The sequence below is a fragment of the Chaetodon auriga genome, chromosome 4 (genome assembly GCF_051107435.1).
Source record: "Chaetodon auriga isolate fChaAug3 chromosome 4, fChaAug3.hap1, whole genome shotgun sequence".
NCBI lineage: Eukaryota > Metazoa > Chordata > Actinopteri > Chaetodontiformes > Chaetodontidae > Chaetodon > Chaetodon auriga.
This window is the reverse complement of record NC_135077.1, coordinates 18,834,144-19,064,487: the sequence shown is the minus strand read 5'-3', so window position 1 is coordinate 19,064,487 and position 230,344 is coordinate 18,834,144. Positions and strand designations below refer to the sequence as shown.

The following is a 230,344-nucleotide window of genomic DNA, read 5'->3' as shown; positions in this document are numbered from 1 at the left end:
CAAACATGTTACCAGTCTATAATCCACTATCTGTTCATGAGATCTTTAATCAGGCCTGTGATTTGTTGACCTTTCAGTGTGTGAAAGAAACAGGAAGCCACCTTAACCACGCCCACCCCCATTTTAACCGCTCATTCACCACGTCTGCTCTTGGGTGGCATATTTGTGAATTGAAAATATGTGTTTTTATCTTAATTCTACCAAAGTTAAACTCACCCTCCCTCTTTTTCCGCTGAATATCACAGTACTTTCATGTGTACACACACAGAACAGCCACTAAACCACTTGAAGCACCTTCCATTTTCTCCCACAGAACATTATGGAGGTCTGTCAAAAGTTAGTGTGTGCAGGCACAAACACAGACACAACCGAGGCTTTACATCTTTATGTGCCAGTTCAGATGCATTCAGAGGCTGTTCAGGCATTGGAGTGGCTCTTTCAGAGCTTTATAAAAATCAGTTAATCTCTCAGTCACTTTTTTAAATTAATCCAAAGACCATTCAGAGCCCAAAGCGACTTATTTGCTTTAGAGAAAACAGTGTCACCACAAAATCCATTTAGTAGCTGTTCTGAAGCTTGGAGATTGCCCGGTAGTTGAAGCTTAAAACTTTAACTCCCTATTATCGCCTGGATCTGAGCTCACCTCGGCTTTATGGAGCTTCACAGTGAGTTTCAGCTCATTGTTTAGCTGTCTGGCCCTCATCTTTACTGTTCTGCTTCACTCTCGCTGCTCATTTTCAGCCACAACAGGCAGCGACAAAGCTCGAAAAACCCACTGACCACTTAGCAACGAGCTGGTGAACACAGATATTTCCCTCAGGAGGTGGTGGGGACCAAAAACAGAGATAAAGTGAGTGAAGGCCAGAGACACAACAACAAAGATAATGCTGCTCCATCGCTGCTAGATGTTCAAATAAACAACTGTTTGCTAAAAAGATCATCATATGAACATAAAATTTGCCTTGAGAGGCAGCTGGATTTGCAAGATATGCACCCTTTTCCAAATGGTTTCCAAGATGATCCTTCGAAACAAACCATCTTAAAATGTGATGACAGGTCAGTGTTGTGTTATCATGTTGTTATTGTGGTTTAAGGACTTCTCACTGATGACAGCTTTAAGGCTGAGAGTTCACAGAATCATTTCAGCACAGATGTCAGTACTCAGACTACACCTAAAAACTGCAAAACTCCACCTTGAGCCCACCCTGAATCTGATTTATAGCACTGCAGTTCCACCACTGTCTAAACATGATCCTGCCGGTGGATCACCTTTTGATCAAAGCCCGGAGGAGCCGGAAGATAAAAGAAGTAAACCCACACGATGACTAGCAGAGGTGGAGCTAATCCTTAAAGACTTTTGGATGGTATCCTCATTTCCTCCTTCACCCTTGACCTCTAACCTCTAACTACTTCCTCCTTCCTGGAATGGGCCCTTGAGCTCTGGAGAGGGAGTCGGTAAAACAATATGTCTACAAAAATCCCCTTTGTGCCATCAAAGAGAGCGGACTTCCGTTAAAAGGTGGAAATGGCTCTCTTAAGTGTCTGACCGAGGGGACAAAGAGCAGCAGGTCAGAGGTGAGGAAGGTCAAGAGCAGACAGGAAAGAATAAAATCCACATGTGGGGGTTGCACTTGTTCAAGGAATACACATTATACACACACACATGCACACACAGCTGGATCATAGCTGTCTCTATACTACCAATCTTATTATAAAAGGCTTGTAATGCAGCTGTCTGCTGTCAGGTAATTAGAGACCGCTGCAGGAAGCTGGAGGAACAAGCCTGATGTTTGAATGCCATGTGCAATCACTCCACTTGTGTGTGTGAAAAGGAGTCTTTCATCAAGAGTGTGTGGTGCTTTGAGGGCACGTCAGCAGTGGACGGGAGGAGTAAGCAGCGTGATTCACACACAGTTTAATCTGCCAAAAAATGTGGATCCTAACATAAAGTCTGAAATGATGGCAGCTGAGATTTTTAGCTGTGGATAATCTGCATGTTGTTCAATGTGAAAGCCTCCAATTTATCAAAGAAATTAAGCCATTTATTAACTCTTGAAGCCTTTTTTTCTTCAAAGGAAGTCAGAAAATCTGCTATCTGTTTATGAAAATATTAGAATACATATATGTGTAAGTGTCAGAAACACTGTTGAACAACAGAAACACTGTTGAACAAACCTGCTCAAACCTTTTTATTACATTAGATGAAGGACAGGCTGTACCTGACAGAGTGTTTGAAGTTTGGTGCTTTTTCTAATGTGATTGTTTGTATCTTGAAAGCACAAAGAAAAGTCGATCTCTGCACTGAAATGAAGAACAATGACACTTGACTGTAGGAGATCTTTAAAACGAGCTGATTTCTATTGGTTGGAAACAGTTCAGACTCTTAGGACTCCATGAGAGCAAGAAAACTGATAAAACTGGTATTTTTTCCAGTGTGTTTTTTCACATTTACAATCGACCTGTCTCACAGACCAACACACAGAAGTCACACAAAGTCCTCATCCTGTAGGACATCCCTCTGCTTCTCACCATTGACAATGACATGTCTCATATTCTTCAAAGCAACAGGACACATTGCATAAATAGAAAATATTTATTTGTGGTGCATAAATACAGTACAGTGGTGTTTACATGGCTGATGGACCAGAGGTAGAAGAAAGAACCACCCTGCTATAAAAATCAATCATCAGTTCTGTGTGACGAAGAGTGGTGCAAGAAGTATTCAGGTTGTTTGCTTGAATAAAATAATACCACACTGAAGAAATACTCTATTACAAGTAAAAAATAATCAGTACAAGTACAGATGATTTTTCAGCCAATTGTACTTATTGGATTATTACTAACAGACTGATGTGTGAGCAGCATTTCAATGGTGTATCTGATGAAGGTGAAGCTAATTTTGTATCTAATGTGTAACAATTAATCATATAATCTCATCTCATGTTTCGGATGGACATTTAAATCTGAAAAGTATCATCAAGACAAATGCAGTGAAGTACAAAGAAGTATAAAGTACAAGCGCCTCAGAATTTGAGACAGCACGTGAGAAAAGGTACTTAGTCACTTTCCACCACTGGTGATAAATTACTGCATTTAATGAAAATGAAACAGTGACCTCAGTTCAGACTGACTGACCACATTCACCTGATCAATCCACACCTGCATCAGTAATGTGGAACGTCTTTTAATGAAAATCACTGTTAAACTCTGTGAATATGCAAACTGTGGAGCGAATATGAATGAAATGTATGAAATCTGCAGACAGACGCTTCCATGTCACCTGAATGTCCTGAACTGAATCCCTGCCTTCAGTCTGATCGCGTCCTCGGCCGCTCCTGACGCTAACAGTCGTCATTTTGCAGGATGGAGAAAAAGAAGGAGCACAGACTGACCCACGAGCCGCTGCAGTGCTCCTCCGCCTTTTTCTGGTGGTCCGCGCGTCGCGTGCAGGCGGTCGGTCGCGCCGTATCAACGGTGGTGGAGTTGGCGCGAGGCTGCAGAGGCCGCGCGCTCTCCGGTTCTCCGGACTGAGCGGAGGCGACGGAGCTGAAGATGTCCAGCTTGAAGTGCGCGTCCCGAGGCGCGCGCTTGCACATGGTGGCCTTCACGAGCGCGAGGTCGTCGCGGCACGCTTTGCTTCGCAGCCTTTTGAACGCGCGGCCCACCTGCTTCCAGAAGCCCTTGGGGTCGGACTGGTAGCCCGGGCAGCGCTGAGGTTTGCCGTTGTACTCACACTGCAGGTCGGTCACGCCGCCTTTGATGCGCGCCTGTCGGTTCTCGCACTTGACCGTCAGCATGACCGCGTCCGCGACGTCTTGTGCCCCCCACGTGCACTGCATCTCCTCGTCGATGGAGAACTTTCCCCGGCCGTTCGCTGCAGTCTTGTCCCCGCTCCTCTGCGCTCTGCCCGGGGCCGGGGTCACGGCCTTGTCCGCTCCGCGGTTCTTATGACGTGCCCCGGAGGAGAGAGAGACCTGCCGCCCGATGAAGGCCAACAGCAACCAGGGAGCGAAAGTCCTCAACAGCAGCATGTCTTCTTTTAGCAGATCTGAAAGGATGATTAAAAACAAGGTAGAATCAGGTATAAAACATTTTTTTTTCCAGCAGGTTTTTATGCCGGCATGTGAACTCTGGCGCACACAAAAAGGGGCAACAACTGTGAACTGCAGCATCATTGAGTGCAGCACTGAGTTCAAGTTGTTTCCCATTACAACAGACCTACTGTTATTATACTACAGTTACATCTTGTGCAATATGACACAATTTTGGCTGTATTGTATATTTTTTTCTACTGTGCAATAGTACAAACACTGTGTTTATCATCCATATCTGACTCATGTGCAATTCAATATTTTCATGGCAGCAGTATTCTTATAATTATGTACATAATGTAAATATATGTAGTTGATTTTTTTTTTTTTTTTTTTTTTAAATTCTGTGTCCTTTTGCTGGCTGTCACAATTTAATTTCCCCTGTGTGGAATTAATAAACTTTTATCTTAAATTCAAAAACTGCAGTTGAAGTAATGAAGCCATGCTACAGTAGACTTTACAGACTTTACATAGAAGAAAGTCTAACTTACCGACAATGCCAAGTGTTCCTGTGCGTCAACGTGCGTCTTGTTTGTGAGCCTGTGTGGTGTCGCGCCTGGTTTTCATACCCATGCGGAGATCCTGCGGCACGCCCACTTTTCCCGGAACAACACATTTGCGTAAATTACGCACCTCCGCGCAAATCCATTCATTTTTTTTTTTTTTTCCTGTTGGGAGGGGAATGTGTTTTTGTTCTGGCCTGACCCGACGTGCCCAAAGTGAGCTCCCGCCTTCAGCAGAGATCAAAGAGGCGGTAAACCGAAACTGACGACGGATCGGCATGTGTGCGCAGAGCGGCTTTAACGCAAAGAGCTTAAACAAGCCAGATAACCGCGTTACAGCCCACCTCAGACACGCACACACGCAGCCGAGGAGGCTCGACTCCGACTTTCCACCAATCCGCTGCTGCATTGCAACCATGAGGGGATCCCCTCTCTTAACTCTCAGCCAACATGTGACTGGAGTTGTGTTGCCAAAGCAGAGGATAAAAAGAGCTGCGATAAGAAAACAATCTAAGTATAATAATAGTCATTAAGCATGATTATGACTGCAGAGGCACATTATAAAGTACAATAGCCTGCACCTTGTTATATGTCATACATCCTTATGTATGCATGTGTCATAATTAAACCAACTGTTGGGAGAATTGTTTAGCTTTTTGTCTTATATAGTCTTTAACATAGTTGAATACAGTGTTGCAGGTACATCTTAAGTTGGTGGGGGTTTTATTCACGGCAGACATTTTGATTTGTTATAGCAGGAAAAGGTGAGTGCCAGTCAGCCAAGATGGTGTGACAGTGGCCAGAGCTGCTAAATAGAACCATTATTGACTTAATTATTCATACATTTGCTTTTCCCATTGTGACTTGTCATAACGTTGTCCTGAAAAATTCTCACTGAGACTTCCTGGTTCCTGGTTGTTCTCATTCCCTGATGGGACGACAGTTGCTTTGTCGTTTGTTTTCGATGGTGACATTTACCACATCTTCAGTTCTAAGTGCTTTTGTTCCATCTCCAGCGCTGTTATCTGCCCAACATGTCAGCTCTCTCTCCCCATAAAGACTCATTCATAAAATCCTCCTTCCTCCATTTAGGTCCTGACATTATCTCAGTGAGGGTCTTTATGTACTCAACTCAAGTTTCATACTGTTTATTACAACAATCATTGTCATTTTTGAATAGAACTTAACCTGCGACAACTAATTTCATTTTAGTTTCTGTGCATTCATTGTTATCTTTGTTTAGCCCCTGTTAAGATGTTCTTCCTCCACATGCATGGTGTCTGTTTCTTCAGCATGAACTCAGTCCTAAGTCTGATTTATCATTTTGTCAACTTAACCAAGTATGAAGTGGAGAGTGATAAATTTCAGTATATTGCTTCAGAACAGTTCAAGTTTACCAGAACATTGCTTTACTTTTTATACACACAGAAAATGTAAGAAATAATAATATAATACAGTCTGTTTACACATTAGTATTTGTGCCTTTTTCACTGAAAGTCTGTGTAATTGCAAATGACTGAAAATATGAATAAATCAAAGGTTTTAAAAATGTCTTCCAAAGATTTTTTATGGGCATAAATGAAAATATTCCATCAGCACGTTCAGCTGGTTTTCTCAGCTCTTCTAACATGATGTATAAATAAAGTCATGTGACTGGCCAGCCACTGTTCAAGAGACCTTTCTAACAGGGAAACAGGGTCAAACACAGCTGTAATTAATGATCAACGGTGACTCTAGAACATTTGGTTTTGTGGTGAAACATCACTGAAAAGCTCCTGTTTGGATTATTGTTGGACATTAGGAATCAAAATAGAGCCACGGAAATGTAAGTTGATGCAAATAGAATAGTATTTGTTGTAAGAAAATGACAGCAAGTAAGAAGGGGCTTTAGGATTTCTCCATTCAGCACCACAAGTCCACAACACAAGCCAGTATGTAGACACAAGTCTGCACCCAGTGAATAGAAACTGAAAAAAAAAAAAAAAACACCTTCATAACTTGAAATGAAATCGTATTTAACTTTGTAAATTTGGTGTTTCTGATGCTGTGAAGTTGACCTTCACATCACAGACCGCACAGCACTGATTCTACTCCAGGGTGAGCTAATAAATCCAACCCCTCCCAAAAGAGGGAAACGTGCGGCCTCACATGTCTGCCACCAGCTCTTTCACTCAGCGCCCCCTTGTGGTTGCGAGAGCACTGACTACATAGACCTGTTCATGTACTTGATTTTTTGTTTTATGTTGAAATTTTAAGCATTTCAAGCTTTAAACTTAAACTTAAACTTTATTTATTTATATGGCACTTTTCATACTTAAAAAGCAGCACAAAGTGCCTCACAGAGGCTAAAAACATCAAAGAAGAAAACCCAGCCCCCCCCCATAACTACATACAGAAACACACGCACAGACACGTACGCACGCACACACACACCCGCACACACACCCATACAGACAGATACAGATTTTATGATTTTGTAAATGGATTTTAATTTTGTAAAAAAAAAAAAAATCTATGACTACCTACTAAAAGCTGATGATTTGGATGAATGAATTTAGTGTAATCAGCTTAATGAACATATATTGTACATCTTCTTATGGACTATTTATGGAGAGATTAGAGTTCAGCTCTATAAGGTTATGTGAAACCCCTGCTTTAAGGTTGTTAAAATCATCTTTTTCCATACTGACAGCATCACGTACTGTTTATTCTGCATCAGCTCATTCTTCCTCCTCATTAAAGCATAAGATGTTTAAACTGACTGAAATATTCTAAACCAACGCTGAATGTTTTTTCTGCCATCAGATGGAAATACTCTCAGTGTCTTGCCCCCAAATTCAGCCTGACATATTTGGTATCTTTGCAAACTTTAGGATCTCAAGTATAATTTAAAATGAATTTTGAAATAATCAGTTTGTGTGAGGTGATTTGCAGCATCTTCCTCCCCTATGTGTGTGTTTCAGTGTTATATAGGAAACAACACCGGCGGTGCAGCCATGTTGGTTTCCTCCCTCACAGACCCCCTCTGTTCCTGCACACGGTAGCTCTTAGGACTCAATTCATCAGCTCATACAAAGACGTGTTTAGCTCCGCTCAGACGCCTTCTGTGACTGAGCTATATTATCTTTACCGCAGTCTGGATTCAGTCTGGCTGCGTCGGTCCCTTAACAACTTCCTCAGCCAGGCGGCAGACATGTTGTTACAGCCGGCAATGCAGAGAAACAAGGAGGCCTTTGAGTGAATGAGTGTGAAAACTGGCTGCTTCAGCTCAGCAGGAGAAACAGAGCGACACAGGAGAAGAAGAGAGGTCCCCACTCCGACTTTATTCTCTTCACATTTTCTTAAAAGTTGCTGAAACATTTATTTGAGAAAATTTTCCATCATATACAAACAGAATCGCATGCCTGCCATATGTTCCCTTTGTCTTGCTGTGTGTTTTTACAGGTTTAAAAGTGACAAGTATGTGACATGACAGCACGAGCAGTCATCCGCTAACTGTGCACACGTGTAGGTTGAGTGTTTCTGGCTCAGCCCGTCAAAGATGCTGCATAGTGGGGAGTTGGACCTCACGAGGTGGCGAAATGACTTCAGACGCTGATCCAACTGGGTCCATCACTGTGGTTTCCAACCTGACACATTGAAAAATGTATGAAAATTAAAGTTTGCATCTGTTGCACATGGGCAGCCTGCACAAAGACAATGTGCTCTATGAACTTAGAGACATGCTTTGGAGTTGAACCTACTGCTAAATATTATACTGCTAATTGTTATGCAAGCAATCACATTATTGATGATCATTAGTGGTTCTCAGTTTAATTCTTTCAAACCAAAACAGTTCTGACTTTTTTTAACCTCTTCCTTTCTTTTCCTTCTTGCTCATTTTGCTGTCGCTCACCTGTGTCTGCAGCATTGTCTCAGTTTTGGAACCAGCTGATGAAGTAGGCACAGACGCCTTGGAAGCTCTTCCAGCAGTACTCTGAGGCGAGGCGGGAGGCTTTGGAGTCGGGCTGCTCTGTGGGACGAGTAGTGGTCTTCCCAGGTTTGGGGGTAGTCTTCTTGGTCTGGGGGCCCTTGCCTGGCTGGGGCTTGACGGGCTGTGGCTTGACAGGTTTAGGAGTAGTGACAGGCTTGGTCTGGGCGGGCACCACTGGTTTACGCTGCTCCTGGACGGGCTTGGAGGGTTTGGTGGTGGCGGTCTTGGGCCAGGAGGCCAGGAAGGTCATCTGGGCCTCGTCGGGGTATTTCTTGCACATCTGTGGGCGGTAGATTTTGGGTCCCTGGCAGGCGTGGCTCAGCTTCCTCATGTCCCACATCATCTGGGTGAAGTAGTGGCGAGGGTTGAGGTTGTAGGGACGGCACAGGTTGGGTTTGCCCTGGAAGTCGCAATAGTAGGAGCGTCCTGGGGTCTGGCCCTGACTCGGACCTTTGCAGGAGACACGCAGGCGAGTATAGTCCCCAGCTCCAGACACCACCATGGTACAGGAGTCCTTGCTCTTGGTGCTGAATCGGATGGGCTCATCCCAGATGCTGCGTTGCTGCTGCTTGTTGTCGTTGCTGCTGTTGCTGATCTGAGCGTTCGACGTACAAACAGTTGCTGCCAAGAACAACAGCAACACTCTCATCCTGGCTCTCATGGCGGCGTGAGGTGTATTAGCGATGCACGGATGAGGGTGTGCGATGATGTGTCCGCACAGACGGTTGAAGTGTGCAAGGGTAGAACACTTCTGAGTGTGACTTTATAAAGATCAAGCTTCACAAAGGAGGTATTATTCAGGTGAGGTGAAAACTCCTCCTCAAGCGCTGACAACCCCCCTCCCAAACACACCACACCACACACATCCACTAAACACACACACACACACACACACACACACGCACAGTGACCACATGAGGCTTGTATGGCATGTTCGAAACTAAAAAAGTGATGGGTGAAATGGATGGAGGGAGGGGGAGGAAGAAGAGGGAAAGTGGTCAATGGGTCTGTGGGAGCCGAGGGGGGATGGAGAGCAGGAGGGCTGAAGGACGGTGAAGTCAAATATTGTAAAAAAGAGACGCAAGACATTATATAATCCTGCATAGGAGGTTCTTTGAGTATTGATGAGGAGGCGAGGAAGAGGATCTTTTGTACTCTTACCATAAACATGAACATAAGCAAGCAACTTTGAATTTCAGAGTGAAAAATTCACTCACTTGGTCTGGTACGACATGATGCTCATGATGGCTACTGTTCACTAACGAAGAGCTTAGATAATGTGAACTTTTATAGAGAGAGAGCCAATGTAATGACAGGTAATATCTAGCTAGCTAGCTAGCCTCTGCTCTATTAGTTTCTAACACAAACCAACCAAACTGCAGCATTTGCCATAAACAATGGAGTTGTCAAGTATCTTTGCTGTCTAAAAACCTCTACAGCGTTTGTTTGTCTCAGTCCAACTGTTAGCTGGAGCTAGCTGCAACCCTGCAAATCATGATTTTTGTTTGTTAAAGGCAGCTCAAACTTCTGAATATTGTATAAAAACATCAAATCATTTTTGAAAACACAACAGACCTTATATAACAAAAAATGAAACGAAACGAACGAAAAATGCTTTTAATTGCCAGAAGTTCAATGAAAAGATTAATACCACACACATATTGTATTCATTAAATTAAGCTAGCAGAAGGTTAGCTCGCTTTAGCTTAGCATAAAGACTGGCTAGCAGGTAGCCTGGCTCTGTTTGAAGGTAACAAAATCAACCTACCTGCACCTCTGAAGCTCACTAACTATCAGCTTACATCTTGTTTATATAATTTGAACAAAAAAATGTTTTTATGGGAAGTGTGGTGCCCAGTGTGGAAAAAAAACTTTCATTCCACTGGTCAAACTGGTGTGCAGGATTTGAGTTCAAAACCAGGCTTGACTGCACTTAATCTTATCAAAGTAAACAGATGCTGCCTTTAAAGAGACTTAAATATTCCATATGAACAGCATATAAGAGCCTGCTGCTGTGTACAAAGTCACACATGCCCCTGTTACATTCAGGAAGTTTAGGTTTTATAGCCATCAGTCTGGAGGGAAGAGTAGAAGTTGCCCCATTAAGGACACTGGGAATGCAAAGGAACAGATGTTTTCCTAAATTAAGTTAGTGTAGTCCTCTTCTGATAGGATGCAATAGCGTCACGCCACCTCAACCACCGCCAAGCCCCCAACCCGCTTCCTGCAAACCCACCTATCCCCCCAAACAGACCTGAACCTCAGCTGCTGTGTGCATGCATTCAGCTCTGCATGTGTTACATGAGCATCCTCTACACTCCCGTGTTTTGGCACGACATGCCAAGCTGCTTCAGGCGATGGATGTCTGAACATTTGCTTCACTTACATCATCAAATGTGTCCTTTTTCGTTCCTACCTGTGGCTCAGAGCTTATATGAAGAGCCTAAGAGCACACTTAAAGGATCATTTAGATGATTTATGGCCTTCAAAAGTTTCCTCAATGGGTGTGTATTTTTTGCTATAAGTGTACATGTCAGAGAACAATGGTTATATCTATCCAATTCAGTGCTTATGGAAGAAAAACAACACAGATACTTATTGGGCTGACATTTTTATTCACAGATTTGCACCTTCAGCACAAACTCCACTGTATTTTTTTAATTTATTTTTTGTGTACCTTCCTCAACCAGGCCTCTGACACCATAGAGGCTTTTGGGAGTTTTATTTCTCAAACCACGGGATGGCAAAGAAAAAAAAAACCTCTGACACCACAAGCAACTAGGCCCTCACTAATGGTCTGGCGAGAAATGCCTAAAGACACAATATTTGTTTGTTAGCTGTCTTAAAACCTTGTTAGGGTATGTGTGTGCAGCTTATGTGGGTGTTGAATAGCAAGCAACACTTCGCCTCTTGTGGCAGTGATGGACCAGGATAAACTCTGGACTAATCTCATCCTGCCTCAATGATTTTAATAATTTAGAAAAGCTTTCCCCTTTAGTGTTTCACATTGTGGGGAATATCACTTTTCGCTTTCTTGCTGAGAGTTAGCTGAGAAGCTCAAAAGCACTCTCATGTCTGTATGCTAACCATGAAAGTACAGCCCAGAGACGGTTAGCTTAGCTTAGCACAAAGTCTGACAAATGAGAACACATTTAACCTGGCTCTGACCAAAGGGAACACAATACACATGCCAGCACCTCAATAGCTCAACTAAATAGTATATCTTGTTTACTGTCTGTGTTTACTTGACTGTCACAATTAATACGGATGGTGTTTTTTTTGTTTTTTTTGTTTTTTAGTGACAACTATTTGACGGATTGCTATACAATTTGCTGCAGATACCCATGGTCCCAAGAATATGATCTGTAATAACTTTGGTGATCACCTGACTTTTCATCCAGTGCCAACATCAGGTCAAAATTTTTAATCTGTCCAATACTTTGGTTATGACAATATACTCTGATTGGTGCTAATTAGCAATGCTAGCATGCTAACATTCTAAACTAAGCTGCGAACATAGTAAACATTATACCCGCTAAAAATCATCAGCCTGTTAGCATTGTTATTCTGAGCTTATTAGCATGTTAATGTTAGCATTTAGCTCCAAGCACCACTGCTAGCATGGAGGAAGACTCTTAGTCTTGCTACATTTCATCTTTGTCTTTATGCTAAACTTTGCTTACCGGCTGCTGGTATTCAACAAAAAGACATGAGAGCGGTGTTGTCTCTTCGAACTTTCAGAAAAAAAGCAAATAAGTGTATTTGGCAAAATGTTGAAGTATTCCCAAATTTCCTGGTCGATGCAACATGTTGAGCCAAAGCGATGCAAGCTATATTACAAATATTAACAAAGAAAAGAAAGAAAATAGCTACCACTACAAAAAAAAACTACTTACATGTTATAAAACAAACATTAACAAAAATATATAAAACTTTCAAAAGTTTTGAAAGCGTAGAAAATTTACACTTGTGTCACCATATGTTAAAACTGATAATGTAAATACAACCAAATGCATTCTCTACAGGTCAAACTAGCTATGCAGGGACGTTGCTCTGATGGTTGATAATGTACAGTGTGACACACTAGAAGGACGGCTGTCGTACTGCTGTGACTACTTGCTGGTGTGTGTGAGAGAACACTTGATAAATTACAGTTGGCTGGCATCAGAGGTCCTTGTCAAATGGCTTGAAGGGGTACTGGAGGATGAGATGCCCTCACCACACAGTTCCTGAATGCTGCTGTTCTTCCCTTTGGTTCTTGGAAGTGTTAAAAGATTTGAATAATAAAGCTGAGAAGTCCAGTGATCCTATAAAAGAGAGAGGCCATGTCAGAAATCACCTGCCACTGTCATACAGTGTGTTTTTATTAACCCTGAGTGAGGATGAAGAGCAGACAGATGAGCGCTTACCATCAGGGAAATATCAGTTCCAGTTCTCTTGTCCACTGTGGAAAAACAAAAAATGAAATCAGTAAATCAGTGACTTTACTTTTGCGCACGCTCAAGACCTACAAGAGTGCTTATTTTCAGAGAAGTCAGAGTGTTAGTGTGAGTCAAAGGCAAATAAAAACGCAGCAGTAGGACTTAAAATTCTTAAAAGGTCTGTATTTATGATAGTTTGTGTGCATGTTTAATGTTTATTTATAAGCTGAAGGAACTTGGATGTGTTGTTTCAGCACACACAACAGCATGTTGAGTTAATGTTTTGGTACCACAAAATGCTTGTTCTGCCTAAAGGACGTCTCCTACATGCTGAACAAATCCAGGGACAAACACAAACATCGGCTTAAACCATCATGAGTAACTTTTCCTGGTTGAGTCCTGGTGTTTGACTCGGCGGTCAAAAGAGACGATGATGTGATGGATGAAGGATGAAGAAGAAAAACAGAAGAAGCAAGATTTTTTCTTGAGAAAGAGGAAAAAATCTTGTGAGAGTCAGACTGATGATGAGGAAATGGCTGGTGGTTCTCAGATGCTTTTAGATGTTTGTTGGATGAGGGTTAGTGGAAAGGTCTGAGAGACAATCAGTACCTCATTGAGTTCCTTCGGGTAACCAGTCGCAGTAGCTCGGGGGAGCAGAGGCCCGAGGGAACCGGGTCAGAGTGTCGTTATAGGGAGAGCTACATGTACACGCACAGACACACACACACGTACATACACACACGGGGGAGTCTTTGTAAACTTAACATCTGTGGAGAAATGTAGTAAACGTATCATGGACTCTGAATCCTACACAAAAATAACCCTCCACCAATTAAGACCGCGGCATTCAAGCAAGCAGAGACGCAGCTCGTACCTGACACTGGTTCACCGTGATTACCTGTATTACCCATACTGCAACACAAGAGTGAGGGTGGGCAGGTGAGAAAGAGAACGTGAAGACTCAAAGCGACGAGGGTGGAGTGATCCTCAGACAGCGACGGAAAAGTAGAAAGAGAGGAGAGAGATGCGGGAGGAGACGATGAGATGAAGATCCATGCAAAGAGAGGAAGACTGTGCTTGTGATTTGGGATGAAAGAAGAAAGATGTGACGAGATCCAAAGCCGTAAAGTGTCCCATACCAAAGAGGCAGTGGGCACGAGGAAGAGGACGAAAAGAGACGCTAACAGAAGACAAAAATCAGAGTGCAACAAGCCACGGGTAAGAGGAGCTGGAGAGAGCAGAAACAACAGGAGGAGAAAATATGAGGAGAATCGAGGACCATGAAAAGGAGTAATGACAGAGAGAAAGGAGAGAAGAGGATTAATTACTTTTGTCCTGATCCACAGAAAAGATTCAGAAACAAACTAGAAGCCAAACTAACAAGATTTCTGTCTACGGCTCTACAGTATGTCTGACAGTGATTGGACTCACTCTTCAAAGACGTCCTCTGTGTCCATCCTTCTGTAATACTTGGCCAGTTTGATGGAGAAGATGATGCTGGGGATCAGAAGGATGCAGCAGCCTCCCAGACCGAACCAGAATGTGTTCTGAAAAACACATTTACCAAGAACATTTTCACACTTTTCTCCAATAGTAAAAGTACTTGTTGGACATTTTAAATACTTAAAAGACTGAAAAAATAATGAGCAGATTAACTGATAATGAAAATAATCATTAGCTGCGGCCCTACAGCCTTTTCCTGCTATACTTCACACAAAGGCACACACACCTGTATGCACAAGAAATGTACACATGACCAGCATAAATAGGCCAGAACATATAAATAAAACCACATGAGCACACATGCATGCACTTCTTTCAGTGGCTGCAGGCTCGCTGGAGCACTGATATATAAAATCTATGTTTGCACTGAGCACAGAATGTGGCTTGTCTGAGCTCTTATTTAACTCTAATGTGCATGACATATAGTGGATATGTCAATATGAAACTTTACAACTCCTCAAGGCCGGAGAGAAAACAGTTATGAATCTATGTGTATACAACTTCCCGTCCTGCCTCAAAACAGCCTCTATCTCATCCCAGTGTGCGTCAGCGAGTGTGTCGCACACTTGAGAACACACTGTTCTCATCTGTGTGGCCAAGTGACTCCACAGTCTTTATCACTCCCAAAAACCAACAGCTCCCTAAAGCTGTCAAAGAGCCGTTTATACTTCTAGTGCAAGTGAAATCCAAATACATACGGAACATGATGTACTGTACATATAGCTGTGAAAAGAATCAGAGCGCCTCAGCAGCCTCCTATACACACACACACACACACACACACACACACACAGATAACTGCAGTGTTCTGGTGCCTTACCACTGAATCCATTATGAAGCTGCATGCTACTATCTCCATGCTGTCCACAATGTTACTGATGGGTTTACACTGGGCCACCTCTGCAGTCAGCTGTAGGGGAAAACACAGTGTCTTTACTGTAAGTCATAATCTTTGACAGGAGACATGGACACTATGCATCATAGGGAGTATACTCACAGAGTTTTTAACCCAGTCTGTGTACTGTTTGAAGTATCCCACCAAGCTCTGCATGTAGCCTTTTGTTTCCTGGACACCAACAGAGGAGAAAGCATGTTAGCAAATGTGCAGTTGCAAGATACTTATATTCTTTCCCAAGTGTCCAACAAGAATATCTTAAATATTTTGCCACTGTAGCGCTGTGTCTGCTCTGGTTAACCAAGCTTGGATCATTGCTTAGTGAGATTATTTAAAATATCTGCTTTAAGGGAGAGAAACAGGAGTCTGGACTGAGCTGAAAGACTGATAAAAATGTGTTTCTGATGAATGTGCCATCTAATATCACAGCAGCAGCAACAAATGTGGCAAGAAATAAAGCATAATAACAGTACAATTGTGTCTGCATTTGTTTTACCTGTTTCACCACATGGGAGGCGTTATGAGTGATGAGGTACTCTGCTGCATCGATGGCACTCAGGATATTCGTGACCTTGACCTACAAGACAAAGATTCAAGTTTACTTATGAGACGATTCAGTAGGTTAAGAAGACATTTTCTGCCTGTTAGAAACTGCTCTAACAGTACATCAGGACTGCTGTTCCAGAGTGTTTTCATCAGCCTGTTTCCTCACCGGCAGGTCGTTGGACATCCTCTGCAGCTGCTTGATGCTCTGGCTCAGGGTGCTCTGCGTGAGAAGACAAAGCATCACCAAGTGAAGCATAACCGCACGTCTAAATGCTCGTCAACAACGACCCCATCACAGCAACGCTGTCACAAAACGAACAACACCGCCAAGACAAACACACACACTGTGAAATCACTGTGGATCAACAGCGGCTTACCCGTGCTTTGACATATTTCTGTCACCATTTAACAAAAGGAAAAGAGAAGAGAAGGAAAGTTGAATTGAGCAGCTAAGAACATGTTTACTAATGTCTTTTGCCTTTAACACTGACTTAAAATGTATGCCTTGATGTTTGTTTCATGTTTGATGTGAAGATGGGGAGGTTGCAAAATGCTGCATAAAGCTGCTGTTGCTGGTAGTTGAGAGTCTTTAAGTAATATACTGCACATTCATTTACTTTGTCATAAGAAAAAACATGTTTTGGGGCATGGGGGGGGGGTCTGTGTGTATTGTTGTGTCTCATATATGAAGTGCAGGCGTTTAATCTGTGTGGTTTTAGTGCTGCGAGGGAAGTAATTACCATTGCTTGCTCCATGGGAACCACCTGGTCTCTGTGAATCTGTCTGATACTGCTGGCATGTCCTTTCAGCGCATTCTCCAGAGCACCACGTGGCTGTAAACAAACAAACAAACAAACAAACAAACAAACAAACAAACACAAAGTGCATCAGTGAGCTGCTCAATAACTTACTCTAGATGATAGCGTAATCATGCAAAAGATTATTAGCTCAATGATTTATTATTCTTCCTTAGAAATACATACACACACTAATCTTTCTGTGGCATGTCCAATGCGCCTTTAAATGACACACTTCCTGTGCTATGTGCTATACATGTGCCATAAATGTGTGTGTGTGTATTCAGGGTGAATGGGCAGCTTGTTCAGACCAACAAGTCCGATCGCTGAGGTTAAAGCAAAATAATTTTCCAGAGGGGCTGCACAAATGTATATTTGGACATGTTGGTTTAAGAATATTTTATATTGTCTACAGCATGCAAATCAATCAAATGAGCAAAACAAACTAAGCTGACAAGCCCAAATTACTTCCAGTCATATGAAAAATGTAAAAGGGTATCAGGATGTGATTGTTCACACCAGAGCAGTACTTTAGCAGCATAAGTTCAAACAGTGATAACAGCAATCACATAGCTGCTGTAATTTGCAGATATGATAAAGATGCGACTCACCAGTTGGTCGGCCTGAGCCTCCAGGTCAGCAGAGAAGGACAGCAGATCCACCAGAGTGACTCCCTTATTTACCTAAAGCGATAAAACAAAGACTGTCACTCATGAAGCAGGGAAAATGTAGTTTCAGATTCCCTCAATCTGCAGTTTTCAGTTTTTAATTTAATTTCTACTAAGTTTTATTTTGGTTCCAGGCTGGATTTGGTTGTTTAAGCTAAGCGATGCATAATCTGAACTAGAATCAGCAAAAACAGGCCAGCTCTCACACACACAGATTACCTCAACCAGGTAGGCTTCATAGTCGATCTGTCCAACTCCAGAGTTGGCGAAGTTGATGAGGTTGTCTCTGCCGGCCTGCTCCAGCAGCGTGACATCCTGCAGGTCCACCTGGACGCTGTCAAACACTTTGGCCAGATCCCTGTTGTACTGTTGTGACACACACATCGAAAACTCACAAGTTACCAGGTTGTTATTGATCTCATGCACATTAATATAGCTTTTTATCAGCAATTCCTGCACATGAAACTGACACTTACCACAGTTCTGTTGAGGAAGGAGTTGATGTTGAACATGGTCTCCAGCTGCAGAGCATGGTACAGGCCATTGTTCTCATAGCACTCCCTGCGGCACATATACAGTATGGTCACACACTGAAACTCATTTAGCATCTTTCAGATGTGCAAATGCATAAAGTCCTAGTGCAAACTCAGTTAGGTTAAAACACAATGAGCTTTATGCACAGTATGCACAGCATTAGCTGCTGGCACGTTACCTGTACATGCTTCCCAAAGTCAAGTCAATGTTCGGATTCTGAAACAGCATCCCAGGAAGGAAGTTCTTCTTTTCAGGATGAACCAGGAATGGTGTGTCTATGATCTGCAGACACACACGCACCCACACACACATGCATATTAATTAGCACAGAGCTACAGAGTAATGTAGCATTATCCTGCTCAGATAAAACCCTCCAAGATAAACACAGAGCGAGGCAGAGGGTGGAAATAAGACGGTTCAGGAAGGAAGAGAGTTTGTTTTCAGCACCTTGAACAACTGCCGGTTAGCCAGCGGCTCACAGATCAGCTTCTCAACGTTGCCACCAACAACAAACAGGGTGGTCACGATGCCCATCAGCACCCAGGCAAAGATGAAACTGAAACCCACCCCGCTGAAAGAGCAAGAGACAGAGCGTGGGAAACACAATCACAGAGAAATGTAATGGGAATTCTTGTTATTCATCTTCTCTGTACTTAATCATAAGTATTCACTGTCTTTAAGCCAAATGAACAACCATATGGTTGTTCATTTGGCTTAAAGACAGTGAATACTTACCATATGGTTGTTCATTTGGCTTAAAGACAGTGAATACTTATGATTAAGTACAGAGAAGATGAATAACAAGAATTCCCATTACAGAAACATCAGTTATCTTACAGCCTCCTCAGGTTCCAATTTGAATTTACTGCATCAATCTCAACTGCATCTTAGGTGATATTCTTTAATGTATAGCTACGATGTATAGCTGATTCAAGTACAGATGTAGCAGTGAGACCGTATGCACAATAGCAGGGCTCTGGAAATGGTACAATAGATTGCAGCCAATACCATCATTAGACATTTTTAATAATTAATTGCGATGAGAAAGGTCTAGGCGTCCGAAATCCCTCCCTGTTCACTACATAGCGTTAGACTGCTGTCTTGAGTAACGTACGCCATTAGCAGGTTGCCGCCAGTGTTGGACAGGCAGCCTCGGGTCGTTGGCGTAGCTTGCTTGTCGTAGCCACAGGTGCCACACAGCAGTCCGAGGATGTTGAAGGCCAAGACCAGGACGACCATGCAGAGCACTGCCACACAGCCGATCCACCTGCAGCACAGACGCATGTTAGCAAACGGTTTCTTATTTTAAACATCCAGCAGTTATGGAGCAACATTAGCTTTTGTTTGGAGTCTGCCAAGTCAAGTTTGTCCTGATAAGGTGATGGATTTTTGCTCACACAACCTAATGAATACATGTAGAGAGACAATCATGCACACACCTGTAGAAATCCATTTGGTCAATCTGTGGGTAGAAGGACTCAATATTCTTCTGTTCTTGGCTGAGGTAAATGGTGAAATTGGCCAGAGAAGCTTCCACTGGGAACATCTTGGCGAAGTTGTTGATCTCTGTGCCGATCTTATCCAGCATGCCTTTCACTCCTACAAACAACAAGACAAACAGAAAATCAGAAAGCTTAGTGAATTAGTGCTTTCAACTAGACAGCGTGGTAAGTAAGAAAGTGAGAAGGGACACAGCGGGACTTACGAGGAAGAGCTGTAGTTTCATCATTCACAAGCATGCAGGTGAAGGTGAGAGAAGAAAAAATATGAAGGTGGAAATACTACAGTCAGACTTTGTAATGAGGATAACTGCTTAATCTGTCAGGCAAACTAAACGTACAAACACACACTTGTGTACCTGAGACAATGTTTTTGGTTTGCTCTTTGACCAGTCTTGGTGTGTCGTTAAAGGACGAGTAACCCTGGAGGTGGACAGTCAGAGAGAAACAAACATTTTTTGGACCAGGATGTGCTTTGTGAGAGTATGATGGATGAAGAAGAAAGCGACCGGATGAGCAGGAGGATGATGATGGTCTGGAGACAGAGACTGACCTTTTGTACTATGTTGCTGAGGTCTGTTCTCAGGACAGTGTTGACATTGGCCAAGGCATGACTGACATCCGGGAGCTGACAGACAAAAAGAGAAAAGGAGGGAGCGTGGGTAAATACAGACATGACGATGCTTGTTTGCATTCATTCCCATTTCATGTGTCAGGCAGTTCCTGGTACCCTGGAGAAGTCGGCGTTGACTCCCAGCTGGGACAGCGTGGAGCGGATGCTGTTACAGGTGTGAGACACAGCTCCATTCGTGCAGGCGGGGTCTGACAGGGTGTTGGACAAGGAGGCGCGCTCCTCCGACAGACTGCCCTGAAGTTTCCCCGTCCCCTCCTGAAGAACCTCCAGGGAGGTGCTGACGTTCTCCAGGGCCTCTTTAGTCTCCCGCATGGCTACAGGAGAGAGAGGAAGGATGAAATTGAATGAACAAATAATACTTTTCCAAAAGTGATCTACAATAGTGTGTTGTTCTGTACGGTCAAGCTGGTGAGCCTCATAGGATTTATATTAATATACATTCACAATTCACGCAACCACAACAGACCAACCTAACACTGATCACACTGACCACAGACCAGCAAGACTTTTTACAGTGTACAACAGTGGATCCACGGACACCAAGTCACGAGCACTGAAACACTGAGCTCAGATCAGCTGTAATTACCTTTGATGGCACTCTCAACTTTTGCTTTAGATAAAAGGAAACATGAGAGAATCATAGAGCAAGAAAGGAAAGTTAAAAAATGTTGAGGATGTGCCGATAAAAGACACATCAGGACTCTGTAGTTATAAAACCACAGGAGAGGAAACTGCACGTAAAAAGAAACCATGGAGCCAATAAGTGTGGCAACAATTCACAAAGATAACAACTAAAAATCCTGTAATTTATGTTTATTGTAGCATTTAACATAATAAAAGTTAATTATTTTGTATTTGAAATGAAGCATCTTATGTGACTTAAAACATAGAGTGCATTTAACACTGTCACACAAAATGGCTGATGGCTGAAGACGTTTATTCTTAAAATAATCCAATCAGATGTGGAAACAGAAACAGGAGATGCTGCTCCAGCTCAGCCATCAGCACAGAAATGTCGTACTATGTCTCAGGTGTCTGAACTGAGCAGTGATGTGTGATAATGTGTCTTACCTCCTGCCATTCTCAGAGCACTGTCCAATGAGGGAACCACCTCTTTCTCCAGCTGACTGTGGATCCTCCCACCCAGCAAAGGTCCAATATCTGTCAGGACATTGATCAGAGACCATACTGCAGTTACACAGGTAAACTCAGGTGGAAACAGGCCCACAAAGAGAGAGACACGAGACAGATGCTGTATGTAAACAGTGTGAGTTCAGCTTACTGTCGAGCTCTGACAGGACTTTGTTCTTTGCTGTGGTGTACTGTGCTGTCAGGTATTCAATTTGCTGAAACAGAAAACAGACAATGCACGTTATAAAAAAAGAAGGAAAACATTAATTTTGATTTATGTGTCTTTTATATGGGAATGTGTGTGTGTGTGTGTGTGTGTGTGTGTGTGTGTGTGTGTGTGTGTGTGCGTGTGTGTGTGTGTGTGTGAAGGCTTACCGAAGGTGTGTTGTTAGCAAATGTTTTCAGGTCTCTCATATTGGTGTTGATGAACCGCCGAGTGCTCTTAATCTGGGCGCTGACGTTATGGTTCGCAGCATAGGCAATAAGTACTCCAAGACTGAAACACACACACACACACACACACACACACACGGGATTGGCATCAGGATTATTGGTTAGGAAATACAGTGACCAGTATTCACCAGCAGAGGGCAGCATGGCTACATTAATGTGTTTCTGCTGCCTGGGCTTCAAAAGTGACTCATTCAGGATGCGAGGGCCTGAAAAGTCACATTTCTCTGCTACATTTGGGGGAGTCCGTTTTTATTTTTCATTATATCTCTATCTTAAAATGTGGATTAAATGTCTAAAAATGTGACACACAAACAGTTTTCTGTGCCTGTCTCTAAGTGCTTTACAAAGGCAGCTGGACTCTAATATAATGATAACAAATGATGACTTTAACCTTTTTTTACATTCAGTTTCTCCAATAACTTCTGTGCATTTAGTATTGTTACATACTGCAGACTTACTTTAGTAAAGAAGGAAAGCAGGATGGATAATGCTGTGATAATTCTTTGTCTTACAAACAACGAACAGTGATGAAGTCTGCAAAGTGCTGAGCTGATGAAATGCAAACTTTCACGAGTGTTTTTGTAAATTACTGCACTGACATTGTGGCTGAGTGCTATTCCTGAACCGAACACCAAGAATCACATTATTATAGACCTTTTTAGGATATGTGCCTGCCAGATAACTGATCTCCTTTACTCTGCTGAGCCTCAAGCAAAGATTTGAGTGAATGTCAATAGAAGGAGAGAAAGAAAGAGCCCTCTGTGTGAGAGATTATAAAGGAATCATAATAACAAAACCTGATCACATAATATGGCCACAGAGTGCTCTATGCATGCATGTGCGTATGTGTGTGTTTGTGTGTACGTGAGCATGCATGTTTTTGATGTGAAAGCACTCATTCAGACAGAGAGGCCTCTCACGGTCAGCCAAGTGATATCAGTAACTCCTAACTGTCCCCACACTTTGGATCGTATTTCTCTGACCGAGCACCTGTTTCCTCCACTGCAGGTGAACGGCACACATGTTCCAGTCAGTGTGAGCACATGTGGTTAAAGGGGAACATTTCACACTGAGTCTGTTCACAGGTGTTGAAGAGCATTTCTGCAAGTCTGCAAAAGGTTGTATGAAGCCATTTGTGGCTCCAGAGGGAGCTGTGCAAAAGGCTACATCAGCCTCTTTTAGCGTAACACACTGAATGTCCTACTGAGGCTACTGTCAGGTAGCATTGTGGGTAATGTAGGAACCATGTTTTGACAAGGAAGAAGAAGAAGGTTTGCACACCCCTTGAGTTTTGCACTATTTGTTGTGCTCCCAAATTATTTTACAATGAAATTATGTTTACTTTTGATCTGATAGCATTGTGTAAAATGGAAATTTAACATTTAACAGTGTAGTGACTAACTGTGTTTAACATAGACAGTAGGCTACAGAGATGGGAGGAAGTGTGGGAGAGAAAGATGCAACAAAGGTGTCAATGTCCGAAAACCCAACTTGCTCGACACACACATGTGCAAGTCAGGTCCTGACACGTGACCAGTCTCTTCTTATGCATATATATGGTATATAATATCTAGGGCTGCATTTTTGCACATGCATAGAACAAATCGGGTGTCAGGTACAGATCAGGCAGAGGCAACAGGTTTCACAGCATGTCAGTTTTGAACAAGACACGCTTCCCTTCCTGTTGTACATCTGAAAATACAGCCATGTCCAGGTAACTTTTGCAGAAGTACGAGACCACTCCAGCTACAGAGGATGCACACAGCGAGAACAGTCACACTAATAACACCTTAATTCATCACGAGAGGAAAAAAAATCCTCATGATGACAAAGGCCGAAAAGAAGATGATGACGACTCACATGATGAAGATGGAGGTGGCGATGAGCGAGGCAGTGAAGAAACCTCTCTGACAGTCGATGTTCTTTCTCTGCCTCTGGTGCATCTCCCCTCCGCAGTTCTCACAGCATCGACACACACAGAAACACATGCCTATGATGGGGGTGAGGACCACGAACAGGACGCCGATGGTCGCGCACACGAGGAATCCCACCTCGTAGTAGATCCACTGCAGGCGGACAGGATTCATACAAACATCATTCCCTCTCACACTGACTTCTTTGGAGACATTGTAGTGCGTATTGTGTGAGATTTTGGGACACTGTTATGAGGAATTTACCTGTAGTAACAGCACCACATTTTCTGGCTGTAACCCCATAGCACGTGCACAGTGACGCATGCAGAAAAACAAGCGCACATGCACACACACACACACACACAGACATTCGCACACAAAGCCATAGCGAGAGGAAAACAAAGAGAAATAAAACAAGGTCAGTGTGACAGCCAAAGAGATTAGGAGGCAGCAGAATTCCAATTTCTAAAGAGGGAAGTGAAGGCAACATCAAGAGTCGGCCCCTGACACTGAGACCCCCACCCACATCCACCCAGTCAGAAATGAAAGCACATCAGTATCAGTTTCTACACTTACAAGGTGCTTTTTTTAAAGCATCATAACACTGTAATGTCAAGATTAAGTTCATCTCAGTTATGCTTTAATTCAAACGTACCTTTCTCCATTCTTCTATTTTGATTCCTCCCATGTTTTGTTGAATAACTTGAACAATCAGATCTGAAATAATGAACAAAACCGAGACGTGAGCAGTGAAGGACACACATCTTTTAGTCTGCAGAGAATTGTCCAGTAGAGTAAGAATCACTTGTACAGTAAAACAGTGTTTTACAGGCAGTAAAAAATCCATTTATCGGTTCATGAGCAGACACCACAGATTATGCAGACTCATTGTTTTTAATTTGCGAGGGCGGTAACTGTGAATGTGTTTCCTCAGATACTTAACAGCTGTGTGTTCTGTGGAAGCGCTTCAAGGACTGAAGTTCAGTCCAGCTGTCTGTGTGTTTATATAGGTCAGCCAACACTAAGCCTACCTGGAGGCGACTCATCCACACTGTTACTCAGCAGGTAAACACTCATTCACACACACACACACACACACACACAAACAAAAGCACTGGTATGCACGCTGACAAACACAAGCATGCCAAATATATGTAACGTGCAGTGAAAAAACATATTACATACAAATGGGTGCGTGTGAATCTACATCTGAAGAAACAAAGGTGGGCACTCTATCCAAATTAATTTAACTACATACATTTACTTGAGTACTGTACTTAACAGCAATTTTTGAGGTAATTGTACTTTACTCAAGAATTTCCATTTTATTCTTCTTTATACTTCTGCTCCACAACACGTCTAAAGGAAATAATAAACTTTTCACACCGCAACATCTCTAGTTACTGGTTTCTTTTTACAGATTTGAATTTAATACAAAATATAGCTGAGATCGACAACAACCAACTAATAAAATATGATGCAATAATTATACGTCTGGGTGTTAAGATACCCAGAAGAAAACTTTGCTCCACCTTCATCAGCTACAACATTATAAATGTTTACATATTACTGCATCAATAATTATAATCTGATAATATAACGTTCATTATTCTGAAATGGGCCATTTTGCATGAAAAGTACTTGTATTTTTGTGCAGGACTTACTTGTAACAGGGTATTTTTACACTGTGTTGGTACTTTTACTACACTGAAACATCTGCAGAGCTCTTCCACCACTGACACAATCATAAGCAGCAGATGAACACTGAGCACTACTTGCTTGAAGACAGTAAAAGTAATATTTTTCAGGGTTACAAGTTTCTCAGATCTCTCACATCAATGCAGAAGGAACATTCAGGTGATGACGAGGGAAGGTGTGATGGAACAAAAAACTGTCTGCTCCTCTTTTCTCTTTGAAGAGAGTAACGATGTCACAGAGCACGGCTTCTCAGATTGGCACAGAGGGTGTCATCGGCACACACGACAGGCAGATGGAGGCCAGTTTACAGAAGCATGTGGATGCTGACACAGCTGACGCACACACGCACACACACACACACACACACACACACACACACTGAACCGTTCTGTGTCTGTTCTGCCTTCTGCTTGCACACCTGCTGACCCTCAGGTGAGGTGAGAAAACACGTGTACCTGAGTGTACTGAGAATAGATCTGTTTATAACCTTCATACATTTGAAGTACTGAAGTACTATTACTGTCTTAGTACACAAAACATCTCTCCACCATTTCACATAGGGCTGCAACTAACAAGTATTTTCATTACAGATCAATCTGCCAGTTATTTTCTTGATTTATCAATGGAGTGTTTTGTCAATAAAATGTCAGAAAATAGTGAAAATGTCAGCATTTAAAACAAATCGATGAAATCAAATTAGTTGCTGACTATTTTTCGACACATTTTTTGATCAATTAATCCAACTACTATCAAAAAACAGAAAAAATACTCAAGCAGTGTATTGAGTGTACACCGTATATCATTCTAATGAGGGTTATTTTGTTAAATGAATGGCTGCAAACCAACTGCCTCTAAACCACGTGAGGTTTTCAGTTCGCGCTTTAAATTTCTGGTAATTTGCGAAAGTAAAAATGTTTCTGAATAATCCTCTCTGTTGAGTAAAAGGATCTGAGATTCTGGATACTTTGTGACCATATGGATAATCCTCTCAACACCATCTTCCTCTCCTGCTGGGAGGTGGCCGCCTTACTTTTCTCAGATCTTTGCTAACTGTTTCCAGAAGCGGTTCACCTGAGGGAGGCCTCAGACTGTCATGTGGGGTGAAGACACCTACCTCTGTTAACTCTGCAGATGCATCATATAAGCACATATGAGCGGCGTCGATGCCACCTGCTGTTGCTCAGCTACTTAGTTAGCATTAGCCACCGAGGGCAGTTAAGCTTAGACAGCTTAGTTCAGTGACCCAGTATAAGAGGTAGCTACTGCAAATGAAAGGAAGAGGGGGGATAAACAACCATCAGAATTAGACTTGAAAGGATGAAGAGACCACTGCCCAACTTCAACTGAAGTGTCTGCTGCAATGGTCACAGAGAGGAACATCTTTTTAACGGCACATATACTTTTTGCACGGAAAGTGGGACATTTTCATGTTTTTCAGTGTCTGCTGTGAAAAGCTAGTTTTAAAAAACCTACTTTTTTTAGTGTCCATCACACACTGCTTCAGTTAGCTGTGCTCATATATAAGTCAGAACCTACAACCCTCTTACAGTAATGTGTAAATATAGGCTCGTACAATCCTCTACACTGACCTGCTCTGAGAGATTACTGGAAGGTGTGGACAAAGCCTTACGCAACCCCACGACCATCTCTACTTTTTACACTGTACGCCTTATTTAGGGTCACCACGCTCAGGCCCCGCTGCATCCACTGCCTGACGTGGTCAATCGAGGGTGAGCCAACATGTTTAGAGTAAAACTACAGAAAAGACAGCTATAACTTGAATTTCACTGCCAAAAATGCTTATTTTTCCCAAGTTGGATATTTAATAGAACCTCAATGTTGCACAAGCTTTTTTCCCCTAAAATTAAAAAACAAATATCCAGTGATGACAAGAGTTCATTCTGCCATTGCAGCCTAAAGAGTCTCTTCAGCTCCTCCCCCTCTTCAGATATTTTTTAGCTATTATGCTTCCAAACCACATCATTAGCTTTCAAGCAGTGGTGCTCTTTGGCTCGTCACCCCTTAAAATGAAGCTTGTTATTAGCAGCTGTAATTGAGGAATGTTTGAGATGTAAAGAGGTGGATCTATCCATCATGTCACAAGAGGAGAGCAAACTGTAGAAAACCCTGAAGACAATAACATCAATAGAAACGTGTTCTTTCCAGCGCAGGTAACCATTTTTGTGATTTGTGTGATCTTGCGACTCCTTGGGAGGAGTCCTGATCACTGATCACTGCTTTTAAGCTACCATGAGACAGCATGTGGACATAGTCTTGATTGAAACTGTTTAACACTGGGGTGACAAAGTGAGATTGTGGCTCTAAAATACTCTAAAACTAGCTTTTACTCCATTTTTCACTTCAAAAGATGTTACTGTTATCATGTAAGTCATGTCTGGTGAACCAAAGCACAGTTATGTAGCATTTAAATTACTTTATAGTTTGTTTTTCGCAGTAGTACACAAGATTACAGTAGTAGTACAGTATGTATTTTCATGGCGCGGGGAGCTAAAGAAAGTTACACAGCCCACTATGAGGTGAAGCAAAACAACTAAGAGGATTATGTGGAATGTCCTTTTCCCCCAGTTGAACTGGACGTTTGATTAGACCCTACCCACAAGACGTCAGGTTTTAAGATAAGATAAAGAGGGCCAGCAGCAATTATTTTCATTATCGATTCATCTGCCATTCATTTCCAGTGATAGTTTGGTCCATAAAATATCAGAAAACAGTGAAAACACAAAGATCATTAGTGTACAATGGTGACTTTTCAGGCAGGAAGCAGTGAACTTTTGTCCTTTTCGCTTAAAAAAATACTTAAACAATTAACTTTTCTTCAAATTGTTGGCCATTAATTTTCTGTTAGCTGGCTCATGAATTAACCAACGTGTGTATCAGCTCTACACGAAACACCCACATTAGATTTCTTTATTAATACATGTGAGCAAAAGTGCATGAAGGATGAATGGTAGCTGCAATATAAGATGCAGATTTGCAAAGCGTTTTATGACATTTGCTTCCTGATAAACAACCTGCCTGCTACCAATCGCAGTAATTAAGGCAAACAGACAAACACCAGGACTATGACCCACTTTCAGTACGAGCGCGTGTGTGTCTGCCCCGTATGTGCTTGCAAATTTGTGTGTGCGTGTGCAACAATGCCATCTGTAGCCGTAGTAGCCGCACAGTGTTAGCATTAGCCCTGTGGATGCTAATCCTCTAATCTACCCTGTGTGTATCGGAGGGATAAGACACTGCCTCATCACACACTGAACCAGTCCAAAATGTTTCTTCACCGTAAACGAGCAAATTCAGAGACGGACAAGCCCGAGCCGGTCGAGATCCGACAATGACTCTAGCCGTTATTATCAATTCTGTCGTTTTCTGCTGACGCTCAGAGGGTTATTTTTTGTGAGACTGATTAAAATTAGACGATCCACCAATCAATGAGAGCAATCAACCTTCCCTCTGCCTCCCTAACATCAATTTGAGTTCCTCAACTCAGCCTTAGCCCTGACGTCAACCAGTCACCTCTGCAAAAGCTAATGCTAACCTAAGTCCTAAGCTCGACCATGGAGAGCAGCATTATGGGAAACATTATTTGACGGGGCAACAAAATTTCATGCAAGACTACTATCAACATAACATACTATACCACCAAGCAAACATCTGTATTTTCTAAAAATATAATGAATGAGATGGATCACAAATGAGCCTTTATTTGGCAAAGATCTGACAGATTTTTTCCAAGTTTCAGCGTAGAGACAAATTTGCAGAGACACAACCCTTATCAGAAAAACGTTTAGTTTCATGTTGTATGTTTCCTTGTCAGAGATGCTAACTAGGATGATTCAGCAAGATTTATCTTACTGAGAAAACTTCTGATGTTGTCGGCGTGTTGGATCTACAACACCTTAAGAGAAAACTGCATTTGTGCATCAAAAACCAATAATAAGCACTAAGTCTTGAATGTTTGAGGGCTGTGATAAATGATGTGGGACTGTGCGACATGCTGCCCAGGTGGTCTCTACCTGTGCATGTCTGTGAGTGAACCATACTGGAAAGTCCCTGGCAGTAGCAGCATATGGTCCAGTGGATTAAGGTATTATGCAGTGATGCAGGTGACTGAGAAAGCCTCCTCTAATCGCTGATTTGCTAATTGATTACCCAGCCAGCAGCCCTAACCTTGGTCACCAAAATGGCAGCAACTTAAAACCTTCAATCCTATTGCTCTGTGTCATCCTCCAACGTGACCACTCATAGTTGTACATATAGCACACAAACAAACCACTCTGAGTTGGTTGTAGCTCTTTATAGCATTACTAGGTTAATGCACTACATCTGGGGGGCCAAGAAAACAACACTCACTATCTATGTATTGATTATGTCCCAGACCTGATCACCCCGTAATCTCCTCGATAATGTTAAAGCATGGGGTCTGAGAGGATCAGATATGAGAGATGGCAGCTATTGATCCTGTTAATCTGCTCATAACATTGGTTTATGCGCTCAACAAGTGCACGTCATCAACGCATGCAGTCCCTCGGTGCACATGTGTGCTCTTTTGACTTGGCAGCAGTTTAATTAGGGGCACGCAGCATGAAGTCACCTATGATCTGGTGCAGATTTCAGATTTCTAAAGACCAAGTCCAGCTGCCCTTGATTTGGCCATCTTTGGATAACCAGGACCTGGATGACCGAGAATCTTCATAGATATCACAGAGATTTACACTTAAAGAGAAGACAGCAGCGGTGTGCAAATAACTCCTGCCACTCTCTGAGGTCTCCAACATTATTTTGGACTTTGTTGTTTGGTTTATGACGTAAAAATGGTCAGTTGGAGCTTGTGAAGTGAGACAACCACAGCCAGTGGTTTCCAACCTTGCAACCCTTTAAAACAAAACAAAGTGAGCCCCTCAGCACAGGGTTTGGCCTCATGGTGGACGTGAGCTCTGAGCAGAAACAGAGTTAGCTTCCCTTTTATGAGTAAAAAGTCACAACAAGTAGCGATTGTCGGTAACAGTCATCTACACTTGTCTGTCTTATCACTGAAATAATCTTGTTACCCCCTCAGTTCCATCTTAGGACCTCTTGGGTGGGTCTCAACCCACAGGTTGGGAACCACTTAGCGATAGCTTTGGGTAGAAGTGTAACCAAGTACAGGCAGGTGAGGAATTAGTGCTTTACAGCCCAATTTATACACGACTGTCCACAGTAATGACATTGATACTAGAAACTGGCAAGGATTATTATCATGCAGTATTACCATACACCACAAATGTTGTTCGTGTTCCTACTTTCTTTAATGCATCCCCTACTTGCAGTGTGATGAATGAATGCAGATCACACCATTCTGTTGTCCGTAAAGCAATGTGGTCATATACTGTAACACAGACATAATGGTAACTGTCATGCTTTGCACCATCATTTGTACTTTTTTTTAATCACTTTTCCTACATGTGGATTTATTTTCTCTTACTTTATTTTACTTCTCTATGTGAACTGAGCATCTGTGGCACACAACAAATTATTTAGGATGGTTACAGTTCTGTCTTATCTTATAATTGTCTTAATTATGGCCCCATCTAAATCCTAAAAGTTCTGAATTTCTGGTGTTCAGCCATCTACAATCAGTATGTGGCCATTAGAAAACATGTGCAGCTATAATAAAGCTAGAATTCCTAATCAGGTCACTGAATCTGACAGGCCACAGAATTTAGTCTAACACCTGTTACAGCCGCGCGCGCACGCACAGCCTACATTAGCCTAACGGTTATTTAACGTTTTTTTTTTTTTTTTTTAGCTAACCTCTGTGTCTATCAAGACAGACTCGAATCCTGGACAAAAACGAACATTATTCCTATGTCCTCATGTGAGAGACACACTGTGAGGACAAAGAAAGGGAGGAGGGGGTGACGATAATCTCACCTTTGGGAAAGGGGTTCGGCTGGACAACGTAGAGAAACGCGTGGACCATGTGGAAGAGGATCCCTATGGCCCCTGGCTCGTAGTAAGCGTGGGTATCATAAACCGCTGCCGGTACAAACCCAAAATCCAACGGCTCCACCGGTGGAGGAGACCGCTGCCTGCGGGGGTCCGCCCGGAGTTCAGCCGGGGCCGCGTCCCTCTCGTTCGCCTGCTGCTCGCCGCTTGTGGCCCCCCAGCAGAGCAGCAGGACGAGCCACTTTGTCCACAACATGGCTCAGAAAAGTCCAGCTTCGTACCAAAAAAGAAGAGAAAAGAACGGGAAACTCCGAGCCCCGGTTGTGCTACAGTCTAGCGGGGGATGGAGAGGGGAGAAGGGCTGCTGACGTGAGAGACACCTGTCCCTCTCGGTGCTTTAATCCCCGCAGCTCACGAACAACCGTCCCGAGGAAAACTTTTAAACTTAACATCCAGCGCTCGAGCTTCTAGCAGCCGTTAGCCCCGGGTGTCTCGGTCCCGACTCATCACAGACATCTTCCCGAAGATCTTCGGCGACTCAGGGGACCAACGTCCGAGGATGCGCTTGTTATCTCGGTGTCCTCACTCTCACCGGCAGCCTGCTTAATCTCGCGTGCACGTAAAGACCGTGAACGCTCGTGACAGCTGAAATCCCGTCCGGGCGCTTCTGTGGCGCGCGACACCGAGCGGTCCAATCACCTGTCCAGGTCTCTCTGTCTCCCTCTCTCTGTGTACATTTACTCAATTACTGTACTTAAGCACAAATTTGAGGTACTTATGCGGAGTATTTTTACTTCTACATCTACTCCACTACAATTCAGAGAGACGTAATGTGCTCTTTACCTGATTATTATTATTATTTGTAGTCGAGTTCTACTTCTTAAAACAAGAGTCATAAAAAGAACAAAAAAGACTACAGAATACAGAATAAAATCAATTACATATATGTACAATTGACCAAAGAGTACACTGCAATAGTGCTGCTCAAATGTGAGGATTTGCTGATTTCTTTTTAATTCTTTCAATCATTGAAATTATTTATGATTAACTGGACAAAACACACAGATATAAAGTCCAAGTCCTCCTCAACCAACCATAGCAGTAAAATACCTTATTAGTAAGTGGTAGTGGTACTTTTACTTAAGGCTCAGACTACTTCCTGCATCAATACCCAGTGTCACTTGTGTTACATTCTGATGCTTTGGGCGTGGATGAATAAGTGAATGGATCTTCCTGGCACAGCCCAACATTCAACCTTACTTACTTTTACTCCTACTCACCTGCAGTGGAGGTCAGATACTGTTATGGTGTCTGATTACAAGAGAGCTGAACTACACAATCTCAGCGGGTCTCTGCATGAACACGAGGGAGGTCATTGACCTCAGACCTTCAGCTCTGAGGCTGATCAGATAGGTGGTCAAGGCCAGTGAGATTTTGGCAAGCACACAAGAATTGGGTTCAAAAATGGGAAAACCCAAAGTTCAGTTCCAGATAAGTTGTGCAAGTCTCAGAAAACAGCTTTGAAGTCTTCGACATTGTCGGCGCTCCCTTTCATCCTCTCTCCCATCGCTCGCAGTCACTTTACACCAAGCGTGACACCGCGGGGGTTAAATGTAAACGTGAAGTATGTCGACGCCATTAGGAGAACACAAGTCACGTATCCAGAAGCAGATAATTTATCAGAGTTGGACCCTGAAAAAAAGCCCCCCTGTGTGTGAATGCGTGTGATGACAGACCCCCCCTCCAAACGGCCATTCAAGGGGAACAGTGCACCGCAGTGTTTGCCCTGTGAACAGAGCCTGCAGTGACTCCTTTCAGTGAAACACTCGCCACTGTTCCCGTGCTCACACACACACACACACACACACACACACACACACACACACACACACACACACACACAAGCTATGTAAGACACCAGAACGAGTTATAAAACAAAAATCTTGATTTATTCTCCTTCTACCATGTAGGAGACGTCTTACATAGAAGGGTTGTACATGAAAATTTAAAACAATGAAATATCTGATTCATACATATAGTTTGTCTTTTGGTAGTGAGACCCATCCATGCACTGCAAATTATCTCTCTCTCTCACACACACACACACACACACACACACACACACACACACACACACACACACACACACAGTCATGATGCATTCACACTCTTAATCCTCCTTTCACAAGACTGCAGTTATTTATCTGACTGTCCTCCTATGGTACGGCTGGACTTAACCCCTGTTTGTGCCTCTCATGTATTACCTTTACACCTGAATCACAGCTAAGATAAACATCTTTTCAGAACAATAAATACATGCCAACCTTTGAAAAACCCTGACGGTCTGTTAATTGAAAAGAGAGGTTCAAAACATTGCTAATTAAGTGAGCACAAGTGATGGTCGCCGTGCAGGATTCCCACTAACGAGTTCTCCATCCTGGACACCTGTCACCTGTCACTTGCAACTCTAAATCCTTCCCAGGCAGCCAGAAAAGATCTCCTTGTTTTGCATGACACAGGAAAAATATGAGCATGTTATCTTATATAAAAACTTAAACATCAAAACAGGCAAATACTGTATAATAGAATCTATATAATGTCTAATAAAACTAAACTTTTTTGTTCTCAAAGTACAAACTGCACAAGGAGATATGCTTTTTTTTGGCTTGCAGCTTGGCTTGGATTAAGAAAATAGAGCTGCAACTGGGGACACCAGTTAAAAAATCTTTGATTTTTGTGCAGCAAACAGAACTTTTTCCACTCAAATCTTGTTTGATCACCAGGAATTAATCTTTCAAAGACATAAATGTTGAACACTCTGGGTCGAACGTGATGAAGCAGGGTAACAGCATGAGAGGCGAAACGTGGGGCGAGGCTGGTCCCAGCTTTAGGCCACTTCAGACCAGTTATATGATCCACTATGTTTGTCAAACAGCTTCACAGCATTTAAAGACACACGCATTTGGAAGGAGCTTCTTGGAATAATCAAAGCCAGCAGACAGTCACACCAAACTATGGCAGGAACCTTATGGGTTAAACCTCTGTGGGGAATGAAAATAGCCTGATTCACTGCTTTCATGTGATCACAGTGCTGATAAGATCCTTACTGATTCTAGTTATTTCGAGGTTCACCCTCACAGCTGTGTCTCAGCCTTCAGGTTTCCTTAAACATTATACCTGCATTCACGTTCTCTTATCACTGTCAAAGTAATGGTAAAGACTTAGAAAACAGGCTAAGTTGATGCCAGTGTCACACACCATGAATCTTAAATGAGACTTAGAACAGAGTAGTGTTACACCAAGACATGATTATCTGGAGGCTACATGCTTGAATGATGAAGGTACACATGAAGCATACTGAAGAAAGAAAAATCACCGAAAAATGAAATATCTTCCAAAGCTCTCTGGCTTGGAGTCCACGTCAAAATAAATACTTATGCCTTTACAAACAGGCAGCATCTTATCTCAGTGCTTCAAATGAACAATAGCAACACAAACTGCACGATACTAAAACCTTAAAACTTTCATCTCCGTCTAAAAGGTAAAGTTAGCGCTGTGGCCGAGCCGCGAGGACGTCGACTGTACTGAGTGTCACTGCCGCCATGTCTGACAGCTGTGAACATCTGGGCTCATCAGAGCAACTAAATTTGAAGATTTCTGAATGTGTGTGTGTCTGTAGAGCGACTTGACCCCATTTACACCTGCTATTAAAACGCGATCTGTATCTGGACACGTTGTACCAATAAGCTGTACATGCCTTGTGACTGGACCTGCCTGACCACATCTGGAGGTCGTCTGGCTCAGCATCCGTACACAACATCACACTGATGCCGATATTTGTTTTTAGCTCACATAAAATGCAGATTGTTCAACTTCAGAGAGGCTGAAAGAGACACTTTTCAAATTACTGATTATCCGGGTGGGAAATGAATGATAAACAGTGAGAAGTAACTGTGTGTGTGAAGGTGTGTGTTACTCATCTGTAATTCATCTACTCTGACACAATACTGACAGTATTCTTTTACAAAGAAAGGAATAATAGTGTGTTACATTTGCCGAATTTAAAAGAGGAGACACATAATTCTGAATTTGTTGTTGACGGTGTTTCACACGGTTTATTAAGTTTCCCCTGACTCAACAAACCAAACTTTTTTGCCACCACCTCAAATGACTCACATGCAGGTTTTGCAGAGGACAATGAGAACGCATTAAAAATACCAGATGTAAACGCAAAGGCCAGATCAGATCTATTTTAATACCAGACGTGAATGGGGTCCTTGAGATTTCAACAATGCGTTAATGTGATTGTGAGTTTCAGTCCTGCAGTTGAACACGGCCGATTTTAGTAAAAAGATCCGAGCTTCTTTGTAAAAACTTCATCTCAAATATTAGATTTTTTCAGCTTTTGAAATAAAAAAAAATGTACAAAAAATCAACAAGTTCTGGTCTTTCTAAAAACAACTCTGCACTGTACGTTTGATTGTGCTTTTGAACACACACTCGCACAGTCCGCCTGTGACGCACCTGCGCTTGCTCGGCAGCCCGCGTTGTACAATTTCACATACGTAGATTTCTCTTCGTACTCTGCTCCAGCTGTGCATTACAGCTTTTTCCCCCATCGTAGTGATCGGCCATCACATCTGCAGGTTGGAATGACAACCAAGACCCACCCTCAAGAGTCTACCTGGTTCGCGGGGCACCGACTGGGCCAGATGGGAGCATCAGAGGAACCCTCTGATGCTTGTAGTAACAGCTTTATGCCTTGGCTGGTTTTGTCAGTAATAAATAAATAAATACTCCAGGGGTCAGGCGCACAGAATATGTCTGGTCTGAGCGTGCTCCATGACCCGAGTCTGATCCCTGAACCTCGCTGTTCTGCCGGGACGCCGACTGGTGGTTTAATATGGCATTCAGTCTATTCGGTTGCCACAGATGGTGAAGCGGTCTATTTCCAGCAAATCTTTCTTGGGCGCTCTGTGTTCAAGTCCGTCCCCTTCCAGTCCCGTGTTGACGTTGATGATTTTGTCCTCGTCCTCCTCGTCCGGCGTGGTCAGGAATGTGTCCGAGTCGCTCTTCGGGAGCGTCGGGGCGACGCGCTCTGCCATGTTTGTGGCCTGAGGATTGTCTGATGCCAGTGATATTCCTCCTTTGTCTGTTGTGGGTTCTATTAGAGAGAGAATAGCAGAGTTTATTATGAGAGCAGAATAATATGCATACATAGTACAACTACACTGAACCCCTGCACAAAAGAGCAAATATCCAATCATGGCTTAGCAACTGTAGCTTTGACAAGCTTTGTCAAAGGTTTCATTACAGGCCCAAAGCCTTTAAATAGTTGGGAGGGTAGTAACAGAGCATTATTTCCGGGCCAAGGGGCGCATCTTAATTCAATTAGTTTGTGGGGTTAAGGAAAGACCCACTCAGGAGTAGTTTACAGGATTATATTAGAACAAAATACCTGTTTTTTATCAGGACTAACTAGCTCTACACTAAAATACTAAAATACAATGCTGTTTCATTATTTACATATCTTCTACCTGGATCATCAACTTTTACACCTGCAGCTTTACCCTCAATCGTTCAGCACAAAATCACGTATGTAGCCATCGAGGGCATGTTTAAGACCACCTTACAGGTTTCTCTGCGTAAACTGAGTCAGCTGGAAACATCAAAAAGTCATTCGGAGGCAGTCTTTTTCACAAAGACTTGGGGCTAAAGTTAGCTTAATCCGCTAGCCGACTACCTATATGTACCTCTATATGCCATATGTACCTGAAAGTTTCAAAGGCATAAAACTAACTCAGGAGGGCAGAGCTTATAAATGCTCTGTTTAGTAATTTGAGAGTTAGAATAGTTTCCAGGAGCACAGGTATGAACTGTTAAGGGGGGCTAGACTAGAGTAGATGAGTTTTAGTGTTTGGCGTGTTGACATTTAATGTCTCTGTGAACCTCTGGAGTCTCGTTTAGCCACCTGTTAGCCTTTTTTTGCTGACATATTCTATGTCATAGAACAAATATCACTTCAGCCACAGGCCTTATTTCAGACAACAAACCAAAACCTGTTCAAGAAACCCATCGACTTTGAGACGAGGGAACCAGAATGCAACAACACCGACTGATTTCAGGATGTTAGGACCGCCTCCTGCAGCACTCTACAAAGAAACAGACAAACTGACAGCTACCTTGCTGTGGTGTGGTGTGAATGTGTTTGGTGCGGTGAGCTCTGGAGTTCACGCGGCTGGAGACGGCGGAGGGCGGCGGGTCGAACAGCTTTTCCTCCATGTTGGCCTCTTTGACGAACATACAAGACGTCCCCAGCAGAACTATGCTGTTGAGCACCTTCAGAGTGATCATCCTGCTCACAAATACACACAAAACATGAACACACGCATTAAAAAACTACACGCAACCGTTCAGAAACACGGAGCTGAAGACGCTTTAAGTGTGTGTCGACATTTACCCGAGGTAAAACAGCAGCACACACATGAAGGAGAGCGAACCCTGGATCTTCACTGAGCTGGTCACGACTCTGATCAACTGAAGAGAACATAAGAACATTATCACATGTGCAGCGTTCACACAGCCAACATTAGAACATACACAATATCAACGAATATCCTCATAAAAGGCGACTGACCAGCAGAGCTAATGGAAGAGGGATGAAGCCCATTCGTCTGGACACTGAGTCACTGTAGTCTGTGTAAGCCTGGAGGCATGTTTAAAACAATTCGTCACGATGCATCAACAACAGACATTACTCTTCTTCCCCAGCCCATGCATTCAGCACCGCATTATAATATTCAACCACAGAAAGATTAGAGGACATTTCCTCAGTGCACGTCAATGTAAACGACATATTGACGACGTACATTTAGAAGACACTGTGACTTATCTTACTCACATTCTTCTGTCGACTGCTGACGAGGTCAAACGCGAGGCTGGCTCTGTATTCCCCGTACACCTGGAAGGTAACACAACATCAGTCAGCTAACATATAAACACCAAAATATCAAACAAATACGCAGCAGATATCTTTGTTTCACTGATGGCAAGCGATAAATGTTTGCTTTATAAAACTAAAGGTGCCTGTTGGAGCCTCATAATTAGCTCTTGTGTTGCTTATTTGCTGTTCTGTGTTCATGTTAAGTGAGAGACGAGCACCACATTGAAGTGCGTGTTCTGGACGAGGAGAGCCTGAACTGTGTGTGAGTGAGGTTTGTGTGATTGGGTTTGACAGTTTGGAGATAAAGGGGTTAATCCCCTCCTGTGGAGCTGGCTTCTGTTACATAACCAAAGTTAGGGAAATCAAAGAGGAGAACGCTGACAAAGGGACTGACAGTCTCCTCTGATATGACAGGAAAAAAAACCCTCGTGGAAGTCAGTGGAGGACAGAATCTGTTGTGCTCGAAGATTCATTCACCTTTGAAAAAGATGATAATCTTAACTCAAGGTCCACTTTTTTCCTGAGTTTTCGACTGTATCTCACAGTCTGTTGTCAGTGGATGGAGTTTATTCAGTGTCAAGCAAATGCTTCCAAAACTGATCATTCTTTAGATGTCCATTGCAACTAAACATGCAGAAAAGATTAAATATCATAGAAAATAAGATGCTCCTCAGAGCTCCAGAACTGGCCCGATTTAAGGTTTTCTTCAGTATCAAAGTAATCCAGTGACGGCTGTCTGTACATCCATGATTACGCTGCAAAGAGGAACCACTCACAGCTAATTCAGCAGACTTTCAGTGGTGCCAATTTGCCAAAGTGTAAACAAATATTATAGGCTAAAAAAGTTGTAGCTCACAGCAAACTCACTGAATCTAAGACGACACTGCTCGTCCAAGTATCGTGTTACGTAAAACTGTAGTTCTAAAGCTGAGAACACGATTGTAAAAGCAGAATTAAGACAAAGAAAGAGAACAGGAGAGACAAAATCCATCCATATAAACATTTTTTCTGACAGTGCTAAGGTTTACCAACATGGTTTTTATGAACCTGGAGCACTGAAACGTTCCTCTATCGATTCATTACAGACACAACCACAAACACATAACAAAGACGAAAAAGTCCATCATTTTAAAAACTGCTTAGAACCTTTTTTTCATAGAAACTGTCCTCAAACACATAAAATGCAACTCGTAGGCAAACTGATTTTCTGAATATCCCAACTTATGTTCAAAACGACAACACATGACACGTCACTGTGAACGCTCTGTGTGCAGGAGGGACTCACATCGGCACTGATGTCATTGAATTTGGTGATGAAGGCGTGCTTGACAATGTCCACGGCAACCTCTGAGGCAATCACCATGACAACATCAGGAAACAGCACCCACAAGTGGTCTGAAAGCACAAAGCAAAACCTGATCAGAGTCAACGTTCAGCACGAGCTGGAAAAGTCTGCGACAGCTCACTGCGTTAGCTACCGGGGTTCCACGAGAACTGCTCCATGTTTCTGAGACACACGATGAGCAGGAGGATGTAGTTGGTGAACCTCTCTTTTATATCTGTGGGACACAGACACACACACAGACACACACACACACAGACACACACAGACACACACACACAAAAAAAAATCAATCCTGGATTAACCTACTTTGCACTCACTGCTGCTGAGCTCGATTCCATAAATTTACCTTCTACTAAAGCACCAAGTTCAAAGGCCGAGTTAGAAAATGTCCCCGGACTGCTGATGCTGCGGCTCATGTTTGGCTGTTTTCGCTATCATTCACCACTTACCACTGTTGGACATCTGGAAGAGGTTGTTCTTTTCAAACTTCTTGAACACGCTGCCTTTGATCTCCACAAACTGCAAGAACAAAAAAAAACACCACGGCTGAACTTCTGCCGCATGCAGCTTTGACTGAGCGACGTGCGTCCGTGTGCGATACACTCACGTTGTTTGACATCATGATGGTGAGCAGGGACTTGTTGTGGGAGTTGAAGGCTACGTTCAGAGTGGTGGCCTGAACCATGATGAGGATGGCGTGGAGAACTAGATACAAACAAGCTGAGGAAAAAAATACACTGGCGGCTACAGAACAACATGCTGTGGGTTAACGCTCATGTAAACTGACTAATAAGCACATTCTGCCAGTCTGAACAGAAGCTGTGTCAGGCTGCAAACAATGATGATTTCAGGATTAATCTGCAGACTATTTTCCATTCATTGACTTCTCGTTTTTATCTATAAAATGTCTAACATTAGTGGAAAATGCCTCTTGAAATTTCCCAAAGTTACATCTTCATCTATGTCTGATTTTGTCATCTTATGAACAGAAGTGTGCAGAAACAGCAACATTAACAGACAACATCCACCGTGTGAGGATGTCAGTGAGGATACAGACGTAAAGCACGGCCATGAGGAAGTGAGGAATCACGCCGATGTGCGCTCTCTTCTTCTCCTTTGGTTCAGTGGCTGTCCAGTACAGAGCGTCCAGGATGTCCTGGCCAAATGATGAGAAGAGGCGGTCCGCCACCTGTTAGCACAGCAGGAGGAGGAGGAGGAGGAGAGCGAAGGAGCAGGTGACTCACTGTACATGAGGGTCAGAGTCAGAAACAGTGGCTGGAATCATCAGGATGTACCTCTAACATGTTGTATATGATGTACAGTTTGATGACAGACTGTCCCCTGATCAGGTGGTACATCATGGAGTAATCCACGTAGCTCATCATAGAGTAACACAGCACCATAATGAAGCCTTTCAGCACATCACACACCTGGGCTGGCTGGAGCAGGCGGGAGCCACTTTGAAGAGGAATTAAAACACACAAGACATGTTCACATAAGAGAGTCACAAGAAGAGAAAGGACAGGTTAATACCATCTGTTCAGTCTGTCCGAGTCGGGCAGGGCTCTACTGCCCTCTAGAGGCGAAGGACAGTGTTGAATTGATTGTTTCTGTTTACAAATGAGGACGTTGTCACATGAAGGCATTTACCAAATCTGTATATATTAGACAGTTTTCTCCCTGGCAGAAACTAATGATTATTTTCTCATATACATATTTTTTAACTGATAAACTGTTGGTGAGAGAATATGAGAATGTGGGCTCAGGGGGTAGAGCAGAAAGTCGGGGGTTCGATCCCCAGCCTCACCAGTCTATATGTCGAACTATCCTTGGGCAAGATACTGAACCCCAAATTGCCCCCGATGCTGTGAGTGTGTGTGAATGGTTTAAAGCCTGTAATGAGCAGGTGGCCGAGTCATCTTATGAACGTGTGTGAAAGGGTGAACGCAGACTGGTGTTGTAGAAGTGCTCTGAGTGGTCGTCAGACTGGAAAAGTGTCATATACATACAGCACAATGCTCCATCTTCCAATTGCTTGTTTTATTCAACCTTAGTCTCGTAATCATTTCTGTAACTTTTAAAGCAAAACTTCCAAACATGTTGGTTGTGTGTGAGGATCTGCTGCTCTTCCTTGTCGTACGTTGTAGTAAACTACATATCTTCGTGCTGTTGTTCAGACAAAACAAGCAATTAAGCTTGACAACCTTGCGATGGGCGTTTTTTTTACCTGAGGCCACAGCAAGGCAACGTGAGGAGCCGTAAAAGGGCCAGAATCACCCTGAGGGGCAGCAGGGTGAACACATACAGAAAGGCATCCAGACAGAGGAAGAAGCCGAATGTCATCAGCTGAAGAGAGAGAATGAGAGAAAGAGTATTTATTCATTCATTTTTGACTTCTTCAACACTTCCCGCTGTGTTTGTTTGTATGTTTACCTTCTCCAGCTCCTTGGGGATGCGGAGGCAGGTGTAGACCCTCTCTCTGCGCTCTGTGTATTTGGCCTCATTGTGCTCCAGGAAGTAGCCTCTGGTGAGCTCAGTAGTGATGAATCTAACCAGAGACAGATCTAGAGGCAGAAAATGACAGAGGCAGAGCATTAAACACAGAGCTTACAGCCTTTTCCTAAACCAGCCGTCCCTCATCTCACATGAAGCAGGTCAGTCTGCTTCACTTTGAGCTCGTCGTCTTCACTTTCCACTCACAGGTTAACAGTACGTACCTGTACATTTGCACGCCGTCCTGAGTTAATAATAAACCATGCATTACGATAAGAAATGCCTTCACTGAAAGGCCGAACGTGTGGACATCCAAGCATTACACCCATATGTGACTGAACATCTCATTCCAAAACCATTCATCTGCTGCTATCACAGCCTTCACTGTTCTGAAGACGTTTTCCAAAAGATTCGGGGACCTGGTTGTGGGGATTTGCTCCCATTCAGTCCCAGCGTTCACGAGGTCATGAACGTGTTCGGTGATAAGGCCCGGCTCACAGTTGGGGTTGGCGTTCATCCCAAAGGTGTTGGATGGAGTAGAGGTCAGGGCTTTGTGCAGGCCAGTCAAGGTCTTCCAATCTTACTCAAACTGTTGCCACAAAGTTGGAAGCTCATGATCATCTAACACACTATTGTATTCTGCAGCAGTTATATTTCCCATGAAGATTTACCGCACCAATACTATTCATCAAAATCAATTTATTAGTCTAGAGAGAACTACTCAGCCTGTGACAGCTGTATAAAGATTTGTGTGGCTCTGAGTTCTCCCTGGTTGGTTATCGCAGGTAACTCATTGGACCTTGGACATCTTTAAGCGTGTATTATGTAATGGGTCCATGGCATTTCACAGATGTGGGTGTTCACCTGGCAAGAAGGGTCCAATGAAAGCCTTGATCTAGCTGCAGAGGGTAAAATCCAGCATTTTCTGGAACTTGACTCAAAAGTCAGGACACATCAGACCCTGCATCATCAACAGGCACGGCAAGAAAAACACAGGCGTACATATTAAAATTAATAATGGCTGAATGCCATTTAGCTGCTTCGGCTGCAGGGTCCTGGTATTGTGCAGAACACCTTCGTTAATCAGTCTGCCACGAGTCCCAAAAACTTTATGGAAGTGAAATACTAAATAACTGGAGTGTCCTGTGCTTGTAAGTGATAAGCTTATGATCAAAACCAAGACAAAACAGACCAAAAGTACACAAAAGTGCGTGGACATGATGTACCGCAGCACCTCTGAACGCGCCTGTGCGAAGAAGCGGCGCGTCTCGCTTTGACTGAGAAGCAAACTGGCCTGTTCAGACTCCTGCATGATCACATGCGACTGTGCTGTCCTGATGACAGCCGGGACTCCAAACACCAGATATAATGAAGATGCACATATCATAGACTATGCACCTAACGTTAATCAATCCAGCTCGGTGTTAAACAAACAGTGGCTGTGGTGACACTGGCTAATTAACTAGCTACATCCTGAGAAGTGCAAACTGGAGCAGCGCCCAAAGCTTTAACTGCCTGTAATTCCAACTGCGTGCTCAAGCAGCGTTCCTACCACGGATACCTACACACACAATGCAGTAACGCAGCCATCTAACCAAAAACTGGTCTGCCCGTAAATTAAGCCACACACTTCAGCAGCTAGCTAGCGCTGTCAAACCAGCGTCTGTGGCTGTGACACCGAGGCTAGCTCTCACCTGACAGGTTGCGTTTCTTGCTCTTACTGCCGCCATTTTTATTGTTAATCCTCAGCGTCTCCGTTAGTATGTCTTTCTCCTTGTTCTTCTCCGTTGTGGCAGCCTTCCTATCCCTCTCGCTGTCCTCCTTCTCTTTCTCTTTCTCCTCTCCCAGACCTGACGACAGCGAGTCCGCCATCTTCGCCGAACGGTCTCATCTGCTGCCTGGGAGACTGACACCTGCGTCATATGATCTGACGTCATTACGCACGGTAGTTTCACAGAGTGACCAGCAGATGTCGCCAAAGAGTACGTACAGTCACACCTTGTTTAGTTAATCCATTAAATTCTTAATGACTGATCGCTTTTCCCCCTCAGACGTCTTTGCTGACAAAAAGTAATATAATAATTACTCAAGCAAAGTAATAAAAAAGTAAAAAAATAACATTAGCAATAAATAGTGAAAAACAATAGTATAGTGAAGTAGATAAATAAAATAAATAAATAAAATAAAATAAAGCAAAGTGCTACAAACACTTTCTGTATAACTTTCAGGATTTTTTAGATTATACAAACAAATTTTAGATTTTGCATGTGGAATTTTTCCCATAATGTCATGAATTTAATCATATGTTGTGGGAAGACTACAATCAACGACAGTGTTTTTATACCATAGTTGTACAGTGTAGATTGAATGTTTCTTTCAATCTTTCCAAAACTTTGGTTTAAATTCAAAATTAGTCTTGCTCAATACGTTTTTTTTTAAATAACTCTTGTTATTCCTTTTACTGTGTGGCAATCAGATTGTAGTAATATGTACCACTGAGGCTCAATATGAATGCAAAGATTTGACACGGTTACTCAATTTTTCTTTATTCTTAACATCCTGTCTTGAAGATGGCCATCGCGTCAAAGTAAATAACATTAGTTTTTTGATAAAAGTGTGCTAGATTGTGTGAATTTTTAAATACATTTGTTTAATCAAATGACAACAAACCAACTGACCCAGAAAAACTGGAAGGGTGGAGTTCCACCAGCAGGAGCTGTAGTTAAGTTCCAAGGATTTTTGGCAAAGTTTAATAAAGGTGTCATATCATCTGCAATGTGCTATGTGTACACTGAGGTACAGTACACACTGTACATGAAGTGCAGACGGTGGAAGGAACAGGTTTGATTAGTGGCCCTCGGCTCATTTTTGGAGTGACTCAGGCTGCCTGAGGGGGAGGTGCAAAAAACTAAAAAAAAAAAAAAATGAAAAGGGCACCAGCTGCATGCTGTGGAGCACCGGTCATGATGCTTTCCAGAATTTAGGGCACCCTACAGGAAGAGCACCCAGAGGACATTTTACCACGTCTTCTCCACTGGAAGAACACCAATCAGGGCACTGTATCACATTTTCTCCACTGGAAGAGGATGCTAGAGGCCCATTTTCTCCACTGGCAGAGCACCCTTTAGGGCACTGCATGACATTGTATCTTTCACAGGGGCGTCCAATGAGGCACTTTTGTGCCGTTTTTCAAAAATCGGGTGAAAAACTTAAATGTTAAAGTTTCAATTTCGCCTCTTTTGGTCATATGTAGGTTAACAAAGGGTCAACTGTACAATAAAAAGTGATGCATGCAAGATACCAGATGAGAGATGTAGGACTATGAAGCCGTGGTGGTCCAAACCCATTGGTCCCCCTGCAGTTAATTGCCCCCTTGACCTTCAGGGTCTGTGTTACAATGGATCATAGTTGTCATCCTGACACCATTAACTATATGCTTACATGATTTCATAGCTTCGGTCGCCTCTAAGGTCACCTATCGTGATAAATCTCCAGCTGAAAAGGCCACTTCGCAAAGGTTAATTCATCCCCTGAATAAAGAGGAGAGGGAGTGAGAGGGAGGACGCAGGAGCCAGGCGCACGGCGCAGGGATAGAGTTTCTCCCGGTAAGAGATCCCTCTGACCGCCATGGATTCGGTTTCTCCTCCTGTGACTCGCTTATCAACACATGCAACATTTCACCAAGAGGGAAAACTATTTCTTCTCTGATTATGATTCACTTTTCTTTCCCAGACTCTAGAATAAACTCATGGTGATCGCCGAGCGCGCATCGCGGTCGCTGCCCGGCGTCGTGTTACCTCCCTCGGGGCACCATGGGCTCGTAAGATGCCTTCGCTGTGGAAACGGATAACGTTCTCGGTGGCCTCGGTGCTCTGTGTCGGCTCGGTGGTCCTGCTGGTGGTGGCCCTGTCCACGGAGCGGTGGGTCACCGGACGGATCCTGTGCAAAACCGGGGCGGAGATAGTGAACGCGTCGCACCCGGAGCTGCATCAGTTCATCGGGGACATTTACTACGGTTTGTTCCAGGGAGGAAAGACCAAGAAGTGCGGGCTCGGCAAGAGGCGCTCCAAAATATACAGTAAGAAAAATACAGCTCTAATAATACAAACTCTAAGTTAAGGATTTATCGAGCTCACATGCACATCTGTTGTTTGGAGAATGTCATTAGATCTTTTGTCTTTATAATAATCATTGTATTTTCTATTGCCTGTGTTTTAAGGTATTAAAAATAGAGTATAAGGATTACTGCAGCACATATATAGACACATTACTACTACTACTACTACTACTACTACTACTACTACTACTACATGTACTGCAAACAGTTAGCATTAGTTAAACTTTAGTTAAACAGCATATTCTACACAGGATGTAATCATGTTACAGCTTAAATAAAATAACCAAAATTATTATCTTATATTGTGCAACATGACTACATTCCTTGAGTCTGAAGACATTATCATTTTTCATCATGTGCTACACAAGTGCAGGTGTTGTTGCAGCTGTTGCTCAGGTGCTGTCTGACTCCAGCTTCCTACTTTGAAATGCAGAAAAAGAGAAGCTGCATCCACGCACCATGCTCACCTGTGCACTCACACATCCACAGCCTTCACATCTGCCACACTCACAGAGTAGGCCCCTCTTTATCTCGACTCATACGAATCATTTGATAATATTTCTTTGTCTTTTTCTTTGTCCAGTTTTCCCAAAGCTTGTGCGGACGTTAAATGGCGGCCTTCACATGATGGTGATTCTCTTCCTGTTGGTGGCCGTTGGCTTCGCCTTCGTCAGCCTGTCCTTCTGCATTTACAACGCACGCAAGGTCCCCTACCAGAGCATCAAAGGGCACAAAGGGCTCTACCTGTGGAACTTCATTGCTGGTGTGTGATGCATTTCTACCTTTGTTTCTTCCATTTGCACTTTAGCTTATGCAGCTGTTACACCTTTATGTCTCTTCATCAGTTTCTCCTCATTTCAGTGTCACAGCCCAGTATTTTCTCTTACTCATCTTCAGTATAATTCAGTGTTTTTTCCTTCACTTCCCTTCATCTTGCCTCAGTACCTCCCCAGTTTCCTCCCCTGACTCTTGTGCCCTTCTGTCTCCAGCTCTTTTTGGCGCCCTGGCTGTGCTGTGTTTCCTGGCAGCCGTGAGGCACCACAGTCTGACCGAGCGGGTGGCCAATTATCGCGAGAACCTCTTTGTGCTCGTTGTCCTGGATGACAGCCTGGACTGGTCTTTCTGGCTGGGTGTTGGCAGCGTTGCAACTCACTTTGCTGTGTGTGGAGTGGTTGCCATGAGCCGGATCAAACTGCCCAAACCGGAGATCAAGAAACCTGAAGAGCCCACCATCTCTTCTCTGGACCTGCTCTACTGAAGGACAAGCCAAGACTGGTAGCATCGAAACCACAATGACTGACAGCAGAGTGGAACCAACAGTGTGCCAGAGCCCCTTTCCTTTATGTGACTTTAGGCTCATTACTGCCTCAATTTATGGCTCATTTCCAAATCATTTTGCAGTGTTAATAAATGTTTGTCTGTGACAGTAATTTAAAGGATTCAAGTGTCGGCTGGAAAGTGGTTTGCTTGCTCAAAAAGCAAACCCAGTTCCTGTCACCCTCTGTTTAAAGTGCACAGTTTAGCTGCAATATGTGAATACATTTTGTTCATTATTTGTGTAGAACGTCATTAATGGATCTGTTTTTCAGTCACTTTATGGTTCGCAGTGTAAAGTCCTCAGTCTTTGATTTAGAGCGTAGTTGAAGTTCCTTTATGAAAGTCAGTTTTTCATAGTCATGCAGTTATACGTGAATAGTGATTTATTATGTGATCTTCCTTAAATAGAAGGAGACGACGTAATTATCCATTGATTCCCATTCACTTTAACTGGGTCAATTAGCTGTCATGAAGGTCAAAACAAGGATTATCAAGTTAAATCACTTTGGCCATCATTGAAAGACTATTATGTCACGTATTATATTGGTTATAATCTCCTCTGTTTGAGTTGGCTATATGACTTGAGAAGAAGCTTTTCTCTCTTTTCTCGTCATTGTTTCTAAAAATAAATATTTCCAGAAGACATCGATTAAACCAACTTTGTGTGTGTGTTGGTGTGTTTTCTTGAACTTCAGACCTGAAGGTCTGTCTTTACTACAGTAATATAATATTCTCAGTCCTAAACCTGTAAATATTAGGTCTCAACCCAGTGAAGATTTCCTTTTATGTCAGTGAAAAAGTTACACTGACTGATTCGCTATTTCACTGTTATTAGATTGTTATTTTGGGAATGTAACCTCACTAATAAAGTGGTGGAAGAAGTACTCAGATCTTTTACTTAAGTAAAAGTGGCAGTGCCACTGAAGAAATTCCTGTTCCTGTAAGTAAAAGTTCTGCGTTCAAGAGTATAAATATACTTAAAGTACCAAAACTAAAAGTACTCATTATGCATAATGGGTCATTTCAGAATAATGTATATTATGTTATTGTATCCTAATCATTGATGCATGAATGTGTACATCACTTGAATATTGTAGCCCATGAAAGTGGAGCTGATTTTAATTACTTTACATCCTGCTGGGTAGCTTGTGATTAATACAATCTTAACCCATAATAATACAAATCATGATTTCTTTGTTATGGTCTGGTTTGTATTATTAATCCGAATCTGCAAAGTAACTAAAATTTTTGTAGTGAAGTAAAAGTACAATATTTGAAATTATGTGAAGTATAAAGAATATGGAAATACTGGTAGAGTACCTCCAAAATTGTACTTCAGTTCATGTGTTTAGTTCTGTTGATTCACAGCCTCCTGCAGTGTCACACTGCCGCCGCCAGCCGGCGACAAAGAGCCGTCTTTGTCGCTCGTTGGTGACGTATGAAAAACGCGACGCCGTTGTGTCGATCTGCTTTTTCACATGTATGCGACCTCTAGTTTGTTTGGGGTTCATATATGCAGGACAGATGACAATGCTTCTTCTGAGGAGAGCTGCGCACACGGCGCTGCGGACAAACCACCGCAGGTCATTTTCTGCGTCACAGACTCACCTGAACGAGAGAAAAGTAAGTAGCTAACGTTAGCCTGTCAGCGTTAGCTGGCAGGTAGTTACATCAGGGAGCCAGACAGGACACAGACCCGCATTTCACTCTGCATTGTAACCAGTCCACCTCTGTATGTGTCTGTTAAGACTGTACATTCGTTCATAGCAGCATCTGTGTGTGTGTGTGTGTGTGTGTGTGTGTGTGTGTGTGTGTGTGTGAGAGAGAGTGACTTTCCTCTTGCTAATCCTCACTGTGTTGATGTGTGTCTGCAGGGTCTGGTGCTGGGAGTGTTTGAGAAGGAGGGAGAGGAGGGCAGCCTTCATCTGACTGAAGCAACTGCAGGTTTTGACCAAACTCTGTCTGGAAAACTCTCTGAAGTGCTGAAAATGTGAGTCTGTGGGCAATTCTAGAAAAAACTGATGCAGCCTAACACAACAGTGCTGCGGTGAGCCCTGCCGTGATTTGCCATGAATGAACATCTTCAGTTTTAGTAAAGAAGTTTCACCCTCACTGATGAATTAAAGCACTTGGTTTTGGCCAGTACAGCTGAGACATGTGACTGATTCATCCCTAATATTGCTGTCAGCTGTGAGAAAACACACATTACTGTGCATTCCTAATGGATGTCACACTAATCCCAGTGTGTGTGTCTAACTTGTTTGTTAATAAACTGGTTTATTACACTGGTTTTGTGTTGTACCTTCCAGCTCTGGACCAGCTCTGAAAAAAGGCAAAAGCAGAATATTTTATGGAATCCACAAGGTAAGAAGGCACGACATTAGATGAATAAAAGCACGTTTCTTGACAGCATCGGTCTTTAAATCGTCTCTGTGTCTTCCTCAGGACTTTCCATGTGTCGCAGTCGTCGGACTGGGCAAGAACAACGCAGGTGTGTGTGGGGCAGAGAACTGGGACGCCAGCAAGGAGAGCATCAGGCAGGCGGTGTCAGGTAAGACGCGTCACTCTGCTCGTCTGATGCTGGAGACGTGGGGTTTTCTGGAGTTAGCACCTGACTGATGTCTGTGTGTTCAGCTGGCTGCCGGTTACTTCAGGACCTGGAGGTGAGCCATGTGGAGGTGGACGCCTGCGGTGATGCCCAGTCAGCAGCAGAAGGCGCCGCTCTGGGTTTGTTTCAGTATGACCAACTCAAATCCAAGAAGAAGACCAAAGTGACCACGCAGCTTTATGGAAGGTCGACTGAATTTTACATATGTTTAATCTTCAGTTAATTCAGATGCTTCGTGCTGATGTATTAATGTGTGTATTCCCTCTCAGTGCTGACGCGGCCAGTTGGGAGAAAGGAGTCACGTACGCTGAAGGACAAAACCTGGCACGCCTTCTCATGGAGGCTCCGGCCAATCACGTCACTCCGACTGTTTTTGCCAACACCATCGAAGAGAAACTGGCACCACACGCTGAACGAGTCACAATAAATAAAAGGTTTGTGCTTCATTCATCATCACTGAGCGAATGACTGTGACCTTTTTTCATATTTTGATGGCGTCTTATAGAGTTGCCAGATCTCGAGCATGTTTGACCTCGTGGTGTGGAAAAATATTTTGCCTGTAGGGAGGATAAATATTCAGCCGGTGCAGTTTTGAGGATTAGCTGCTTTTTGTTGCAGAACCAGGCTGAATGTACTTTACAGCCTTAAGAAAAATGACTTTTTCTGAAAGATATCCACAAAGATGAGTCATGATGGCCGCAGCATGAAAGATGTGAGGTTGAATTCAGATGGAATAATTGTTCTATCGCTTGAAACAAAGTCTGCTCTGATTATTGATCCTTTCTGTTCTCTGCAGATGGAGGAAAAGAGTTTTTGTCTTATAACTTGTGTGTTGGTGCAGATCTCAGGCTTGGATAGAGGAGCAGCAGATGGGGGCGTTTCTCAGCGTCTCCAAAGGCTCAGAGGAGCCCCCCGTCTTCCTGGAGATACATTACAACGGTTCTGCAGACAGTAGACAGGCCCCGCTGCTCTTAGTGGGTAAGGGCATCACCTTCGACAGGTAAGCTGTGATAACACGAACTCCAGCTCACGACCGTCGCAGTCGTCACGTATCCTGCTCACATTCAGGCCATTTGTTGTCCCCTCTCTGCCGGCAGCGGTGGCATTTCTCTGAAGCCGTCTCCGTCAATGGACGCGATGAGAGCTGACATGGGTGGCGCCGCCACCGTGTGCGCGTCTATCGTCACAGCAGCAGCGCTGAAGCTGCCCATCAACATCGTCGGTGAGCTAACAATGTGGATCCTTCAGCATCATTTTTATTGTGTCTGTCCGTCCGTCCCATCGTCATGAACCCAGAATGTCAGGAACACCTTGAAGGATCGTCTTCAGGTTTGGCTCAAACGTTCATTTGGACTCGAGGATGAATTTATTAGAGGTCAAAGGTATAAAAAAGTCTGGACAGACTGCATCTTGACTGCTTTGTGGAGGTGTTCAACCGCAAGCTGCTACTCGTAGTTCTATCAAGAGATTATAAATGAAACTCTTTGAGTCACTGTGTGCACACTTAGTGTTTTTCTTTACATCAGGTCTGGCTCCTCTGTGCGAGAACATGCCCAGTGGAAAAGCTACGAAACCAGGTGATGTCGTCACAGCCAAAAATGGAAAAACAATCCAGGTAAGTGGACCTGTGATGAGATGTGGAGGTGTGTGATGTTTGTGCGCTTACAGTGTGTGTGTGTGTGTGTGTGTGTGTGTGTGTGTGTGTGTGTGTGTGTGTGCGTGTGTGTGTGTGCGTGTACTGATGAACAGGTTTTGTTGTTGTGTGCAGGTTGATAATACGGATGCAGAAGGACGACTGATTCTCGCTGACGCGCTGTGTTACGGACACACCTTCAACCCCAGAGCCATCGTCAATGTTGCTACGCTAACAGGTGCGAGTTTCCACAGTGGCTTTATGTTTCCATCGCTTTCACATCATCTAATGAGGCTGGTTTTGACTTTTCCTTGACTGAGACTGCCTGTAAAGCTCGGTCTCCAGGAAGAATCTGTGAAAAAACTGCTCTACATAAGTGATTTATATCATTATGCAGTTAACTAACCGTGGAAATCCGTGTCAGGACATGTCAGGACGTGAGTGCACGAGTTTTCTCTGACTCATCAGAAAGCAAAGAGGAGTTTAAACAGAGGCGTGTCGATGGTTTTGTAGTTAAGACGCGTACGACATAACCACAACATCCCCAGTTCAAGTCTCACAGCATGTAATGCTGCTCTCAGCTGCTTTCTCTCTCCCCTTATTTCATGCCAATATCTTTACTATAAAGCTGAGATGAAACAGTCCTAAACGGAGGTGTGCTGTGTATCTCTGTCATTTGAAATAGAATAAATTGTCCAGCAGAGGCAGAAAAATTGTCTTTGTTCTTGAAAAATAGAAACGTGTGCACAGGATAAGAACATTGCATTCATTTGGCAGAGAAGCACAGCTCCCCACAGTATCTATAAACCCTTTGAATGTCAGTGTAAGATGCCTCTTTTTTGTCCTGTCCCAACCTGTCCTATTATTTGTCTCAAGCCTTCGTGCTCATGATCAGGTTTTTCTTCATGAGCTCTTTGTGACACCAGAGGAGATAAATGAACACACACTGTGCAGGAAAAGAGCTGCTTGACTTGCCGTCACTCAGTAGGATTTGATTTCCCCACGTGGGTCCATGTAGAGCTAATGAACAGGATGACTGTCCAATCAGAGAGCTTCCTCCACATGAGCTCACACGCACAGCTCTTAGTTTGATGGTAATAAGTCAGCGTGAACATGAAACAGACCAGAACGAAAAGAGGAGAGATTCTGTGGAGCGACTGAGCCGAAGACCAGCTGTGACAGCCAGGCTGATGATGTTTCATCACTGAATGAATGACACGCAGATGTGATTGGTAAATATTAAAATGCGGCTTCTTCTGTCTCCAAGGTGCGATGGATGTTGCTCTTGGCTCAGCAGCAACTGGAGTGTTTACCAACTCTGACTGGCTCTGGGAGCAGCTGCACAAGGTACCGAGTCCACACCACAAACACTCTCAGCCTCTCGGCCCCGCTGGTGACTAATGGTGTGTGTGTGTGTGTGTGTGTGTGTGTGTGTGTATGTAGGCAAGTGTTGTGACAGGTGACCGAGTGTGGCGGATGCCTCTGTTCCAGCACTACACCAGACAGGTGACTGACAGCCAGCTGGCTGACCTCAACAACATCGGCAAGTACAGCCGGTACGTATCCCGCCACGCTCGGCGAGCGCCTGCAGAGTCACACACCGCCAAGCTGCTTTATGAATCTGAGCTGCCGTCAGAGCAACAAGCCCTAAAACCCAAACCTGCACATTTACACCTCGTTGACGATTGGCTGGATCAGGACCAAGACAGATGTGGCTGACTGGCTTTCTGACATTGATAAATATTGATATAACAATGATTTTAAATGAGGTTATTGTAAAATCACTATGATCTGTTCACAGTCAGATGAATAATTTTATTTTTAATTTCAAATGTTGTTATATGTGATTATATGGATCCAGTGTAACAGAGATGAAGGTGTGTAAACAGAGTGCAGCACGATGAGGAACAACATGACACCAGTAACAACTCAGGAACATTTCTCAATTTTTGTGTACACAAAATGAGATTCATGTCCATTAATCTGTTGCCCCAGTGCATGCTGGGAGGGCTCCCATCATACCTACCTTATTTACCTGCAATCACACGATCAACCCTCATGAATGCTGATCATGGGTTCAACTCAATTTGCCTTTATTTCACAATAAGAGTGCAAGATAATTTCATCCAGGATTAACCAATCGATCCCCATGGCCCAAATTGAACAGAATAAACAGGAGTCATTTAGGGGGCCCAGGAACAGGGTCCAGGTGTCTTATCACTCATGTCTTTGTTTACCTGAGTCTGACTGTTGCGTCTGTTGATTATCGTTGTAGCTCTGGCGGAGCGTGCACAGCAGCTGCATTCCTGAGAGAGTTTGTCACAGCTCCTCATTGGGCTCACCTGGACATCGCTGGTGTGATGAGCAACAAAGATGAGGTCCCCTACCTGAGAAAAGGCATGTCCGGACGACCAACGCGCACGCTGGTGGAGTTTGCTGCTGGACTGGCCCACAGCGGCTGAGAGACTGACGCAGGTCCACATCGGGCTCAGGGCTCTGTGACTGGGAGCTTCTTCTGTGGTGGCATTCAGCAGCGATCTCTCAACACAAAGTGAAAGACAACCAGTGTGACGGCTGTGATATTTACACACAGCTAATGCATCAGTATTAGAGGTTTCTGATCATTTTGTCCAGATTAGTGTAACACAGGTTCAGTGTTTCCCCACACTGTTGTTTCAGCTTAAACCTGACGCAACTACAAACTTCATGTAATTTATATATTGTATAAATAAACTGTTTTAATTACATTTGACGCATTTATTGTCTATGGCTTTGTTATTGGCACAACATGGGCGTACACTACTTGTCCAAAAGTATGTGGACAACCAAACGTTACTCTTATTTGATCCTTCCAAAACCGTCAATGTACTGATATAACATCATCCACTCCTCTGAGGAGGTTTACCACCAGATCTTGGAGCCTGGCTGCAGGGATTTACTTGAATTCACCTGCAAGAGCATCAGCGAGGTTGGCCGATAAGTCCTGTCTCATGCCAGCCAGTCCACTTCTTTCATGCCAAAACTCTGAGAACAACTTCTTTGTGGACCTTTCATTGGTCTGCCTGTCTTTTCCAGGTTGAGAACCGTTTGTTTAAAATATTGGGTGCTGTAGAATCAACATTACTGTTCACTGAAATGAGCCAAACCACGAAAAACAACTAGAAATCAACAGAAAGTGTGTGAGCAGGGTTGTCCACATACACTTCCCTCTTTGTGCGCATGTGCGGGCCGCTGGACGGCTAACACTCAGATCAAGATGGCGTCGTCCATGAGTGGGATGTTTTCCGGCCAGCAGCCGTCTGGTGCGCATCCCGTCGGGGGTCCTGGTGGACCGGGCCAGCCGGGCTTTCCCGGTACCGCCACAAGAGCTCAGGGAGGCAACACGCTGGTGGATGAACTGGAGGCTTCATTCGAGGTAGAAAGCTAATGTGCTAGCTTCTGTTAGCCGTGTGTGCTAACTGTTGTTAGCAAATTTAGCTAGCTAGCTAGGTGAGGCTTATAGCTATCATTTCCCCCGCAGGTGTTATTAAAATGCTCCAGTCTCACACCAAAAGTCTATGGAAAGCTTACCACATTCTTTATTGAGCCACTCATCTACAGATAACTCTGCTCTGTGAACATTTAAATAAATGAGCTAATGCTAAGCTACTTTCAGACCAGCTCATTAGCTTCGCGCTACAGGCTGCAGCTCTGCTCCAGTCTCCTTATCCAATACTGAAATCCTCGCAGTTTTCCTTAAAGGAGCTTTCTAAAACAAGACAAACGGGTTTTATCCGATCATCAATAACCTAATCCAAACCTATAGCACCTACAGAAGATCACAGCTGTAACTTTGGGATACAGCCATCATTCATTTTATTTTTTATGGACGTGCTGGATGCATAAATGTCCAGATTTCAGCCCACAGCTGATAGCCTGTAGCATAGTTTGCTCCCCTGTAGGTCAGTCCTCCTGATTTTCAAATAGTGACACCATGACACTGAAAGCTGCTCTTGAATGCAGCATTTTTATCTGCTGGGATTTCCAGAAGTTTTTGATCCCGCCTCTGTAGGCTTTTACTTTGCTCCTGTGAGCCTCGGCCCTGTCACCCGATGACAGTGGCCTAATGCGTGTGCTCTTGGTGGCTGAGCTCTGTAGCTAGTTTCCAGTTTACTGATGTTGTTCTCTGTATTTATTCTTCAGGCATGTTTTGCATCCTTGGTAAGCCAAGATTATGTCAATGGAACTGACCAGGAAGAGATCCGAACTGGTGAGCGAAGCCTCTCTTTTACTCTTTGGTCGGCGGTAGTTTTAGTTTATCTCAGCCTGGAATCTGATGTACATTTGTTTGTTTGTTGATTGCAGGTGTTGACCAGTGCATACAGAAGTTCCTGGACGTGGCTCGACAGACAGAGTGCTTCTTCCTGCAGAAAAGGCTTCAGCTGTCTGTACAGAAGCCAGAGCAGGTGGTGAAAGAGGTAAATTATTACACTGACGGACAGTCTGTCTTACTGTTATCTGTGTCGCATCCAGGGTTCACTGGCATTACCTTATTTGTTAGACCTGAGTTTGTGACACGCTGTGAGTGTTTACATTTTATTTATTTCTCTCTGGTTGTTTATGTGCCTTCTCTCTTCTCACCCATGTTTTTTTTCTCACCTCAGGATGTGTCGGAGTTACGTAATGAGCTACAGAGGAAAGAACTGCTGGTTCAGAAACACTTGTCCAAACTGCATCACTGGCAACAAGTGCTCGAGGATGTGAGCGTTCAGCACCGCAAACCCTCAGACCTTCCTCCTCCTGGACCGCTGGCCTTTCTGGAGCAGGCCTCGGCGAGTCTGCCCCCCGCCCCTTTAAAACCAAACTAACACAGCAAAGGTACGCTCACATTAGTCTTCTGTTAAATGAAATAACCCCGCTCTCAGAACGTGATGCTGAACTCTGCAAGTTAGCTGCACCGAAACTTGAAATGCATGCGTGCATTTATCAGTCGCACAGACGTGATTTGAAGCGGATGGGAGGGGGAGCCAACATTTGGACAGAGGTGTAACGTGACCGTACCGGAACTAGTACGTCGTGTGATGGCGACCATCAAGTGTCACACTGCAAGGAAACTGACCAACAGTCTGCTGTGGGGAAATCGTGACATAGATGGTTTTATTTCACCTTTTTTCAGTGTTGTGATTGATGTAAATATTTCTGTTCCTGACTTTTTTTTACTGTAAAAATAAATTTTTGTGTGTATTTTGAATCTTGACTGAAGCCTTGATTATGCTTTCTTGTCATTCAGTGCTTACATGGTTCAAACTGAAAACAGTGCCTTAAAACATTAAATGCTGGTAATGTGATTGTGCTTATCTCAGTGAAGGACAGGCACTTTACCGAGTGAAAGGGATCCAACAAAGATGCTCTCAAGCTGCGTTCTTGAAGAATTACCCACACTTTGGACTGTAACTCAAGATGTGGGCCTCTTCTGCTTCAAGTCTCACCAGTCTTTGTTTTAATCTGTCTCTCACAAGTTCCCAAACTTTGTGAAAATTGCAATATTAAATCTTTGGAGTACCCAAAGCATGTCCAACATGGGAGTGAGCGGCTGAGATTGCTTCACTCAGAAAAAGCTCTAACTAGGATAATCATTTAAAATATCCACAAATTTACATGAAATATTTGTTTTTATGGGTCGGAAAACAAACCAGCTGACAGCTTTAACTCCTCGTCACTTCTCTATGGAATCATGACAGAGGAATGACTTCAGATAAGCCATGACTGAGCCTCCTGACAGCCTGCTGTCTCTGATGTATTCAGCGTCTTCACACCATAACAGACTTGTTCTCCCCAGTTTCACAGCTATCGCCTGTCCGCTGACGGCACAGCCAGACACAGATCTTCACAGATGGGCTCCGGGGACAAAGCTCTTTGCAAACCAGGGGTCTGTGGTCTTGGCATGAGGAAATGGGGAGGACTTATTATTGCATTTGCAGAATTCCAAATGTTCTTCCCGTCTCGTCTTCTGACACATTCTGTGATTGAGATGTCTGTGGACTGAAAAGACAAATTGAAATGTTAAGCATTCAAAAACAGAAGTACTCATTGTGACTTGTGCTGTCTTTAATCATGATTTCATAATACAACATAATACAAGTTCGTCAAAATGATGATACATTCAATCAAAAGCACAAAATATCAACATGTTCAGTTACTAAGAAATAATTCTTTGATTTGATGTGTAAAGCCAAAAGCATACAAACAAATATTAATGGATATGAGATCAAAACAAAAATCAGGTAGTACTTCAACATTGTGAGATACTAAACCCAACGCGAGAGATTTAAGATAAGATAATATCCCCTATAGGGGAAATGAAGGTGTTACAGGCAGTTATATTCCTAGTATCAGGAATATAAAAGGAGACATAGAAAGGAACAAAAATACAAAATAGAAAGTAAAAAATTGACTATATATATTCTACACAAAAAATGGGGGAGGGGGATAATAATAAAAAAAATATTGCTAATGGAAAAAAAATGTAAAATTGCTGTCTTAATGCTAGATTAATCAGACATAACAGGCCTCTTCATGTGAGCCTAAATGTGTATTTTAACAGTAAATTAAATATACAGTAGTATATTCAATGCATATTAAAGATTTTTTAGGATATTTATTTTGTAATTTTAGTCTTTATTGGTTTCTGTTCTTACCTTTGCTTTGTGTCTTTGTGAACTGGCTGCAGCAGCTGGAGCAGTAAACGGCTTTTCCATCATCTCACAGAGTATTTGGCGTTTCTCCGTGTCTGCGCTCCGCCGTCAGTCTTCCACAGCTAGAGGGAGACAGTGGCTTCTTGCGGGACGCCTTGGCCGCTCAGAGGACCGTCTTTGCCGACATGTCCTCGTTTGTGCGTTTTAATCAGCGATTGGAAAATAACAGGTAGCCTCATCCGTCCGCCTCTCGCACCCGGAGACACCCAGCAGGAGAGAGGAGAGGAAAGAGAGCCACATCAGCCCGCTTTGACGCTGCGGTTCGACTCTTCCCTCCGCGGTTTTTCCCCTTTTCCTGGCCGACAGGAGAAGCCGTCCGCAGGGCACAGCAGCCGGGCTGAGTCGCAACGTGTTTTGGACGGAGTGTCACCGCAGTCGGGCTGTGTGTTTATGTGAAAGAGCCCGATTTAATGGGGCTGCCGTCAGCCCGTCTCCCCGCCTCTGGACAGACGATCGCCGCGATTCACGCCCCAGTTTAGACCCATTAAAGACGGCTTTGTGGATATGGAATGGTGCATGCCGCTGGGCCAAGTTTTCAGCCTCTGATCAACACCGGAATCATGGACAGTCATCCGCTGTAAGTGTGTGTGTGTGTGTGTGTGTGTGGCTGCTTGACTGATGGTGCCGCATTGACAGAGACAGCGGCCAGCCGGTGTGGCTGCTCGCGGACCGGGGGGACCGGTCACCGATCGCCGGGGACTGATACCGAGCCTGCCCGCAGCAGGCTGGATGCGTTTTGGTGCTCTTGGTCTTCATAGCAGAGGCGATGTATATATATATTTCTGTGTGTGTGTTAACCGCTATATTAGCCATGTGTGTGTGGGTGTGTTTGTGACAGAAAACAGGGCCACGTGATGGTGCCGCGAGCTGTGTGTTTCTGCCTGTTTTGTTATGGAGAGAGGCCACTTTGTGTGTGCAGAGAAGTACATCAGAGCTGCAGCCATTCATTGATTAATCGATGAGCTGTCGACTATTAAATGCAGGGCAACTGTTTTGGTAATCGATTAACCGGTTTGAGTAATTTTTTCTAAAGAAAGAAGATCAAAATTCTCTGATTCTGGCCTCTGAAATGTGAATATTTTCTAATTCTTCACTCCTCTGTCAGAGTAAACTGATTATCTTTGTGCTGTGGACAAAAGAAAACACTTGAGGACATCATCGTGGGCTTTTTAGAGACACTGATTGATGTCTTTCACCTTTATCTGACATTTTATAGATCACACAACTGATCAAGAAAAGAATCAGCAGATTAATCAGTAATGGGAGTAATCATTAGCTGCAGCTCTGGAGAACATTTACAGTTTTTAAAATCACTTTCTGCTGTTTGCTACTTTCATTTTTAGCAGGAAATACTGTACTTTAACTTCACTGCATTTATTTGATGGCTGTAGTTTCTGGTTTCAGGTTGAGATTTTACATATAAAACGTGTGATAAGCTTTGAAGATGAAACGTCACCTGTAGCTTCCAACTTTTTTGGCTCTTGAGCCCTAAAATTCTACACTTTTTCACAAAAATGCTTCTTCCAGCAGCACTGCTAAATATTAGTTAATGATGTTTGTGTGTTTACAGTTTGAAGTGTGACTTCAAATTCAGATTTGCACTCTTTGACTGCTTTATGAGGTCAAGGCTGGTTTATCATGCGGGGGCCAAGTCCACCGTGTGTCACTTTGTTTAGGTAGTTTTGTTAATTTATTTGCGAGTTCAAGCAGAAATGGCAGTTGTTGTTGTCTTGTAGAGGATCTCCGTCAAAAGCTTTTCTGGTGACCTGAATTAGTTGTGTATCGGGCTCACAGGGTGAATTTTCCTAAACAAAGGTGTGACTTTAATCATCTCACCTCAAACCAGTTGACACACATCAAAGCTGAGGGTGGGAGGTGAGTGGTGGGCTGTCGGTTTGTTCAGTACTTCTAACTAAAACCCAATACAGCGGTCCTACAATGAGTCCGACATTCACGACGGGTGTAATTGTTTCAGAGGCGTCGATTCAACTTTATGGTCATTTTGTGATGCCGTTGGATTGTACTACACACTACAGTTTGTAGTATTTGTTGTATTCAAATATTAAACCCTGATCTGCTCCTCAGTCCAAAGGAGGTGAATGGATTTTAACATTTGACGTTTCAGACATACAGAACCGTGTTCATGGGGACGGTGTCTGTTGTAGAACGTTTATTTCTATATAAATGTATATATGTATGTTTGTAACGTGGGTGAATCGACCCTTTGACTAAATCCCAGTTGCAGACTGCTTCAGTGCTGACTCATAATAGGTTTCATGCCAGAGCAACATTTGTCATGTGCTCATCAGTCGTATCCACGTCAACCTGTGGCCTCTGTTTCTTCGTGTAGCGTCTTCATGCGTGGTGTTTATTGCACTGATTCCTCCTTTAACTAAAAAAAACAACCCGTTGCGTACCGGCGCACCTGCAGACTGACGTCTTCAAACCAGACGGACGCTGCTGACTGACACTCACCCTGCTGTGATCCTGCAGCTGAAGCCGTGTTTGTGGCTGATTTAATAAAGCTATCGTGCAGGAAGTGTTTGCATTATTCTATGTCACGGCTATGGAAAGTGCTCGTTTCTGATTGGCTGGCAGGTGTCCAGGCAATGCATTAAAGGGTGGGTTCACCCAAAGTGATAAAACAGTGGGCGTGGAGGCAGAAATATCTTAAAACTGGGACAAATAAAGCCACATCTACCTGCACGGCTGATGCTTCTAAATCCATGTGCAACATATATTAAACTAAAGGCAACAGCACATGAAGTGCAACAGTTCCTCCTTGCAGTTAAGTTGTTTCAAAGTGATTACAAACTAACTTTACACACCTTCTCACTCACTCCCAGATGTCCTGTTATAGAAAATATAACAGTAGGACACCATCAGGACACCTTGTTGTGTGTTATCACTGACTCGCCTGCCTGCAGAAAGCATCAGACCTCAGTCTGTCCTCAGTTATGGACAGCACAGTAACGTGTGTGCATGTCTGTGTGTCTGTGCCGTCCCTCTCAGGTGCACTAGACTTTGTCCACACGCTCTGGACAAAGAAGATGGAGTGGAGAGGCAAGGCCCCGTCACTCTCAACCCTCGGCACATGAGGAAGGCCTTCAAAGTCATGAACGAGCTGCGCAGGTGAAGCAGGTTTTTGCTGTCTCATTATGCACAGATCCTTCAGGCACTGCTCTTTAAACTGTAACCTCTCGCCTCTCTCGATCTCTTCCACGCCCATGCAGCCAGAGCCTGCTGTGTGACGTGACCATAGTGGCGGAGGATGTGGAGATCGCTGCTCACAGGGTGGTTCTGGCTGCTGGGAGCCCCTACTTCCACGCTATGTTCACAGGTGAGGACTGTCCTCCATCCACGCTGCTTTTTTGAGTTCCTTGAATGCAGCACAAGCGTTATGTCCTGTATGCCAAATGGATGTCTGACACATGTGTGCCAACAGGGGAGATGGCGGAGAGCAGGGCGAAGCGAGTGAGGATAAAGGAGATGGACGGGTGGACTCTGGGCCTGCTGGTAGACTACATCTACACAGCAGAGATCCAGGTGACTGAGGATAACGTGCAGGTAAACCCACACGTATTTCTTCTCACATAAACGCCCTAACCCTAACCCCCTAACCCTAACCCCCCTACCCTAAATGTTGCACATTTCTAAACGCTAAATGACTGTCTTATGACCGTCAGTTCGGTGTTTTGGCTGCTGTTAATCTGCCTACATCAGTGCTATTTCAGAGCGTTGTTTACACGTGCGCACACACACACACACAAAACACATTCCTTAGAGTTAGACGGTTGAGGAACGACAGCGGCTAACACATGAATCTGTGTTGTCTGGTCAGCTAGAGCTAGCTGAGGGCCCCACATTAGCCCCGCTCTCTCTTCTCTCCACTGGCTTCCTGTAAAATTCAGAATAAACTACAGGATCCTGTAGTTTGCTTACAGGACTCTGCGTGACCTTGCCCTTCAGTTGCATTTCTGATCTCCTCGTCCCGTATTCCACCTCTCCACCACTGCGATCCTCTAATCTCGGCCTTTATCCCCCCCGGTTCTGCTGCAAAACAAAAGGCGATCGTGCCTTTGCTGTTTCAGCCCCTCTGAAATCATCTGCCCCATCTGTCACATTTGAATCTTTGGACTTTTTTAAGCAGCTTCTAAAAACTTTGACAGGCTTTTTATAAATCTCCAGCCTGGGCTTTGTTTTTTGGTTGTTTTTGTCGTGTGGCCAGTCCCTCACTGTGCTGTTTAATGTGTTTTTACCTGTTTGTTTATTCATTTTTACCTTTTCGTGTGTGAAGCGCTTTGAGTTCTTGAACTTCCTGGAAATCGGTGAATCTTTAGAGGGAAATTAAAGTCCCAATAAAACGGCATTTCGAGAGTATTGAGCTTGTGTTTGCGAAGTGAAGGCGGGCGTGATGTTGGGAGGAATTAAATTTGAAAAGTGGCCATGTCATGACAAACATGGAGAGTTACAGTGAGTCACTGTTGGATGCTGGCCTCCATTCAGGACTTTTTCATCAGAAATGCTGCTGGATTATATTTACTAGATTAACCTGAAAATGGGAGTCAGTTGTCATGATCACATTGACCTTGCTGGCATCAGATCGCTCCCCAGTTTAGCGAATAATCAGATCACTGCAGTGCAAATGAGCACAGTAGAGTACAAGTTCATATTTAACTAACTATTTAACTAGCATGCATTTAACTGGATGCAGAGTAAGACCTGAATGAATGCTTTGTAATGACTAATAAGGAGCCAGTACACTGCTAATATTCATGCTAATAAGCAACAAGTTAATGGTGAATATGTGTTCATCAATATAAAGTGTTACCTGGAGTTCTTACTACTGTTATTTACAGTTTAGTTTGGAAAAACCTTGTACTTTAATCCACACGTGTGCATTTTATCAGAGAAGTCTCACATGGACCAGACTGCCGCAGTAACAAGCAGCTGTGATCAGCTGACATAAAGACGGCGTCTCTACAAACCAGGCCGCCCTGTCACCTCAGTAATTTAATGCATCTGCATTACATAGTCCCCAAACTGCCGCTTTATGCAGGATATTCTGTGTGTGTGTGTGTGTGTGTGTGTGTGTGTGTGTGTGTGACAGGCGTTGCTGCCTGCAGCAGGTCTGCTCCAGCTCAACGAGGTGAAGAAGGCTTGTTGTGAGTTCCTGAGCTCTCAGCTTCATCCATCCAACTGTCTGGGAATACGAGCCTTTGCTGACCTCCACGCCTGCTCTCAGCTCCTCACGCAGGCCAACAGCTACGCAGGTTTGTGTGTGCAAATATATATGTGTGTGTGTGTGAACACCTTCTGTTGCTCTGCTAAAATAGGTTTGTGTGTGTCCTGGAGGATGTGGGCCAGTGGATGAGACAGAATGAGAGCAGGTTTAATTGATGAAAACGTTGAGAAACAGTGAAAATTTGCCTGTTTTTTCGTTGCAGAGCAACATTTCACCGAGGTGGTTGGGAGTGAAGAGTTCCTCAACTTGGGCATGGAGCAAGTGTCCAGCCTGATCGCCAGCGACAAGCTCACCATCCCTACGGAGGAGAAGGTAAACGCACACTCGGCCTGCTCTGTACGCTCAGGTTAGGTAACACCTGACGTGCTTAAAGTGTGTCCGTGCACTTCATTGTGCAGGTTTTCGAGGCGGTGATAGCTTGGGTCAACCACGATAAAGACGTCCGACAGGAGCACTTGGCCCACCTGATGGAGCACGTCCGCCTGCCGCTTCTCTCCAGAGAATACCTGGTGCAGGTATGAGCGTCTGCACCTGTGTGTTTTTGAATGGGGCTGCTGCTGCTCTGTCACTTCAGGTCTCACTGGCTTAGCTGCAGCTTAGAACAGGTCCAGCTAAACCGGGACTCGCAGGGGTTTAAAACATAGAACATTTGCCCCTGTATTTCCTTTAAATCTGCTGCCGTACCAGTAATCTGTCAGATATACAGTATGAACTTACATTTAAACTTCACTGGGTCTGAAAATACATGTCTGATTAGTTGTGTCTTTGACTTATGCGCCACAGTCACAGACACACCGTCGTCCTCGCAGCCACTGGACTTGTGGCGCTGCGTTAATCAACAGCTGGTTGTTGCGTTAAGATAATCAGTAAAACTGTTTCTGGCATCAAAAATGTAATTAAGGACGAGCGCTGCCTTTGTTGCATGTCATGCTGCTCTCTCCACTGTTTCCTGCACCTGTTCAATAAGAGCAAACCGCTGCAGTTAGTGGTTTAGTTGAGGTTTCACACTTGATTATAGTGTTGCCTTTAAAACAATATACATGGTTAAAGATTAATAAATCCTATCCTACCATGTGCAATTAAAAGAGAAGCCGAGCCATCCTTCTAAAGGCCACTTTGTTTTTATCCACTTTTTGTGTGTATAATGTACAAATATATGCATGTATAGTTGATTCTTTTATTGTCCATTTGTTCTTTTTCCACATCTTCTTTATTTTTGCTGTCTGTAACAACATGATTTCCCTTATCTCATCTTATCTTAAACTGGTCCGAGCTGTGTGAATCTGTCCTCACACTGAACCTTATGACCTTAAACCTCAGTCAGACCAGCTCTGCAGCTGAAACCAGGTTCAGACTGAACCCCTGGTGCAGTTTAAACTGGAGTTTTAATGATTCTGTGACTTTGACTCTGACGACGTGGGTTTGAACTCATCTGAAAGCTCAAACCGCAGCTCAGCTAATGACAGAGCGACAGCCTGTTATTCTGTTATTGAAGGCAGATGAGTTTTAGGTTTGAAGCTGCAGTAACCTTCGTTGCCGGTGGCTCGTGTTGCATGTTTCGACCGCAGTACAAGCATCACTGCTGCTTCAGAGCAGCTCCGAGCTGAAGTGTCAGACTTGGCAGGATAAACACTCTCTGTCTGTGTTTGCAAGCACACCGCCAGGCAACATGCAGCTACCTCCAGTTTACAGGAGACGCCGTCCAATTTCTGCTCTCGCTGAAGCATGCGTGAGGTGGCGAGAAAACTCAGATTGTGTCTTTTCCACAGCAAAGTCAAATGATTTAAGCTCCAAGGACAGTCTGACAATAAGACTTCCTTATTACAGTAACCTTGTCTGTCTCAGGAGAGTAGACCTTGACAACAAAAGAGAGTATTTGCTGGTATAGATGATAAAACTGAGGGAAGATTCACGTTCAAAGGTTTATTCGCCTCGCACTTAATGACACATTCTAACTAACTGCTTCCTCTCTCGCTTCGGTCACATCAGCGGGTGGAGGAGGAGTCTCTGATTAAGAACAGCAGCGCGTGTAAAGACTACCTGATCGAGGCCATGAAGTACCACCTGCTGCCAGCGGACCAGCGAGCTCTGATGAAGACTGCACGCACTCGCATGAGGACGCCGGCCTGCTGTCCGAAGGTCTTATGACGACCCAGTCTCATTAAAAACAAAAGCTGCTCCACGGTCCTTCGTGTAACGTCACTGCTGTTTCTCCTCTGTGTAGGTGATGGTCGTGGTTGGGGGCCAGGCTCCCAAGGCCATCCGCAGTGTTGAGTGTTACGACTTTGAGGAGCAGCGGTGGTACCAGGTGGCTGAGCTCCCGACCAGGAGGTGCAGAGCAGGTGGGAAACCTTCACAGTTCAGGGGCCTGATCCTCTGAGCACCGTGGACTTGTAAATGTGTAGTTAAGGTTGGGTTTCAGGATGTATTAGCAGTATCAAAGAGTGCAAAAGGTTCATATTTGATATCCTGTATACATGGAGTGAAATATTTTCCAGTGACTAAAGCCCACAGGAACACAAACACCTCAGACGGCGGCGTGTGAGGTGATATTTCCAGATTTAATGAGATAATGTTGTATAACATTCAGTCGAGTGGAGGACCCTGAGGGTTGCAGCGTATCTGCTGGTTACATCCTCCAGATTCAGGCTTTATTAAGCACAGACACAGCTGCAGACTGTGGCGAACATCTGTCTGTCAGTCAGTGTGCACAGGTCAGATCTCAGCTGTCTTGGCTCATTCTGAAACGTCCCTGTTTGGTTTTCAGGATCGTGCATGGAGGGAAACAAATATTAGCGTCAAAATATACTCAAAGTGCCAAAAATAAATGTCCTTAGTGCTACATTTGCCTCATAAATGTAGCAGAGTGGGAATATAAATGTACGTGTGTCGTTGCCTTTAGGTGTGGTGTACGTGAGCGGGTGTGTGTATGCGGTCGGCGGGTTCAACGGCTCTCTGCGCGTGCGGACGGTGGACTGTTACGACCCCATGATGGACCGCTGGACGAGCGTGAGCAGCATGCAGGACCGCCGGTCCACGCTCGGGGCCGCCGTGCTCAACGGGCTCCTGTACGCTGTGGGGGGCTTCGATGGCAGCACGGGTACGACTGATCTGTGGCTGATGTGTGCAGGCTTTTAATGTGTGTATCAACAGGAAGTGATGAGATGTGTGTGTGTGTGTGTTCGCAGGCCTCTCCACGGTCGAGGCGTACAACGCTAAGACAGACGAGTGGTTCCACGTGTTACCCATGAGTACCCGACGAAGCAGCGTAGGAGTGGGTGTTGTCAATGGTGAATACAGCTCCCAGTTCAGTTTTACACTCTGCATTTAGAAGCAGATCAGAGGGTGGACAAAATAACAGAAACACCTATACAGCAGTCCTGCAATGAACACATTTTTCCTTATTTTTAAGGGTGGTGCAGCCTGAAGCTCTTAATACAATAATACGTTATTGTATCTTTTAGTGCTGTAATGACTATAAAACAGAGGAAAACCGTTTTAAAAACATTAATGCAAGTGGACCCTAATCAACACAGAGTAAAGGATGTTCATGTTTTGATTTCGATGAGATTTCAATGAACCGTCCGGCCTGAACTCCACCTGTTTTTCAGGCATCCTGTATGCAGTCGGAGGTTACGATGGCGCGACCAGGCAATGTCTGAGCACCGTGGAGGCTTACAACCCTAAAAGCAACACGTGGGGCTACATCGCAGAGATGGGCACGAGGCGCAGCGGAGCAGGTGAGCGTGTGCGGGGTTGTGTTTGGATATTTGAACTTTTTCCATTTTTAATAGAGACGGACAGCCAGAACCACTCTGACAGACGAATCCATCAAAAACAAACACCTGGAAGAGAGAATTATGCTGTTTATTGATTCAATGCTGAGAAATTGATCTTGTAAAACCCTTTTTTTTTGGTCTTCCTCAGGTGTGGGCGTGTTGAAAGGTTTGCTGTATGCTGTCGGGGGTCACGACGGTCCGTTGGTGAGGAAGAGCTGTGAGGTTTATGATCCGGCCTCTAACAGCTGGCGGCAGGTAGCCGACATGAACATGTGTCGGCGTAACGCAGGTAACGCAGACCGCCAACAGGCCTCCTCGGGCAAGATGCTGCTCCGTTAGATGCCTGTTAAGCTCTGGTTTGTGTGTGTTTTCAGGTGTGTGTGCTGTGAACAACTTACTGTACGTGGTGGGAGGAGACGACGGCAGCTGCAATTTGGCCTCTGTGGAGTTCTACAATCCAAACTCAGACAAGTGGACGCTACTGCCGACCTGCATGAGCACGGGACGCAGTTATGCAGGTGTGGACTGCAAGCAAATGGAAGTTTTTATTCACGTGTGAACAGTTTGGTCTGATGTAATGCAAAAAACAGTGGAACACATTCAATACATTCATTAGATTTTAGGACACAAGGCTGCAACTAATGTAATGTAAGTATTATATTCTGATTAATTGATTAGTCGTTTGAGCTATAAAATGTCTGAAAAGCCCAAGTTGACGTCCTCTAGTGTCATGTTTTGTCCACAACCCAAAAATATTCAGTCTACTGTCACAGAGGAGTGAAGAAACCAGAAAATCTTCACATTTAAGAAGATGGAGTCAGACAATTCTGACTTTTGTTCTTTAATGATGATGGAAAAATACTCACTTGACGACTGAGAAACATTTTTATGATACTGCTTTCAAACCCTGGAGTCATGTAGTGCAGTAACTGTACACACCAATGTTTACCAGATGATACCAAAGGGACAGAGGACGCAGTACGCAGCCAGCTGGAGCTGCATAAAGGGTGAATCTAAGCGCCAGAAGCCGACAGATAGCAGCTGATATCTGAGAGTTAAAAACATCCCTTTGTGTTTAAATGATTGGTGAGGGTGAGGGCTATACTGTTTGCACATCATTAGTGCATATTTAGCACAGTTACAACACAATAAAATGCTATAATATGTAGCATTTAACTTCAATTTGTACATTTTTTAAGGTTTGTCCTCTATTTACTGTTTGCATTTTGTTTCTTTATGTAGATTTAATTCTTCTTTTTTTCGATTTATGGGTAGTTTTCATTCATTTCAACACTTTTTTTTGTGGCCTGTTTTTTGTTGCTCTGCTGTAACATATGACTTCCGCTCTGGGGTCAATAAAGTGTCATCTCATCATACAAATAGACAACATCATATCATGAACATGAGGTGCAGCACAGCTTGAGTGGACATAAACGCTGTTTGCTTTCACCACTTTATATCGTTATTTTTACATTTAGACCTCTCCATCGTGTGCTGTGTGTGATAAATAATAACATCTTTTTTTTTTTTTTGGCCCACAGGTGTGACTGTGATCGACAAGCCCTTATGACTGCTCGTGACACCTGCCGCTGATTCGGAGCAGAATGTATTCTCCGGCTGAATACTGATCTTGGATCTGTCTACGATGCCAATGCTTCAATGTTGGGCAGCATTCGCACAGGCACTGACGAAGATGAAGAAAATGACACGGTTGTTGTTGTTGAGGATTGCGATGAAGATTTTTGCACTTACCTGAACGGGGGAGCTGTTACAAACGGGGGGGTGGGGGGGGCGAACCGGCGTTTTGAGCCCCTCCTGGCAGGACTGCCGCAGCGACTGGACAAACCAGATTGAAGCGCCACTGCTCCACCGCAGTGTCACTGAAACACTACTGATATGAAGCTACTAGAACTGCAAAGTGACTTTAACATGAGTGATGTTAACACGACCCAGCTCTGAGGGACACCACTGATCCGATGTGTGGGGGGGGGGGCAGAGAAGGACCATTTGGGACTGAAATCTTTGATTCTCCTTCATTTTTACCCTCCTGGAAAATGTGTGTGTGTGTGTGTGTGTGTATGAGTGTGTGTGCGCTTGCATTTCAAGGTGCTCCTTTGCTTGCACATTGTGAGCATGTGTGTTTGTGCACCTGAGTCTCCGTGTGGTGACGCCCGGTCCGACGCCGCATGAACGCGCTCTGTCTGACCTCTGACCTTCTACAGTGTTGCAGTGTGGCCGCTGAAGAGTGCCTGAATGTCAAACTTCGCCCCGGCTTCCCTCTTCTTTCCCTTCGTTACGTCTCGAGTACTGTTTCTGGACAGAGCTCAGCTGGACTCTGCTGACTTTAGATCGGCGAGGGCGCAGCGGTCGCGTTAGCCAGCGTGAACTCAGAGCAGCCGGGGGTGAAGCAGTTGCAGAAATGTACATTTCTTCTTCTAAAAAAAAAAAAGCATAAACCAGACTTTCACTGGAATGCAGCTGTTCTGGTGAAGGAAAAGCCTCATTCACGTTGCCAAAAACAGTGACAGGCAGAGGAGGATGGATGTATCAGTGCTTTACTGTCACCCGGCAGCCATCTTTGCTGTGGTTGTAGCCACTAATGACAACAACAGCCTGAACTCACTGCATGGTCCCAGACTCTAACCTCCTCTCCTTCATCAGTACCCTTCTCTCCCTCGGTGTAGCAACCTTATTAACTACTGCACACCCTGACGTACTATGAATGTGCCAGTTTGAACATGTCTCTTTATTTCTGTCTCTCTTTGCTACTTTACTAATCTGTTCTCTCTTTCTGGAAAGTGACCAAACCTCCTCTTCGTTTCCTTTTTCTTCCCTCTCCTCCTATATTGAAATTGCTATAATAGTAACTGGTATCGCTGTTTCTTGTCAGTGTATTGAGGAATGTCATGTAGGCTAATGACTTTGACAATGTTTCATTACTTGTTTTATATTATCATTAATAAATATGCTTCTTGTATTTAAAGCTGTGAAATGACATAACCTGTTTTTAAAACTTTGCCAAATCAGTAAAACATTGAACTGGAACATGCTGCGTGTGATATTTTAACGACGTGATTTATTTATTACAAATTATCTTAAAATACAAGTATTGAAGTAGCAAAAGCTGCATCATTTAGAAACATGTAATATTTGAGAATTGGGCTTATTTTGAGAAAACCTTTTGCTGTGATGGAGCGTGACTGAGTACATTTACTCAAGTACAAGTCTTATTTTCTTGGGAACTTCTAAGAATACTAAATACTCTATATTTCAGTATATTTATGTATTGGCTATAGCTGGTAGAGCAGATTTAAGATTTTATACAGTTAAACTTACTGTATGAGCATCTTATGAAATATGATGCATTCTCACTGATTGCATTCAACAATAATTATAATATTAAGTAATAACCAAATGTCCTTCTAAGACATTGAATGAAGGACTTTTACTTTAGTGCAGTACACTGTGGTACTGCCACAGTACTGTACTGCACTTTTGAATTAATGATATGAATACTTCCACCAAAGTGTCAGAGGAAATATTGTTTTGTTATTGCCACAGAAACTTAAGCTTAGTTTTTAAATTGTATTCAGCTCTATAGTCACAATTAACTATATGACAAGAACTGAAACACAACATTTTTATTTTACATTTCTGAAAAAATATGACCAAAGAATTTACTTTTACTGTTTATTAACCAAAAACATCAGTTCATTGTTGCTTAATTGTATTTAAAAACACTTTAAGTGATGAATAAGTGAATTTTAGAGGACTGTTTGTGTGTCTCACAGCCTCTGTAACATTGGAAATGTTGAACCTGTTATAATGTAAATTTAAGATGGAAGACACGCGCCTGATCCACGAACCTCCGACCACCCCATCTCCTCCCTCATACGGCCTGTTCAGCGCTGCCACGGTTATGAAAGCCGAGCTCGCCTCTGATTGGCCGTTGCTGTAGAAACGTCCAGTCTCACTATCATCGCTCCATCCCGCAGACCAATCAGCGACGCCGCTCGGCCCCCCGACGTCAGTCTCCTCTCCGCTCGGCCAATCAGATTGTTCTATATGACTGTACTTCACCCGGCCAGCCGTCTCTTGCTCAGGTAGACGGGACACACGTAAGGTGAGAGTTTACCGACGTCTGTGGCTACGAATGACTTATTTAGCTGAATTTTGATGAAGTGAATCTGTTGTCTGTGTATTTGAGCGAAGAACAGTGTCGTTTTTTAGCTGTAAAACCCAAAGAAAAAATATTTAGGCGCGTTTTGTAGGTTTAGATGAAACGTTCAGGTTCTTAATGAATCATGATATAGAGTCAGCGTCCAGGTATCAGTGATGTGTTTTACCTGTGCAGGTATCTTCTGTGGGAATGTAATGAAACATTTAACAGCTGCATGAGTCTGATACTGAGTTGAAGTAGTTGTTGGAGCTGACGGCATGTTAGCAGTGTGATACTGCATGTTTCTGTATTTAATTTATTATTTAAGCAGTATTTAGATGCGGCCTTATGTACATGGTATTAGTGTTATGTCAGTGTATTTTGCTTCAAAGCCAAAAACACTTGTAAAAGAAGTAAATATCAATATTGGCATGTGGTAGTTATATGTGCAGCCCTATCTTTTGATGTTTAGTACACACTGTAAGCAGTGCTCAGAGTTTAGTTGTTGTGTTTCAGTAGTAAAGTGTTTTAAATTCTGCAGTTGTGGAGCATTGCATTTACTCAAGTACTGTACTCAAGTATGACTCCGTGGTACTTGTACTTTCCCTGACTGTTTCCACGGTTTTATTTTTACTTGCTACTTCATTCCAGAGGGGCATGTTGTACTTTATACTGCACTACGTTTATCTGGAAACTACAGTTTCTAGCTTGTAGAATCAGATTTTCCATCCAGAACCTTTGATGCATTTATATAAGATGATGCACAACTACAAACTATCCACGTCTCTAGAAGTAGGTAACAGCTCCACCTCAAGATCCCACCTGTTTATATGTTAATAATCCCATAAAACACTGCATTAGCATTAGAAGTACTTTAGTTTTGACACTTGAAGCTTACTAGGCTGATAACACTTCACTTTACTTTTGAATGCTGGACTTGACTTTGATTCAGACGTCTTTAAACTGTGACTAAAAGACAAGCTTGTCATGGACTCACAGGACAGAGACTCTCAGTCTGTCCACCTGGAGCTGTAATGACTTCACGTCTTCTCTGATTGGTGCATGTGTAACGCGGTCTTCCTGTTTCCCAGTCTTCCCTCCACACCTGCAGTCACCTGGTTGTCCATCATGGCGGTGAACGGCACGGCAGACATCTTGAGCTCTGCCTACCTGGCGGTGGAGTACATGGATGCGGTGTTGCCAGAAAACCCCTTCCAGCCCTCCCTGAAGCACGCCTGGGGCTACATGCTGGACAACTACACCAAGTTCCAGATCGCCACCTGGGGGTCCCTCATCGTCCACGAGTTCATCTACTTCCTGTTCTGCCTCCCTGGATTCCTCTTCCAGTTCATGCCCTTCATGCAGAAATACAAGATCCAGCAGGTTTGTGAGGTTTTTGGTTGTTACGATTTCATTTTTAGAAAGATTATTATGTTATTCTTGATGGACGATCTCTGTGTGTGTGTGTGTGTGTGTGTGTGTGTGTGTGTGTGTGTGTGCGCGCACGCGTGCGTGTGTGTGTGCGCATGCACGTGCAGGACAAACCAGAGACGTGGGAGAAACAGTGGAGATGTTTCAAGATGCTGCTGTTCAACCATTTCTGCATCCAGCTGCCTTTGATCTGTGGGACTTACTACTTCACTGAGTACTTCAACATCCCGTATGACTGGGACTCCATGCCGCGCTGGTCAGTGAAGACACCTGAACACATCACATACCCCGGATGTAGACTCACATCCTTGTGTTTTTGCGTTTTTAACAACTTAAATGTAAAATCCAAACTGTGGTGACGGCAGAAATGAGGCTGTTTTGGATAGAAACTTTATTTTATGTCTTTTTTCGAAAATGTTTTGCTCTGCAGAGCCTTAAAATGGACTCAGGCCTCTCCTGCACCTTCATTTCTGCTTTACATGTAATCAAACCAGAGAAAATGTGTCAATTATCTTAACGTCATTAGATAAATTCTGATAGATACAGTCAAACCATTTTGTTTAGATAAATCCACGGAGCCAGAAAATACAACTGAAATAAATAGTGTGATATTAAGATTATTTTTTCATTATTAATGCATATTGAAATGTAGGAAATTGAGACAAAATCACATAGAAAATGATCAAATGCGGGTTTAAAGCGACTGTTATCCGACATGTCGGAGAAAACTTTTTGTTTTTGTTTGTTTTTAATTACAGTTCACTTGAAAACAGTAATGTGAACAACAGCATTACAGGAAAAATATAACATATAATAATAACATGAGTGCATTTATTTATGTCATGTAGTTTTTACTGTTCTGTCCATTCAGGATGTGAGTGATATGTATGTTTTTGTCTCTTATAGCAAACAATTGAATTATCTGGTCACAAGTCGTCCACTATGAGATGAAAACAATATCTCCAGTTGACTTGATTAAGAACTTTGTGTAGACTCTCTGTCCGTCAGTGAAATCTGTCGGTTGGGATTTTCTAACGATGACCCTCGTCTCCCCGCCTCCTCCTCCAGGCCGTACGTCCTCGCTCAGTGCTTCGGCTGTGCTGTCGTTGAAGACACCTGGCACTACTTCCTGCACCGCCTGCTGCATCACCGCAGGATCTACAAATACATCCACAAAGTCCACCACGAGTTCACTGTGAGTAAGAGCTGCATGTGATAAGATGAACAAACACAAACACAAGTGTATCTGTTTACAGTGCGGTTACACATTAAAAACACTCCCGCAGGTGTAGGAAAAGTGAGCACACACACATTCAAACACACACCGCTGTGTTTCCGTCACCTTTGGGGATATGACATAGACTTACATTCATTTCCTGGGGACTCACCCTAACCATAGACACTGCTTGTAAATGGATTTATGTCCCCCAGCTTTAGTAAGACACGTCCACGCGCGTGCACACGTCTTCATCACAGTGTCTCCGCTGTCCCTCAGGCTCCGTTCGGCATGCAGGCAGAATACGCTCATCCTGCCGAGACGCTCATCCTGGGGGCTGGCTTCTTCATCGGCATCATGATCTTCTGTAACCACGTGTTCTTCCTGTGGGCCTGGGTGTCCTTCCGCCTGCTGGAGACCATCGATGTCCACAGGTAGGATGCAGCAACAGCTTCGGTCATTCTGTTTTTTTTTTTGCTGCCCTGTCTCTCCCTGTCTCTGTGATGTTGGACAGTTTATTGTTAGGACTCTGAGGAGAGCAGGATATAACACTTTCAGCAGCGGTTACATGAGCGATCACAGTGAAGAGTGACACAGCAGTTACATGACAAACTGCACGTTTGTCATCGTGTTCACTGCAGAGGTCGACCACTAGAGGGCCACAGAGAACACCAGATGTTACTGTCATATTAGGTGACACAGAGCTCTCTGCTCTTTAAATACTGCAGCCTTATTATTATGTTAACATGTTTATATTTTGCTGTTATTTTTGGATTACATACATACAGTTTCAGTGAGCGATGTAGACTGTGAAGGTGTAAACACGACCGCAGACTCTAGACTCATAGGCTGTTTTGTAGGTCGTGTCTGTGCTGAACTTAAATGAATTTAAGTTAGAAAATCTAATTTTAAATAGAAAATAACTGAATTTAAATTGAATTTTATCTAAGTTTCATACATTTTCCTGGTTTTGTGTCTTTTTGTAAATCACTTTGCAACTCGCTTCTAAAAATTCTCTAAAAATAATGTTTTATTCATTATTATTTAATGTAAAATGACCCACTGACTCTAAATTACATAAACTTTGTTGATAATTAGTCTTATAAATGATAAATAAATAATCCTTAAAGTGTGGACACAATATAGAACATATACAACTCAAAGAAGTCACACAGTGTAGAACAAGGCAGAAAAAAGGAGAAAGAGGTGAAATAAATACATTTAGAAGAAATTAATTGTTAAATTAACATGAATAATTCCGCAATTTTTCCAGATTTTGCCTCAATTTACACATTTTTTCCTGTCATCCTTTATTTAATCAATATTTTTTGCAGGTAGGGCCTCTAATATAAAAAATTCTTGTGAGAAAAGTCAGACTTTCTTTCGTCCTCTCCTCAGTATCACCTTTACAAAATCATCATTTTTGATCGTCTCTGTCTCTGAAAACAGTCTCTGAATGAAAGCTGACAGACTCTCTCTTGCTCCCTCTCAGCGGTTACGACATCCCCCTGAACCCCCTCCACCTGATCCCGTTCTACGCCGGCAGCCGTTTCCACGACTTCCACCACATGAACTTCGTCGGGAACTACTCCTCCACCTTCACCTGGTGGGACAAGCTGCTGAAGACGGACAGCCAGTACAACAAGCACATGCTGAAAGAGGGAGACAAGAAGGAGCAGTAAACCACTGGTGCTTCTGTTGGTACACAGGCCTGATCGGTCAGGACGAGGGGGGAGGAGGCAGCGAGTTGTAGAGACACGCGGCGAGAACACAAACAGCGCTGCCTCTGAATCTGAATCACACACCACAGGTGTACTTTAAACGAATCAGGGCGACTGGTTTGATTCTGGACGGGACTGCGGCTTGACTTCAGTCCGTCTTCTGTGCCTTTCTGCTGAAGAAATGTTGTTGTCTGCTTCTGTCAACAGCTTCTGGTTGAATAAAAACCGTCAACATCCTCATTTTGATTTGCTGCTTTGCTCATTGAATGAAAAAAAAACAAGTCGTACCGTACGGCTCTCTTGTGAAATGCTTCCGTATACCTCCTGTATGTCTGAGCACTTTAGCGCTTCCTCTCTAGTCAAACTGAGTCACTGAGTGACTTTGTGTTATAGCTGCAGTTCAGTGCGACCTGTTGAAACCCAGCGTGGACACGTTTGACATGAACCATGTCAGTTTGTGACGGTTTGGAAGGAATCGGCTCATATGGCACTTTGTTCAAGCCTACTTTGTTTAAGTCTGTAAGAATAAATTAATCTTGATTTTACAAAAAGAAACCTTGAAAATGTCTTGTTATTTTCTGTTTTTGTCACATTAGAATAAAACTACAACTGAGTTTGAACAGGAGTTTGGTTGTGTTGAGCATTTTTTGACAGAATTTTGTCATTAAAGAAACTTGTTCCTCAGGTCATCATATATGTGCCATCGTGTTCATAAGATATCGTCCATTAATGGCACATTTCTACTGGGATCACCTGCAGTTGAGGCTTGAATATTTCTGTTAAAGCTGAACATCACAGGATCTTCTCGGTGACTATTTTTCGTATTTCTCTGCAGACACAGTCAGTTAATGGGGAAGTGGGTGATTTCGTGTGTAAAAGCTGAAGGTTCCCTCCATCTCCTCTCTGCTGCACTGTGGACACACCCCACCGCCCCATTCAGCGCATACATCTGCGTCAAGTCAGCCAGCAGCAGCAGGTACCAAACAGGAAGTGAAGCAGTCCTACACTAAGGGCTGAAGCTGCGGTGTCACCTCTGGATTGGTTCTCCATGGGCAGATTCATTTTTCATGAACTGCACTTAGTTTGGTGCTCTATGATAGAAAATGCTGTCGGCGTTTACAGCAGGGCTCTATTATTGACGATTATTGTTTAATCTGTTTAATATTTTTCCAATTGGTGACCGTTGAAAATACCATAACAATGTCCCAGAGCCCAGATGATATCCTCACATTTGTCCGAACCCTAAATAAATTAAATTTAAAGTGGCTCACTTGTTATGAAGTGTTGTTTCTTATGCTTCTTTTCACAGTTACAAAGTTTATTGAGAGTCAATTTATTTAATTCCCACAGTTTTTATCTCCAAGTCTGTTGTTTGCCGAGTGATAATTTTATTTTATGATGCCAATTTTTACCGCGGTCTGGCTGGAATTAAATAAAACTCACAAGGCTTGCAATAAACTCTTTTATTGAGAAAGAAGCAGGAAGAAATAACAATAAATAATAAATTATACCTAAGTTGACTTTGAACAATTTATTGGATTATTTCACATTGTGTGCTTATATATTTGTCTAATATATCAGTTTATTATATGGAATACTTTGGGTCTCCAATTTTACGACATATGGGCTTTTATTTTAAACATGTAAGATAAACAGCTTCATCCGTTGAGCGCCGCATGAGAAGTCTTTATTCTGAAAATTGTGACCGGATGCGATGATCCTCTGCTGGCTTTACACTGGAGGCAGCCTGCGCTCAGGTACGGCGGCGCATCGCACTCCAGCAAAAGGAGGGAGAGAGAGAGAGAGAGAGAGAGAGAGAGAGAGAGAGAGAGAGAGAGAGAGAGAGAGAGAGAGAGAGAGAGAGAGGCACGGGGAGAGATATTTATAGCTTAAAGCGAAGCTGCAGCACAGAGATAAGGCTTGGGACCAAGCCGCAGGCAGACAGTCAGACAGGGCTTAGGGAAAAAAGAGGACAAGTCAAAATGAAGCAGTTCGTTTCGGTGGTTTTACTCGCGGCCGCAGCGGTCGCCCTGGTCAGCGCAGCCGGTACCGATGGCGAGATCTCCTTCGAGTACCACCGTTATGAGGAGCTGCGAAAGGCGCTGGTGTCGGTGTGGCTGCAGTGCCCGACCATCACTCGCATCTACACCATCGGGGAGAGCTTCGAGGGCCGCGAGCTGCTGGTGCTGGAGATGTCCGACAACCCCGGGACGCACGAGCCTGGTCAGTTTTACGCATACGTTAAAGTCTTGCTTCATACTGCGGTGAGTGCGCGCCCCATCCCGCTCCCTTTGTCCCCGCTTTCCTCCGCGGCAGGAACCCATCCCCGCACGCTGCGATAACACAAACACATCACGCACTATTGCGCACACAGAAGCAGCCCGTGGTTTCTCTGTGAGGGTGGTTCAGAAACGACCTGCGTGTCCGATGCTGGAGAACCGGAGCGGAGGAGCGCAGGTGCGTCGTGCTGCGCGTGAAACGGTGAGCGCGGGGCCTGCCGCATCACTTCAGAGGAATGTAAATGACAGATCGTAGGATCAGCCACGCAAAGCCGCCATTTTGCTGGTTGATAAGGATCCCTCATCCCAAGTCGTGATTCTGACTAATGCATCCCGTGGATCATGCCACGGCTCATTGGGCTGCATTAACATCCGCTCGAATCAAAAGCAGATGTATGAGCCGCGTTGGCTGCAGCATATGAGAGAAAAGAGTTCATAACGTCAAAGAGCTGAATATTAATCGAATCCGTAAAGCCTGACGGGGTTAGTGCAGCTATAACGTTAGTAAGTGGACCTGGGTTATGTCATGACTTCCCAGCGTCCGCATCACTCTTCCTCAGCCCGTCAGGACTGGACTGCAGGATGGAGGAAACCATAGAGTAGAAGAAGTGATGTGAGGCGACAGCTGCTGCTGTTTGCAGATGAAACCCACCTTCTTCTTTCTCTAAAGTTACGCCCGAATAGAGGAAAAAAATACATCATGTGTATTTCTCAAAGGTTAATTTAGGGGAGCATCTTTTCACAAAATTGGCCTCAAAGCAACAGGAGAAGAAAACATATCTGAAAATGTCAAACTGGTTTTCACACTGTGAAAATGCACCTGTGTGCAGCTGGCCTTCAGGGGCTTGCTGGAAATGTAGGACGGGCTTGAATTACCTTCAACTGAATGTGTGATGGAAGTGATGAACAAGAAGAGCCAAATTGTCTGAAATGTTCCTTTACTTCTTCTGTGTATTGTTTCATTTCAGTCTGGAATTAAATCACACCAGACGTGATTCAATATTCCAGCTTTTTATATCTGTTATCTGCTTCTGAATGTCAGAAATTGAATGCCTGCCTCCATCCTGACAAATGTTGTTGGACTGTGAAAACACCAGAGACAGTACTGGAAATAAATTGAATTCCAGCGTTTTTGTAATAAACCAAATTCACTCTAGTTACCATTTTTTAACCTCTCAATCCAAAACGAACGTAACATTGAATGCATCAGCTAGAAAGATGTGTCCTGTAAATGTTAGAAATGGGTGCACTTTCTCCTGATATGAGAGGACACTGTGTTTGCACCTATGGATAATAATGTAACGTCAACTGATTGGCTTGTGGTGCATGTAACCTTTAACGAACGTCTGGGAATGGGTCAGTGGTTCCTGTCCAGCGCTCTGAACAGGAGGCTTAACAGTGACACGCAGCAGGAAGTGATTAATTTCAACCTGAAACAAGAAAAAAAAAAAAAAAAAAGCTGCCTGTAAGTGCTGTGTGTGTAGTTCACGGTCCAGTCTGTGGTGGTTCAATGGTTCAGTTTTTGTTGTAAAGGTGTGTTTTCCTCTCTGGGTGTGTTTACGTGGTCTTGACGCTGCGCCGCAGGTTTTGTGTGTTTTTGCAGCTCACGTGGTCACAGAGTCTAATGACCGTATGGACGTACTAAATAAGCCTGTAATGGTCTGGTGGGCGTGCGCAGGCATGAGTCACAGTAGCGCTGTGGAGTCCTTATTACTACCAGATGAGTTTCCAAGCCGCTGCTTCACCAACAGAGGCAGCACCCCCACCCCACCACTCCTCCCTCCACCTCTGCTGAGCAAAACATCCACAGCAAGAAGGAGGGCGATGAATTTTTTGAGCTTCCCTTTAAGACGCCCAACCAATGTTTGGTCTGACCCCCCCCCCCCCCCCCCCCCCGCAATGTGTTGAAACTCCAAGGTGGAGCCGAAATAGCAGTTGCTGGGGCAACAGATCGGCTTAGTTCACTGAGCTGACTGTCTGCTCGTGGTTGGCTGCCTCCGAAGGACGGCGGTCCTGAGCTCGTGCATCTGTCAGTAAGCAGCCATCTGTCATGCACTGCGGCACCGGAGCTGCCTACAGCCGACAGTGTAAACATGCCGGTTACATATTAAATGCATGAAATGCAGGCGCATGGGCAGCAGCGGAGAGGACAGCAACTGAGTATATATACTCAAGTAAGCGGCCGTAATCACTATTTTTAAATTAGCAATGAGTCAGTAGGCTATTTGCCATCTCGCTTGCAGCAAAATGACCACAATGCATCCACCTTGTTAACCTGCCACCCCCCCTCTCCATCTACTAGGAGTGCAGGAGCAAAGGGGTTGTTTAGTTGAATGTGATAGTCTGGACTTGTTGATCCCTTATTGGAGGATGCCCCTTTCATACCCAATCATGATAACATTTTATATAGTTTACATACAGTCTTTAGCTGTGTCTCAGTTCAGAGGCCTCCTTCCTTAACGGAGACACAGTTCCAGACAGTTAGCAGACAAAGTTAGCTGACGGCTGGTGGAGAAAGTGGAACATGTAGCATCTAAAGAGCCAGATTTCCCCCTGAGGAGTTGATGGAGACTAAAGAGAGCTAAAGGAGAGTGAATATTGGACTTACTTTTCCCAGGTAGACACAGACTGATGCTAATGCTGCCTGCTGGATGTGTAAATGGGAAACTATTTTCTACCAAGATGACCATCTCAACTTGCAGCCAGCAGCCTTAGTTTAGAGCAAAGACTGGAATCAGCTTGCCCGGCTCCGTCCAGCATTGACAGAAATGTCTGACAGCACCTCTAATTCTCACCATTCACAGAAGTGAGCTGTAAAAACCACACTTTGCGGTTTTACAGGGGTTATGTGGCAACCGTTTCTTGGCCAGGTACAGTAACTTCCTGGAGTCTCAGTTTCTTGCTAGGCACATAACTCCCCCGTAAAACAGCCAATTGTCATTTTAGAAGATATAATGTGTTAATTATCGATCTTAAGAGGTGCTGCTCGGCCTTCTGTCGCTGTGCTAAGCTAAGCCAACCGGCTGCCAGCTTCATATTTAACATATAGACATTAGAGCAGTAGAGTAGAGTCTTCTCATTTAACTGTCTGCAACTAAGAGTAAGTGTCTTATGATAAAAAAAATGATAAGGTGACAGTATTTAAAGTAGTTAAACATACACATTAGCACATCCTATAATAAAATTCAGCAATATAATACATATAATGATAATCTCTAACCGTCCATTCTGTTGCATAATGAGCATGAATGATCCTTTCAGTGCACGTTGATGATAGCGTTTATGTACTTTTACTGAAGTAAGACTGTGAATGCAGGACTTTCACCTGTAATAGAGCAGTTTTATAGTATGGTGTTATTTTACGTAAGTAAAGGATCTGAATAACACTTGTTTACATCTTGAAGCTGCGTCATATTTGAGTGTAGAGGAGCAGAAACGAAGGGTTTCTCTTCAATGAAATGGGCTCTGGCTAAACTCTTTCACCTCTCATGTCTGGAACTGTTTACAAGGCTTCGAGTGAGAGGAGAAACCCTATCTTGTAATGGCTTTTCCTTTGTCTGAAGGTGAAAAAAAGACTCATGTCAGTATGCTGTAGACCATCTCGTGGTGGAGACGCTGGACCGTTTTATCAGACGACAGAGGAAATATGTAATCCCTGGTGAGCGCGCACACAGATGCTCAGTTAAAGCGTACAGCAGCCAGACACACAGCTGGATACGGTCGTGTCAAATGACATATGACATATTGAATATACAGTAAAACACAGGTAGGCATGAATTTAATCGCACACATTACAGTGGAGGAGAGTGGAGTGTGAACCCAGTGCATCGTTTGGACATTTAGCTGCGAGGAGCCTCCTCAAGCAGAGATAGGGAAAACAGCTGAGAGGAAGGAGGAGCCGATGGCCACCGGAGACAAAAAAGAAAGGAATGATGATGGAGAAAACGGGAAATGTAACAGGAGTGCAAGGGTGACGAGGGAGAAGAGGAGGGGTGGTCCAATGAATGCAGGGGGAGTAATAACGGAAGGAGGATGAGAGGAAGGCCAAGGCATCAGCCAGAGGTCATTTATTATACATCAGACACCACAGGCACCCTCCTCCACCCTCCTCCACCCTGCCTCCGCCGTGCTCTGACTGCTTCTGCTTCTTTTGCTTCTTCCTCTACCAAAACCTCCGTTCTGTTTCTCGCGTTCCTCTGCTCACGTTTTCAGTTTTATTCCTCTTCCCTCTGTTCCTTTCATTCCCTCCACGTTCATCACTCCTCGCTGTGTTGCAGCTAACGTTTCTGTGGCTTGCATGCTTCATATGCAGCATCTCAGCGCGCTGCGTGATCACTTCACGTCATGCTGTGTATTGGCCATACGAGCAGTCGACAGCCAGTTCCTTTCTTATCCGCTGTTCTACTCACTTCTGCAGGTTTATGTCTGCAAAAGCTCAAACATATTTATGGAGCTTTTGTTTTCTAAGGGCTAAATGTGGATCTCTTAGCTCACTGAATGCTAGGATGTAGAGCTGCTACAGAGCTAGCAAAGACTAAGAATCATGGATATATAGAATCATGGGATATACAGCTGTTAAATGCTAACATTGTTGTTTTATCTTGCAACTTACTTTGATAATCTATTAATTATACAGTCAAGTGAACATCTTTTTGTTGGACCAAACAATTTTTCAACACCTACATTAAAACTAATTTAAACACCAGACAGAAAATAATCTGCAGATTACTTGATATTAAAAATAGTCATTAGTTAGATGTTAAAAGAGTGAAGCTGGTGGAACAGAGGCTAGTGAGGAAAAGGTTTGGAACATGGCTCTCTGTGCACGTATCAGCTGTAATGTGATCCGACCTTTCACCATATATGAGTTTATTATTTGACCTGTGTGTATCTCTGTGATATCAGATGACAGAGTGATTCAGAGCCAACAAACTGTGTGTGTGTGTGTGTGTACATGTGTTGAGTGTGGGACAGGCAGACAGACGCAGAGTGAGAGCCTGTTTACTCAACCTCCGAGTCGATTTGTCTCCCTAAGTGCCCGCCTGTGTCAGGGTTGCCAACGTGGTGCTTCCCTAATGACGTGGCAGCGGTGGTCGTAATTACGCTGCTGCCTAGGAAACCTCATTGATCACCTGCCAGACACCTTTGATAACAAAGTGCAGGTTGATGCGGTGGGCTTTGTTCGCCTCAGATGGATTTCATCGACCTGAGGGGAAATCAGTGGAGTTAAAGGGAGATGCTGCGCCATGTCAGCCTTTCACACACATTTAGAAGATCTCCACTGCTTAGGGGTGTTTAAGTATGCTCACATGTGCTTGAAAACCAAGGACAAACAGAGGTCGTCCACACAATGAATTTAGCAAGACAGCAGATGATAATCCAACCCTCCACCTTCAATGTCTTCTTCATGCAAACATGCACATGAGCAAAAAGCCACCGGTCTTGATGGTTTATTAAGCATTCAATTCATTTTTCAAACAAAAAAAAAGCAAAGGTGTGACATTTTCTGGACTTAGCAATAAATCAGTTCATTCTAAAAAAAAAAAAGGTAGCTCCACCTACAGTTTGGATCGATACGTGACATAAAACAACATCCGCCATGTTTGCTCCTGTTTGCCTGAAGTGTGCTGACTGCCTCTCATTGTCCTGAGTGTTCTGCTGTTGTCCTGAACCCAGTTTGGATTTTGCTTAATGTGTCACCATGACAGCTTATAAAATATTGTTTTACATATAATGAATTCAGCCGTGAACCTGATGGGAACATGGTAACGAAACACCACCCGTATGTACCCATATGTGAAGTGATCACATGTCAAATGATGTTTCACATGTGAAAAGTTCACATGTGCTTTTTCTTTTACTTGAGTGAGCGGTTATGGTTGTGCACAAGAGAGTAAGAGCTCGGAGAGGTGCAGACAGCCTGACAGAGAGGAGTCATAACCTGAGAAAAAAAAGGACAGGACACAGTTGCCTTCAGAGGGGAAAGGACATTTAGATTTTTTCCACCTACGCAGTGATGTGTCACACTCGCTTTTGTGCAAATATGCGTCCTCTGTGTGTGTGTGTGTGTATGTGTGCACAAAGAGCAAGCAGAGCTGTTACATCAGCGTGAGTTAGCAAAAATGATAACTAATGATATTAATATAAAAGAGTGATGCAGCGAATCATCGTCAGCACATGGCGCATCACCCAGAACTCACCTAAATACATCTTTAAATTCATGTGTGAGAGAGAGGAAGGGTCTCCAGATACTGAGCATCTGTGTAACAGCTTGAATCACAGTAACTCATTTAGACAGAGTTCAGCGTTAAAGTGTGTGTGTGTGTGTGTGTGTGTGTGTGTGTGTGTGTGTGTGTGTGAACATGTGAGTGCATGTGTTTGACAGCTCTGTCAGGCCTCTGAAGCCTGTAAAAAACATTCTCCGACATCAGAACAGAAAGAGTTAATTGCAGTCTTGAAATCATTAGTAGCAACTCAGAGAGAAACCAGATTTGAGCGTTTAAAAATAACCTGAGTACCAGATGTGTGCTGGGCGGTGTGTGCGTGTGTGTGTGTGTGCGTGTGTGTGCGTGGTACTTACTCATGCAGCCACTGGGATTATTTTACAAATACATCAAACTGTCAAAGAAATCCACTAAAATGGATTAAAGAAAAGCATCGGCACACGTGCACACTTCATCTCGAAAGTGTTATTTTTATACAGAATATCAGTTTGAATGACGTGACAAATGCAGACAGCAGGAAAAGAAGCCCTGAAAATAGAGGTGCAAAACATTATTAAGACACACACACACAAAGCCCCCCTATAAAAGCAGGATCCCCGCTGTGACTTGGCTTCAAACATACACACACACACAAACAGACACCAACACACACTCCTCACCATCTGCTGATCCTGAGCTAAATAACTCTTAACTGATCTGAACAAAGGACGTTTTTCCTCAGAGCTCAAAACAGCCACAGAAAGTCACTAAAGGGCTTCATATACATCCCTCGCTCGCTTGTGTGTGTGTGTGTGTGTGTGTGTGTGTGTGTGTGTGTGTGTGTGTATTTGAATACACAAGAGGCAAAAAGAAGAGAAGGAACCGCTAATTAGTGCATTAAACAGATGGTCAGAGGCTTTATCATTAAAACAGCTTTTATGGTATAAATAACAGTCAGATATAAAAGCAGTGAGTCCTGTGATAAAGGACAGCAAAGCGAGCCGAGGTAACGCCGTCCTCTCATGTTTTTGTGCCTGTAAACTGACATGAAAGCAGCTTTAGAATCAAAAGCATCAGCCGTGTGGTACGTTTTTAATATACGTTGATTCATCAGTAAAAGAAAGACAATTAAACTACAGCAATTTCGATGATCACTGAATTGGCTGAGTTATTTATTGAGGGGGAAAAGACCAACTATTCTCTGGTTCCAGCCTCTGACATGTGAATATTAGCTGCTTTTCTGTGGTTTATATCGCAGCTGCCCTCATTATGCATGTATGTGCTCAGCTATGTGCCGAGCTGAATGCACTTCCAGTAAAAGCTGAGGATTTGAGCCTTTGAAGTTCTCCCTGGAAGCAACTGTGAAACTGTGAAAACAGTATCGAACAAATTCAGTGAGAGTGATTATCATTTTCACATGAGAAAAACGTGCAAAATATAAGTTTCACTCGACGTTTATCACTGCAGCTTCTCAAATTCAGGCACGTTTCACATGCAAAATGTCTGAAATCATTGTGCCTGAATGTGAATTTTAAATGCTGTTTCTCAGTGCGGAAATATTATATTTCACGTGTAAAAACATGAATTTCACATGTGCTTTTCTGTAAGAGCAGTGACAGCGTGGAAGAAACCCTGAGGAGCCCTAATTTTGTCAGACTCTCTGTGATTACTCCAATCGGATCCCAGACCTGTCAGGATTTAGGCAGAACACTCTTTGACAGTGTCTCTCACTAATCTCGGTCATTATTGTCCAAATGGAGTTCTGGGCTGAAGCGTTCAATTCTGTTTAACCTTTGAGCTGATGAACCAGTGTGTGTGTGTCACTGCTGGAGTGTGTACATCCAGTGTTACAGTGGAAAGGTGTGTGTGTGTCCAGGGGAACCTCTCTAACACCTGGGAATGCTTTAACAGTGGCCTTCCACCACCTCTGGGTCCAAAAGAGAGAAAGGAAATGTGTGTTTCCATAACTAAAATGGCTTCCTCTAACAAAGATTGAGACATTATAGTGAGATTTCTGTGGTTTTGTGGGCGGTTGTGTTTCTGTTCGGCCCCTGAGCCGTGAACACTCTGCACAGATGAAGGTTGACTGCATAATGTAGACTCACAGCTCTGCTTTGCTCCCCGCAGGTGAGCCTGAGTTTAAGTACATCGCCAACATGCACGGCAACGAGGCCGTGGGCAGGGAGCTGCTCATCAACCTGGCTCAGTACCTGTGCAACCAGTACCAGCAAGGCAACGAGACCATCATCGACCTCATCCACAACACCCGCATCCACCTCATGCCCTCCATGAACCCAGACGGCTTCGAGAAGGCTGCTTCTCAGGTACAACACGGCAAAACACACAAACCCGATCTAAGGATTAAACTCAGAGGACGGCAAACATTGGCCTCACAGCACACACACACACACACACACACACACACACACACACACACAGCGAGATTAGCAGGTCTAATTATTAAAGCTCCGTCTCGCTTCTCTTCACATGAGTGTCTGAACACCTTTTCCTGTTTCCTGCTTAGCCCGGGGAGATCAAGGACTGGTTCGTGGGCCGCAGCAACGCACAGGGGGTGGACCTGAACCGGAACTTCCCCGATCTGGACCGCATCATCTACATCAACGAGCGGGAGGGTGGAGCCAACAACCACCTGCTGCAGAACATGAAGAAGGCTGTGGATGAAAACACCAAGGTAGGCCAAGAGGCACGCACGTTCAGACAGTGTGTTTGATTAAAGGATAAGACTGCTGTTACTTCTTACTGTCAACAAATCACATGAAAACACCAAAATAACAATTAGTCTTATCCGGCACTCTGCCCCAACCTGTTCATCCCTGTTGAACTTGGAAATCTTCATAAATGGGTCACAAATACAAATACAAAAAATGATAATAAAAAATAACAGCAAAAATGTCTGACCATCGTTTCACCGTTGTTCCTCAAATAGGAGGGAATATTGCATTTTCTAGGGACGATTTTTAGGTGCGGATTAAAAGATGGATTAACTTAAGGCAGCTATAATCATTTTTAAAATAACAATAAGAAAAGACATAACTTTATTGATCCCACACTGGAGAAATTAAGATGTTAAAGACAGAAAGCAATAATAGTAAGAATGAAAAGGAGACATAAAAAAACCCAAAATAGACTAAAAAAAGGGATAAAAAAATAAAATCACCATATACCTGTTTACTATATACAAAATAAGCAAAAAATAATATTGCCATTGGAAAATATTGAATTGCCAATGGTTTTGTCCTTTTGCACAGTAGAGAATATATGACAGATATGGGTCCACTATGAAAAAACATGTATTTTTGCACATTACAATGGATGTAATAGCAAAATGTTGATTATATAATGTTCATAGTGACGAACCTGCAGAGAATTTTCCCCCGAACCTGCAGCTCCTCTCAGCTATATGTTGGTTTTAGTCCTTTCATTGGATTTATTAACAATAACAAAAATAGAATATCTCCAGATTTATCCTTTAATGCTTCATAAGACGTCTGGTGTGTGAACACGGTTATGTTTCAGATACAGAAATACCTCTTGGGCGTGTTTGCAGGTGCAGTGTGTATTTTTAAGTGTTGGTAATTTATGTTTTTTCCTCTGCAGCTGGCTCCAGAGACCAAGGCTGTGATCCACTGGATCATGGACATCCCCTTTGTCCTCTCAGCCAACCTGCACGGAGGAGACGTGGTGGCCAACTACCCCTACGATGAGACCCGCACTGGTACATGAACACATGCAGACACCCAGTCTCAAACAGACCCTGTTTTCCTGTGTTATTTGTTAAAGTGTTCATAAAGCGTTCCCTTGCTCCATACAAAGAATGTTTCCACTGATTTAATGAGACTAATATTTGACCTGCGAACACCAAACGTTTTATTCGCTTTTCCTCAGAATCTTGTAACTCTAATTTAAATCAGATGGAAACTGTTTCCCTCTCCGGCTTCCTGCGCGTTATTACTCCCACTCAACAAAATGTGTTTGCGCAGGCACACATTCAGGGTGCCGCAGATGCAGGTGTTCAATCGATGCTTTATCAGAGCCGCTGTCTAAACACTGTGCGCTCGCTTGTTCCCCTCCCCGTAAGGCTCCACCCACGAGTACAGCGCCAGTCCAGATGATGTGATGTTCAAGTCTCTGGCAAAGGCCTACTCCATTTACAACCCCGTCATGTCCGACCCTCACCGACCCCCCTGCCGTAAGAACGACGACGACTCCAGCTTCAAAGACGGCATCACTAACGGAGGGGCCTGGTACAGCGTGCCAGGAGGTAAGACAGCGAGCTCCCAGTATGTGTGGATGAGGTGAGCTGCAGGTAAAGACACGCCTCAGCTTATATGTTGACACTGGGCTGGATTTGGTTGAGGCTGATGCTAATATTGATATATGAGATGAGATTGAACTGGTGGTCAAGACCCTGACCATGCAATCACAATGAACTTATTCTCTTTCCTTCATTTCCTGTTAACTCTCTACTTCACTCCATCTAATAAAGGCAGAAAAAAGAAGAAATTGTACTTAAGATGACATTTTTTAAAACATTTTTGATATGAATTATTAAAAGCTGTGACTCTTTCTCTCATTAATGTCGCCATCGCTCTCTTCTGACCCATGACAGGGATGCAGGATTTCAACTACCTCAGCAGCAACTGCTTTGAGATCACGCTGGAGCTCAGCTGTGACAAGTTCCCCAACGAGGACACGCTCAAGACCTACTGGGAGCAGAACCGCAACTCACTGGTCAACTACATCGAGCAGGTGGGCAGCACCAACAGGACTGTGACTGCGTGCTATGACCTGTTTCAGCATTTGAGAAAGCGATGACTCATAAACCAAATCAGTATGCTCTATCTGAAGGGAATGAAATGATGCTCCTCGCACCTCGATGTTAAAACAAGATGTCTGTTAGTGCCAAAATAAACTGTGACTGTTCCAAAAAATGACTCAAGATGCATTTCCTGAATTGGCACCTTCATGGTCAAAGGATGGTTAAGTTAATGTTGGGGAAAAATCACCTTCAAATAAATTAAACTATATATATGTACATTATATACAAAAGAGTATAAAAATGAGTTGCCTTGTGGCTCAGTTTCACAGTGGAGTAACAGAATACACTGACTTTGTACTATGTCACAGTAGAAAATGTCTAAGGACAGTATTTGATGCACATACCCCCCCCCCCCCCAAACAGACATTTGTCCCCTCTCTCCTTCATTGTGCCTCTTTGTGTGTTTGTAGGTTCACCGTGGCGTCAAAGGGTTTGTGCGCGACCTGCAGGGCAACCCCATTTCCAATGCCACCATCTCTGTGGAGGGCATTGACCATGACCTAACCACAGGTACCAGCATCCAGTTAAACTTCACACAAGCCTGACAATCACACCTGCTCTCTGTTACAACACACCCCGCTGACTGACATGAGAAGTGTAATAGAAAGGTGTTGTGATGCCACCTGGTGGACATACTTGGTAATGCGGCGCTTTTTCAGCAGCTGATTTTTATTTGTATCACAGTGACAGTGAAGATACTCTAAACGCTCTGTACACTCTGAGGATCCATTTGGTGGCCCGTTTGCTGCTTACTCACATGTATTAATGAGAAAAATCTGCGTTTTGTAGCCAAAGATGGAGACTACTGGCGCCTCCTGGCTCCAGGAAACTACAAAGTGGCAGCCTCCGCCCCAGGATACCTGACCGTCATCAAGAAGGTGGCTGTTCCCTACAGCCCCGCAACCAGGGTAAGATTCACAGAGACATGAACCAAAGCAAAGCTGCCTCACATTCACTTCATAGTTAGAGAGGGAACCTGACAGTGCTGAGTGATGCCTTTTTAGAGACTTTCAGCGCTATCCTTAGATCAAATCAACCATTTTATCTGCGGTGTCGGCCAAAAATCTATTTTGTCCGACCGGAAAATTTATTGTAAATATTTGGAAAAGACTTTGATCTAATAGGAAACTGTAACCGGATCCGCCTGCCTTTAAAAACATAAAAACAAGTGACTGCTAAGATCTGATGTCTTATTTACACCTGGTTTATTATAAACAGTTTATGTCTGGCCAGGGTTTATCCACATAGATGGCCACATGTAAAGAAGAGCAGAGTAAAGTTTGATCTCTTAAATCGATGGCTCTCAAGCTTTTTGACTTCTGACTGTTTAAAACAAAGCTGGGCCTGTTTAATGCTCTATTTTATAACCTTAAAGACTGAACTAACAATGAATGCATGCTACTAACACGTCTGCCCGTGTAGCCAAAGAGTTCTGTAGCTTATTCCTTAAACCTCATTGCTCTCCAAAAACCAAACAAGTTTTTTGTATCCTGATGCCAGAAACAAAGCAGATGTGTGTTCCTCTCATCTGTCTCCATGTGTGTCTGTGTGTCTCAGGTGGACTTTGAGCTGGAGTCTCTGATGGAGAGGAAGGAGGAGGAGCGGGAGGAGCTGATGGACTGGTGGAAGATGATGTCAGAGACACTGAACTTCTGAAGCGATTGTCTGGCCGATGATCGGACCGCCCGCACATCGATGTAATATACTCGACATTCTGTGTGCCCGTCCACTCTAAAAAAAAAGAATATATTGTCTCATCTTTGTTTCATTCTCTCAATCAATCATTATTTTAATTGATTCTATTGTTTATTATGTAACGGTTTGCCTCATACTCCTGTAGATTGAATACCCTGCAGACACACAATCACATACTGACAAACACAGGAGGAATTTGCAGGTAGTTTTCGTGGCAGCGAGGTCGATGTTGATTTCTGTGGTATTGTGTTCTTTATCGTACACGTGATTGGTAACCATGGCACCCATCTATATAACCAATGAGAGACTGATGATGTGTGTAAAAGAGCTGTTTACATCATGACCACATGGCTCTGTCCAGAATAATTTGTCTTTTCTCCCTGTTTTAAATGTCTCTGTTTCTCCAGGCTTTAGTACAAACACACAAATAGAAACACACAACTGCACACACACACGCGCACACACACACCCTACTTCTCTCTCTGTTTCTATCCTGTAATATAAAAAAAATTCAACACTACAGTTCTGAGATGATCAGGGACATTAAAAACACTGTAAAATCACTGTAAACATTATATTGTACACAATCTTTACAGGCGAGCTCATTTCCCTGTATGTTATTGATGTTTCTTTTTTTTAACTGAGTGCAGCACAGCTTTGATTTTAGCACAAGATGAATGGTAATAATATATACTGTATTTATGAACTAGGTATAGCAAGAAATATGTGTTTTTTGTAACTAAAAAAAAATCAAAGAACACAAGGCCATGACACCTATAAATCTGTCCACCTCAGTCTACCCAAAGCCATTCCTTTGTACGTGCACTACACAGGGAATACTATGGTACGTGAGGGATTGGAGTACATGTAGAAGCTGTTTTTCAATGATAAATTAACACTAATCTTCTGAGCGGGACTGTATGGAGGTAGTTGAGACTACAGAAAGAATTTATTGAATGTATAGCTATAGAAACGGTTACACGTGTAAAGAATGAACTGATCAATAAAATCCCCCTCTTTATGTTGTCACACTGTGGTCTTGTTGCCTTTGTTTTAGCTTGTTCAGGTGAAATTAGCCACCCCAGAGAGAAACTGGTCGTGTCCTTCAGTGCACATGTTAACTGGTGTATTGCAGTTGCAGGCTAGTGATGATGAGGCTTTTTTCTCTTTTAGTCATACATGATATTAAACATAAATAAATCTGAATTTGGGGGAAAAAAATGTTGCTTGCAATGAAATGTGTGTAATTGAAATGGGTTGAGTTGGTGCCCCCTAGAGTTAATACTGTATATTGCATGATGAAATATTTAGGATCCTTTTGATTGATTTGCTGCCTGTCTTGGGTGTGAGTGGAATAAAGTTGTCAATCTTTTAATTGATGATGCTGGATTAAATGTGCATTGCTGGTTGTAATGAATTAAAATCTTATAAATTAAAATGAGAAGAACAGAAGTGCTGCACTTAAACTAATGCTGCAACTGAACAATACTTAATGCAATACTGTTTATTTTAAAGTAATGTAGAGATTCATAGTGATTAATAGCTGCAGAGTCAGCAAAGTGTGTGTAAGGGTAACATGACACCATATAGTATAACAGCATACACCAGAACAATATATATGATTAAATATTGGTAGTTATTGTTTGACCGTATTAATGGAGAAATATGATAAAGTCCATAATGGGATTAACATGATGTTTGTGCGTTTGTTATGGGAGCACGTGACCACGTTCTTGGTCGCTAATAGACAAACGTTTAATGTGAGTATGTTCGATTTCTGGACGCTAGGGGGCAACCGACGTCCAGACAAGTTAACGGCTAAACGGCTAATGTAGTGTCATGGCTAACGTGTCGGCAAACAGTTGCGGACTGCCACGTTCAACCGACGAAGAGCGACATTATCGCCCCCCGGAAGAAGAAGTGTTTTTTGTCAACGTGATGAATGTACGTCCGGTTTTCGCCCTCCCTTTTGGCTTCGGTTTGGTCCTCACCAACTAGCTTGAGCGATGCTAACTGTTGATCTCTAACCGTCATCCTTAACTAGCTAGTTGCTAACTTTGATGATGTTTGGTACTTAGCATGACAAAACAGTAAGATTTATCAATTTATTTTCCTGGACATGGCATTAATTCATGTATTTGACTCAGTAAGGATATCAAAAAATGCTGACAATTGAAAATTCAACTGGTCATATTGTACACTTTGCTTCACATTTATAGAGATTGTTTAAGGTCACAGACTAAAGTTTGTGTTTTGAATTGCAGCTAAACGTTCTGTGAACTTGTGACGGTAGAAAGTAGAATTCAAACGGAGAAGTCAAATTAAATTGTCCTGGTCTTAATGCCATAAAAGTATTACTAGAATAAACTTGGAACGTTATTATGAAGCTGAATCTAGGTTCAAGTATAGTTCAGATAAGGTTAACTGCAGTGCACTCTGCATGCTGTACTTCCTGGCCAGTGTGTATTTGTATCCTTCAGCCTAAAGCAAATGCATTGTTACACAAGTGTATTTCTAAGTATTCACCTACCAACACACACACACACACACACACACACACACACACACACATGCAGTCACACACCAACATACTTCGGTCAGTTTGGGGGAAATTACATTGTCTTCATTCATTTACTTACCCTAACAATAACCACTGACCCAAAAATCAGCTCTCTTTCAATAGGGGACAAGGCTTTAGTCCCTAGTTGTACCAGCCGTCCCCAATTAACGGTCTTAAGTCTGAAATGTGTCCCCAAAAGTTGCCTAAGACTCACACATGCACAGAGCAAGGGTGGCACTTTTAGTCCAACTATGCAGTTGAATCAGCTGTTTTAGCAATAGATGCACACTCTGCAGATCAATGGCCCCCTCGGTCTATTAGTCATACTGGCCCTATTAGCATCTGCTATTAGCATCTCCTCATCAATACCATTGATCAAGCTGCCCTGGTTTCAGGACACAGCTGAGACCGGTGAGAGAGAGAGAGTAGGATATTAATCTGAGGAGACAGTAAGAAGTGATGTTAGACAACAATAGATGGTGTTTTTCAGACTGACACAAAATCAGTCTGCAGGACATAACAAGAACAAAGAAGGTTTATTGATATTTTGCAGTTAAAGATAATGAAAACGTGTCTATCAAAGCTGAAAGATCTAATTAGTCGATCAGTAGAAAATTCAATAATCAGTTCATCATTTGAGTAATTTTTCTAAATAAAAATGCCAAAAAACATTTGCTTGTTCCAGATTCTCAAATGTGAGAACTTGCTGGTTGTCTCTCAATATGTTTGACTGTTGGATGGACGAGACATCTGAATAGTGCACTTTGGGAAATTGTGATGGGCATTTTTCACCATTTTGCATTTTACAGACAAAAGGAAAAGTCGAATATTGGAGAAAACCTGCAGAATCATTTTGGTTGCTACCCTAGTTGACATCATTACTTTTAGCATGAACAAAACGCTGTCAGCAGTGAACTGTATTTAGGTTAAAAGCTTCTGAAACCCTTGTTTATTTTACTTCCTGAAATATACAACTTCATTGCATTTGATGAGAAGAGATGATGATTCAATGAGGCGTTATTTTCCAAAACTGTTCAGCATCATTGGAAGCAACACTGGAAGCAGCACAACACAGGCGATCTCAGGCGAGAAGGACTTTTTGAAAGCACAAGCATCTGTAAACTTGGTTTTAAATATATCAAAGAAGAGTTTGTGTTTCTTGGTCATGGCTGTCATTTATACTTTCACTCTGACACAGGTGTGACAGCAGTCCATCTGTCTTTGTCATGACTCCTTTAATCCTGCAGATGACAGCAGTGTGCTGACGACCTGACAATCACTGAGACGAGTTTGTCCCTGAAGTCTATTCAGAGCCAAATCAGTCTCTGCTGCCCCTCTGTAAGGATCCACCGCCTGTTCACACATCATTATTTGTGTGTGGATTTGAGCCCTTGCATCACAGGAAGCGGCTGTTGTTAGATGTGGATTTTATGAACTGTGTGAATGTTCCTCATTAGAGAGCGGTTTCCCCTTCAGAGCCCACCAACTTCCAGAAGTTCAAAGTGGCTGCAGGCCCATCTTTTCAACCACCTCAGTTCACTGGAAAATGTCTCTTATTTGTGCAAAAACATGTGTCTAATCTTTCTCATTTGATGTGTAAGAAAAAGTGTACATGGTGGAATTAGTGGCCTTGAGAACATTGAGAGCTGTTGAGAACACAAAACATAACATCCTCTCCGCTCATCTGTGCTATGTTTGTGCTTTTTTAATTTCAGTTAAGAGTTAAGTAAGGCTGGGGATCAGTAGAGCAAGCTGCCAACAAACAGTGAGACAAAGTCATCACAGCTAAAGGTCAAAGGTTTAAAGTGAAAGACATTTTCAGTAGCTGTGATGTACTCGTATTTACGTGGTAGATCCTACATAGTTTTGGTTTTACCTTCCTGCACTTGAATAGTGTCACCGCTGTATTTTTTAAAGAGAATCTTATGCACAAGTGTATTTAATAAGATACTGTTTATAAATCATTACTGAGGTGAATGTGACAGTTAATCATGTTGCTCATTTCAGTATCTGTATCTGTTAATGTGAGCACGCTGCAAGAGTCTGAACTGTTGCTGATGATGCCTTATTTTCCTGTAGGTGGTGCAGGTTGACAGGTGTGGAACAACGCTCCCCACCTGTGAAGAATCTGCTGAGCTCGACTGAGTGAGTCTGTGAGTGCTTTACAAGAGCTGCTTCACATGAAATGCTTTCACAAGTTTTCACAAGACATCGTTTTGAGTGGATGAAAGTTGCTTGTTGGGCCTGAAAAGTCTTTCTAAAGAAGTTCAGCTGTGCCTCACACACACACACACACACACACACACACACGCACACACGCACACACGCACACACGCACACACTGTCTCAGGTCTTCATTGCTTATTTCTACAGTCTCTGAAAGGAAGCATATCTGCAGGGAGCAGAGGCCAGAGCACACACACACACACACACAATCCCAAGTTCCTGAAGAAGTGCTATGTCAGCAAGGGGCTACTGTTTACATTTACACACACACACACACACACACACACACACACACACACACACACGCATACATACAGCATCTTTGGCTTTCAGAGCGGCGAGATGGTGTGAACAGGAGGTTTGAGTCTGTTGTGGAGTTATTGCTCACTCAGTACTCTTCGTCTTTCTCTGTCTCTGTTCACTTCATCAAAATCTAACTCAGCATCATCTGGTCTTTTATCCGTCTGTCACCCCCCTTTTGCAGCATTGAAATCATTTCCAGATAAATTTAGTCTTCAGATGTTTTCTGTATTGAAATAAAAAACCTGCAACTGGGTTGAGATTAGTTCAGCTGTAACCGAGTGAAATGTCACCACATAATACTTCTATACTTCCTCAATCCTCAAAGAAACGCCAATAGATGTACCTACAGCATGCTCACTTTTTCTCTTCGTTTCAAGTAAATATAAGCCCAGTAGTTCAACCCGCGTTATAGCTGGTGATAGGCGGACTGTCCACATAACTGCCTGTAAAATGACAAACTGTTGTTTCTACATTTCAGTTTGTGTATGGATTTCACAAGATAAATCATATTAATGAGTAAGCTGCAGAGGTATTCGAAGTAGTATTTTTTAACTTTGGGCAGAGCCAGACTAGCTTTTTCCCTTTGTCTTTATGCTAAGATAATCGCTAATCACCTCCCAGCACCAGCTCAGTACTTAAAACACAGACACGATAGCAGCATCAATCTTCTCAGCAAACCTTTAGAGAAACAGAAAATGTTTCCCTAAAATGTTGGACTGTTCCTTTAAATGTGCTTTGTCTAACTTAAAAGGCAATTTAAGGGGAATACATAAAAAATGTCTCGGACAGCTCGTCACATTATTTCACAATCAGGTGCTTATGGAGGATCTTTTACTAACTGAAACCAGGAAAATGTTAATTCCGTTGTCTCTTTTTCAGAAATCATCTCTCGGTTTTCCATCTTCTCCTCCGTACAGCTGCAGCTTTTTTGTTTTTACTCTAACATGCATCCTGCTTTCATTCCTCTTCTCCCCTGTCGGTTCATTGTGGTGGCACGGAGACAAAAAGCCGTCCGTGTCGCCTTTCCAAACGCACGACCGGGATCATGAATGTGAGCCACGAGCTGGCACGTGCACACCCACGCAGTCACGCCCACATGCACGAGCACATGAGAGGCGGCAGCGGAGGAGAGATGAAGGTGGAGAATGTGATCCCTGAGAGGTGCAGAGAGGAGGAAATAAGAGCAGCAGAGGGAGAATGGCACGCACAGCTTGGCATTTAAACAGAGGATTTCCTCTCTGTACCTCGTCTTCCCTCCGCTCTCTCTGTTTACATAAGGAGACACTATTTCACATAACTCGTAGGAGAGTCCACAAGTGTGTGTATGTGTGTGCACTCTCTCCAGCCATCATTCCTATTAGAATAAGTTTCACACTCGATCCTCACATGTTTAGTTAAAGCGTGTTACTCATTAAAAGCTTAAACTTTCCCCCTCGACGGCTTCAAAGTAAATCCCTCCTGATAGTTTTTTGCTCATTTGGTACCAATCAAATTTAAGAAGTAAAGTGATAAAGAAACTGCGTTGACATCTTTGGAGCTACTATGCAGCACCTACGCGTTTTTATCCTCTGTTGAACTCTGCTGTTGTGTCAGCAGACTGTCTTCCTGTGGCATTTTAGCCAAGGTGATGGATGCCTCTGGCCACCCCTTTGCTCCCTAAGGGGGAATTTCATAAAACACTTAAGACGCTATCAGAGTCAGCAGGCCTAGGAGACAACCAAATATTTTCCTTTTTCTTGCCTCAGGTATTCTTATCATTTCTGCCCTTCCTCTGTCTTCACCTTTTATCAGCAGATGAATGTTTGAGACGGCGCACCTTGTAGAAAAGCTGCTGGTTTTGCGGGCTGTGGCGAATTGTCTTTGGCTTCTTCATGCAGCATTGAAAAAAACAAGACAAGTAATGAGGACGGACAGCAAGAACACACAGTTGCACCAGCAAAGAACACAGATGTAAAAGTCTTGGGTGTAGTTATTTAAGCAAAGATGTGCTGGATGCGAGATTGTGGAAGTGGCACAAAGAAGCTATGCATGCAGTGCTGTGGTTGCATTTGGCTGAAATAATTTGCCTCACGCAGTTTTTGGGGCTTTTTCTTGAGATCTCCTTCAAAAAGTGAGGTTATAAGTACAGCAGGTGCAAGTGGAGATGAGTATGTTTGCTGCGTTCAGTCAAAATCTACCACAGCTCCTCATCTTATCCCTACTCGTCCATGTTCGGTCCCGTCTCTTTGTGTCTCAGTTTCCTTCAGTTTCAGTTTCATTGAGTGATTACATGAGCAGTCACGGTGGAAATGAACAAATCATCTAACATTCCTCTTCCAACTTCTCACTCATTACTTTCAGTATCTCACCAATCCAATGCTAGTGGGCAGCTTCTAACACTGTCTGCACATTTGTGCCAAGCACAAGTTCATTGTTGCTTGTATCATTAATTCTTGAAGACATGAGACATACGAAAGAGGGATCCCAGAAGCTATGATCTCCAATTTCATGCTGACTTGCATAAAATTAAACTTTTGACCTCCTGTTTTTGTGTCAGCTGCTATCCCACAATGCTTTGAGGGCTGATTCACTCATGTCTCATAACAAATTAGCAGCTTTGGTTTGCGCAGCGTTCAGTGCATCTGAAGTGGGTTTTCAGAGCTCAGGAAACAAACAATGAGTTGAAAGAAGCTGAATCATGTTGTGTGTTTGTCTCTGTTTGTCTTACCTCTTTTGTTGATATAAAAACACTGATTAGTGCAACTTTGTGAGAATGTCAGTTCAGTCACCTGCCTCAAGTCAACATCTCCGGTATTTAGCCGTATTTCAGCTAAACTGTGACTATTTTGAACATTGATGTATCTAAAGATCTAAAGCTCTGCTCACCTCCCTATTGTGTTTAGAGATATATTGATAAATTGATGATTGTTTAGAGCATTTGGATGGACAGCATAGAGGAGGATTATGCTGCGGGTGCAGTTCGAGAAGTTTCTCTAGATGTTTTGACGGTTTGTTTGCAGTGAAAATTGAGCACCAAAACTCTAAACATCTTACATCTGCCTTTTAATTAGAACATTTGATATTCAAACAATGGGTTTTGGGCTCAGTATGTACCTTTAAAGTTAAACAAGTACACTGCAAACCTTGCGGAGTTGAGCCACATATACAGTAGAATTGATGGGAAAGTGTTGTTTGAGGAAAACAAAGCTAATAATAGTGCTCCAATACCTGCAGACCACAGCACTTGGGGGGAGTCTCGAGGGACTGCTGCTCAGATTGAGGGTTCCTCCTGTGTGTGTGTGTGTGTGTGTGTGTGTGTGTGTGTGTGTGTGTGTGTGTGTGTGTGCGGTTTCAGGGAGGGGTGGTGGTCCGTGTGCTGGGTCAGAATGCTGGCGAGGTACTTTCGCAGAGTTTCAGAGACGCACTGATCGATAAATGCTTTAAATAGGGACACAAATACCTGCACACAGCATTAATCTCAATAGCTGGATCCTATTTGAGAAGGAAGCGTTTTGCTGAATAGATTGGCTGGATGGCAACCACACAGAGGCACAGTAAGTGGTTGGAGAGGCCCAAACGCCACTCAGTGCCCTCCCCAGTGTTAATTAGCAACTGCTCAGAAGGGAAATCCAGACCACAAACACACACAGACACACATAGAAGGACACACACATTGTGTTGTTTAGAGGTTTTTCCACACAGTGCCCCAAGTTTATTAAGATTTAGATAATTAATCTCTGCAGGGTAGAGTAGTTTGGTGACAAATAAGGGAAAGAGACATGTCAGATATGCTACCACAGCAGTATCAAGCATTTATTCAAAGAGGATACTAGTATAGTTCAGGCTTAAAAAGATAAAAGATAACTGTAAGTGATCCACCCAAAAACTGGACCAATGAAATATGCAATAAATATGAAATTAACCTTCAAAAACGCAGCCCATATCTCACACATCACACATCATTCAAAAGTTTCAAAGCTGTGGCCACCAGAGACCTTCTGGGTCTTTCTGTGAAGCATCTTGTCATCTGCAAACAGTCACTCGAAAGACTTTATAGACAACTAATATGACAAAAGAAATGAATGGCCTTGGAACTGGTTTGAACTCTCCGTCAAAACCTTTTCTAATAAATCAGGGGTCGAATCAATCACTAAACCAGCCTTCTAAATAAACTAGCTAATCCTGTTCCTGTTATTTGCTGTAACGCTATTACCCCAATTTACAGGGAGAGCAGCATAAAACAAGGTACTGGCCACAAAACACTTAGGTACTAAATGTCATGACGACCTTTATAAAATGCTTATTTTTAACCTAAATCATAATCTTTCGCCACCCCTAACCAGGCCGTTTTCGTCAACAGGTCAAAATTTTGTCAAATTTTTATTTTGCCCAGTGATTTTACTTACAAAACTAACGCCAGTCCCGCAGCCTCATCTGTACTTTGTCTTAATTAGCAAATGTTAGCATGCAAAATTGGGATGGTGTACACATTATGTCTACTACCATCATCATATTAGCAATGTCATTGTGAGCATGTTAGCCTCTGATGTTAGCATTTAGCTCAAAGAACAGCCTCACAGAGGTGTTAGTGAGGTTATAGACAGTGTTGTCCACTTTCTGACCATTTTCACATCAGTTTAAACTCCCAGATAACTGCCAGAGGAAACATTTTCAACCTTCTGGCTTTTTGCTCCCTCCTTCCTTACAATGACCAGCTGCTTCTTCTTATGCTTTGAAGGTTCAAGTGGTCACTCAATTCTGGGACAAAAATCAGGAGTGTATTGACCTGCACTAAATAGACTGTGTGTGTGTGTGTGTGTGTGTGTGTGTGTGTGTGTGTGTGTGTGTGTGTGTGTGCGTGCGTGCATGCGTGCGCGCGCTGCCTCCAGGGGATTTGTGTCCATGTCCCGGCCGTGTGTAGTGGACAGCTTGCGGCTGGATTGATAGAGTGACGTCAGCGCGCCGCTACCTCTCCCCTAGGGCAGGATTAGTCGCGAGCAGCAGAGACAGCGCTCCGGTAATCTCCCGGTAATAAATGGGGGGAGACGGGCACGTTCGGAACCGCCGGTACCGAGTGATCCCGGAGGCCCCCTGAGACTCCCGAGAAGATCCCTGCATTTGAAGCACGATGGGTCGCTTCGTGACGCCGCAGCAAACCCAGCGGGCAGGTAAACGCGGCAGGTAAGCTGCAGAGACGCAGGGTGAACTCGTCTCAGGAGGATTTACCTTTGGCAAGGTGTTCACAGGCTGCAGCGCTTGTCTGTCAACAACTGCTGCTGTTTTATTTTTACTGCTTGTGTCTGCCTTGTGTGTGTGCGCACAGGTTACACTCGGGAGATTATGGGCGGCTGTTGACAACTTTACAGTGTGTGCAAATTTCGGGAAAAGACGCCAAGTTTGACTGGCCGTAAATGTTCTTTTTCTCTGTTTTAAAAGCGTCTTTGGTTTCACAGACACGCAGCAGAGTAGAGGTTCCTTCAGTGTACTTGTGGGTACCAGGGATGCAGTGGAGGATCATGAACCCACATGAACTCAGTTCACTCATCTGCTGCTGACCGACACTGCTGGCAAGGTTAGTGTTTATGACAGATTAGAGAAGACATCATAGCTGAGTGATGAGCTGATGTAGCTCTAGATGGAAGCATATCTGTGTCTGCCTGTATCTGCTTGCTTGATTGCATACTCCATTATCTGACAAAGTTGGAGAGAAGAGTGGTTCAGTTGACCAACGTTGCTGAATTTATAGAAACAAACAAACATTAAATGAAATAAAGATTAGAAATGGATCGTTAATAAGTGCTGGCGCCTTTTTTGCTTCATAATGATCACCCTCTGAACACCATGGCACATTTTAGGCTCTATTTCTTTACCATCATGCTTCTGTGCAGGAAAGCCAGTACACCAGCCTGTATCTCGACCTGTACCTCCAGATAGATGGCGTTCAACGTGCTGAGGCCTGACGTTCGCGTCTTTTTACGCTCCAGACCTACTTCATCTTAAATGTTTTTAATTGCAATCAAACTGCCTTTAGATGATTATCCCTCAGTTTTTGACTTCCTAGGGCAGAAAATGAGGAAACGAGAGGAAGTATAAGGAAAGACTTGGCATGCTCGTAAAGACGACCAACTCTATATAGATACAACCTCTGGGCGTTTATGGTTCGGCTGTCACCTACTTGGCACCTGCGTCTAAATAACCAGATAACACCCATTATGCACCGGGTCTGAGGGGTGATGTCAAAGACTAAAACCCACAGGCCATTTTGTAGCCGCCGTGTTACTTTTACCGCTACCGGTTTTTACTGTAACATCGCTGTTTTACGGATCCGTGTGAGTAAAGATCCAATAACATGCAAAGATCAGTGCGCGCTTCCTCCGCTGTCACCGCGCTGAGAAAGGAGACCCAGAAGTTTACGTATTTATTTATTTATTACAGCCAAGCGTATGAGCTGTGTCAGTCTTTCTCTGCCTAGTGTGTGTGTTTGTGTGTGTGTGAGAGAGTCTTTGCACATGAAAAGCGGCAGCAAATGCTCAGTAAACAGACAAAAGAAGACGGAGGAAAGTTTTGATTCTGCACCGCTTGGGTCAAACAGTGCAGGTATTCGGTGGTGTGTGTGTGTGTGTGTGTGTGTGTGTGTGTGTGTGTGTGTGTAGGCGGTGCGCTGCTTCGGGTTGAGAGAGACAGCACCACTACCGGACACGGGAGAGAGAGAGAGAGAGAGAGAGAGAGAGAGAGAGAGAGAGAGAGAGAGATTGCACTACGCGAGTGAGTGTGAGACAGTACTGGTTGGAAATACGCGAGGCGGACGTTTGTTGTGTGAGCAGCAGACACACCGCCGCGCGTCTTTGCGCTCAGAGATCATCCAGTCCTGATCCCCTCACCGCTTCCCTGTCTTGTTTATCCCACAGCAGCCTCACCTGCGAAGCCACAGCGGGGGACAGCGGACACTTTGCTGACTGACAGAGACCGGGACGGACAGACAGATACCTCAGTGTACTTTTACCATGGAGGAGAGCCGGTCAGAGTAACTTACGGCAGCCTCCAGTATCCCCAGCCAGGCTGTCAGAGAGGAGAGCGATCTTCACGATGACCCGTTAAATTCCTGCCGCCGATGCTTTCTTTGGAGAGTGGATTGACCATCTCCTAACGGCAGAGGAGACGAGCAGAGAGGCCTTTATTCCTTTATTTCAGTCTTCAGATGGACCAAGTGCCCTCGGCACTGGCCGCTAAGATGCGCTGGATCACGCTGGTGCTTGCCGGCTTGACTTTCTGGGGCAAAGTGACTATCTGTAACTGTTTCGACTACGAGGAGCCAGATTATGATTATTATGAAGAGGAGAGAGCGGAGACCATTGACTACAAAGACCCGTGCAAAGCCGGTGAGTCTGTGTTTATTTTGTTTTAGTTTTTAATCATTCTGAAAATAAGTCTTTTTTTTCGCGTCTGGTCACGGTGCGCCTGCCCTCCAGCGCGCTGCCTCTCAGGTGTTAAGTGTATGTGTGTGAGAGATGACAGCGGGTATATGTGTGTGTGCGCGCGTGCATGTGTAGCGCGCACTGATCCAGATGCCCCTCTTTCCCCACCCTTCATAACCGATAAGTCAGTGTCGGTGGTGATCCCGCGAGGGGATGCCACGTGCAGCCGCTGACGGTCCTGCTAAGCCTGTGTCCTCCTGAGGTGCACGCGCGCACATTCCGTGCGTGTAACACCTGTAGGCAGAATTTTGGCCGAAATGTTGGCGCATATATGGGCAGGCTGTGCACGCGCATGGGAGTTTGTGTGTGTGTTTGCATGTGCGTCCAGATGTTAAATCAACCATTAACGAAGATGAGAAACAGCTGGACTCAACAGTATCAAAACACGCGCTGATGCACGCTCTTTCTCTCTCTGTCTCTCTCTCTCTCTCTCTCTCTCTCTCTCTCTCTCTCTCTCTCTCACACACATACACATACACACACACACACACACTGATAAAAATTGGACATTTAACGACTGTCTGGGAGCTGCTGTGGAACAATGCTGAAGCCATGTTTGGTCTCATTAGACAGAAGATGTATGTGTGTGTTTCGTAATATGTTTATATCATGGAAGAAGGAACATCTGTACAAATCGATCATAAATGATTGATTGCATCAGCAAATTGTTGTCACTGATATAAAGTTGGGGTTTATATCTTAAAAATGTACATTTGTTTTCCTCAGTATGTTAAAGGTCTTTTATAGGTGTATGTGTGTCATGGGTGGTGTCTCGGTGTGCTCCACCCAAATGAACTCATGTTTTCAGCAGAAAGCCTGGAGATTCACTTAAGACTTTATGCAGTTCCTGTACTAAATTAAGCTGTCTGTCTGTCTTTCCGTCTTTCTTTTGCTACGTGCAGTATGTCCTGTGCGTACAGTATTTCCTGATGTCCTGTCCATCTACTTAAAATTTGGACAGTTTCATATCTATGACCAGTACGGTATCTGATTTTCAGTAAAGATTCCGGCACCATACTTTTTTTTCCAATATCTTAAATCGGTGTCTTAGTTGAACTTAGAACTTTGACTAAAGCAGACAAGAACACTCTTTTCTGATGACGACTCTATCCAGACCATGTAGCAGAGCTGACCTCTCAGGATTATAGTTGCATGTTAACCCTCCTGCTGTACAGCATCATTCCTACAGAGCAGGTGGAGGAATCCGAACCTCCTCCCTTCTGTTTACCTTTGGCTTGTGCACAGTTGCAGCAGAGCGGTTGTAAGACCAGCAAGCATCTTTTTCATCTAGATTCTTGTTTTGGTTACACCCGTCTGACTGCGTGTTTATGTGCACGCGTCTGTGCGCACACGTAACGGTCATATGTGTTTTAATGGCACTTTGCTTCCTTAATGTTGTCTGTGATGACACGTTGAACTGATAAGAACTCCACCCAGAACACTGAGCGTCCACTCGCTGACCGACACACATTCCTTACATACCAAATACACAAACCTGACAATCCTGGACACTGGCCTGTGTGTGTGTGCATGTGTGTGTGTGCGCGTGTGTGCTTTCATGTACACTGATCTCTGTGTGGGTGATTTTATGTTGATACTGCAATCCCATGACTCTGTGGTTTTTAGTTATGCTAAGACCCTTATCGTGTGTGTGTGTGTGTTGTGTGTGTGTGTGTGTGTGTGTGTGTGTGTGTGTGCGTGCGTGTTTGGATGGAGGCCCGGCAGGTTACAGGGAGACAGTCAGTCTACATATGTTTGAGCAACTGAGCGACTCTTGTAGGTTAAAATAACTAAGTGAGAAAGCACAGGCAATGTTTTTATTTGCTGGAAATATCAGTCTACATAAAGAATGTATTCATCCTGGTAGATTTCTCACAGCAGCTGCACACATGACTGTCCCAGAGCTCTCTATAATTGATACCTGTTTCTGTTTCTTCCTATTTTGTAAAATCACATGTGCACATTTTACCAGATCTTTTAGTTATTTATGTTATCTTTAAGGCATTGTTTACATTTTTTTGGACAGTTGACAAGAGAGAGCGACCAATAACGCAGGGAAAAGAGAGGGGAGGGGGACAATATGCGGCAGTGCTCCTTGTCTGGACTTGAAGTGGGAAGATCACATTTACATAGTATGCATGTTGTGTTGAGATTAAATGCAAATCAAATGTCGGCGTCGCATTATTCATGCCAGTTTGACCGCTGGAGTGCAGTCTTTGTTTCCACAAACAACCGAGGGACAGTGTGGGCATTTGCTGTAGCTGTAACAGCGTGCACATGTATGTGTGACAGATTCCACGTCTTTCATTCTAACACTCTCCATTTTGCTGCTGCCTCTGTGCATGAATGGAGTCATACACTTCAGGATAGCCTTTAAGTTGAAACATTTTGCCTTCAATTAACAGTGTTTGCATCGTTACATTATGAATTTATGACATCTCTGATTTTCCTTGTTCACTTTCGTCTTCCTCCTACACCCTTATGTCATGACGGGCATCTCAATGAGGAAATTTCATTGCTTGCAATTTGTATTTGCGTAGTGTGAGGACTAGTGCTGAAATGGTTAGGAGATTACTCAATTAGTCGACTGGCAGGAAATTAATTGGTTGACAAAATAATCTCACCTCAAGGTCCATGTAGTAGCTGTTCTGCCTTATTTCTCTCATTGTAACACAGTAAATACCAACCAAATCCGTTTGTTACACCATCTTAGGCTCATCTTCTATTTACACGACAGAATCTCCAAAAATGTCCCTCAGTCAACCCTAACATCTAAATACATGCACAGAAATGCACGTACAAATGCACCAGTCGGATTCTGTGCATGTACATGCGTGCACATAGAGGCACAACTGTCCATGAATTGAAAAAATAATCAACAGATTAATCGATAATGAAGACATTTTATTTATCAGTTGCCCCCCCCCCCAGTGTGTAAAGACTTGGTGGCTGTCTCTTTCTGTGTGTGTGTGTGTGCGCGTGTGTGCGCATGTGTGCACCTTGTAAGAAGTGGAAGCGCGGCTCATTCCAGGCCTGACCCTGTGGCATCGGTCTGAGTGGCTGGTATTCCGCCTCCTGTTTTTGCTGGGAAAACACAAGGGGAATATTTGGCTGTCTGCTTATCTCCTCCGAGTCCCACGCTGGTAGACAGGAGAACACACACTTCCAGGCCTTTGTGAAGTGATTTCCCTGTGCGAACACACATGCGCACGAACGCACACACTCGACACACACACACGCAGAGCTCCCTCCATTCACCCGCGCTTATCTCTTCCTGGTTGTCTGCATCCTGCTACTCAGCTGGAGATGACACACACGCGTGCACGCACGCAAACACACTAGTACGAGAGTGCGCAAGCTCCCTACGCTCACTCAAGAGTCATTCATGCTTCCTTCCAAATCAGTGTTCTCATAAAATGCTCACACAAACGGAGTGAAAGCTAAACAAACCACGAGGTCCGAGTGACTTCAGGAGTGACCCAAGAGACCGGCTGCCCGTTCTCCTCTTCAAATACAGATAGAAGGGTATCATAGGAGTGTGCAAGTGCATAATGTGCATTTACTCATGGGTGTACATCTCTGAATTCAGATGTTACGGTGCAGGATGTTCCGTTTTGTTCTGGTCATCATGCACAATCCAAAGCAGTCTATTTGGAAACAACCACCATGATGAGGCTCGACAAATCCTGGAGTGATGAATTATTCTTTTGTGTCTGGACACAGAGTCAGCTAGATAGTAAATTTGTAGTTTTTCGTGTCGACTCCATGAGCACTTAAGTAGCAGCAGTAGTTACATCACAGTTTCCATGTGGAGCTTGAAGCAGGAGCTTCCACTTGAGGGACGATCTCCACCCTGCTGCCTACATGAAGTGGTTTCATGTTGGCTGAAACTCAATTTGATGTTCAGATAAAGACCGGCTGCTAAGTATTAGTGCGGTGGGTGCTGATGTTATATGTGACATCACTGTTGTCTTTTTTTTTTTCTTGCATGTATAGCGAAGAAAAGCACATGTTGCCAATTTAGTTGTTTCCAGTAACTCAGGAAGTTTGACATAATTTGCATCCAAACAGTTTCAATCTCGTCACTGTGCTTCCATTGGAGTTTCTCCAACATTTTGTAGGGTCTGGTGACGCTCCACTTGAAGCACATGCTGCCTTAAAAAGAGCATTTTCAGTACGTTTCAAAGGCATGACAAGTACAATGATGCCTTTTGTTGTTTGTGTCAGAAACCTTTGTACTGCAACATCTTTGGTTTGTGCAAACAGGGTAAATGTCTGTATGTTGTGAAAGACTAAAAACAGCCAGTATAACGACTGTATGGAGATTTGCTGTGGCTGTTACCTTGTTAGCAACATGTGCTACGACCTTGCATCACTCTCATGAATCAAACAGCCAAATACCTGTATATTACATGTGTTTGTGTTCTGCAGCACTCACTAGAGACTCTTTCTGTTAGTATCTCATGCCCCCCCGTACATTGATGAAGTATATTTCCCCTCCAGCAGTCAGCAGTCAACATGGATGAAGGGACCAATTACTGCACATCATAATACCCGACAGCGGAGGTCAGCACCTCCGCTGCTGCAGACAGATTGAGAAAGGAGAATGAAGATAAATCCACTTTTTAATCCCAAAAGTTGACAAAATGAACTCTGAGCTGTCGAACAGCTCTGAATCAGAGTAGGATCTGGTGTGACTTCGGCTGTTTATTTCCCCAGAAGCTTCATCTCCGGCGCTCTGTGGCACCCAGCAGTTGTCTAACTGCGAGCGACTTTTCCGTCCCCCCACTCTGCACCATCGTCCCTGCACAACACTCTGCAAAGTCCAGTAATTTGTACAAATTTTTTGTTCCAATTTGATATCTTCAACTCAGTCAATTCAGAAACAACATATAAGCAGTCCTTCTGGATTCAGGTGGCGTTTTGGTGACTGTCAGGGTTCGTGCAGCTGCTTTGAAAGAAGTTTGACCAACACTTTTTTTATTCTATCAGTGCGCTAGGCGTGTCTTGAACAGCTGAATGTGCGTGTGTGCCGGTGCCCATGTGTCTTGCATGTGCGCTTTTGAGTTTTTCATTCAGAGAGTGAAGCCCACCATGTCGTGACAGTAAGCTGCAGCTACTGTTCACCCCTTCCCCCATTCCTCAGTAGGAAGGAAACTAGAGCAATGTGTGTATGCGTGTGTGTTTAACACTGTGGCTGTGTTGTGTGTGTGTGTGTGTGTGTGTGTGTGTGTGTGAGCTAGAGGCCGAGCGGTCTCACTCATATTATATTAAACAGGATTTTCCCGAGCAGAGTGCTCCTGCCACTGAGCTTCCGAAGTCTTCCTCAGGATTCCCGCCTCAGCACAAACTCGGCGGCCGCACTGAGAGCCGACTGTTTGTTTTGGAGCATCATTGTTCCGGAGCTGCAGAAGCCATGAGTCAGCACCGCCGTCACTCCGCCCACCTACCACGCATTGCTCAATTATTAAATGTCTGGCTGCTTTTATGTCACCTAGCTTTTCCTGATGGTATTTATAGCAGCAAAATCATTCGCATACAGCCATTATTGGCTGAGGAAAAGCCACCGTCTGCTTACAGTCAAACTCGGATTTTTTTCAGCTGTCCACAGTATTGTAGGAACCCAGCTGTGGCCACAGATGCAGCCTCCTCGCACCGTATGATGCACACACATGCTTACACACTCTTAGCTGCCCTTAACCTAGCACCTGTAGACAAACCATGACCTGAATGACTGAGAATCCTCACCCCCATCCTCATTGTAATAGTAACCTGCCCAGTTTTTCCTTTTGACATTGAGTTCCATAATTTCACAAAAAGCAACTCAGCTTCTGCTAGAATCAGCTAATTCCTCGGATTTCCAGCAGTACTATCCATTGGTCCTTGAAAGTCATATGTAAGACCTGTGTGTAGCCAGCCTGCCACAAAAAATGTGCAAGTGTGCAGAGTTTGCACAAGGTGGAGCATAATGTCAAATATTATCTGCCATACAAAGTAGCTAACTAAAATGCTAGAGAATCCTAATCACTGTATGGCTTTTCTAATCAGGTACGTATTCTCAGCCTTTCTGATGTTTTCAGTGCTTCACCAGGCCAGCTGGTCGAACACAAGCGCCAAAATGAGGACAAAGAAAGCAGTTTTCGCAATGTTTAGGTTACCTGATATTACACATGTGCGGCGTTCGTGTTTTGATGAGGAGAGCTCTTAAACAAACACTAACACGCAAACATGAATCCACTTAACAAGGTGTCTTTAAACCTGGCCGCTTGGTAACAGCTGAAACAAGTTATGAACACAACACAGACATATCAGATTGAAGATGATTTGCTTATTTACTCATTCAGCAGTAATGAAGTAACGTTATGGAAAGACATCAGTCCTCTAATGAGCCAAGCTATTCAGTCACACCTGATGTACAGACTGGAAGACATCCAGAGCAGGACTGTCCTCCACCCTCACAAAAATAGCATTGTTCTCTGTTATAAATCTTTTATTTGATCTTTGCTCATTGCCAGCGCCCTGGGTGAACCCCCAGGACACCCTGACGGTTAAATCGAGCCACGATCGTGTCCCGTCACAATGTCTGGCCAAATCCGTGACCTGCTAGAGAAGAATCCCAGCGTCCCAGTAATGTGATTAAAAGGTTACACCAGCTCTCTGCGTGTGTGTGTCATATGATATTGTGTTATTTTTGTCTCGTACTGAGCATTTCTTTGTCTGTTATCCCCTTCAGTTTATGTGGTGAAGTGCTCTTTAAGCGGGTGCTCTTTTGAAGTTGCGGATGTTCTTTTTACTTTGCTTTGAATATTGTAATTATCTGCATTTTGGATTCACTGTAACAAACAGGGACGGATGTTGCAAAGTAAATCATAAGTCTTTTTATTTTAGATCAGCTTCTTTTTACCTTCACTTTGTAATTTCACTGTGGCTTCACAATGATATTTTGGTGCGCGCTGCACCGCTGGCGCTCGTGTTTGGTCTGATGTGCTTTTGTCAGGTCAGTGAGATTGCACAACAAGCACACACAGTTGGAAACGGGGAGATTTATGTTTCAAAAATAAAAAGATAAATAGTTCTCCTTAGGAACTGATTGCGGCATAACAGTATTCCCCCCTTATTGGATTTGTTTATGATCAGATTGGCCTTTATTTCCAGGTGGTTTCAGATGTCCAGTTGTTTGCCTCACTGCTCTGCAATCTGTTTTTATCTGAGTTCATGCAAAAAACTTTGCTTATCCTATTCTGTGGACAAACACACACACACACACACACACACACACACACGCACACACACACACACACACACACACACACACACACACTGTGTGGAAAATACAGTGATGTGTCAGTGTAGAGGTGTGTAATTGGGTTTTTGTCTGGGACTTTTTAAGCCACCAAAAATGTATGATTAGTCATTGTGTTTTTGTTATTCAGGGTGTTTTTTGATGTTGCAGATGCATTATGCTTAAGTCTGCAGATGCACGTTAAGCATCTGTTGGTTCCAAAAGTCCCACTTTAGTTTGTCTGTGTTACTGGTAAATTGACAAGTTTTTAATTACAGTTTCAGTTAGATTTTCTTCTTCATTTCTACATGATCACACAAACACGAAGCTCTTTTGTTCGTGACTGTTTCGTCTCATGTCACAGGAGTTGAGATTATCCCGTCTTCTCTCTCCGTCTGTCTCTTTCTGTCTGACACACATACTTGCAGGAGGGTGGGGGTGTGAACTTTTTGAACTTGGACTGAGCTTCTACATTTTTCTTTTTTTTTCTTCTCTAAAACCACATTTCTGACCGATGACATTACCGACTCCAACATCTCTTCACATTGCAACACCTTAGATTGCCAAGTGGCACGTATTTATTCCATCTTAAATACTTGCAAAGAAAACTGTGAGCTATAATCTCAACTTAAAGTGATGCTTTGCAGTCTCTCCACAATGGACAATGGAGACTGTGGTTAGCTTGGTTTAATGGATTCCAATACAGAGAAGTATCAAAACACCCAGAGAAATGTACACATCTGCAGCATTGAGTGATGCCAAGATGCAGAGGCAGAAAGTAAAGGTGTGAAGGGTTTGGGTGGTGCAACTGACTTACATGCAGGAGACCAGAGGTTGTGCACCCTCACAGACCTGGAATCAGTGTTCATTGTCTCATTAGCCGATGCTGCACTTTCTATAATTCTAACAAAGGACGAGTCAAGGTTTAATTCATATTTACATACACAGAGTGAAAGTATGCAAAAGGGAACAAAGGTCGAGTCTCACATTTTGTTTAGAGAAGTAGTCAGACCAATGAGTGAGTTGGAGGCAGGTTGTTCAGACTAGCCAATGAGAGGCAGGTGTCAATTAATTAATTGTGTTGTCTCCAAAATGTCCAGGAATACTAATAAATGTCCATTGCAGTCTTTCAGAGTCAATAGAGGAATATTTATATGTCTTGTTTTGTCCAACCAACAGTTCAAAAATCAAAGATACCAAGAAATCCAGTGAATATTCACAATTTAGAAGGTGGAACCGGTAAATTTTGGGCATTTTTAACAACTGTATGTGGCCATATTCTGACAAAAATGATGTGCAGCTGCAGCACCTGTTGTTAGCTCACAGAGGGTTAATAAGGATCAAGCAGCTTCCACAGTGATTGCTTTTTGAGAAAATCCTCAAACGGGGCCGAGGTAATCTCTTTTTGATATTGCAGTACGTTCACAGTCACAGTTACATACAGTATAATAATATCACACAGGTGGAAGGACTCATGCACATGCACATGTTCACACACACACTCACACACACACACACATCTTAGCCCACCTACAGTGTGACCTTATATTTGCTTAATGAGGAGCTTAGCGAGGTGTGTGTGTGTGTGTGTGTGTGTGTGTGTGTGTGTGTGTGTGTGTGTGTGTGTGTCTCACATACACCCCAGTGAGTACAGCATGAGTGCATAACTCAGCAGTGTTCAGTTCTCTGCTGTATTGTACTGTAGTCCTTAAAATGTCAAAGGAACAGAGAAATCCTTTATTGTAGCAAATAGAAGGGATACTCTGTGGTATTTTCTATATCAATATATATATTTTAAACATCACTGAAAGTAGATACATATAGTACAGATATCTACATACAAACTCACATGTGTCTGTTCACTCGTGTCTCCAGCTGTTACCAGTTCAGTCACTGCAGGGCTTGTTAAAGATATGCTATGCAGGAGTTTCCAAAAAAACAATGTACAGCCTCATACAAAAGAAATCCCTCTCTGTCATCACTTATGAAGAGTGTGGTGGTGTATTCATCTGCAGAGGTTCTGCCCTCTGCCTATATTTTCTTACTTTTGTGTTATTTTGCTGTGTTTGGGACGTTTCTGACCTGCAACCTTTGGGCATTTGGTGTTTAGTCTCCAGCCAATAACAGCACGACTTTATGAAAAGGTAGTGACCAGACAGACTGTAAGCAGCAGGTATCCCAGAGCAAGCTATGGAAAAGCCGGATACAGTTCTGAAAAAACGCAAATATAGCGAGATGATACGACGAGCGGACAAAGCTTTTTCCAAAAGAGTGGATTTGGAGTTGGCTTTCAGCTGCTGGCGAGCGCTGATGGATTGTTACTGTGTCTCACTTCATACTTCATAGGCCCCGGCAAGTAACAGCTAAGTACACGCTTGTGCAGTATTGTTCAGGTGTGAATTATGTTTCAGTACACGTTGTTGCATGAGGATGAGATGAAAATGTTTCAGCTCTCTCACGCACACACACATCATCACACAGAGCGGCTGTTGTGTGTCTGTTTGACGTCTGTTACACAGCTGCAGGGTAAACTTCTCTCTGAGAAGTTGATCACTACAACACAAACTCTTCAAGCAGTAAATGCCACGGTTGGAGGTGCTGGATGTGTGTGAGGGAAGTCTTCCTCTCACTTTGTGTTTGGTGCATTACTCTTGTCTATGTGTGTGTGTGTGTGTGTGTGTGTGTGTGTGTGTTTGCTGCAGTGCCCCTGCTGAAGGGCGAACAGTAAGGCCCTGGTCAGCATGATGTAGGTCTCCTGGGACGTCCTGGGTTTTTGGATCAATACTTCTCCTCCTGCATCTCCCTGCCTCACTGTCCTCACCCACTGGCTTGACTTTGGGCTATTTATGGCATCTCTATGGATTAACAAGACCCCAACAATCAATGGGCCAAAGTTACTATCACTGTACTCTCCCTCCTCTTCTCGCTTTGTGGCTCTGCTTGTGTCAGCTCCTTTTCTCTGGAAAACTTTTAGTCCTTGTAGTTTTTCTTGTTGTCCTGAAATATCTGAAACTACAAGCTGCATAATGTCACAAACACACTGTCCCACAAATAGAAAACACAAGCCAGGGGAATATCAGGGGCAAGGTGATTCGGTCTATTTCTGGATGAGAATTCACACAGATAATGACCTTTTGCGGGCGAAGTGTGAGTTTCTTATAGGTGTAAGTTGATTTTTTTTGCACCCATTTGGTGTTTTTTGTGGCTCGCTATGACACCGCTTAGGCAGAGATTGCAGTAGATGGGACTGTCAGTAGAAATTGTGTCGCCCACAGTGCAATTTGGGGCAAACCCCCCCCCCAAACACTTGTACCAGCGACTGTTCAGACCACATCTTAGTACAACTGCTGGTGTAATTGTTATTTTTACGGCTTTATATGGCACAGACACTCCAACACCAACCTCTTCAGAGTCAAATAAACCTCTTTAATATCTGTCTGCTGTACTTCTCAACCAGTGACTCACTGAATGCTACCGTTTTTATATCTCTTAAATGAAAAACCACACAAGGGGAACACATTTTATTGTTCTACACAGTGTGCTACTTCATAACTATGTGAAATACAGCTGCAGATATGTGTCACAAAAGCTTTGTTTGCATTACAAATTGAACAATACATGAATAGAACTGATGTCATTGGTGGCTACCAGGACATCACTGAATGAAAACTGGTTTGTCGTCTTCAAACCTCTTTTACTACTGCACCTGTACCCACTGGGTGATGGTGCACTAATGTCCAAACACCTGTTGGTCATGTTGAAGCACGTCAGCAGCATGAATCTGTACTTGCACCTGTGTGTCCTTGCGGTTTGATTCAGACAAAGAGGGCACTGAAGGGGCAGCATAGTTAATTAAGAATTACAAAATGCTCCAAAATGCAAATGTTGAATAAAACAAGCAGTCTGAAGGTGTTTTATCTTTGTTAAAGCCATATGTAATAAGATTTTTTCCATATAATTTCCTCAAGGTTTTAGAGTAAACCGTTCAGCGTTACATCATCTTGTCCACATCATAGATTCATATAATACGAAATAGAAATAATACCAGTGAGAATTAATACATTACAGCAGCTCTACCCTTTGGATCCTAACATTATCCTCACATCTATATAACCAAGCGATCATATACCACCATTCAGCAGCACACGCTTCCACTCTGCATCTGGTATCATGATTTGTAAACCATCTGTAGTCATTCACTGCAACAATAGCTCTGAGTTGAGCACAATGGCACCCTGACCCCCCATTTCCTTTAGTGGCAATCCTGATTAGCTAAGTGACAAGCTTCTCCCATGCCATTGTTAATGTATTAGTGTCTTGAATCCCCGTGGAGGGCAGTAACTCTGCTCAGCTAATCATTTAGCGATGCAATCATGCAGTTGTTCATTGTTAGAGGCTGGATGTACATATGGACATAGAGGGAGGGGGAAAATACAGAAAGTAGGTGAACGAGCGATCCACAATGTGCTTTGTCTGATGATGAGGGGTGTGGGATAGAAACACAACCACATACATATGGCAGGTTTTAGTATTGTGATGTGTGATGGTGAAAAAGGCTGAGGATGAGCATGAGCAGTGGGGAAGGAAAGGTTTGAAGCAAGGTGATGAAGAGATGAGATGAGGCATGCTGTGGGAACAGGAGGGAGTTTCAGGTTGAGAGAAACTATTTGTAATGTCCAGTATATACAGTCTTGTCCACACCACCACTGTCAGTATCAGTGCAGCAGTCATTTAATGCTTGAATACACATTTTTTGTGTATAATAGATCATTCCCTGCTTTATCTACTTCTCAGCGGGCGGGAATTCAGAGGTCCGTTGTAAGAAATAAAGTGCCGTAACAGAGGTTTGTTGTTTCATCTCTGAGAACGCTGTACTGTCAGGATGTATGTTACCTACATTTCAAAATAAACACGCTGTACTTTGCTTATTTAAACAACATTGAACGTTTTAACCGGTTCAGTTTCACATAAGCTTCACCCTCTAAGGCTATCGCGAGTGGGCTTATCCCTGGTTCTGCAGGCATGCGAGGGATAAGCCCACTAGCGATAAGGGCTGCGCCTGTACTCAAAATCTGGAGTTATGACACCTAATGAACATTTCTGCTTGCTGCTGATTTATCCACAGTGCAAACTACGTTATGAGTCGTGTGCACAGTGCATAATGAAGGGTAGGTTCACGTTAGTGCAGTGCACTGAAAGAATGACTGATCGCTGGTATCCTTCAAGTTAACATGGGCGTCCAGCAGTCTGAGTTTGTCAAATCAAGTGGGGATCTTCCCAAGTTACAAATTCTTTCTATGTGTTTCCACAGACAACATTATCTTGCTGAGCAGCAGTAATAACCAAATACCCACTTGATTTGACATGGCTAATGCCTCATATTGGCTTTGGCTGAACTTAAAAATGCATTTTTGCACAGAGTGAGGTCTGAGGACTGTGTCCCCTTCCACTTCCACTGGAATCACATGAGAACGAGACCGTGAAGAGGAGGAATGATTACAGTGACTGGTACTGTACCGGTGTACCGGTGTACTGTACGTCTGGACAGGGACGCATGTTGTTTTAAGACAGACTCGATGAAATGAGAACATGTCCTTTCATGGCTGTGGACAGTGAGCGGGAGTCTCACTGAATCTTTGAGCCAGATCGTATGGAAAAGGGGAGGACAGGAAGATTTGAGGATGAGGAGGAGGGGACAGTGGTACCACTTCCCAAAAGGCTTACACATGGCCTGATATCAGACCACTGTAAGACCACCGGGGTCGTGTGTGTGTGTGTGTGTGTGTGTGTGTGTGTGTGTGTGTGTGTATGTGTCACAGAAAGACCCAGAGGGTAGGATTGGGAGGGAGGGAAACAAAGCTGCACTAAGCTCTCTGGGCTGATCTCAAACACAAGTTTCTAGGTATTTGAGTGAAGTATTGGGTGTGTAATTGGAGTGACTGAAGCTGCGATGCCTGTGGTACAGCAGTGTAGCTATAACTCATTGATGACTTCACCTCTATTGATAATGAAAACACCTGAGCTGCTTCCTGGTGTGTGACCTGCAGCCTACAGCCTGAGCTCTGCACTGGAAGTCTTAGTGGATCAAACAGTTTGTACTTGAGCTGAACTTAAATTCCAAGCGTGAACAGCCTTGAAAAACAGCAACAGCGGGACATCAAAACACTGAGTTAATCGCAAACAACTTTGTTCAGATTCAGTCGTTTTCATAGCACACTTGTTGAAGAAAAGTGGTCATTGTGCACTACTTGGTTGCAAAGCCGCAGCAGTCCAACCACAGTCTGTCCACTGCATCATCTTGGGGTTTAAAGGCACCACAGCCGAGCTAACTTCACCCCCTCACATTTGTCTTGAGTCACTTCCTCTTTGTCAGCCTCTGATTCCAGGTTCACTTTATTATATGAGGATTTTATGAATGACAAACACATAATCATCAAACTGCACCCAAAGAGCAAAATAAGACACTTTCTAGTGGCACATCTCTCTCGTGTTGCAGCACAAAACATGCAAACAATATGCATAAAAGACGATATAAGGTGTTAACTTATGCCTGGAAAAATATGACACACCGGCTTGGACTTTTAACTCACTAACCAAAACAACACCAGCCAACATGGCCGCCTCCCACCCAGAGTGCACCGCTCCAGAATTAACAGGAATGATATCAGGCTTTTCTTGGTTCCTGTTGGATCTGTCACAGTTTTACTTTTGAGATAAGGCAGATCTGAGAATAGAAAACAAAAAAAAAGCGAGATCTATTGGGTCAAGTGTGTGAAGTTGGTGCGTGATGTTTGTGACAGTTTTGTTTTGGTTTCCACTCTGATTTTTAAATTGTTCTTTTTGTTGTTGTTGTTGTGAGTGGACCCCAGGAAGACTCGCAACCACTTCATGAAAGCTAATAGGAATCCAAATAAAGAAAAAAACTTGAGTTTGAATCATAAAGCGTGTAAATCAATGACAAACACACACACTGATCTCATTCCAGTGACCCTTCTTATCCAGACTAATGTCAAAATGGACTTTTGATAATAACAAACGTGTCGTTTCCAGAGATGACGTTGCTGATTTTAGCCATTCTGCTGTCGATTGTGATCATAACAGAGGATTTTCTCTTAACTTCCAGCTGTTTTCTGGGGCGACATCGCTTTAGACGAAGAGGACCTGCGCATGTTTCAGATTGACAGGACGATAGACCTGACGCAGCACACACACATGCACACACACTCCCGGCAGGGGCACACATCTGGTAAGTGGACTCAGCATCTCACTCTCACTCAGTAATCATCGTGTAATGCTCTCTCTCACGTTTCCTCTGAAACTCTCTCACTATCCGTCGGCTGCAGAGTGAAGCGGCTTGAATAGGAAGGAAGTAGACGGGGGCCACCTGAGGATATCAGCATTTATTGTGCATTGTTCGTGTTTTGATTCTTGGCTCTTGTGTGTGTCAGGTGGCCAGGAGGAACATGACATTTCTAAGAAGAGAGGATCTTTATATCTGCTGCTGGAGAGGATACGCAGGTTTGGCTTCGGTAAGGAACCTAAACTGATTTCTGTTAAAATGACCGGGCTGGTGTTTCTTCAGCCAATAAACTACAACTCCTCTATGATTTACGTTACTGCACATATACCACTTTTTTCCATTTACTTCCATTCATAATGAAAACCAACAGATTTGATGATTAGCAGCTTCGAATGCTCTGCCAAAGAGATTTTTTTGACTGCCCACTTTTCTCTATGACCATTCAAACTTCAAAGTTCACTGATTGGTGATACGTTTCAAGTCATGCAAGCTGATTTTAATGCATAGTGAAATGAATGGAAGTGAATGGTTGCTGATGTGTAAAGTGAAACTGAAAAATGTTTGCGGGATGAAATATCAGTCGTCAAGCCATTGAACCAATTTATCTACCAGGTGCTTTTCAAGGATTGTTTGAGCTTCTTTAGCGATCTGACTCTAATATTTGCATTGTAGCCTGTGGGCCTTTGCAAGAAGTTATTTTGGCTCATTATACAACTTGCAAATGGTTAGAGACAAACAGTGAGTATTTGCAAATCAACATTTTGAGGAGTAAATAAACCCTCCCAGACTCAAAGTGGCATGCAGAGCACGAGAGCCTTGTTTTTCTGCTAGGATGTGAATACCGCTTTGATCACGCCAACCACTGGTGCTTTTAGACTGTATTTAATAAAGAATGTCCATTTTACTGTTTTGTCTATGTCAGACAGCTCTCCTGATGAAGGCTACAGGCTGAAATGAGTCAGTTCTATAATGAAGTTGTTTTCAATATGCTTAAGTGTTGATAGAGCGGACAGTTCAAGACTGCTTTCCTTCTTAATGCTTGTGGGCCCAGTTTCACCTCAGCCACAGCTCTACTGACACACAACTACAGAATGTTTGAGTCACTTTTTTTTCTTAGCACAACTCAGTTAATTCAGCATACATTAGAAACTTTATATTAAATGTTGAATAAATACTGCAGAGCTATATCTGTCTGAGTTTATTACCCTCTGATCTGAGAACAAACTCCAAAAGGTCACATATAATAAGAAACAGTGTGATCCAATAATCTCAGAGCACATTAATGAACTCATATTCATAATAATAGACCAGTAATGAAGTAAATGTAGGCTTGACTGTTGTTTCTCTCTCCTCGCTCTGTTAGACTATCTCCCAAAGAACTCCAGCAAGGGAGCTGCAAGTCCCAAGAGCCAAACTGGGAAAGGTGGTAAGACTGGGAATGCCATGAAGAGCCGTATTCCCCGAGCGGCCACGTCCCGGGCTGAGAGGATATGGCCTGGAGGAGTCATTCCCTACGTCATCGGAGGAAACTTCACTGGTAAGCAGCTCCACTGGACTGCTGCCCGCACCGCTCAACAGTAAAACACACAGCAACGTGTGATTGTGTAAACGTAGGATGTGAAATGTGTGTGTTTCAGGTAGTCAGAGGGCCATGTTCAAGCAGGCCATGCGTCACTGGGAGAAACAGACGTGCGTAACGTTCATTGAGAAGACAGACGAGGAAAGCTACATCGTGTTCACCTACAGACCCTGCGGGTGAGTTCGGTGAATCTCTCTGCGTGTGTGCAAGTGTGTGTGTGTGTGTGTGTGTGTGTGTGTGTGTGTGTGTGTGTGTGTGTACCTAGAGTTCAGTGGTGACCTTGTCACAGCGAGAGACGATACGGTCACTCAACAATGGCTCCACTTTCCTTCCTGTCCTGCTCCTGTTTCCCCATCCCACCAATCACGCCGCGCAGTCGACGTTTTTGTATGTTCGTGCAGTTTTTTTGTTCGTGCTCTGCAGAAGTGCATTGTTCTGTTGAGTGGCAGCACGGCGGGGTCATAGTGTGTTTGTACAGTGGTGGCACTTCACCGAATGGTTGTAAGTTGTAAGGCTTTGGAGTGGATGAAATCAGGATGCTTGGATTTGTCTCTCCAAGCTGCTGTTGTGCAGATGGTTGAAAGAGGATGTGTAGGATATTTGATATGAGTGCTGGAAGGACAAATTGGATAAATTGGTTAGTTGATCAACAGAAAATGAAACGACAGCGTTTGTGATAGTCGATTATTTAAAGTCATTGGTCAAGCAAAAACAAACATTCACTGGTTGGAATATCAGTCATGAGGATTTGCTGCCTTTTTTCTGTGTTTCATTTAGAGGTTTTGACTGTTAGTAGCACAAAAGAAGCAACTTGAAGACATCACCATCGGCTCTGGAATCTTGTGATGGACATTTTTAAGTTTTCTGATAAACTTTTGACCACAGTTTATCACAGCGTAGAACTTACTTTTCCTGCTATTCAGCCTGACATATTTCATATCTTTGGAAGCCTGTGAGCTCTTGACCACAAGTTAACAGGGCTGGCTATCAAACCTCACTGCTGATTGATGAAATGTGTCCACAGCGCCAAGTATTGAAAACCGTCAAGTGCTAAACAGGTCGATTGTCAGGTCACATTTGTAGTCTTGTTTATTTAGTTAAATTAAATCATAATTTAGCCCATTTAGACTTTTTTTTCACGTTATTCAAGTGCTTGCTTGGCTGCTTGTGCTTAATACTAACTTAATATTTGAAAAATGTGTAATATAATTGATTGAAAGGTCTACGTGTTAACTGATGATGCCGGCCGTATCGTGTCCTGTGATAGGCTGGCTCCATCAGAGATTAGACACTTTAATCTGATGTATAAATACCCTGCAGCTCGGATGTGCAGCTTGTGTGATGGAAAGAAACAGAGAGATGCAGAAAAATAAGTGATAGTTTATGAAAGAGACAGTACATTTGAGGCACCTGTTGTGGCTGAAGCAGTTGTGCTCTTAAATATAGAGCTGCAAACGCTGGAAGCAAAGCGTCTATCTACTCCAGTGACTCCTGAGCCTTACCCTGCAATCAGCTCGCTGGATAACTTTAATCAGATTTGCAGGCCTGGCACGGACGTCTCGGCTAACCAGAAAAAAGAAAGAGTGTGTGTTTGTGTTCTGTGAGCAGCGATATGTGAATTCTCACAGCTTTTTCACATCGGGTTATGAAACCGTGGCGTTATCGGAGCGTTGTATGTAAATAAATCCTGCTGCTTTTCCTCCGGTGGACGTAGTACGGGGCAGGAAATCCTGAAAAGTCCCTGTGTGTGTGTGTGTGTGTGTGTGTGTGTGTGTGTGTGTGTGTGTGTGTGTGTGTGTGTGAGAGAGAGTGTGTGTCAATACAGCACTGCTCATGCTTTTTCCACTGCCACATGTGTAGTAAAAATCACCCGCCTGTCTCCCTGCTACCTACTAATCATTATTAGGTGTTGTTCCTATGTGGGCCGTCGTGGCAACGGGCCCCAGGCTATCTCCATAGGCAAGAACTGTGACAAGTTCGGCATCGTGGTGCACGAGCTGGGTCACGTCATCGGCTTCTGGCATGAGCACACAAGGCCTGACCGTGACGATCATGTGACCATCATCCGGGATAACATCCAACCAGGTGAGACTCAGTACCCAGGATGCAGCGGGGTGTACTACAACGAATTACATTTACTCAAGTACTGCACTTAAGTACAATTTTGACTTACCTGGACTTTACTTTTTTCTTTTCATGTTACTTTATACTTCTACTCCTTCTGTTGTGCTTTTACTTCATCATCATTGTCATTTAGTTACTGGCTACAAAGAAAGTTTTACAAAGTTGCAACTTTTGTGGAATCTTACTTTATGTACATTTTCCTTATTGTACTTAAATACTACAAGTAACATTTTCAGGAGTACTTGTAACAGGGTTTTCTTTGCGGTTTGATAGTCATAGTTTTACTTTAGCAGAGGATCTGAATACTTCCTCCTCCACCGGTTAGAGTCGTTCAGGGTTGTTTTCAGCTAGAGACAAGTGAGGATGTTTGTGGACGTTTGTGCAGGTTTTTCAAATTCTCACTTGTGTCCGACTCTGCGTGTGTGTGAATGAGGCTTTTAATGACTGTGAAGTCACCTCAAGTCTCTTTTCCTCCCACACACTCGTCTGCACCACAGCGCAATCTGACAGGTGTTAAATCACATGACAGAGCGGTGTGTGAGACCTGACCGCAGTTTTAATTTAGAAACATGTTGCAGAGCTACATACGCTGCTGTGCTGGACCTCAGTAAATGTCCTTAAAATATCATGTCTACCCAGACTTCATCACTTTGATTCTGTTTTTTTGTGTAAAGAATATATTTCCTGTTTGTGTTAATGGTAGCACACTATATGGTTACACTAATGCTGCTGTCCTTGCATGTATACAAATGTGTGTGCACTTGTATGTGAATATGTGTGGTTCCCAGGCCAGGAGTATAACTTCCTCAAGATGGAGCCAGGGGAGGTGAACTCTCTCGGGGAGCCATATGATTTTGATAGCATCATGCACTACGCCAGGAACACCTTCTCACGGTAACCCGCGGCACAATCACTCAACTCGTGTTAAATTTATAAAACAGATCCGACACTCAGTCTGCCAAAACAGATGTTTCTCAACTTTAATGTCAGCTGTGTAATTTTGAGAACCGGTGACTGTTTTGGATGTATCTCCGTGCTGACGTAGTTCAGTGTTGTGGGGTGGAGCTGACAGTTAGAGCTGCGCCTGACCAGCTTTCATCACCCAGGGCAAGTTAAGGCTCAATGTGTTAACAATTAAGACAGAAAGAGCCGCAACTGTTCTTCTCCCTCCGGACCAAGTGCATTAACCCCCAGACGTCTTTTATATTAACTGTGTTTATCATTATTATTGCCGTGCTGTGCTTGAACAACACTTCACTTTTATTAAGTGACCAACAAACTACAATGTGTAACAAACAAAACGGATGTCCTGCCAACATGTGTTTGGGTGACTTTCTAAACATGTCAACAGAATACTACAGGATACAAATTCTAAGCCAGCCAGAATGTGTAATTACGTATAAACTGCATAATATATTTAGTATTTGTACTCTAACTATAATACAGGTTAATGCTACAGATGCGAAAGACATGTGCCAGTAAGGGAACTAGCAGAGTTTCTCAATCTTTTTAGCTCATGACCTGCCAAAGCAATATCTTCTTGTGACCTTGTGTCACTAGTAGTTGTCTTCTGTTTCTGAAAAGTTCAAATAAAAAGTATATTTTTCCCATTTTTCCATATTTAAAGCAACTATAGTCAAATGCATGCATGCAGCAGGCAGTATTTCGTATCTCGTATTTCAAATGCCAAAATATAAGAGAAAAGTCTAAATGAACACATTTCGTGTAGCAAAACACTTTTTTTCCACTTTCTTATCGTTCTCATAATCTCATGACCACATAGACTCATCCTCAGCCCCTTGTGGGGGTTCTCGATTCTCAGGTTAGAAACCACTCAGTGTCTGAGTTGTCGACATTTACAGATATATCACACTTGCTTTGGGAGAAATTGTAAATAATTGCTCACCAGCGCAGTAAAACTAATGGAAACTTTTCAGCAGCATGAAATCTGTTCCCATGTTTGAGACATCTCCACCATCTAAAGTCAGCCAGTTGTTTGGCAGCGAGAGCCGTTACGGGTTCGCTTTCCATGCTTTCCATGTGAGGATACATTTTAATCTGTGCCATACCTGCTCTCATAACCACTCCTGTTCCCCCCTCAGCTCCAGCTCACACATTAGACTCAAACACAAACACAACATCAGTGGGGCGATCAGTATTTGCGTTGAGGTCATGTCGCTCTCAGAACATGAATTATATTATTCTGTTTTGAGTCAAAATGTACGTGCGTGTTGAAATCTTTGATTTGATTTCCTCGAAATCTGAGCATGGAGTGTGTTAAATCTTTCTTTTCCTCCCTGAAGGGGGATGTTCCTCGACACCATCCTTCCATCCAGAGATGAAAACGGGGTCCGGCCTGCTATTGGTCAGCGGACCAGGCTCAGTAAAGGAGACATTGCACAGGCAAGGAAGCTGTATAGATGTCCAGGTACTGATACATTTACTATGAGACCACCGTGTGTGTATGTCTGTGCGTGTGTGTGTGTTGTTGAAAAAGAAGATGACCTCTGTTTATCTTTGGTGTAAAATTTTCCCGCCCCGGCATCCTCCGAGGCACAGAGGTGAAGTTGAGTAATTTGTTTTTCCATGTGTTTCTCTGTTTTTGGGTCTCACACACACATCACACACACAATCTTCCCATGAGTTCTTGCGCACACCCGTGCTCCTCTGGCGTCCCCTCCGTCCCTGTTGTACGGTTCTGACGTGATCTGGATCTGCTCTCAAGCCGATCATGTCGCAAAGGTTTACGATCGCGAACGCTGCCATCCCATCTTGGCCCACACACACACACACACGTCCCCAAGACGAGTTCACGCTGTCGGTCATCGTGTACGCATGACGCACTGCATCTGAGACAAACATTAAATAATATCTGTCGTCACTCTCGTCTGCTTAAATTCACCAACGTCGCTGTTTTTGTGTGTGAGTTCATTCATTTTGACTGATTTTGTTCTATTATAATGCCATTATCTGAGAATATGCAAGCATGTCATTTAATCCATCTGTTAATGTTAATAACTTTGTATTTATTACAGTGTATATGTTAATCCGTTATGATTCCAGAGAGAGAGCGAGACTGTTTGTGCGTCCCAGCTGGAAATAGATACAACTTCAACCTTATAAGGTCATATTTGAGTGATACCATATTCACTGACAGATGAACAGAGCCCCAGGGCATTGTGGGGGAAAACAGCATGCATGATGGGATAGGAGGGGCACATTTGGCTAACCTCCTTTCGAGAGGGAGCGACAGCGTTAAACTCAGAATGTGGAATAAAGAGAGCAATATCATCTGATAATTTTCCACGCATTCCTGTCCAGCTGCACTTGTTTTCTTTGTCATCTTCATTGCGATCAATTTAAAGTCGCTCACGCTTGTTCGCGTACAGAAAAGCTTACGACCGGGGAATGTTTAATGTTTCTGCTCAGTGGTGATGAGGCTTAATGACTGTGGTCGGACCTCACATGTGTACTGATACACACAGGAATACAAACATGCACACTGCAGCCTCCAACATGCAAACCTCAAACAAGCCAAAGACAACATGAAACACGAGTTTGTTTGGGAGGGTGATTTTAATTCCTGCACTGCTTTCCGAATCAGAAATACTGTACATGTCTAACAGTTTCCATATGCGCAGATCAGATATTATAGAGTGTATTCTGACAAAAATACACTGAAGTATATTAATCTGTTAAATTGGCAGTAAAAGATTGAGAATGATAAGCCATGTGTTCTTAAGTAATGTACCAATTCTAAGTATCTGTACACAGCTGAAAGGATTATGCACAACAGCAGGACTCACCACAAAAATGTAACCCCATCTCTGTGTGTGCGTGTGTGTGTGTGTGTGTGTGTGTGTGTGTGTGTGTGCGCGCGCGCCCGTGTGTGTGTTGTAGCATGCGGAGAGACGCTCCAAGAGTCAACGGGCAACTTCTCGTCTCCTGGTTACCCCAACGGATACCCGTCATACACACACTGTGTCTGGAGAATATCTGTTACACCTGGAGAAAAGGTACACGCACGCGCACACACACACGCCCACACAGAGTTGTGTTTCTATCACTTCAGAGGACATTACACTGACTTACCTTCATTTCCTGGAAACTTACCTCAGCCATAACATTACTTGCCGAACGCTAACCTTAACTAAAGTCTCCTAAGTCTCCTAAAATTTGATGATTTGCATTACAGAGACTTTCATTTCGTCCCCTAAAGGAAGGCAAATGCCCACAGTGTGACTATGTAAACAGATTTATGTCCCCACAGCATGAATAATCCAGGTTCACATGCTCAGACAGACACACAGTAGCACCCTGCAGTGCTGTGAATGTAACAATAAGACACTGCTGACACTCTGACTGTATATTGATTATATCTTAACACCACAGGTACCGCCCTCTTCCTCTTTTCTGCCTCTCCTCCTCTGATCTGCAATCATCTGTATTACATACATTAAATATTGACTTTTGCTCCTCCAGATCGTCCTTAACTTCACCACCATGGATCTGTATAAAAGCAGTCTGTGCTGGTATGACTACATTGAGGTTCGGGATGGATACTGGAGGAAAGCTCCACTGCTCGGTAAGATCGAGAAAGCACAGGCCAAAATACAGAAATGTGTTCTGAGTGGCACAGATGACAACATCAGCTGTTTCCAGGGGACACTAAAAAGTGACGAACGTGACTGGGACAGGCTTGATTCCCTTGTTTGGGACTCATGAAGTTATTGCTAAACTGTTGTTTTTGTGGGACAATTAGTGTAACCCAGCCGTGTTCGGGCGTGTTCATCATTTTTTAGCGTCCCCTGGAAACAAGTTTCTGTTGTCGTCTTTACTGCTTGCAGATTTTCTGTTTTTTGTCATGTTTTGTTGCAGCATTTTTCTAAATGTCGCACACATGTTGTCAAATTGGTGACAATGTTTTCTTAATTTGCTTGTATTTTTTCTGCTTGCATGTATTTTGTCCAGTTGCATTGTGTTGAGCTCTCATGGCCACCGTAGCAAGGCCATGGTCGGGCTGACAATAGCACAATATCAATCATCGTATGAAATGTATTTAATGGCCAGTTCATTGTTTTGCCAGCTGACACTGCTTAGCGTCGCAGCAAAATTTGTTCCAGGGTCAAACTTTTTAGCTGGATGATTCTGTGTATTTTTGCCAGAGTTGTGCGAACATGCACTGAAATGCTTGAGGAGGTGTGTTTTATGTGCAGCGAGAAGTGCGACGAGGTTTAGAAGTGTGTTTCTCAGATACTTCACCTCATACTTCTTAGGCTGTATTTCATCAGCATCAACACAGCTCTGAATCTTACAGGGATTGTTCCTGCGTGTGTGTTTTACAGGCAGGTTTTGTGGAGACAAAGTTCCTGATGTCTTGATCTCCACTGACAGCAGGATGTGGATTGAGTTCCGCAGCAGCAGCAACTGGGTGGGAAAAGGCTTCGCTGCTATTTATGAAGGTAGAAACATACAAATAATAAATGAATACGTCGGAATTGGCACAATTCATACATACTTGTGTTTCAGGTGTTGCTGGTCAGTGCAGTTAATGCTAATGCTAATCCTGTCTCTCTGTCCGTCTGTCCATCCGTCTCTCTCTCCTGTGCAGCGATCTGTGGAGGGGAAATCACAAAGGACTCAGGACAGATTCAGTCTCCCAACTATCCTGATGACTACAGACCCTCCAAAGAGTGTGTGTGGAGGATCACTGTGTCAGAGGGATACAATGTCGGGCTCAGCTTCCAGGCCTTCGAGGTGACTCACTCCTTATGTTTGTGTGTGTGTGTGTGTGTGTGTGTGTGTGTGTGTGTGTGTGTGTGTGCACGCACGCTCTCTCATAGTTGTGTGTGTGTGTGCTCAGGAATGTCTGGGTCAAATTTCACGCTCGTACGGCTGCTAGAAAGTTAATAACAGTGATGGTGCGTGTGTGTGTGTGCGCGCGCGCGTGCGTGCGTGCGAGTGTGTGTGTGTACAGAGACACACAGCGGGCAATTGAGGATTAATTCTGTAGTTTGAACACTGTAAAAATGTCAGCGTGCTAAATGACTCAATCTGTCTCCAACCTGATTTCACACACGTCGGGTCAAAGGACAAAGTTCACGTTTACACAGGAGCCGAGATCAACCAGCCTCACACACCGTCTTTGTTCTCCACTGTTCCTTTTTTGTTCTATTCTATTCTATTTTTATTATTGTTATTATCATTGTTCTGTTCTATCATATTTCCTGTTCTGTTCTTTTCTATACTGTGCTCCTGTTCCACTCTTTTCTACTTGATTCTATTCTGAGCTTTTTGTTCCTGTTCTGTTCTGTAATATTCTGTTCTATTGCACTCCATTCTGTTCTATTCTCAGTTCTACTGTTTTCTAGTTTATTCTAACCTGATCTTTTTGATACGGTTCTGTTATATTCTGTTACTTCTATTGTATTCTATTTTCTGTTCTGTTCAGTTCTTATCTTTTCAATGCAGTTCTCTTTTGTTCCGTTGTATTCTATTCTGTTCTTTTCTTTTGTGTTCTACTCTATTCTGTTGTTGTTTTATTCTACTGTATGCCTGACATGGTATAAGAATGATATTCTTTAAAAGAAGTTTCAGCTGCTGCAGCTCCACTGCTGATGTTAAAGGATAGGGGGATGTTGTTGTCATTATTGTAGCTTTTCGGTCATCATAATATTTTGCTCCCAGACTTCATTGATGAAATCTGAGGGGTAGTAACGTTGGTAGGTAGGAGGCAGCATCAGGAGCAAACCTGACAAAGGAAGCATTGTTGTGCTGCACAAAACACCAGATGTGTTACGTCACAGAGATATTTGATGGTGACGTTGATGTGACAGGATGGATGTTATGTTTGCGCAGCAGTTGTGTGTATGTCACTGTAAACCTGAATGTTTTTGTAGATCGAGAGGCACGACAGCTGCGCTTACGACTACCTGGAGGTCCGAGACGGCCCTCTGGAGACGAGCCCTCTGATCGGTCGATTCTGTGGCTACGACAAACCGGAGGACGTGCGCTCCACCTCACACACGCTGTGGATGAAGTTCGTCTCGGACGGGACGGTCAACAAGGCCGGCTTTGCTGCTAACTTTTTCAAAGGTGCGTGTGTGTGTGTGTGTGTGTGTGTGTGTGTGTGTGTGTGTGTGTGTGTGAGTTGATTGTGTTTTCTCAGATGGCTTTTAACCAAAGCATTCTTTATGTGTGTGCAAATATGCTCTGACGTGTGTTTTTCAGAGGAGGATGAGTGTGCCAAGCCAGACAATGGCGGATGTGAACAGAGGTGTGTAAACACTCTCGGCAGCTTCAAGTGTGCCTGCGACCCGGGCTATGAGCTAGCTCCTGACAAGAAGAGCTGCGAAGGTAACTGTGCCTGCATGTGTGTGTGTGTGTGTGTGTGTGTGTGTGTGTGTGTGTGTGTGTGTGGAATGCTGATTTCATGTTTGTATGTGCATTCCTTTGTATGCCTGTGTGTGTTTCTGTAGGATATGAGTCTAAGTCATCCGAAAAAAACATCCGAGCAGCCTCCATCAACAGGAAAAAACATCTCTCTGACACAAAGCCACATGCCTCAATGTTCCAATGCCACAAATGCTGTGAAGGTCCTTTAATCCCACGAAATAAATTAACTACCCGTAATGACCCACATACTGAAACAAGCCACTTATGACGCAGAGAGAGAAAATGCTTTGCTAGTGGAATATCCAAAATGTGGTTTTGCTGTGTATCTTTGAAGAGCAGTCGTTTTTTTGGCATCTCCAGTGAAGAAATGTGTGGGAAAATGATGCTGAAAGTGGATTTTCAGCTGCTAAGTCTGCACACACAATTACAGTGACATTTTTGTAAGGCATTTCACCATACCTACCTCAAAAATGAGAAATGTTTGGTCATATGAAGGAGAAGCAGAACAAGGTCAAATACAACAGTAATGACTGTGGTCAAGAGGAATAACACGGCATAGCAAGAAACTGGGTTGATGCTTGAGGGAAAACCTGTGGTTAACTCTACAGGTGTTTTTGACTAACTTACATCAGGTCACGCTACCTACTTCCCCTTGAAGTGAACAAACATCAGCAGTACATGTTTGACTGAATCTGTTTCCTCTATGACAAATATTCCCTGTGGCATCATCAGCCGACGACGGGCCTGTTTGTCCTCCACATTCCGCGTTGAACTACGTCACATCCGAAGTGGAACCCTCCTGACTAACATCAGTATAGTATGCGACTGCTCAAATATGTTGGGAACATTGTGGATTTGACAGGTTCCAGGCTGCACCAACATTTCTGACTTTCAAGCAGTGCATTTCAAATCTAAATTGTCTTGGCTTGGCTAAGCATTGACCAGATTCACCACCGCCCGCTCACGTCCAGTGCGGTTTGGCAGGCTCCTCCTACTGTGATGTTCAATAAAACAGATCAAAATTCCTACTTTTTCAGCAGTTCCGTCCTGGTGTCCTGCGTGCTTCTGTGTCTGAATCGTTTGTTGTGTTTCCAGCGGCGTGTGGCGGTCTCCTCTCTAAGCTGAACGGGACCATCAGCACGCCTGGTTGGCCTAAAGAGTATCCACCCAACAAGAACTGTGTGTGGCAGGTGGTCGCTCCCACTCAGTACCGCATCTCCATGCAGTTTGAAGCCTTTGAGCTGGAGGGAAATGAGGTGAGCATGTCCGTGTGTTAATAAAAGGAAAAGGGAGATGCTAATTTAGTCGGCACCTTGTTGATGTGTGTTACACTTGTTACTTGTTTGTGTGTTCAGGTGTGTAAATATGACTACGTGGAGGTGCGGAGCGGCCTGTCGTCCGACTCCAAGCTGCACGGTAAATACTGCGGCACTGAGGTCCCTGAGGTCATCACGTCTCAATACAACAACATGAGGATAGAGTTCAAGTCTGACAATACCGTGTCCAAGAAAGGCTTCAAGGCTCACTTCTTCTCAGGTAAGACACCTGTGTTACATCTGTGTGTGTGTTTATGTGTGTGTGTTTGTCAGGGGTGGGCAGCATTTTGTTTGGAGCACTGAGCGTACTTTCATTTCCCCCATGGCCCAGATGAAGTCCAGAAGCCGGTCCGGACAATTATGTTGTTCTTTATACTGAAAGTGTTGCTTGAATTTTGAGCTTCTCAGAGTTTTTCCCCTCTCCATGCACCGTGGAATTTGGGGAAGTTGTGCCAGAAATCTCTACTTTGCTTCTACGATACTTTAATTTCTGCATGAATTTGGCTTACGACTGGAATTCACTGTAACTGACGTAAATCAGAGCTGCTGCCCTCATTGCTGTAAACATTGAGATTTTTGTAATAGTTCGCCTGGAGTTTCGTTGGTTTTTAGAATTTGCCCAGCGAATCTTTTCACTGTGCTGCACCAAATAGTCAGTTTGCAGGGCTGAACTTTCCATTGCTAAAATACACTGATGTTAGATGAACCTGCAACAGCCTGTAAAATTGTTAGTTGGCAACATTTTGTTAATTAATTACATTTACAATAATCCTCCTTAGTGACTACTTTGTGGTTAAAACAGTTAAGTTTAGACATCTAAGAAAGGTTAAGGAAGGATCATGATGAAATCTCACAAAGCCAGCTGCTGGTGTTGTGTTTTGTGTCTTCTGCCCACCTCCACTGTGTGTGAATCTGTGTGTGTGTCTGCTTGCGTGGTTGTTGAGTATGTGTGTGCATACCCCTGTGTTTTTCTGCCTGTGTCCGTCTGTCACGCTGCGTCTCCTGAGCCTCCACCGGCTCTCGGGCCTCCTGCACCCACCCTGCGCTCTGCCCTCTCTCCCTCAGACAGGCTGGCTCTGTGTCCAGAGCGTATGATTGTGTTTGAGTCATGCCAGGACATAAAGCGCGGCCGCTCTCCCGCTCGTGGCCACGTCAACAACAAGCTGGCAACCTCGTCAAAGGTCAGAGGTAACAGGACCTGACAGTCGGTCTCTGATTGGCCACGGTCTACCGTGTGATGAGGGAATGGATGGATCCTGTTTTAATGGTGTGGATCATTGTTGAATCCATTCTCCTCCAGAGGGAAACATGTGCTTTGTCCCATTTTCATGTTACATACAAATAGTACCGAGTTTCAACTGGGAATGGAGATAATACAATGTTTTAATGTTTACAATACATTTATTACCTCTAGATTAGAGATTTACACATATGAAGAGTTTGATCTCCTTTACTGGTCTCATACAAACAGCAGAACACAGTTCGCTGGCCTGAATATATGTTTGATTATTTCATATGATTTATATCATTTTACATACATTAGCCATAATTTGACACATTTTCATATTTTTATATGATTTCCCTGTTATTGTTTCCAGTAGGCACACAAGAAATGAATGTACTGTGAAGCAAAGAATTAATGGCAGTCAATCAAACTGCAGCTTTGGGAAGCTACAGCCTTTTTTTTTTTCTGTGTCTGTTTGTGTTCCAGAAATGTCACAACTACCCACAATTTATTTAAACTTTAAATTAAATGAACTGAATTCAATTAAAGTAGATTTAATAAGTATGCAGTGTGAAATTGGGACACAGCTATGATTCCCCAGTTAAAGCACAACAAATGTCCCCTCCTCGCCGTTGCAGGGATGAATTTGTTGGATGTTAACATTATAATAACAACTTTTAGGAAGTTGTCCTGATGAAAAGATCCAAGTTTCTCTTTACTTACTCTTAAATTTCCAAAGTTAAGTGATGAAACTGATCCGAAAGGCAACTTCAGTTTAACACATTGGCCTTTTCCTCCTTCAGAGGAAGTAAAGCTGCCACCTGGATGAGCTCCTCAGAAATCAACTACCTGCAGAACACCTGGGAAATGTAGTTAAACCACTCAGTGGAGCGTGATTTCACAGAGAAATTACTCACTCAGATTATAGATTGTGTGTGTGTGTGTGTGTGTATGTGTGTGTGTATGTGTTTGTTAAAAGTTGCTGTGTGAGTGGCTCTGCTATTGTCAGAAGCTTCCAGGGATAGCTTTTGGTTGGCAAAGATCCAGCAGCTTTAGGGAGGTCCCTTCGGCCTCCCACACACTACTAATCCATGTGAGTGTGCGTGCATGTGTGTGTGTTGTGTGTGTGTGTGCGCGTGCGGACATTGTGTGCTTGACCTGAAGAAAGCTACAATGAGCACTGTGTAGCATCAACTGCAAAGCTTCTTAGCTTGTGATAGGGTGAGACGGAGCCCACAATAGCACCGTAATACCACATCAGACACAGACAAACACACACACACACACACGCACACACACACACACACACACACACACACACACACACACACACACACAGCGAGAGAGAGAGAGAGAGAAGAGGATTTAGTGGTTTCATTAAAAGCAGATCTAGTTTGATTCACAAGCTCTTGACTTGAGGTGAGACTCGGCGTCTGTGTCTAATCTCACATCTCTTTATAGGAATCTGTCTCTAGTCACAAACACACTCTTCTCTGTCTCCCACACTCGCCCCGTACACACTCTGTCTGCCTGTGCGGTCATCTGTAAATCCCCACCTTTCCACTTCTGTCTCCGACACCATCGTTGTTGTCAACGTGGCAGCCCCCCCTCACAGAGCGAGTCTTCCCTGCTCGTTCCACCTCCGCCCTGCGAGCCTGGCCTCTGTTCCCTCAGTGTCCGGCCTCACTAAAGGGCCTTTGTCATCACCCAGCCATACTGAGGGAAGCCGTGCGGTTGGAAGAAGCCACAAATTAAAGGATGAGGGCGAGAAAATGGGCGAGAAGCGAGAAAACAGCTCCTTTTGGTTTTCGTTTTAAGCCTACGGATATTTGAACGTTTTAACCTTTTAACGAGCAGCGGCCTGCCAGGGGGTCACTCATTACAGACTCATGCTGCAGCTTTACAGAGACCTTTATTTCAAGCTGTTGTGGGGATCCCTGATTTTCCAAGAACACCAAATATGGCAGGGTTAATTTTATGGAAATGTGCGTAAAACATTTGACAAGACATCTGGAAGTCTTGGTTTTGAATATTTCTCTCATAGTAAACATCAGTGAAGGTGTGACGTTAGCTCAGAAGATGACTAAATCTGCATACGCGCACGTCAAAGCTCACTAATTAATACTTCACGTTTCGTTTTTTAAGCTGCACAACAAGGAGGACAAGTTGGTTTTTATGTGTTGGACTGTTTCTTGGTCAGGAACAGTGACTTCCTGTTGTCATAAGCGTAAGCAGCGTGTCAGATGATGCGGTGATGGGATTTTGTTACCTCAGAAAGCTAAAGCTAAAGCTTATGCTAAGCTAAGGTAACATAACCAGCTGCTGGCTAAAACTTTATGCATAAAAAACCAAAAATAATCCTCTAGCTTCTTTTAGATCTCTTCTTAAAGCTTTTCTTTATACAGAAGCTTTAGGAAATGTTTGATACATGTTTTATTTCTACTGTTTTTATTCCGATTGATTTAATCTTAGTTTATTTCATTCTATTGTCTTCCTCTGTGCTCATGTCCTTGGCTTTTTTTCTATTTTATCTGCCTTATCTGGTTTTATTTCTTTCTTCAGTACAGCACTTGGTCACATTGATAAGAAAAGTGCTACATAAATAACATTTATTATTATTATTATAGTACAGGTTTCTTAATTGTATCTGTAAATTGATTTTCAGCACCAGCTATGCTGAGAAAATCATCCTTATAACACATAACTTACATTTTTGGCCAATTTAATCCTGAAGCACTTCAGTTTATCACCAGGTATCTTAATAAGGTGATTATTATCATTAATTAACCAAAAAAATCATGAGCAGCCGTTTTCTATGCAGCAGCGAGGCGTCACTGTGCTGTCATGAAATCAGTTCTCCTTGTTTGTGTGCAAATTTATGGAGCAAAAATCAAATAATTCATGGGGGGAGTTTGTGGTCTACATTCAGGCGTCACCATGACAACCTAATGGCCCACATATCCTACCATGGTACCGGGTGGACATAAAGAGTCACAGAGAAGTAGGTCTCCAGTATCTTTCCAAAGGCTCAGAAGATCCCAACGTGGTGACAGAAGCTCACGGTTTCCCCTCAGTTGGCTGGGCGAACACATCAGCTGCGGCGGTCTGGCCCGCAGAGAGCACAGCTGATCTGGAAACAGCTGTTACGGTCAGAGACGATTCAGAGCCAAGGCCAGAGGTTGACCGCAAAGAAACCATCACCATGAACCCAAAGAGCAGCACAAAGACAGTTTTACAGGCCAGCAGAACCACACACAGACGTACACACACTGACTAACTTAACCCTTTGGAGTTGTTTGTTGCTGCCTCAATGCTAACTTCAGTTATTGGTTTCTTTTATTTTGCTTTCCCCTAACCTTTCTTTTGGAAAGCTCTACATGTTAGTATTTCAAAACAGTTGGGCTGCAGACAATGTTTAAAGCTGTGATGGCCATACCTAATTGATCGCCCCCCATAGGTACTGATGCTACACCTGTCAAGCTGTCCATGGTAGCATAGCACACATGCACTTCACAGTGGCAACAGTAGCAGATTTACCACTTTGAATACTTAGTATTTCATGAAACAGTGGGTCCCTGATTTCACACAGAGGTGAACAGAAGCAGGCCAGCGACTGTCCATTTCGCCAGCTGAAATCAGAGCTAAATCGTAAGTTCATTAACTTCAGAATCAACTAATCGTGAGTTGTTTGAAAACGTCTCGCTGACTCATTTTAAAATGAGAATCCCGTGAAGGGTCTTAAAATCGAGTTTGATGACTGCATGCATGACGTAATGCTTAAAGACTGGGTCTAAAGCGACACGTCGCAGGCAAAAAGTCAGCATCCTCACAAACGATGCAGAAGACGTGGGAATAGAAGTGCAGTAATGATCTCATGCACTGGGGTTTACTCACACTTTATAGTTCCTCTTAAAAGTATACGTCACTTTAAGATGAGAAAAGGTATGTAGTTTATGTTAGAACAGACTGAAATGGTTCAACCCTTTCGTTACACATTTTGCCTTATGTTTTTAAAGAAATGCTAAAATCCAAAGCTTGACAGGTCTGTGGTGCCTAGAAACAGCTGCTAAGCTGTGATTGGACAGTTGCTGGCTGGGGGAGGGGTTTAGCACACTGTTAATTGACCATCTAGCTTTAACTCTCAGCCCGTTAATTAAATCTTGACAGGTAAATGATGAACAGTATCTTGCAGTCTTACACTTGTTGTGACCGTGTTTACATAGCATGACTGCCAGATATTTCTGTTCCTGTTTGCTCTTCGTTGCCATTTGTCACCTTCTCTTATTTGTACCATACATTTTTTTGTTGACCTTAACTTCCTACTCTGATTTGATTTCCGTCTGGTCCTCGCTGTTTGTCTCTCCTGTTGTCTCACTGCTCTTCTTATCACCCCTTTTTAAAAAATCTCCTCCCTTTCCTTAAGGTCTCGTCTTTCCACTCCCCCCTCCTCGCTTGACCTCTCCCCCCCTCCACCATCTTTTTTGCTGTCTCCACATGAGTGATGTGTCGCATGTGTATCTCTCACAGACAAAGATGAGTGCAGCAAGGACAACGGCGGCTGCCAGCACGAGTGCATCAACACAGTGGGCTCTTACGTTTGTCAGTGTCGCCATGGCTTTGTACTGCATGAGAACAAACATGACTGTAAGGAAGGTGGGTTTCACGTACATTCACATCAGCACACACACTGGCATAAAACCATCGGACCGCACATGCACGCGCTGCCACATTCACACAAGCATGTGCTCATTCACAAGAACAGCCATCGTCCGTCGTACAGCCCTTACTCTGTGTATCCACACCAGAGTCCGCCTGACAGCAGACTGGCTCTTTCCATCTGAGGAGCGTTTTCTGTACAGTGATGGATTTCCACACTCGGAGGCTGCAAGCAGAGCTGTGGACTTGAGGCTCATGACGTGTCACATTAACTTCCTATGGTGAAGAGTAGAAACTTGACTTTGACTTGAGGGCTTGACTGACTTAAAACCTGAAAGCATTCAAGCCTCAAGCTTTGACCTGCTAAAATGCTTTGTAGCATGTGTGAAATAGTTAATTATTGTATATTCCGTAATTTTTTTATCGATTCCATTAAGGTCACTTGCTGTCAGATATTGTTCTTGTTCCAAAGGACTTCAGACTTTCTCTAAAAGACCAGTTTGTCATAAGGAACAAGTAGTGCCATGGGTCACATTAGCAGGTAAAGAAAGGCAAGCTAGTCATCTAACGTGTGCACCAAGATAGTATTTTGCTAGCAATAACACAAGTGAGCAAGCAAGCTATGGTTAGCCAGCTAGCTGTAGCTTAGCTGCGTTGTCAGGATCTGCCGTTGGTTGCTTTCTGACGTTAGCTGATAAAGGAGTTTACAAACTATAAAGCGGCCAATTTACCAGCCAGATCCGCCCCTGGACTCCGGATGCATTCGCTGACGTCCACTCAGGACAGTATTTTGCTGCGTTAGCTAACTGGCTTTTCATCTGCCTTATCAAGAAAGCTGTTAGCTAACATTAGCCAGCTAAAGCTCTACTCTCTGACACATGACATACACTCATGTATGTTATAGAGTTATGACACAGCGTGTTTTGCATGCATGCCACCAGTCCGGGGTCCAGGGGTTTTGGACTATCTGGAGATTTACTGCGAAGGACTTGAGACTTAACTTGAGCTTGTCTCAACTGACTTAGAAACAGCTCTGCGTGTAAGTCACTAAGGGTGTGTTGAATTGACATATTACACTCAGCTCTTTGAAGTTGAACTTTTGAACGTGTGCACGCAAACCACATCAGTACACACGTACACACCTCACTACAGGCTCCCTGTGCTGCTCATAAAAACACTCATGTTTCAAACATCTGGGTGCTGGAAAGCTTCACACGTCTTCCTGTGTGTGTATGCGTGTGCATGTGTGTGTTTATGTGTGCATTAGACCAGCTTTACCCAGTAACCTTGCACAGTCATGTAAATCCATATTCCCATCACACAGCTTGTGTCCGTGTCTCATAATGTACACACACACTGTATGTGCGTGTGAATGTTTCAACATGTGGATATGGACATTCGGATAGCGTGACATGTGCTGTTAGCATGTTGGACTGATATAAAAGTCACCTTTCAGTGAGAGTAGTCACCTGCCAGAAGTGTGTAACACTATGCAACACCCGCAGTGGGAAAAAAAAAGACAAAAGACTTAAAATTTGTGTTCTTTATGCTCTCAGGGATCCCGTTTAATTTTTTTCATGAAGGGAAGACATCTGTTAAACTTGAAACTGTTTGGTTATTTACTGAATTGCTGGTAATCTTAGGATGCTGTGGCACTGTAGACTATGTCCTGTTACAGACGATAACCTGATAATGTGAAAAGATGCTTTCGCTGCTGTGTCAGACAACACAGTCATGGCACACATTGTTGTCAGAGCTTAAATCTGTATCATGTAAGTAGCTAGACTTTTTAACCGCACAGGGAGTGAGGGTTGTGTGTTACAGTAGTGTGTGTGGAATATGACATCTGTATTTAATACTTTGCCTCTCCTTTACATTTATACACTGTTCTTGTGAATTCATCCATCTCACTGTGTACACGGGTTCACTTTGTCTGACTCTAAATAAAAGCTGTCACTCTGGAATACATCTTGTTGTCTTGTGCATGCCTCCTGCCTCCCTTCACCTCCATGAAGCCGTGGCATTCATGTAACTCACAGCATACACACACGGACACATGCCATGAGTGACTGTGAGGGCTGCCGTGCATCGCTTCTGCTTTCTAACTGATACAAACTCTCCAAGAGGAAAGAAGTCAGCAACTGCAGCCAGAAAGAGTTGCTACACAGTCGTTAGCATGCTACAGTTTTAGCCCACAGATGGTGTGTTGTCCTGAAATACTGTAGAGGAGGTAAAGTTAGTCAGAGACAACCCAAACCAAGCTGATAGGGCTCCGCAGTGCAGAGTCTGCGAGTAACTCACAAAGCAGCAACAGAGCAGTTGGCAACAGATGAAAAATCGCCTGTTGGCTAACCTTTGGTGCATTTAGAGAAGTATTTACAATGTGCACTGTTGTGTTTACTTGCTATAGTACAGCAGTGCAGGTCCCAGAGGTATGTTTATATATTTATGACAAAAGAACTTTTGTTGCTTTGGAGGAGACTCCAGCCGGAGGCAAAAATCAGCCTTTAGCTTTGTTGAGATCTGGTGACTCTGACTCAATAGCATAAGATCCACATCATCTTCACACTGGTCAGATCGCTCAGTGAACCCTAACACGAAGCATGTGAATTCATTATGCTTCTCCATTCATTTATTCAGGGTTTTCCTTTCATTTGTCACTCTGTTGTTGTTGCTGAACTCGTCCAGAGTGGATCCTGAATCCTAAATGTGAATTCATTCAAATTGCTGGATGTGTTAACGATGCACAGTCTCTAACTGTGGCCTCCTTGGAACACGATTTTAAGCTCAATACTTGGATGTTTAGGATCCATTTCCATTTCAGAAAGAAATGTGTGCAGTGAGCACTGTGTTCCATAGCAATGGTTAAAAACACTAAGTAACTCTACATGAGGAATTTCTGCTTTTGTGTCCATGAGTACAGATCATTCAGTGTTCAGCTGACATCCTCTTTAATTTAACCTTTAAATATTGTAGGAAATGGATGGCTTGTGCTACAACTACTGCTAACGGCTACATCTTTGTGTTCTGGTTCTCTGTGTGTTACTCTCCATCCCTGCAAAGAGCAGAAGGCTTGCTGCCGCAGTGTTGGACGTACGCATGCCTGCATTCATGTGAAATTCACACTGATCTTGTCATCAGGATGTTTCTTTGAAATCCTTTCTCTCTCTTTCGATTCTCTGGTTTCTCTCCTTCCTGTTCCCTTTCCATTTCCTTTGACCTTTTCCTGTGCAGCCATGATTTTAACTTCCTCTCTATCTGTGTGCTTACGTATGTGTGTGTTTGTGTGTGTGTGTGTGTGTGTCCAGCTGAGTGTGAGCATAAGATCCACAGCCCCAGTGGGACCCTGAGCAGCCCCAACTGGCCAGACAAGTATCCCAGCCGTAAGGAGTGCACCTGGGACATCACAGCCACGCCGGGACACCGAGTCAAGATCGTAAGTGTGCTGAAATCGAGCAGATTTCGTGGCTTCTGAAGGATTTCTCTTTCACGCTTCAAAGCCTTCAGCATTATTGGCCCTCTTCCCTTCCTCCTAACAATACATTATTCTGTCTGTGGGGTCATATTGTATGTAAAGGCCTCGGGGCTGCGCTCCCCCCTTCTTGCTCGATGGTCTCTCTTTCCCATGTTCCACTTATGAAACCTAAATGTGAGCGGGGGAGAAAGTGCACGTTTGTATATTCGGGCTAACTGCAAGCGTGTGCTCATGCGTTAGAAACAGGCCTTGGGCAGTGGCCATCTGTGTCCTTTCTGTGTGTGTGTGTGTGTGTGTGTGTGTGTATGAGTGCGTTCAGCCTGCATGTGCACACACATGCATGCACGTAAACATTTACGTGTCAACACAGATAGTCGGTTCCAGATTTTTCGAGTTGCTGCAGATGTACATATTTAGGAAAAAAAAACATACAAACGTCATATTTTGCTCCGTTGTGTGCTTTATGGAGGCTGAAAAGTTCTTTTCTTCAGTTGTTTTTTTTTTTTTTTGTCTGAAGAGAGACGGAGACAGAAAGCAGAGGAGATAATCTGAACTTCTGTGGCAGCGTTAGCTCAGACAGATGGTGTTTGGCTAACTGTGTTAGCTTTGACACAAGTGGAGCTCCTCCAGACTCAGGTGCATTCACAGAAGATGCTCAACTTGCAGACACACACACACATTTGTATTCCTAAACTTGTGAGGACCCTCTTTGGCTTCAGACTTTCGCTGGCCCTGACCTTAATCTAATCTCAACCACATGCCTAACCTCATCACTAGGAGCTAAAGTCTATCCTGGAGGCTGAAGCTAAGCGTTAATCATTCAACAGCCTTTTGAAGAAGTGAGGACCAGACAAAATGTCCTCACTCTCTGGCTCCACATCTTGTGATATGCTTGCTTTTGACCAACATGGACAGACGGACAAGCAGATGTGAGGCAAGCTGCATTATTCACATACTCTCCTGCATTTTTTGTACCTTGTAGATTATAGTACAACCCTGACTCCAACTGTGTAAAAGATAAATAAAACAGAATGTGATAACTTGTTAATCTATTTTGACATAAACTCAACTGAAAACAGCACAAAGACAATATCTTTAAAGCTTGACCTCATCAGCAGCAGTGGCAATAAGCTCGTTTACCTTCTCTTTCAAACTTTCTGTTGTTGTCGTCATTTGTTTCGACTCAGCTGCTCACCTCCTGATGCTGCTCCCTCTCTTCATGTGCTGAACTGCATTTTGCTGATGGGTTACATTCATTTTTAACCGTGCATCCAAGCAACACTATGCAGGAACTCAAAATATGTGTAGTTAAAAGCATTAGCATGGCAAACAACGGTTATTGTTAGTAATAATTAATCCCCCTGATTCATCGATTAGCCGTTCGCTCAGTGGAATATCAGAAGATTGCTAATTACAAGCCCGAGGTGACGCCTTCAAGCTGCTCGCTTTGTCTAACCAGCAGTCTGAAATCTGTAGATGTTCATTTGTTTATCATCACGTAACACAAAGAAAAGCTTCACTTTGAAACCAGTCAGTTGATCACTTAATCTAACGTGTGTGTGAATCTCCTTCCTGACACTCAAACTGGACCTCACGAAGATACAAGTACAGACGCTCACATGCTCTCATTCACACAGCTTGCTGCAGATAATCCTCCTCCACTCGTGCTCCCAAATAGTGTCACACACACACACGCGCACACATACACACACTCTTATTCTAACCTTACCCTTCAAACCAAGTCTTAACCCTCAAACATCCCTTTGCAAGTCTGTCCAAAGTGATGTTCTCACTTCCTGAAAACGTTCTCTTTCTCAAGGTGATTGGCTCTTACAGAGACACACACACACACACACACACACACACACACACACACACACACACACACACAGCCCTCACCTCACGTCCACTCTGCAGCCGCACGCTGAGTTCGCAGCATGTTATCAAAGTGGTCATCAGCTGTCATTAGTTTTGATAATCTCTTATCACCGCTTACATAACTGAAAATGCAAATTACATCATCAGCCGTCGTGACACATTTAGCGGGTTTTGCACTTGTTTTGAATGTGTGGTTACATGTGATTTACACACAAATTTGGGAAGTTGTGTGTGTATTGGTCGTGTGTGTGTGTGTGTGTGTGTGTGTGTGTGTTGAGATTAGCAGGGATGCTCTCTGTATCCACAGTAATGACATCACAGCGGGATAAATTTAATACCAGAAATCTGAGCGTAGACATGAAGGTCATTCTGTTATTGCTTCCTCACTCTCTGCCTGTCTCTCACACACACACTTTCACACACTAAATTCTCCCGGGAGTTGTAAACAGATCACAAACCAGCGTCTCAGCCGAGCTACAGTCAGAAACATCTGGAAGCCATCGCGAGCTCGGGATCAAACGCTTCCCCTGTCGGTCCACCTTCGCTCTGCTTTCTCCTTCCGTCTGCTTCGTTAAACACTGGCTTGTTGTGGCGTTTGCGGCGGCGTGATGGAGCTCGGCTCAGGAGACAATCAGAGAGGTGTGTGACCATGTGTGGGAGAGAGGCCTGCAAGGTGTTATGACTCAGCTCCCGGAGGCTTGATTGGATTATGAATCGTGACAGTGTGTAAGCGAGGGCTCCGCTTTGTAGTATCAAAGAATATGCAAATATTTTTACTTTGAATTGAGTTTTAAAGGCGTGTAACACTGAAGGACGAGCCTGAAAAATGATTCACAGCAACCCATTGAATTACTGGGGGCAGAGATTTGTCTCATTTTGTGGCTGTAATACATATTTTTAATATTAACAGTGGGGTCACATGACTATTACAACAGCTTTAGTGCTCCCGTTCATGCTCACTGCTGTTGGCTGCTGTTTTCTCAAGAGCAGGTGGAGACCAAAACAGAGCTAAAAATCCAGTGAAAGCTGGGTTTGTATTCATTAAGAGGTCAGAGACACATCTTAGGATGAATCCTTACCTGAGGGATGTGTGAACTGTTTGCCGGTGAGTTCATCATGTCAGCGTAAAAGATGGTCAGTGTGGAGTGAAGTTGGTTTCTGCTGCCAACAGATGAGCGATTGCAGGTTTGATTAAAAACTTGCTCCTCAGTAGTAGAGTTTAATAGATTTTTCTAGCTTCCTCTTACATTAACTGAACTGAATGATTAGATCCCAGAGACACACTGAAGCGACTCAGACATCATAACAAAGGCTCTAATAAGGGACATGCTCTTCTCTCTCCTCCTTTTCACTCCTGACTGCCGTTCATCATCGCCGCTCTCTGGTTCACCACCTTTCTACCTTTCACGTCGTGCGTACCTGCATATGCTTTGGTACATACATTTGTGGCTTTGATGTCGTTTTTGGAAACAATAAGAGCATCACCGACTCTGAGTTTGGCAGTCTCTCAGCTCTCTAAGCAAACCGGACGCAGGCCACAAACCAGCCGGTGCAGACAGAGCTGATGATGGGAGATAAATTCAGCTACGTCTAAAGAAAATGGCCGCAGAGGTCAAAGCTCCACCTTCCTTTCTCCTCGCTCTTCAGAGACTCTTTGTCTAAAAGTGTTTTCTGGATGGCGAGGTCGACAGTGTCCACTCATCTCTCACCCTCTCTGCCTCCAGACCTTCAACGAGTTTGAGATCGAGCAGCATCAGGAATGTGCGTACGACCACCTGGAGGCCTTCGACGGGGACAGCGACACGGCTTCCATCTTGGGTCGACTGTGTGGCAGCAAGATCCCGGAGCAGCTGGTCTCCACCGGGAACAAGATGTACCTCCGCTTCATTTCGGACGCCTCAGTGCAAAGGAAGGGCTTCCAGGCCACGCACTCCACAGGTGTGTGTGTGTGTGTGTGTGTGTGTGTGTGTGTGTGTGTGTGTGTGTGTGTGTGTCAGCAGTGAGATATCACTTGCAGCACTTCAGGTGTGAGTTTGTGTCTGCAAAGAGCGTCAGTCACAGTGTGAATAGTTTTTAAGAGCAACATCTCCCTCTAGTGGTCCACAGCAGCACATGCATGATGGAACTCATGAAATCTGACTTTATCGATTACCAGGAACAACATAAAATCCCCCAGAAGCCTCATTTATCAGATAAAAGACGTCTGTCTTTGCTCGTCCTGTGTCTGGCAGAGTGTGGAGGTCGTCTGAAGGCAGAAGCGCGTCAGAAGAATCTCTACTCTCACTCCCAGTTTGGAGACAATAACTACCCGGGTCACACTGACTGCGAGTGGCTGCTGACGGCCGAACAGGGCTACGGCATCGAGCTGAGCTTCATCACCTTCGAGGTGGAGGAGGAGGCCGACTGCGGCTACGACTACATCGAGCTGTACAACGGCTACGACGCCAACTCGCATCGACTCGGCCGCTTCTGTGGTTCAGGGGTAAGTTTCCTCACCCAAAGCTCGTGTTTCGCTTGTTTTGATTCTTAACTACAATTTCATGCAGAAATACTGAACATTTTTGCTTTGACATTAGTTTTTATTTGTTTACTTTTGGTATGAAAATCTAGATAATAACAAGTTATAAGAACAAATGCTTTGTGCAACCGAAGCCTGAAATATCTTCTTTTTTTTTTTTTACTTTAAGTTCTTGTACTTCTGCTTGTGTCAGTACTGAACATGATGCCTTAAGAGCAAGATTTGCTATTAAACAGAAAAACACATTTATATTTCTCAAATTATGTTATTGGAAAAGAGTTTTTGGGTTTTGATTCTGAAATTCAGGATGTATGAAGGCCTGCAGTCATCTGAGCGGTGCACTTCATGTCAATGCAGCACAATACTGAAAAGAATCCCCTCAGCTGATTTGTAGTTAAAGGGAAGCTTTGGGATTTTTCGGGAACAGTGATTTTTGAAGCTGGTCCAGTTTGGTGTGAGGGCAGCTGTGCAGCGTCAGTGTGTGTCCACTGACAGGCTCAGACTGGTGTTCTCAGTGTCTGACAGCATGATGTGGAGGGTCTCTGCAGAGAAATAAAAGCTCTCTCTTTACCCTTCATGTGATCTGGCCTGTTGTCTCACCAAGTCTCGCTCAAGGACAACTTTCATTTGGAATCTGACAGGTGACTCATTGCTACTTGTTTAGAATATTCAGCCGTGACGCTGAAAATCTTTTGGATAACACAACGCTTTCAGTTTTGGACAGAACAAACTGTCCCAGCTCTCCTCCCTCCAGCTGTCACTCAGAACGAGACTCCTCACTTAGCAGGACACCTGTAGGATCCTGACATGAGACTGTCAGTAGGACACGGCCTTTTAGTGGACATGTTGTTGGTGACGGCTGCAGCGCTGTCTCTCAGAACTGGACCAGGTTCAGAATTTGTTGACCTTTTCAGTCCTTCAGACTTGGAAACTTGTGGGAAAGTTCAGTCCAGACTGACGAATCCCAAAGTTTCCCCTTAATGAGTGACATGAACCTCTAAGAGTCTGAGAAAGTGTCTCACACGTCTCTCTGTCTTCCCGTCCTCAGCCCAGGGAGGGAATCTACTCGCCCGGAAGCGCCATGCTCATCCGTTTTCATAGCGACGACACAATCAGCAAGAAGGGCTTCCACATCCGCTACACGAGCACCAAGTTCCAGGAGAGCCTTCACACCAGGAAATGACCTCACACGCAGCCCGCGACCTCTGACCTCCGCGCAGCCCCGCCACCGTTACCCCGACCTTCACCACGGCAACAGGAACAGCCTGCCCCCTCCTCTCGGGCCGGCAGACAGACGCGGACGCTCGCCAGCCGCGGGAGGAGGACGACACTTGCTCGAACATTCGTCCCCCTCCGTGGCTCCACGCAGGTCGTCGGCTCGGGCCAACGTGGGGACACGCGCCGACGCCTGAGGGGAGGAGGTGGTTCTCATCGAGCTCCCCTCGCTGTGGACGGAGGGCTGCTGAGGGTCCACATCGGTTTACTCACTGATGCACAAACGCAAACCGACGAGTACAAACACACGTAAACACGCTAGAGTCATATTTAGAATTCTGAACTGTGGACGCTCGAGGAGTCAAGGGAGGGAGATCACGAGGAGTTTTGGACTCCTCGTGATCAGACGGCGGCTCGTCCCCATTGACTGACGCTCTGAGGAGACGTTTTTACGGCCGTTGATGGGAACTGGCCTCTTCAGCCCGGCTGAACGGCCACAGATGCTTTTATTTCATGTGTCATTGTAAAGCCTGTTGTGTTTACTGTGTGTGTGTCCGTGTGCGCAGGGTAAACCAACAAAGGCCGATTCGCCCTTTTGCTTAACGCTTATGCAGACGACCATCGTGGAATGGGGAAAAAAAATAAAAATGCAAATGGAGACTCTCCAAACGATCTGTGATGTTAATGTTAAGCCTTGCTTTATGTTGTGTGCGTCCACGCTGTTTTTTTTTTTTTGTTGTTTCTTTTGTGTCATGGATGTTTCCAGTTTCCACCTCAACCTCTCCAGAAACTTCTTTTTTCCAGTGGATATAGGAAGGGAATATTTTCACAGCTGTCTCTCGGAGTGACACGACTCCGATTGAAGGAGAGATTCCCATGGTGCTAAAAATAAAAACACACTGAACGACTGCAGACAGAAGTAAAGGTTTGAATCGGAGACACAGCCAGCGTGCAAACAGCGCGCTGCATCAACAGCAACTAGTCCTGTGGAACTACATTATTGCCTTAGAACCAAAACGTTTGCTATCGGAGGTCGCTCCTATGCTCTTGCACAGGTGTCTTGTGTCAGCGGAGTGCTCTCGAGGTTTTTTGGCAGCGTGTTTCATTTGTTCAGAGATCCTGAATGGCTCATAATGTAAAAACAAAACAAAACAAAAAAACATGGGAAATGTAGTCTGTGTGTGAGATAGAGCGTCAACGGTGCATGTGTGTTTGTGTGTCATTCTGTAGCTGCTCTCGGACACACGCGCGCGCTAACACGTCCACGGATGCACAAAAACACACCTGTGCGTTTCTGACTGGACATATCTGAACACACTCGTCTCTTTGGAGTGTGTGAGGCTGAAGGAAAATCAAGGTGCACACAAGCTGCATCCTTTCTGTGTTCAATGCAAACGTCCGCGTGTGTGTGTTATAGGAGAATATAGAGAAATAATGTGCGTGTATGTGTGTAAACTGGATGTTTTTAAGTTGACTCATTCATTGCTGTACGTGCCAAGCTCCAGGTGACCCACTGTAGTTTCTGTTTCATCATCTCCACCTCTGTGTCTGTAGCTCAGAGACACCCACACCACGTCCTCTGCGTCAGTCATTAAAATACACACAGGTTCAAAACGACACGCATCTGTGTTTCATGGATTCTTATCGCTGCGTTTTGTCAATGAATTCATGCTTTCTGGGTTTTTTTGAGTCCTGTCCCGAGTGCCAAATATCGACCCATCAGTCAAATCCTGGCATTTTCTCTCTGTGATGATCCTGTTGAAGTGTTTTCTTTCACGTGATAATTATATTCTGAAAGGGCCTCTGATGGTGTTTAATGGTCTGTTGTAATTTATTACTCACCTTCCCGGTCATAGTCAAATGTGTAGTAAAAGAAGCTACCCTAAAAACCCTGAAAGCCCATTTGAGTGTTTTTGTTAGACTGACTTTTGTTTCCTGTCTGCAGCACGAATCTGCCTCCACAGCCTCGTGTGTGTGTTCGAGTGAGTCAGGAGAGTGAAGCCAGACTCAGAATAGACTGTTTCAGTGTTAAGTTTATTAAAATCGACGTGCATATTTGCTTTCTTTCTGAGAGTTAGATGGGAAGATTGATCACTCTCTCGTGTCCGTATGATAAATATGAAGCTACAGCGAGCAGCTGGTTAGCTTAGCTTAGCATAAAGACTGGAAACAGCTGGCCTGGCTCTGTCCAAAGGTAAAATCTACCTTACATGATGGTTTTTGTACGGATTAAACAAGACGTATCGTGTTAATCCCTGATCTTTAGGTGGATTATTATTTATACATTCACACTTTAGTCTTCTGATCATATTCCAGCTCACAGTTAATTTGTTTTTAGCTTTGAAAATATGTGCAAACGCCATAAAAGCTAAAAGATGCGCAAGCTGTGTGCCGGCTGGACATGAAACGGTGTCGACAGGAGGTCTGACTGCTCAGCTGATGACCTCTGACCCCGCACAAATCCTTCCAACACAGAGCAGCTGATCAATCAGGTCTGATCATTTTTCATGCATCAAATTTGTACTTTGTAAATGTGTTGATTTATAAACTGGTTAAACACTGAAAACGTTTATAATTACTCTGGTGGCGTCTTCCAGACTCCATATGAAATTCCACACTGTACCACGCTGTAGATACAACCAGCGAAGCACTGGAGCGAGAAGATTTCTAATAATGAATGAAATAATAGAAACATATCAAAATGCATCTTTAATCACTTCAGGCTGGTGAAACAGTAACGTTGCTTGTTTACTTTTGACCCATTTTAAAGACAACAGCTTGGTGGTATCTTGAGGATAAGCCACTTACCTTTACAGGATCAGGTAGATGAGCTTCAGTCGTCACATGTGGTGCAGCTCACACCTCCAGCTGTTTGCTGCCGCTGCTGTACAACCAGTTCGCCGCTAGAGGGCGCTCAGTTTGAGCTTTTCAGAGGTCAGTGCTCTGAGATGTTCGACTGCTTCACTCAAAAGTCGACATATATTTAGTGCTTTTTCTTAAAATGAACGGCTGTAGGTTTTTACCTTCTCTGAGATGGATTCACATCATTGATTTGATTGTCATAAATGCCTTTTTTAAGGTGAGAGAACACCTGTAAGTTGAGCTGTTGTAATCAGGGCGAAGCTCTGTGCCTTCATGTTGAATTAACACCACATACCGTATCAGGATGACTCGGTCAGGCTGCAGTTTCAGTGTTTTTCTGAGCCTCTGAAGCTGCAGCAGAGCATCAAATCTGCTCCAGTGTTTAACTTTGCCTCCATCTACAGTTCATCTGCAGAACTGCAGGCAGGCTGCTGTAACCATCACTGTACGTCCAGGCCGAGGAGAACCACTTCACCCAAATCAGAGAAAAATGGTTGTTTCTCATTTAACTCTAATGCTCTCTACCCTTAAATAAAGTTTAGCAATTTGAATGGAATTCAGTTTAGTGGTTTGTTGCATATTATGCATATAGCAGCAGGGACAATGTGGAATTTAATAAAAAACCCCTTTTTACTCATTAAACCCTGATGAAGACCAGCAAAGGTTCAAACTGGCCTGTTTTTTATCAATAAACTTGAGTAAGCCATGGAAAGACCTGTTATTATAAATTTCTCAGTGGTCCAACTCTTAAAAAAAAAGTCAGTGCCTAAAGTTAAGAGCAGCAATTTTTCACACAAGAGTACCCAGTGAGCACAGCACTATTTTTCTGGACTTGCATTGAAAAATTACAAAATTATTTAGAAGACCCACTACAAGCATTAATTGTTTTCGTCATCGATGATTCTGCTGGTTGTTTTCACGATGAACTGATTCAGTGTTTTGTCCAGAAACTGTTGGAACACAGAAAGTTTCCCCGAACCCGCAGCTTCATATTGATTCCTGTCTTTGTCGGTTTAAAACACAAAGATAACGCAGTTTACTTACATACAAGACAAAGAAAAGCAGCAAATCATCACATTTTAGGAAATTTGTGGCATTTTTTCCTCGAAAAACGGCTCAGAACAGATTCCTGTCAATCGACTGATCGTTTCAGCTCTAAAAACTTTCTAGAAAAATATTTTGGTTTCTTTGAAATATACCCAAACCGCAGTCAACAGTTCAGTAGGAACTATTTTCTTGAAGGAAAACAGAAGATGAAATCAGGTGTTCTGCCTACAATTCCCACAATGCAGCACATGTAGGAATGCTAACTAAAGATAATTTTTGATTATTTTCTCCATGAATCGAATGATCTGTATAACACGTCTTGTTTCGTCTGACCAAGTTACCGTCTTAGATAACTAAGAAAAGCAAAAAAAGTGTTTTTGCCATTTTTATTAAAAATGGCTTAAAAGATTCATCAATTATCTACTAATCAATGAATTGACTCTGAGATAATCTGAGTTTTCATGAGGAACTATTATCTGTTGGAAAGACTAAATGAAATCTGACCATTTGAGATTTTAGAACATCCATGACTGTTGAGTCTGTGGCTCCTCATTCTGCCTACAGTTCCCACAATGCACCATGAAAAGTTTATCATCGACTTTCCTTTGAAACAGAAGTTGACGACTGGGCCGACTCCACCTGCGGAGGAAGATCATGTGATGTGGCTGAAAGCTCCAGAGCAGCTCAACTGCTTTTCCCAAGGCCAATAATGAATTTTCAAACTCGAGAAAAGACAAGAAAAGAGTTTAAACCGCTCAGAAAATTGAACATTTGCACATCCCAGACTCTCTGATGAACTTCTCCCGATGAAGCTCATGTGATACGACTGAAAGCTCCGGACCGGACACTAAACGAGCCTCGTGTCGAGCTCGAGTTGACCTGTACACGTGAGGGGTGAGGTGCAGCTCATTTCGTCCAAACGTCGTTTTTTGGTCACATAGCATCTTTAATACCACCATTATAATAATTAGGATATCAAAAGTATCGAGTATACATACATCATTTGCATTGCGGTACACAAATCTGAGCTGATTTATGTTTTAATATCTTTCATTCGTTGTTCTCATGATCAACTTTTATTGTCTCGACATTGTGCTGATACAGTGAATCGTCCTGAAGAACTTGACGCTATTTCAGGAAGGAGAACATTTAATTGGACATGTATTGTTAAGTAATATAAAAAGTTTTCGATATTTCCAAATGTAACTTGAATCCTATAGTCTACTACTTTCCAATACCAATAGTCAAGAATCTTGATATAAGCCAAACTAGAGTCCATGTCACCAAAGTACTTCAGGTAGGGTTCTTCACCTACAGCGGTCTGATATTCTGTAGTTTTCTTCTCTTTTTTGCAGTAAAGTTCTTGAAGCTGTGGGAACAGTCTCTTGAAGCCATGCCTGTTTTTGTAACAGTCCCAGTAAATGGATTCTCAGGAGTCTGAAGATGTGTGTGTGTGTGTGGATGTGTGTGTGCGTGTGTGTTGAGGACAGCGAGGGCGGAAATGGTGAAAACGCCTCGCGTCCTCTCTCCTCCACCACCGTCACGGTCTCAGTCTGTGCCGCCTGTCAGACGCTGGTGATGGAGGCCAGGCAGTTCGATGACTTCTGGAGTTTCTCAGGCTGCGTGGTGGGGGGCTCTGGGATGGCGCGAAAGCTGAATGGCAGTCCGATACTACTGGTGCCAATGTGGCCGGGGCTCAGCGCTGGATTCTGCCGTCTATTGCTTTCCACTATGCTGGATGTGTTGGATGCAAGGCTTTCGCGCGTCCTGCACAAGACACGACAGGAAGTGAAAACACACTGAATTAAAACACCGGGTGAAGGATTTCACTTCGTGTGGCTTCAGTCGAGCTCGTCTGCAACACTGCTTCCTAAAAAGTGAGGACGCTAAATAGAAACAGAATGTGATGATTTGCCCATATTTAACTGAAAATAACACAAAGGCAACAAACATCAAATGTTGAAACTGAGAAATGTCATTGCTTCTGAAAAGGATTTCCACATTTAGAATTTAGTTTGGCAGCAAAACGTGTGTCAAGAAAGTTGAGACAGAGGCAACAAAAGACTGGAAAAGTTGTGAAATGCTGAAAGAAAACAGCTGCTGGGACGTCTCATGGTTAATGAGGCTGACGGGCAACAGGTGAGTAACATGACCAGGTATAAAAGGAGCTTCAGAGAGGCCGAGGCAGTCTTAGGTAACGATGGGGAGGGCGTCACCACTCTGTGACAGACTGTGCTGGAAAATAGTGCAACAATTTAAGAATAATGTTTCTCAATGTCAAAGTACAAAGAATTTGGGGGTTTCATTGTCTGGAGTGAGATGAGCTAAAACTTTGTTAATTCCACGCCGGGGAAATATAAATCGTTACAAACAGCAAAGACTAAAAGAGGCACAGAAAGATCAAAAAGACAATAAAAAAGAATACCGAATACAAAATGAAAAATATAAACACACTGAAAGAAAAGTGGTCAGAGCTGCTGTAGCTGCCACTCTTGCGGCGTCATCTTGACACATAACGTCGTTATTCAGAGAATCTGAACAAATCTCTACTCGAGGGACGAACCCAAAACCAGCACTGGCTGGCCCTGATCTTCAGGCCTCAGACGGTCTGCACTGAAAACAGACGTGATGTCGCTACATGGGCTCAGAAACACGTCCAAACACCACCGTCAGTGAACACAGTGCATCACAGCAGCCACAGATGAAGCTGAAACTCTGCCATGCAAACAGGAAACCGTATATAAACCAGATCCAGAAACGCCGCCGCCATTTTCAAAGTGACATCAGCTGATCTCCTCATTGCCTCATTGCATTCTCAAAAACGCCATTTCAGTGTTTTACAAATCATCACACTGTTTAACATTTTACAGTGTTTAAAGTTTTTTGGACATGAGGTTGTAGACGGACGAATGCAAGTAAAATACAGCTGAAACTACTTCACAATGTGTTTGTGATTCTAGTTAATACTCTAGTTAATGAGAATAATAATAAAAAAAAACAAAAAACAAATGCCCTCCAGGACTTGTGGCTCATTCATCCAAATTAAAAAAAATAGATCTAAACAACTTTATGAGTGTAAGTAGAAGCCGTAACATTTTAAGAGTTGACATTTAATTAAATCATATTAATATATCCTAAATACGTGGCACACATGTTTTATAGTACGTGTTACGTACATGTGATCACTGATGCTACATTATTTATTCCTCATATATTTAAGCCCAATATTTCTGTCTACACAGAGTTTGCATTAAAGGGTCATTCTGTGAAGTGAAGATCAGAGCTGGTGTTACTGACTGAGAGTTGGAAACAGGCAGAGGGTCGAATGTCGGATTGAGTTGCATCATGGGAAGCGTTTTCTGAGCTTAACCCCTTACTGGACAATAAAAGTCATGATATCTCGTCCTCTGCTGCTTTGTTTTTTTTTTTTTATACTGTCTCTCACCAGTACAACAGCTTTATGGAGGTGCAATATTAAACTGGTGGAATGGTCCTTCTGGTAACTGTCGGCTAAATTGCGTTCAGATGGTTCACGAGTGATTCATTGATATTAAAGTGCTGCAGTTCACGATTGGCTCGGAGAGGAGGATTAGCCTACTGCCTGCTGCACTTTTTTGTCTGATGAAGAGATGTTTACAGTTGTTTACATGAAGCTTAAACTATTCATCTCACGTTAACACTTTTTATCCTTTTATCCTTTTTCCATATATAAAATGTATTCATTAATGAGGTGCTTGTTACAACTTTCACGCTCTGTTTCATCTGAAGTTGAAACAAAGAAACATTTATTTTTATATATAATCTGTTTCTATTACAGTCACTTTCAAAGGTTCGTCTGCCTTTTGTTGCCATCAAGATGAAGGAAATACAACAGTGACACAGTGCAGTGTCACAGCTGTGTGATCCACGCCTGTGAATCTCCAGGCTGCTTAAAATACCACTCCAGTTATTCACACACAAACCGACAGAATATGATCAGTACGAGTTGGCTGTTTAGCATGAAACTGGTGGTAGTGCTTTATATTTTGCAGACTTTCATGTTTGGAATGCTGTGAGCTAACCCCGAAGTCCAGGCTTGGTGAGCACCGATCGTTATCATCCAATATTCAGTGAAAAATGCTTTATAGTCGCCGATCGTGGTCTCAGCAAATCACAGATCAGTGACTACTCAGCTTTCCCATGTGTTAGATGTTTCTAGGTACTCTGTAAGTACTCTATTTTGCTCAAACCTCACTTCAACTGAACTCCGTCTCCTGCAGAGGAGGAATTGTGTATTTCAGTTGTCACAGACTTACTGAAGGCTACCTGTTCATTGCTCCTTGTGAGTTCTTTCACTGCTCTGCTGATTGAACAGGCCCACTACAAGCATGTTTTTGACATTGAATAAAAAACCAACAAGATTGACTTTTTGTGGTTCTTCATGCTGTGCCGTCACGCGGCATTTATAGCCAAAGTTACGCTGCCACCTGGTGGAGATCCCAATACGCTACAAAGCCGTCAAACTGACCCAACTACTACACCAGCAGCTATGACAAAACAAAACAAAGATCGGAAATGGCCGTGTATTTGCCGATATGGCCATAAGTTGATCAATAACTGGTACGCGCTGCAAAAAACATGATCGTAGCATCCCTACACGTCAGACTTCTTACACAAACCAACATTTGAATAGTTAGGAGAGGATTCCCCTCTCAGAAATGTCACTAGACTCTTCTTAAAGCAGGAAACTGGTCCTTCTCACAGTTTAACCAACATTTTATCTGGTTAAAAAGCACCACTGAAACACTATCTCACTAAGCGCTACCCCCAAAACAGTGCAAAACAATGATTCTCAATATAAATATGTACTCAGTTTCCACTTTATTAGGTACATCTGTGCAGTCTAATATATTCCAACCTTAATAAAGGTATAATTCAATTTAACGTTTCGGAGAATGTCACCCAAAACTTTATGAGCTGCACAGAGATAGAGGTTATGACAGGGCGGTGTTGAGTTACACTGTACCTAATAAAGTGGCCACTGAGAGGAAGATACAAAGTCAAGACCTGAATTTGAACCTGGGCGCCTTTCTATCATCTCTCAACCTGCTACAGTTTACATTCATGAGTGATCACATGACCAAAGCTGCACACTGAGGTCATGTGACGACAACTGAGCACAGTCCATCCACTGAGGAAAACTGAGATGCAAAAAAAAGCTCGTAAATTGACCTTGAGTTAAGGTTTTTATTCTAATTTTGAAGGACTTTTAGTTATATTTCATGAATGCTACATATGTTGTTGTCTGGTTTGACAGCAATGCAGCTGTTTGGAGATATTTTACATCCCACTGTGTTGTGCTTGAGTTTGCCTCCCACACTTCACTGCTAACGCTGATTTAAGACCGTTTGAGTGGTGTTTGATGATAATGCACATGCACAGTTCATTTAAGCACATACCTGGGGGAGTTGAATCCACTGTCCACTGTGACGCTGCTGCTGTCCATGCTGTCCAAACGGGCAGAGTGGGCCGACTTCTGGCTGCTGCTGTTCTCCGTCTCCTTGGGGCTGAGTAAGGTCAGATTGGTCTCCAGTTTCCGCTGCAGATCATGGTCCTTCTCCCGCTCCAGTAGCCACTGCATGGTTCCCTCCCCGCCACCGCCGCTGCCTCCACCGTTACCACCCCCTTCCCCGTGGTCTTTGTTGTCCTCTGCCTTTGCCAACTCTTTGTGCGAGTCCTCCTCTGCCTCTTCCTCTTCCTCATCATCTGATACATTATAATAGTCAAAGGACGCGGAGGGGACTGTTGGCTCTAAGCAGCCCTGTAAAACTGCAGGTGACGCTGAGGAAGTGGCTGAATTGGAAGGCTGCTGGGGCTCAGGATTGTCTAGGGCCTCTGTTGATTTGGCATGTGAGGCTTTCCGCAATGTGCCGGACTTGGTGTAGCTGCTGTCCACGTAGCCTGTGGACAAGGCATTGTGTGGAGGTTTGAACAAAGTGTCCTTGCTGAAGATCTCTTTCCTCTTGATCACCATACTGCCTCCTCCCCCTCCGGGATCTACATTGTGTTGGTGCGGCGTCAAACGGGCATTTTGCACTGGCTCCGGCGTCTGGCTTGGCGTCAGTCGCACTGAGCCATTCTGTCCCTTTGCTGCCGACAAATCCTCTTTGTACTCCATCGTGTGAGGAGAGGTGAGGTGAGGCGTTTGGCGGTCAGCCGGAGAGCCCTTTCGGAGTCCCCCTGATGAGGTTAATGTGTCATATTCTGATTTTGCCTGAGGCGAAGGGGCAGTTAGGATTGTTTCATTTGACGTATTGCACTGGAAGTACTCATCTGTTGAGGGCTTAGGAGAAAGTCCCATTAGCTCATTGTACGTTGGCAAGCTGTCTCTGCTTTTGTTCCTCTCCATCGTACTCCGGATCCTTGACTCGTCCAAACTCCCTTTCCCCAAATCAGGCACATTAAAGTCAGAGTGGAACTTAGCAGCAGAGAACATGATCCTTGAGTAGTGGGAGGACTTCTGCGTGGCACGCAGGGTGCCGTCATCAGTGTAGTAATGACTGCGCTCCTCCAGACTTGGTTCAAAGTCTTCTGGCGCTCCCAGCGACGGGCCCTTGAGGGAGTTGTCCATGGACCGAGAGCGTTCCTTAGCTTGATCTGACCTCTCGTGACGTGACTTCCTGTCCTGATTGTGACTGTGACTTCTTTGCACTCTGGACTGGCAGGTCCCGCGCGATGGCTCTGGGAAGGGCATCTCGGTCCGTCTCTTGGCGAGCTCCCCAGACACGTCCCACTCAGGGGTAACCGGGCAGTACGATTCAGTAATGTTGGGGTTACTATGGACCAGGTATGTTGCGCCTCCACTTCGCCTGCGTTCCAAGGTGTACATGGCCTCCCGAGGCGAGCGAACTAACGAGTGGCTGAAGAAGCGGTAATCCCTTTCCATGAACAAAAGGTCCCAGTTCGAACCCTCAGATGGGTCTCCCCTGGAGGTTCGGGGCTTGCTGTGTGAGCGGGACTTGCCATGTGGGGCCCTCCTGTGTCCCCTCCCCCTCCTGCTGCGTGCACTGTGCTGGGCCGACGACCCCGCCTTGTTCTTCTGCGTACGCTCTTCCTCCAGCCTCTTCATCACAGCCGTATGCCTCGCCACGTTCTCCACTGTTAGGTCGGGGTTGATCCGGCGGATTATCTCCATCTCCACCTCACGGGGAATGGGCGTGGTTGGCACGTCTTCGTCACGAAGAGGCCACTCCTCTGGGGGGAACTGGGCTGAGAAGGTGGCCAGCTGCCTCATTTTGTCCTTCTTGAAACTCAGCCTGAAGAGCCTGAGACCGAACCTTTTGGATTGCTTCTCACCACTTCCGCTGCCACCACTTCCTTCTTTCTTTTTGGTCAGAGTGTCAGTTTTATAAGGGAAAGAAGTGATGCTTTTGCTCTTATCAGCGGGATCTTGAGGCGGCGGTTGCTGGGCAGGAGGGGAAGTGGGAAGAGGGGGAAAAGGGTATGACGGCGGTTCTCCTCGGTGCTCCTTGGCTGACGTGCTTGGCGGAGGTTCCCCGCTGCTGTGTTCCTTGGGCGGCTTATTTTGATAAGAATCTCCCCTGTGCTCCTTTGGTGACTTAGTTTGGAGCGCGGAGGTGTGAAGCCTGGATGTGTCTTCGCGATAGGAGTTGTATGAGTCACTGTGATTCTTGCGAGGAGGCCTCTCTCTCAGGCAGCCAGGTGTGGATGGTGTGACATTGCCAGACTGAGGCGAAGTGCACTGCTGAGGTTGCTGCTGCTGCTGCTGCTGCTGCTGCTGCTGCTGCTGCTGTGACTGTTGCGGTTGGCGCTCCTGCAGCCGATCATCCAGGTGATACCACTTGTTGTTGGTTCTGATGAGGGAGGGAGTGATAAAGTAGGTCTGGGGGGTGACAATGAAGTAGCCCTCTGGAGTTGGGTAGATCTTCCTCTCTCGCACCAGCATGTTCAGGGTATGTCGCAGAACCTCGGAGCTGGGTGTAGGCACGCCTGCAGAAAACAAAGTTGAAGCACAGTTTTATAAATTTCAGCTAAAAAATGTTTTTGTATTAAAACTGTTCAATCACAGGACATTTTGATTCATCTTGTTGGAGCATGGGCACAACTTAGAGACAGAAATATAATCCAAATAAACATGTTAAAGGTCAAGAAAGAACCCCTGAGATTTCTTGTTTGTCACAATGTGAGAACTGCTATTAAGATATTATGGTCAGGTCTAACAAAGGGGACAAAGGTCTGTGAGGACGAACAAAATAACTTCAGCTTGTCAAGGAGATAATAAAAGTAGCTTGAGGCCGATTTTAATATGAGTAAAATGTGTTATTTGCATGAAGCTACAGTCACTCAATGCACTCATTTTACATGTAACTTATATCGTATAAAGTCATATTCAAGAGGGGTAAAATGAGTGAAAGATGCGATTGGGTGAGGATGACGAGAGGTTTTTCTTAATTTTTTTCATGACTGAACACGAAATTAGTAAAAATACAAACTAATAACTAATTCTTGCAACATTTTTTGGAATATTCTGGTGACGGACTAAACTGAAGTACTGTTTAAACCTTTTTCTCCTTCAAATTACAACAAAGACAAACACAGTCGACACAGTTTCACATCCTGCATTTATTCTTCATCTTCTCATTCCAGCATTTCCTTCGAGCTCTGTGAAGCTTACGTACTCTGGAACCTGCCATCTACAGGCTCGCTAAATCTATCCCTGCTTTTAAATCTCCTCTTTCATTCTTTTTTCTTTCATTTATTGTATTTATTGATCATTTATTACAGTTTTTTATGGGAAACATTTTGTCACATTGTTAAGAAAATTGCTGCATAAATAAAGTTTTTCACTATTGCAACAGAGGTATTGTGTAATATTTCAAGTATCTTTGGAAACATTATGATCTTACTAGAATTTATTTTCATTATTAAACCCCTGGAGAAAACAATGAAAATGGCCGCATGTCTACGTGAGCTTTACATGACATAAAATGGGCATTTTTTTTTAAATTTTTTTTTTTACATTTTTTGTTGACTATCCTAACATTTCTTCAGCCAGCCTGTACGTCACCTCACACAAATCCACATGCATTTTAAAGTATGTCCTTGTTTGACTTGTATATCTACCTTCATACCATTGGACAATCTAAGATTTAATCTCTACGTACAGACAAATGATAGTTAACAAGCTAAAGATGACTCCTGATGATATTCAATCAGGATGCAAAGCACCATCAGTCACCTGAAGAGCTCACCTTTATATAAATGACCTCATCAACATTGAAAGAAGTCCATTTCAAACACCATTTGTAACCTTTGTCTAGCGAGGCCTCGTGTTGCCTGACGTTACATCACCCCTTTGTTAGTCTCTTACACAGAAATGATGCAACATATAAGTTCAGCTAGACTCCACTCCGGCATCGTATAGAAGCAGAGATGAATTTGAAAGACGTGCTAACAATTAATTTTGACTGACAACATGACAACACAGTCAAACCTTGTGTTTTCATAGATTTCTAGGCTCGTTTCACCTGCTTAAAGAGTAATCCTGGATAAAGTTAAGAAGCTATGCTGTTAAAATATTATGTACATTCAAACCAATGAACACTGTGAAGATTTTGCTGGAGCACAGCAACAATTTAGAGACAGTTACAAATAAATAACATGTATGTCCCAAAACAATGATGTTCCCTGTGTTTTAGCCAGTTTTATGCCTTATTTAAGGAGTAATTGTAGACTTAATATTCAAGTTTGTCCGAAAATAATGAAAAAATCCACCGTAGGTTCACAGAGCTCGATGTGACGTCTTCAAATTCCAAAAGTTTTCTGTTTATTATCACATATGAAAAAATCCTCACGTGAGCAGCTGACACCTTTCAACTGACTATTACACGGATTATTAAAACAGTTGCTGATTAATTTTCTAATAACTAATATTTTCAGATGTATTCCTGTTGAAACATTGTGATGCTTTTTTTGAAGATTTTATGGGATAAAATATCTGAATTAATCAATGAAATGTGTCCTGAGGTGAGATCAATAGATGTTTAAAGCCTACACAGATCATTACTTTGCTCTTTGAACCTAGCTTTTATGTTCGGTGTGAGTAAAAAATGAAAGCGTGTCAGTCCTTCATTTAGTGAGAGGATATTCATAAGCAACAAATCAGAAGATAATAAACCAAGTTTTGACATGCAGAGACGTATAAATCAACATTTCTACCTCAGTATTTAGAGTAGCTGCAAATTTTCCATCACAATATGCCACAATAATGTGTTCAAAACTCAGTTTCTGCACGCGTTAGTGCAGTCCCATCTTAAGAAGGAGGTCAGAGGAGCGTACCTGGGAAGCTGGCAGTGAGGTGCTCCACCAGAGCCTCCTGGTTGACAGGCTTGTGGGCAGAGTTCATAGCAGAGATGGCCAGGCACAAAATCTCCCCCAGCGGGATGAACTGTGACTGGCTGATAGGCGACATACTGATCGGAGACACGTCACCTGCAGGAGGAGGAGGAGGAGGAGGAGGAGGAGGAGGAGGCACAAGCACAACTGTGAGATCATGAATGAACAGCAGGCGCAGCGTGTGAAGCTATGATGTAATGGTCAAACAGCAGCAGTTTGCATGCTGGCTGGAACAGCTCCACCCCTCCTCCCTGTGCTTCCTCTCGCTCCTCCTGTTTCTCGTAGGTTAGCAAAGCGAAGCAGCTGCTGCAGCAGCCCGAACCGTAGTGTGAGATCACCTGAGTCTTTGCAGCCTCGCTATTCAATCCATCCAGCAAAAAAATGGATCTTACGGAGTGTCAAAGCCAGCGTGTTCGATTTTTTTAAATTACTTTTTATGGAGTTTTCTTTTAAAGACGGAAAAAATAATACAATTGTGTCACCTGGACAGAGAATATACGCCAAAAACAACAATAGCCAGACTACCTATATATACACATACTAAAGCATACACTCATACATATATCCACTTGTACACACACACACACATACACAGATGTGCATGCCCACCACACAAACCTCCACCTGCATATACAACGAATATGAAATTTAACAGAATTCAAAGTGACTTTAGCACCACATTCAGAGCTCACACACACAAACTCTCTGCTGTCTTTGTTGAATTAATCTGGCTTTGCTGTCAGCAGGAGCGAGTAGTGAGATCATCCTCCCACCAGACGGCCCGGCTTCCAGCCCCTCTGAGAGCAAACATCTGCCCTGCTGGAAGGTCAAAAAGCGTCACGCTGAATCCGCCGCTGCAGCATCTGTGCTGTAGCTGACCCCGTCCCCTGCCCTAAATCTGGTGATCGATAGAGAGTCGCACGATACGGTGGAGAAAACGCACCCCCAAGGCCTCCGTGGTTCATTTCTAACCTCATGGGAAGTCTCAGCAGATAACCAGCAGAATTAATGGTGCCTTATTGAGTGCTGTCTTAAAGTTCTGCTACCATCTGCTGTCCACACTTTTTTTTGGCTGAGCTGAGATCAGTGCAGGGCCCTGCCTCCTTGCCACACTCAGCTGAATGGTCAGTTAAGCAACACGATGACGTTATCTCTGCTTAGTATCACAGCCCCTTAAGCTTTATGTGGCTTTACGAGGCTTTACGCATTTTTTATTTTTTTCTTTTAGTGACCATGAGAAAAGCTGGATCTGCCAGAACAACAAACAAACACAAACCACTCTCACCCTGCCCTGAGCTTTGTAGTATTTCACTATTTTTTTTTTGGAAAGGTATAAACAGAGCACATCTCTGAGGGGTGAGGGAACGAGGTTGTAGTATTTAGGATGCACATCTGATAATGAAGCAAGAAAGGAAGCAAAAAAAAAAAATGTTTAATGAGAGGCTGAAAGGATGTGATTTTCATTAGTTTGTGAGATGTCCCACAAGCACAAATACGAATCTGTCACTGAATTTGATGCAAAGGTGATGCAACTCATGCATCCTTCCACGACTGCTCAGGAGAACATGCTAGAAAAACTGAATCGATGGATGAACATTTTTCATAGCATTTGACTATTGGTTCCATTTTTGTTTAAATATGGGTCAGTGGATACGAAGATGTGTGAAAATACGTTCGGAAGTAAGAAAGTTAGAGAGATTTGGACCCTCTGAGAGACGGTTTTAATGAATTTTAAAACAAGGCGAGAGGCGAGGGAAAGCTTTAGATTAAATAATTTAAAATATTTCTTCTCTGATTCTGCTTGACCTCCTTTGATACATTAGAGAAGGAACCAAAGGGGACGTCACCAGCATTTCCTACACGAAAATATTGCCAACTTTGGCCTCTTTGCTAACTCCGAGCAGCTCTGCGTAGAGAGAGGGTGGAGCTTCTGTTGGTGGGAGTGTCAGACTCACCTGGCGCACGATAACTTGGCGGGGACGGAGAGAAATGAGGAGGAGGAGGGGGAGGAAGATGCTGCTTCTGCACACGGATGTCTTTCTCACTACGGGAGAGATTGTGCTCCAGCGGGCGCTCGGCGAGCTCCGAGCTGGGCCAGGCCCGCCGCAGATTGCCGCTGCGGTTCTTCTTCATCGCGACCCCTTTACCAGGTGGCCCTCACCCCCGGGGGCTTCTGGGATAAGGTGAAGGAGGGCAAAGGGGGGGTTGGGTGGTGGAATGGGGAGGAAGGGGAAGGAAGGAGGGAGGTGGGGAAGGGGGGTGTGCAGGGGGAGGTCGACCAACCTCAGGCTCAGTGCCTCCCCCGCATCAGTAAGAACGTCCCGCTAGAGCGATCACACACCAGACATGGCAGGAACCAGTGTGCACCTTCACACACATACACACGTCTCATTTACATCCACGAGCAAGCTAGAAACGACTGTGTTCGCACTGTGGGTGGTTGTCATCGGCTGCTGGGCTCTCCCAGGCTGATCTGGAGCGACGGCAGCGGCGGCGGCGGCGGAGGTGCAGGTGATTGCGCGAGGCATCACCCTTTCATCGGCATCAGTCCCAGCCACCATTTGTAGCATCCCCATTTGCATGCGTAGGGAGGCACATTACGTAGCCGCTCTGATGTGGGAGGAGGGAGCAGGAGAGAGGTGGGGGGGCAGGGGTAGAGATGAGGGAAATGGGGCATTGGAAGCAAGGAGGACGGCGAGGGGAGATTTCAGTGGAGGTTTTGGGATCCGCTTGTTCCTTTTGAGCAGAAGGTAAAGGGGGAAGGAAGGGAGGGGATGGATGGATAGTCAAAGATTCAAAGCTTGAGAGGCCCAGTCCTCGACAATAGCTCAATTCACCACAGGAGTGCTCGGCCGATCCCCGGAAAACAAAAGAGCCCACTTAAAAAAAAAACTGAAATAAAAGCTCCATTCACCCCAATGGGCAGTGAAACCTCAACAGTATGCCAAGCACCGGAGACGCCGCGTTCACCTCCATCTTTATCCGATCAAGCACAAGACCCCATCGTCCTTTCGACAACAGCACACCAGGAGAGGGTGGGGAGAAAAAAATGGAGAGCATAGAAATAAATAAATAAATTCAAGAATAGATATCCACCGTTTCCCGCAATCCAACGGAAGAAGCTCCCGAGCCTATCGCCGTAGCATCCATTCATTAACGGGGGGGATGCAAACTCCAGTCAACGGCAAATCTCTTTCAACGCTAATGCTGCAGCTGCTCCCAGCACCTCCAGGAAGGGTGTGTGAGTATGTGTGTGTGTGTGTGTGTGTGTGTGTGTGAGTGTGAGTGTGTGTGTGTGTGTGAGAGAGAGAGAGAGAGAGAGAGAGAGAGAGAGAGAGAGAGAGAGAGAAAGTGTGTATGCGCGCATCCGCCTGCTGCGCGCGATCCTGCGTGAGCATGCATGCGTCTGTGTCTGGGTGATTGAGGCTGAGGGGAGGGGAGGAGAGGATGCAAGAGAGGGAGAGAGAGAGAGAGAGAGATTGAGGACATACATAAGGCAGAGAGGAGAGCAAATATCAACAGCTCCACACACACACACACACACACACACACACAGGAAAAAAATAAAAATATTCAGCCCTCACATGATGTCCAGGGAATAGCTCTGAATCTTTGGCTGAATCTCCATCCTCACCCTGCACTTCCTCCCCTGCTCCCTCACCCTCTCTGTCTTCCTAGCTCTGTATCTTGCAGGATGAGGGGCCCCTTAAGCCCCCAGCCTCCCTCTTTTTGTGTCTCACCTGACCGTGAGACCAAAACTACAGACTTGACGGGGGCCACGGCCGGAGGGGCTCGTTTTAAAGGGCTGCTGATGTATTTTTTGTGTCTTCCTCATCAGAGCTTTTCCACCGGTTGCTTCAGTCAGTGAAGAAGAAAAAGCCAAAGCATCACCTTAATCATGTCCGGAGTGGCAGCTCCTGCCGGCTGCAGACTCCTGCTGACTCACATGTGTGGAGTGTGAATGGACGGTCGGAGGACAGAATAAGGAGCAAAGCGAGAGGGCAGGACGGGGCATGGGTGGAGGGGGAGGTGGGACGGTGTCACAACCAATCTGCTCCAGTTCACTGATACCGAAGAGAAAGAGGAGAGGGAGGGAAGGAGGGGTGAGGAGGAGGAGGAGAGGGAGAGCGACACCACGCCGGCCATTTTATTTCTCAGTAGTGCTGCAACAGCCTTTGTTGCCATGACGACGCAAGCCGATGATCTCATAGCTGTTACCTTTGAGCGCCGTTCCCTTAAAGGGCCAGTCACCCAAGACAGAGGCAGACAGACGCCACGCAGACGAGGACCCAGCGTCTGTTTCACGGACGGAAAACGCTCCTGCGTCGCCGCCGAGGTCCGTCAACGCTTCGCGCGCCGTAACGCACAATCACATCATCTGAAAATCCCAAAAGACGGAGAGGAACTTTTTGCTCGTGTGTCCAAAATCAGCTACGATGATGTGAATATCGACTGGAAAATCCTGCTGACTCCAAATGTGAGGCCATGGGAGTTGGACGATTTGTCAATTAACTGATTAGTCTGATATTTGTCAGCTTTGATAATCAATTAATTGTGTCATTTTTCAAGCAAAAGCGCTCAACACTCATTTGATTTTGGGGGCATAAATGACAGTAAACTGAATCTCTCCTGGCTGATGCATTACTACATTTTCGCTCTTCATTTTTCTCACATCTTGTGAACAAAAAGATTAATTGAGAAAATAATCTGAAAATAAACAAATGGTTGAAAGCCTTCATGGGCATAACAGTGTTTTTATTATTGACCTTCGCAGGTTGGCCAAAACCAAAACTGAGGAAGATGAAATACCTTAAATCAAGGCAACATGCGCTTTATAATATGTGTATTTTCCTTTTTTCAAGATTTTTTGTCTTGATAAGACAACTTCTTACATAATATTTTATTACTGGTTCTGAGTCAAATGTTCTTGCTCTTAGTCTGGGTGCACTATTTTTAAGATAACTGTGGGCTCTTTGACACCCAATATTTTTACTTGTTTTAAAAATCTTGGCTGAGTGAAATTTCTGTTTGTTCTGTTTGCAGATTATTTTGCTTATTTTACAGCTTTTTTCTTGCTTTTGAAAACACATTTTTTGCAGTGTGGTCTTAGAGCCCCTGAAAACTAGAGAAAATGAATAACGACCTTTTGAAATTCCATGGCTGCTAATATGACAAAAATCAGTTTTTCTACAGTCAATGGCCGCGCACGCAGCAGCAAGATGGAACTTTGAGCTAAATGCTAATGCCAGGATGCTAACATGCTCACAATGATGATCCTAGCACGTCGATGTCTGGCAGGTACAACGTTTACCATGTTTACCATTAGTGTGCTAGCATGTTAAAATATGCAAATTAGCACTAAACTCAAAGTGCAGCTGAGTTAGTTGGTTTTGCAGAAGTCAGCTGATAATGGGGGGGGGGGGGGGTCTGTATCAATATGTATAACAATCCAACAGTTTTCAAGACTTTTCCCTCTGAATGTGTGACGCTGTGTTGTGTCCTGAAGCCGTGAAGCATGTGTGACCTGTGAAAACTTCCTCTCAAACAGACCATTCATGCCAGTGCTCTGCCCTCCAGTGGAACATTTATGACAACACACGTCTTTTCTCAGCAAGCTCTCGAAACCTGGCGCTGAATAAAGACACAAAAGAAACACATCCTGATCTGACATGAAGATACGCCGTAACAAATCTGTCTGCCGCGTCAAACATTTCCCCCGATTCTGTGCCGAGACCCTCCCTTTCCTTCCAGCGCAGACGTGGGCTGCGGCAGGGAATGCAGTGCAACATGTTTTCCTGAACAAACGCTCCACTTTTCCTTCCTTAAGAGCACACACTCCTCCCAGCCCATTGTTCAGAGCCTGCTAACGGATACAAAGTCCCTGAGTTAATCAGATTGAATTGTCAGTTTTAAAAAACACTGTTTCCACACAGCTGAAAATCCACAACTTTTGTCTGAATGTATTAATCCAGCTACTTTTTGGCTCTCAGCCCTCATCAAACATTCTCAGGCAGTTTGGGGGATAATCTGCATTACATAAACTTGTAGCGCTCATGTGAGTAAAGGCACTATATGTTTAAAAATCAGATCTCAAAATGCCTTCTAAGACTCGACCCGGTGCTGTCTGTCAATTATCTTTTAAATGCACATTTTCACTTTCCTGCTCACCTGCAGCTTTAATGTCTGAGCAACATGTACCGCAGAGGGTGTCAGTGAATTACGTTACTGCAGTCTTTTGTTTCAGGCATGTCCATAAAAACGTCTTTCCTGTGCATGTATTTGTCTCAAGGCAGTTTGCATGTAGAGCATGTTGTACGCACAGATGATGAACAGCCTGTTTTGTCCGAACTTTGTATGAACTTGTCTCACAAACTGAAGTTTTGACACTTCAGCTGAGACAACGAGCTCATGCTAGACAATCAATACTGCAGTGGTTTTCATCTGTTTACTGTTATCGTTGCTCCAGGACATTCTCCATAAGAATTAACAGCAACAACACTGCAATTAAAGATTCTGGGTACTTAAAAGGTGGAAAAATCCATCAGAACTACCTGATTCATGGAAATGTTTTGCATACCAGAGCTGTTTCAGGGGATCAAAGAGGGAAAAGTGTTAAAATTTAACTCCGGGTTGAAATCACATAGGTTTACTATTAAACTAAAGATTGATTATGCTGCCAAATAATGTACTGTTACATGCACTGTATAACTTTCCACCAAGTTAATACGGTATGTATCTTAGATTATGGGTTCGGTAGTGGAAAATCTATATTGCACAAACAATATATCAGGATCTAATCTGCATCTGAACCAACAGCATATAAGCTCTATTGGTTTTGGCCTTATGGAGCCTGGTGAGTTATTAGCTATAAGACAAACATTCCACAGCTTATCGGTGTTTGCTTCAGTCGTGAGAGAGCAGCTACGTCACCTCGTCTGAGAGACGGACCCAAAAATCACAATCTATCTTAAGATTTACCTTCGGGCTACGACAGACCTGAACCGAGTGAGGCTTCTCAATTCAACACAATCAATGTCTATGAGCTCAGTGCAGAAGTCTGACAACATGACGGGAGCTGTGGAGGTGTTTGAACACTCAGTGAGCAGCAGTCTGCTCAGCGCTGCTCCTCAGCAGCAGGTGCCACAGGTGGAGTTGTTTCGCTGAGTTGTTTGCTTTAAGTTTAAAGTTTATCTGTAAAATTTGCAGATACTGTAACACCAGAGGGTGATGAGAGCGATGTCTGTGAATGAAATCGATAAAGCTGAACCAAAACAAAGTTACTTTAAAGTACTTGCAGGCAGGTACTGTTACACCTATATGAAGTACACACTACAGGGTTTCCCCCAGGAAGCTGTTCAGCAGGGGTGGTAAGACCCCGACACTTGCTGCTTTGCAATTGTTGCACTCATCAAAGGTGATATGATGTTGTTATTGATATTCCCTGAATTTGAGATCCGGTGAAGGGACTCACATTGTGAATTTTGCTCTCCACCAACACTGAGGTAAAATCTGCCACTTCAGCTGCTAAACTCCTCACTTTGTTCAACTGCTAGGCGCGAACTTGTAGGAGGAGAGTGAAGAAATATGTAAAATTGTGAGCTGGAAAAACCAAAACAGTAAACTGTGGTACCTGTCTGTCATTACTTGTAACACCTTTGGCATTACACAACTCATTGTTTATATAAAAATACTGATGAGTGCAGGTTTAAATACACTAAACCTGAACTGTAATTCACTGCTGGAAATGCTAATAATCGTACTTTTAGCCCTTCAACCTGCAGAACAAATGCATCGGTGGGACTGAGGCTCTATTGTGAAACAGACATAAATAAGGTGATCTCTGACATGCTGCACGCCTCTCATTTGCACACACACACACACACACACACACACACACACACACACACACACACACACACACACAGACAGACAGGCTCAGGTAAGGGAAGGTTGTGAGGGCAGCGTGACGAGTGCAGCGGTTAGACTTGCTGACAATGCCTGCAGTCGTACAAACCTGTCCCAGCACATACGTGAGTTACAGCCCTGTCAGGAGAAGATGAGTATGAGTGTGGGAATGTTCAGCTGGAGTCAAACTGGGCCGAAGTCCTTCTGTCTGAATGAGTGAGTCTGCGTGATGTGAAGCGGCTGAGGTTAGGAGGTGACAAGCCGCCTGAACGCCTCTCATCAGGCTAGCTTGGATTGGTTTCGTGCTACCTGCTGCCTTGACTCACAAAGGGAACACACATCACATAAAAACCTTGGGGAAAACTATTTTAACTCAATTAAAAAAAAAGGAGGGCCGTATTACGTTGACTGTCAATCAGCAGCATTTTCAAGCTATTAAAGAGGTGTGGAAATGTGGAAGTGTGGAAACAGCCAGCAGAGTTCTGAGGAGCCACAGACTGCAGGTAAATCTGCCAGACAGGTATTCAGATGATCAAAGGTAACAGCCTGACAACAACACAGCCGGCGGCAAACGCTGAGAAGCTGCACGGACGAAGAGAAACGGCTGAGACTGACCAGCATGACGTGACGCACAAAATGCTTTCAGGTCTACGTCCAGCGTCTCGAGTCAATCGAGTCTCTGCAGGAAAAGTCTCGAGTCAAACCAAATCTAAATCTCTGATGGATGCAGTCGTCTTGTAGAGCATCCACAGGCCGTGTTTTTACACGTCCTGGAAATCACCCCGATGAAGACCCTGCCCCCGAAGGCACGGGCGGCATGAAGAGGAATCTTCCACTTAGTCACCAAAACGCAAGTCTCAAGTCCTCGAGGACACGTCCAAGTTAAGTTGTAATGAGTAAGCTGCGAGTCTCTGGTAGAACTTTCAGGTCTCTGCACTGCAAAAAGCCAAATCCAAGTCAGTTATTTCAATATCTGAAATAAGATGACAGGCTCTTCTTACCAAGCGCTTTTAATGTTAGAGTTCACCTGTTTCAAGCTTTTTAATAAGGTACCTTAACTTCTAACTCAGGTTTTATTACTGGTTCTGAGTAACTTAACGCTTGAAAGTAGAATTTGCTTAATTATAAAGCTGTTTGATCGACAGTGACGAGTACAAACCTGCTGTGCTGAAGTCTGAATTTCTTTGAATCCAGATAAATATACTTCTTTTCTGTCTTGCTGCACTACTTTTAAGATAACCGCAGGTTCTTTGAGACTAGATCTTTCTAAAGTAAAATCTCCCTCTTCTGTTGGCACATCAATTTGGTTCTTCTGAGTAATGTTTCGCCCATTTTATTCATTTTTTTCCCTTGTTTTTGAGAGCTGAGTTTTAGCAGCTTGAGCGTTAAAACGACACATCATGTGAACATTTCCTTCAAATACTTCAGAAGTTCATTAAGCTTCTTTGTTTAGGTCTGATTGAGATAACGATCCTCACAATAAGCAACAACTCAGTCATCACAAACAGTCTAATTCATCAAAACATTAACGGGTCTTAGTAAAATATCAGTAAGCAGAAGTTAGTTAGTTAGTTACCTTCGGTTTGCTTTGGAGTTTATCTCACATGTGCAGCTCTGCAGGGCCTCCCTGATGCAGCTGCATTTATTTTTCTTACTGTTTTATTGCAATGCTGCATAAAAACCTGCTACGTGGATGTTTTTGCAATCAAGTCTCAAGTCAGCTCAAGTCTTTTGGGAGTCAAGTCTCAAGTCTAAAGCTCTGAATGGACAAACACACTATCAGAAGAAACGCATGGGAGTAAATATGGCCCACGGGAGCTCAAAGCTTCAATGATTTCATTGATGCCATCTCGTCCAATCACTCTGACAGACTGTGGTTGGAGGCCAACATTTGTCAGATTTCACTGCCTGGTTTTGCCCCTGCACGTTAAAGCTGCTGTTAACACTCCTGTAAACGTTTGTGTTTACTGCTGTCCTTCTTTCTCTGAGCGGCTCTTCTTTATAACTGCGGGATGAGTCTGCTTTCATGAGCCTGATTTTGCGCCATGCAAAGATTCTGCGCCACCTTACATTTTTAGTGCAAGAGCACGGCTGCACGCACGCATCCTGACTGCTCCTACACGGCAAACCCACCTATGCACTTGATGTCAAAGCCCTGCGGTGGTTTCAGGGTCCGCCTGGTCCATCCGTTCCTGAGGACTTGGAGGTGAACTTCTTTGCCCTGGATCAGCAGCACGCGCTCATCGATCCAGCCGAGGAAGAAGATCTCGGACAGGGCCTGTGTGAGCGCCTTGTTCCAGAAATGCTGCATGTTCACGGATTTGAAATTGGCGAACACCTCGTAGCCGGTGTGATGCTGTACCTTCAGCGGGAGCGCGTCCGGTGATGGAGGGGGATCCTCGTTATCTTCTGCGCAAAGCTGCGACAGCACCAGAGCCAGAGAGTGCGGAGCCACCTGGAGGAACTTCTCCATTCCCGCTTCTGGCTCAGGAAACTTCACTCCACATGAAAATCAAAGAAAACTATTGTTTGATTAGCTGCGCGACATAGTTGAGACCTCATTTCTATCCCCAAAAGTTCCTGATAATCTGAACTGGTTCAGGCATGTTGGAGAAATGAAGCGCAGGTTGGAAGAACACAGCGCTGATCCAGAGTCTGCTGCTCGACGTTACAAATAAAGGTGCTCCATGTAAAGTCAGGAAAATCAACAACCTGACACGACGCACTCTGCGGCCAACTAAGCCAACTGTCAGGGAGCATTAGGGCCTATTTTCAGCGACGAAAGAGGCGAGGACTTGTGCTGCGTTCAGGTGCTTCTCGTAAACTTCTGCTTTGCCCTCGGTGGACCACCGAAGGCAGCCTTTTCTTTGTTATAAACTGGCTCAGCAACACACCAACATGACGAGGAGTGGTCAGAAAAACAGAAACAGCGGCAGGATTGATCAGAATATCAACTTTAACTTTATTGTCACCAAAAGGAAAGTTATTTCCAGTCCAACCATCATCATCCAACTAAGTCACCCAGCAGTTAAGACAAGCGCACCATCACCATCCACCAATATCATGTGGAAGACTTATCATCAGATGCCTCCCCCTGAGATTATCGGTGGTGTCCATGCAAAATATATTGCACACATTGAAAGATGTTAATAATGATTTTGTCCACCTCATTTACATACATAACATGTCATCTGCAACGCAATGCACCATCCACCACCCCAAAACACAGCCTGAAAACCACCAAGTTGAATCAACAACATCAAATAAATTCCACAAAGGTGTAAATTCTAGTATTTATCACAGGACCGCAGTACTGGACTGTATTATAATGAACCAGAGGGGGATCTCAAGTATTTGCTGATGATATATTGGTGGAAGGGACATAAAGGTGTTTAAATACAGAAAATTAGCCCATTAGCACCTCCAACTGGAACAACTCACATATACTCATATTAATATGCAGCTTACAGATCAACACCACCATAATGGACACTAGATTGTAGAGCTGCAATGATGCGTCCGTTAGTCAATCAACAGAAAAGTCATTTATTAAACCTTTGATCTACGTAATTTTTTAAGTTTTTGCAAAAATGACACAATTTGAATATTTGATGTTAAATCTGAGGACTTGCTTTTTTTCTCTCTCTTAATACCCCAAATGTTGAGAATATCAAAATGCAGGCATGCCTGTATACCAGGAGCCTCAGGTGAGAAGATTCAGATTCAGATTCATTTAGAGGTGTGCATCGTCGGTGCACGTAGGTGTGTTACAGGTGTCAGCTGTGAGCCTTGTACAGCCAACAGGTTGTTGAGTAGCTTGTTGTTTGTGAAAGCTAGTTTAGTTAAAGTGCGTCCGTGCTGGCAGAATCTGAGGCCGAGTGTTAGTTGGCAAGGCTCGTCAGGATCTGGTGGCCCAGTTCTTCTCACCTCCCCACATGCCAAATCTGAGTAATCCTGCCCTTTCACACTCGTGCGCAAGTTGGCTCTTTATGATGCTTGTGGAGGTGAACTCTTGCGTAAGACACAAACAAAAATTAGCAAGACTTTAGGAAAACATCTGTGGATGTTCATGATCTTCACGACTGTTAGAAGAATCAGCAAGACTGTTTACAAGACAGGACAATGAAAAGTGGCCTTTATTCAACACCAACCTCACAGTACAGCTGCTTACAAAACAGTGATAAACAAAAAAACCCACAAGTGACATTCATAGCCAAACGGCCCATAATTCTACGACTTAAAAACTGGATTGTCAAACATCAGTGTGATATTTTAACAGCAAGTCATTTCAGCCTTTATGCTGTAAATCTTGCTGGCAGATGACCAGGGCCTGGATCACTACACGATCCACCTGAGCTTTAAAAGCCATAATTCACTCAATGCTGATGGTTACATAGAAAAGTTTGACTCAGTTACACAACAGTTTTAAGGGATGCTAATGATTGAGCCTGTGACACTGAAGTGAAAAGGCATCTAATCCACCATTTTAGTTTTAAAAACCACAGCAAAAAATGAAATGTAAAGCGGTGCCTCGTCAAAACGTGCCTCTAATAAGAGCATCGTGCAGGTGGGCTTTCTTTACTCATGCATGCTATGAAGTCTGAACCCCCACTAACTGAAAGGCAACAGTTCATTCAAAGAAAGAAACATATGAAAGACATAAAAAATGAGTTCTGAGCTTGAAAACCAACAAAAAAACACAACAGCTTAATGGATACTCCTGAATCTGCTCCACGTTATCCTTTAATGTACCGGCGGAGTGAAAGCCTTGCACACATGTAGGCTTCACACAACTCATCAGGACTGACCTGGTGATTATTTTAGTTGTGCAAACGTCGTGTCACTGGCTCAAAAAGACGACAATGATGTAAAAAAAGAAGAAATAAACATGCACAGAAATTACACACATGATCCCATTGAGTTAAAATAAACAGCGGACTCCTAAAAACGCTGATGCTGGAGTGCAGGAGGCCCATCTACCGTTTCATGATTAAACACATGAAGAAGAACACTCTTCTCCTAAAACTGGCTCCCCATAGTTTTCCCTGAAATGTACAAAGTGTAAACGGCAAAGAGGCATCTACTGGTAGCAAACTGTCATAATGGAGTTTCAGGGTCAATTACATTTAATCTTTCAAGTCATATTTTTTTTTTTTTTAAGAGAACAACATAGTTTTCCTTTTAATGCATTATTCTTCTGAACCTTACTCCACGCAAAAAGAACCTTAAATTACTTTAGCATCACCCCTACCCTCCCAGAAACATGTAAGGTGAGGTTTCAAGACATGTTCAGTCACAAAGTGTAAACTCCACCTGACACACATCCTCACGCCTCTGTGCTGCAGATGAAGGCTGGCGAGGCCGAAGTCTTCCGCAGAGACGACATCAAGGGGAGAAATACATCTCTTTGGTCAGCATTGACACAACGCACGGGATTTGTTTCTTTGCATTAAAGCCTGGTGCGTTGGAGATGGACTCATACTCTACTGCCACCTTGTGGTTCACTCGTGTCATGATGTGAAGGAGCTCCAATTCTTTGCCATATTTGCCGAGGAGCTCGCACAGAGACTGCATGAACCAGGACCCGGTCATAGTATTCCTCCATGAGTAGTAGCCTGTGGACAGATACGATAAAGGTTGTATCAGTGAATAAAAAGGGAACAAGAAGTGTAGAAAAGAACCCGTGTTTGTGTATCAACCTGGAGCTGTGGAGAAAGCATAGAGGAAGTCAGCTTCCACAGGGATCTTGGTAGTGCCATCGTCTGGGCTGTCGGCTTCAATGCCCGGATCCAGATCAGTGCCTCTGCAAGCCTACTCGACATGAGCACAAAACAGGACCTGGTGTCAGGTCAGACACTTACGCAAACAGGATGTCCAGGATGGGGAAAAGGGACTGTTACGATACCTGGATGAAGAAGAGTTTGGGCTTTCCCACCAGCGATTTGCAGCGATCGCCTCGAAAAAGTGACGTTAGGTACCGAAGTTCTATCGAGCCATCCGTACCAAAGAACACACCCTCGTCTCCATGACTCAGCAGAACGCAGACGAACGAGGCGTAGCAGCTGTGATCTTCTTTTGACACTGGAAAAAAACAACAGGATATCAAAGACAGCAGGAGGACGGAGGCGATGCGGGGTCATTCTGTTTGGATTCGGCATCAAACTTACCAGAAGTCAAAACCTGCTTCAGCTGCTCGACTGTCTGGTCGTTGTAAATCTTCACTTTATAGCCCAGCTTGATGAAGACTTTCATCGCGTTGGCTGCATCGACGTCTGTCCCATTTCGTTGATTCATGCCTTTAAAGACAAAGCAAAAAAAATGTGGCCTGATAACTGGAAGGTCACAACGACCACACAACTTTTCGTGGAACCAACTTTTAAGGAACCCACAACTGTTGCTTCCTCATAAGTAAATTTAGCCTTTAACACCTACTGAAGATGCATTTTGATATCTTTTCCAGTAATCCTAAAGGCCAAAGGAACCTGGTGAAATGGAGTGCAGGCGGCGCGTGATGCAGCAGCTATGACGCTGAATCTCTGTCAACATTAAGTGTTGAAATGCTGTGATAAACTTTCATTTTATCGCTTTACAGCTTGTAAAAGAAGGAGAGTACAAAACGTTTCCCTTTGCGTTCAGCCATGAAAAGCCACGTGAAAAACGTTATTACATTAGTCTCTTCAGGCTGGCATGGAGCCGCATCTGATGCTTTGTTTGTTCAGCTGAATTAGAGTGAAAGCCTCCCCCGTTCTGCACAAACTGCCTCTGTGATGGTGGAGTTTTGGAGCGCACCCATTCTTTTTAGAACATGATGCCTGGTTACATCACATAAGCTCCACATGTCTTCACCCTAATGAGGCAGAAACAGTGAAACAGTCTACACAGGTGTAATTAATGAAATGATTGATGGCTGAATTCCATTTGCTGGTAAGTTCGCTCTTTCCCAGGTTGTTCAAAGTGCATCTTGCTTGACTGGAGTCTTGCTCTGACTTCTACCTACAGCCTAACATTACTACATTTTAAACACAGTTGATTGGGCACAACTACAGTTTGCTGTGTTCTGTCAGACGACACCATCTAGGAGGTTGGTTGTCACCTGCTATGTTTGTAAAAGTACGGCTGTAGGCCACAACTTGCCTGCTAACCTTTACATACAGTCTAAAATACTGCAGCTCTTTCAGGAAACAAGCATGGTGGATTGCCAAGTTACATTTAAATGTGCATTCATCTTCCATAACAGACATCTCTTTGTGGTTGAACAGCTGGAAACAATCAAATGAACTTGTAAATACAGGCTTAACCACATATGATGTATGGCTCATAGAACATTATACTGTTTGCAGACCCAGCAGTGCGTATTCAGTTAGTCCTGCTAGACGGGTTCAGCAACATAAGTCATCACACAGTAGCTCTGATGCTCTATAAGAGCAGAGTGAAGCTGTATATACTTGCATTGATATCCAAGGTCTTCTCAGCAAGATAAGAAAGGCTCTTTCAATAATAGCAGATGCTGCTCTTCAGCTTTTCAAGCTCATATTGCACAAACTCCCCAAAGGGTAGGCAAGGACGGAGGTCAGCTCAAGGTTTCAAACATCTGTTGTAGACATCCGGCCTTTATGTCCTCAGAGAAGGAAGTGCTGGATAAACATTCCCCTACAGATGCTTAACGGGCAGACATGGTCACGCTTCACAAAAAGATTATGAACATCCAAAGGACGAATGTGACAAAAGCTGTACTGGCTGTCTCTCTGTAGCCACCTTGGCCATTAAATGAATGTACAGAGCGAGCAGTCTGAATGCACAGAGTTCTGCACAGTCCACATCAAACCTGGAAGAGGAACGAATCAGACCACGTGATGCATGTCAAATCAGAAAACAGAAACCATGCGAGCACCTGAACATCCTGAAGAGCAACTAACAGTTTTCTGCCCTGAGAGTTACTGAATCATCTGATGTTAACCATTGCAATGATGCATGCTGAGGGATTACTAATCTGCTCCGTCTCATTCTCCATAAAGCCAACACAGAGCTAACATGAACATCTAATTAACCGCCACGGGATGCCGCTAAGTGGCATCCACAGCAACAAGTATGAACTGGGTCCCATAGCACACTTATCAGCTCATGAAGGTGTGGATGGTTGAACTTTGTTGTACGGTGAGAAGAACAGGCCATATATCATTAGTCCTGTGGTATGCAACGTGTTGGAGCCCACCCCAAACCCTGCACAGAAGTGGTATCAACCCACAATTACACGCAGTTTTACAGGAAGGGCTCGTCTCCTCAAGCGGTCTGACAGAAATGCCTCACGCTGAGTTGATTTACCACAACTGAGGGAGAAAGCTTAAACCAGCTGGACCTAGTTAAAGTTTTATCAGCCAACATTTGAGCCACCTGGCCTCTTAACCCTGGACTATCTTGTTGGTTTAGTCTAGATTAACTACACAATTCAAAATACAACATTTTCAAACCCCAGTGGGCCTTTTTCCGGATTGACCCTGAACTCCACATAAAGAGAAAAAACCTATCAAATGGACTACATGTACATGACCTCATTACCTTGTATTTTTTTCTTGACATTATTAACCAACAACTGTTCTACGGTTTAATTTTGGGTGTTTTCTTCTCGAAATAAGCCGACCCAGGCCTGAGCAGAAAGCCCCAGATACACACCCGTCCGCCTGTCAAAGTTCTTGTTGTTGATGATGACACACTGGCCGATGCTCGGGAAATCCAGACTGTATCTGAAGCTGTGGGAGCTGGCCTTGGCATCCACGTCCATAGGGGCGGAAGCGGACAAAGAAATCTCCGATCTGAGGGTAAAAAAAACAAAAACAAAAAAAAAAACAAAACCACAACACGGTCTTTAAATCAAATTTCAGATAACGAAACCAAGTAATGTTAGCGCGCGATGAAGACAGAGGAAGGGGCATTTAAAGTGTCACTTACGGGCCTGCATGAGTGCTGAATATTTAACATAAATCACTCTTAAATAGCTTACAGGACTGCACGCAACAGCTAATAAGTAATAGGTAGCAGGTCAAATGATATGCTAGTAACAGGGTAGACAGCGGTTTGGGAAATCAACGAAGACAAGCCGCTTCCTCATCACTGTCTGTACAACAATGAGCTTCTGGAGATAAAGGTCGCTATCTAGCTAAATTAACCGTGACTCACTCTTGTCCATCGCCTCTCCTTGCGTCCGTGGAGTCCTCCCCGGGTCCGTTTGCCGACATATTAGTTGACTGCGCGAATTAACTGCTAAGCACGCTGAAATTACACACCCTGTGCGATAAACAGCTGGCAGCTAAAGCTAATGCTAACGTACAGAGACGAGCTCGGACAGAGGATGTGTGTTAGCTAGCTGCGCCAGGCTAGTAAACAAAGATGCTGATGTCATGGGGAGATGTGCTCGTTTTATTCTCCCGCGCCTGCCGTGTGAAGGGCGCGTCACACCACAACCTCTAGTGATGAGGGCAGTTGTAGGCTATTGGACATAATGACCAGAAACAAACAAGGTAATTAAGAGGATCTTTATATTGTATTTATTCAGTTTAACTAAACTAACTACAAATTGCTCTAATCACTCCTCCCCGCCCCCCACATTAATGTCCACATCCTGTTTGAAAGCTGTTTATCCTTCATACTGCGACAGCTCCTGAAATCTAAACTTCTATTTGAATATAGTAAATCTCAAAATACTATGAAATTACCCTGTAAAATACTGTTAAACTGTCAGTTTCAGATGGTGACTAATTCCCACCCAAGTTAAAACCCCCGCAAATCCCCAAACAGGCCGTGCCTCTGATGTTACTCTGTGTTGTGTCAAGAGATTTTCATGCATACAATCTAGTTTTATTTTCTTTTACAGCAGAGTTTTCAAACTTAGTTGTTGCTTTCTCTCACAAATAAACAGTTCGATCTCATCCTGCAGGCAGCTCCTCGCTGCCTGTCACACATAAACAGATGTATTCATCAGATGTGGTTTCACGAAGATGTTAAAGATGCTTGAACATTTATGCTGATTATCATAGTTTCGATCCTTCTCACAAAACTAAGCCCTGACAAATCTAAAGCCGAAACAGCCAGATTCCCTCACAAGTAAGGGACGTGTTTTCATGGTAAAATCAGCCTGGAAAATATGAATTATTATAGAGAATAAAAAGTACTCACAACTATCTCTACATTAGCAAACTACAACATCAAAATACTGCTTGCATTTTAAAGCATCAGTAATGAGCCATTAATACAGTAGAATACTCTGAAGTTGAGTCACTTTACTTTTGACACGTTAGTCCATTGTGTGAATAGTACTTCTACTTCTCTATTTTACTTGGGGGCTATTTCAGATGCAGGGTGTTTTCTTGTGACATGCTATTTTTACATGATGGTATTGCTTTTGCTCAAGGAAAGGATCTGAATACTACATTAATACTTCTATTAATATGACAACTGAAGGACACGTAACACTAACACATAATTGTGGTTGAACTGCTTTTTTTTTTTTTTTTACATATAAAATATATTTTGATGTCACGTTTGGAAAAGCACAGGTGTAAATTATATGACTAGTGATGGTTGAAAGCTGATGAAGTCTAAGGGTCTTGGTGGTGTACCGGCTGGCTCACTTGTTAGGGCCTTAATGACCCTGTGTAAATGTAGGGTTAAAACTACATTAGTAACAATAATCTTCAGCACAATATGATTTATGTCATGGATGAGTATCGCCAATGTGTTTCGGGCAGCTGGCAACTCACGTAATGAATGAGGTTAATACTGTCTGTACACCAGTATTAGCAGGGAAAAACAAACATAACACTAACGAGTATAAGCCACTTTGTGATGCTTTGTCCAGGTAAATTCAAAACACCAAAGACATGCACTTCATCTCCATTCACACTTTAATATTGCCAACCTCTACAGTCCTGCTAAACAAACAAAGAAACAAACAAAAACTGCATCAGAGGACATAAAAGGTGGAAAGTACGCTCAGAACAGTGAGGCAACACATATTAACTAATGGACACATGTTTGCAGTAAGTGAACACGGTTTAGGAAAAGTTTTCAGAACAAACTCAGAACATGACAAACTCTTCAGCAGCCAGCATCAAAAGCTGACTGTTAATCAGTCAAATCCCGCAGGGCAAGTGCAAGAACGCCTTCAGTCGACACTGTTTACAGTGACAATCTCACAGAGCGGGGCAAGAATCATCGCTGCAAACGAGGAGTGAAAAAGGTCAAAACTTCACAACAAAAACAATTAAAAACACACAGATGGAGCGACGGGACTGAGGAAATGAGAGCAGTGGCTACAAATCAGGATTACTGAATACATACGCTGAAAAAGAAAAAGTGAAGTGAACTCAGCGAGCTGTACACTCCTCACACACACTCTTCTTCATCGGTTGAAATGATGTATGCAGCAGCAGTAATTCATAGTAAGGAGTGGTTCAGAGAGGGAAAGCTGTCGTAGCTGCTGGAGGCTGACTCATGGTACAATCAGCTACGACCATGAGAATGCAAAAAGGAAAAACAGAAGTGCATCACCACCGTTAGATTCTCCATCAGTACTACCAGTTAATATCACAGTCACTTTACTATTTAATATATTTACACAGAAATATCTGCAACATCGTGTTTTGTGATCTTCGTTTTCAGTGTTCTCCTTTTAAGTACACTTGAATATAAAATGAAATTCAGATTTTCATCAACCACGCAGTCCTTCCACTCACACGACAAACAACAAAAGAGACAAAGTCAGCGACAGAATTCAGTTTTCGTCCTCGCTTCACGTTTCATTTTGTGCCACATGCGTATGCACTGAGGCACTCTTATTGCTTTCTGTTAAAAATCTACACCTGCCACATACTAAAGTCACCTAAAATCAAAATTAAAGCTATGAGAAGTAGGCTTGAAGGAAACCATTTCCCTTCACTTCACCAATCATCAAGCCAGTGGAGACCAGCACTGATCTGCTGCTCTTAGATTAATCTCAACCGTTCGCTCTCAATATTGACTTGAAAAGCAGAATTGAATACTTGGTTGATCCAAGCAGCAGTAAGAGCACAAACTTTAGGTCTGAAAATGCAAGTCTGACATTTGTGTACTTGGGTGGAGAGTCTAAAGAGCCACATTTTATCTTTAACTTAAGGATTATCTTATACACTCTTCAACTCATGAGGCTCTTGCTCTCAGCAGCTACTTTTTTTAAAGAACAACTTAATGGACAGTTTTAGCTCGAGCACGCCGCCTTCACAGAGAGAATGCATCCGCCACCCGTCCTCCAGGAGGGGTGAACGGGATGTTGCCTTGTAGTTGGGGGGGCTTCGCAGGTTTAGTGTGACTCTTAAAAATGAAGCACTGAAGGACAAAACAAACAAAAAGACAAATTTCTGAATCCTCCGCTGCCGCTGCGAATAGTGCCGTTGGTATTTTCATACTTCATATTTTCATTGGTACCTCTATTTCAATTCATATAGTATTCCATATGTTATCATTTTAAATAAAGGACATCTATTCTATTTAAATGAATGTCCTACACATGAAATATCATTACTCTTCCTCAATAAAAAAAGCATAGAAAAAACATGAAATGTCATTCTTATAGAGTGAAAAAAGGTTTAAAAACGCTCATTTATGGTCTGTAGTTGATTACGACTGCATTCTTAATCTCTTCATCTTCACCACTGTCATGTGTATGTCATGTATACTGGGGGGGGGGTCAGCTGAGTGACAGAAAATGGGGAAAAAAAGGCTAATATGTAGATATAATTGTTTCACTTCAGGGAAAAAAGTTCCACTGCAAAATACAATAAACTCAAAGGCAAACTTCATATTCATATAGTCCAAAAGTAATTGTTGAAGTATTCCATTGATTACTTCTTTAAGAAAACTCGCACATCCAAGCATCTGATGTGCTGTGAAACATTAAAAATGTTGGGTATAATTAAACTTTCGGTGGTGCTGTGCTGGGGAAGCTGCAATGAAGCCTTTGCTAAATAGTGATAATCAGGAACGCACAACCAAAACAAACACACAAATGAGACGTCAGGTAGTAGGCCAGTCTATCTAAGCAAACCTTGCTCTGTATGTTGAAAGATGTCTGGATGAACTACGCCTTGGACAATAGTGCATTTAAGGTGACATTATCTGAATACTGTGTTATCAATAACCTGCTAAATCCAAACCAAAGGCTGCACCCAGGAGCCAAACAACCAGCAGCGGACCAAAGATAAACATCAGAGTTTGAGAGGCAGTGAGAGGGAATTCTGAACGCTAATCAGCTGCAATGCTACGATGTGCATTGCATCTACGTTGAGGATTAAGTCCAGGCACCCTCAATCCTGAGCAAATCACTGCCGGAGAAGGGGAGCAGAGTGGAGTGATCAGATGAAGCTGCAGACACTGAAGATCGCTTGACGTCAGGCTTGAGTCCCCACTTTGGCTGACGTAAGGTGGGTCACCTCTTACCACCTTTGCACGCCACAGAGGAAGACGGGCTGACTTGGCCGGGATCAGAAGATGTCAGGGCACATGTCCCAGCTGCCTTGGTCCTTCGCCTCCCAGTAACCGCCCTTGTAGACATGCAAGGTCTCTCCGGACACGGGGTCATCTAGTTTCTCAAACCACATTGCTTGGTAGTTGTCTTGATGGGTACCTGAAGGGAAAGAGAGGAAATCTTTTACCAAGAAGAAGCTTCAGAGAGGCCTGAGGTGAGGGTTAAGAAGTCACTGAGCCATGACAACACATCGCGCTTAAATTAAGATCATATGACTAAAAGACGAAGGCTTGGTCTTCAGATCTTATTCAAAGAGAAAACTAAACAAATGAGGGGAATTACAGCTAAGAGCTCCTCTGCTCAAAACTAAATCCCCAACTACTCAGGACCAGGTCTGTGCCAGTCTACAGTCAGCTACAGTCTTCTACAGGGTTCCCTGGAGACTATCAACAAAAAGCTAAATAACACAAATAAATAAATAAATAAACAAAACAGGGGACAAAGGGGAGCAACACTGATGTTACTTGCTTTTGACTTGAGCTCCATAAGGACCTTCCTTGCCTTCCACTAAGAGAGGACGTAAAGAGGAAATGATGCAAGATCAACAGAGAGGTTCTTAACCTGGATTAAACTACTAGAATTTTTGAAATAACTGCACTGTATGTGTTCAGTCATGGTCAGAATACTTGCTTAGGTGAGGGGGGAATGATGGTCCATAAGGGGCTGAAAACAGAAGAATTCAGGGTGAATCTTTGAGAGTTAAAACGTAAAGGAGTGGATATGATCTGAGGGTGAAGACAGGAAGTAGAGCAGAGAATGAAATGTAAGAAGCTACTTGCATGCAACGGGTGTATGAGGGGGAGAGTCCTCTGTGTCAGCTTAACACAGCACAAAAAAAAAAAAAAGGTGTGAATCCACAACCCAAACAGTAACGAAAATCCACACAAATCTCTTGTTAGTGCTCATTTTACAAGCGCTGTGTGTAGCATTTTCAGCAAAACAGGCTTGTGAAAGATACTGTGAGGGCTAAATATACTAATTATGTACAAAAAATTCAATGAAATTGTTTAAATATGGAAATAACAGCACGTTTTCTCTGTAGTCACTGCATTCACTCTTTAAGTTATCCTTTATTGATCCGCCCAGGGGAATTCATTCTCTGCATTTAACCCATACTAAGTCTTAGGAGCAGTGGGCAGCTGAACGGTGCATGTTTTTGATGGTGGGGGGAAACCAGAGCACCCACAGGAAAGCCACGCAAACACGGGGAGAACATGCAAACTCCACACAGAGAGAGAGGCACTGCTCCGGCAGGGAAGTGAACCCAGGACCTTCCTCTTGTGAGGCTGCAGCGCTAACAGTGCTAACAGTGCTAACAGTGAGACTCTGTGCTGTCCGCGGTGGCTCAGGTTAATGCAGCTGGGTTAACTGTACAGCTTTTCAGCTGTTCTGTACTGTTATTGTCATGCACTGAATATAATATGAAACATCCATAAAGTATGTGATGCAGTCAGTGGTCGCCTGTTTACTCAGTGACAGAAAAGGAGTCTCTGCAGGAGACAAGCCTATCGACTTCCCATGAGTTTACCATACGGATCACATCATCCATTAAAATGCTACACAAAGCGCCTTTAAAAGTACAGCACAAAAGTAAATCTATGAAGTGATACTTGCTTTCGTCTGAAACCTCATTTGCTTCTGTGCCAGCCTCCCCTGCATCAGCTAAACGGAACAGAAACGGATGAAGGGATGGTGAAAGGTGAAGGACGTGTGTGTGAGATGATGAGGTTAGAAGGCGTGTAGCACCATTCTGCCATTACACACACAAACACACTGCACAGGTGTTTTTGCATTTGGAGTTAAATCAATAGCGCAGATCAATGGTGGGAAAAGACTGAGAGAAGAGTACTTGCTTTTCAAGGGTGAATCATTGATTGAATCCTCAGTGACAGCTTAAGGATGAGACAGAGACAAGCAGACAAGGTATTTCCAGACAGACAAAGGGGACAGAAAGATGAATGGACAGAAAAACTTTGGACAGAAGCACAAGAAAAATCGAGAAACTCCAAAGCAAAACTAATTTCCTTCTTTCTTTTATTTATTTACCTTCTTCTGGTGAGCTGGCTGCTTTAATGGCCTCCCTCTCTCGTTCTCGACGGGTGTTACGCTGTTTCTCTTCTAGCCGCTGTTTCTCTGCATTAGCCTCATCCCATCGGCCGTCCTCCATTAACCGCTGGTCGGGGCGACGCCGGCTGTCTGTTGGTGCCACTCCCTCTTCAGGTTCATTGAGTGTCAAGGCCAGAGAGGAGAAGTAATACATGTTCTCTGCTCCCTCACTGTAAAAAGAAAGTTGACCACAAACATCAGAGGAACAAAGTACGACAGTTTACAAGGTGTGGTTACTGCCTGTCCTCTGCAGCTCCACCTGTTTACAAGCACTTTAAAGCAGAAACTCACGGTAAGGGGTTCTTTGTCCAGATTTCTTTGGCTTTGAGGGTCTGATAGACAGTCCTCTGTTTGCCTTCAGTGCCGTTCTCGCCTTTACTGCTCTGCATTACCCTGGAAAACTCCATCTTCTCGTCCCAGGTTCCTGATAGCACGTAATGGGCCTTCCCGTCCTTATCGGTTACGACTCCTGTTACCTGAGAGACAAACGCAGCTTTCAGTTAAGAGTGTAATCAAAGAGCCAAAGTGAGGCAGGACATGGATTTACATTCAACTTAAACTCAGTATTGTGACACTTTTTACTGTACATCTTGCTGGAAAGAAGCACATCAGCTCTGGCTTTACAAACAATAAGTGCTATTTAACAAAAAGAATGTCAAGAAAGAGAAAATCTCACCTTTCTAGGAACATCTCTGGAGAAGTAACTGTAGGGAGCAAACTTGAGGTGGCAGCGATCTCCTGTCCGATGGTTCACCACATCGATCTCCCCTGACTGGTCAATCCATAATTTACCAACAATGATGTTGTGAACTGTCGTAGTCACTTTCTTCCAGGAGTAGTGATTGTTGCTCTTGTCAAATATACACTGGATAGAACCTGGGGAGAGACGGGGAATAATGTTAGAGCTGGCAGCAGTTCTTTTCAACCTGTTCACCCAAAATAGAAATGCCATATTCCACATTTATGGTATATACTAAGGTATGAGTCTAAGCCCCTGCAGTGACTAACAGCGAGTAGCAGGTAGTTTACAAGTAAACTACAATTACCAGCTCACAGTTGTTTGCCTCCACCAACCAGTCAAGTTGCAGTTTACATCCATGTCTGTCCACACTCATATAATATTATGTATGTGGCGAAGACTTTAACGGAATTTAATAAAAGTCTATGAAGTGCATTCTTTAGCTAAGTGTAAGTTATCACGGTTGACATGTATGATTCACAAAAATGGGATGGACAGACAGCATTTTCCAACATGGAGGCATAAAAACAATAAGCCACGCTAACTCCCTGCCATGCTTTATCTCTCTGTTCTGCTTCCATTCTCTCAGCTATACAAACTGAAAACGGAGTGTACACTCCTCGAGATGGACACACTCACCCAAAGGCATGACAGACAGATATTTTCCTCTAAACTTGCTGGCCAGCGTGATCTCTTGTCTGAGCATCCAGCCCTTTTCAGAGATGGCGTGGTGAGCTGCAGCAGGTGGGTGGTGGCTCACCTGAGAAGTGGTGAGAGCAGTGAGGAGAGAGAAGCAGAGTCAACATTTGACCATCACAGCTATGCGATGGCTTAAGACTGTTCAAGAAAACAAACATTCCTGCATAAACGTACTTCAAGTGTTTATTTTTTAGATTTGGAATCTGGTCAAACATGAATGTGATCTTGTAGCTGAAACTAAAGACTTTCGGTCTGAATGGAAACAACTATTGACTGTAAAAGTGACTTGCGGTTCCGCGTACCTGCTCACAGAGGGAGCGGTAGCCACACTCTGTTAGCCGATCGAGCTCAAACGTTTCTCCCAGCAGAGGATTGAAGGGCTTTCCTGTGCGGTGGACAGTGGTGGAGTAGGAAGAGACTGTGAAAGCGGCCACATAACACATCTGTTCCAGAGAGCTTTGACATTTAGCAGCCTTATCCAGCAGCTCGTAGTACTCCAGGTCTTCAGATAGACGTTGCAGCATCGAGAGGGGCTCGTTGAAATTCACCTAGTACATACAAAGTCATAGAGGTGAGATTACTTTAGATTACTCTCACGCAGAAAAGCCACATGGATGCCGACCAGAGATAAGGCTGCTTACGGGCATTGGTATCTTTGAGAGCTCCTTTCCAATACAGTTCTTCATGACGCTCCACAGATTGAGGTAATAGTTGGGCTTGTCGGGTATACGAGTCCGTCTTTGTCGTACCGGCTCCAGCTCAAGGGGCTGCGGAGACTCTGGGTTGGATGCCAAAGACAGCTCGTCGAACTGGAACAAGAGAAGGACAACAGTCTGAGGGTCAGGCGACTGCAGCGTGTTGACAAACACAAAACACAAGTCAAGAGAAATCAGCAAAAACAAAGATAACACACATTTACCGACTGATCGTCCATTCCAGTCTCACTGCTGATCCCACTAACGTTGCTGCCAGATCTCCTGGTGGACAGATAAACAAGAGAGCATGCAATTCAGACAAGGAGAGAACATGAGAAAACCCCCCAAAAACAAGGCTGACATCTAAAATCACTACAACAGACGGTTGTTAACCTGTGATACTTGGGGTCAGCAGGGACGGTAATAAACTCTGCCGGGTCTTCCATAGCATCAAAGAACTCATTGTCATCATCCTCGTCACTGGCATCGCCTTTTCCTGAAACACTACCTATGATGAAGAGAGACAGTTTGACTGCTCTGATTGGCACAGGTACGTGGTATGGCAGCTATGATCTGAGAAACATGAAGGGTCCAAAGGTAGAAGTTTGGGGGGGCTTACCTTTGTTACCTAAGGCAGGATTGCTGAATGAAGGTGGGAGAACTGTAGCTCCTCTGAAAGCTCTTTCTAAATGGTTGTGCTGTTTGGCCAGCTGCTCCAGAGTCTCCTCCAGCCGTATTCTCTGGTCTCTTTCCACCTGTAAGGCTTTCTGCCAGCGCTTACTGTGGTTCTGGGCCAAGGAGAGGAAGTCTCTGCATGCCTTAGGAAGCACGCAGCAACAAGAGCAACATTTCAGCAAGAGAGTCGACAACAACACTGAAGCAATGAATTCATTGGGTGACTTACATTGATCATGGCATTCGAGGTGATTCTGAACAGCGTGGCTCTCTCTGTGACTTGTCTGATCTTCTCCCCCATGTCCCCTCCAACACGAATCCCCTCCAGTTCTGACAAAGACCTGCGTGTGTGGGATAAATGTAATGAATGAAGGAACAAATAAACAGGCAAACAGAATAAATTACCTTCACCCTTTTTTCCCTGGATAATCTTGTTTTTTCCTGAAGTAATGAAAGAGCTCAGTCTCATGACCCTTACCTTTGGAGGGCAGACCCATGCTTGACAATGAGATCATTGCAAGTGGTCAGGTCCTCCACCTTGCTGTTGAGTGTGCGTAGTGTGGACTGGACTTCTGAGTTACGGCAGCTTCCACCCTGTCCTGAGGTGGGGGGCACTGCGGGGCAATCGTCACCTGAGTCATCTGAGGAAGAGAAAAGGGAAGATAAAATGACCAAAAACAAAGACATGTAAAAAGAAAATGGTTTACCTGTAGAGAAACACACATATTTAAATGAAATATGTACTTTTCTATACATTTTCATAATATGTCTCCTGCATTCTCTAACCCATTAGTTTTCACCTCTCACCAGATTCAGCCTGCATGCGGACGGCCTTTGCCTTAGCGAGCTCCAGTGCAGTGATCCATCGCTGGCGCTCTACTTCTGAGTTGGCCTTCAAGTGGTAGGTCTGCGCCCCTCCATTAGAAATGACAAAATTACACGAGTCCTCCACAGCAATATTGGCTGTGGCCAAGTTGATGGTGCCTCTGCATGTGTGACCCATTTCTGCCTGGGTCCTGGAGACAAACAGAATGAAAGACAATGAAAAAGAGTTTCTGAATCCCAGTTTTGTGTAATAAGAAATCCTATTTTTTGGTAAGGCAACTGATATTTGCTTAAAATTGTGTATCAGATGTTATTTAAGTACTCATTTGAATGTGCTGCTCATTTAAATGACCTTGTGTGCCATGCCCCCTCCCTTAGTACCACCTTGGCTTCCCGTTGGGCCAGTGAAAACCCATCCAGGGAAAACTCTGTGCATTCATGACAAATTCAGTCATGTTACTCACCGGTAGTAGGACAGCAGCCCATTGCTCAGAACGAACCAGCGTCTCTGGTAACCTTTGATGTAGTTCGTCCATTTGAAGAGCCAACCCTTGTACGTGTCTCCAGGGGTTGGAGTAGGGGGTTTAGGCTCCGACATCACAGCAGCCTGAGGTTTCACGGGTGAAGTTAGAGCCTGTGGGGGGAAAAAACCTCATCAATATTCACGGACATTTCATGGTTGTTAACATCAACAAATATTAAAATATAGTAAACCATTACGTAAATGCCAGTCTGCTCTTTAGCTTTTGCGAATAGTCAGTTTAAACTCTGCAATAAGGCAAATTAACGTTACACCGTTGTGTGAATGAATGCTGGCTGGTCCACGTTTGCCAATGACGTTTAACGCTACAACAGCTGTGAGTGTTAGCTGGGTAAACATCAATCGGTGATCACGATATTGAGCTCCGGATCTATAGTATCGCTATGACAGTTTGCACCTTGGATTCAGCGTCAACGTGGAATCTGCAAATTACAACAACAAATGGGGACGTGCTGACGTGACTCCTGCAGTAACAACCTGTTTAGCTAACGTTTAACGTTAACGTCACTACATTGTAACGGCAACAACTCTTGAGATTGACAAAACACAGCTCGCTCATTTTAACCCACCGGTTATTTGCCAGGATGTCATCCAAGTGTCAAGTAAACACAGCCAGGATATTGTGAGGTACTTCCAGGTACAAGACGCCAATTCCACTCATCAAAGCTACTTAAAACAGTGCCCGTCCGTCACTAAGCTTGCTGCTAGCTAAACAGGAAACTGTCAAACAGCCGGCCACGTCGCAGACGACGCTAACGACCATTTTTCAACTGTGCAGCTGTGTTTCTTTGTCCGATACGTAAACTGACGTTAAGACAAGATCATATTTATCGCTTACCGTGTAAGACTTCTGCTGTTAATGGTGTGCATGTCGTGTTGGGTGAAGCGGTGATAGCTCGCTAGTGTTAGCTTTGCTAACTACTTTCATGGATGTATTAAGGAGAATAGCTACTTTGCTACAGGTTGTGCAACACAAAAAGCGTCCGTCAAGCCCTTTGGCGGTCTACGTTCGTTCCGCTGATGATCCGCTGTAATCATTCACAGTCCTGATGGCTATCTGATGATCTGAATGAGCGTGCGAATGTCTCACCTAAAGCATAATATCAACACTACATTTAAGATGTTTTATGATTTAGTTACAATTACAACAGAAGTAATGAAATAATTTTCCATTAAACTGGAGGACACCTTGCAAGTAAATCCACCACTGTCATTCGTCTTTTTGACAAACCTTTACAAGGCTGCCACGTGTGGTATGAAACATTACACCGTTATTTTTAAGCAGTGTGCCCTGTCAATGTTTGTGGAACACACATTCATAAGTTCCGTTTATTATCTCTGAATTTGGTTAACTGACATCAAATTAAAGGCAGCACATTATTGAATGTAATTTGTAAAAAGTCCCACTTCCTGTGAAGAATCATCTTACACAGTGTGTAACATAGAATGAAACCATAGAAATTTTTTTTCTCAGTAATGACCATTTTCAGTGTTTTAATTGTTGCATTATTTTATTAAACCATATTTAACTAAAAAAGCTGAATTAAGTTTGCTTTTACTGCCAATAATAAGAACCCAAATGCATTCCAAACTTTTTTATAAAGTTCTTCTGCTTGTTAATTAATACTGCACCTGTTCCTAACGTCACACCACAAATGTGCTTTGGAAAAGCACTTTTTTGACATTGTTAAGTGCTATATAAATAAAGTTTATCATTAATTCTAAAATGTGGAATAGCTGCCATGGAACTAAACAAAGGGGTTGAAAATGTAAGATAATAAAGGTTTTCATTAAAACAATATTCCCATCCTTTAGTTAAACTTTGGAGTTATTCCTTGCCTTGCAAATTTGTAACACAGAAAATGAAAAACAAACACTTCTCTCACTGGTATTCATTTTATTGGACAATTATTTACTACAACTACAAAGCATGTATGAAGTAGGCGTGAACGTAAATCAGTTACTTTACTTAAAACATCCTGTGTGTATGTGTGTGCATGTTTGTGTTTAAGATGATTCACTATTCCCCAAAACTTATTTGGTGATGGTGTTTGCATTCATACTTTTCCCACTCCCACTAAGCACAATATATGGTGTTTTCTGGGATTTCTGCTTCTCTTGAAGCAAAGCAACCGTCCCTAGAGGGGTATCACTGCTGCTCATCTTCTTCAGCAGTGCCTCTTCCTCCAGCTTTTTCATCCTCCTCTCTGTCTTCATCTTTCCAGACCCTTTCCCATGGAATCGATGTGAAAGCTGCCTGAAAGCTTCTTTTGGCGTGAGTTTCCGCCCAGATTCATCCACATACTCAATCTTGACGTCAGGCTTATAGCCATCCTTCTCCTTGAATTCTTGAGTGAAGCCTCTGTATTCCTCTCGACGACTGTACTTGTCATCAAAACCCATCTTGTCCTCAATGCAGTAGTTGTCATTTGGCAAGGCGCCCTTAGGTGCTCTGACACGTGCTACCTTCTGCATCTGAGTGTCCAACAGACCTTTGTTTTTGCACAATAGCAAGGCAGCAGCAAGGCCGGAGTTGACAATGGGCTCTTCATCCAAAATGGTAGCAGAGGCTGTGGAAAAGTCTGGTTGTTTCTGCTCTTCATCCAGGTTAACTGTGCTCCATCCAACGTTCTCATCCATTTCCGAGTCTGAATCTCCAGCATCGTCTTTCTCTTCTTCTTGTTCAAAGTCCATTATGTCCTCTTGGTCCTCTCTGTTGCCTGACAGTCCATAAGTTGGAATATCGCCCAGAGTTCTGCAAAACTCTGAGGTGGCATTGAAGACAATGTTGTTCCTCTTCTCAGGGTCATTGTCACCGTCACCTTTGTCAAGCTGTTTAATCTTCTCTATCACCTTCTCCCCAGAGTCTTTAAGAAGCTGCTTTTGCTTCAGCTTCCTCTGCTTCTCCAGTTGTTTCTGCAGCTCCTGTTCTGCCTCATCCTCCTCAATTACAACTGGATCAGGAGGTGTGAAGTCTTCCTCGTCGCTTATGTCCATTTCTGCCATCCTGATGTCATCAGACATTTGAGGGGTATCTTGTGGTATTCCACTCTCCTCCACCTCCTTTATTTCTTCGCCCTCTTCATCCAGCTGCCTGCGGCCTCGACCACGTGTCCTGGAACCAAAATCAGAGTTGCGAGTGTCATCGATCTGGAGTTCATCCACCCATGTCTGCTTCTCCTTCTTCCTGATCTTCTTCACACGGCGTTTTGTCTTTTTAAAGCCCACCATTTCCTGAGGTGTGTAATACTCAGAGGCGATGGTGAGAGAGGGCATTTCCAAGGACTGGGCCTGATTTCGAAGAACCTCTCTCATGGCCTGAAGCTCCCGCTCTCGGTCCCCATCAGCAAAGCCCCCCGTATTCAACCGGAAACTCTTTTTCTTTTCACCCTCAATCTCCTCGTCATACTTTGACAGAACAGAGTGGGGCTTGAATGTAACCATGTCATCCACGCTCTCCTCTTCTTCATAGGGCTTGTAATCCGGCTTTTTCTTTTTTAACTCCACATTCTTTTCAGCTTTTTCCTTGTCCACCAGTCCCACGTTTACGAGCACATCTTCCTCCTCTTCAAGTACACCTTTGTCTTGTAGGGTCAGGATGACAGATTGACCCTCTGTGAATGAGTCCATCTTGTGCTGAACTTTGAGTCCCTTTAGGTCTTTAGATGTGTAAGAATCCTTTTTGCTTTGAGCAAACTCCTCCTCTACCAGACTGCTGACACCAAACTCCTCATCCATCTCTTCCAGGAGTTTGGCTCTTTTCTCTGCCATCTCTTTTTCCTTTGCCAGCTTCCTGGTCCTCTCAACCCAAGCAGATGTGTCATCCAGCCAGTCATCCTCTGCTAGGGTCTTGACTTTTCCCAGTTTCTGGTTCAGGATGCGTTTTTCTTTCATAGCTGCAAGCTTTTCTCGCATCTCCTTCTGCTGCTTGATGGCAACAGGGTTGATGGTCTCAGCCACTATTGGCTCCTCTTTGGTCCCGAGCTCCTTCTTGTTCTCATTTAATTCCAGAGGCTTCAGACCCAGCTTGGCTCTGAGTTTGTTTGTCTCCTCAATACTGAGAGATGCATCTCCGCTTGCTGACTGAGGCGCCACTTCTGTATTGCCCTCTTCATATCCAAGATCAACTTTCTCCTTCTTCACTCGTGGCTCCCCGCTGCTCCTTTCACCTTTGCTGCGGCTCTCACGTCCGCTTCTTTCCCTGGATCTGGAGCGTTTTCGTTTCTCTTTATCCCGAGTCCCATCCCGATCTGAAGCATCTCGGTCTCGGTCCTTGTGGCGATGTTTCTTATGTTCGCGACGGCGCTCTTCCGCGTCCTTATCGCGGCTCTTTTCCTTGTGTTTCTTGGACGATCCCATTACTGCAGGTTACAGTAGTTGTAATTCAAAGAACACAACTGTTGTTAAAATACAGTTGCTTACACAGCGTGTTCGATGGATACTGCTGGCTTTCCTCCGCTAAAAAGCTAGCACACGTTAGCTTAGCGAGCTAAAGAGGCTAACCGACGACACAACTCACTCGGTGCGGAGGCAAAAATGAAACCTTGTATTCGAAACGTACTATTATTAGCTAATCACCGACAAGAGAGGACGTGAAAAAAAATCTTAGCTGTGTGTTTTCTCCACGCCAGTTTCGCTCTCAACGATCCACATACACTACTTTATTCTTCAACGTATAGCGGACGACAATATTACCATTTCCTGCAAACACACTTCCTGTCGTCAAAGATTAGCAAGTACTTAATGTATACTGCCACCTGCTGTTTGGGGGTGTTTATGACGTTATCAGGCCACAATCACATCCATGACTTGCTGCGTTCTGGGACAGATAAGACGTTTTTATTTATCAAATGGCTTTTACCAGACTCCGAGAGGATCTGTGAAATCTTTACTGCAATATATGAGGTGCTAGACGACGACATTTCCTCCACTTTCACTCTGAATGGTAATATCCACCTTCCCTATTTTCAACTGTAAGCTAACTTAGCAAGCGCAGTTTTAAATTACATGACTAAAAGCTAGTATTTTACACTGCTGTTTGTCGTTAGCTAATGTTAACATTAGTTTGTCCTGACAGTTTGTAAACCCAAGCTTAGTGCGATAACTAACCCAATTCTAAGCTTGAAGTTTAGCTTTGCTGATGTCAACGCGAGTGAGATGCTTCTTTGCTGGAACTTTTCATCGAGACATTTTAAAGTTAGCTCTCTGCTCAGCAGCTGTTAGCAAGCTAGGTCTCATTAGCGAGCTACCACAGCAAGGTCGGCAACTTTCGCGACTCGTGAGAAGCTTCGTGACAAAAACGATGTAATTTAGGATATTCGATCAATAGAGGATCGAAGTCGTGTTACCCCTTGAGTTAGCTTGTGTGCAGATCGGGGTTATTGCGTGTTGCCATGGTAATTGTGAAACGGAACTAGGTCACAAATGTTATGCAGGTAAAGTTCACCAATAACAAGCTAACTGCTACATACTCTCTCATTTTAACGTCTGTTCAAGCTAACTACGGGTGCTGTAAGTTACTGGTTACAGCACGGCACTTTCTGCCCGTTAAGCTAACTATAACGAGTGTCCCTGCGGAGAGCAGAGGTAGAGAGCTCGCGCTAACTGGCAGCGTGGTGAAGAGAATGTCTCATTGTTTTTCCCCGGGAATCCGAGCGGGCCACACGCACAAAACCCAACGGCAGCTAACGTTCACAGACAGGTCACAAAGGTAGCCAGCAGCCATACGGTGTGGGGACTGATGTTGTCAAGCTGGTCGTGATTGGAGAGCTAACGTTAGCTAAAGTTAACGGCTGTTTGGTGAGAAATTGCGCATTGATGCATCAGTGCAACTGTTAACGTTAGCCCTAACAGTTACAGTTGGTGCTTTAAACCTCCCTTCTGCGTTATTACCATTAGCTAGCGTTAACGGCCATAGCAATTTGTTATATATGATGAGCAATACGTTGTAATCCATTTCATGAGGTTAATCATAGTTAAAGTTTGCTGTCGTTTTTAGGTAGAAACGTTAGATTAACATTACAGTGACAGGTATGGACGTTAGTTAACGTTAAGTAGCGTTAGCTAAAATAGTTAACCTCACTTGACATGTGTCCGTATTCTGAAATGCTTAAAGTCCCTTTCTTGGTTGTTCTTTTAATGTAGCTAAGGTTTTATAACGTGCTTTTTGTTCTGTCGTCCGGTGTGGTAAGATGATATGTTGTTGTGAATTCCAGCAAGCTGAAAGTTAACAGAGTCCTTTTCCCCAGACTGTTTTTAATGCAGATGTTGTTCGGTGGTAGTGCTCTGTGTAGTGGTCAGTATGCATTTTGTTGTGAATTCCAGCAAGCTGTAAGGGGGTGACATGGCAACTGGAGGCACTCCTTTTGATGACAGTGCAGAAGAGCTGCACAACTGGACGGTAACCAATGGCAGTCTGGAAGATCGACTCAACAACATGGTAAAGGCTGTCAGAACCTCATAGTATACAAAAGACTGTTTGTTTAATTTCCACTTGATGTTGTCATCTGAGGGTCTCCACAACACGTCTGGCCTTTGTTATATTTTCACCATAATTAAGTATTTCACACTGTAAAGTACACTCTAAAGTTTCTCTGTAAAATATCTCTCACTGCCATGTCACTATCATGGTATACTGATGCCGTGATATGCCTGATTTGTGTGTTATACACAATGTGCATCGGCCCCTATAAAAGTAAACATACGTAATAATTAACAGTGCCGGTGTTTTTTCTGTTGATAAGGATTGGGGTGTACAGCAGAAGAAAGCCAACCGATCTTCAGAGAAGAACAAGAAGAAGCTGTCAGCTGCAGTGGTGGAGAGCCGCCTGACTAATGATATTTCGCCAGAGTCCACCCCTGGGGCCGGTCGCAGGAGAGCACGCACTCCTCATTCCTTTCCCCACATCAAATACACCACTCAGATGTCTGTACCAGACCAGGCTGAGCTGGACAAGCTGCGTCAGAGAATCAATTTCACAGACTTGGATGAGGTAAAAAGCTGCTATACTCCATCTGAAATTCTTTTTTTTTCGCGGGCTCAATACATTGTTGTTAATTCACATCTCAAGAATGAAAGGATAGAATTGAATTATTATTTTTTTGCATAAAGTGCCACAAGTGACACACTGGTAGATATAGAACGTGTGGACAAAAACTCTGTGGACAGAGATATCACAATGAGCAGATGGTGTGACCAATAACAACAGCAGTTTATCTCTGAACCCAGTACTCAAAAGGAATGAACCCTCCACCATGGGCTCCATTCTTTTTCTATTTCCAGGGCATTGAAAACATAGATAATTTAGCTATTCCTCTCATGCCTCATGTTTCATAAGTGCCTGTTGTGAAATGTCAAGGACGTGGAATAACATTTTTAAGGATACTGTTGAAGGAAATAAAAATGTGTCATTCTTCTTCAGTGATAAATTGCCAATGCATTGTTGAGGAAGTATTTGCTGAGTGTTTTTTAATAGTTTGGTGTTGAGATGTTTGGCTGACCCTGTCCTGTTGTGGAAGTAATGGTGGCAGAGCTTGCGTGAAAACATGTAAATATTTGTAAGCTATGACAAGGCTGAAGTCAGAGAGAGGATTTTGTATCAGTGCAGCAGATGCATTGTTTTTACTGCGCTAATAAATCTTGCCAGTTGCATAGTTATCTATAGCAGCGTATTGAAAAGTTCCACCTTCTTACATTTTGGACCATCCATTAAATGAACTGTGGAGATCTGAAGCACAAAATGGAGACACTTAACAGAATGTTTTTTTCTAAGAGGATATATCCAGAATCTTGAGTGGTGATTTGTCTGACTTGTATCTTCTTTTCTTACTCAGAGGAGCATCGGCAGTGACTCCCAGGGCCGTGTCACAGCCGCCAACAACCAGCGTCAGTTAGCTGGAGAGAATAAAAAGCCCTACAACTTCCTACCTCTGCATGTGAACACTAACAAAAGCAAGGAGCTGCTCCCTCCCTCGGCCTCTGCCCCAGCCACACCAGCTATCACCAAGGAAACTAAGAAGCAGAGCCCAGGATTTAGGGATACGTTAACCCCTTTGGTTCCTTCCAAGGATATGCCGAGGCTTAGCCGTGGTGGGACAGAGAGAGGGCCCTTGTTGCACAGAGAATATGGGAGAGCAGAGCCAAGAATAGACAGCAGCCAGGTAACACTTTGTTTTGTTGTTACTGAGGTTGTAGTCAGCTCTTGCTCTTGTTAAAGATGCATTGTAATCTGAGCGTGGGTATGGATGAGTGCAACAATGAGGTGTTGGTCTCAAAAACACACAAATCTGTCCATCAAGTAAATGCTGAAATATTTTAGTGAATAAGTGAAAACTGCTGGTGGCGCTAGAGGAAAAGTCAGAGGATCACTAAAGTAATTAGACTTTATCCTCTACAGAATTTTTAATATTAAGTTATCTTTAATCTAAAATTTCATAGCATTTCATCTCATAACTATCAAGATAGAACCGTGCTGCTAGTGTGGTTAAAAAGATTTAGAAAATAACTTCATTAACTTGCAAGAAATTGGATTTGGAATTGGATTGAAAAAAGGCATGGAACTGGAGCATGTTTTGATGGAAACACACCCAAATTACAAAGACAGAAGACACTGTAAAATATGCTGTACTGATTTAATGAACTTTGTTTTTGAGAAAGATGAGTTTTAATGCCTCCGCGCCTCGAGCTGGAGGTATTTTGTTTTTCGGGTTGTCTGTATGTCCGTCCATCTGTTCATGACATGGGCCTCCTATCACTCCAATAGTCCACCACAACCTCATTGGTTTTGCTGATGTTGAGCTTCAGGTTATTGATGTTGACCATGTAGTGTTGCTCTCTATCAGTCCTATTTACTCCACTGTAAAAATGATCAAAGTGAAGTCAACGTGTTTCTCACTGGAAATTATTCATACATGTCAGTGTAGTGATAACCTCCATTTCAACAAATACATACACTTAGTATCTTTTATTAAATACCCTCAAAGTCTTCATTAGATATATTTTATGTTTCTGGCCACACATTGATTTAAATGGAACTTGGCTGGTTGGTGGAGGCATTCAACTGTGAGGTGATAATTCTAGTTCCTATCTTAACAAATTTAAAGGTGCAATCAATGAAGTTTGTCTCTTAAGTAGCATCTTTTGGAAGACATGAATCTACAATAATGTGAGCAGATATTTTTCCTACACAACAACAACAACAACAACAACAACAACAATTTGAGAATTCATTCCCCGAGTCCCTTTTCATAATGTATGCAGACATTGCATTGTCTGTGTATCACTGCACTCCAGACTGCTCTGAAACCAGAACTAGGATGAAAGTGAGGGAGAGCTGGTGCAGCGCAAACTCGCCTGTATTTAGGGCAATTTATAAATATGCCACCCTTGGTGCCCAGTGAGTATTCTGCCCAACCCCCTTTCTGCCCTTATTTCACCCAGTCTGAGCCGTCGCTACAGATGCTTGCTCACCTTTCCTTACGTCTTTCTCTGTCTTCTTTTCATTTACTCTTCTGAAACCCACACCCATACACCACCCTCCTCTCTTTGCACGGTCTCAGGTGGTGAGCAAACTGGTACAGATCCGGGAGTACATCAGTAAGGCCAGCTCCATGCGGGATGACCTGGTGGAGAAGAATGATGTGCCGGCCAACGTGGAGCGTCTCTCCCATCTCATCGACCACCTCAAGGAGCAGGAGAAGTCCTATTTACGGTTCCTGCAGAAAATGCTGGTTAGTCTGTTCCTTCTTTATCTTTATTAGAACGAATCTGGTTCTTTGCTTTCTCATGCTGTCAGGCAGAGGTACACAGTTTCAGTAAAATGTGGTCTTTCATCTGTAACACTTGTTTTGTAGCTAATTCATGGTTGAAATGAAGCCTGCATGTGTTTTTATCTTGGCGGCTTGCCACACGTATCTGTTTAATGGTTGTCTGTCACTGTGGCCTGAATCAGTACAACAGTAATGATTCATGTGATGATAAAATTAGGACATTCGGTTGCATGCTACCTTGTATCTCGGGTACTGTTATCCAGTAATTACCTTTCTTTTACTGGGAAATTCTGTTGAAGTCCAACATATCTGAATCTCTTCAATCAGAAAGTCTGATGAAAAGAACTTTCACTGAAGAACTACAACTACATATTTCATATTTCTGTGAAATACGTAGTTGTATTTGCAAGGAACATTATTTTCATTATGCAGACTGTTAAATTCACTGCAGGTTTTTTGCTTCCCACATTGCCACATATTTCAACAGCTCCTATTTGCAGCCATTTGCATATATGGAGCATTTGGGGAGGCTTTCCCCTCACTTTTAGCCATTAAGGTATTATTTTAACAATGCCACAGAATTGTACAACATCTGTGTACCGCATTCTTTTCCTTTCAGCTCCCTGTGAGTTACTGATTATCGTTTCCACTGTCTCTATAGACACGGGAGCATGAGGAGGATGATGTGGGGACCCTGGACTCTGCGGTGGGCTCAGGTTCACTGGCAGAGAGTACTTCTCTTAACATTGAGGTCCGCTTTTCAGACACCTCAAATGCAATGGTGTGTAGCTTTTTTTAGACTATTTTCAAAGAATCTGTCACTTTCTACCCTTGCTCTCTGTTGCATTACACATAAGCATTATTATTATTTATATGAGGTAATTATAACTTGTCTTTAAATGCATGGGACAAGGGGAAATTAAAACTAAGCAATTAGTCCCCCTCCTTTGCTTTTGTCATGGTAGGCTAGTTTCATCTGCTGTGTCAGTACCTGACAGGCCTGTTTTGCCTTTTCTGTAGAGTAGCACCGCAGTACTGTTTTTCAGTGTTTGTAATGCTATGTGGGTTTGAACTCTGCAGGGAGGGAGGGCAGAAACGGTGCGAGCTGACCAGAAGGAAGAGTTGGAGAATCTACGTAAGCAGCATGAGCTGCTGAAGAAGATGCTGGAGCAGCAGGAGCAGCTCAGGGCCCTGCAGGGCCGACAGGAAGCACTAATGGCCATGCAGGACAGTGCAGAACAGGCACTTGCTGTGATTGAAGACACTGGTGAGATGCACACTAACAAAGTTAGAGGCCCATTCACTATCAATTAGTTTGTTTTGTTTTGTTTTGTTTTTTTCAAAAGGAAAAAGGTGTGTACATGACTTTTCTTGCAGAGATGCATCCACGACTAAGTTGAAATCCTCTTAAATGAAAAAGTAATTGCAAGAACTGATGATATTATGGAGGAATAGTTATGTATCAGTATTTTCTGATAAATATGTTCACAGTGTCAGACCACTTAAAGTAATGCTTAATGATTGACATAAACAGTTTCCTGTGTTTAATTCCTTTTCCATTTGCGCTTGTCGTTAGTTGTTACAGAAACCACGGGCAGTGTTTCAGGCCTCAGCATCACATCAGAACTGAATGACGAGTTGAACGATTTGATCCAGCGGTTCCACAACCAGCTACATGACTCTCAGGTACAGTGCAATCTGCAGTTTCTTTTAATAGAACCATGTACAAACATGTCCTATATTGAACTGTCTTCTGACTTGTGCACTGCAGTGTTTAAACAATTATTAATAACTATTACAGCATTATGTCAGTGTCAGTATGTCAGGATATTTATTTTGTACAATTTGATGAAGAGACTATAGTCTGTAATGTTAGTATGTCCACCCCTCGTCTACCTCTCATTTGAGAAGCTATGTCAACTAGCTATATTTAAAGTATTTTTGTTATCAGGAAATGTGTTTTAACAGCTGTAATAGCAAATGTATGGTTCAAGTTTTCCATTGTTTATACCTTGTAGACTAAAGCAGTGCCAGACAACCGTCGTCAGGCAGAGAGCCTTTCCCTCTCTCGAGAGGTGTGCTGGTCTAGGGCTCCCCAGGCTGTTGGTCCACCTCAACACAGGCCTCTCCTCCACTCTGCCTCTGGTCCCCACACTGGCCTAGACACGGGGCCAACGGCTGCCAGTGCCAAACTCACAAAGCTCCAAGAACTCCAAGACAAAAAACAAACCATGGACAAGATCCTGCAGGAGCTGCACTCACTCAGAGACCAGACACTCAATAATAACTCATGTAAGAGTGTGTCTGAAGCCCTTTTTGCAGTCGTTTTGTGGGTTTTTTCCCCCATATAAAATGTGATTGAACTGCATGTGATTCCCTTCAGGTCGTGGCTTGTCAACACAGTGCAGTCGGAGCATGGGAGGATCTTCAGATTGTCCATCTGCTCTCTGCTCTAATGGGGCTTCAGCTTCCACTTCGTTTCATCCTTCACTCACACAACGCCAGGACAGCTCCAATTCCACAGACAAGCTCAGGTACACACGAAAACACTCACAGCTTCAAGCAGTTTAATAGGCAGGTCAGATATCAGCTGCAGGCAGGTGTATAGAGTGGGGGTGGTGTAATATAGGGTGGTGTAGTGAAACCTTGCAGCCACAAAACTACTACATGTCCTCTTGTTGACAAGTGTTGTTGAACGAGATGCTCAGCTTCCACCCTTTATAGGGCAGCTTTCTGTGGGTGACTTTATACTTTAGCAGAGGGGGGATTGTCCTGACGTGTCACATAACCTTTTTAATTATTAAGCTTAGTCTTCATTTGCATCTCAGTCACACAATTGTTCTTTTCTACTCCCTACAGGAAGCTAAAGGAGGTCCACAAGCGTTTGAATGAGCTGCGGGAATTGGTTCAGTACTACGAGCAGACTTCTGATATGATGGTGGATGCGGTCAACGAGAATGTGAAAGAGGATGATGATGAAGAGGAGGAGGATGAGGAAGATGAAACAGAGGATAGTTCTATGTTTGAGGCCATGTTTGACTCTGAGCAGGAGAACCGCCATCCTGTCACTAACATCAGGTGTGTTTGTCTACATGAATTCATAGTGATTTAAATGAAATAACATTTTTTTTAATAAATAAATAAATGACTGGATTTTCATCGAGAGATTAATCCTTATGCTGGAGCTGCGTGATTAGTTAATGAATCAGTTAGTTGATGGAAAGAAATTGAATTGGCAGCTGTTTGTATTATTGATTGGATGGATCCAGTTTCAGGCAAAGATGCCAAACGTTTCATGCTTTTGGTTCTCAAAGTTGAGAAAATGCTGCTTTTTCTCACCTTACATTATATTAAATTAGATTATTTGGGCTTTATACTGTTGATTAGGCAAAAGAAGATATTTGATAGCATCACCTTGGACTGTAGGAAATCATGATAGATTTTTTCTAGACCAGCGATTAATCAGTCATTGGGAAAATAAGATTAATGACAATAATTGTTAGTTGCAGCTTTACATTATACACAGATTCAGCTTCTGTTAAAGTTACACTGAAACGCTGCCAACAGGAGGGGGAAGGTTTGTTGTTGTCTCAAGTTACATTATGATAGCGTTTGGCTTTAGGTCACAGCGTTTGTAATTCTACTCCTGGCATTGTGATGTTTCCATGACAGTCACTGTCCTTAATGTGTTCAGAAACCCACAGCGCAGTGGCAACTGGACGGACTTGAACAGCCTGACCAACGGGCGCAGTGTCAGGAGTAGTGCCACCAACAACCGTGATGGCAGACTCAACACCGAGTGTGAGATCAACAACCGGTCAGCGGCCAACCTCCGCAGCCTCAACATCCCATCAGCTATAGGTACACTCACGCAGACCCGTACACACATCCACGTTACAGCTGATGGTTGCCTTCCCTCTGGGTGTTTGTTATGTGTCATTGCGTGTTTTTCCCTTTAAGGTTAATCGGTGGCAGAAAGATTTGATGGTATACATAAAACTGAAAGTAGTGAAATTGGTTATTTTGTTCAGCACTTAAGTCCCTTTAATATTAGAAAAGCTACCGACATCGCCTTTGCCTGCAGCTGACTGTTATCCTTCCGTCTGATGATCAACACTTTATTTTAAACTGTCTCTTCATTCACGCTTGTGTTGACTCACAGATATGCTGTATCACGCTGTAGAATGGATTATCATTATTGTTGATGTGATTTTCAAACATTAAATCTCGACGAGATCACTTTACAGACTGACTCTGTTTGACTGAATCCAGATTCTATATCTATAACCCTTTTCTCATTCAGAGTGCCAGTACAATCGGGACACCCCCTACAATCAGGTGAAGGATGACGATGAAGACGAAGACGGTCTTGATAATGAGGCGGGGGCACAGGCTGCGGCTCCAGACAGTGAGGTGTCGGGCTCTAGTCGAAGAAGCAGTCTGGGGAACGATGAAGGTTTTGTTCAGAAGGTTCATCGGCACACAGCGAAGCAGAAACTCCGGCAGCTTCAGGAGCTGGTGGCCATGGTCCAGGTGAGGCAGGTGACAGCTTCTGTAACGGGGATGGAGGTGTTAGCTCTGTGGAAAAGAAAGGAAAGGTTGTTAAAGCCACCAGGTGTTGAATTTCTGACTTACTTTAAACGGATGCAGGGTTACATGTCGCATCTTGTTTGGCCACTTATTTATGAGAATAAGAAAAAAACATGAGAATGAGCCTTTGATTACAAGAAAAAAATGTGAAAAAGTTATTCTTTAACAGCAGTAAAGTGTTGGACAGTGGAGGTGTTAACAGCAGTAAAGTGTTGGACAGTGGAGGTGGTGTCTATCTCCTCACATCAACAATCACACATCTTCTAGTATAGAAACACTCGCCCAATCTTAAGATGGACACTGTCTAAATGACGTGTTTCTGTCTGTACCCAGAGTGATGACACAGATGGAACAACAGCTCATGAGGATGAAGTTTTACATCAACAGCCAAATAATACCAGAGCTACCATGGCTGCGTCTCCGGGGACTGGATCTAAACAGAATCCCAGAGAAGTCATTCTCTCCAGCAAGGCGAGGTACAGAATCCACACGGATGTCCCAGAACATTGCTTTGACTGTAGTCTGAGTGCTGACTGTTTGCTTGTGTGTTGATCTGGATTAATTGGCATCAAAACTCCTCTGGACACAGGGAGAAGCTGTATGAGGAGAAGCTGCGTCAGCAGAAGCAGGAACTGAAGCAGCTCCACGAGGAGCGACAGAGGCTCATTGAAATCCAAGGCAAGATCCAGGACCTGCAGTGGGCCTGCCCTGACTTTCAGGTATTTTGCACACACACATACACGCACAAGGACACATGCACATGCTCACACACACTCAAGTAATATGGAGAGAATCCAAAGTAGGATTTGATAAGAAGTAGAATCATTGTGTTGAAAAACATGGTTTGGGTGGACTAAATAAAATCTCTAAAAAGTATAGCCTCCAAAATGGATTCAACAAAAACTGAACATTATGACCTTCCCAAAGGATTTTTTACATGGCTGTTGTATTAGACTGCATTAGTTTTAGCCAGGTGTACCCAGTAAACTGGCAACTTGTTGTGGTCTCCCTTCTAGTCGTCTGTGTCCAGCACAGTGAGTCAGCAGGGCTTGCTGAGGAAGGTTCCAGTTACAGCTTCCACTCCAGTCACGGTCCAGACTTCCTCTTCCTCTGGACCCAAAACCAACTCAGCCGTGCTCAAGCCCACTGCCCCAGAGGCAGCCACGTCTTCAGTCACTGACAATGAGGTAACAGGCTCCACCTCGCACACATGAAGACCCTGGTTACCACTATTCAAATGTCGAAATGAGATCTGTGGTTTCAGAGCAGATCGGTACAGATCAGAGTCAGCTCTTCCTCTCTGTTCTTGCATTGTCAGCAGCTTTGGTCAGAGATGCGTCGCCACCAGATTTTGCGGGAAGAACTGCGACAGCGCAGAAAGCACCTGGAGTCCTTGATGGCTGAACACCAGAGGCGTAGCGGTCTCAGTGACTCTCCGAGGCAGATTGATGACACAGAGGGCCTTGCTACGCCCTCACAGCCTATCAGCAGGGACGAAAGGTAGGAGACATACTGCAGAACCCACACAGCAGCCACATCGTACAACATGAGCTCTTATGTGTTGCTCAAGTATATTGTGAGAGCTGTTGTGATTGGGTGGCATTTCTTTCCTGTTTGTTTCCTGTTTCCTTTTTTTAAGCAAGAGAAGGGATTAAAACGAATGATTATTCCATTTGTACCGCTTTGTTGTTGTGTTATTAGAACGATGGCCACATGGGGTTCCACTCCCTGCCACCTTGATGATGACGATGAGGATGAGGATGAATATCGCTCAGAGACGGGTGCAGAGGAGGAAGAGGAGCATGAAGAATGCGCAGAGAGCACCTCTGATGATGACATTCACATCTACTCATCCAGCAGGAACCACTGCTCCTACAGTAACAGGAAGAATCAAGGAAGGTCAGACGAAGGGGAGGCAGAAGGAATTGTATTGCACTGACCTTTATGATCTGTCCTTTAAAATAATGTGCTCATGTTTTTGTATTTTTAGCAATCTGAAGCCTCCACCGGCCTTCGCAGGTGAAGGTGGTGTGAATCCATCGGTTCATAACAAGACTAAGGCCAAGCAGCAGCAGCAGCAGCAGCAGTCAAGAAGCTTGAACCAGTCTGCAAGCCAGCTCGGGGGCACACGGCGGCAAGAGAACCTGTGCTGGGCCTCTGAGCTCTCCTTCGCAGAGGGCTCATGTCACTGGCAGGAACAGGTCAGCCAGTTGCAGAGACAGCTGGATTTCAGCACCAGCATGTGTCAGACACTCCTGCAGGACCAGCAGGTTGGTGAACTGAGCACATGCATGCACATAAACGGACACTCACCTTGATAACTGACACAAGCTTGCACCGCATTTGTAGGCTCAATGTGAGGTCATAGTGGAATTGTCAGTGCAGTTATTGTTTTCTGCTCATAGCTTTTTATACAATCTTTGTTTAGGTGCCTTTTCCATTTCCTTTTAAACACCATGAAACAGCTGTCCAAAAACACAACAATAAAACAAATAAAATAAAACCTCTCTCTCACCTTCTTCCACAGACTCTCTCTTATATGTTACAAACCCTGCTGACAGGTCAGTACAGCATGTTACCCAACAACCTGTCATCACCACAGGTCCACCTGGTCATGCACCAGCTCAACCAGTGTTACACCCAGCTGGCTTGGCAGCAAAACAACATACAAAGGTGAAAACAATAGTATACAGTAGCACACCACTTCATGTCTGTCAAGGAGTTCATCTTTTTAAATTGTCTTTAATCTGTCATCATCCTCAGACTAAAGCAGGTCCTGAATGACCTCCTTCGCCAGCAGCAGCAACAGCAGCATCAGCAGACTTTGTCTTCAGCAACAGGTTGGCAGACACAGAAGCAGGGCTCCACCCAGGAGTCCAGCTCCGGCCCCTCAGCCTCTCCTGGCATCTTCCTCCCCTTCTCCTCTACCCTGCATCCTTCAGCCAACAACATGTCAACTGCTGCCATATCCCCATTTCCTCCCAGTATGATACGCTTTTCTATTCGCTCTGGGGCTTAATTCTCAGCCAAAATATGTCTAGTATGGTGTGCATTGTTGCATTTGAATTTGAAGTATGTGGCCCAGCCGTGCAGAAATGAAAGGCCCAAAGTCTTCTCATGACTTGATACATTTTTCTGGACCATTAGCACTTTAAACTTTCATTTTGTATTTTTCTTTCACTCTGCAGGCTTTAACTTATATCCACTCTTCCCTGCTCCAATGGGCGAGTTCCCTCAGGGTGCAGCAGGTCAGGCAACACCTGACCACCAGAAGCAGCAGTTGGACCCCAACACTTCAATAAAAACAGAGTACATGAGTTTCCCTCCTCCACTGCAGCGCTCTCCTCTCAACACCACTACAGAGAGAGGGTACGTCCATCCTTTGGCCTGAAAAGGCATTTATGATTATTTGTGCAAACATTATTGAACATATATTGACTTTTCATGTGACCCCTCCAGAGCGGCCAGCTGGCTGAAAACCTCCTATGCAAACAACACCGTCCAGCATCACCAGTCTAAAACAGAGCCCCAGGAGTCTCCGTCCTCTTCCCCCACTTTTGTCAACCGCCACTCCCAACCTCAAGAATTTGACAGGGCGTCACAGGAAAGCTTCAGCAGCATTCCTGATCCTGTTGATCCCACCACCATCACAAAGACTTTTAAGGCCGGACGCAAAGCCTCTGCACAAGCCAACCTGGCCTCCCGGAGCAAGACCCCCAACTCTAAGAGTCGTCGCAGGAGGAGCAAAGGACACAAGAACAGTGAAGGTATCGAAATGGAGTCGAATCTCCTAAATTATTTGCCGTCATCTAATTTACTTAATCAGGAAAATCTCACGAGTGTTTTTCCTCTGTGTGTGTGTGTGCGTGCGTGCGTTCCTCAGGTCATGACAGTGACAGCGTCAGCAGCACTGCAGACTTTGCCCAGGAGAGGGCACCGTTGTCTCGTCAGAAGGATCCGAATAAGAGTCTGTTGGACAAGCTGACTCAAGAGAAGCTCGACAACAAAACTAAGCCTGGACACAAACGAAATGACCTCTCCTCTGGTACGAGTCGAGCTACTTGTCGTGACAGTTATGCATCCACCTCATCCCTCTTGTGTTGGAGTTCTTTGCTTTTCTTTGTATACATGTAATATCTACATTAGGCCTATTTTACATGTTTTTTCCTCTAATTTTAACATCTTGTCTATCTGATATCATTTTAATTCACATTTTCTTTCCACGTTTATCATGACCTCGTGTTTCATTTTAATTTTGGGTTAATTTACTTTGTTGTTACTTCATTTATCTTACTCACAGCCTATGCTTGGAGAACACCCTTCCTCTCTAACAGAATTGCATGCACAGAAGCACCAGGTAAACTCACAAATCCAAACGCATCATTTGGTTCTTATGTCACCTAAACATCCCACGCATGTTCTTTTCTTGGCTTAACCTAAACGAAAGCTTCTGAGTTTGAAGGCTGGCAGACTTGCTTTATTTATTTATTAAATTTTGAGCTCATGGATGAGATTATGCAAGCGCTCAACCGAATCTCATGCTGTAAAATCCCCAACCTGTAGATGCAAGCAGCGACTTCTCACTGTTCGAGGCGCTGAGGGAGACCATCTACTCTGAGGTGGCTACTTTGATATCTCAGAATGAGTCCCGTCCCCACTTTCTGATCGAGCTCTTCCACGAGCTGCAGCTGCTCAACACAGACTACTTACGGCAGAGGGCACTGTATTCCCTACAGGTAAGAGTATAGACACATGCAACTTCTTACTGATGTACAACTGCTGTTTGGATCTAGGTCAGAAGGGTTGTTTGGCACAGAATGTCTGGCCATGTGACTGGTGGCCGATTTTGATCTCTCAAACCAGTTTCGGACATAATTATGGCTTCGTCTCTATCATTTTAAACCTTCATATCTGAGAGGATCTGGACAAAATGTCTCTGCTTTTTTGGGCAGACCAGACCTGCAGGAGAGACAATTTAGGAGGAGGAAAAGAGGACGTCTGAAATGAGGCTCATGGAGGATGTGGGTTTTAAGGACAGCTGCAGGGTAAAGGCTGGTGGAGATGTGGTCTTAAACTGCTGAGGAAACCATTCAGATAAAGAAGAGGTTAAGAGCAGTCGGAGTGAGGAAAAAAAACACCTGTTTTCTCCTTCATTCTACTTTGTCCAATCCTTTCACATTAATGTGTATATGTTCTAATGAACTGAACTGTTTTCAGTGTATGCTATTTTGTGGTTATTTATCTGTTTTGTTTTCAACATTCTTGTCGGTAAAGCTTATATGAATTTGAGTGAGAGGTTGATGAATGTGTGTGAGAGAGACGTCCAGTCAGGATTTAAAACTGCTGTAATCTGAGCCTGCCCGTAGATGCAAATGTGAAATCCCCCTTAGAACTCTGTGTAATTACATGCATCTCTCTCCGTGTTTCTGCCAGGACATAGTGACCAGACACCTGGCAGAGAAGAGTGCGGCTGAAGACCAGTTGCCCCCTCTTGGTCCTGTGGCGTGGGCGGCAGGCTCCCAGTCTGAGCTCACACCCAGCGAGAGTCTGGCTACCAGTGATGCAGTAAGAAACACATTATTGCTTCCCAGCGTGGCATTCCCACACATTTCCAAACTTTCCACAGCCCTGATGTCGTTCTCTCTGCCCCTTTTTCATGCTGTCATCCTGCTCACACGTATCTCTTTTACTCCTCTTCTCCATTTCAATACATCTTTCATTGGTTTCTCTCCCAGCCTTGTCTCCTTTCATCCGTCCCTGCCTTGTCTCCTTTCATCCCTCCATGTCTCTCTTTATTCTCTGATTTTAATTTCCCCCCACCCATCTTCATTGTCTTTGAATTTAACTTGACAGCAAGACTTCAGAAGCCTGTCGAACAAAATGACCCTGATCTCTCCACGACTCTTTTGCCAGATCAGACATGTGTTCTTTGTTCTGGGCCAAGGTCCCCAAAGTTATGCTAATTGGAATTCAGTGCTTTAGTCTGTCCAAATAATGCCTCGGTTCAAAAATGACTGATGAAATGTCTAATTGTCCAAGTTAGGAGAAGCCACCATGGCTGTTGTTTATAGCATATGTTGGGAATTTCTCTTGCTCTATGCATTCTTTAGGGAGATGTTAAACAGTTGATCTGCGATGAATCGTCCATTCTTCTGTAATCCAGACAGTTGGAGGTGAAAACGTTTTGCTTTTGGACATTATCAGATATATTCTGTGGGTGTCTCATAACAGAACCGTCACCTTTTTCAGGAGGTAGTGGAGAAAAACCTGAGGCTCACACAGGACACAATGAAGAAGAGGGATGATGCGGAATCCGTGGACAATGACAGCACCATGTCAACCTCCTCCAACCTGGAACCGTTCGCTAACGACGACCTGGGTATGGTTTTGCATGTAGAAACCATTTGATTTGGAAGCTGAAGCTTGTAAAACTGTGCACCTGTCTGTAACCTTTTCCACATCTCATATGCTTTGCTTATTGCCTTTAACTGTATCAAGCTGAGGTACCACTTCCACTTTTCCCAGCAGGACTTCTCGTCTTGGTAGACCAACCACTTCACACCTCAGGATCAATACTACATGGCCAAATGAAAGAATATTAGTTTTCAGGGAAGGGCTGTTTTGCGATGAAAAATGGACTCTCAGATTTTGGGATCTTCAGTGACGTAGATTAGGAGTGAGGCTGACGCTCTGTTTGATCCTGTGGTGTAAACCTGGTTACAGGTGCATTATGATCCATTACAGACTTCTCTCTCTTGCTTCATTGATTTTGGACTTTTTGGATCAAGTTTCTGTCTCTTTTTCACTCCCCTGCTCTCCTTTCTTTGCTGCTCTGATAGGCAACACGGTGATTCATTTAGACAAAGCTCTGGCCAGGATTAGGGAGTATGAGCGCATGAAGCTTAAAGCTGAGTTTAACCCCTGCAACGCCAGCACTGCGGCTGCAGGCGACTCTGAAGTCTCAAACGCTGAACATCCTTCTGCTAACCCTGCTGACCAGGTGGAAGGTACCCAATCTGAGTACACCACTTGCAAATACCTGTTGGCTTTCACTTTACTGTCAAATTCTGCAGGATTTTTGAAGACGTTTTTTTGGTGTTTGTGTGTGTGCGTGTGTGTGAGCAGGAGGTGCAGCCAGTGACGTGCGCTGTCCTCAGATCGACACCCAGCAGCTGGATCGTCAGATCAAAGCCATCATGACTGAAGTAATTCCTTTCCTTAAGGTAGGATAACCGACACAGGGAGCTGTGGGGTGAAGTGTCAGGAGCTTTGTGTCAGCAGAGAATGTACCGAAACTGAAAAAACGTGAATTTCCTAAACTTAAACTGTTGAATAAAAAGTGTGTCAGTATTGTGAGTGAAGACTGAAAGGCTCATATTTTCTTTTATTAGGAAAACATGGATGAGGTGTGTTCCCTCCAGCTGTTGACATCTGTGCGCCGCATGGTTCTTACTCTTACCCAGCAGAACGATGAAAGCAAAGAGTTTGTCCGTTTTTTCCACAGGCAGCTGGGAGGCATACTGCAGGTAGGACCAGTGCCAGTCCCAAATTCTTTAAGGTCAGTTAACACGAGAGCAAGCAGATCAAATGCGGAGCAGCCTTTCTGACATTCCACTCTCTCCTGCTGCTCCAGGACTCTCTCAGTAAATTTGTGGGCCGGACTCTGAAGGACTGTGGGGAGGACCTTCTGGTGGAGATCTCAGAGATCCTCTTCAATGAACTCGCCTTCTTTAGACTCATGCAGGATTTGGACAACAGCAGCAGCATCGCCTTGGCAGCCAAACACAAAAATAAGAAGTGGGCTGAGCAGCCCAGCAAAGCAAAGCACAGCGTCAAAGTTGGTTGCTCTTTCTATTCCCACTTTGTGTTTGTGGTAATAGTGCACAGAAATGTGTTTGGACAAGACTAATTTGACTCTTTGTGTTAATTCCTCCATTTAGGAAAATACAATAGCTGGTGGTAATAAGTCAGTGTCTCCAGCCTCCACAGATGAAGACAAGGTCGGTCATTGTAAGACTGATAATGAATTTCTCAGTAACACTTAGTGCATCGGTTCTCTGTGTTACAATAAAGTCTCCTTTTTTCCCTCCAGGACCAAGACGAGGCTGAGCAGGAAGCTGATTCTACCCTCCAGGAGCTTTACCTGCAGACAGAGAGGAAGAACAGCAGGAGCAGTGAAGCTTCAGAGGCTGAAGATGAGGATGAAGGTGATGGACAGGGAATACCGATGTCGATCAGTAAGTGAAAATACTTTAAGGAAAGGCCTCTTGAAGTAACGTCCCCCCGGAAGAAAGCCAGATAACATCAGTGTGTTGTCCTGTATGTGCCAGGATAACTTATTGTTAGTTAGTTAGTTAGGGCGAAGACTTGGATTAGGGTTAGGGTTTGGCAAGTAGTGGCTGTTCCCACCACCATCACAAAGACTTTCAAGGCTGAATGTAAGGCCTCTTCACAAGCCAGCCAGGCCTCCTGAAGCAAGACCACCAATTCTGAGAGTCATTGCAGGAGGAGCAAAGGCCACAACAAGAACAGTGAAAGTTTCAAAATGTAGTCAAATCTCCTCGATTATTTGCTGTAACCTAATTAACTTAATCAGGAAAATTCCACTAGTGTTTTTCCTTTAAGTGTTTTCCCTTTGAGTGTGTGTGTGTGTTCATGCCAAATTGCTAAAAGAGGGTGCGGTAGTGGGAGTGGCCTATCATGAAAAGGTGCATAACTTCAAAATTGATCCATAGACTTGCATAAGACAGAAATGTCAGTCATGAGCCGGAGGACAGCTAACTAACTGTTCATGCTGCGTGTGTGCGTGTGCATGCATGAATGTGTGGATGCACGCACGTATGCGATCACGGCTATTGTGAATTTGTGCTTGTTCAAAGTTAAATGAGGTTAGTTTCAGCAGTGCTGGAAAAGAAGCGAAAATTCACTCTTTACACTACTAAAATGTTAACGTGCCGTTTCCTTTACATGTGTTTTTCTGCCTTAATGCAGTTTCATACATCCACACATACACACATGTAAAGCATCACGTGCTCCTCTCAGTCTTGTGTGTCGTCTTTCTTTCAGGTCTCTCCAAAGCAGAGACTCAAGCTCTGACAAACTACGGCAGCGGAGAGGATGAGAACGAGGAGGAGGAAATGGAGGAGTTTGAAGCCGGCCCTGTTGATGTCCAGACGTCCTTGCAGGCTTCTGCTGACGGACAGGTGGAGCAGGAGGTCAGCGTTAGTCAGTCAAACAGATATATTTTTCAGAAGCAACCACAACTTGGATTATTCACCACGTTTTTCTGAGTCTGACCTGTGTAACTGTGTCACGCTTCAGGGGAAGGCACACAGCGAAATCCTGGAGCCCAAACCCGAACAGAGGAGTTCAGACCATGAAGGCGGTGAGCCGCTCGTGATATTTCCAGCAAATTTCCTTCGAGCTTGAAAATGTCAAAGCGGCTTTTTGTCAGATAGAAATGTCGTATTTTTAGACCCTTTGTTAGTCCGTCATCGTTTATCATATGAGCTGTGTTTCCTTTGTTTTGCAGAAATCAGCAAGTCTGTCGGGACTGTGGATTCCACGGTGGAGGAGCGGGACATGGCGGAGTGCCAGAGTCCTGAGGGGGGCGGTGACGCTGGGACAGCTGCTGCCTCAGAAGGAAGTCCTGCGGTCTCTCATGGTCAGGATGCCCCCAAGGAGTCAGCCACCACCAGCAGCCCCGATACAGACTCACCCGTCATGATCAACGTGGACGTAAGCCCACAGCTGAAGACATCTACCATCATCTTTTTCTCTGGAGTGAAGGCACCAGTGTTACCAGTATCACACTGAATACTTTATATACTGATTTTATACATTTTACCTCTGCAGGAGATGGGCTCCGGGAACACCAGTCAGAAGTCGGATGAGGAAGACTTTGTGAAGGTGGACGACTTGCCTCTGCAGCTCACAGTCATGTGTGAGGTGTGTGACGAAGATGTTTGTGTTCAGTATCAATTAAAGACGTAAAGTCCCTGTGAAAACACCTTTTGTCTGATGATGTGCTGTAACGTTAGGAGGAGCTGCAGAAGAGGATCGTGGAGGAGCAGCAGAATAACAACCTGTCTGTCGAGATCCTCAACGGGAACACGGAATCGCTGACTGGGCTGGTGGGAAATGCAAATGCACTGAAGGAACCAGGTATGGACGGCCCTTGTCAGTTAGCATTATAGGTGTGTTTGTGCAGCTGTCAGATACCCTCAAAAGTCAAGATGCAGCGTCATGTTACCATGGTTACATCCAGGCTGGAGTAATCTGTTGTTTTGGTCTGTACATAAACCAAAAACCCGAAAATGACGCGCTTTCCTTTGTCTTTTTCAGACACCGTCGGTGCCCAGAGCGTGTAAAGCTTTGTACTGATGTCTGGAAGTCTACTGTTTTAGCAGCACTATGCTTCTGTCTGCTCTGGATGTATGATTGTTGATTCGTTATCTGCTAGTTTAAAGGAGCAAAAGCTCATGATATTTGTCACAAGGTAGCTGTGACTCTCACACGCGACACATGAAACTAAACATCCGCACATAATCAACTCTTAGTTCCTTTTATTCCTGAATGTTTACTGTGAGTTCTGGTCATGTGGGGAGGGGTCGTCCTGATGCTGCTGAGTCCTGACGGTGAAGCCTGTTTGAGTCGTCACAGTCCTGAAGCTCCTCGTCAGATCCGCCTTAGTTCTTAGTTCTTTCTTGGTTCTGGGATCAGTTTGAGTTGTGATTTTTTTTTTATTTGTTGAAGTTTTATTTGTGTCGTCCTGGCCTTATTGCTGGTACAGCTCATCTTTTCTGCACTCGATTCCTAATTCTTAAGATATGACAGTAGGATGGAGATTCAGCTGTAGCCTGGTTGACTTCTCCAGCTTGAACACTTTTTTTCGTTTATATCAGAGCTCGAAGCTCAGACTTAACTTTTATCCCTTCAGACACATCTTTATATGCTGTTTTGTTGTTAATTGTTAATCTCCATTGATTTTCATGTAAGTCAAATGTTGACCGCAGTCATAAGTTTTAAATAATAAAATGCTGGAACTTTCGAAAATGGTTGTGTCGACAAATTTTGTCCCTCACGTCGTTCAGCATGCAGACATCTCGCTGCTTCTCCTGTGTCACACTTCAAAAATCTAAACTGCTGTTCAGTGAATGCTGCAGCATGTTACTCCAATGACTGACTAACACAATACATTTTCAAGCAAAAATGCCGAATATTCTCTAGTTCTAGCATCTAAAATGTGAAAATTGCTGCGTTTCTTTGTCCTACAATAACAAACTGAAAACTTTAAGTTTAGACAAAATGAAACAACTTGATTCATAAGCAGCTCACATGGTGAAGATGACATCAGAGACGCTCAAATTTGGGAATCCTTTTATTAACCGGCTTTAAAATTAGAAAGTGGCCAGCTCTCAGGGACATTTAATAGTGTCAGTGCATGAAGTGGTCAGACAGACGCGTCAACTGTACAACAGCTAAAAACCTAATGCAGGGTGGAGGCACAGAGTGGTGAGTGTGGGCTGGATCTGAGATGTTACACACAAAATGGAACAATATTAACATTAAATGACTCACACATGAGCTTTCGTCTCAGGGGTCCCTGGCCCCGTGTTCAGCTCCACTGATGGACTCCTTCAAATAATACATATAATTACAGTAGAAATAACAGTGAGCACAATGAGTCACTTTGTACCAGTTACCCTCATAATGAAAGAAAAGTAGGATTTAGTACTTTCATCAAAGCTTTTAAAGCATTCGTGGGAAAAAAAACTACACAACTGTCAAAAAGACATCCCATGGAGACAAACTGGACCAGGCAATTTGTCACTGTGCAAATGAAAATCCTCAAGTTTTGCTCCAAGATCAGCTGAGCTCGTCTCCATCGCTGCTCCTCCGGCAGAGAAGCATTTACAAACTGATCGGAGTTCAGTGGTTGGACTGTTACCAGGGCATGCAGGGGTCTGGGCAGTCGCGGATGTACGACTCCAGCTTTCCCTCAGACACTTGCATCAGTGTTGTGTACGTGGTCAGCTGTGGAAGAACAAAGTGAGAGGAAGTAACTTACACAGAACTTTGAATTAACAAACACAGACATCATTAAAAACTCACCTTGTTCAGCACTGGTTTGGTTGAGAGCATGTCGTACATCGTCTTCAGTGAGATGTTCTAAAAAAAAAGTGACAGATCAAAGGTTTGTCACCGCTTTGATAAACAGACTCGAACTTCAGACCTCAAACCACATGACCACGCTTTAACTACGTCTGAAGACATTCACAGAGACGGATATCCGTCCTCGGCTCTTACGTTCTGCGTGGTCTGGTTCATGCACTTCTTGGCAGGAGTTCTGCGGTCATCCAGGAACAAAGGCTCCTTCCAGTGATCGTAGTTTGTCTCCAGCACGTACCAGCGGCCCAGCTTCAGGTCAATCCTGAGACGAAGCAGTGAAAGAAAAACCTCAACATGTGACCTGCAGCCACGCTGAGCAACGGGTTGTGAAACAGTTCAAATCAGGTGATCAGACACCACAGCGGTCATCAGTTCCTGGTTGAGTAAGTGATGTTTCACAAGAACAGCGTCATTGTGACTTTTTGGCCCCAAGAACAAAAGATTTGACAGGTGCTGATATATATATATATTTTCCCCCTAATTTTGCAGGTTATACAGTGTATATAGTTTAATACATGGTAAAGAACAAAAAAAAAAAACATCAGCCACAGACATCTCCATTGTTTCCACTAAAAGCTCTAAAAAAGTACAAAATGAGCTCCAGTACTCACTCGAGGATGTCGATGCTGAGCAGTCTGGACCTGGTGATGATGCAGCCCTGGCCAGTGCGGTTTCCCCCCAGGATGAAGTAGGCTGGAGCGAGCAGCTTGGTCTGAGCCAGCCGAGTTTTGGCCTCCTCGTAGCTGGCGGGAACGGAACAAGACCGACCGTTAAACAGAGACAGTTTGATACAAATTACTTCAAAAACATTCCATAGCTCTAAAACTCCACAGTGTGCCTTTAAGTATGGAAGAGGAATACCTGTTTGCGTGTTCCAGGACAGAGCGGGTGAGGAAGCTCATCCACATCCCATCTCTCTTCCCCAAGATCCACTCCAGGATTCCTGCAGGAGAACAGATGCACACAGATGACGACAGGAGGTCAGAAAACAGAGAACTTCTCTCCAAAATGCCCGTGGAAATACTCACCAATGTATCCTCCGTCGAGGCTGAAGCGCTCGTTCATCGTCAGACTGAATAAGTGCTGGAGAGAAAGAAAAACATCGATTTCATCTTTCAAACGTGCAGAACTGTGCACGACGTGTCCACAGCTGAGCAGCTGCCACTGATGTTAAATACTGCTGATGCTGCTCGAGTGTTGGGTTAAGATACTACATGACTCACAGGCTTGATGCCAGTCAGCATGCCGACATATCCAGCGAAGTTTGTGGACTTGAAGACGGTCTGGTTGTTTCTCTTGAAGTCCAGGTTGACCACGAGAGGCTTCAGCTTCTCACTAATGATCCATGACTTGTTTTTCACATCCCAGCTGTGAAGACAAGTCCCTCTCATGAGATGCTATTTTTCCGGATCGGAGTCAAGACTATGAATTTTAAAATACGTGGATTTGTGGAGTGATTCTTACCCCAAAAATAATCCAAAATCCAGATTTCTGCCATGAATTAGGTTACCTGTAAGAAGGCAAAGCCCAAAAGCACCTCAGTACGGATGAAGGCTGATTGTAAGTTAGCTAATCAACCCGATTCAGGACAATGACCCACCCTTATTGTCTTCTGCAACGACTGACGTGCACACAGTGAACACCTCATAGAACACGTTGAACAAGACGACTTCACCTAGATTATAAAACAAAGGTCAGAGGTCAATGTGGCATTTTTAAAATCAGTTAGAGATTCGAGAATATCTGTTTTCTTAGAATAGAATAGAATAGAATGCCTTTATTGTCATTATACGTGGTGTACAACGAGATTTAAGACAACTCTGGTGGTGCTGTACTAGAGAAAGAATAAATAGCAATAGTAAATAGTATAGTGCAGAAGAGGCATTATCAGTATGATAAATGACATTTAACAGTGTGATGAATGACATTTAACAGTATGATAAAGAGATTTAACAGTATTACCAAGAGGAATCCCTGAAACGGCTGCGATTCCTTTGATTTCATCACTAAAAGGGTTTGGGAGCGTGTCCACCATCAGAGGCTGTTGAGTAGAATAAAACACACTGAACTCATGACGCCTTTCATGATAATAAAAACATGTCGGTTATTCTGAGAACAGCTCAAGGAGACAAAATGACACTCGCCAGCGTAACGTCGACCAGCTCGATCAGCCTCCCGCTGGGCACAAAAGCATCAGCCAAGTCTCTGATGGCCTGAACCATGTTGACCAGCTGAAGACAAAGAGGTCACGGTCAAAAACAAAAAAAAGGTGATGTTTGTGTGAGGCTACTTAAAAGCACTTCTCAGCTGTCTTACATCTGTTTTTTTGTCAGTAATCACGGCTGTCCATCTCTTGCTGGGCGGTAAGTCGAGGTCCACCGTGTACCAACTGACAGCTCCTCTGAACCTGATCACAAAGGAAAAGCTGTGAAACTACTGAAGCATAAAGATGCAAACGACAACATCCGACTCACGTCACCCATCAGTCTTACTTTTCTGCTTTGAATGCAGCACATCATTTTATCAGACCAGTTTATACATTTTACGCTGTGTATTGATTATTTATAGACTGAACAATTAATAGATGAATCACAAATAAGCACAGGGTTTCTTAATACTTAAAATAAATGTTGCAGACCCGGTTTAATTTCTTTAAAATGACTGATATCCTTAGACCTATGTGCTTCAACAGTATGCTGCCTTCAAGTGATGTTGGAAATATATTTCTTTTAGGCAATGGGAAAGAAAAAACTGCTTATTTCAACTTGGAGAAGGAAACAAAAAACATAATTTTTAATCTACAGGGAATTTACACAATCTACTCTTACTAACTTACGGCACAATTGAGCAATTTTCTATTGGACTTCCACAACTTTGGTTATGTACAAATGTGTAGTAAGTGTGGTCAGAATCAGTGCTGCAGAGGCCAAGATTCTGCTCTTTGCTCCCCATTCTGGGTCAAACCCCCAAAAACTAGATCCTACAGTTGCCCTATAACTCAATGTTTTTGTTTTCCCATCATAAGCCAAATTTGATATCTTCAAGCTGCCTATTTTGCAGTGTGGGTGGGTGTGTGTGTGTGTGTGTGTGTGTGTGTGTGTGTGCGTGCGCAGTGATATATTGTCTATAGTTGGACAACTGACAGAAAACCAGTTGTCCACCAATTGTTCGGGCACTGAAGCCACAGCCAAAACCAGAAATATTTTCTCTGACTTTAAAAATCTCCTCCAGAGTCAGATGACAAGTGTTTTCTCAGGCTGAGCAGATCTCCTTGTGATGTGTAAGATGACATTAATGTGATAAATTGTCAGAGTAAATGATTAATTATTCTTTGGTTAATGAATCATGCCTACAGGTACATTTTCCTCTCTTCTTTGTGACATTTGATTTATAAAATGAACAGCAGCCAAAAAAAAAGGGAAACAAAACAAAGCATGAACTAAATGCAACTCGTGAATTAGGATGTTGAGGTTTACGAGGTGCAAGTGAAGGTAGCACAGTTCAGTCCAAAGCACAGGCGTTACAGAACACACTGTGCCTTCCACAGCTAACGTTAGCTAACGATCACTGGTAGGTCCAACAAAGTGGTTTTCTTTGAGCATTACAGACAAAAGCTACTTACGTGGGACCCTTTGGTGGATACATTTCTGCCCGACAGTCTTCTGTATACTGTAAATGAATGCATGGATACAGCTCAGTATAACCTTACTTTTAGACAACACGCCCAGCATCTATTAAAATAACGTGTTAAACAGCACCGTGATGAGGCAGAAATGTCGCTTACCGGTGGTATAAACTGTGTGGATGCGACAGAAAATAAAGCCGCTAACATGAGAAAAACACAGTGACCCATTTTTGGAAGACTTCAGCCAAACTGCTGTTCGTCCTACGTCGGTTTATTTAGCTTGAATAAGTTTACCGCGGAAGTAGCCACTGTTTATCTCGTGATAGTGACCTCACTTTTATGCACGAGAGGGGAAACCGGAAGTTCTCAAAGGCACGTACAACGCTTTTGTACGCAAAAACAAAGAAACAATGAACACGCGTTTTCGAAGACTACAAAAACCCAACAACTTATTTTCTTATTTGTCAAAAACGCGAGAGCTTTGGGAAAATGAGTAACTACGTCATACAAAACACCCCTCCAAACAAATGCCAATGGTTGATTCCACACGGAAGCGAAGAGAAATAACATGACTCAGTTAATTGTATTGCTTTGGTCCCGTGACACCGAGCGTTTGCTGAAAAAATGTCTTCATGTATTTATTTCCCAATTTTGGGGTACTTGCACTTTACTGGTGTATTTCCATTTTATGTTACTTTACACTTCTTCTTGACTACATTTTAGAAGAAAAATATTGTACTTTTCACTCCACTACATGTACTTGATAACATCAGATCAAGATTAAAAAACAATGAATTGTGATATATTGAACCCTGCTAAGCTTCTCAGAAACAACTGTTTAAGGCTAAATGAGGTCAGATTGTAAGAGATTATTTCACAAAAAGCACAGATCTGAGAAAAGTTAGAAAGAGGAAAAAAATAAAAAATAAAAAACACATTTGCATAGTAAGTTTATTAAACATGCCAAAACCCACTAGTGACCCTTTTGGGATGCCCAATTCCTGGTCTGCAAACCACTGAACTAAACACAGAACTGTACATGATGTATACAATATTAACAGTGTAATAATGTAAGATATCATCGATATACACAATACATACGTGCATCAGAAAGCAGCATAAATGACCAAATGTGACGTTCTCGTCCACATACTTTTGTGTGCAATGAGGGATGTATTACGTTTTTCAAGTGACATTTATTTTAATTACATAAACTTGTGGCAAAACATCACATCAAATACTGTCAAACCGATCAGAGTCGCAGTATAAATGAATAATACATTCTGACCTTTCATCAAAGGTTTGTTAAAGGTCAGTCTTGGCAGTTGTTTGCCCGGTGAGTATTAGCAACTCAGTTATGGTTTATGTACACTTGATCACGGTGTGCAACGACAGAATGTGGTAGAGTTACTCCAGAAACACGGAGCATCCTGTAACTCAAAGGTTTAACAAACAGTTGCTCCATAGCAAAGCAAAGTGATGGTTAATTATTTACACAGAACACTGCGATGAGTCACCTGCCCGCTGCTGACTGACTGACCTCAGGTCAGCTTTTTGTAAGATAAGTGTGTTGTGTGATAATGTGAACTGCTGCTACAACACTGCAATTTCCTTTAGGGGATGAATAAAGTACTCTATCTATCTGTGTAAATGCTGCCATTAAGATGAATCCAACAAAACTGATTTGGCCATGTTATTTTAATCAAAATACAAAAGAACAAAAACAAAAACAGTACATTAAATGTCAGACCAAATGGCAAAATCTATAAAATCAAGACATTTACAAAGCCATGGCAGTACTCTATGACGCTGAGTCTTCACTTGCAGTACCTGTCTGCTTTCATTTTGCTTCTCCTGTAATGAAAATGAAACACAGTCAGTGCAATCAATCTATTATCTGCTATTTTGTAATGATTAATTCACTGTCTACGCCCAAAGTCAAATTATGTTCAAGTTGAGATCAACATCTGAATCACATTTTTTTTCCCTTTTTTAATGAATACATGTTACTGCATAGGTAGAATTAACAGATAAAGTTATCTTAACATCTTGCAGTCAGTGAGACCGCAGGTTGGATTAGTGCTTCTGTCGACACACACATGACATGATAACACGCATAAATTCTCACTTATCCTACTTGTTACTACTGCTGGGATGAAGATGTGCAGAGACTTCTCAGCATGAGGCTACCTGAACCAAACCAAAGCTAAACCAACACAGGCTGGTCCTGCTGCAGTGTGCGTGTTCCTCTTCCGTGTTACATTTCTGTCTGGATCATTCAGATCTCTCTGATACACCATTTTTACTCAACCTTTCAGTTGTGGCTTAACATTTGATCTGGATTTTCTCTTCAAGTGAGAAGAGAAAACTCTTGCACGGTGCACCTCTTTACTTTGACATATTGTGGAAAGAAGTTTCCAGAAGTTGTTTGTATCTAATATTCATTGATCTGGCCTGTTATTCGGCCTGTTATTGGCCTTGCATTTCACTGTGTGGGAATATTGATTGAGCACAAACTGGAGTGAAAACAGTGCAGTTTGATGGTATACATGTATGTATAAACTTCATGTACACATGAAGAAACACTTGAGGGGGTTGATAACATAAAAAGATGCAAATGAGCTGTTTGAGAGTAAATATCTAATGAGCTTATTTTCACACCTGTCAAGCAAGGCTTCATGGAACTTCCCGTCTGTTCTGGCTTTCTTCAGCGTGACGGTGTCTTCCTCGTTAACCCTGAGCCGCCGATCTTGAAAGCTCTGAAACTTCTTCCTGTAATTCACACAAGAACATTTATAAGACATCACAAAAGGAGGCGCAGAGGCAAATGACTCACCGCTCCATTCACACACACACACACGAACACACACTCGCCCTCAAAATTACTGACATTTTCACAACTTATCCTCCTTTGAGAAGTGACACTGAGGCGCTAAGAAGCTAAATCTTCAAAAAAAAATAAAAAATAAAAAAAAAATCCAGATATTGAGCCAAGAATTAAGTAAAGCAGAGAGTCTAAATGTTGACAGTGGCAGGTAAACAGCAATGGGCTGAATGGCTAATCCGACTACCTGCCACAAATCAACATATACAGTACAATTATTTAAATATTCAGCCAAAGCTGGAAGTTTTATCAGGGATAACAGTGGAATCTGCTAATGAGGGAGGGACGTTCTTCTTATTAATCAAGCTGTCAGCCTAAAATAATACATGTATCTAAACACAGCACTGCGCTGTGTGAGAGGCTGTGAGGACTTCATCCAGCCGCTTCTGTCAGCGCGAACCTTCATGAATATTTTAAATGTGCGAGGGAGAGCTTAAAATAATCTGTTATTCTAATGAAAGCAATCTTAACAATATATTCAGATATCTCCCACAGCAGCGCCGTAAACAACTGAGGCATCGAGTCAGAAACTTCCTTGATATGTAGTTTCTTTTTGCTCTGCCTGTGTTTTATGATTTCCAGGCTGCACTCCATCCAGAAAGGCATTTCAGACGCTAAACACTACATCAAGACACAGGCTCAAGGGCAGCCATTATCAACATGTCAACATGATGAGTCCATTTCCCCAGCATTCATCTAAAACAAATAATGGAGTCCAAACACAAGCCAAAGCACGCCAAGCAAAAAACAGCTTCAGACATATTGCCTGGAACTTAATAGGCCGCTGACGGGCTGTATATAAAACACTCGCAGCATCGGAGGCTGAAATGTGGCGTTGCCTGCATTCTCACCCCCCCCCCCGCCCCAACAGCAGACCATCAATTGCATCCTTAAGGCGCAGGACCGATGAGGCGGTAGCTTAAAGGCGTGATCTCACGTCCAGGGATGTGATTTTGTTGTCAAAATGCTGTTGGCGCACATCGACACAACGTGGAGATAATGGGAAGGAAATCACAGTTTTTCCCCTCAATCAGAATAAAGTGCCGTGTCACTTATTTCAAGGAGGCTGGAAGGTAGACTGCTTACACCGTAACACATCAGGCTGTCGTGAAACGCAGGTATAATTGTTGATACAATGTGACGACACCTTCAAAACAAATATCACTTTAAAAAGTCACCTCCAAGAAACAAGATACAGTGTGTGCAACACTGACAATAAACTCTGTTTAACCCAGCACAAGTGTTCCTTCACATACTGTTCATGATAATATTGGTAAGATCTTTAAACTTATGAAAAAAAAAATCACACTGTGATGACGGCAACATTTCAATTTGCTGACGTAATGATGTCATACTGTCACACACAGCAACAACAAACATGGCCGACAGCGAAAGGAACATTGCTACAGACTCCACAGTGGAGGAGTTCGTTCCAGAAAGACCCAAAAAAGCACTTTAGGTAAAAACGTAAGCACATGTAAGAAGAATAACAACAAAAGGGGGCGATGCAACAAACTTATTTCACCACCTCAAGCAACCATCAACAATCCAGCGAGGAGAGCTGGAGAGCTGCAGCGAGCTCTGAACCAGACAGACGGACTCAGCGCAGCGCCGCTGAATCCGTCTGGATTCTGTCCTTTCATCAAGAGAAAGCTTCAGAAGCACAAAGTAAGCGGACCTCATCTTCACAATTCTGCTGTCAAACCTACAAGTTGTAAAAAAAGAACAATACAATCAATAATTCTAAAATCTCAGGCCAGACAGACACAGCCAGAACAAGCTTCTCCTCCATTGACTTGGTTACCAACGTGACAAGAAGCCAGCCAACCAGCCGCGTAATGAGGAGTGACAGTGACGCCTCTGAAAAGTTCAGACATTTTCAGTGAGAGTGCTCGGGTGACTTGAAAAACGATGCTGACTCTCAGGAGAAAAAAAAAAAAAACACGGGGCTAATTCCTTGAACAAGTGCAGGAATAAACACTGTTTGTAAAACTTTTAATTGTTATTGACACCGTGTCAGAGAGGAGTCGATTACACTCCGGTAATTTGTGCACAATTAAAAGCAGCACAGAAAGGTCGGTGGACCTGGCAGAGAATAACAGTTAACATCAAAGTTATATGCAGAGAGAGGCCGACGCGGCTTCCTTCATTAGTTACTGACTGTGCATTAAGTCAGAGCTTCAGGTGGACTCGGCGGAGGTTACGTACACATAATTGACCTCACAGGACTTCACGTTGCCTCTGTCCTCTTCTGCGATGTCGTCTTTCCGCTTGGCCTCTCGTTCTGTGCTAGTTCTGATCTGTTTATCGTTCGGAGGGGGAAAACAAAAGAAAAAAAAAAAAACAAAGAGAAGTTTCGCATTAAATATCAATACCTTGAACCTCGTGAGGCGAGGTCACAAACATTTTCCCCTTCCATCTCTGCAGTCAGGAGCCCACAGAGGCTGCATGCTTAAAACGAAAGGATTAACATGCAACCTTGCGGAAGAACACAGTTTACACATCACCTTCACCATCTCGCCATCCCCTGCTGTCTTGCTCTTGGCCTCGATGTCCCCACTGTCACTGTAGGAGATGAAACAGCTATTTGCTGCCAGGAGAGCCATTTTGCCCTGAGGCAGAACAGACAGAGAACAGAGGAGGAGGCAGTAGATTAGATAGAACTGCAGTGGGAACGGTTGTTGTGACAGACATGAAAGGTTGCCTGATATTTGATGTAAAAGAGTCTCAAGGTTGTGCCGGGCAGGTTGTTTATAGGTTCAACAAAGCATCAAGGCGAGCAGTGCGCTGCAGTGATAAGGTAGATGCATTCTGCATAATGAATTAGCTGTTCCTGACTACAGCTAAGTGTTATCTCTCATGGGCTAAACTCCAATCAGCCATGAGGCGAGCCGTGAAAGGCAGGGGACAGCTGTGAAAAACAAGCCCTTTACATGATGTGCCGCAGCTGCAAAAATATATGTGTTTATCTCAAATACTAATTGATATTCACATGAGCGTCCCCGGAAATGAAGAGATTTACTTATAGAAACACATTTTAAGAAGAACATATCCAGGTGATGTTGCTCCCAGCAGCCTTTGCACTCTGCAGCTATTGTCATTATCGATTAGTCGGCAGATTATTCTCTTCATTCTTGTTTGCTTTATCAATAAAATGTCAGAAAAAAGTGAAAAAGCAGCAGTTGTAGTTACATTTGAGAAGCTGGAACCTGTGAGATTTTTGCTTGAAAGATATCTAGTAGGTCTGATTACATTTCTGTTGATCTGCTTATCAATTAATCAGTTAATTGATCTGGCTCTACTTGTGTTGAGGAGAAGATGACGGCACACTGATTCTGTTGTGTAACAGACGTTTACAGACTCAGACTTGTGCCTGACCGTAGGAGACACGCCGTAAAGACTACGGTCGAATGACACAGAGACGTACAAACAACAATCATCATCATTTCATCAACAGGGAGAAAAGACAAATCCATGACTCTCATTTAGGTCGATGTGGTTTAGGGGACAATAAAATGAATATTAACAGCAGCAGGCCTGGTTTCTCCTCCTGTCATCTCTTTCTAATCTCTGTCATCGAAGCGTAAAGTACTACAAAAGTCACAGGACCAAGATGGGACTACAGACTCATATATGCATTTCCATTATGAGCCTCCTCAACACAGTTAAATCTACACATGCACCGTGACACGGAGACACTCACATCCTGGAAGACGGGTTCCCATTGTTCTCTGGCGCCGATGGCATCGGAGCGCCCCACCACCAGACCCTCAGAGTTGATACCCAGGTACTTGCCATATCCAGACTTCAAGGCTATCCTGCAGCAGAAAAAATGACCCAAAAAATGTAAAGTGGCAGCACATTGGCTCAGACTACGGCTTTACAAAAATGGCTCTGCCTTTTTGACAGGATGGGTTAAAAAATATCAGAGTTAATCTGAGATCCACAGCTGCAGAGAGAGCTCCCCCACAGCGAGAGGCTGGAAGGGCCCATGAAGGGTAAACCGCTCTTGTGCATCTCGACACCGTAAAGACCGCCTGCAGAAGCCGGGTATTAAATCTTTAAGCGACGGATTATCTGTGAATGCAAACACAATGTGTGGTTTGTCTTTGCGTTCTCACCTTGTGTCTGACAGCTTGATGGCAGTAAACTGTTCCGGAGGGTCAGGTCCTTCATCATCTGAAACATATAAAACAGTGTTTACCTTTTAAACGTTTTACGGTTGCTGCTGCTGTTGCCTCTCAAATGGGTTTCTCTTGGTCCATACACAGAGTCATTCTGCGTCTTTCATGCTTTGTTGTGTTTACGTTTATTATTAATGAGACGCATCTCATCACCCGTTCAAAGCAAAAAATGTTGCAGCAGGCTGAAAACCCAGTTATAATGTTTGACCTGTAACCAAATCCTGGACATTGATCTTCTAGATGGACAGAAAAGCTTCAGCCAGACAAAAGCAGTCATTTAGTATTTGATTAATTTCTACATAACAATCATGTGCCATTATGAAAATGCGCATAATTTTCCTTCTCACACCAAATTCCTTGAGACCTGCTTCCTGCTTTACTTATGCATTCTTGTAATTAATAATTCAAGCCCGCTAGCTAGGTAGTGCTGTGCTGATCTGGGTCCAGTTCAGCAGCACTGAGACATTTGGAATAAGATATGGAGGAATCTGTTGTGTTGCATTTAAATGCTTTATTTCACGCTGAGGTCCTCTGGGTTCCTCATGATTTCATAAAACTGATCTGCCAGTGATGAGCTCACCTCCTGACCTTTACAATGAATCAAACTCTGGCATAATTTGTGTTGCGTCATACAGGGTTCAGGTCAAGACAGAGCAGAGCCTGCGAGACATTAACGAGGAAAGCATTTATAAAGCAGAGGTAAAATGTGACACGAGACGCTTTTTCGAAAGGCTGATTATCTTAGAAATATGTCAGACGGCGACCCCTCAGAGTTGGCTGAGAGAGCATCAGCGTGTTTCCTCTGACCTGCAGCTGAATGTGAACATTTTGGCAGTTTTCTAAAACGCTGCATCATCCACAGTGGAAAATCCAGTCAGGAGGGGGAAATCTTTAATCTCCATTTCTATACTGCTAGCTCGCGTCCTCTTTCATCTCCCAGAAATGAGCTTATGTGCATGCTGAGGATGAGGACCCACTAAGGGAATTGGGATGTTTCAATCCTCCAGCCATTTTCACTGGTTCTCACACAACGTGGGCTGAATTAATTGTTATTAGTGTCTCGTTCCGGGCAGACTGTTTCAATGAGCACCAGTCCCTCAGAAGCGCCTGCGGGCTGAAGGGAGTGAAAATTCGGAGTTTGCTATGTCCTTACCCTCAACTCAACCCCTGTTCAGCCTTTTCAGTCTGGTGTCTGGATTTACTACTTAAATGCTTACTGCTTTGTGGACTGAAGGCAAACCCCCCCTTCATCCCCACAATGCCTGGAGCCTACAGTAAACCAAACCTCAAAATTGAGTTTCAGGTTCCTCAAGTTTGTCCAACCGTGGAGTGAGTGCATAGACTGACTGTTTTCTTCTGTACTACACATTTATATTCATCATCCGGGGAACAACACATTCATAAAAGATGTTTTCCAATGTCAACTTAGAAATGACAAAGAAAAACATCAAGGCCTCACATCTGAGGAGCTGGGACCACGAGATGTTGATTAATGACTAAAACCATTAATCGCTCGTCAAATAGATGCTGATTAATTTTCTCTTTCATCTTCAAATGTAAAACAAAGGCCCTAGTGAATAACTTTGTTTGGAACCATTAATTGGACAACAACATTCTTCAAAAACATTAACACCACTTCAGAATTAAACTTGAAGCACAATAATATTGATTTATTACCAAGCCATAATCCTGGGCAGTTTAAAGCATTATTCCATGTTCTACTACAACACGTTACATAAAACTACACTTCCAAATGTGCTGTTCCCTGGACACACTTCACTGGCTCAGAAACTTATCTGAGTTAAGTCAAAAATACACTGGATCCTTCCAGAAATACAAATGGAAGTAAAAATAAATGGTCAGAAGTATTTGCAAAGTACATGTGGAAACAGATTCTGAATTTGCTGTTAATGAGTCTCTGGCAATTATTTCAAGTATAATTAGAAAAATGTGACCTAGAGCAGCAGAAATAGCTGCTATCATACAGCCAGCAATAGCAGAAATTGCCAACTTAAATAAAAGACTTAGAAATCTTGGGTGGAAACAGCACAAACTGTTCTATCACGCACACAAAAAAAAGCTTTACAGTTGAAAAGATCCCCCTCAATACAGATATTTTCTACTGAGCTGAGAAAAAGTGATCAATTTGAGTAAAAGTCACTGGAGCCTCTGAAGAATGATTCGTCTGAAGTAACCCTGTCCAATTCTGAAAGCTCTCCAGTGCGTATTCTTACCTTTGTGTGGTGCGCCGACTGTGAAGAGCCCGCTGTCCAGGGCATGGATGTACGAGTTGTTCTGCATCTCTATGGCAACCGTTCCAGTGATTTCACCAAAGCTGCTGACGGACCACCAACCACCTGGTGAGCAGAAAAAAACCATATCAAAAAGTATTATAACACACAGCACTGCAGTTTGCTTGAAAACCACAGAAACGTTAAGGTTCAGAATCTACTCAGAAGCATAAACATCTTCTGGATTTCTGGATTTTACCCTGGAAGTTGGTTCAGGAGCAACTAAAGACTGGAAAAGATGTGGAACGCTCCAAAAACACCTGTTTGGAACATTCCACAGGTAAACAGGTTGATTGGTAACAAGCAACAGTATCATGATTGGGTATGAAAGGGGCATCCTGAGGATGGAGCGAGGTTCACCACTTTATGAACACATGATTGGATGAAGAATATTAACATGAAATGCAAAATCCATATCAATATTTCTTTTTGATTACGCACTTAATTATATCTTATGTGGTCGTGGCTAAAAAAAAAATCAGATTGGGCCTTTGAACGTTAATAGTGCATATACATACCAACAATATCAACTTTTTCTTCTTCATCTGCTGCTTTTCTCTTCTTATCTTTATGCTTCTTCTTTTTCCTGTGAAAAATATAATAACACATAAAAAAAACAAACAGGAGAAAGTGTCCATTCGTAATTAGGTCGCTAAATGTTGAATTTCACAAGTTGACCTTGCACGCATACCCAAATATTAAACCTCTCAGGTGGGCAAGTTCATTTATGCAAAGTGGATACAGTTTCCTTGAAAATACAACTACAAGGCTCTTGAAGTCAATAACAAATCACTGAGTCATCATTCAGTTATTGTTATGAATTATGGTGGTAGGACACGAGCTGCAGGATGTTCACAAAGGACTGAACCTTGTCATATTTAAAGAGTAATTTAACACCCGGCTGAAAAGCAGCGTTTCACTGGTCTCTCGCCTGAAACCACACCCATTAGTGATGTCACAGGGTCCTGGAGTACACCTGTACATCACTGAGGTAAGGCGAGAAACTAAACGACTGGAGGTCAACAAGTTAGTCTTTAAATAAATTTAGGCGAGCTGCAAACTCAACTTGGACTTTTTCTGAGAGTATAATAAAAAAAAATGTCCCACAACAACGTGATGTTTTAAATACCCGACCTTCACTGGCATTTCGGCTGCTGCTGAAACTATTTTTGGACAAAGCAATTTCGTTTCATCACAGCTGAACCACAGTTATGTTTAACGTTAGTTAGCGTTAGCTTGTCAAAGAAGGGGCTAGCGTGTTAGCTCACGTTAAAGCTAAGTAACGTTAGTTCCGGGCAGTTCCGCAAGATTTAAGATCTGCGGCAGCCTTTGTCGTTCTTTACATTTAAGGTTGGTTTAATCGGAAATACACAATGACCTTAAATTCGTTAAATGTTTCATGCAACGATAACGTGTTAGCCTCAGCTAGCTTGAGCTTGGGTTACACAAATCCAGTTAGCCGTAAATAGTGAACGCAGATGGTAGCGATAAGTCGTGCTCAGTAAAATAAACACTTACCCTTTGTTAAAACCTTTTAAAACCAGTTTGGTTGATTTTACGTGAGTGTATTCAGCCATTGTTTTGCCTAGGGGTTAGCACAGCTACTCAACAGTGTGTAAGTTGTATTTCCTTTCGCAACACCAACTACGGCGGCCGCAGAAGTACATACAGAGTCGGAACCGCTCAATATTGAGTGTACATCCAGCCTGGATCTCCCTCACTACCTGCTTCACCGAGGGGAAATTATACTTCTTCAGTATAGTTTGTGGTACAATACATTACACTGAGTGACCTAAAAATAGCGATACCTGTACACTGTACTGCAGTACAACAATCAGTATAACAGTGTAACCTATGATAACAGCCTTGTAAAACACAGGCTCTCCATTTTTAAATGCTGTTGACATTGACTTTGGGATATATATGTTTGGGCTTCACGTTCAATCCAGTACTGGATTATATCAGTACTTTAGTCAACACACATTAATTCCCTGACATACTTAAAAAACAGAGTCCTCCAGGGTCCATGTGAATTACACAACCTGCAGATATTGCACGTCTCCAGCACACAATATATTGGCCCAATTCACATTTCGATTTCCATACACCACTATCTGTGTTCTTGTTATATTGTTATGCACATTTGCTTCTTTGTTTGTCTGAACTGAGTTCAGTTTAGATATTTCTATCTGTGACCATAGGAGAGTTAAACTCCACTTAAAGTGGATTTGAAGGTATCGAGGTAGACCTTCAGAGGGTCGACACATTTTGTCCTAATGTGCACTTTTGAGTGATTTTTGAATATCCGTATAACACAGTCAGGTTATCCACAATAAAATTATCATTGCTGTCATTCAACTCAATATGCATTACCTTGAGTAAACGCTTCTTTCATATATCAGATTTAATCCTAGTAGATCATAAATCATAAGAGACATTTTATTATATGCCAGGATTGAGGTCAGAGTCAGAAGAAGTGGCATTTGCCTTCTTCAGACACCAGAAATGTCAAATGTTCTCTGAGTCAAACCCCTGAGACCCTTCCCTCAAACGCAAAAACAGTCTCACAAGTCAGTGCAGCTCAGGGATGGTGCCCTCATATAACTGTATATGCTAATGTTGCCTCATTTAGCAGGAATGGCCCAATCAGGAGCCTGTGACAGGAGGTAATAAATCATTTGTGGACACTGTCGAGAAGTAAAATAAATTAGACAGTGGCTTGTGTTATCTGCTCACTGCAGTAAAACTCAACTAGTAAGAACTCAATCATCTAAAAAAAAAGGGGGCAGACTGGAGAAAAAGTGATGAGGGTTGCCCCACATCAGCCTGACTCACTAATAACAGCAAAAAAACGTGTCTGAAGTGATGAAGGAGAGAGACTGCTGTAATACCGTAGTGAGACTCCCGGTGTTGCTGCGTGTGAGGAAAAGTTGGTTCAGAGTATGTAAGACTAATCTGGTCAGAGAAGTCTTGTAAGCTTTAAGGAAGTTAGCCAGTGGGGTTTTGAGAAGTCATGAATCAACATTTTACTCTGCCTGAGCTGAATCCCACTTGTACTCTCCCTGTCATTTGTCAAGTTCAATGATACTTTGACAGCAATCCCTGTTGTTGATGGGATTAAACAGTCATAACTCGTACTGAGAGAGCTGAGTGGTTAAGCCCATAAGTACTTAAAAAGAGCTGAAGGAAGACAGTGTCAAGTGAAATGGCACCACGCAGTACCTGATGCTATACCACCTGACTCTGCAGGTTATTTAAAGGCACCAGTCTATCATATAACACCATTTATAAAGGCTGTCTCAATATGTTTTTAAAGAATAA

At 43.6% G+C, this 230,344-nt stretch overlaps 18 protein-coding genes across 36 annotated transcripts; 8 read left to right on the top strand and 10 right to left on the bottom strand.

The window, feature by feature from the left end:
- Nucleotides 1-2,579: 2,579 nt before the first annotated feature.
- On the bottom strand, nt 2,580-4,903 carry fgfbp1b (fibroblast growth factor binding protein 1b). Its single transcript, XM_076728870.1, has 2 exons — nt 4,583-4,903; nt 2,580-4,048 (listed from the first exon to the last, which is right to left on the bottom strand). The coding sequence occupies exon 2, from the start codon at nt 4,029-4,031 to the stop codon at nt 3,342-3,344; it is 690 nt and encodes a 229-aa protein (XP_076584985.1). The 5' UTR covers nt 4,032-4,048; nt 4,583-4,903; the 3' UTR covers nt 2,580-3,341.
- Nucleotides 4,904-8,508: 3,605 nt separating this feature from the next.
- fgfbp2b (fibroblast growth factor binding protein 2b) lies at nt 8,509-9,228 on the bottom strand. Its single transcript, XM_076729703.1, has one exon. The coding sequence runs from the start codon at nt 9,226-9,228 to the stop codon at nt 8,509-8,511; it is 720 nt and encodes a 239-aa protein (XP_076585818.1).
- Nucleotides 9,229-11,162: 1,934 nt separating this feature from the next.
- On the bottom strand, nt 11,163-31,805 carry prom1b (prominin 1 b). Of its 6 annotated transcripts, XM_076728532.1 has the most exons (27): nt 31,188-31,805; nt 24,217-24,278; nt 23,826-23,852; nt 23,509-23,714; nt 21,571-21,691; nt 21,347-21,410; nt 21,136-21,225; nt 20,651-20,674; nt 20,161-20,378; nt 19,984-20,058; nt 19,778-19,853; nt 19,371-19,527; nt 19,046-19,198; nt 18,379-18,502; nt 18,110-18,213; nt 17,874-17,958; nt 17,617-17,763; nt 17,341-17,412; nt 16,673-16,765; nt 16,310-16,327; nt 16,099-16,152; nt 15,883-15,963; nt 15,489-15,557; nt 15,312-15,401; nt 14,420-14,535; nt 12,977-13,011; nt 11,163-12,874 (listed from the first exon to the last, which is right to left on the bottom strand). In XM_076728532.1, the coding sequence occupies exons 1-26, from the start codon at nt 31,456-31,458 to the stop codon at nt 12,990-12,992; spliced, it is 2,619 nt and encodes an 872-aa protein (XP_076584647.1). In that variant the 5' UTR covers nt 31,459-31,805; the 3' UTR covers nt 11,163-12,874; nt 12,977-12,989. The 6 variants fall into 6 exon arrangements, with proteins under 6 accessions (XP_076584647.1, XP_076584651.1, XP_076584646.1 ...); XM_076728536.1 differs by lacking the exon at nt 16,310-16,327; XM_076728531.1 differs by lacking the exons at nt 11,163-12,874; nt 12,977-13,011 and adding an exon at nt 13,602-14,216.
- A 2,070-nt stretch (nt 31,806-33,875) lies between these two features.
- tapt1b (transmembrane anterior posterior transformation 1b) lies at nt 33,876-43,883 on the bottom strand. Its single transcript, XM_076728692.1, has 14 exons — nt 43,678-43,883; nt 41,924-42,054; nt 41,718-41,836; nt 40,786-40,948; nt 40,544-40,679; nt 40,098-40,195; nt 39,940-40,009; nt 39,624-39,704; nt 39,431-39,540; nt 38,104-38,163; nt 37,840-37,908; nt 37,663-37,739; nt 37,385-37,557; nt 33,876-36,366 (listed from the first exon to the last, which is right to left on the bottom strand). Exons 1-14 carry the CDS (start codon nt 43,853-43,855, stop codon nt 36,113-36,115), a joined length of 1,719 nt encoding a protein of 572 aa, XP_076584807.1. The 5' UTR covers nt 43,856-43,883; the 3' UTR covers nt 33,876-36,112.
- Nucleotides 43,884-45,515: 1,632 nt separating this feature from the next.
- Nucleotides 45,516-48,084, top strand: clrn2 (clarin 2). The gene is made up of 4 exons (XM_076729282.1): nt 45,516-45,588; nt 45,716-46,061; nt 46,684-46,863; nt 47,090-48,084. Exons 2-4 carry the CDS (start codon nt 45,809-45,811, stop codon nt 47,356-47,358), a joined length of 702 nt encoding a protein of 233 aa, XP_076585397.1. The 5' UTR covers nt 45,516-45,588; nt 45,716-45,808; the 3' UTR covers nt 47,359-48,084.
- A 769-nt stretch (nt 48,085-48,853) lies between these two features.
- lap3 (leucine aminopeptidase 3) lies at nt 48,854-54,413 on the top strand. The gene is made up of 13 exons (XM_076728460.1): nt 48,854-49,040; nt 49,292-49,407; nt 49,727-49,781; nt 49,863-49,968; nt 50,052-50,211; nt 50,295-50,459; nt 50,867-51,025; nt 51,123-51,247; nt 51,552-51,640; nt 51,794-51,896; nt 52,926-53,005; nt 53,102-53,214; nt 53,934-54,413. The coding sequence occupies exons 1-13, from the start codon at nt 48,900-48,902 to the stop codon at nt 54,118-54,120; spliced, it is 1,599 nt and encodes a 532-aa protein (XP_076584575.1). The 5' UTR covers nt 48,854-48,899; the 3' UTR covers nt 54,121-54,413.
- Nucleotides 54,414-54,905: 492 nt separating this feature from the next.
- med28 (mediator complex subunit 28) lies at nt 54,906-56,888 on the top strand. The gene is made up of 4 exons (XM_076728798.1): nt 54,906-55,073; nt 55,841-55,907; nt 56,003-56,115; nt 56,302-56,888. The coding sequence occupies exons 1-4, from the start codon at nt 54,915-54,917 to the stop codon at nt 56,503-56,505; spliced, it is 543 nt and encodes a 180-aa protein (XP_076584913.1). The 5' UTR covers nt 54,906-54,914; the 3' UTR covers nt 56,506-56,888.
- A 1,578-nt stretch (nt 56,889-58,466) lies between these two features.
- Nucleotides 58,467-70,460, top strand: klhl2 (kelch-like family member 2). The gene is made up of 15 exons (XM_076728459.1): nt 58,467-58,969; nt 61,405-61,524; nt 61,626-61,732; nt 61,838-61,959; nt 63,503-63,665; nt 63,840-63,949; nt 64,036-64,152; nt 65,627-65,776; nt 65,862-65,979; nt 66,540-66,737; nt 66,826-66,927; nt 67,249-67,377; nt 67,565-67,705; nt 67,791-67,934; nt 68,958-70,460. The coding sequence occupies exons 1-15, from the start codon at nt 58,902-58,904 to the stop codon at nt 68,984-68,986; spliced, it is 1,818 nt and encodes a 605-aa protein (XP_076584574.1). The 5' UTR covers nt 58,467-58,901; the 3' UTR covers nt 68,987-70,460.
- A 1,025-nt stretch (nt 70,461-71,485) lies between these two features.
- Nucleotides 71,486-76,241, top strand: msmo1 (methylsterol monooxygenase 1). The gene is made up of 6 exons (XM_076727395.1): nt 71,486-71,539; nt 72,667-72,958; nt 73,114-73,262; nt 74,075-74,201; nt 74,502-74,656; nt 75,715-76,241. The coding sequence occupies exons 2-6, from the start codon at nt 72,704-72,706 to the stop codon at nt 75,902-75,904; spliced, it is 876 nt and encodes a 291-aa protein (XP_076583510.1). The 5' UTR covers nt 71,486-71,539; nt 72,667-72,703; the 3' UTR covers nt 75,905-76,241.
- A 1,440-nt stretch (nt 76,242-77,681) lies between these two features.
- Nucleotides 77,682-91,989, top strand: cpe (carboxypeptidase E). The gene is made up of 9 exons (XM_076727505.1): nt 77,682-78,166; nt 86,553-86,749; nt 86,950-87,117; nt 88,044-88,161; nt 88,525-88,707; nt 89,056-89,195; nt 89,676-89,775; nt 90,055-90,173; nt 90,823-91,989. Exons 1-9 carry the CDS (start codon nt 77,926-77,928, stop codon nt 90,919-90,921), a joined length of 1,365 nt encoding a protein of 454 aa, XP_076583620.1. The 5' UTR covers nt 77,682-77,925; the 3' UTR covers nt 90,922-91,989.
- A 9,067-nt stretch (nt 91,990-101,056) lies between these two features.
- On the top strand, nt 101,057-147,890 carry tll1 (tolloid-like 1). The gene is made up of 23 exons (XM_076728300.1): nt 101,057-101,209; nt 101,482-101,600; nt 102,937-103,407; nt 117,909-118,031; nt 118,234-118,314; nt 119,449-119,622; nt 119,723-119,840; nt 121,571-121,749; nt 122,577-122,682; nt 124,092-124,216; nt 125,689-125,804; nt 126,271-126,373; nt 127,134-127,250; nt 127,400-127,545; nt 128,688-128,883; nt 129,019-129,144; nt 130,279-130,439; nt 130,539-130,719; nt 136,252-136,377; nt 139,689-139,816; nt 143,458-143,671; nt 143,965-144,215; nt 145,300-147,890. Exons 3-23 carry the CDS (start codon nt 103,227-103,229, stop codon nt 145,432-145,434), a joined length of 3,087 nt encoding a protein of 1,028 aa, XP_076584415.1. The 5' UTR covers nt 101,057-101,209; nt 101,482-101,600; nt 102,937-103,226; the 3' UTR covers nt 145,435-147,890.
- Nucleotides 147,891-150,300: 2,410 nt separating this feature from the next.
- Nucleotides 150,301-170,163, bottom strand: stox2a (storkhead box 2a). Of its 2 annotated transcripts, none has more exons than XM_076728079.1 (4): nt 169,809-170,163; nt 159,714-159,866; nt 154,814-157,364; nt 150,301-151,142 (listed from the first exon to the last, which is right to left on the bottom strand). In XM_076728079.1, the coding sequence occupies exons 1-4, from the start codon at nt 170,146-170,148 to the stop codon at nt 150,941-150,943; spliced, it is 3,246 nt and encodes a 1,081-aa protein (XP_076584194.1). In that variant the 5' UTR covers nt 170,149-170,163; the 3' UTR covers nt 150,301-150,940. The 2 variants fall into 2 exon arrangements, with proteins under 2 accessions (XP_076584194.1, XP_076584195.1); XM_076728080.1 differs by lacking the exon at nt 169,809-170,163 and adding an exon at nt 161,726-163,158.
- A 1,618-nt stretch (nt 170,164-171,781) lies between these two features.
- On the bottom strand, nt 171,782-177,052 carry casp3a (caspase 3, apoptosis-related cysteine peptidase a). The gene is made up of 6 exons (XM_076728513.1): nt 176,850-177,052; nt 176,346-176,485; nt 173,843-173,971; nt 173,581-173,756; nt 173,375-173,486; nt 171,782-173,290 (listed from the first exon to the last, which is right to left on the bottom strand). The coding sequence occupies exons 1-6, from the start codon at nt 176,906-176,908 to the stop codon at nt 173,061-173,063; spliced, it is 846 nt and encodes a 281-aa protein (XP_076584628.1). The 5' UTR covers nt 176,909-177,052; the 3' UTR covers nt 171,782-173,060.
- A 2,743-nt stretch (nt 177,053-179,795) lies between these two features.
- Nucleotides 179,796-188,701, bottom strand: osbp (oxysterol binding protein). 7 transcript variants are annotated; one of them, XR_013077077.1, is made up of 18 exons: nt 188,349-188,700; nt 187,434-187,603; nt 186,952-187,160; nt 186,623-186,785; nt 186,374-186,485; nt 186,089-186,287; nt 185,863-185,977; nt 185,688-185,751; nt 185,416-185,583; nt 185,077-185,322; nt 184,715-184,835; nt 184,013-184,212; nt 183,628-183,812; nt 183,277-183,506; nt 183,084-183,122; nt 182,845-182,892; nt 181,699-182,048; nt 181,217-181,329 (listed from the first exon to the last, which is right to left on the bottom strand). XR_013077077.1 is itself a non-coding variant. In XM_076728302.1 (15 exons), the coding sequence occupies exons 2-15, from the start codon at nt 187,565-187,567 to the stop codon at nt 181,187-181,189; spliced, it is 2,289 nt and encodes a 762-aa protein (XP_076584417.1). In that variant the 5' UTR covers nt 187,568-187,603; nt 188,349-188,699; the 3' UTR covers nt 179,796-181,186. The 7 variants fall into 7 exon arrangements, 3 of the variants coding, with proteins under 3 accessions (XP_076584417.1, XP_076584418.1, XP_076584416.1); XR_013077074.1 differs by having other exon boundaries at nt 181,699-182,892; nt 188,349-188,701; XR_013077076.1 differs by having other exon boundaries at nt 181,699-182,892; nt 185,694-185,751; nt 188,349-188,701.
- A 694-nt stretch (nt 188,702-189,395) lies between these two features.
- On the bottom strand, nt 189,396-192,207 carry sart1 (spliceosome associated factor 1, recruiter of U4/U6.U5 tri-snRNP). The gene has a single exon (XM_076728299.1). The coding sequence runs from the start codon at nt 191,867-191,869 to the stop codon at nt 189,545-189,547; it is 2,325 nt and encodes a 774-aa protein (XP_076584414.1). The 5' UTR covers nt 191,870-192,207; the 3' UTR covers nt 189,396-189,544.
- Nucleotides 192,208-192,262: 55 nt separating this feature from the next.
- pcm1 (pericentriolar material 1) lies at nt 192,263-212,923 on the top strand. 7 transcript variants are annotated; one of them, XM_076728292.1, is made up of 40 exons: nt 192,263-192,455; nt 193,835-193,949; nt 194,254-194,502; nt 195,344-195,670; nt 197,069-197,239; nt 197,940-198,059; nt 198,359-198,545; nt 198,855-198,964; nt 199,297-199,570; nt 199,662-199,812; nt 200,138-200,356; nt 200,973-201,139; nt 201,582-201,811; nt 202,202-202,344; nt 202,458-202,587; nt 202,885-203,055; nt 203,190-203,368; nt 203,570-203,767; nt 203,859-204,138; nt 204,396-204,541; nt 204,632-204,852; nt 205,057-205,237; nt 205,328-205,635; nt 205,752-205,913; nt 206,169-206,225; nt 206,432-206,604; nt 207,302-207,433; nt 208,118-208,247; nt 208,708-208,875; nt 208,994-209,091; nt 209,260-209,394; nt 209,502-209,705; nt 209,809-209,868; nt 209,961-210,105; nt 210,935-211,083; nt 211,190-211,253; nt 211,401-211,606; nt 211,724-211,816; nt 211,909-212,032; nt 212,213-212,923. In XM_076728292.1, the coding sequence occupies exons 2-40, from the start codon at nt 193,854-193,856 to the stop codon at nt 212,236-212,238; spliced, it is 6,384 nt and encodes a 2,127-aa protein (XP_076584407.1). In that variant the 5' UTR covers nt 192,263-192,455; nt 193,835-193,853; the 3' UTR covers nt 212,239-212,923. The 7 variants fall into 7 exon arrangements, with proteins under 7 accessions (XP_076584407.1, XP_076584411.1, XP_076584406.1 ...); XM_076728296.1 differs by having other exon boundaries at nt 203,187-203,368; nt 204,632-204,708; XM_076728291.1 differs by having other exon boundaries at nt 203,187-203,368.
- A 307-nt stretch (nt 212,924-213,230) lies between these two features.
- asah1b (N-acylsphingosine amidohydrolase (acid ceramidase) 1b) lies at nt 213,231-217,967 on the bottom strand. The gene is made up of 14 exons (XM_076728604.1): nt 217,824-217,967; nt 217,662-217,708; nt 216,356-216,446; nt 216,184-216,270; nt 216,002-216,080; nt 215,640-215,714; nt 215,504-215,549; nt 215,263-215,407; nt 215,068-215,122; nt 214,901-214,982; nt 214,651-214,782; nt 214,178-214,301; nt 213,983-214,039; nt 213,231-213,904 (listed from the first exon to the last, which is right to left on the bottom strand). Exons 1-14 carry the CDS (start codon nt 217,890-217,892, stop codon nt 213,815-213,817), a joined length of 1,179 nt encoding a protein of 392 aa, XP_076584719.1. The 5' UTR covers nt 217,893-217,967; the 3' UTR covers nt 213,231-213,814.
- A 634-nt stretch (nt 217,968-218,601) lies between these two features.
- Nucleotides 218,602-228,688, bottom strand: frg1 (FSHD region gene 1). Its single transcript, XM_076728605.1, has 9 exons — nt 228,542-228,688; nt 227,542-227,609; nt 226,967-227,089; nt 224,670-224,727; nt 224,252-224,366; nt 223,056-223,160; nt 222,757-222,848; nt 220,326-220,436; nt 218,602-219,518 (listed from the first exon to the last, which is right to left on the bottom strand). The coding sequence occupies exons 1-9, from the start codon at nt 228,598-228,600 to the stop codon at nt 219,482-219,484; spliced, it is 768 nt and encodes a 255-aa protein (XP_076584720.1). The 5' UTR covers nt 228,601-228,688; the 3' UTR covers nt 218,602-219,481.
- Nucleotides 228,689-230,344: the final 1,656 nt, after the last annotated feature.

Coding starts and splice junctions, on each gene's coding strand:
- tll1 (XM_076728300.1), top strand. CDS start 103,227: ATGGACCAAGTGCCCTCGGCACTGGCCGCTAAGATGCGCTGGATCACG. Junction 126,374..127,133: donor GAGGAAAGCTCCACTGCTCG/GTAAGATCGAGA, acceptor TGTGTTTTACAG/GCAGGTTTTGTGGAGACAAA. Junction 128,884..129,018: donor TGCTGCTAACTTTTTCAAAG/GTGCGTGTGTGT, acceptor TGTGTTTTTCAG/AGGAGGATGAGTGTGCCAAG.
- frg1 (XM_076728605.1), bottom strand. CDS start 228,600: ATGGCTGAATACACTCACGTAAAATCAACCAAACTGGTTTTAAAAGGT. Junction 227,610..228,541: donor TTAAAAGGTTTTAACAAAGG/GTAAGTGTTTAT, acceptor TATTTTTCACAG/GAAAAAGAAGAAGCATAAAG. Junction 219,519..220,325: donor CATGAAGCCTTGCTTGACAG/GTGTGAAAATAA, acceptor TTTTCATTACAG/GAGAAGCAAAATGAAAGCAG.
- klhl2 (XM_076728459.1), top strand. CDS start 58,902: ATGGTGCATGCCGCTGGGCCAAGTTTTCAGCCTCTGATCAACACCGGA. Junction 61,733..61,837: donor CTTCCACGCTATGTTCACAG/GTGAGGACTGTC, acceptor GTGTGCCAACAG/GGGAGATGGCGGAGAGCAGG. Junction 67,935..68,957: donor CACGGGACGCAGTTATGCAG/GTGTGGACTGCA, acceptor TTTGGCCCACAG/GTGTGACTGTGATCGACAAG.
- pcm1 (XM_076728291.1), top strand. CDS start 193,854: ATGGCAACTGGAGGCACTCCTTTTGATGACAGTGCAGAAGAGCTGCAC. Junction 200,357..200,972: donor CATCCTGTCACTAACATCAG/GTGTGTTTGTCT, acceptor TAATGTGTTCAG/AAACCCACAGCGCAGTGGCA. Junction 202,588..202,884: donor GGGCCTGCCCTGACTTTCAG/GTATTTTGCACA, acceptor TCTCCCTTCTAG/TCGTCTGTGTCCAGCACAGT.
- med28 (XM_076728798.1), top strand. CDS start 54,915: ATGGCGTCGTCCATGAGTGGGATGTTTTCCGGCCAGCAGCCGTCTGGT. Junction 55,908..56,002: donor CCAGGAAGAGATCCGAACTG/GTGAGCGAAGCC, acceptor TGTTGATTGCAG/GTGTTGACCAGTGCATACAG. Junction 56,116..56,301: donor CAGAGCAGGTGGTGAAAGAG/GTAAATTATTAC, acceptor TTCTCACCTCAG/GATGTGTCGGAGTTACGTAA.
- prom1b (XM_076728531.1), bottom strand. CDS start 31,458: ATGTTGTGGACAAAGTGGCTCGTCCTGCTGCTCTGCTGGGGGGCCACA. Junction 21,411..21,570: donor TTGCTAACAACACACCTTCG/GTAAGCCTTCAC, acceptor TTTCTGTTTCAG/CAAATTGAATACCTGACAGC. Junction 18,214..18,378: donor CTAACCGGCAGTTGTTCAAG/GTGCTGAAAACA, acceptor GTGTGTCTGCAG/ATCATAGACACACCATTCCT.
- msmo1 (XM_076727395.1), top strand. CDS start 72,704: ATGGCGGTGAACGGCACGGCAGACATCTTGAGCTCTGCCTACCTGGCG. Junction 72,959..73,113: donor AGAAATACAAGATCCAGCAG/GTTTGTGAGGTT, acceptor ATGCACGTGCAG/GACAAACCAGAGACGTGGGA. Junction 74,657..75,714: donor GAGACCATCGATGTCCACAG/GTAGGATGCAGC, acceptor GCTCCCTCTCAG/CGGTTACGACATCCCCCTGA.
- asah1b (XM_076728604.1), bottom strand. CDS start 217,892: ATGGGTCACTGTGTTTTTCTCATGTTAGCGGCTTTATTTTCTGTCGCA. Junction 216,447..217,661: donor TATCCACCAAAGGGTCCCAC/GTAAGTAGCTTT, acceptor CTTTGTGATCAG/GTTCAGAGGAGCTGTCAGTT. Junction 215,550..215,639: donor CGTTGCAGAAGACAATAAGG/GTGGGTCATTGT, acceptor GCCTTCTTACAG/GTAACCTAATTCATGGCAGA.
- tapt1b (XM_076728692.1), bottom strand. CDS start 43,855: ATGGCGGACTCGCTGTCGTCAGGTCTGGGAGAGGAGAAAGAGAAAGAG. Junction 40,949..41,717: donor TTGCCTTGCTGTGGCCTCAG/GTAAAAAAAACG, acceptor TCCTCTTCAAAG/TGGCTCCCGCCTGCTCCAGC. Junction 40,196..40,543: donor CATGGCCGTGCTTTACGTCT/GTATCCTCACTG, acceptor GTTTGTATCTAG/TTCTCCACGCCATCCTCATC.
- fgfbp2b (XM_076729703.1), bottom strand. CDS start 9,228: ATGAGAGCCAGGATGAGAGTGTTGCTGTTGTTCTTGGCAGCAACTGTT.
- lap3 (XM_076728460.1), top strand. CDS start 48,900: ATGCGACCTCTAGTTTGTTTGGGGTTCATATATGCAGGACAGATGACA. Junction 51,026..51,122: donor AAGGGCATCACCTTCGACAG/GTAAGCTGTGAT, acceptor CTCTGCCGGCAG/CGGTGGCATTTCTCTGAAGC. Junction 51,897..52,925: donor CAATGTTGCTACGCTAACAG/GTGCGAGTTTCC, acceptor TCTGTCTCCAAG/GTGCGATGGATGTTGCTCTT.
- casp3a (XM_076728513.1), bottom strand. CDS start 176,908: ATGTCGGCAAACGGACCCGGGGAGGACTCCACGGACGCAAGGAGAGGC. Junction 173,757..173,842: donor GAAGCAGGTTTTGACTTCTG/GTAAGTTTGATG, acceptor GTTTTTTTCCAG/TGTCAAAAGAAGATCACAGC. Junction 173,487..173,580: donor CCAAACTCTTCTTCATCCAG/GTATCGTAACAG, acceptor CATGTCGAGTAG/GCTTGCAGAGGCACTGATCT.
- clrn2 (XM_076729282.1), top strand. CDS start 45,809: ATGCCTTCGCTGTGGAAACGGATAACGTTCTCGGTGGCCTCGGTGCTC. Junction 46,062..46,683: donor GAGGCGCTCCAAAATATACA/GTAAGAAAAATA, acceptor TTCTTTGTCCAG/TTTTCCCAAAGCTTGTGCGG. Junction 46,864..47,089: donor CCTGTGGAACTTCATTGCTG/GTGTGTGATGCA, acceptor TTCTGTCTCCAG/CTCTTTTTGGCGCCCTGGCT.
- osbp (XM_076728301.1), bottom strand. CDS start 187,567: ATGTCGGAGCCTAAACCCCCTACTCCAACCCCTGGAGACACGTACAAG. Junction 186,786..186,951: donor CCGCATGCAGGCTGAATCTG/GTGAGAGGTGAA, acceptor TCTCTTCCTCAG/ATGACTCAGGTGACGATTGC. Junction 183,123..183,276: donor AGCCAGCTCACCAGAAGAAG/GTAAATAAATAA, acceptor CTCATCCTTAAG/CTGTCACTGAGGATTCAATC.
- cpe (XM_076727505.1), top strand. CDS start 77,926: ATGAAGCAGTTCGTTTCGGTGGTTTTACTCGCGGCCGCAGCGGTCGCC. Junction 87,118..88,043: donor CTGTGGATGAAAACACCAAG/GTAGGCCAAGAG, acceptor TTTCCTCTGCAG/CTGGCTCCAGAGACCAAGGC. Junction 88,708..89,055: donor CTGGTACAGCGTGCCAGGAG/GTAAGACAGCGA, acceptor GACCCATGACAG/GGATGCAGGATTTCAACTAC.
- fgfbp1b (XM_076728870.1), bottom strand. CDS start 4,031: ATGCTGCTGTTGAGGACTTTCGCTCCCTGGTTGCTGTTGGCCTTCATC.
- sart1 (XM_076728299.1), bottom strand. CDS start 191,869: ATGGGATCGTCCAAGAAACACAAGGAAAAGAGCCGCGATAAGGACGCG.
- stox2a (XM_076728079.1), bottom strand. CDS start 170,148: ATGGAGAAGTTCCTCCAGGTGGCTCCGCACTCTCTGGCTCTGGTGCTG. Junction 159,867..169,808: donor CTTTGACATCAAGTGCATAG/GTGGGTTTGCCG, acceptor CTCCTCCTGCAG/GTGACGTGTCTCCGATCAGT. Junction 151,143..154,813: donor AGTGGATTCAACTCCCCCAG/GTATGTGCTTAA, acceptor TGTCTTGTGCAG/GACGCGCGAAAGCCTTGCAT.